The sequence below is a fragment of the Staurois parvus genome, unplaced genomic scaffold (genome assembly GCF_062004578.1).
Source record: "Staurois parvus isolate SC_StPar_1 unplaced genomic scaffold, SC_StPar_1.0 ptg000289l, whole genome shotgun sequence".
Classification (NCBI taxonomy): Eukaryota; Metazoa; Chordata; class Amphibia; order Anura; family Ranidae; genus Staurois; species Staurois parvus.
The window spans coordinates 1501950-1790307 of record NW_028318085.1 but is presented as its reverse complement, the minus strand read 5'-3'; the positions used below and the strand labels follow the sequence as shown (position 1 = coordinate 1790307).

The 288358-nt window shown below is 43.6% G+C and overlaps 7 protein-coding genes across 9 annotated transcripts; 3 read left to right on the top strand and 4 right to left on the bottom strand.

Moving 5' to 3' along the window:
• Nucleotides 1-11407: 11407 nt before the first annotated feature.
• On the bottom strand, nt 11408-11890 carry LOC149458296 (protein GVQW3-like). Its single transcript, XM_089682407.1, has one exon. It carries the CDS (start codon nt 11888-11890, stop codon nt 11408-11410), a length of 483 nt encoding a protein of 160 aa, XP_089538533.1.
• Nucleotides 11891-22853: 10963 nt separating this feature from the next.
• ASB8 (ankyrin repeat and SOCS box containing 8) lies at nt 22854-62497 on the bottom strand. 3 transcript variants are annotated; one of them, XR_016313477.1, is made up of 7 exons: nt 62406-62497; nt 57811-57865; nt 41179-41294; nt 35523-35564; nt 30869-30973; nt 29325-30153; nt 22854-26373 (listed from the first exon to the last, which is right to left on the bottom strand). XR_016313477.1 is itself a non-coding variant. In XM_089682431.1 (6 exons), the coding sequence occupies exons 2-6, from the start codon at nt 57839-57841 to the stop codon at nt 29521-29523; spliced, it is 927 nt and encodes a 308-aa protein (XP_089538557.1). In that variant the 5' UTR covers nt 57842-57865; nt 62406-62497; the 3' UTR covers nt 22854-29520. The 3 variants fall into 3 exon arrangements, 2 of the variants coding, with proteins under 2 accessions (XP_089538557.1, XP_089538558.1); XM_089682431.1 differs by having other exon boundaries at nt 22854-30153; XM_089682432.1 differs by lacking the exon at nt 35523-35564 and having other exon boundaries at nt 22854-30153.
• A 9811-nt stretch (nt 62498-72308) lies between these two features.
• Nucleotides 72309-74257, top strand: NHLRC4 (NHL repeat containing 4). Its single transcript, XM_089682408.1, has one exon. The coding sequence runs from the start codon at nt 72309-72311 to the stop codon at nt 73377-73379; it is 1071 nt and encodes a 356-aa protein (XP_089538534.1). The 3' UTR covers nt 73380-74257.
• A 6757-nt stretch (nt 74258-81014) lies between these two features.
• On the top strand, nt 81015-106437 carry PIGQ (phosphatidylinositol glycan anchor biosynthesis class Q). The gene is made up of 11 exons (XM_089682430.1): nt 81015-81141; nt 84807-85452; nt 89353-89484; nt 90850-90970; nt 93176-93302; nt 93614-93767; nt 97006-97117; nt 97292-97372; nt 102974-103088; nt 104650-104711; nt 106145-106437. Exons 2-11 carry the CDS (start codon nt 84812-84814, stop codon nt 106295-106297), a joined length of 1698 nt encoding a protein of 565 aa, XP_089538556.1. The 5' UTR covers nt 81015-81141; nt 84807-84811; the 3' UTR covers nt 106298-106437.
• A 17845-nt stretch (nt 106438-124282) lies between these two features.
• ERN2 (endoplasmic reticulum to nucleus signaling 2) lies at nt 124283-191780 on the top strand. Its single transcript, XM_089682429.1, has 22 exons — nt 124283-124512; nt 139045-139162; nt 143425-143458; nt 143887-143959; nt 146880-146952; nt 153793-153915; nt 158291-158392; nt 160450-160711; nt 161881-161959; nt 163141-163288; nt 164129-164247; nt 165343-165528; nt 165614-165854; nt 167304-167394; nt 167481-167670; nt 170798-170897; nt 173789-173988; nt 174823-174970; nt 175142-175269; nt 180197-180320; nt 184236-184303; nt 189397-191780. Exons 1-22 carry the CDS (start codon nt 124456-124458, stop codon nt 189577-189579), a joined length of 2847 nt encoding a protein of 948 aa, XP_089538555.1. The 5' UTR covers nt 124283-124455; the 3' UTR covers nt 189580-191780.
• A 9987-nt stretch (nt 191781-201767) lies between these two features.
• Nucleotides 201768-217098, bottom strand: LOC149458291 (serine/threonine-protein kinase PLK1-like). Its single transcript, XM_089682406.1, has 5 exons — nt 216903-217098; nt 214041-214115; nt 212048-212202; nt 204489-204668; nt 201768-202228 (listed from the first exon to the last, which is right to left on the bottom strand). Exons 1-5 carry the CDS (start codon nt 217096-217098, stop codon nt 202022-202024), a joined length of 813 nt encoding a protein of 270 aa, XP_089538532.1. The 3' UTR covers nt 201768-202021.
• A 17566-nt stretch (nt 217099-234664) lies between these two features.
• On the bottom strand, nt 234665-255212 carry LOC149458290 (serine/threonine-protein kinase PLK1). The gene is made up of 10 exons (XM_089682428.1): nt 254723-255212; nt 249299-249467; nt 248193-248337; nt 244384-244477; nt 243672-243891; nt 241553-241717; nt 238441-238518; nt 238207-238361; nt 236993-237175; nt 234665-235184 (listed from the first exon to the last, which is right to left on the bottom strand). The coding sequence occupies exons 1-10, from the start codon at nt 255092-255094 to the stop codon at nt 234978-234980; spliced, it is 1788 nt and encodes a 595-aa protein (XP_089538554.1). The 5' UTR covers nt 255095-255212; the 3' UTR covers nt 234665-234977.
• Between the last annotated feature and the right edge of the window lie 33146 nt (nt 255213-288358).

The window sequence follows — 288358 nt, the reverse complement described above, 5'->3', positions numbered from 1 at the left end:
GAACAGTAAACTGGCCCTTTGTTTGGAGACCCCCTTATCTAGATAAAGGCCAACATTAGGGGGCTGAGAGGCCTCCTGCAGTACATTCATTTCATAGTCAATAAAGCAACAAATGGTCTTGATATGACGAGCCCATGTGAGCAAACTACAGAGGCCAATATACTCTATTAGAAGAACACACGTGAAAAGACGCATGACCCCGTTGAAGGAAAGTAAAGATGCCGTAATTGGTTGGGATCACATTTTGTTCCCACAGATCCATGCTAATCTAAGAAGGCAGCTAGAAGAGTGCTACTGGCAACTCAACAGTGATACAAAATAATTGTCTCACCAAACCATTGATAGATAGCATTCATACAGGCTTGTGTAAAGCAGATTTCCAGACAAAAATCTTTTTTTTTTAGGAACTGATAGAGCAGAAAAGATCTAAGACCTCTGGTGAGTTTGTTGAACTCTTTAGCGGAATATTCCCAACACACAGGTTCCTGAAATTGGCTGTAGATGTAAATTGGTGCTGCAGTGACCACCGGCTGGGATCTGAAGGCATTCAAAGGGAGAAGCATGTCATAGGCACACCGAGGATCTTCAGAATGGCTCCAAAGCTCTATTTAGTGATCATATCATAGCTATAATAGCGACATTTCAGAACCACGCAGGACCCCTTCATCAGGCCTGATGATGGGGTCCTGCATGGTAGCCCTCATAAATTTGCTAATCTAACTATGATGTGATTGCTAAATAAAGATCTGGACCTTTTCTGGAGATCCTCGGTGTGCTAGTGACATACTTCTCACTTTGTTGCAGTCTTTGTACCCGTTGGGGAGTTTGGGCAGATTTTGCATGATTTCATTAAAGGAAGTGGGGAGAATTACCCCACCTGGGATACAAACAGTAATAAAAATCTGCACTGAGGTTTTCGCCTTTCTTGAATATACAGGCGTACCTCTGTTTAAAAATTTAATAAGTTCTCCGGGACGTTTCGTATTGCAAAAAAATCGTAAACTGAAACGCGGTTTCCCATAGGAATGCATTGAAAAGCTATTAATCCATTCCGGAGGTCAGAAAAAAGTAAAAAAAAGTCTTTTATCTGTTCAAAACTCTTTATAAAGTGCACTTTAAAGGCATAAATACTGTACAGGGACATGATTAAAAATTAATTCGTAAATGCATAAAAAAAACAATTAATATATTGTAAAGCGCTGAGCAAACTGTTGGCGCTATATAAATCCTGTAGAATAATAATAATAATTAATAATCTGTTCTGGAGGTCAGAAAAAAGTAAAAAAAAAGGTCTTTTATCTGTTCAAAACTCTTCATAAAGTGCACTTTAAAGGCATAAATGCAGGGTCCGAGGAAACCAGATATAGTGAATGCAGGGTCCTAGGAAACCAGATATAGTGAATGCAGGGTCCGGGGAGACCAGATATAGTGAATGCAGGGTCCTAGGAAACCAGATATAGTGAATGCGGGGTCCTAGGAAACCAGATATAGTTAATGCAGGGTCCTGGGAGACCGGATATAGTGAATGTAGGGTCCAAGGAAACCAGATATAGTGAATGCAGGGTCCGGGGAGACCGGATATAGTGAATGCAGGGTCCGGGGAGACCGGATATAGTGAATGCAGGGTCCGAGGAAACCAGATATAGTGAATGCAGGGTCCGAGGAAACCAGATATAGTGAATGCAGGGTCCGGGGAGACCGGATATAGTGAATGCAGGGTCCGGGGAGACCAGATATAGTGAATGCAGGGTCCGGGGAGAGCGGATATAGTGAATGCAGGGTCTGGGGGGACCAGATATAGTGAATTCAGGGTCCTGGGAGACCAAATATAGTGAATGCAGGGTCCGGGGAGACCGGATATAGTGAATGCAGGGTCCGGGGAGACCAGATATAGTGAATGCAGGGTCCGGGGAGACCAGATATAGTGAATGCGGGGTCCGGGGAGACCAGATATAGTGAATGCAGGGTCCGGGGAGACCAGATATAGTGAATGCAGGGTCCGGGGAGACCAGATATAGTGAATGCAGGGTCCGGGGAGACCATATATAGTGAATGCGGGGTCCTGGGAGACCAGATATAGTGAATGCAGGGTCCGGGGAGACCAGATATAGTGATGCAGCGTCCCAGGTTTAGTCACACTTTAAGGCTCTGTTCACACCTATGCAGTTTTCTTTTTGTTCGTTTTGCAGTGCTTTTCGCAGTTTGTTTTGCATTTTTCTACACATGTTTTTGATGCATTTTTGACACATTTTTACTGAGTTTTGTTCAGCTCTTTTTTTCTTAACGTGGAATTTTTTTTTGCTGGGCAGAATAAAAATGCAAGACTATCATTCATTTCAGCAGATTCTATTGAATCTTCAGCATTGAACCCTATTTTAGCAAAAACGCTGCTTTTTGCTTTTAAAAAAGTCCCTGACCCTTTCCAAAAACGCAGCAGCCCAAAAAGCATAGATGTGAACGTGTTCCATAGGAAACCATGTTAAATGGACTGTAGTACGTTTCTGCAAAAAGCATTAAGGAACGCATCTTAACAATTCTTAAACATTTGTTTCATTTTTTTAGGGCTTCCAGCCAGGAAGGCCCCTTGTACACGGGACACTTCTGAACGATGGAAACTGACTGCTGGAAAACAAAGGTTAAAAAACGTCTGTTTAGCCGCATTTGCATAACGCGTTTATGCACGTATGGGTTTAGAAGCGTTTTTTAAAGATAAGCACAAGAGAACCTCCCAAATGCCCAGAATACACTGAAAAGTGGTAAATTATTAACTATTTCAGACTGTTTCAGAGAAATACAGAGAGTAGAAGCAGAGACAGCAGTATGTGTTGAGATTAGCTTAGGTGTGATTTGCTCATTAACATTTCTTTTGTTTCCAAGGGTGGGAAAGGTGTCTGGTGGAGGGAGTCATTAAGGCCACCTTGGGGGGGGTCTTCATGAGGAATTTGAGGTGTGAATGGTCATTAACATATCTTTTGTTTCCAAGGGTGGGAGAGGTCTGAGGTGTGAATTGGTCATTACCATGTGTGACAAGCTTGGTTGGAACATCCTGTGTTCAGTGTTTTGTCCATCTGAGTACCTTGAAAACACTTTGCATGCATATTTCATGATGAAAAAAGGCTCTGGACAGCATCGGGAACTGGAAGAGTTAAAAATAAAATTGCAAATGCTTATAAACGAGATTTGCTGTGTTTAGCCACGTTTACAAGCGTTTTGTGTTTGAAATACTAATAAAATCGACTACTGAATGCAAGTTTTCTGCGTTCAAAAAAACGACTGTAAACTCAACTGCCTGTAAAGGAAGATGTGTACATGGACACATAGGAAAACATTAGGGAGAGTTCTGGGGCTGCTGAAAAAAAAATGCAGAACAGCTCCTAAACATGAGTTTATCAGCTGCAGTTTACATGAGCCCTAAGTCTGTTGTTTTTCAAAAGAACAAGCTGTCCTGCAGATGAGAAAAACCATTCGACACCGGGGAGCTTGCAATGATCAGATTTTATTTATTCATATTATTATACATAAAACCTTTATCCCAAAAAAAGGGAAAAAAACTGTTGCTATAAAGTGGAGTTTGGCTTCAATTTGTTAGCTTATCTCCTAGATTGTAAGCTCCAAGGATCAGGCCCTCCTAACCAGGGGCGGACTGACCATTTGGAAACTCGGGCATTGCCCGTGGGCCCGGGGTCAGTAGGGGGCCCCATGAAATGCCCCTGGTACCTTTTTATAGGCTTTTTTGGGTGTGATTTGTATGTGGTCAAAGACACAGGGGCCCCATGATCCCCTATTGCCCGGGGGCCCCATGAGTTGTCAGTCCTTCCCTGCTCCTAACCCTCTTGTATTGAACTGTATTGTTGCTGTATTGTCTCCCGTTATATTCTAAAGCGCTGAGCAAACTGTTGGCGCTATATAAATCCTGTTTAATAATCATAACAATAATAAATCCTGTATAATATATATATAAATAATATATAAATATAATATATAAATATATAATATATTTATATATATATAAATAATATATATATAAATCCTGTATAATAATAATATATAAATCCTGTATAATAATAATATATAAATCCTGTATAATATATATATAAATCCTGTATAATAATATATAAATCCTGTATAATATATATATAAATCCTGTATAATAATATATATAAATCCTGTATAATATATATATAAATAATATATAAATATATATATAATATATAAATATATAATATATATATATATATATATATAAATAATAATATATAAATCCTGTATAATATATATATATAAATCCTGTATAATAATAATATATAAATCCTGTATAATATATATATAAATCCTGTATAATAATAATAATATATAAATACTGTATAATAATAATATATAAATCCTGTATAATATATATATATATATAAATCCTGTATAATAATAATATATAAATCCTGTATAATATATATATAAATCCTGTATAATAATTATATATAAATCCTGTATAATAATATATAAATCCTGTATAATATATATATAAATCCTGTATAATAATATATATAAATCCTGTATAATATATATATAAATAATATATATATATATAATATATAAATATATAATATATATATATATATATATAATAATATATAAATCCTGTATAATATATATATATAAATCCTGTATAATAATAATATATAAATCCTGTATAATAATAATATATAAATCCTATATAATAATAATATATAAATCCTGTATAATAATAATAATCTATAAATCCTGTATAATAATAATAATAATAATAATAATAATAATAATATATAAATCCTGTATAATAATAATATATAAATCCTGTATAATAATAATAATAATAATATATAAATCCTGTATAATAATAATACTAATATAATAATAAGTATCTAAACCTGCTAGTCCATCTAATGCCTTGCACTATAAGAAAATTGTACGAAAATTTTCATACGAGGACCGATCGTCCGATAATCGGATCGTCAGTACACAGCTATCGAAATCCAATCACGACAATTCGTACGACAATATCTGAATGTATGAAACCAGATCGGACAAATTTTGTTTAATCAGTACAGTAGTTGTCTGAAAATACAATACAAACACAACGCAATACATGACATCACTTTCAAATTTCTTTTCTTTCATAGGAGAATTTTTGTATCTTTAGTAACCTTTTCCCTTTCGATGTGAGACTAGCAGGCGAAAAAAAACGGCCGATTGTTCGTCTGATATTCTCATCGTGTGTACGGGGCATTACACTCCCCACCCATGAGAAAGACAAAGCTGCTTTCGAAAGGTGTCCCTTGTGCTCCTTGCTCCAGAGTGGTGTCTGTATAATACAGGAGGTGTGTTACTGAAAGCAGTAGGGGGAAAAGCCTAAAAAAAAAAAAAAGAAAACAAATGCAGCCGCCACATCTAATGATTAGTAAGCTGCCATTATATGACATTTTTCATTTTGGGTTTTTATACCGCTTTACATCAGCACATTTGTTGCTCTGGAAGCCGTTGTAGGGTGCTGCTTTCTCCTAGAACGATCCTGAACGACTTTCAGGATTCGTTAGTAAAAAATGGGGAAGCGTAAAGCCTGCTATGTGGTGATTTTCTTGGTGTGTTTGTGTGGAGTGCGGAGCCCGGCGCTCCTTGTTCTGACCCCGTGTGAGATCACAATGGTATCTGGAGAGATCCTGCCTGCCAGGAGGATGTGTGCATGGAGCTGAAGCCATGGCAGAGCCTCGCACCAGCGGGCACCGCTGCCAGCCCATGCAGATGAGTAAATAAGTAAGCCAGCAGAGTTCACATAACCCTGGGGACAGCCACAGGACACTGTCACCACCGATCAGCGTCACTGTCACTGGACCTCACTGCTGCCCCATTAAACACAGCTCCGGGCTCATGTAATTGGCTCAGACTGAGGGTTACCCTTAAACACCACAGCGTGGCAACCAGCACTCATTTGCAGCAGGTCCCAGACGTTAACCCTTCGCCTACCGCCGGCCCGCGATGACGTCCTCCCAACACACAGCGCCCTGCGCAGCGCTTCTACACCCAAGGAGGAAAATGTGATATAGTGACGATTATTTTCAACTGCTGATCCTGACAGTATCTTATTTCCTGTCCTAGGGTGACAACGCTCACTCAAAGGATTGTATCTAGAGGAGCTGACAGTGACTACAGAACACCTCCCCCTATGGTGTGGGTGACAACGCTCACTCAAAGGATTGTATCTAGAGGAGCTGACAGTGACTACAGAACACCTCCCCTTATGGTGTGGGTGACGACTCTCATTCAAAGTATTGTATACATAGAGGAGCTGACAATGACTACAGAACACCTCCCCCTATGGTGTAGGTGACAACGCTCACACAAAGTATTGTATCTAGAGGAGCTGACAGTGACTACAGAACACCTCCCCTTATAGTGTGGGTAATGATGCTCACTCAAATCGTTGTATCCATGGAGAAGCTGACAATGAATACAGAACACCTCCCCCTATGGTGTAGGTGACAACGTTCACTCAAATTATTGAGTCATTCCTGATGAAGGGGTCCTGAATGACTCCAAAACGATTTTAGTTGTACCCCCCTCCCTGAGAGTGCATGCAACCAATCTATGAAACTTGATGGGAACAGTTGATGTAAAGGGGCACTCTGATGGGGACAGTTGATGTAAAGGGGCACTCTGATGGGGAGAGTTAATGTAAGGGGGCACTCTGATGGGGACAGTTGATGTAAGGGGGCACTCTGATGGGGACAGTTGATGTAAGGGGGCACTCTGATGGGGAAAGTTGATGTAAAGGGGCACTCTGATAGGGACAGTTGATGTAAAGGGACACTCTGATGGGGAGAGTTAATGTAAGGGGGCACTCTGATGGGGACAGTTGATGGAAGGGGGCACTCTGATGGGGACAGTTGATGTAAAGGGGCACTCTGAGGGGGGCAAAAGATGTAAGGGGGGACTCTTATAGGAACCCTCATGTAGGGGGTGACTATTATAGGAACCCTGATGCAAGAAGTGAGTATGAGGAGGATTCCTGATGTGAGGAGGGACTCTGATAGGGACACCTGAAAAATGAAGCAAACTTGTAAGAAGGTGAGGGATGACGAAGGTGTGGTGGTCCAGAGATTAGGTAGGAGGCTGCAGTGGCACACATTCTGCAGCCTCTGACACCTGTTGTCACCCTGATTATGTGATGGAACCTCATAGGTCAGCAGGGAAGGCTCATTATAACCATAAACTGGCCATGAACCATAAACTGGCAGCTCTACAGATTTCAGTCACCTCTGGCAAATATGAGGCTGCTGATATAACAACTTAGCAAGCAGGGGCGGACTGACCATTTGCAAACTCTGGCACTGCCCGAGGGCCCGGGGTCAGTAGGGGGCCCCATGAGATGCCCCTGGTACCTTTTTCATAGGCTTTTTTGAGTTTGGGCAAGTACACAGGGGCCCCATGATCCCCTGTTGCCCGGGGGCCCCATGAGTTGTCAGTCCGCCCCTGTTAGCAAGCACCTCTTTGGTGGCACTGTACCATGGCAGACCATAGATATATTCTCATCACACACCTTCCTGGGTAACGCCTGGATTATGGGGGTGCTGCAGCAACAAGTAGCTGGTAAACCTGTGATCTACGTATAATGAAACAAATGTCATCCATTTAAAGGTCCAAGAGTTTATGATCACATCAAGTTTCAGAGTTGTATGTTTCCTTGTACCATAGCAAGCCTCAGCTTGTTCTAAGGATGGAGAATATCCCCTCCCATTGTTCTGGGTAGATGTCAGCCCATCTACGACCACCTTTATTGTATGAACCTGCTCCATGCCAGTTCCAACTGTGGATTTAGTTTATTTTAATGAAGTATAGTTATATTCAATTTCCAATTGGTGGAGCCGCAGCATCTTGTCACATGATACTTTGCCATGCAGCCTTCCTCACTGATTCTCAGAAACAGGGAACATTCGGTATAAAGTCTCCCGTGCTCAGATATTACAGCCAATCAAAAATGAAAAGGTACCAAGCAGACAGGACAGCACCAACCAAATGTCAGGTAGATTGTAAGCTCCAAGGATCAGGCCCTCCTATCCCTCTTGTATTGAACTGTATTGTTGCTGTATTGTCTCCCGTTATATTGTAAAGCGCTGAGCAAACTGTTGGTGCTATATAAATCCTGTATAATAATAATAATATATAAATCCTGTATAATAATAATAATATATAAATCCTGTATAATAATAATATATAAATCCTGTATAATAATAATAATAATATATAAATCCTGTATAATAATAATAATATATAAATCCTGTATAATAATAATAATATATAAATCCTGTATAATAATAATAAAAATGACAGCCAATCAGCAGGTAGACTGGACAGCCTGTAGGAGGATAAATGCAAAATATTAATGTTTCATTTGATTCCTTTTTTTTTGTGATGATCCCTATATTAAGAGATGGGATATATCAGAACAAAAGCTAGAATTAGAACCAGTACAGTATAATAGTGACATGGAGTTTCTCCTTTATAATGCTGGTATCTGTTTAAAAGAAAACACATAAGCAGGTCATACATGAGCCGAAACACAAAACAAAATTTCATGTCGAAAGAACGATTGCTTGATTTTCGAAACATTAGTGTGCCCACAGTAACAGTCGATTTTCGTGCATTTGGGAATTTCTTCATTAGAACAATTTTCTAATCGTGTATACGGTTACACTGTTCAACAGGTAAAAAGTTTTGGGCATAAAATTAGCTAATCTTACATAATTTTGGGGTGCTGAAAATGAAAATGACCCTAAAAAATGTTGATTGGCTCTAGTTTCCATGATATATTCACCCATCTAATGACGTAAGCCATTCAAAATTATGATGCAACTTCAGCTGCATATTGCGCAATTGATACTGGTGACCAATAGAAAATTGCATGTATACTGAGATGATGCAATATTAGCCTTTAATTGCATCACTTCACTGCATAAAAGCTGCAGTATCTGTAGCTGATTGTAGTTCGACAGCGTCTTTACATTTTTTTTTATGCTTATATAGGCTACTCAGTAATGCCTCGAACTTGTGTGAATAAAGCAGATAATTTCTGCTATATCTGCGGTGAAATAACTTTTATCTCACAAAAAAGGAGGATAACAGGAATGATTAAGAAAGCCTACAACTTGTATTTTGGCTGCAAGATAGGAGACCAGGACAAGAGCTGGGCACCACATATATGCTGCAATTCTTGTGGGACGGCACTGGAGCAATGGTTGAATGGAAAAAAGGCATCTATGCCTTTCGCTGTGCCAATGATTTGGAGAGAGCCAACAGATCATGTTAGTAATTGTTACTTTTGTATGGTGCCTCCAATTGTAAAAGGGCTAAATAAGAAGAAAAAGTTATCTGTGCACTGTCCAAATATTCCATCGGCAATACGTCCAGTTCCTCATGGAGAGGGGCTACCAATTCCTAAAGCACCAGAATCCTTCCTGGTTGAGTCAAGTGAGGAAGAACCTGAAGCGTGTAGTCACGTGCAGTTGTAAGAGATAGCCCTTTCCTCGAATACAAGAGAAAAGCCAAGAGAAGCAAAACCGACACAAACTGAAGACAAAACTAGTGAGAATCCTAAGTATTAAAATGATTCAACTTAGCTTATGGCTATAATTTTTCTTGGTAATCCTATGCAATATATTATGCCATTTAGGCTTTGTTATGTAGTCAATATCACTTGCTTTATATTTGTGGAAAGACATCTATCTATATAATTATTGTGCATTATGTAGTCATTACGCCTATAGTAGAAAACTTTCCGTTTACAGAAAAACTAGAGCCAATTGACAAATTTCATTGTTATATTTGAACTCAGAATGTGAAATTCATTAAGAAATGGATCCTTTTGTTTCCAAAACTGGCAAAAAATAAAAATTTGTTGAACAGTGTTATCGTTCTAAAAAAACTATAAAAACTGAAATGCAAATGAGCAAAAAAAACGTTCTCTGTCATATCTTAATTTGATGACCGTAGTGTAGTCCTAGATTTTAAACTCTAACAAGCCGGGCCCTCTGCTTTCTCTTGTACCAAATTGTATTGTAACTGTAATGTCTACCTTCATTTTGTAAAGCGCTGTGCAAACTGTTGGCGCTATATATATCCTCAAAATTGATATTCAAGCGAGCGCTAATTAGACCAAATAAATAAATAAAGCATCTATCAAAAGGAAAAAACCTCTAAATCCTTGAAATCATCTATATCGTAATTGTAGCGATAAAAGTAATAATAATAGTATATCAGATATGAATAGCAATATAAAGTGATAAGTGAAAAAGCGCTAACAAAGAGCGCAACAAAGTGACAATAGTGCGTCGTCCTATATGGATGAATATCAGTGACATAAACGCACAATATAAACGTATAACAGTCCACAAATTATTTTTCCTTAAACGTGCTTATATCATCCAGTGTATGGGGATATTGGTCGCTTCTTACAAGATTCAAAGGAATCCCTTTGACAACGTGCTGGTGCACGAAACGCGTTAGTGAGGAGCTTGCCGCGCTGACGCCATTCGCTGCCAGTTCCATGTGCAAGGCTGGCAGCCGTTTGGACGCCATAGACGTTTCTCAGTTTCCAGGCAGAAAGAACAGTAAAAATGCAGGCAGGGCGCCGGACAAAGCACTCGGGACAAAATGTATGTGAAATGGTTTGATACAGTAATGTTATACTATGTGATTTTAGTGTATTTAGTGATTGTCACTTTTTGTCATTTCAAATTTCCCGATGTTCCGTCCCCCGTACGTTCCGACACTCGCAGGCGATGACAGATGCCGGCATCCGCCGGATTACATTGCCGGGGACACTGCAGGAGGGACATCGCAGGAATGCAGGACAAGGTAAGTGATCGAGGGATCGCGGAGCAGTGCCACATGGTATTCCCGAGTGTAGCTCGGGGTTACCGCTTGTGGTACTGAAACTTTAAGGAAAAAATTGTTTGTGGACTGTTATACGTTTATATTGTGCGTTTATGTCACTGATATTCGTCCATATAGGATGACGCACTATTGTCACTTTGTTGCGCTGTTTGTTAGCGCTTTCTCACTTGTCACTTTATATTGCTATTCATATCTGATATACTATTATTATTACTTTTAGCGCTGCAATTACAATATAGCTATATAAATCCTGTATAATAATAATAAAATAGTGTGTGTGTGTTTTTCTACAATAGGAAATAAAACATTTCCTGCAGCCAAAGTTGGCTATATGGGGCAAGTGAATATTCTATGTACAAGGGGTGACTGAAAAGTTCTCGGCCTACCCATGAGGCATTTGTCTTAGTCCAATTTTATTTTTGCTCCTCATAGTACATATCTTTGCAAGGTTCCATACCATCTCACAAATAGCTTTTTCTTTGTTTCAGTTATTGAAGACTGAAGTGCAGAAGATCATCATTGTCTGAAAGATGGAGAAATGAGGAAACGTGCTGTTATCCAATACCTGCTGTCTGTCGCGTTTGTTTTCAACAGTCAACATTCTCGGGACCCACCGACTTGACACCTTGTGCATGTCCAGCACTACTGTTAAAATGTGTCCAACCCGTTCCTGGGATATGCCCACTTTCCCTGTGATGAAACGTTCTGTTATACGCCTGTCTGCCGTTACGAGATCCTGGATTGCTGTGATGTTTTCCTCCATACAGGCAGTTGCTGGCCTTCCACTGCGAGGGGCATCTTGATCAGAGGAGTTCCCCCTCTTGAATTCCACCACCCACTTTATAATGGTGGAATAGGAAGGAGCATCCTCCCCTAATGTTTCCATCATGTCCTTGTGGATGTCCTGTCCACTCATTCCCTTTTTCAGCAGGTCTTGGATAACAGTACGTTTGCTCACTTTCTCCATCTTTCAGACAATGATGACCTTCTGCGCTTCAACCTTCAATAACAAAGAAAAAGCAATTTGTGAGAAATTTCGTATGGAACCTTGCAAAGGTATGTACTATGAGGAGCAAAAATAAAATTGGGCAAAGACAAATGTTTCATGGGTAGGCTGATAACTTTTCAGTCGCCCTTCGTATTGCAGCCTTGTAATCACAACAAGGAATCCAGATAGATGGGGCTGAAAGTGTGTAAAGCAAAGCTATACTGTATAAATGTATACTATATACTGTATAAATAAACACAGTGTTAGTATCATAATTTCAAGGCACAAATATATTGCATCACTTCCGCAGATGAAGAAAAAAATTTTTTATTGCGGGGAAAATGCCGAAACAATTGGTGGCACAATTGTATGAAAATTCAAACAACGATTTTGATTTTTGTTCGACGGATCATTCGTTTTTCTACTCGTCTATGGCTTGCCCTACAGGTCAGTTACTAAGTCTTCTTTCTTCTGGTCCATAATGTAGAAAGGTCCTTATGCCCATGCCTCTGTTGCTCTCTGGTGACATGGTTGCTACCCATTGGCTGCTAGAAGAGTCCATCAGTGGGGTTCTTACAGGGTTCTGAAGACTTGATGAAGCCATGCCATAAGGGGCAACAAAAAAAAAACTGGTTGGCAGCTTATGATCTCCAGTCGTGGAAGATGAGGAACACGTGACAGCAGATTCTCCCTCGTTTTTGTAGGTTTATGAAACTTAAATAATAATAAAACATATTTGCTAGGTGGAGGGAAAAAATGTTTCTTTGCCCAAAGTTGGGCTTTATAATGAACCTGGGCAGTTCAATCTGAGAAAATCCATAAGTAGAGGATTCAAACCGCATGTCACAATAGTCAGGAGTTCCACAGTAAAGGGAGCTCAAGGTATATGCAAATCTGGAAGTTGAACCATGGGGTCCCCTGCCCAGCATCCCTGACACTAATCCATTGTCACTTTCTGTTCAACTTCTCTTCCTGTCATAGTTCATTTCTCAACTCTTTTGCTATCCTACATGGCCATGGACAATCCACTTACCCACAGACCTTACCCCACTGACGCTCAATGGTCCACCAGCAATGTGAAATACATGGTAACATACTGTTTACGTCTATGTGTTGATACATGCCTCTACTATTCTCTATTTATACAAATTTTTTCATTTTTGCAAGTTGAACATGCCCCTCTTCCCAAGCTACTTTAATCTGATGAACAGCCTCACTGACCAATATGGTAGCTCTGGAAGTGGAAGGAAACTGAGCCAAGTTTGACTTTTACTGAAGAAGTCAACATTTGCATAAAACCTTGGTTTTCTCTACAGGTAAACTTCTTTATCATATGCTCACGTTAACCTGCTTGTTTCTAGCTGACTGGGGTATGTGTACGTGAGATGCTAGATTTGACTCATCGATGAATTATGATTGGAGAAGAGCAAGGAAATTTATATGAGGCGCATTGGCTCCCGTGAGGCTCCCCTTTAAAGCTGAAATCTAGAATGTGACAAAAACAACCCCTATAGAGGGGCCCCTCCACACATCAAGGGTTAAATGCTTGTTTAGTCTAGGGAGAATTGTCCAGGCATTATTACTTACCTGACAAGTCTCTCCGGTGCTCTCCCTCTCTCCCTAACTGGTTTTAAGTGGTTATAAGATGCTGAGCCCTTTGGGCATAGCTTTTTGAGTTATGGATGGGCCACTAGGGGTGCCATTTGGGGATCTGTACCATATATGATTTTATACAGGCCCCAGGGCCTGGTCTGTGCACTATTTGGCACGACCACTTTTTTATTTTCTGTTTTATTTAATTTATTCACCTCCCACGTTTTGTCACTTTTTCTTACTTATGTGTGTGTTTTTCTCACAGGATGGAGGGTGTGGGTCCTCGGGCCTGCCCTGAAGTCTAGGGGGAGGATGTGTGGCCTTTTGGTTCCTTCCTCCCCTGTCCCTGGGGGATTTTCTCTTCGTGAGAGCCCCCTGACTAAGTACTGAGTGGCTGGCCACAAGGAACGGTGGTCCACCAGGCCTTTTGGCCAGGAGGACCAAATGGGAACCTTGTCCCTGTCAGGAGCTTCGTGCCCCGGGGATCAGGGTAGTGGTCCATCCCCTTCGGGGGAAGGACAAAGCACACCCCTAAGTGCACTTTTTCGTGTGGTGTTTTGCACTTGCACTTTTTTTGTGAACCCTTACGGGTTTTTTCGTTATCTGCACGTTTGCGGACTTAAAAAAAAAAAAATATATGATTTTATATGTATGATTTTAATTTTAATTTTGTTTGAACCATTAAAATATTGTGATTTTAGATGTGCTTGTGTACGATTATTTTGAGAGATACACACCAGTAAAGTCCCATTTTTCTATACATTGTCCTTATGGAGATACACTATATTGCCACAAGTATTGGGACGTCTGTCTTTACATGCACATGAACTTTAATGGCATCCCAGTCTTAGTCCGTAGCGTTCAATATTGAGGTGGCCCGCCCTTTGCAGCTATAACAGCTTCAACTCTTCTGGGAAGGCTGTCCACAAGGTTTAGGTGTGTGTCTATGGGAATGTGTGACCATTCTTCCAGAAGCACATTTGTGAGGTCAGGCACTGATGTCGGAGGAGAAGGTCTGGCTCACAGATTCTCTAATTCATCCCAAAGGTGTCCTATTGGGTTGAGGTCATGACTCAACTGTGCAGACCAGACAAGTTCCTCCACCCCAAACTGGCTCCTCCATGTCTTTATGGACCTTGCTTTGTGCACCGGTGCGCAGTCATGTTGGAACAGGAAGGGGCCATCCCTAAACTGTTCCCACAAAGTTGGGAGCATGACCCCGCTCTGTCATTTTACGTGGCCTACCACTTAGTGGCTGAGTTGCTGCTGTTCCCAATTGCTTCTACTTTGTTATAATCCCACTAACAGTTGAGCGTGGAATATTTAGTAGCCAGGAAATGTCACGGATGGACTTATTGCACAGGTGGCCACCTATCACGGGACCACGCTTGGAGTCATTGAGCTCCTGAGAGTGACCCACGTGACACATGGGATAAAAAAGCAGCAGCACCTTGTAGATGTCTGTGGCAGGTCCACTTGAACGCCTAACTCAGCACAGTCATACATGTGGAGCTCTATTTCAAATGATCTCCATAGTAAAGAAATGAAAATTAGTATTGTGCAAAAAATGATGTGTGCGTCCTGCCTTTGCTTGTCGTCCTAATATATTCTCCATTTCTTGTTATATCTTTGTATCCATTACTTCCCCATTGTCTACAGTCACTTAATGTCCATTCGCCCTCGACCATTTTATTCAGTCTCGGTTATAGAGTGACTTTGTGATGAATTGCTGTTGGTGTTCTCTGAATGTTCTGTTTCCTTGCCTGATTCTCTTCACCTCTCCCTCCCTTCCTCGCCCTCTCTGGATGGATTGGTTGTGTCAGACTCAAACAGCCGTGTCCCTTCATCCCCCCCAGCTTGGTGCTATCATTTATCCCGATCACAGGGGAGAGGGGACCTGTCAGGGCAGCCTCATGTCTCTCTTTCCAGTGCTGCACATAGAGGGGATGACAGAGCTGTGACTGTGTGCTATTATGTGGTGCGGGAGTTTAAACGCGCCTCAGTATGTCTAGGTGTGCACTACAAATGTCTTCCCATTCGATTTAATAGGAAATGGAAGATACAGGAATAAACTATTAACTTGCTGTGTCCTACTGGGTACAAGAGAGAACGTATGAGAGAGGGTCAGAACATGGAACGGTCTTTCATCTTACGTGGCGATCGAGCTGTCTTATGATGGTCATACTTGACACTTCCTATACAGTTGTGCTCAAAAGTTTGCATACCATTGGAAAATTGGTAAGATACAGTATGTAGATGATAAAGCTGACAATCCTCCCAAGGATAAAGTTCACTCCTCCTCTTATGAGAGCCTTGAAAAGCTAGAAAAAGGACTGCCATCCAGTAATCAAATGGTTACCAGCATTAAACATAAAATTTCCAACCAGAAATATGGCCACCGTCCCTCCAGAACGCGTTGACATGGAGCTTCAGCGTGTGACGTCACCGTGTTCTGGAGGGATGGTGGCCATCTTTCTGGTTGGAAACTTTATGTTTAATGCTGGTAACCATTCATATTGATGTATGTGGAACTTGTATTAATTTGGTTTGCAATATTATCAAATTACTACACTAAGAGTGGTCTTCTTTTATATCCTTTGTTTGATTGCTGGATGGCAGTCCTTTTTCTGGCTTTTCGAGGATCTCATAAGAGGAGGAGTGAACTTTATCCTTGAGAGGATTGTTAGCTTTATCATCTACACTATTGATCCCTCTTTTGGGATGCGTATATTGACCGGTGTGTTTCGGTCAAAACGTCCGGTAAGGGGCTTATTCATTCGGATGCCTTGGTGATGGTGGATGGTGCCGAACTCCTTTTCGTGCAATTTATCCACATCTATTTGATTATTTGGACTTTATGTTATAGATTAGCGCTGCATTTCCTTTGTTTTTATTTGTATTTGCCTTTTCATGCAAGCAGCTTTTTTATATTTTATTTTATTTCAAGTTTTCATTATCCAAGCGCAGGTTCTGACTTTTGATAATATACAGTATGTACCATTCAGGGGTGGACTGACCATTCGGGCACTGCCCGAGGTCAATAAGGGGCCCCATGAGATGCCCCTGGTACCTTTCATAGGCTTTTTTGGGTGTAGTTTGAGTGTGGGCGAGGACACAGGGGCTCTATGATCCCCTATTGCCCGGGGGCCCCATAAGTTGTCAGTCCGCCCCTGGAACCATTTTAGAAGAAAACATGAGTGAGCAGGCAAAACACTTTTCTTTTATTTCTTGTGGGATTAAAATTCAACTGTAGGTCATACAAAATGGCACAATCATAACAAAAACATGGCAACAAGTAAACAAATGAAATTACGCCTATTCTAAAGTCTGCATACTCTTGGTTCTTAATATGGTGTATTGCCCCCTTTAGCATCAATGACAGCATTCAGTCTTTTGTAATAGTTGTCTATGAGGCGCCAAATTCTTGCAGGTGGTATAGCTGCCCTGTCATCTTGGCAAAATGCCTCTAGGTCACGCAAAGTTTTTGGTCGTCTTGCATGAACCGCACGTTTGAGATCTCCCCAGAGTGGCTTGATGATATTAAGGTCAGGAGACTATGATGGCCACTCCAGAACCTGCAGATGGTACCTCCAGGTCATGCAAAGTTTTTGGTCGTCTCGCATGATCCGCATGTTTGAGATCCCCCCAGAGTGACTTGATGATATTAAGGTCAGGAGACTGTGATGGCCACTCCAGAACCTTCACTTTTTTCTGCTGTAATTACTAGAGGGTCAACTTGGCCTTGTGCTTAGGGTCATTGTCGTGCTGGAAAGTCCAAGAGGGCCCCATGTGCAGCTTTCCTGCAGAAGAATGCAAATTGTCTGCCAGTATATTATGAATATGCTGTATTTATTTTGCCATCAATTTTCACAAGATTCCTTGTGCCTTTAGAGCTCAACCCCCACCCCCCAAACATTAGTGAGCAGGGGCGGACTGACCATTTGGAAACTCGGGCACTGCCCGAGGGCCTGGGGTCAGTAGGGGGCCCCATGAGATGCCCCTGGTACCTTTTTCATAGGCTTTTTGAGTTTGGGCAAGGACACAGGGGCCCCATGATCCCCTATTGCCCGGGGGCCCTATGAGTTGTCAGTCCGCCCCTGTTAGTTAGCCACCACTATGCTTCACAGTGGGGATGGTATAGACCTTGTTGACCCCTCTCCAAACATAGCGCTAATGTTTGTGACAATAAAGTTCTAATTTGGTCTTGTCACTCCAGATAACGGTTTGCCAGAAGCTGTGAGGCATGTCAAGGTGTTGTCAAGCATATTGTAATCAGGGTTTTTTGTGGCATTGGCACAGTAAAGGCTTATTTCTAGCGACTCGACCATGCAGCTCATTTTTGCTGCAATCTTTCTTGGTCTACCTGACCTTGATTTAGTTTCAGGAGATCCCTGAATTTTCCACTTCTTAATAAGTGATTAAACAGTACTAGACTGGCATATTCAAGGCTATGGATATTTTTTTATATCCTTTTCAATCTTTATAATGTTCCATTACCTTGTTCTTTTGACCGTTCTTTGCTGATCCCCATGGCTCAGTATCCAGCCTGGTCAGTGCATCCACACAAGTGCTAATAACCTCATTGACTATTTATACACAGACACTAATTGCAATGTAAAAAGCCACCTATGGGGGAAATTACTGTTAATTTTTTTCTGGGCTTTTTCCTTGTGTCCATTATTTACTTTAATGGTTTTTGGTCTGGGGATGCAAAGATCTATGCACGAACATAAATTTGAATGGCAATTAGGCTCAAATTTTCCTGATTGCTCATGACGTTAAATGAGAATCTCTGGTGTTAGATCTCTGTAAATGATAAATGATTAAAGTGTTGCTAAACCCCGGACCCTGCATTCACTATATCTGGTCTCCCCGGACCCTGCATTCACTATATCTGGTCTCCCCGGACCCTGCATTCACTATATCTAGTCTCCCACAGTACACAGAACATGGAAATGCAATTATTTTACTAAATATAAACTGCTAAATACCTTTTATCATCAGCAGTTAGAGCAGTCTTGTGACGTCAGCTGAGCACTGGTAGAGCTTGTAGGAGGAGTTCTCTTTCTGCTCTAGGAGGATGCAGAACCCTTGACCTCTTCCAAGAAAAAAAAAACCTCTCTACCAATACACACTAAACTGAGCATGTGCAGAAGGGCTACTGGTTCAGTCTGTCTGATCAGTGTGGACATTTGAACAAGAGGAGGGATAGAGAAGACAGGATCAAACAGACTTTTTATACAATGCAGAGGATTAACCCCTTAGGTTCCACAGTATAACAAGTATGCTTTACTGCATATACAGACTGATTTTACTGATCAGAGACTACAGGCATAAAGCTAGAGATGGTCAGAGACTACGGGCATGATACAAGAGATGGTCAGAGACTACGGGCATGAGACAAGAGATGGCCAGAGACTACGGGCATGATACAAGAGATGGCCAGACACTACGGGCATGAGACAAGAGATGGTCAGAGACTACGGGCATGAGACAAGAGATGGCCAGAGACTACGGGCATGAGACAAGAGATGGTCAGAGACTACAGGCATGATACAAAAGATGGTCAGAGACTACAGGCATGATATAGGAGATGGCCAGAGACTACAGGCATGATACAAGAGATCGCCAGAGACTATGGGCATGATACAAGAGATCTTCGTCTACAAAATGATCAGCCTTTATGTTGCAGAGATCTGAGAGTGGGAGTGGATATGGAGCTTACACAGAATTTGGACCCTCAATTCTGGGGGAGTGGGCAAATGTAGAGAGGGAGGGTATCAGTGCATGGGGGAGGGTGTTCCTTCAAGAGAACCTGTCACTTTGTCTTGAAACCAAACGTTACATTTTTTATCTCCAGTAGTTATCTAAAATTAAATATACTCTTTGTAATTGCCCCTCCCCCCACTCCTTCTGTCTTCCTGCACTGTAAATACAAGGATTTAATACTTGTTTGAAGTTCTAGCCTGTGGACAGCCCTTTGGCTTGATCATGTGCAATACAGGGCTTTTAACCCCGCTCACATCTATACCTAACACAAAAAGTAAACTAAAGTTGCTTGTAAGAAACCAGTCTTAAAGCAGAATTCCTGGAATTAGTCAAAATCTACCCTTGCAGTGGACCCCTCCAGAACTGTGGGGGGAAACTGTATATTAGGTCTCGGGTACATGAATAGGCAGTAATACGTTATTCACTGCTCTGACAGGCTCCCTCGGTGTGTGCGAATGGTCTAGCGCTGTGTCCTTTCTAAGGCGTTCTGCCCATGGTCGCTCTCCGCACACAATTCGCATGTGATTTGCACAGGAATGCGGTGCGGTTCCTGTGCGAATCACATGCAATGTACCGCAACGCATGAGTGTGAACCTAGCCTCACAGAGAATGGCCCAAAAAAGAGAAAATATCCAGTGAGTAGCAGTTGTGTGGACAAAAATGCCTTGTTGATGTCAGAGAATGGGCAGACTGGTTGCTGTGACATTCAGATGGGAGGGTCAGAATTTGGGGTAAACATGAAAGCATGGATCCATCCTGCCTTGTATCAATGGTTCAGGCTGATAATGGTGCTGTAATGGTGTGGGGAACATTTTCTTGGCACTAACAAGGTGTACCTCAAAGTGGCCGGTAAGTATGTAAAGCACTGTGTAAAATTGATGGTGCTATATAAATACCTATAATAAGAAAGGGGGTTACAAGAAATCTTGGTGACATCCGCAAAACCTGATCTACAGGTGTGACTTGGGTAACAATGGTATCCAAAACAAATCCATGACTATAGCATATTGTGGTATGAAATATGATGTAAAAAAATTAATTTGTTCCAAATGGTAACCTCAGTTGTAGAAAGTATTTTTCCAAGCATTTCTCACCATTTCCAACCCTCCCTAAGCCCCCACCAGAGCTGGATCATCAAGGAAACAAAGTCAGAAGCCTAGGGACCGGTGGATGTTTGGAGACCCCAGCTACAACCTTCATGCTCCTGCAGTAAATGCAGGGAGTGGTGGATTTGGTCAAAACTGTGCACCTGGCTGCCACTTCAGTGAGGATCAACCTGAAGGTAGTTGGTGTGTAAGGTCATGGAGAATGCCAGTTTAGACGATGCAAATGGTGCGGCTTCTCTATGCCTACTGTAATCCTAATCGATATCAAGGGGGTGAGGGAGGGTAAGCTGGTACCTTGCTTAGGGCGCCATGCGACCTTAGTACATCTCAGGCCCCTGCTACAGTCCTACACCATTTCTGGCTGTTCTGCATACATCCTGAGCTGGTAAATTGGAACGCATTGTGCATACGTGGCTTTTCTCCATTGGCCCCAATGAGGAATCCGTCTCTCTGTAGGGTGACAGTTTCTGCATTGAGGCCCATGCAGAAAAAAACTTGTAGAAAGATGGTTTCTCTGTTGGGACCTATAAAATTAGGCCATATGTTTGCATTATGCCTATGTCCCAAAAAGGTAACTGGCCTGCTGGAATCAACATAGGCCTCGTTGGGTGAAGGTGCTCAGCTAGTCTGAGGCCTGTGATAAGAGGAATGGGAGGGTTAGCAAAAAGATTTTTATAAGCAAGTTTATCGTTTGATATAGTAATAGGTAAAAAGTTACCATTCACTGTGTATAATTTTCTCCAAACGCTTGTTTATTTATATATTACAGGTATTTATATAGCACCAGCCACTTATGCAACGCTTTACATATTGCATGGTCACATCAGTCCCTGCTCCCAAGGAGCTTACAATCTACAGGCCTTATCTCACATGCGTACATACTGTATACATACTAGGACCAATGTAGACAAGAGCCACTTAACTTTTCTTTGAAGTGTGGGAGGAAACCAGAGTACCCCGAGGAAATCCACACCAACACGGGGAGAACATGCAAACTCCATGCAGATGAGGTCCTGGCTAGGATTTTAACCAAGGACCTTGGTTTTGTACTTCTCTCTTATACTGTAGTGTTGTTTCATGTCCATCTGGATCATGAGTATGTGAAATATAATCAGGGGCGTTCCTAGGGTTGGTGTCACCCGGTGCGATAACACTTGGTGACACCCCCTCCGACAATCCCCGCAGGATGGTTCGGATCTGCAGATTGAGCATAATGGATCAGACTCCGATCCATTATGCTCCCCAATCCGCAGACCCGATCCATCCTGCGGGGATCATAGGCATGCAACCTATACGGGGTGACACCGGACCCGCTCCACAAAAAGGTAAGTTGTAAAGAAAGCCGACGATCCCCACAGGATGGATCAGATCTGCAGATTGAGCATAATGGATCAGACTCCAATCCATTATGCTCCCCAATCCGCAGACCCGATCCATCCTGCGGGGATCGTAGGCATGCAACCTATACGGGGCGACACCAGACTGCTCCACAAAAAGGTAAGTTGTAAAGAAAGTCGACGATCCCCGCAGGATGGATCCAATCCCCGCAGGATGGATCCAATCCATCCTGCGGGGATCGTTGGCTTGCTTTACAACTTACCTTTTCGTAGAGCGGGTCCGGTGTCACCCCGTGCGGTAGGTGTCACCCAGTGTGGCGCGCACCCCTTGCACCTGCCTTGGGACGCCACTGAGTATAATACAGATATTTTGGCAGGTTAAGTTGACAAAGTTATATAATCGGACTGGAGCTGCCTTCTATCATAACCTTGGCATTGATCTTAGGTCTACTGTCCCTGTAGAAGCCTTTCATCTGTTGACAGGACACAGGGAAGAAGGTGACCCTGGCTAGTCCATAAGACTGGTTCTGGCAGGGACAGGGCAGCAGAGAGATCTGATGATCAGAGAGGGAACTGATTAATGAGCCATTGCCCATGTCTCTTCTCTGCCAGGCCCCGAGGCCTGATCTGCTAGATACTGACTGATAGTCATCTGAATAGGTCACAGGTGAGTTATGTTAAGTGGTGCGCGATTGTTTTTCCCATCGTTATGAAAAACCTATTAGCGTGCACGGATCAGTGCTCCTATCCCTGGCTCCTGTCCACAGGCCATACGACTGGGTTTACTCCTATTCAATGCTTCTGAGCCAACACCACTACGGCTGTGTTCATCTACCATCATACTGGGCATGTCTGTTCATAGAAAACAACTAGAATTCGGCTTTTCCAGCTCTGACCTCTAATACACACACACATGATAATACCATTGCTTAGGATTAGTCGCTCAAGAATCCAGTGCTGTCACAAATGGGAAGGGAGAAGGATCCTCATCCACATACAACATGGAGCTAAGGGAAACAAAGGAAAGGTAAGAATCAGCAGATGATTGGATCATCACTATTGCAAAGTTGTTGCTTTTCCCTATACAGATAAAGAATTAGCTCACTTTACGTCCCCAAGATATGAAAAGCCACTGGATGCTTTACAACCTGTGCAATACTTTATTTCAGTAAAAGTCTGATCGCTGGAGTCTAACTTTCATACAGTACAAAATAGTCCATATACTGATTAGTTCTGTTGATTGGTAAAACATTTAAAAAAGGACCAGTCCACCCAATACAAGTATTTTAGCCTCGATGGATTCCATACTTAATGCAAACCTTACTTAACTGCTTCACGCCAGCCGTACGCAAATGTGCAGCCTCCCGGCATCTGGGCCTAGATGCTGGGCGGCCGCACATTTGCGTTCATGTAACAAAAAACATGTGGCGAGAGCCTACGCCCTGCACGCTCCCAGCACACGTGAGGTATTCACGGAAAGGTCCCGATCCGCTCTTTCGATTGGGACCTTTCCCGATCATGTGACCGGCCGTGACGTCACGGAGGCCACATGACACTAAGCCACGCCCACCTCCCGGCGCAGGAGCCCCTTTTCACGCCGGGACGATCTGGCGTGAAGGGGTTAGGAGAGAGAAGCTGCCATTGCAAACCTTTTTCCAAGAATGATAGTTGCCTGTAATAATTCAAGTCACTACCCCAAGAAGAAGCATGCACATCAGGAAAGGCAGAGTGAGATCGGAATGCCTAATCTGCATAGTTATTGCAGGTCTGTAACTCAAAGCATTGAAGGCACTATATCAGTATGTCAGGCAAGCAACTAGCATTTTCAGAAGAGACTTGAGTATCAGCCCTCATATTTCTCAGTAGTGGTCTCCTATCAGCTTCTTATATACTGCTCAAAAAAATTAAAAGAACACTTTTTAATCAGAGTCTAGCATCAAGTCAATTAAACTCCTGAGATATTGATCTGGTCAGGTAAGTCGCAGAGGGGGTTGATAATCATTTTCAGCTGGTTTGGTGTTAATGAAACTAACAACAGGTGCACTAGATGGGCAACAATGAGACGACTCCCAAAACAGGAATGGTTTTACAGGTGGAGGCCACTGCCATTTTTTCCCTACTCACCTTTTCTGAATGTTTTTCTACCAGTTTTGCATTTGGCTAGGGTCAGTGTCACTACTGGTAGCATGAGGCGATACCTGGACCCTACAGAGTTTGCACAGGCAGTCCAACTCTTCCAGGAAGGCACATCAATACATGCCATTGCCAGAAGGATTACGGTGTCTCCCAGCACAGTCTCAAGAGCATGGAGGAGATTCCAGGAGACAGGCAGTTACACTAGGAGAGCTGGACAGGACCGTAGAAGGTCCTTAATATGTCAGCAGGACCGGTATCTGCTCCTTTGTGTAAGGAGGAACAGGATGAGCACTGCCAGAACCCTACAAAATGACCTCCAGCGGGCCACTGGTGTGAATGTCTCTGACCAATCAGAAACAGACTTCATGAGGGTGGCCTGAGGGCCCGACGTTCTATAGTGGGCCCTGTGCTCACTGCCCGGCACCATAGAGCTCGATTGGCATTTGTGAACACCAGAATTGGCAGGTCCATCACTGGTGCTCTGTGCTTTTCACAGATGAGAGCAGGTTCACCCTGAGCGTATGTGACAGACATGAAAGGGTCTGGAGAAGCCGTGGAGAACGTTCTGCTGCCTGTAACATCGTTCAGCATGACCGTTTTGGTGGTGGGTCAGTGATGGTCTGGGGAAGCATATCCATGGAGGGCCACACAGACCTCTACAGGCTAGACAATGGCACCCTGACTGCCATTATGTATCGGGATGAAATCCTTGGACCCATTGTCAGACCCTACACTGGTGCAGTGGGTCCTGGGTTCCTCCTGGTGCACAACAATGCCCGGCCTCATGTGGTGAGAGTATGCAGGCAGTTCCTGGAGGATGAAGGAATTGATACAATTGAATGGCCCCCACACTCGCCTGACCTAATCCAATAGAACACCTCTGGGATGTCATGTTTCGGTCCATCTGACACCACCAGGTTGCACCTCAAACTGTCCAGGAGCTCAGTGATGCCCTGGTCCAGATCTGGGAGGAAATACCCCAGGACACCATCCGTCGTCTCATTAGGAGCATGCCCCGATGTTGTCAGGCATACATATAAGCACGTGGGGACCATACTGAGGACCATTTTGAGTTGCTGCAATGAAAATTTAAGCAAAATGGACTAGGCTGCTGCATCATTTTTCCACTTTGATTTTCAGGGTGTTTTTGAATTCAGTCCTCTGTAGGTTGATCATTTTAGTTTACATCAAACGATGGGACATCCTTACGTTCCTAACACATTACCCAGTCCATATCAGTATAAATATCTAGCATGACATTTTTCCCCATTGAGATCTGATGTGTTCTCAAAAGTGTTCCTTTAATTTGTTTTTGAGCAGTGTATATTTTGTGGTCTCCAGGGTTCTCAGATCTTTCCACTTTTGAACATAATAAGTAGATCTCGCTTTCCAAGCTGAGGTTTCCTATGTTCTATGTTGAGGCATGCAAATTTGGAAGCTTCTTGACACATAAGGAAGGAAATGTCAACATGGAGGAATGGCACAGTCAAAAGACCAGGAGGGGATATCTCCCAACTACAGTTCCCAAGATATAGAAACGGCAAAGTGTGATAATGCACCACCATCTGTCTATAAATGCAACATCAATTTTGGGTAGCCTAACCCTTTAAAGACAACCAGTCATGACAGGGATTAATCAAGAACCTGAACATTCAACCTTAAATTATAGCTATGTAGGCTTATTTATGAAAAACATATTTTTGTCTTGTTTAATGTAAATCGGTCTGTGTCTAACACTTCATACAGACCTTCAAAAGTTAGCTGAAACCTGACTTTAACCCTGCCTCTAAGCATGTAAACAGTATTAAATAATATAATTCCAAAGTTTGGACAGTAAACAGCTACAGTACCCTATTAGCTAAACGTGTTATAGACACTCAGCAGTTGGGAGACCATTCACAAGTAGGGATGAGTGAATTTTATCCCAAATTTTGGAGAAAATTTGAAAAATTTGGGCACATTTTCACCAGTTTTGCATGAAGTAATTTTTATTGAGAAAAAAAAAAGTTTGTTTTATTTCACATACAAACTCTTAAAACAATACAAACCCACCAATTCCCCCCCCCCCCCCATTGAAAGATAAACATTGATATGGTTGGCTCTCAAGATACACAGTTGGTAGGAAAAAATAGTTGCTGAAATGTAATATGTGTAATCCAGCTGGGGTACTGGTACCATTTAACTTGGAATCTCTGTGGAAAGAACTCAACTGTGAGATATCATAATAGTGGGAATGTAAAGCATTGTTACTCATGTGTATTGGAGTCGTAGAACTGGTGTACTAATAAGATAGTTTACGATCGTCAATGTGTGAGAACCAATGTTCCTGTGATCTCAAAGTTCATACACTGTGTCTCACTGTAGTATTTGCTAATTAAAGAAAAAAAAAAAAAAAAAAAAAAAAATAGAAAAAAAAATTGAGGATAACAATAAATGTGGTATTAAAAAAAAAAAAAAAAAAAAAATTTGGAAAATGTTGAGGATTTGCTGAGGTCCATTTTTGTGCGATTCCTTTCCTTGCCTAAAAGAACAAATTGATTATGGGAGTTAAAGTGGTCGTAAAGGCTTACATTTTTTTCTCTACCTTAATGCATTCTATGCATTAAAAGTGTTCCTAAACCCACAACAGTAAAATCTGTCTGTATATGCAGAAAAGCATGCTGGTTATACTCACTGTGCAACCTAAGGAGTTAATTCTCTGCATTGTGTAAAAAGGCCGTTTGATCCCGATTGCTCTGTTCCTCCCCTTGTTTAAGCTACCACCTCATCTCCTGATAAGACAGACTGAATGGTAGGCATTTTGCATATGCTCAGCTTGGTGTGTATTGCTAGAGGTTTTTTTGTTTTTGGGAGAGTGCATTTGATCAGCACAGGGACAATCAGCACTGTCCAGACAGAGGTCAGGGGTTTTCCATCCTCCTAGAGCACAAAGAAAACTTCTCCTACAAGCTTTAGCTAGTGCTTGGCTGAACACTGATAGAAGTAACAAGATTGCTCTAACTGCTGATGAGAAAAGGTATTTAGCAGTTTATATTTACTAAAATAATTGCATTTCCATGTTGTGTGAATTGTGGGAGACCAGATAGATATAGTGAATGCGGGGTCCAGGGAGACCAGAAATAGTGAATGCAGGGTCCTGGGAGACCGGATATAGTGAATGCAGGGTCCAGGGAGACCGGATATAGTGAATGCAGGGTCCTGGGAGACCGGATATAGTGAATGCAGGGCCCTGGGTTTAGTAACACTTTAAAAGGTTAAAAAACCTTCCATGGACACAGGGGTCTATCATGAAAGCAGTGGGCCCATGTGCAAGATCAAATGTGGGCCCTAGGCATAGGGAAAAATAGAAATGTGAGCATGGTTTAAATTTTGCTAAATATTGGGCGTGCCTTAAAGGGGGTGTGGTTAGAGTGTGATCTGATTTACATCAGCACGTGATGTTAAATAGGGAGTGTACAGTGCAGAGTTTACGGCAGTGTGTAGTATGTGCAGGGAGAGGAAAAGGGAGTGTATGGCGGCAGGTAGTATGTGCAGGGAGAGGGATGCAGAGTGTATGGCGGCGGGTGGTATGTGCAGGGAGAGGGATGCAGAGTGTATGGCGGCGGGTGGTATGTGCAGGGAGAGGGATGCAGAGTGTATGGCGGCGGGTGGTATGTGCAGGGAGAGGGATGCAGAGTGTATGGCGGCGGGTGGTATGTGCAGGGAGAGGGATGCAGAGTGTATGGCGGCGGGTGGTATGTGCAGGGAGAGGGATGCAGAGTGTATGGCGGCGGGTGGTATGTGCAGGGAGAGGAAAAGGGAGTGTATGGCGGCAGGTAGTATGTGCAGGGAGAGGGATGCAGAGTGTATGGCGGCGGGTGGTATGTGCAGGGAGAGGGATGCAGAGTGTATGGCGGCGGGTGGTATGTGCAGGGAGAGGGATGCAGAGTGTATGGCGGCGGGTGGTATGTGCAGGGAGAGGGATGCAGAGTGTATGGCGGCGGGTGGTATGTGCAGGGAGAGGGATGCAGAGTGTATGGCGGCGGGTGGTATGTGCAGGGAGAGGGATGCAGAGTGTATGGCGGCGGGTGGTATGTGCAGGGAGAGGGATGCAGAGTGTATGGCGGCGGGTGGTATGTGCAGGGAGAGGGATGCAGAGTGTATGGCGGCGGGTGGTATGTGCAGGGAGAGGGATGCAGAGTGTATGGCGGCGGGTGGTATGTGCAGGGAGAGGGATGCAGAGTGTATGGCGGCGGGTGGTATGTGCAGGGAGAGGGATGCAGAGTGTATGGCGGTGGGCGGTATGTGCAGGGAGAGGGATGCAGAGTGTATGGCGGCGGGTGGTATGTGCAGGGAGAGGGATGCAGAGTGTATGGCGGTGGGCGGTATGTGCAGGGAGAGGGATGCAGAGTGTATGGCGGCCGGTGGTATGTGCAGGGAGAGGGATGCAGAGTGTATGGCGGTGGGTGGCATGTGCAGGGAGAGGGATGCAGAGTGTATGGCGGGGGGTAGTATGTGCAGGGAGAGGGATGCAGAGTGTATGGCGGTGGGTGGTATGTGCAGGGAGAGGGATGCAGAGTGTATGGCGGGGGGTAGTATGTGCAGGGAGAGGGATGCAGAGTGTATGGCGGTGGGTGGCATGTGCAGGGAGGGTGGTACAGAGTGTTTAGCATGTGCACACAGAATTCCCCCCCATCCGCTCCTCTCACCCCTCGGCACCCAGCAACCTCCATCCTTGCCCATAGAACCACCATCAGTGCTGGACGTTCCAAAGCCCCTCTCAGCTTCTCCTCCATACAGAAACCGACACAGCTCTACTCACAGCTGCCAGTGCCAGGCTTCTTTTTTTCTCTCAAGCAGACTCCCTACATTGCCTTCTCAGATACAGGACTCAGATCCAGCCTTGGTACCCGCAGCAGCTGGTGGGACAGCAGTGCTACAGGAGAGGGGCCAGGCACACAGGGGTCAGCAGAGAGAGATCAGTGCGGATACGGAAAGATGCAATGCCCTGTGTTTCTCCCTGCAGCTAAAAGCCGGTGAGGGGGAGAGAGAAACCATCTTTCAGTTACTGCAGGGAGAGACACAGATACAAGAGGACCAGTGGTACCCCTCTATCTGCTCTGGTGGTAATAACTCTGCCCCTGACATGTATCATCCATGGTTGCAGTGTCTGCCGGAGCAGTGAATACCCTGCACCCATGGATGATACACCACTGCTTGGGAGAAGAAAAGTAATACAATAGTGTTGATGATGGATCCCATTGTTACTTGGGTAAAACACGCACTTCATTCTCCCAGCCATATCTACCCAGCAGAGTAACTTGGTTTTGATGACAACACATAAGAGAAAGGTGTATGTGAGAAATCACAAAAAGGTCACCATTTTGGTGAAATTCACTGGAGTAGCGAAGGTGAAATTAACAGGAGCTTTCAAATATTTTTTCTGATAATTTGCTGATCTAAGCCATCCTCCCTTCACAGCTACATACTTACCTACAGTAGTTCAGGTACCCTGTCCAGCTGCAGGTCTACTTCCAGCTGACTAGTCCTCTTCTTGTGCCCATGTAGTGGACATATCATGGAAAACGTAAGAAGGGGACACATATACCGCTTTCATAAACAAGCCTATACAGTTAAGATGAATACGGAGATGTGTGCATATGCTCAGTCATGACTGGTTCTCTTTAATTTACTCTATAAGCAGAAGATAGTTCTGGATAGATTTAGGAACAGGCAGCTCAGTCACTACATTTGAGAGCAGACGTTCTCCAAGACTACGCCTAACCACTCTCCTCGCAAGAGCTTTCAAAGACCCAGGTTCTGAACACAGCTTGAGAAGGCGTTGGCACAATTGAGCATGTCGTGCCGCCTCAGGGGGCACACCTCCTTCCCTTCTCATCCGCAGATTCCCACAAGCTCTGTGCAAAAGTTCCAGGCATTGCTCCTCCCTCTCGCCGCCCAAACCTCTGCCCATCAGAGCCGCGAGCCTCCCGGCAGGGTACATCCCCTTGAGGTTGGTGGTATCAGGCACTGCTCCGTAGTCTAAGAGCAACCGAACGCTCTCCAGATTGCCTTTCATGACGGCCCAGCTCAGAGGTGTGTCCTGATTGTAATCCAAGGCGTTCACCTTGGCTCCGCCCTCCAGTAGCACCAGCACGCAACTGTCCATGTTTTTGAAGGCTGCCCAGTGTAAGGGTGTGTCCTGATTGCCATCCAGTGCATTGGGGTTGGCGCCATACTCCAGCAGGATCTCCACACAGGTTTCATCCTTCTCTGCCGCATAGTGGAGAGCAGTGCGCTGGTATCCATCTTTGGCGTTTACCTATAAGAAAGGATAACTTAGATGTGACAATGCATATTGTCCTACGAAGAAAAAAAAAATTACCTTTATGGACATTGGGTCAGTAATCTTGAAACCCATTTTACATAAAAAGTCAGAAAAAAAAGGAGAGGGGGAAAAAAAACCCCTAAATTCAAGAAATGCTCTTCATCAATGTCATGAATTTTATCAAAAATGTAGAAGAACAGCCAGTTGATGCAATCTGTATCACAATTATGATTCAAGCCATTCATAATTCTGATAGTCAAACTGCAGACTAGAAATGAGGGGAATGGGTCACCGGGACCAGAAGGCGCGGACAGCAATAAAAACTTGACCTTTCCCCTCTAAGTTATGTTGTCATCTACGTCCCCATTGAAGAAATTTCCCATCACTTCCCATTCTTCTGACAATGAAGGGGCAACAGAGACATAGATTGTAATAAAAACAAGATATTGTATCAAAAACAAAGAATTATGAACTTTGCTAACTGGGAATGGAGATCCCTTCATTTACTTCATCTAAGCTAGATCAGCAGGCTTCACAAAAAACATAACTTTAGCGATTTGTACTCCCTTGGATCTGTAGTTTGTAGCCAGTTGTAGCACCTCAAAAAACAGCAGCAACATGGCATAAGATGCTATGATAGCCATATGAAGTGGATATAAACATTAGTTGGATAACGGTTTTAACAGAGAAAATAATTGGTTGCACTGACATTGGCTCCATTCTCTAAAAGCAGCTCTACGCAGTCCGCGTCGCACACCATACAGGCGCTATGCAGTGGCAACAGCGTGTCATGAGGAAGGTTCACATCTGCTCCCTGTAGAAAGAGAAAAAAAAGACAGGATATTATGCTTAGAACCCAGAGACTCATTTCATAAGAAGAGATCACAAGATGCATACAGGTCTTGCTGGTCATTAAAAAAAAAGTTCCCCACTTACAATTTCTGGCTACTCTTCGTAATTAAACTAGGTAAGTCTCAACGTAATTGTTATTCACCCTACCATTACTATAGTAGGAGGAGTACAATAAATCTGTGATATGTAACAGACAGTATGGCCCCCCGCCAGCATTTGCACTAACGCATAAGAGGACAAACAACTGGAACATGAAGCAGATACGAATTCAACTGGTCTATGGTGTCATCAAGCAGAAAAGCTGTCTTGGTTGGTTGTCAAGGTAAGGTGAACAAAGCCACAAGGATGTGCAAATCATATCAACCCATGCCTGGGTCATGCAGTTCTGGGCCAGGCATGCGTTTTCATTTTTTCTTTTATTATTATTATACAGTATTTATATAGCGCCAAAGGGTATGCTCAGTGCTGTACAGTAGCAGGGGGGACAGAACATGAGACAAGACAGTAACAATACAATACACGAGGGGTTGGAGGGCCCTGCTCTTTCAAGCTTCCAATCTAGGAGGGTCTAGGTCCATATATATTTGGACACAGGAACAATTTTCATACTTTTGGCTCTGTATGCCACCAGAATATATTAAAATGAAACAATCCAAATGAGTTTGAAGTGCAGACTTTCAGCTTTAATTCAAGGGGTTGAACATAAATATCAAGTACAAATTTTAGGAACTGCAACCATTTTTATACACAGTCCCTCCATTTTCAGGGGCTAAAATGTAATTGGACAAAATGAATATAATCCTAAATAAAATGTTTATTTTTAATATTTTGTTGAGAATCCTTTACTGGCAATGACTGCCTGAAGTCTGGACATTACCTAAGACTGGGTTTCCTCCTTTCTGATGCTTTGCCAGGCTCTAACTGCAGCTGTCTTCAGTTGTTCTTTGTTTGTGGGTCTTTCTGTCTTTAGTTTTGCCTTCAGCAAGTGAAATGCATGCTCAATTGGGTTGTGATCAGGTGACTGACTCCGCCATTGCAGAATATTCCACTTCTTTTTCTTCAAAAGCTCCTGGGTTGCTTTTGCAGTCTGTTTTGGATCATTGTCCATCTGTACTGTGAAGCGCCGTCCAATCAACTTTGCTGCATTTGGCAGAATCTGGGCTGACAGTTTATCTCTAAACACTGCAGAATTCATCCGGCTGCTTCTGTCTTCTGTCACATCATCAATAAACACCAATGACCCAGTGCCACTGGAAGCCATGCATGCCCATGCCATCACACTGCCTCCACGTTTTACAGATGACGTTGTGTGCATTGGATCATGAGCTGTTCCAAGCCTTCTCCACACTTTTCTTCCCGTCATTCTGGTACAGATTAATCTTAGTTTCATCCGTTCAAAGAATGATTTTCCAGAACTAGCTTTTTTTTTTGTCAAAGTCTAATCTGGCTTTTCTATTCTTCAGGCTTGTGAATGGTTTGCACCTTGTGGTGAACCCTCTGTATTTGCTCTCGTGAAGTCTTCTCTTGATTGTACACTTTGACAATGATACACCCACCTCCTGGAGATTGTCCTTCACTTGTCTGGATGTTGTGAATGGGGTTTTTTTTTTTACCATAGAGAGGATCCTGCGATCATCCACCACTAATGTCTTCCGTGGACGTCCATGCCTTTTTATGTTGCTGAGCTCACCAGTGCGTTCTTCTTTCCTCAGAATGGATCAAACTGTTGATTTGGCCACTCCTAATGTTGCTGCTATCTCTATGATGGATTTGTTTAGTTTTTGAAGCCTTACAATGGCCTATTTCACTTGCATGGACAGCTCCTTTGAAAGCATGATGAAGGTTCACAGCAATAGATTCCAAAGGCAAATACCACACTTGGAATCAACTCCAAACCTTTTACCTGCTTAACTGATGAAGGAATAATGAAGGAGTAGCCCACACCTGGCCATGAAACAGCTTTTTATTCAATTGTCCAATTACTTTTGGTCCCTTGAAAAAAAAAAAGGGGGGATGGCTACTCTTAAGAGCTGTAATTCCTAAACCCTTCCTCCAATTTGGATGTACATACCCTCAAATTAAACCTGAGAGTGTGCACTTTCAGCCCAGATCCATTATATAACTATTGCTTGAATAAGTTTTGGTAAATGCCTGGAAAAAATTCTAAAATTGTGCCGGTGTCCAAATATATATGGATATACCTATATAGCCCTGCTGCCGGCAAACAGCAAGGTTTACTTTATGTGGTGAGATTTTCATGTCAGTTTTCAGTGTGATTTGAATCGCAGTTGTTCAGCAGTTCGCTGAACAACTACCTTTTGACAATCTGTCTTACAGCCACGTCTATGCAAAACCAGCACTGTATCGCATCCTATGTGAACAGTTATCTCAGAATGCTGTGTGAGCTAGGAACGTATCACACCAAACCCGCACAGGACCCTTTTTTAACCGGATCAAAATCACAACGCATAGATGTGGATGTCCTTCATAGAAAACAGTGTATTTTCAGATGCCATGCGAAACTATGCCTTTTGGATCACATCTGATCAGCATCATTGTGAACTGGGACTAAGGCTCCATTCACACCCGGGCATTTAAGGATTGCAGCAGAATTGCCATGATTCTCCCTGCGATCTCAAAATGCAGGTTCAGGTGCCATTATTTTCAATCGTACCTAAAACGCAGTGCAGTTTTGCCGCGATTGTTGTATGGCAAATCACAGCTAGTTTGCCTCACGTGAAGCTTGACGCCCAAAAAGGTGCAGCAGCAGGAAATTATTTTGGGCGACAAGCCCCCAAGTGTTTCCAGATGCGAGGATAAACTGAAGGAATTAAGTTTTTGTTTTTTTTTCTCTCATTGGGGCCAGCATCTCATTTATTCGCTCAGCAGATGTGCTTCTGCTGAGCGTTGGGACTCAGACACTGTCCCCCTCCTTGCTAGTTCTCAGGTGCGGTGCTGGAGACAGTCAGTGAGGTGAGAAGGAGATCAACAGTGCAATGTTAAAACCTTATTTAACATCCCTGGCGGTATGATTATTTCAGATTTTTGGTACTGAAAGCGGTACCATTATTTTGCATGGAAATTTGGCGTTTTATATTGTAGGCCTCTAATTTTTAGGAATAACTCACTGAAATCTGTCCGAACAAGAGTCTAGTAAACATCCCGGGTACTTGAAACACGAAATCATAAATTATAATTTAATAAATAATCATAAAAAAATAATAATATAATAATAATACATTTAATTCAATAATATAATCAAACCAAAAACACTGAAATTTGAAATATAGCGCCAAGTTCGCACATCACTGAGCAAAGTCGCAGAATCGTTTTCAGTGTCTGATGATGAATTTCCCCCACGAATCATTATCACTCAATTCTGCAAGTGGTTCTGATTTACTGTCGCTGTTCTCTAGCCGGTCTAAAACCGCTTTTGACCTAAAGGGACGCTTTTTGGACGCCATGGACGTTTCGCAGTTTCCAGGCAATAAGAACAGTAAAAATGCAGGCAGGGCGCCGGACAAAGCACTCGGGACAAAATGTATGTGAAATGGTTTGATACAGGAATGTTATACTATGTGATTTTAGTGTATTTAGTGAATGTCACTTTTTGTCATTTTCAAATTTCCCGCCGTTCCGTCCCCCGTATGTCCCAACGCTCGCAGGGGACGGAACCCAGATGACAGATGCCGGCACCCGCCGGATTACATTGCCGGGGACACTGCAGGAGGGATATTGCAGGAGCGCAGGACAAGGTAAGTGATCGAGGGATCGCGGAGCAGCACCGCATGGTATTCCCGAGTGTAGCTCGGGGTCACCGCTTGTGGTACTGAAACTTTACCCCGAGCTACACTCGGGAATACCGCAAGGGAGGCTAAATACAGTTCTGGTTACAATTCTTTTTTTTTTTATCAGGACAAGCAAATTGTCATGAGGGAAACTGGGACCCTGATTTAGTCCCTTGGACAAGTAGTTTAAAAAAATAATTAAATAAAAAAACCGTCCACCCCCCTGAAGCCAGCTCCATAAAAAAAAACCAAAAAAAAAAAAACATACCTCCACACCGCTGAAGACCTCTGAGATTAACTGGAACGCCAATCATGAGCAAGGTCTTTTCATCCAAGATCAGTACCTGACCTCAAACATGCTCTTTTGGCTAAATGGGCACAAATACCCTCAGACACTCCAAAAGCTTGTGGAAAGCCTTCCTAGAAGAGTGGAGGCTGTTAAAGCCACAAAAGAGAAAGGGGGTGGACAACATCACAGAGTCTGTGGTTTGTGATGGTCAGGTGTCTACAAACTTCAGGAAATTTGGCGTCTGTGCAACGCTCACATTAGGTATTACTGCCACGATACACGAGACTGATAGAAAAGATTGCAAAAGACATAATGCCATTATATTTAAGCATCAGCACAAAGCGATCTTCCATGCACCTTCCGCATTTAGAGTAAAAACCAAAACCACATTCCCAAGCTGGCCTGCAGCAGAAATGTATTACAACTTGACCTACATCTTCTGAACACCATCTCACATCCAAGGCCTTGAGGTTTTGCTAGAGAGAAAAACAAAAGCTGCATGATGGAGCCATATAAGGGGGAGAGATTACAGGTACACCTTCCACAGAATGGTAGGATATTGATGCAAGTCTTTGCCACAGCACTGTTGGCCAAATCTCCATCCAACAAATTCAATTAAACAGCTGTGGTCACCAGACAGCAAGGTAGCGCCGGTTAGCTTTTTATTGTCTACAACACCTCCTCCTAGTGCAGCGGTTCTCAACCTGGGGGTCGCGACCCCTTTGGGGGTCCAACGACCATTTCCCAGGGGTCGCCTAAGACCATCGGAAAACACATATTTCCGATGGTCTTAGGAACCGAGACACCGCTGCAGTCTCCGGCGATGTGTGGGCGGGATGATACGCTGCTGTCACCTGGCCACACCTCCGGGATCGCTCAGCAGCTCCGCCTCCTCGCCGCTGATTGGCCACCGGAACTGTAGCTCAGGAGAGGCACACAGGCGGCCAATCACCGGTGAGGAGGTGGAGCTTGGAGAGGAGGAGCCGAGCGGCAGCGCGCGTACATCAAAGAAGACCGAGGGAGCTGCCGGAGCGAGTGAAGAGGAGAGCGGCCAGAGAAGGAAGACAGCTGACAGGTAAGTGAGAGAGCGAGCCCAGGCTGGAGCAGGGGTCAGCAAGGTAAGTATCATTGGTGTCAGTGGGAGGAATAGTGCCCCATCATTTGTGTCACTAATACCAACGATGGGGCACTATTTCTCCCACTGACACCAATGATGGGGCACTATTTCCTCCCCCCACTGACACCAACGATGGGGCACTATTCCTCCCCCCACTGACACCAACGATGGGGCACTATTCCTCCCCCCACTGACACCAACGATGGGGCACTATTCCTCCCCCCACTGACACCAACGATGGGGCACTATTCCTCCCCCCACTGACACCAGTGATGGGGCACTATTCCTCCCACTGACACCAGTGATGGGGCACTATTCCTCCCACTGACACCAGTGATGGGGCACTATTCCTCCCACTGACACCAGTGATGGGGCACTATTCCTCCCACTGACACCAGTGATGGGGCACTATTCCTCCCACTGACACCAGTGATGGGGCACTATTCCTCCCACTGACACCAGTGATGGGGCACTATTCCTCCCACTGACACCAGTGATGGGGCACTATTCCTCCCACTGACACCAACGATGGGGCACTATTCCTCCCACTGATACCAACGATGGGGCACTATTCCTCCCACTGATACCAACGATGGGGCACTATTCCTCCCACTGATACCAACGATGGGGCACTATTCCTCCCACTGATACCAACGATGGGGCACTATTCCTCCCACTGATACCAACAATGGGGCACTATTCATCCCACTGATACCAACAATGGGGCACTATTCATCCCACTGACATCAGTGATGGGGCACTACTCCTTCCACTGACACCAATGACATGGCACTACTCCTCCCACTGCAAAATTACAGTTATGAAGTAGCAATGAAAATAATTTTATGGTTGGGGGTCACCACAACATGAGGAACTGTATTAAGGGGTCGCGGCATTAGAAAGGTTGAGAACCACTGTCCTAGTGCCTGCCTCCACAAACTCTTTAGTTTCATAGTCTCTTGCAACAATAAATCACTGTTAACCCTTTGAGGACCAAGGGACGTATTTGTCCCATGTTTTTAATTGCGTGTATCATCTGATTAAGAACTTAAAACTCTTTTTTTTTTGATTTGAGTCAAAATATTAGTTCTTATCAACAAACAACAAATGGATCTAGCTTTTTGCCAATTATTTCATGAAATGGCTTAGTTACAGCAACTGAAGTGTACGAACTTTAAAAACAAAAAAATTGATTCTTTTGGCGTTCCAAAATCTTACGGTCCTCAAAAGGGTTAAAAATAAATCTTCCAGTTTAACAGCTCTCGCCAATAAGCATCCTTCTTGATCCTCCACCATCACCACTTTTACAAGCGGATGTGTTCTTGAATGGTGTAGACCCAACATGAATCTGTAGGGTCACATCTTGGTAATACTAAACTAAAAAAGGGGAATTGTTAACTCACCAACTGAGGTGTAGATCAATGTTGTCAAGTTTATAATTTGGTGATGGGTGGAGATTGACATTTGTACTACGAGAGCCATTTCTCGATGTTATTACTTTCTTTATCGTTTCCAATAAAGGTCATCTATTTTAGTCAAACTACTTAGATCACACACGTTACCTTCTTTCCTTGGGGGTCTTTCCCCAACATTTTTTTTCTATATTCAACTTGGTGAAACTCCTCTGGTCTCCATCCTGATCTATGTGCCAATCTGTCATGACTAATTTTTCCTTCTGATCACCCACAGGTTATTACACTGGTCAAGTTATAAAAACACAGGAAAGCTTCTCTTTGCAATGTATTTATTGAAAAAGCTTGCAATTTAAAATGAGCAATTGATGTGATTAAATACAACCCTCTTGGCAGCAAGTCTTTGCTATATATAACAAGATCTATGGGGAGTCCTTGGCCCCTTCGCCGGAAATTGCTCTTCTCTCTATATTACCGGGTTCACGGGCAGGGGCGGACTGACAACTCATGGGGCCCCCGGGCAATAGGGGATCATGGGGCCCCTGTGTCCTTGCCCAAACTCAAAAAAGCCTATGAAAAAGGTACCAGGGGCATCTCATGGGGCCCACTACTGACCCCGGGCCCTCGGGCACGGCCCGAGTTTCCAAATGGTCAGTCCGCCCCTGCTCACGGGCAACACAGAAGAAAAGTCTGTTGCGTTTCTTCCTGTCTGCAGCCCGCCAATTAATACCTCTCTTTTGGAAAATGGCCACTCCCCCGCCTCTGTCGATGTGGGTCTCCGTGCTTCAAGATACCATGCGTATGGAGGAAATGCTGGCGTTTACCAATGATACCTATGATAAACATAAGCTGTTGTGGTCGGTCTGGCTCCATTTCTCCTCCTCTGCAACTCTCTATGATATGTGTGCCCCTGTTGCGCTCTATTAGAGTTATACCTTGCCCCCTCGACTAGATCTCATTTTGGCTTATCCGCTGGTTGATTGGTACTGTGTGCGACAGGGTTGCTTACATGAGAAACGCGTGGGCAGCTATCCAATTGCTGCTTTCCGCCGTCCCCGTCCCCAAATCCCTTCTCCCCCCCCCCCTTTTTTTCTTCTTTTCTCCTTTCTCCTCAATTACGGTTCACTATCTTGGTTGTGCGGAGTTCTTTCATATTGGTCCATATGTCGTGCCAGGGGATACCCCCCTAACAATCTGTTATGTTTTGTCTCCATAATATGGGTTACTGATCCTTTCCTCTTACGGTTATATGGCACTATTCTCATTTACCCACATGGATCATATCCACCTCTATAATGGGTTTTTTTTTTTTGTTGTTGTCTATGTACTTGTACCTTATACTTACCATGCTCGGTTTGTTAAATTTATGTAAAATAATAAAGACAAATTTGCCTTTAAAATGAGCGATCGAAATAAACTATGTTGCTAAAACAAAAACTAAACCGTTAATGTCCCCTTGGAATTAAAATATGGAATAATCACCTCTCCTACTGCTCATGCCACTGATCTCAGAAAGAAAAAAGGGGTGGCTGATGATCATGCCGAATCCAACACTTCTGGGAGTGTCCATTTTCTGTTTCATCAGTGGTGATGTAAGGTTGGTGGATAAAACAAGTAAGTGCAGCAGGGGATTATAAAAACACTGATTTCAGTCAGTGGTTACGTCTCACTACTGTAGAAAATGGACATGCAGGCGAGGTGAATATTTAAAGGCTAGGTTCACCGTTAAGAAAAAGGGAATGAATGCACATATTTTTTCAGAAAAAAATATGCATTTATTTTTTACAATTTTTTTTTTTTTTTTTTTTTACAGAATCCTGCAAAGCAATCCGCCCATAACCAGTGGATTGTGGGAAAAATGTCAGCCTTCTGCAAACTCTTCTGCTAGCTCTCCGCTCGCACCTCTGCACGGGCTTTCAGGTGGAGAGCTGAAGGAAGTGTCAGTGGACTGCAAATGTGCCGATTACTGCACTCATATCCCACTGACAACTACAAGTCCGCCTGCAGTGGAAGACGGGACTTGTAGTTCATTTATTCACATTTTTCTGTGTGTGTGTGGGTGGAGCCCAGCACTGATTCACCAATTGTGACAGCAGCTGCTGAAAAGGAGAATCCTAATAGGAGACAGTTTAACCCCCGGTTCACATCCATTCGACCGTGCGGGTTGCGTTTTGCATTGGCACGAGAGCCCGTTCATTTGAATGGACTCCCGTGCCACACAGGGAAGAAGTCCCTGCACTTCTTCTGAAAACGCAGCCCACATGGGAACCTCGGTTCCCAGTACGGTTGCGTTTTCCAGTGCGGGCGGCGTGCCATTAGAAGTAATGGCACCCGCCCGCGGGTCCACATTCCTCTGTGCAGGTGCACGGATCCGCAGCCGCACCACCCACATGGATGGTCACTTGTGGTCTTTGTCATGGGTCCCCAAATCAGTGGTGATGCTTTCAGAATTCAAGCTTATTAGTACACAGTGGGGGAGATTTAATAAAACTGGAGAGTGCAAAATCTGGTGCAGCTCTGCATAGAAATATCAGACTCCAGGTGTAAGTCCTCATGCACACGGGACATTTTGATAACGTTGGTAACGTTAGCTGTGTAAAGTCATGTTAAAAACGCAAGTTTTTCAGCATTTTTTTGGCTTTGTAAAAAAAAAAAAAAAAAAAAAAAAAAAAAAAGGGTCCAAAAGCACCGTTTTGCCACGTTTTTCAGAATTAGAGCATTTTTACAGCTAAAGAACTCCTCTAGAAACCCATTAGTTCTGGGGGGTTTTTTTCAGCCAATAAACGTTGATTACAGTCTATGTGTGTATGGACACATAGGACAACATGCTGGGGGGTTTGCTGGCTGTAGAAAAAAAAAAAAACGTCAAAAGCCAAAAACAGCTGCTGTAACGTCAAGTGTGCATGTGTGTAAGGCTTGCCATACATTATACAAATTTTTTTGAGAATTATTCTTTAGATTTACCAAAAACCATATAATATGAGGTCAAACCTAAAAAACACTTTCAATTGTATCCAATTAGGCACACCCTTGCACTACATAGTTGAAGGTAAATCTAAAGGAAATTGGACAGAAAATTGTATAGTGTATGGCCAGCCTTATTGTCAAAGCTTAATTGAGCAAGCTGAAGTTGGAAACAATTGGTTACTATGCACAGCTGCACCAGATATTGGGTGTTCCTATTTTAGTAAATCTCCTCCACTGCTTGATGTTGAAGAGAATGATTCAAACCAAGTACTCTAAGGCTGGCCATACATTATTCAATGCTCTTGAGATTTTTGCTTTAGATTTACCAAAAGCCATATTATAGGAAGTCAAACCTAAACAACACTTTCAGTTGTATCCAATTAGGAAGGCCCTTGCACTACATAGTTGACGGTAAATCTAAAGGAAATTCGGCAGAAAATTGTATAGTGTATGGCCAGCCTTACTTTACTTGCAGAATGCATGCTCAGGAGCAGCCAGGGAATGCTTGTTTCAGAGACAGCCAGGCAGCTAGCATTTTATGGAGGACGACAGTAATGGCAGGTTACTTGAACAAGTCTACCTCTTTGGACTCACCTTGCGAATCAGAGATTCCACAGTGTCACCAGGCAACGACCGTACAGAGGAGATTGTACGGATTAACCGCTCGGAGAGAGAGTATTTTCTATGCACCTCTATCATTTTTCTAATACCTGAAATATAAAAGAAAGGAAAAATATGTACAATGTAAAGGGATCTTTACCCACTGATTTATCCAATAACTAAGAATTATAAATGTAATGTTTAAATGTGTCCAATAACCACCTTAGCCTTTCACTACCTAAAAATTTAGAATGCCAAAACACTGACATTTTTCGCTGTTCACAAACCATAACTATAGTAACCAGCAAAACCCCATAATTATCAACTTTAGTGCTCAAGTCAAATCGGTGTTCTTGTCAAGCATTTGCTATTGAAGCACAAATGTATGCGTTTGAATAGCAAAACAGTGTTTGACAAGAAAAGGCTGGGATTGACCTGCAGTATATATATATTATACACATATACACACACTGCATCATCAGTGGTTCATATAGTGAACTCGGTGTAGAGTTATTCACCCTGAGGTCATCACAGAGGACAAGAGGGCACTCTTTACGTCTGGAGGAAAATAAATTTAATCTCCAAACATGGAAAGGTTTCTTCCCAGTAAGAGCTGTGAAAATGTGGAATAGACTCCCTCAAGAGTTGGTTCTGCCCAGCTCAGTGGATTGCTTTAAAAAAAGTCCTGGATTCTTTCCTAGATACACAGAATATAACTGGATACTAACATTTATAGGTAAAGTTGATCCAGGGAATATCCGATTGCCTCTCGGGGGATCAGGAAGGAATTTTTTTTCCCTGCAGGAGCAAATTGGATCATGCTTTGCTGGGTTTTTTGCCTTCCTCTGGATCAACTGTGGATATAGGATTATAACTTCCTTTTTTTTTTTTTTTTTTTAATGGTTGAACTGGATGGACTTTTGTCTCTTTTCAGCCAGACGAACTATGCAAACTATGTAATCCAAAGAAATGCAGAGCAATGCAAAGCAGGTCAAATGCGGTATCTGAACGGCTACGTGTACTGTTTAAACTCGTCAGCAAAATTCTATTAAATTGACTTGATATGCATTCCAAATGCAGGAAAACAATGATCTGTGAACATGGGCCCATACTCACAGACATCCGATTACTGGGAGTAATCAATATACCAGGGGTTCCTATAGCCAACTAAACTTATAGCCTAAATACACATCAGGTGCATCAAACCAAAAAGGTGTACAAAAGACTTATAGTTCATTTTCTTGAAAAAAAACTAAAAAAACAAAAACAAAAAAAAAAAAAAACAAACACCACACCTGTCCCCAGCCATAAGCTATCAGAGAGGATATTTGATCCCAATAAGCAAACAGCGGTTTCCCTGCCAAGGATGGAAATGCCGTCCGCCAAGTCAGACCTATAGCTCTGCATGCAGAAGGGAGCTTACGTTTTGCATATTGCAGAGCATTAGCTTTGCCCTTTGCCCCTGCAAAGTAAAGTCAAGCTCTCACTATATTGACGCTTTAATTTTTTAATTTCAGTTTCGTCTCACTGCATGGTCTATATGCTAATACAAAAGTATGTAAAAAGTGAGCTACCTGGTTCTTTCCCATTTCCAGATGGATCTTTGCTGTTGCTAATTATATCTTTACCTCTACCAGGCAGCAACGTCCAGGCCTCAGGGGTCCTCTCAGGTCCAGATTCAACTTGAGCCAAAGTAAGTAAAGCTGAATAAAGGTGTCAAACCTAAATCTTTCACACTTATAAAGGTTTACAGCGAAATGCGGCCAGGGCCCAGTTCCCACGACCACCTATCCTCCAGGGAGACCCTATTGAGGAGTTGTTGACTCAGGAAGACCTCCGAAAACCACTGTCTGCCCTCTATAGAATGTTGCTTGGTGTTAATTCCCCTAAGGTTGAGGGGTTATGGGCCATATGGAAAGAGGATATCCCTTCTCTGGATGAGGATTGGGTGGAGGCTCTAGAACAGGGTCCTAAATTGGTTATCGCCTCCCGGGATAAGTTTATACAAGTCAAATTTATACTCCGGATCTATTTTACCCCCTTGAGGCTCTCCCGGATATACCTGGAGCGGGAGCCTACCTGTCCTCGCTGTCGGTTACATCTGGGTATCTTTTTACACGTTTTGGACATGTCCTAGAATGGTTTAGTTTTGATCTGATATTTTTGAACAATGTACACCCTTTCACCTGCATTGGCATTGTTGGGGCTTCATGATCAAGTGCAACGGTCCAACCACCTGAAATTGCTGATCTCATATCTCCTCTATTATGCCAAAAGGAGGGATTATATTAAAGTGGAACTTGGGGATCTCCCAGTAACGTCAATAACAAACATGTCATACTTACCTGCTCTGTGCATCGGGTTTGCGCACAGCAGGACTGATCCTTGTCTTCTTGGGTCTGCAGCCGGTGCGCCTGGCCCCACCCTCCTGACAAGCCAAGCATCTTGCTATGGAAGCAGCTCACTACCGAGCCACTGCTCTGTCTATTCACAGACATGACTCGGCCCTGCCCCCACCATTCTCTCCTCATTGGCTCACTGGCTGTGATTGGCAGTAGCAGGAGCCAATGGCTCCCACAGCTGTCTCAGCCAATGAGGAAAGAGACCCGGGACAGTCAAGAATCTCGTACACAATGCTGGGGGGGGCAGTGTTGAACACAAGGTTTACCTTCATGCATAGAATGCCTTTACAACCACTTTAACTTTCACACTGCCTGCGACACGAAATGCCTCTCCAAATCTGAGAAATGGTGCCCCAAAGTCTGAGAAAAACCTGACACTTTCAGGAGTGTCGAATTTCTGGGTTCCATGCAGCTCTTAATGGTTCCTCATGCTGACCTCCACATTATATCCTGTAATGAGTGGGGCCAGAAGGGGGAACCAGCGTGAACTGGAGAGACCCAGGAGATCAAATCAGGATCTGAGCCGCAATCGGCTACAATTTTGAATAGAGCCGGTCAGAATTTTATTGAGGTGTGTCCCAAATGGGGATATACACCTTCTGACTTGGTAACCTCTGTCATGGTCTATTTGACCTGGTGGCATATCAAAAATGTTACCCCTGTCCTCATAACATTAGATGAGGGTAAATATTCCAGTGGGGATACCAGTACCAGTGACAGCTACTTCAGGGATTTAGGCTGCATTCACACTTGAGCCATTTGTTTTTGGAGCTTCAAGCCACACTCAATTGTTCTCAATGCTGCACAATCCAGTATGATCAGGTGAGAGCAATTCATATTTTTTTTTTTCTTTAAGTTTGAGCGGTTTGGGAGCTTCGAGCCACAAATCGCTCAAGTGTGAATGCAGCCCTAATCTCAGGTTAGATAAATTTTTATAGGTCACCATGTCATCTTGAGAAAGGGACTCCGCAAGGTCCCAAAATGTCATGTTGTCTTCACAATAAATGTGAAAATCATTTATTTGTAGCAGTCGAGTCTAGATATACTCTACGTCAGGCGTCTCCAAACTGTGGCCTTTTGCTTGATTTTATCTGGCCCTGGGGCAACATTTCATCCAGTTTCAACAATGGAGGAGAATTCCCCCCCTCCCCACCACTGACCCCAATGAAGGGGCACAATTCCTCCCGATGACACCAGCAATAGGGCACGATTCCTCCCACTGACAAGTTGGTATTGTTTTTTTACTTTTCTACTCTCAATGGCCACAGTCTGCCCCCCCATAAGTCTGAAGGACAGTAAACTGGCCCTTTGTTTAGAACGTTTGGAGACCCCTGATCAACATCTAGCAGGGAGTCATGTGGGGACAGGCTTGCCATCAACTTTCCAAGTCAGTATTTGCATATTAGAGCAAATTTGGAGGGTTCTGAGGTGCTCAAGAAGACAAAAAGTGGTCTGCTTTACATTTCTTTTGTGGGTTTACAGATGTTTGTCTATGGAAAGGCTTGCTTTAAACAATAAATATAAAAAAAACTCTTGGGTAAGCAATGCAACTGGTTCTCTTTAAACCTCAGTTTTTTATATCCGAGTCTTAATATAGAAAATAGCATAACAAAGGTCTCGGAAATGGCCAGTTTAGGGCAGGGTGCGTGACTGCCCATGTCCTGGTAGACAGGTTTACAAAGATAGTTTGAGGTCCCATTTCTATACACTCTTCCTGACGCATTTTAGGGCTTGCAGAGGTGCTCTGTTCTCCCTCCGCTCCCCCTCAGGGAGGCTCCCTGCCTCTGGCACTTAGAAGGCACATGAGACGGGCCAAGGCGATGCCTCCCAGGGCTGCTTTTAATGGATGAAGAGCAGAGAGCATCTCCTTCCATTAATTCCTGCTCGGATGGGATGAAATATTCAGTAGCCATCAGACGGAGGAGGGGAGGTGTGTGTGTGTGGGGGGGGGGGGGTAAATCAGCTCGGGCTCCCTTCTAGCCAAACAGGCTGTGCTGCCAAATCCTCACACACAGCAAATATTAGGGAAGACGTTAACCAGTTTGTTGCCAGGGGAACCAGATGTAAAGTGCTAGTCTGGTAGTACGGAACAACACGACAGGACTTGGAGCTATAGGCTAACACACAGCAGCTGGAAACTGTCATCTAGATTACAAGAGGGAGGCTGTATTCTCCATGCTGCTAACTTTGCCCCCTTTAGTAATTTTAGCACTTATGACATACAAGGTTAGCATAAGAGGGCACATGCACAGAACTGACATGCAACATATTACACACAGAGATGGGAAAGTCTGGGAAAGGTTAAGCAGCATTTTAAGCCCCTCACAAGGAACCATCACAAAAAAAAAGAAAAGAAAAAAAAAATGGATTCTGCTCTGAGGACTCCATGTCCAAGGAATCTCCAGATATCTTTAGATCATCTCATCAATGAGTAGGTACAGCGCCTTGAAAAAAGTATTCATACCCCTTGACATTTTCCACATTTTGTCATGTTACAACCAAAAACAAAAAAATGTATTTTATTGGGATTTTATGTGATAGACCAACACAAAGTGGCACATAATTATGAAGTGGAAGGAAAATGATAAATGGTTTTCAACATTTTTGACAAATATCTGAAAAGTGTGGTGTGCATTTGTAGTTAGCCCCCTTTACTCTGATACCCCTAACTAAAATCTAGTAGAACCAACTGCCTTGAGAAGTCACCCAATTAGTAAATAGAGTCCACCTGTGTGTAATCTCAGTATAAATACAGCTGTTCTGTGAAGCCCTCAGAGGTTTGTTAGAGAATATTAGTGAACAAACAGTAACACGAAGGCCAAAAGGAACACAACAGACAGGTCAGGGATAAAGTTGCGGAGAAGTTTAAAGCAAAGTTAGGTTCTAAAAAAATATCCCAAGCTTTGAACATCTCACAGAGCACTGTTCAATCCATCATCCGAAAATGGAAAGAGTATGGCACAACTGCAAACCTACCAAGACATGGCCTTCCACCTAAACTGACAGGCCGGGCAAGGAGAACATTAATCAGAGAAGCAGCCAAGGGGCCCATGGTAACTCGGGAGGAGCTGCAGAGATCCACAGCTCAGGCGGGAGAATCTGTCCACAGGACAACTATTACTCGTGCACTCCACAAATCTGGCCTTTATGGAAGAGTGGCAAGAAGAAAGCCATTGTTGATAGAAAGCCATAAGAAGTCCCATTTGCAGTTTGCAAGAAGCCATGTGGGGGACACAGCAAACAAGTGGAAGAAGGTGCTCTGGTCAGACGAGATCAAAATTGAACATTTGGCCTAAATCGCTATGTGTGGCGGAAAACGAACCCTGCACATCACCCTGAACACACCATCCTCACATGGTGGTGGCAGCATCATGTTGTGGGGATGCTTTTCTTCAGCAGAAACAGGGAAGCTGGTCAGAGTTGATGGAAAAATGGATGGAGCCAAATATGGGGCAATCTTAGAAGAAAACCTGTTAGAGTCTGCAAAAGACTTGAGACTGGGGCAGAGGTTCACCTTCCAGCAGGCCAACGACCCAAAACATCCAGCCAGAGATACAATGGAATGGTTTAGATCAAAGCATATTCATGTGTTAGAATGGCCCAGTCACAGTCCAGACCTAAATCCAATTGAGAATCTGTGGCAAGACTTGATAATTGCTGTTCACAGACACTCTCCATCCAATCTGACAGAGCTTGAGCTATTTTGCAAAGAAGAATGGGCAAAAATTTCACTCTAGATGTGCAAAGCTGGTAGAGACATCCCCAAAAATACTTGCAGCTGTAATAACAGTGAAAGGGGGGTCCTACAAAGTATTGACTCCGGGGAGCTGAATACAAATGCATGCCACACTTTTCACATATTTACTTGTAAAAGAATTTTGAAAACCATTTATCATTTTCCTTCCACTTCACAATTATGTGCCACTTTGTGTTGGTCTATCACATCAAATCCCAATAAAATACAGTCATGTTTATGGTTGTAACATGACAAAATGTGGAAAATTTCAAAGGGGTATGAATACTTTTTCAAGGCACTGTATAGAAACACAAAAAGGGTAAATGTTCCAAAAGGCCAAAGTAAAATGGGCAACCACTCAATCTGAACAATGTACAATATACCTAGCAAACGTAAGGCGCACACGGGAAGAGCACAAAATATAATTACAATTATTTCCCCAGCACACAGCTGATTAGCACAAAACTAAATTCTAAACTGTATGAACAATTTGTATTGAAAACAGGAGGTTTTACCTGCATTTAAAAAGACAGTATAACCGAACAGGTTATGGTTGGAAGAGACTAAAGGAATCAAAAAAGGTTCTCCAATCGAATGCTTTGCAATGCACGGATTTGGTTGGAGGGCTATTGATTCCTTTAGTCAGTTCCCGCCATAACCTGTATGATAGCCCTGTCTAGTTGGGTCCCAATTCCTAGTCCACAGAGGTCATGGGTTTCCATACAGTGCACGGATGATGGCCAAAAAGACTGAAACAGCTGTATGCAGGGAGAACACAATAATAATTGCTAGTGGTGATAAGTTGAATAAAGATGTCTACAATCTTGAATAAAGATGGTTCCATGTCAAGTTCCTCCAGTAAGAATACACAGAGATGTTACTTTACCAGTTCCAAGACTACCTCAGTATTCATTAACCCCTGAATCAGTTACTGGTATACCTCCTGTGATTCATGAGCTTCTACAGGAGGGAGTCTTGGTTCATTGACATTGAAGTCCTTCCTTGAAAGGCTAACTTAACAGTGGCTGCTGGCAATATTCACGTGCAAGAAATGTTACGTGCTGGTTGTACCCGAGTCGATCAAAAATCAGCCTGCCCATGCAATAAGCCCGCCCATAGATGGATCAAATCTCGGATGGTTCAGTAGCCGATCTATGGCCAACTTTCGAGTTGGAACAATGGCATAAAACGTTATTCTTCCTTTCAAGGAATACTAAATGTCTTTTTAAAATTGAAGCCAACTTCATTGTGTGGTCTAGATGGTACCCACCTAGACCACAGGAGGTTTTACCTGCAGAATTTACAGAATTGAGCTCCTCACAATTCTGTTTTAGTGTATGTGCTGTACAGGGCACAATGTATCATATGTGGTGAGAAGGTCCTAGAAGAAGTAGGGGTCCTGGAAAGAGATATTTGCTCTGTTTTTGGCAAGTCACAGGTTAAATATACAACAGCAGCCCCAAATTGCCTTGCTAAAATGAACCTATGAAGGACATACCCCATGGCTCGCAAAGATTAATTTTCATTGTCTTTCTGGCTGCCAAATTCACTGTAGCTGGGGCGTGGAAGAAAACTCTGGTCTCTATCTAGAGCCTAACATAAGATATCATGGCCATGATAAAAGTAGCTAGCATAATGCGAAGACGCAAATTGAACAAACATGGGGCCTAATTCTCTGGAAAACATACCGTATATAAAGAACCTCAATTCTAAAAAAGTTAGATCGCTGTGTAAAATCTATGTAAAAACAAAAATGCACTGAAAAATTACACTGAGAAAATGTACAATTTTAAGGGGAAAAAAAAAAAAAAAGTAATTTTGATATCAACACAATCTCCAAAAAGTTGGAACTGGGCCATGTTTAGCATCCCCTCTTCTTTTAACACTCATGTCTGGTGACTAAGGAGAACAGTTGCTGGAGTTTTGAGAGAGGAAAGTGGTCCCACTCTTGCCTGATATAGGATGCTAACTGCTCAACAGTCCTGGGTCTTCTTTGTTGACTTTTTCTTTTCAATTGGTGAAATGTCTGGACAGCAGGCAGGCCAGGTAAGCACCTAGACTCTTCTACTACAAATTCATGATGTTGTCAGAGATGAAGTATACGGTTCAGCATGTTCCTGCTGAATTATGCAAAGCCTCCTCTGAAAAAGACAGCGCCTGGATGGGAGCATATGCTGCTCTAAAACCTGGATATACAGTATCTTTCAGCATTGATGGTGCCTTTCCAGATGCACATTCCATACATATTAATGCAACCCCATACCATCAGAGATGCAGGCCTTTGAATGGAGTACTGATAAAAAGCCAGAAGGTCCTTCTCTTTAGTCTGCAGGACACAGCGCCAATGGTTGCCAAAAAGAATGTAAAAGTTTGATTTGTCTGACCATAGAAAAGTTTTCCACTTTGCAACAGACCATTTTGACCATTTTGAATGAGCTTTGGCCCATTTTGAATGAGCTTTGGCCCAGAGAAAAAAACGGCAGCATTTCTGGCTCGTGTTCATGGAGAGCTTTACCTTGCATTTTTGGATGACACAGCAAACTGTTTGCAGACAGGGATTCTGGAAGTATTCCTGAGCCCATGCAGTGATGTCCATCACAGAATTATGCCTGTTTTTAATGCAGGGCAGCCTGAGCACACGACGATCACGTGAATCCAATATTGCATTTCAGCCTTGTCCCTTGGGAACGGATATTATGTAGAGAATGATATATTCAAAGTCTTTGCAATTTTATGCTGAACATTATTCTGAAAGTATAAAAGTGAAAAAAACACTGCCTGTGCCAGCAGTACTGCAAAATAAACAAGAAAAAAAAGAAAGAAAAAAAAAATGTGTATAGCTTACCAGCACTATTTATTTATTTATTTCAGGTACTTGTATATCGCTGTCAATTTATGCAGCGCTTTACATATATATTGTACATTCACATCAGTCCCTAACCCTCAAGGGGTGTACAATCTAAGGTCCCTAACACACACTCATACATACACATACTAGGGATAATTTAGACAGGAGCCAATTAACCTACCAGCATGTCTTTGGAGTCTAGGAGGAAACCCAAGCAGGCACAGGGAGAACATGCAAACTCCAGACAGGTGGTGCTGTGGTTGGGATTCAAACCAGTGACCTTAGTACTGCCAGGAGGAAGTGCTAACCATGTAGCCACCGTGTTGCCCAAGAAAGTGTTTTACACTCCAATCATACAGAACAACACCTGAAAAAGTGCAGCACTATCCCAAATAAATGCTGTGTCTGAAAACAGATATGACGTATGATAAAACATAAGTTTAAATATAAAATCTCCAGCAATCCAAACTAGAAATGTTTAAATCAAATATAATCCAAAACAATATACAATTCTTATGCAAAAATATATAGATAAATAAGCAAAAAAGGAATAAACGAGCAGTCCCAAACGCATAAAATGTAAAATACATTGTGATGCTCTTCAAACAAAATATGTGCCCCAAGAACCAGTCGCCTCTTCCCCCACCACGTGCCAGCCCAAACACTCACTTCAATATGGACCTCTTGCATTACAGGTCTAAAAGTGCCTAACAGAAACACAAAGGTTAAATTCCTGCAGATCCATATTCAGGCATCATAATCAACCAATCTAATCAGGGGTTAAAAGAGACCTCCTTTTTTATTTGAGCACATAGGTCCCATCAGTTTTCACACATAGTATTTCTTTGGGATAGCACTGCACTTTTTCAACTGTTATTTATTATTCGGAAATTGTTCGACAATTTTTAGATGCAGCTTTTCACAGATTGATGAACCTCTGCCTATCTTTATTTCTGAGACACTCAGACTGTAAGATGCCTCCTTTTACACCCAATCATGTTACTGACCTGTTGCCAATTAACATAAGTAGTTGCAAAATGTTCTTCCAGCTCTTCCTTGTTAGTACCACTTACTTTATCAACTTTTTGTTGCCCTGTCCCAACTTTTTTTGAGCAAAAATAGAACAAATCCTCCTGCACATAGGACGGTATAGACTAGGGTAAAAAGACGGATATCCCCATGTGCCCACATCCAGGGAAATGTAAGGCTTTGCTGTCCTCTTATGATCGAGGGAGTCCAGCAAAACATCAAAAGAAAGAGGGCGCACCAGCCTAGTGCATTATCCTCAGGGTTTATTAACCACTTCCTGTCCGGACACTTTCACCCCCTTCCTGTCAAGGGCAATTTTCAGCTTTCAGCGCAATCACACTTTGAATGACAATTGCGCGGTCATGCAATACTGTACCCATATTAATTTTTTACCATTTTTTTGAGACAGATAAAGCTTTATTTTGGTGGTATTTATTCACCGCTGGGATTTTTATTTTTTTTACTATGTAAATGAAAAAGTCCAAAAATTTTGAAAAAAAGTGTTTTTTTTTGCAAATAAATAATAGTTCATCATAAATCTTGGCCAAAATGTATTCCGTTATTTTTTTAGTAAAAAAAAAAAATAATCCAAAATTAGTTTATAACCAAAAATTATAATTTTTAAACATTTTTTTTTACATTTTTATATTATTTATTTATTTATTTTTACATACGGTCACCCTAGCAGTACACTGTCACCATGGTGACACTGTACTACTTGTGGGGGGTGATGAAGATTTTTTTTTTTTTTCACACTGATTGCTTTTACACCCATATAGGATGTAAAAGCAATCATTTCTCTTTCTCTCTGTCTGCATTCTTGGGGACCCCTGGATCAAATATCTTTCAGATGCCTAACACACACACACAATATATATTTTATTACTATTATTATTAATAACGGGCAGACTCAATGGTCCACACAGTTTTTTCTGATGTCACTTTTCTGTTTCTAGTGTGGTCTGCTGAATACCTATATAACCCATTCCTTCCCAGTTTCAACACTGAGATACACCAAATGAACCTGCCAGATACTCTGTGGATGTTAAAAACCCAGTCTTTAGCCTCCTCCAAATCTTCCCACGTTGACTCAGTGTCAAAGTATCTAAGATGGCTTGAATTAGCGGTTCTAAATTTTACTATAACAAAAACTAAATTTTTTTTCCTCATCAGAGAAATATTTCTTTCTCCATACACTTTAATCCTCAAATTCAGACTTACGTTGAGTGAGGGCGATATTACTAAGAGAGGTAGAGATTTCCCTGACAAGTGGCGGTTGCTGGGCTCTAGGAGAGCCGAAGAGGACTAAAGGACTTAATGTATGGTTCAAAAATCAGCTGGTTTAGCAGGGATTGGGCAAATTTTGATCTAGCATGGCCACCATGGCTAAACAGAAGTCAATCTACAGACAGTGTTTTCAGGTCAGTGGCTCATTAGGTGGCCAACCAAGATAAGAAGACAGCTTCGCAGCCTGTGTATTTAAAAACAAAGTCAGAAATAAAAGGGATTACTGACCCTACCTTTCAAAAATGTTAGTTACCCGCTTGTCATGCTAATCTTAAGGCTTTACCAATTTTTCAGTTACTACCCAAGAACAAGTATAGAGATTAGACATTAGGACTTCATCAGACTTGACATTACCGCATGCTTATTCTGAGTTAATGGTTCAGAAATACTAAAGCCAGAGCATGACAGCCAGACAACTAGAATTTTCATAAGCAATAGCATCTTCCACAGGAGAGACTTCCTTTAGGTCTTCATTTTCTTGTATTTTCTGCATAGAATGCAGGTTCTTGCTGGCAGAAGATCCTGCATAAGATATGCACCTAAAAGCACTTGCTTTTAGAAAGGTACAATTCTTCAGTGCCTTTTCACAAATATGTGTATGGTCCCCGGGTGCAGCTCTGTGCTACTTTATTCGTACGGCTAAACATAGTGCATATTCCTGCTTGTAGAGGCAGTTGTGTGTATGGCCCGTAAAGCTGAACTCCAGGCACCCCTCCCCTACCGAACGACAAGATTAGTAAAAAAAAACAAACAAAAAAACAAAAAAAACAACACACCACTACTCCTAATGCCAGTACTACTTACCTAAATCGGTGGTCACATGATGCACCAGGTTCAAGGTTCTTCTATATTCTTCCTTGCAGTGGAATCATCCTTCTGGTGTCTACATCACTGCCTGAGTGATGTAGATATGGAACCTTTACATTAAAACTGGAGTGGTTAATAATGTCGGGAATAGGCGACCGGTCTACTGCTGCTCTGGATTGACTGATCATGAAGTGGTGCCAACCACGGACACAGGTGATGGTCTTAGCCGATTGGGTGGCAGGAAAGGGATACAAATTTCCTGTAATTGGGCTTTCAAGTACACTGGGAGAGAAATATGAAGGATCCTACCACTCAGACCATTGAATTTTTGGTAGATGCCAGTTTCTTGAATCAATACTTACGAATCACAGACCCAGAACAACCATACAGGAAATTGAAGCCAGAGAAAAGTCAGAAGACCTATGTTTACACTTCTAGTCACAGCCAGGAAAATAATGTTCATGCCAGGGGCACTTTAAGCGAGCCCATAATCTCCAACAAGCCTATCGGTATCAAATCCTTTCCCATCTCTCCTGTACAAGATTTACTGAATTGCTTCTTGTAGAAACCTGTCAGTCACTTACTGGAACTGTCACACCTTTCCTGTCAATATATCGTAAACATATCTGACTTGTGGATTGTCCATTTCTCCCACAAAAACGGATGTCTGGTAAGCAATAATAAATGTACAGGGGTGGTCAAAATTATGGAAACACCAAGTAAAAAAAAGAAAGAAATTTTCTTACCCAATACGGTGTTTGGCATCCAAGACGGCCTGAATTCTCCTACGAATTGACAAATATAAGTCTTGGATGGTGGATAATGGAAACTGATGCCACTCTTCATGCAAAAATGGGTCCAGTTCTCACAGAGATGCTGGAGGTGGAAAACGAGCCTGGACAAAAGTCCATCCAGTTCAACCATTAAAAAAAAAAAAAAAAAGTTTTAATCCTATACCCACAGTTGATCCAGAGGAAGGAAAAAAAAAACCAGCAAAGCATGATCCAATTTGCTCCTGCTGGGAAAAAAATTCCTTCCTGATCCCCTGAGAGGCAATCGGATATTCTTTGGATCAACTTTACCTATAAATGTTATATCCAGTTATATTCTATGTATCCAAGAAAGAATCCAGGACTTTTTTTAAAAGCAATCCACTGAGCTGGCCAGAACTAACTCCTGAGGGAGTCTATTCCACATCTCTTACTGTGAAGAAACCTTTCCGCGTTTGGAGATTAAATTTCTTTTCCTCAAGATGTAAAGAGTGCCCCGTTGTCCTCTGTGATGACCTCCAGGGTGAATAACTCTACACCGAGTTCACTATATGAACCACTCATGTATTTATACATGGAGATCATATCCCCCCCCCTTATGCATTATATATGGTGATCATATCCCCCCTTATGTATTATACATGGAGATCATATCCCCCCTTATGTATAATACATGGAGCTCATATCCCCCTTATGTATTATACATGGAGCTCATATCCCCCCCCCCCCCCTTATGTATTATACATGGAGATCATATCTCCCCCCCCTTATGTATCATACATGGTGATCATATCTCCCCCCCCCCTTATGTATCATTCATGGTGAGCATACCCCCCCCCCCTTATGTATCATTCATGGTGAGCATACCCCCCCCCCTTATGTATCATTCATGGTGAGCATACCCCCCCCCCCCTTATGTATCATTCATGGTGAGCATACCCCCCCCCTTATGTATCATTCATGGTGAGCATACCCCCCCCCCCTTATGTATCATACATGGTGAGCATACCCCCCCCCCCCTTATGTATCATACATGGTGAGCATACCCCCCCCCCCCCTTATGTATCATACATGGTGAGCATACCCCCCCCCCCCCTTATGTATCATACATGGTGAGCATACCCCCCCCTTATGTATCATACATGGAGATCATATTTCCCCCCCCCCCCTTATGTATCATACATGGAGATCATATCCCCCCCCCCTTATGTATCATACATGGAGATCATATCCCCCCCCCCCCCTTATGTATCATACATGGAGATCATATCCCCCCCCCCCCTTATGTATCATACATGGAGATCATATCCCCCCCTTATGTATCATACATGGAGATCATATCCCCCCTTATGTATCATACATGGAGATCACATCCCCCCTTATGTATCATACATGGAGATCATATCCCCCCCCCCTTATGTATCATACATGGAGATCATATCCCCCCCCCCCCTTATGTATCATACATGGAGATCATATCCCCCCCCCCCCTTATGTATCATACATGGAGATCATATCCCCCCCTTATGTATTATACATGGAGATCATATCCCCCCTTATGTATTATACATGGAGATCATATCCCCCTTATGTATTATACATGGAGATCATATCCCCCCTTATGTATTATACATGGAGATCATATCCCCCCTTATGTATTATACATGGACATCACATCCCCCCTTATGTATTATACATGGACATCACATCCCCCCTTATGTATTATACATGGAGATCACATCCCCCCTTATGTATTATACATGGAGATCACATCCCCCCTTATGTATTATACATGGAGATCACATCCCCCCTTATGTATTATACATGGAGATCACATCCCCCCTTATGTATTATACATGGAGATCACATCCCCCCTTATGTATTATACATGGAGATCACATCCCCCCTTATGTATTATACATGGAGATCATATCCCCCCTTATGTATTATACATGGAGATCACATTCCCCTTATGTATTATACATGGTGATCATATCCCCCCTTATGTATTATACATGGAGATCACATCCCCCCTTATGTATTATACATGGAGATCACATCCCCCCTTATGTATCATACATGGAGATCACATCCCCCCTTATGTATTATACATGGAGATCATATCCCCTCTTATGTATTATAGATGGAGATCATATCCCCTCTTATGTATTATAGATGGAGATCACATCCCCCCTTATGTATTATACATGGAGATCACATCCCCCCTTATGTATTATACATGGAGATCACATCCCCCCCTTATGTATTATACATGGAGATCACATCCCCCCCTTATGTATTATACATGGAGATCATATCCCCCCTTATGTATTATACATGGAGATCATATCCCCTCTTATGTATTATACATGGAGATCACATCCCCCCCTTATGTATTATACATGGAGATCACATCCCCCCCTTATGTATTATACATGGAGATCACATCCCCCCCTTATGTATTATACATGGAGATCATATCCCCCCCTTATGTATTATACATGGAGATCATATCCCCCCTTATGTATTATACATGGAGATCATATCCCCCCTTATGTATTATACATGGAGATCATATCCCCCCTTATGTATTATACATGGAGATCATATCCCCCCTTATGTATTATACATGGAGATCATATCCCCCCTTATGTATTATACATGGAGATCATATCCCCCCTTAATCTCCTCTTCTCAAGAGAGAATAAATTCAGTTCCTCTAATCTTTCCTCATAGCTGAGCTCCTCCATGCCTCTTATCAGTTTGGTTGCCCTTCTCTGTACTTTCTCCAGTTCCCCAATGTTTTTTTTGTGAATTGGTGCCCAAAATCGAACTGCATATTCCAGATGAGGTCTTACTAATGATTTGTACCGGGGGAAATGATATCTCTCTCTGGAGTCTACACCTCTTTTAATACAAGAGAGGATTTTGCTCGCTTTAGAAACCGCAGCTTGGCATTGCTGCCATTATTAAGCTTGTGATCTACCAGAACTCCCAGATCCTTCTCCACCATTGATTCCCCCAGTTATACCCCCCCCCTAGTATGTATGATGGATGCATATTCTTAGTCCCCAAGTGCAGAACCTTACATTTATCAACATTAAACCTCATTTGACACATAGTTGCCCAATTAAACAGAGCATTGAGGTCGGCTTGTAAATTGGAGACATCCTGTAAGGACGTTATTCCACTGCACAGCTTGGTGTCATCTGCAAAGACTGAAATGGGATTTATAATCCCAGACCTTATATTGTTTATAAATATATTAAAAAGTAAGGGTCCCAACACTGAACCATGGGGTACACCACTGATGACCCTAGACCATTCAGAGTATGAATCATTAACCACTACTCTTTGAATACGATGGTTGAAAACATTCTCATACCCGGAAATTTAACAAATGGATCTTGGTAACCTAACAGCAAGAGTTTGTTAATCAAAAGGTTGGAGGTAGGTTGACTTCATATGGTCGATGTTTTTGCATTTGACAGGTGGTTGAAACTGCCTGAAAGCAGACTTATGTATGTCCAGAATCGGAGATCTGACTGCAGGAAACTGAAAATGTATCTAGATGCTTTATTTACTGCGTTTTACAAATTTCTTAATTTACTGAATAAGTGTAACTGAGGTTGTTATAATAATATAGATTCATGTCAATAAATGTGGGCTTTTACACCAGACACCTTTCCACAATACTGTAAAATGGCAAATAACCTGAATGTATACAGCCTAGTTCAGAGCACCTACCTGTCAAATCACAGGACGGGTTCAGGGCCATAGTGCTGAAAAGCCACAGCACCACCTGGTGGAGAGAAGCACAAAAGACATTAGAAAATGGTAAGGAATGCTGGAGTACAAAGTGCTGTTTAAAGGATAAGTTCACCTATTAACAAAAAAATAATAAATGCACATTGTTTTGCAGGCAAAAAAAGAAAAGAAAATGCATTTATTATTTTTTGCTTCTGGGGCCTCTAAAGCAGTGGTCTCCAAACTGTGGCTCGGGGGGCCAGATGCGGCCCTTTGCTTGCTTTTATCCAGCCCTTGGGGCACTATTTTCCTCCACAGATGGAAACACTGAGGCATAATCCCCCCCCCACCCTCATTGACACCAATGAAGGGGCAGAAATACTCCCAATGACACCAAAGATGGTGTACAATTCCTCCCAATAACACCAACAATGAGGCCCAATGACACCGACAATGGTACGCTTTTCCTCCCATTTTTTATTCCCAAAGATGAGGCACTATTCCTCCCACTGACAAGTTGGGGTATCGTTTTTTTCCTTTTCTATTCTCAATGTCCACAGTCCAGCCCCCCTTAAGTCTGAAGGACAGTAAACTGGCCCTTTGTTTACAAAGTTTGGATCGCTGGTGCCATGCATGTCTTCCTCTGCCCCGTTACTGTATCTGCTTGCTCATACATCCCGAACGGGCAAGCAGATACTTACTGACCTGAAGGCTCAATGAATTACCCTGGTGCTGTGGACTGCGGTAGTTCATTGAGAACAAAAAGCCGATAGCCGCAAAGGCTGACAGAACTTGTAGTTTTCCCATACACAGAATACTGTGAATGAGTGACACGGCTGGGCGGACGGAGCCCACATTTTTTTTTTAAATTGTGACAGCTATCAGGTAGAAGATCCCCCGTTAGCTGTCACAACAGGGATTGGGGGGGTGCGGAAGCAGGTCCATTCGGAACATGTGACACCCTGAATATGGGTGTAACCTGTTACAAAGGTGAACCTATCCTTTAAAGCGTATCCACCCAAAAACAAAAACATGATATATTCCAGCTTACCAGTCCTCCCATGTGGTGGCTGCATTTTTCCTTTGTTTTCTCCTGGTGAGCCTGCAAGTAACACACGTCCTGTCCTAGTATGACAACGCTCATTCACAGTCCTATATCTATGGAGGATCACGGTTGTCACCCTAGGACAGAATGTGTGTTAGGACTACAGAAAACTTCCCACTCATCTCCACAAGGTAGATGGGTGTGATCTGTAGATGGGTGTTGAGATTTCAATGCAGCCATGTCAGCTAACTATGGGAAGTTAGGAGCTCACTGGATTTCTGGAAGGTCATCATCCATCTTCCTAGTCTTGTATAGGATTTTAAAAGTGAAGTTAGGGAACTAAAAAAAAAAAAAAAACACAACAACAAACAATCATACTGACCTAGATAGACACAGCATCGATCCCAGCTGCAGCTGTTCCCTTCTGGCTCTACCCTGAGAATTGAGCGATCTGAGTCTGTCACTCTCCAGCTCTCTGCCCCTCCATCTCACACTGGAGCACAAGGCTGGGGAGGGGAGCAGCAACAGCTGGCTCAGGCTCTCAGAGGCTTGTTGAGAGGCTGAACCAGTTGTCAGTCCAGGGTGGAGCCCAACTTAAAGGATAAGTTCACTTTTGGGAACCCATTAGGCCTCTTGCATGCAATACTCATGTTTGAGCAATTGGTGTTTTTTTTAAATGTAATTTCAGAAATTTGTTTTGCGCGTATTTGCACGCACAAAGCAAAATTTATTAATATCTATGTTCATATGCAGATATTCGTGCACATTTGCGTATATTTGTGTGCAATTGCACACACATGGTGCAATTACTGATCAAAAATGCAGATTTTCCTATTTTTTTTTTTATTACCTGAGGGATACACGGTGCTTGTTTACGCTCCTGTGTGCAAAAGCACATTGTAAATAATGGGCTACATTTTACTTCAATAAAAAAACTAAATAAAAAAAAACAAACAAAAACAAAACAAAAACAAAAAACAAACCGCTGTAGTGAGCTTTTTCAAACTGCTAGGGATAGGGATCTTCTCCCCACACCCACTGTCACAATTTGAAAGAGGCTCCACTCACACGGCCGCATCATTCCTTCAGAGTTCTGTGAATGAATGCCCACAAATACCAGTGCGCTCTCATAGTCCATTGAGCTTACTGGAACTGAAACCTCTGTGGTATTAGAGGTTCCCTAACCAAGCTGGCCACCTTTCCAAAGTTAATACAAAAAGTGAGCACAGCACAAAAAGAAAAAAACAAAAACATATAAAGTGCTATAATATTATATCCTTTATTTGCACGTTATTTTTTTTTAGCATTGCTCTCACTCCTATTTATAAAGGTCACATAGAACACAATTGTTCCCTTTGTATCTCTATGTTAAAGCAGACCTTCACTCTAGTTCGGGGTACAGTAACACCCCACCCCCTTTTAAAGTACAACTAAAGGCAAAACTTTTTTTTTCGTTTTGCATAGAGTATGGGAGGGTTATAACCCGTGTTGGGTTTCTTTTTTTGCCACATGTAGCCTATTGGGGACCCAGATTTACCTTCATTTCCTGTCCCATAGCCAAAACAGGAAGGGAGGGGAAATCTCTGCAAATGAATGGAATCCACTGGGGCCCTCAGGTCACCTGAACTAATGTCCACGTTGGAAGATATCCCCCCTATTCTTGTTCTGGGGACAACCCAAAATTTGTGATTTTCTTTCACTTTTGGTGATAATGGTAAACAGGAAAAACAGAGAGGATGAATCTCTCTAACGGGAGCAGACGGCAATAAAAACCCAACAGGGGTTCTAATCCATCTCCACTAATGGTCTCTGTACTGCAGCCCTTCGCTTGCCTTTATCGAGGGGGCGCTGGCCCTCCCACCGACGCCAGCGATGGAAAACTGGCCCTCCCACTGACGCCAGCGACGGGGCGCCATGCCTCCCACTGACGCCAGCGACGGGGCGCCATGCCTCCCACTGACGCCAGCGACGGGGCGCCATGCCTCCCCTAATACCAAAGATGGGGCGCCATTCCTCCCCTAATACCAAAGATGGGGCGCCATTCCTCCCCTAATACCAAAGATGGGGCGCCATTCCTCTCCTAATACCAAAGATGGGGCGCCATTCCGCTCCTAATACCAAAGATGGGGCGCCATTCCGCTCCTAATACCAAAGATGGGGCGCCATTCCTCTCCTAATACCAAAGATGGGGCGCCATTCCTCTCCTAATACCAAAGATGGGGCGCCATTCCTCTCCTAATACCAAAGATGGTACACTATTCCTCCCCTAATACCAAAGATGGGGCGCCGTTCCTCTCCTAATACCAAAGACGGGGCACCGTTCCTCCCCTAATACCAAAGACGGGGCACCGTTCCTCCCCTAATACCAAAGACGGGGCACCGTTCCTCCCCTAATACCAAAGACGGGGCACCGTTCCTCCCCTAATACCAAAGACGGGGCACCGTTCCTCCCCTAATACCAAAGACGGGGCACTGTTCCTCCCCTAATACCAAAGACGGGGCACTGTTCCTCCCCTAATACCAAAGACGGGGCACTGTTCCTCCCCTAATACCAAAGACGGGGCACTGTTCCTCCCCTAATACCAAAGATGGGGCACTGTTTACTCCCATGTGCCACAGTTCGGTCCCCCTAAGGTCTGAAGGACAATAAACCAGCCCTTTGTTTAGAAAGTTTGGAGACCCCTACTCTACAATCTATCAAAACCTAGAAAAAAAAAAACTTTAACAAAAGCTGCGTACTTTTGTCACCATTTGGCAATGATATATTTAATTTTTATTTTCCTTTTTTTCTGTTTTGCCAGCTGCACCCCGGGTATGGATTTTTTGGTAGAGTTACTTTGGTCCAGCTTAGCACAATGCAAGTATGAACGTGTCACAGCTTTGAGATCCCAGAGGGAGCTGAAAATCATTGTAGTAGTTCCCGCTACTAGTGATCGCTGAGGTCTCCCAGGTCCCGGCCGCCCTACTGCTTAGAGAACACAGGAGGTCGCTCAGTCAACACAAGCACCATTCAGACAAAGCCTTGTATTTTACAAAATGAATGCAAAGTGCTCTCTGATTGGGCAAGTTAGGTAGGTGGGGCCGGTGATGTTACAATCTGAACCTCGTCCAATCAGAGAACGGAGGAGAATCACAAAGTGTTCAGTGAATAGTGCTGATCGACCTCTTGTGTGTATTATGCAGCCAATCAGTATGGGACCTGGGGCGATCAGTGTAGTAGCAGTGACTACTACAGCGATTCTCCACTTCCATAGCAGTACCACAGGTATGCCATCCATATTCTCACATGGACCCAAGCCGGGCCTATGTATCTATACAGTAAAATCCATACCTGGGGTGCAGGTACATTCATTGCTCCATGCCCATGCTGTGAATTAGCCCCTTCCTATGCATTATGACACATGTCATCTCAGTGACAGGGTCCCTTTAAGCACTGAGACACAGCCATTCTCTGCTACAATTGGGGTAGTCACAGCTTCCCCTCCCTTCCACCACCCACACCACTCCGTGTATTTCCAGCACTGACACCGCCATGTAAACACACACTCACCCGCTGAGATCTCCCAGCACGCTGGCCTCACCCAACACTCCACAGCTAGCTATAGACTCAGCCAATCAAAAGCCCGTCTGCTTAGATTGACACAATTCTCCGCCAATGGCAGCGCAACCTTCGCAAAGGCGGCGTCAAGTAAGAAAGGAGGACGGGCCTGGTGCAGCGCAACGTGCTTCCGTAGGAAGCGTACGTACTATTTCTGACCGTGCGTCTTACCGTGATTCGCCATATTTGGTATTGGCAATTGTGTTATGCCCATTATTGGAGTGTAGGGATAGGACTGATTGAATAGTTGTGCCCATGAGACAAAGTTAGGATGTGAAGTAACCCATAGCAACCGTTCTGAAGTGAAATGTCTGTAATTGCTCTAATCTGCTGAAATCAGATTGCGATAATACACATTATCCATTTTCAATCCATGTTACATTAGAGTCCATTCAACATACAATAATCCATGTGTTGTACTGGGCATTACTGCAGGGCCTGGTAACAAACTAAATGCCTGGCAGTACTCGGGTCGTTGGTTCGAATCCCAACCATTGCACCACCTGCCTGGAGTTTGCATGTTCTCCCTGTGCCTGTGTGGGTTTCCTCCAGGTACTCCGATTTCCTCCCACACGCCAAAGACATGCTAGTAGGTTAATTGGCTCCTGTCTAAATTGGCCCTAGGATGTGTATGTATGAATGTGAGTTAGGGACCTTAGATTGTACATGCCTTGAGGGTTAGGGACTGATGTGAACGTACAATATATATGTAAAGCGCTGCGCAAATTGAAGGCGATATAGAAGTACCTAAAATAAATTAAATAAATGTGGTGCGGCACAGTGCCATTACTAGGAACCCAATTCACTTAGAAAACACAACGCACAGAGGTGAGCCATGGCACAGCTCCACCAAGATATGTACAGCCCTACTGCTACGCATGGTAATGCATGTGGGATGATACACCTCAGTCTGAACAGGTGATTGTGACAATAGATGGGCAACACACATTCCTCAGCAGATGTAGGCAACATACAGTAACAGCAATACATGCATTATGTGGGCAGCAAACAGACAATCTGTACTAGACACAGGCAACAAAGGGCAATCAGTAAGATATACAGGCAAAAAACAATCAGTAGAATACAGAGGCAACAAATGGGCAATCAGTAAGATATACAGGCAACAAACAATCAGTACAATACACAGCCAACAAACGGGCAATCAGTAAGATATACAGACAAAAAACAATCAGTACAATACACAGGCAACAAATGCCTAATCCCTATGTTACACAGGCAACAAATGGACAATCAGTAAGATATACAGGCAACAAATAATCAGTACAATACACGGGCAATCAGTAAGATATTCAGGCAACAAACAATCAGTACAACACACAGGTAACAAACAGACAATCAGTGCTACACACAGTCAACAAATGGGCAATCAGTATGATACACAGGCAACAAACACCTAATCATTACAATACACAGGCAACAAACAGACAATCATTATGATACACGGGAAACAAATAGGCGATCAGTGCAATACAAAGGAAACAAAGAATTAGTATGATACACAGGCATCAAACGGGAAATAAGTAAAATACACAGACAACAAAGGGGAAATCAGTAGAATACACAGGCAACAATCGGGATGAGTACAATACACAGACAACAAATGCATAATCAGTACAATACACAGGCAACAAACGGGCAATCAGTAAGATATACAGGCAAAAAACAATCAGTACAATACACAGGCAACAAATGGACAATAAGTAAAATACACAGACAATCTGTACTGATGTGAACTATGACATTGACAACCATATCACCTACTTTCTGTGCGTTTTGGATGCAGAAAAAAAGCAACTGAAATGCATGTAGTGTGAACTAGCCCTTAATTCAAATAAAAATAGGTTATCACCAGGGGCGGACTGACCAGGCAACAAATGCCTAATCGCTATGGTACGCAGGCAACAAACAGGCAATCAGTAAGATATACAGGCAAAAACAATCAGTACAATACACAGACAACAAACGGGCAATCAGTAAGATATACAGCAACCAACAATCAGTACCATACACAGGCAACAAACAGACAATCAGTGCTACACACAGTCAACAAATGGGCAATCAATATGATACACAGGCAAAAAATACTTAATCAGTACAACAAGCAGGCAATCAGTATGATACACGGGCAACAAGTGGGCAATCAGTGCAATACAAAGGAAAGAAAGAATTAGTATGATACACAGGCACCAAATGGGCAATAAGTAAAATACACAATCTGTACTGATGTGAACTATGACATTGACAACCATATCACCTACTTTCTGTGCGTTTTGGATGCAGAAAAAAAGCAACTGAAATGCATGTAGTGTGAACTGGCCCTTAATTCAAATAAAAATAGGTTATCACCAGGGGCGGACTGACCATTCGAGCACTCGGGCTCTGCCCTGGGGTCCGAGGTCAGTAGGGGGCCCCATGAAATGCCCCTGATACCTTTTATAGGCTTTTTTGGGTGTGCTTTGAGTGTGGGCAAGGACACAGGGGCCCCATGATCCCCTATTGCCCGGGGGCCCCATGAGTTGTCAGTCCACCCCTGGTTATCACTTAAAGTGTCACTAAACCCACAACAGTAAAATCAGTCTGTATATACAGTAAAGCATGCTTGTTATACTCACTGTGGAACCTAAGGGGTTAATTCTCTGTGTTTTGTAAAAAGGCAGTTTGATCCTGTCTTCTCTGTTCCTCCCCTTTTTCAAGTGATCACCTCTTATCTCCTAATAAGACAGACTGAACCGTGGGCATTTTGCACATGCTCAGTTTGGTGTGTATTGCTAGAGAGGGTTTGATCCTGACTATTCTACCCCTCCTCTTATTTATTTATTTACTCCTCTTGTTCAAATGTCCACGCTGATCAGACAGACTGAACCCGTAGCCCTTCTGCACATGCTCAGTTTAGTGTGTATTGCTAGAGAGGTTTTTTTTTTTCTTGGGAGAGTGCATGTGATCAGCACAGGGCCAATCAGCACTTGTCAGACAGAGGTCAGGGGTTCTGCATTATCCTAGAGCAGAAAGAAAACTCCTACAAGCTTGAGCTAGTGCTGGGCTGGACACTGATAGAAAGCACAAGACTGCTCTAACTTTTGATGAGAAAAGGTATTTAGCAGTTTATATTTACTAAAATAATTGCATTTCCATGTTGTGTGTACTGTAGGAGACCAGATATAGTGAATGCAGGGTCCTGGGAGACCAGATATAGTGACTGCAGGGTCCGGGGAGAGCAGATATAGTGAATGCAGGGTCTGGGGAGACCAGATATAGGGAATGCAGGGTCCTGGGAGACCAGATTTAGTGAATGCAGGGTCCGGGGAGACCAGATATAGTGAATGCAAAGTCCGGGGAGACCAGATATAGTGAATGCAGGGTCCTGGGAGACCAGATTTAGTGAATACAGGGTCCGGGGAGACCAGATATAGTGAATGCAGGGTCCTGGGAGACCAGATTTAGTGAATACAGGGTCCGGGGAGACCAGATATAGTGAATGCAGGGTCCGGGGAGACCAGATATAGTGAATGCAAAGTCCGGGGAGAGCAGATATAGTGAATGCAGGGTCCGGGGAGACCAGATATAGTGAATGCAGGGTCCGGGGAGACCAGATATAGTGAATGCGGGGTCCGGGGAGACCGGATATAGTGAATGCAGGGTCCGGGGAGACCGGATATAGTGAATGCAGGGTCCGGGGAGACCGGATATAGTGAATGCAGGGTCCGGGGAGACCAGATATAGTGAATGCAGGGTTCGCGGAGACCAGATATAGTGAATGCAGGGTCCGGGGAGACCAGATAGAGTGAATGCAGGGTCCGGGGAGACCAGATATAGTGAATGCAGGGTCCGCGGAGACCAGATATAGTGAATGCAGGGTCCGGGGAGACCAGATATGGTGAATGCAGGGTCTTGGGAGATCAGATATAGTGAATGCAGGGTCCGGGGAGACCAGATATAGTGAATGCAGGGTCCTGGGAGACCAGATATAGTGAATGCGGGGTCCGGGGAGAGCAGATATAGTGAATGCAGGGTCCGGGGAGACCAGATATAGTGAATGCAGGGTCCTGGGAGACCAGATATAGTGAATGCGAGGTCCGGGGAGAGCAGATATAGTGAATGCAAAGTCCGGGGAGACCAGATATAGTGAATGCAGGGTCCGGGAAGACCAGATATAGTGAATGCAGGGTCCGGTGAGACCTGATATAGTGAATGCAAAGTCTGGGGAGACCAGATATAGTGAATGCAGGGTCTGGGGAGACCAGATATAGTGAATGCAGGGTCCGGGGAGACCAGATATAGTGAATGCAGGGTCCGGGGAGACCAGATATAGTGAATGCAGGGTCCTGGGTTTAGTAACACTTTAAGGGCTAATTCACACTAGATGCAGTTTAGTGCACTTTTTTTCTGCATCAGAAATGCATACACAGTGTTTTCCATGTATTCCAATGGCCCTAGTTCACACAAGTGCAGTCAGTTCCAGACAGTTTCTGGTGCAGAAAAAAAAGTAGAACATTCTGCATTTATTCTGCACAGAACCATACTGGAACGTGGCAAACTGCATCAAAACTGCACCAGAACGGAGTGTGGTGTGAACTGTAAGCAAGAACGTATCCGGAGTGCATTTTTGTAGTGTGAACTTGGCCTCTGCCACCTACATATAAAATGTGATTATGAAATATTTGAAAAAACAGGGAAATAACCTGTCGTGACACTGACACTCACCGGCCACTTTATGAGGTCCACCTTGCTAGTACCGGGTTGGACCCCCTTTTGCCTTCAGAACTGCTTTAATTCTGTGTGACATAGATTCAACAAGGTGTTGGGAACATTCCTCCCAGATTTTGGTCCATACTGACATGATAGCATCACACAGTTGCTGCAGATTTGTTGGCTGCACATCCATGATGCAAATCTCCCGTTCCACCACAACCCAAAGGTGCTCTATTGGATGGAGATCTGGTGACTGTGGAGGCCATTGGAGTACAGTGAGCTCATTGTCATGTTGAAGAAACCAGTTTGAGATGATCTGATCTTTGTGACATGGTGCATTATCCTGCTGGAAGTAGTCATCAGAAGATGGGGACAGTGGTACCTGTTGTGGTCTTCTGCTGCTGTAGCCCATCTGCTTCAAGGTTGGATGTGTTGTGCATTCAGAGATGGTATTCTGCATACCTTGGTTTGTAATGAGTGGTTATTTGAGTTACTGTTGCCGTTCTATCATCTCAAACCAGTCTGCCCATTCTCCTCTGACCTCAACAAGGCATTTTCGTCCACACAACTGCCGCTCACGGGATATTTTCTCTTTTTCGGACCATTCTCTGTAAACCCTACAGATGGTTGTATATGCAAATCCCAATAGATCAGCTGTTTTTACCTGTCTGGCACCAACAATCATGCTATGTTCAAAGTCACTTAAATCCCCTTTATTCCCCATTCTGTTGCTCGATTTGAACTTCAGCAAGTCGTCTTCACCACGTCTAGATGCCTAAATGCATTCAGTGATTGGCTGATTAGCAATTTGTGTTACCAAGGAATTGAACAGATGGACCTAATAAAGTGGCCGGTGAGTGTACTTTGCAATGGTAAATTTTAAAACTATTTTTGTATGCAGTTTAATATGTTTCCAAAAAATTAAGTAGTCTTTCTTTACATATTTTTGCACCAGTGTGTTGTCGTGTCGTGCCGATCGTCACTTGTAAAGTTCCGTGACCGTAGCAGGTAATTAATCCTGATTCCACACAGCTATGCCATTACACACATATTCATCCAACAGTCACCCTTCCCTCCATCCACAAAGCCTTGAAGCTGAACTTCAGCTAAACAAATATTGTCTTAGTGAAAGAACTGTGTGTGTTCATTCTTAAATCATGGTATCCATTGTGTATTTCCAGCACATCTCTGCAGCAATAATGCATGAAACAGCTCCTTCCTTTGCCTCTGTGCATGAGCTTCCTGTAAAAAAGACCGGCCACTGCAGCTCTCTCTCTTTGTGTACAGTAACTGGTCTTGTCTCCGCCCCCTCCTGTAGTTTTCTGCAGCCAGACTGTAGTGGGTGGATCTTCTGAGCCCCTCCCACAGCTCTGCTTTCTGTAAAGTGATGATGTCACTGCTACTTTACAAGGTCAGATCTGAAATTGCAAAAGCGTTTTGTGCATACAGTGAATTTATATCTTTTATGGCTTTTAAAGAATACCTGCTCTGCACCGCTGTGACCTCATTTTTACCCTCCATTTCAAGTACTGACACATATTACAGTAAAAAAAACAGCAAATGCAGGTACTCTAACGTTATGTAGGTTAATGTGTGTTTTTTGGTTTTTTTTTCTATGCTGAGTGTAGTTCTTTTTTTAATCGTCCCAAGTGTGTAGAGGCAGTTATCTCCATATAGGAATGTGAAAGAACAAATGCTAATTATCCGCATCAGTGATTATCTAGTGATTGGTGTTTATCTAGTGTAAAGTTTAATAGGTGTTGCCTAATCTTGGTCTCTAACAACATTATATCCAGGGAACTGTTAAGGGAGGATTAGAGGAGAGTTATTCGATTTCGTGGTGTACTGGAGATACACGTCAACGAGGAAGTTTCCACGTTATCGGAATTTAGAATCACTTGTAAGTATTATAACCAATGTACTGTATATATATTTATATCACTTTTCCAATGATTCTGTCACTCCTATCTAGATCAAAGTGCTGCAGAACAGATGATGTTCAAATTTTTCCTTTTTAGATTCACACATCTGTTCCAAGCAGCCAGCAATGGAAAATGAGTTGTTTGTCATTTGTGTAAACCAACCTTTCTCAACCTGTTTACTCGAGTTGAAGAACTTGGAACAATTTTCCAGTCTTGGGGAACTCCTGCTAAAACCAGTTCATTTGGTGGTTAGTGTGAAAAATGCTCTCCATGCAGTGGTGGTCAGAATACAATCCTTACGGACAGCTAAAAATGTTATTGGTCTTATGCAGAATTCGTTAACTTTTCCAAGTTGCGATGGCCCTGCAACTATGTTTGCACCATAAAATGGGAGATCAATCAGCCACAAGTCAAGGAGCCCTCAGCAACTTCTAGAGGAGCCCTGGTTGAGAATTGCTGGTATAAACTAAGGTGCTCATAGACATGAGATGAAAGTCTCTAATTTTGGCTGCTTTTGGCCATATCAGAGGACAATCTCATGTCACTAAAGTAGCTGCAGAAAATATCTACTGGACAGATCTTGATGGAGAATGGACAGATCTTGATGGATACTCTTACAAAGAGCTACAACTATCATTGTTAGCATGCTGCCAGCTCTGCCAAGTGGCATTGACCATGCAACCATAGAGGCATCACCAAATGGGGGGGTCAATCTGCCAGAGCTCAAGTAACCCCTAGAAATTCCTAGGGTTCCACAAAACCCTGGTTGAGAATGATTGATGAAAACTAAGTGCCTTTATACATGAGATGAATGTCTCCCATTCTGACTGCTTTTGGCTCTTATCTTTGGGGTAGCTGTAGACAAGATCTACCAGATGGATCTCGATGGAGGAATTAATGAAATAGATTAGAAAATGATGTGTTGTTGGCCCCCCATGATTAGACAATACCATGGAAATTCTATAGCTTGTTAAGGAATACCTTCCTTTCCCATAGCTGAACAGGGCCCCTATGCAACCCATGTATTCATGGTTATAGCCAAAAAGACGTCATGAGATGGTCAGACTTTGCTTCTGGCCCAGTTGCTGTCAATGTCTCTGGCTAGCAACCTGATGAGCTTCATGGAGTTGGGAGCCCAAGATGAAGATCTGTGTAGGAATACAGAGTACAGCTACCCTCATATTGAGTCTATCATTGCATTGTACTGTAAAATAATCTAAATTGTGGATGACTGCATGGATTCCTTTAAATTGCAGACAGAGATAAGTTAACTAGCATTGTCAATAATGATGAATCTAGATTTGAGGGAACGTGGGAACCATGGATCAGATATATCTCCATTGCTTAACAACGCCACAGCTGACTCTCTCATTTTCTCCCTCTTCCCCCCTTTTTTTTTTTTTGTCTTTTTCTTTTCTTCTCTCCTCCTTGTCTTATCCTAGATCTTTTCTTTCGATCTCCCTATTCTTAACTTTTTTTCTTTTGAATTGGGGTTTTATATTGGTGGTTAATTTCTCTGGCAATGCCCTTGTCCATTGTCTGTTGGAACGTTTGCTACCTGGTGAGAATGCTGGTTTTTATATATATGCTTATATGTACTATGACTTTGTTTATTCTCACCATTTCGCCATGTGGGCGGAAATGTTATTGTTCCTATGCATACCACTGTAAACTAATTCTCAATAAAAATATTGAAGTATAAATTGCAGACAGGTATGAAAACTCATAAAATATATTCACTAATAAGACAGGAAAAGTTTATAATGCTGTCCACAGACAAGCAGAACATCAGGGAAAACAGGATTTTTCCATCTGAACAGTTTCGCGTTCTTCTGATACTTGGACATACAGCATATGCAGAATGTTGAAGAATTGTCAGTTATAGGAAGTGCCAGTATGCTGTAAAACATTTTAAACAAATTAATTCTGGTGGTTGGAAATGCCTGAAGAACCCTCAATAACTTAATATGCTGTGAGTTTTTTTCTCAACTAAAAACAAAAAAATCCTCTACTACTAATCCAAATCCCCCCCCAAAAAAACATTGTTTTACTCTATAGGTAGATCTGAATGGCTGGATTTCCATTGCTGGAGGCAGTAGGGCCTAAGTAACACTACTCTGTTAGGATCACCTCTTTGAAGAGTAGGACCCTGCTTTCCTGGTCCTATGACTATTTCTACTGACAAAGGGAAAACATACATGGCTACAAATAGGCGTATCTCCATTAAGCATAATGGTAAATCTGGCCTTGCCAATTTGGCAACTCTGGGTTATACTGTGCCCCAACCTTCCACACCCTTCCCAACTCTTTTACTTTATTCTCTTTTTTTGCAAAATACTCAGTGCTTCAAGGTATGGGGAGCATGTGAGCATCCTTCAAAGAGGCAACACCAATTGCCAGGCCTAAACACTGTCATGTGAGGGAAGGTTGTCATCAACTCTGTGTAATCAATGATATGGAGTTTATATACAGTAGGTTTAGTCAGGGCAATTCAGGGGTCTGACAGAGTAATGGAGCAGAGGGGCAGGAGCAGATGGTTGTAAGGGGACTGATTTAAGTAGAGTGACTGAGTCTCTTTAAGAAGAGTTGAAATTGAAGCGCCACATCACTGCTAAGAGGTCCAGATACAACTTTATTCCATTAAAGGTCAGTGGTTTTTCTGTTTGAAAAAAAAAGGTCAGGGGTACAATTCAAAAAGGATCCAATGTCATTTGGGGGGTTCTAGGTGCCCCTTTAAAAAGGCTTTTTATCTTGTGTGAATTGAAAACACAGGCCTAATTAATAGCTTGTTTGGCAGCTGGTTGGGTTGTTGTCAAACAAGCTGCTGATTAGGCCTGTGAAGGGGGCACATAGACCCCCAAACCGTATTGGCTACTTTTTGAGCACCCTCGACTATTATTGGAATAAAGTTGTATCTGGACCTCTTAGCAGTGGTGTGGCACTTAAATTTCAACTCTTTTTTACATTACTCTACAAGAAAAGGAGACTGTGGAGGTCCTCTGGGGTGTAGAAGCCACCTGCCCAGCAACCAGATAATTTACACCAACATCAATAACTTAGGATAACAATTCCAGTAAAATAAACCTATGGGTCCAGTGCTATCTTTCCACTTTCCTCAAATGTGTCTCTTTAAGAAAGAGGAGATTCAGCTAATTAATGTCCACCTTACAGTACAATCCTGGTTTTAAGTGGACTGACCCTTTATGCCTATTTCCCTTTCAGTATGATGGACAGTTCTTTGGAGTTCTGCCGGCAGAAGGAAGATCTTGTCCGCACAGTGAGGACCCTGCAGGTTGCCACTCAGAACACGCTACAGAAAACGGTCCCTCTTCTGGCTTCCCAGATGGGTCTGGGGCTCCTGAGACCTTCCCATGTACATCAGCTCTCTGAAAAGACCAGTCAGGTTTGCAGAGAACTAGAAGATGTAGGCAATCTGCTCTTATTTCGACAGGATGAACTTGTTCAGACAATATCAGTGCCTGGGACTGGAGGCTCTAATTCTCTTCAGTGGTGCTCAGATGGCTCTCTCTATGTATGTGGAGATAATGGACCCTATATTCATTTACTAAATAGCCATGGAAAACCCAGTCAGGCCCTTTATTGTCGTGATGATGACCTCTTCCTTCCAGATAGCATTGCCATGACCCGTCTTGGTTCTATAGCAGTCACTGATATCGCCAAAGGTGTTGTGCGTATTCACAAACCCACCTCAAACCCACCTTGGGTTAAGGTGGGTGGTTATTTCCTGTCTCCGAAAGGTATTGCTGTGGACTCATCTGGGCGGATCCTAGTTGCAGAATACACAGCTGGAACAGTCCAGGCTTTCAACATAGACAAAATTAATCGAGTACACGGAGTTAAAAAGGTTTCTGGTCTTCAGGGTCCACAGAACATATGCGCTATGTCAGATGGGGGGTTTGCAGTGTCTGAGGAGTGTGGAGATGTAAAGTTATTTACAAGCAACTTAAAGCCTTGTGGTTCCATCTCAGAAATATACCAGCATAAGTTTGGGGATCCATCAGGAATTTGTGCAGACCCAGAAGGGAACATATTAGTGGCCGATGTCCAGAAAAGGAATGTCACTCTCTTTCCAGTTAGTGGGTCCCCCATTTGTATTGTCTCCAAGGATCTTTGCAAGCCATCAGGCCTATCATGCTCTCCATTTGGCCTCCTGTATGTGGCAGATTCTGGGGACAATTCTGTTAAGGTGTACAAGTACCGTGCAAAGCCATACTATGCTCCTATCAGCCCTAGAAAATCTGGAGATGCTCAATCTCTGACCCCAAGGGCTTAATCGGGTACCCCAAATTAAAGTACAGTCTAGATATAAGGCACCTTCACCAACTGATACATACCTTCAGCCAGTCCTGGGACAAAGTCATCCAGTGCCCAGGGCAAGTATCCAGAACTGCATCCTCCTCCCTCACAGTTATTACATGCTGTAGAATGGGTGTACCACCCTGCATCTATACTTTACTCCCTTGCTTCTTTGCGCACAGCTGTCCCTTCTGCCCACCCCTTGTCCCAGCCCTGCCTTCACCACCCTTCACCATTCTCTGCGGGAGCGCTTTGAAATCCTGGTATGGAATCCAGGATGACCCTCAGGGGCCAATCACCCAGCCTGAATCCTGTCATGTAGGGGATGGTAGAAGACGATTAGCCATATGTAAGTACAGACACTGACCTAAACTGGGCTTACACAGCAATTAGAACCAGCAATCCTGCAGGCAAACTGTGTGGCAGAGGAACATATTAGTTTGTCGTCGTGGGATAGGGGCTCTACCAAGAGAACATGTCATTTTTTTCCTGAAAAGACAAACTGGCAGATTTCCTTCACAAACGCTTGTGAGAAAATAAGATGATTGTAGCAAATAATTTATCACCTAAAAATGAATCATCTTGTTGTTTGCTGTGGGCAGGACCTGTGCAATAAGCAATGCCATACTGACAATGGAAGACTTTTGATTGGTTGCTGTGGTTTATGAGACACCACTTTATAAAGTATATTTTCGTGTAGAGTCTACAATTGTCAGTCTGATCTGAGACATCTAAAAGGTATATATCCGAGCAGAACATTTTCAATAATAATGTACAATTATAGGTTGTATGCCTTATGCTTATAAGATTTTATAAGAAAGAACAAATATTCCTAAATATAGTAGAACATATGTATTTTATAGTGTATGTATTTACCTTGAACTGTATCCTGTGTATAGGCACCATAATCAAAAAACTAAAGCTGTATAGAACAAACTGTGTTCAGTTAGTAATCAATAATAGCCGCGCAATGTAGCTTTTTATGGAAATTATTTACAAACCTTTATTATATATGTAAAAAAAGATAATGGATAATCGTGAGAACAATACCTTGAAAGAGGGGACATACAATCAACAGTCATCATGAATTAAAAGAATTAGGTGGAGCTGCTTTCCCAACACTAAAGTGATACTAAACCCCGGACCCTGTATGCACTATATCTCAGAGGCGCCCCTAGGGTTGGTGTCACCCTGTGCGATAACACCTGGTGACACCCCCTCCGACGATCCCCGCAGAATGGATCGAATCTGCGGATTGAGCATAATGGATCGGACTCCGATCCATTATGCTCAATCCGTAGATCGGATCCATCCTGTGGGGATCGTCGGCTTGCTTTACAACTTACCTTTTCGTGGAGCGGGTCCGGTGTCACCCAGTGTGGTCGGTGTCACCCCCCGCACCTGCCTCGGGACACCACTGCTATATCTGGTCTCCCAGGACCCTGCATTCACTATATCTGGTCTCCCAGGTCCCTGCATTCACTATATCTGGTCTCCCCGGACCCTGCATTCACTATATCTGGTCTCCCCGGACCCTGCATTCACTATATCTGCTCTCCCAGGACCCTGCATTCACTATATCTGCTCTTCCTGGACCCTGCATTCACTATATCTGATCTCCCCGGACCCTGCATTCACTATACCTGGTCTCCCAGGACCCTGCATTCACTATATCCGGTCTCCCCGGACCCTGCATTCACTATATCTGATCTCCCCGGACCCTGCATTCACTATATCTGATCTCCCAGGACCCTGCATTCACTATATCTGATCTCCCCGGACCCTGCATTCACTATATCTGATCTCCCCGGACCCTGCATTCACTATATCCGGTCTCCCAGGACCCCGCATTCACTATATCTGGTCTCCCAGGACCCCGCATTCACTATATCTGATCTCCCAGGACCCTGCATTCACTATATCTGATCTCCCCGGACCCTGCATTCACTATATCTGATCTCCCCGGACCCTGCATTCACTATATCCGGTCTCCCAGGACCCCGCATTCACTATATCTGGTCTCCCAGGACCCCGCATTCACTATATCTGATCTCCCTGGACCCTGCATTCACTAAATCTGGTCTCCCACAGTACAAACAACATAGAAATGCAATTATTTTAGTAAATATAAACTGCTAAATACCTTTTCTCATCAGCAGTTAGAGCAGTCTTGTGACTTAAGCAGAGCACTGGTTAAAGCTTGTAGGAGGAATTTTCTTTCTGCTCTAGGAGGATGTGAAACCCTTTACCCTCTGTCTGGACAGTGTGGATTGGCCCTGTGCTGATCTCATGCACTCTCCCAAAAAAAAGAAAAAAACCCTAGCAATACACACTAAACTGAGCATGTGCATGTGACCACGGATTCAGTCTGTATCAGGTGGTCATTTCAACAAGAGGAGGATCAGAGAAGACAGTGTCAAACAACCTTTTTACACAATGCAGAGGATTAACCCCTTAGGTTCCACAGTGAGTATACCACGACCGCACAACTGTCAGTTAAAGTAATGCAGCGCCGTAACGCAAAAAATAGCCTGGTTAGGAAGGGGGGTGGAAATCCTCTGGAGGGCAAGTGGAATCTCTTGGTCACACCGTTATTTTAAAATGGGATATTGTGGTAAAATAATAAAAAGTCCAAAAGAAATTCCAAATGTGATGGGATTGTCAGAAGTAACCCTGCACTACAAAAATAAAGTCAGCTTGCATATGCTACCAGTAACTCAGCTGCAGTCACTTTCCTTCGATTTTTATTCTTGGGGCCAAAAGAACTAACAAATTCATAAAGGAAGTCTATCACCGGATAAGTATATGGGCAACTGGTGAGCTCTCCTTCTGAAAACGCCGATTGCCTGGCTGTCATACTTTCGTGTTACTCAACTGGACCAAGTGTAACAATGTAGAACTCTGATTTTATTTATTATTTATGGTACTTATATAGCGCCGTCAATATACGCAGCACTTTACATATATATTGTACATTCACATCAGTCCCTAACCCTCAAGGGGCGTACAATCTAAGGTCCCTAACTTACATTCATACATACACATACTAGGGCCAATTTAGACAGGAGCCAATTCACCTACCAGCATGTCTTTGGAGTGTGGGAGGAAACTGGAGTACCCGGAGGAAACCCACGCAGGAACAGGGAGAACATGCAAACTCCAGGCACAGGAAGAACATGATTTTCTCTGACTTTCATTGGCGGCAGACTTGTTTTAGGTCTGTGATGTGCTAAAGCCAGACACAGCCAGGCAACTAGCCTTTTCAGGACATAAGCAATGGCAGGTCCCTATACTTCTCATATGGCAGATGTACAGAAAGACCTAGGTTTAGAGAACTATTTTCTATTTCAAATTCAAATGTATTTTTTAATTCAAATTCATTTTCGAATTAATTTTCAAATTCAGAAAATGTGTTTTGTTATCATTTATATTGGATTAGTTGAAATTTGATACTATTGTTCAAAAATTTGGATACATCTGAATCTCTGAAAAAACGAAAAATTTCGTCTGAATTTCGTTTTAAAATTAATCGCAGTTGAAATTTGATACTATTGTTCAAAAATTTGGATACATCTGAATCTCTGAAAAAATGAAAATTTCGTCTGAATTTCGTTTTGAAATTAATCAATTAATCGCACGTCTACTAGTAAGTGGAAATATATTGTATTTTTGGTTTCGGGTTTGGATACATTTTAAGTCCTTTTAAATAACCCTCCTAATGGTTGTGGTAGGGAGAATGGGACAATGAGCCCAACCCACATTCCTCTAACCTACAAGTTTACCTCTTCACTTATCTGTACACCATATTGACACCAGCAACACTAAAACGTAGGACGCGGGCGCTTTCTTAGCGGCACTAAAGTACTAAAGTCAGTAGGAGGGGTCCATTACCAGCCAGTGTTATCAGGACTCACAGCCTGTTCTGCCGTTACTACCAGTTTGTAAGTATTCCAAATGTACTGTAATATATATATATATATATATATATACTGTATATATATTATTATTATTATTACATCGCGTTTATATAGCGCCAAAGGGTTTGCTCAGCGCTGTACAATACAATATATATATGTGTGTGTGTCTGTGTATATTACATACAAAAATACACTATATTTTATATATATATATATATATATATATATATATAGTATAAATAGATATATATTAACATACATATATTGACAGTTTTTTTATATATTTATATATATATATATATATATATATATATATATATATATATATATACTCACAAGGTTTTCTGAAGGCAAAATCAAAAATCTTTTTTTTTGTTCTTTTGCTTTAAAAATCTACTATATAAAAATCTATATATTATATATATATATGTATATATATATATATATATATATATATATATATAGTATAAATATATATTGACATACATATATTGACAGTTATTTTTAGATATTTATATATATATATATATATATATATATATATATATATATACTATATACTCACAAGGTTTTCTGATGGCATAATCAAAAACTTTTTTCTTTGTTCTTTTGCTTTAAAAATCTATTGCTGATTTCATTCAAACTTTATAATTAAAGTGAATCTAAACTGGTTTTACAAAAAGAACATTCTGTAACAATATGTATTCTTAACCCAGAAAACTCCATTCTAGTATTCTCAGCCTCCTCCATATCTCAAAATTTTAAAACAAAATTTTTTGTGTTGCTGTGAGCTGACTTCCTGCTAGGCTTCATGTACACAAGCCTACCCTGACCGCCGGCCACGGGAAAACGCAAAAAGGCTGAAATGCGTTTTTGCTGCAGTTTTGCCGCATTATGCGTTTTCTTGTGGACGGTGGTCCCTATCCTGAACGTGATTCTTCTGCGATCAGGAGAGGGAGGTTTAACCTCACCTAAATGCAAGAGTTCATGGACACATAGGCTTTTATGGAGCTGAGTTCAGGAGCTTTGGCAAAAAAATGCCAAAAGCTCCTAAACTAGCGTTTAGGAGCTGCTCATGTCCATGAAGCCTTAGAGGGTGGCTGCATTCATTCTCTGTGGTCCCCCTGTATGTAAGAACGTAGCCATCCTGTGACACCCTTATGACTATCTACTGGATCCCCCCAGTGTCAGAATGTCCACCGCAGTCCCGCTATAAGTCGCTGATCGCCGCCATTACTAGTAAAAAAAAAAATCCCATTATCTATACCACCATTTGTAAAGCTATAACGTTCACGTAAACCAATAAATTTCCACGTATTGGGATTTTGTTTTAGTAAAGACATGTCGCAGAATACATTTTGGCCTAAATTTATGACGAAATTAGATTTTTAAAATTTTTTAACTGAATATGTTTAATAGCAAAAAGTCCAAAATAATGTTTTTTTTCTCAAAATTGTCGGTCTCTTTTTGCTTATAGCGCAAAAAAATAAAAAACGCATAGGCGATCAAATACCACCGAAAAAAAGCTCAATTCGTGGGGAAAAAAAGACTTAAATTTCATTTGGGTGCAGCGTTGCATGACCGTACAATTGTCAGTTAAAGTCACGCAGCGCTGTAACGCAAAAAATGGCCTGGTCAGGAAGGGGGGGGGGGGGGTAAGTCCTCAGGAGGGCAAGTGGTTAACGTATGGACTTTGCTGGCAGCACCATCCATCAGTTTAGCACAGCATCCATCTTTGGCTGTAAGGAGAGCCCTTAGGCTAAGTTTACACATGCCGTTGGGAGGGGGGGGGGGCATTAAAATGCACGATTGAGGCACATTTTTAGCTCCCCTCAATCGCCCCCCCCCTTAAACGGTAATGGCGGCAGACAGTGTTTTTCACATGCTGTGATGCTTTGTGCGCAGAGCAAAAACACTTGCTTCAGGGAAGTGCCGCAAATGCCCTGCAATGTGTTTGTTTGGCAAAAATGGGGTGAAAACAGGCAGTGAGGAGGCGTCACATCACCTGTCAATCGCCTCTGAAAAGCGATCTGAATGTGGATTATACATCATTTGGGGGCAGTGTCTGTCATCCAGCTCTGACACATCTGACACCGAAGCTTACTCAGGGTGGACTCCTGCAATGGGGAGGCAGCGTGGACCTGATGGTTGGTTATTAGGAGGCTCAGAATGGACAGGTGTCAGCGCCTCTTCATAACCCTCTCCAGAGGAGGACATTATAACCCCTTGCGGCAGAGTGGCTGCCTTGCACCAGATCACGTACATGTACAGCTCTTCCTAGTACACGTGTCCACCGCCCCGGCTGTGCTTTCATTCGCTTCAGCACATGCCAATCAGCGGGTCCCAGACAGTGATTTATGGCTGGAATCCGGTGATCGGCTCAGCAAATGACAGAAGAGAGCCCTGTGTTGGTAAACAACACAGAGCTCTCTAAAGACAGAAGAGATGTGCCATTTTTGTTCTCCGGAGTAAAAAAATTTGCTTAGTAAAACAGCACACAGTACACACACTTGGTAGGCACACATTTAACCCTTTGATTGCTGTAAATGTTAACCCCTTCCTACCCAGTGTCATTAGTATAGCAACAGTGAATATTATTAGCACTGACCACTGTATTAGTGTCACTGGTGATGTCAGTGGTAGTTAGTCAGTTCCCCCCAGGATCAGTTAACGTCAGATTGCCCGCCGCACTATAACAGTCCCACTGAATTACACTTAGTGTAATATGTGTTCAGTTTTAAAGGGATGAGGTGGCAACCCCATGTATATCCCATAGTGTATAGATGCTATAACTTTCACGCAAACCAATGAGTGGGGTTTTTTTTTACCAAAGACATGTACAGAATACATTTTGGCCTGAATTTCTGAAGCAATGTATGTTTTATAGAAGCAAAAAATATTTTTTTTTTTCTTAAAATTTTTCAGTCTTTTTCATTATATGGGCAGCACAGTGGCTAAATGGTTAGCATTTCTGCCTGGCAGTACTAGGGTCGTTGGTTCGAACCCCCACCATGGCACCACCTGCCTGGAGTTTGCATGTTCTCCCTGTGCCTGTGTGGGTTTCCTCCGGGTACTCCGGTTTCCTCCCACACTCCAAACACATGCTGGTAGGTGAATTGGCTCCTGTCTAAATTGGCCCTAGTATGTGTATGTATGAATGTAAGTTAGGGACCTTAGATTGTACGCCCCTTGAGGGTTAGGGACTGATGTGAATGTACAATATATATGTAAAGTGCCGCTATATAAGTACCTGAAATAAATAATTTATATATAAGATTACAAAAAACCTAAATGGTGATCAAACACCACCAAAAGAAAGTTCTATCTGTGTGAAAAAAAAAAATTATATAAATTTCATTTAGGCACACGGTTGCATGACCGCGCAATTGCCAGTTAAATTAAGCGCAGTGGGAAATAGCAAAAAATGGCCCGGCCATGAAGGGGGTAAATCTTTCGGACCTGAAGTGGATAATCATGTTTGCTCCTCACAAACTTAAAAACAATAATGAGATCCTGAATTCCCCCAATACAAAGTAAGGCACGACTGGAGAAGCACTCGTTTATTCGCTGGCCTATACTGAGACAAATGAGTGGCTTCAGCCTTCTTTTCTCCCGGAACCAAGAGACGCGGCGCCTGCTTTCCCCCGGGCACTTTAGACAGCGGACCGCTTCGCTTAGTTACGGAAGTGGAGAAACCGGAAGTGGCTGAAAATGTCAGCCTGCGGGGAGAGTGACCTCTTAATGCCACTAATTAACCCTTAGCGTGGGTGGACTGGGATGTGACGGTGCAGAAAGGAGAGGCCGGCCGCGCTATCAGCTCAGGTGAGGGAGGACTTGATGTACACAGGAGTGTACCACTTACTGAACTGGGGGGAGACCTGTAGCTGGGGAACTACATGTCCCAGCAAGCCTCGTGTGCCAGAGTCATTCATGTTCCTTCCTAGTACAAAGAGCTGCACTGCACACAGGGCCTGAGGGGCAGATTATTATTATTATACAGGATTTATATATTATTATTATACAGGATTTATATATTATTATTATTATACAGGATTTATATATTATTATTATACAGGATTTATATATTATTATTATACAGGATTTTTATAGCGCCAACAGTTTGCTCAGCACTTTACAATATAATGGGAGACAATACAGCAACAATACAGTTCAATACAAGAGGGATAGGAGGGCCTGATCCTCGGAGCTTACAATCTAGGAGATGATTGTATTGCAATGCTCGACACACACAATCACCTTCAGCCAGCTTTCATTTACAAGTATGAGCCCAGGGATGCAGACCCCACACACCGACAGATATGATTGGCACGGAGAATTTGCTGACAGCGGGTTGTTGCGTCACTTGGCGGTTTTATTCAATTAATCGCTGGCTGACATCAACCAGAAATTGTGCATGGGCAGCAGCCTGGGTGTATTGTATGTCTGTGTGATGGTGGGTGTGGGGGCCCAAACACCCCAATACCGGGAACCTTCTCCCACATCCCGCTAAGGACAATTTTCCACTTTCAGCGCTGTCGCACTTTGAATGACAATAGCGCGGTCATACAACACTGTACCCATAGAACATTTGTATCATTTTTGTGACACAAATAGAGCTTTCTTTATTTAGTTACCAATGGGTTTTTAATTTTTTGCTAAACAAAAAAAAAAGACCAAAAATTTTGAAAAAAAAATGTTTTTCTTAGTTTCTATTATAAAATTTTATAAAAAATAGAAGCAGTTTGCAATCAAGCCGGCTCATATCAATTTGCTTTACAAAGCATTTACACAATGATAAGTATCTTTTTTTATTATCTCCAAAACCGAGTTTCTTGTCTTCCCCCCAGCCCGGACACCCCCCCCCCCCCATTGACTTCTCCATCACATCCAACAACGCCACCATCAAACCCGCCCCACAGGCCAGAGTACTTGGTGTCATTCTGGACTCCAACCTATCGTTCCAGCCCCAAGTCCAATCGCTAACAAACTCGTGCAGACTCCACCTCCGCAACATCGCCAAAATCCGCACGTTCCTAACCCCAGAAACCACTAAACAGCTCATCCACTCCCTCATCATATCACGACTCGACTACTGCAACTCCTTCCTCACTGTCCTGCCTCGCCGCTGGCTATCCCCGCTTCAGTCCATCCTGAATACGGCTGCCAGACTCATCCACCTTACCAACCGCTCCATTTCCGCCACCCCCCTCTGCCAATCCCTCCACTGGCTTCCGATTGCGCAACGGATCAAATTCAAAATCCTAACACTGACATACAAAGCTGTCCATCATACTGCCCCGAACTACATCACTGACCTAATATCCAAGTACCGCCCAGCACGCACACTCCGCTCATCACAAGACCTCCTGAACGAACCATTGGCGCTTTATAAATACTGTATAATAATAATAATAATTATCTGCATGATCTGCATTTATTATCTGCATGACTATAATTTTAAAATCTCATTGGACTTAAAGTGGAACATTAGGCTGCATTCACACTTGTGTGACTTGTCATGCGACTTTGGACATCAATGTCGCATGACAAGTTGCATTCTTTGCAATGGTACCTGTTCAAATCTGTGAACTTAAAGTCGCAGCAATTTTGAAAAGCTGCCTGTGCTACTTTGCTGCAGAGAATATAAAGTTGGATCAAGGTTGCACCATAAGTCACATCAAAGTCATCCTCCAGTCATACTGGAAATCATGTGACTTTGGAGATGGACTAATGTGAATGGAGCCTTAAGCTCCAGAATGAAAATGGGTGGTCAGGCAGGATTTTGAAGGTAGAAGAAACATGCAAACAAACTGATGGAAACTGATGTACAGATTTCACTTGCAGAGACATCAGTTTACATCAGTTTTCATGCACATGTCCATGAGTGTTGCAGGTTCCTGCGCAGAAAAATTCTGCACCTGATACTAGTGTTGTGGTGAGAACAGAGCACATAGAGAACAATTAATTTTTTTGCGTCCTTGCATAATACGTGCAGAAAAACTGACATCTCTGCACCATGGTGTGAATGAGCCCTTAAGTGCCTTACCTGTCTGTCCACCCTGTACAGTAAGCTGCATAAATTCAGCAATGCCAAATCTGATGGAACTCCCACGCACGTTTATTTTAATTGATTGAATTAAACTGTGGGGTTGATTGGCTACCATGCACAGCTGCACCAGATTTTGCACCCTCCGGTTTTAGTAAATCAACCCCTGTGCGTCATTCAAGCTGAAAGAGGACTTGCAATCAGGAACAGAGGAGGATGTGTAGCGCAGCGCTGGAGTAGAGAGAGGTGAGTGGCACTTAAAGCAAAGTTTCACCTGAAGAAGAAGAAGAAAAGAAAAAAAGTCAGCAGCTACAAAAACTGTAGCTGCCGACTTTTAATATACAGACATTTACCCCCAATTCACATCTATGCGGGTGGTGCCGCTGTGGATCCGCAGGAAAATCCGTGCAGCCGTACCTCCCGCACAGAGAATTGTGGACCCGAGGGCGGTTGCCATTAGTTTTAATGGCACGCCGCCCGCACTGGGAAACACAACCGTACTGAGAACCGAGGTTCCTGTGTGGGCTGCGTTTTCCAAAGAAATGCAGGTACTTCTTTCCCTTTGTGTCACGGGCACGGGAGTCCATTTAAATGAATGGGCTCTCGTGTCCGAGCAAAACGCAGCCCGCACAGCCGCATAGGTGTGAACCTAGGGTTACCTGTCCCTTGGTCCAGCGGTGTCCTCACCATGGCTGGTTTCACTAGTCATCTTCTCTCCCTGGTTCCGGCATCTTCAGTGTGGGCACTTGGCTGTGACAGCTTGCGGCTTCACAGCCGGGTGCCCACTGCGCATGTGCGAGAAGCGCTGTACTTTGTGAATGGCCCCGTAGTCTTCTGGGACCTGTCACGTGTCCCAGATGACTACGGGGAGGGAGGGGGAGATGACAACTTCCGCTTCCGATCGCCTAGATGATCGCAGCGGAAGTGGGAGCGGGTACCTGTCAAATTCAGGTACCTGCTCCCCAAAGGTGCCAATCCTTAATGAGGAGCAGGGGACAAAGGCTTAAAGCGGAACTTCCCCTTTTGGATGGCGCTCCGCATTAAAAACTTGTTTTGAACAGAGGAAGGGGTGGGGAGGAAGATTTTTTTAAATGATAAACATTTTCTAAAGAATTTGCCACAGCAAGCCTCGTTGGTGCTGCAAGCTTGGTGCACACTATCCTGTAGTACAGACAGATCCCTCTCTGCTCTCCTCTGCCAGAAACGGGGTGGGCTGTAATGTCCTGGCCACATGCATGCAAGTTAGTACTGGTTTCATATTCTGTGTCCTTGTGCTTGCCATAGACATGTGAGGTTTCTAGCAATTTACTTCATGAGGCTTGTTAACACATAACAGGTTCCCTTTAATTATTCCAAATAATTGTTGATACATAAAACGTACATCTAAAAAGGACAACGTGTATTGATTTATCTGATTTCTTATATTTCTGCTTATTTGCAGTCATTATGGCTATAAAGATCTTCTTCCCCACCTGCTGTTCGGCAGCAGAGAACGGTCTTCTGATTGGACGTTGGATGGCAGAGCACAGGTCTGCTGTAGTACTGGCCACGCTGCATTTTCCTTTCATCCCAGCCAATGTGAAGCGCTATCTGAGCCAGATGGAGAAGAAGACCGGGCTGAGCCTCTCTGTAATTGGGACCTGGAGCCACAGCAAGAAGGACAAGGACAAGGATGAGAAAATGGTTAATTTTCTGGGAGAGCTGGGAAGTATCTTCAGTCACCAGCCCTGGTTGAGGATCGCTCGGGAGTCTTCCAGCAAGTTCTGGGACTGCAAGGTAGAGCGGATGGAAGATGAAGAGTCGGAGGATGTGATCTTGGTGTACTATGACCAGAGGAAGCTGATGCTGTCCGAGTTACACTCTGCATCTGAATATTCAGAGATCGCTGCTGTGTTTGATACTGTGGCCAAGCACCAGCCACTCTTTGCCAAGGACAAGTATGATGAGGGGCCAATACACCTAACGCACTGGCAGTCTGAGGGGGTAGAGGCCAGTATTATTGTTGAACTGAGCAAGCAAGCATCCATGCCATTGTGTGCTGTCATCTCTTTTTTTGTCTCACTGATCACAAGCATTTGTAATCTCAGGTAAGAGGCAAGTTCTTACGGACTTCTGGCATATGACCATAGTAACAGGCCTACTTTGGGAGGTCTGGTAGGGCTAACATGATAACAAAGGTTTGTGGCACTGCCATCAGCCCTTATACCAAGCGTAGCAGTCTGATGTGTTCCAATTCTAGTTAGAATAGTGTTGGCCAATGATATACTCCTTTTACTATGGTAACAGCAGTCACTTGGTACCCTAGTTAAAATGGAGCCTCTGATGTCCTGCGTTGTGTGCATATTACTGCAAAGAGCATTTGTGGGTTAAAGGAGAGCCTCTCACATGACTTTAACAGGTCATGTGACAGGGCTTTCCTGGTATCCTCGAGTGTTCTCTGCAGAGTTTCGTCCACCACTTTTATTAACCACTTCAAGTCTGGACACTTTCACCCCCTTCCAGTTCAGGCCAATTTTCATCTTTCAGTGCTATCACACTTAGAATGACAAGTGTGCGGTCATGCAACACTGTACCCATATTTAGCATTTTTTTTTTGAGACACAGAAAACTTTTTATTTTGGTGGTATTTGTTCACCACTGGGATTTTTATTTTTTTTTTGCTATATAAATGAAAAAGTCCACAAATTTTGAAAAAAAAGTGTTTTTCTTATAAAATGTTGCAAATAAATAATCTTTTTTTCATAAATCTTGGCCAAAATTTATACAGTTATTTTTTAGTAAAAAAAAATCCCAAATTAGTTTATAACCAAAAATTATAATTTTTCAATATTTTTTTTAACTTTTTTATTTTATTTATTTATATTATTATTTGGTTTTTTTTTTAACATACTGTCACCCTAGCAGTACAGTGTCACTATAGTGACACTGTACTACTTGTGGGGGGTGGTGATTTTTTTTTTTACACTGATTGCATTTACACCCATAAAGGCTGTAAAAGCAATCATCTCTCCTTCTCTATGGCTGCATTCTTGCAGCCATTGAGAAATACTGTGTGAGCTGTGATTGGTCACAGCTTGTCACATGGTACAAGGCTGTTGTGTATAGCTTTGTACCATGTGACCTCTGTGATCATTCACAGATTTCACTAGTAGTAAGCAATGATGTCAGGAAGTGGATTGGCCAATCAGTGATCACATGATCGGGACCTCACACAGATGTCCTGTACAGCGATCGGTGTTCCGCTATGTCCAGAGGACACAGCAGGCATCAGATCTCGGTGCTGCGCACTCCTAGGGAGTGCGCACAAGCAGGGAAGCGGGAGGACGTTTATAAACATCCACCCACCCCTGAACTGCTCTCGTCCGGCCGTTTATATACATGGGCTGGATGGGAAGTGGTTAAATTGAATGAGACCTCACATGCGTCCTAGCCCAAGAGCAAGTGCAGGGCAAAGCACATTTGTAAAGCACTAGGCTTTTTTTTTTTTTTTTAAATGCATTAATTCGGTTAAGCGGCTTTATAAATCCCCCTCCAACTAAAACCCCATTCACACTTGCAAATGGGGTCGTTAGTGACTACATGCAGGAGTCCCAGCAGGAGTTTAAATTGATTAGCTGCAGGAGGCAGCCCCCATGAAAGCAAGGGAAGGCTGACTGCTATTTGCTCACATGTAATTGCTCATGAAGTGATTACCTTCGAATGATCAGCCCCGGTGGTGGAGCTGCCCTTGCTGAGTCTCCCGCATGTAATCACTAACAGGCCCATTCACAAATGTAAATGGGGCCTTAGAGTAACAGTGGATGACAGTAGCTGACCTTGTGCCTGTTATGACGGATTTCTTAGAAAAGTGTAGCAAGAAAATGTAAATTGGCTATAGCAACTAGTCTGCTTTCAGTTGTCACTTCACTGCCCATGATTTGAAATTTACATAAGTATTCTGATTGGATGCTGTATGCAGAAATACATTTTCTTGTTCATGCACTTTCTTTATACAAAAATATCAGTGCTTTCCTGTCTTTTCTAAATGGTAGAAGAGGGATATAGATTTAAAGTTATGTACACTGTTGTGTCACATTACAGTTGTCTGGCCTGTGTCCCCTCCTCCCACCAGTAATATTCACGAAGACTGTACAGAAAGCAGTCATGGTACGAAAAGTGCAGTAAACCAGAGCATCCAATCCGAAATCAATTACTGTTCCTGAAATAAAGTGAAATCGGGTTGCTATGGGATGCTGCATTTTGAATATGTGCTCTGTTACACTTTTATTGAATAAAGAATTCCATAATAGACTATATCATAACTGTCCTTCAACTAAATCTAATGGCAGTTTAGGACAAACAATGCTCTTATGCCCCGTACACACTATAAGAAAATTAGACGAACGATCGTCCGATTATCATCAATTGTACGCAGCTGGTCGAAAGCGATGTGCTTTTATGCATGAGAAAAATATTGTACGATAATGGCATTGCGTATGAACATTGTAGCGTAGCTGTGGAAGTGATGTAATGTACGTGTGACCCTGTAGCCACACCTTTCAATGCCATAGTTGTTATCCCCCATCAACGGATCTTTCATGACAAATTTTTGTTTTTTGGGGGTAGGTTGAAGACAACTGTTTGCTGACATTAATGGCTGTAATAGTCACGAATATTCTGTGGTGTTTATTTTCTTCAGGTTCTTCCGGGTCATAAGCAGCTTCTGATTATGCGTGGTCTTTCGTATCCAATTCTTCTCATACGAAAACAGTACACATTAAACTAAAATAATTAGTTCTGTTCTCAGACGACAAAAATTTTGATGTTTGCACCATCGTTAATTTTGGTTTGTAAGATCGGAATCGGCTGTCGAAAATGATGTATAGTGGGGATCGAAAGTTTGGGCACCCCAGCCTATAATTTGTATTAATGTGCATAAAGAAGCCAAGGAAAGATGGAAAAATCTCTAAAAGGCATCAAATTACAGATTAGACATTCTTATAATATGTCAACAAAAGTTAGATTTTATTTCCATCATTTACACTTTCAAAATAACAGAAAACAAAAAAATGGCGTCTGCAAAAGTTTGGGCACCCTGCAGAGTTAATATCTTGTACTTCCCCCTTTGGCAAGTATCACGGCTTGTAAACGCTTTTTGTAGCCAGCCAAGAGTCTTTCAATTCTTGTTTGAGGAATCTTTGCCCATTCTTCCTTACAAAAGTCTTCCAGTTCTTTGAGATTTCTGGGCTGTCTGTCACGCACTGCTCTTTTAAGGTCTTTCAATTATGTTTTGGAGATTTTTCCATCTTTCCTTGGCTTCTTTATGCACATTAATACAAATTTTTAGCCGGGGTGCCCAAACTTTCGATCCCCACTGTACACACCGTCATAAAATAGCACGATTGCTCGTCGGATGAATACGTTCGTCGATTTTTTTTATAGCATGTACGGGGCATTAGTGGAAGAACCCTTCTGGCTGTTTCACTAGGGATCCTGTTGCTGGTAGGATGGCCAATAAGAGCACTCATCTATTCATGAGGAATCGCTTCCTCATTGGCTACAGTGATGCAAACCTTGCTCTCCCTTGAGGGAGTAAAGAGGTTTAGGAGGAAGTGTAATTTATATTTGGGTGTCTTCTATATCTTTGTACTTGGATTTATCGAGACCTGGGTGAGGCTTAGTGTAGACAGGAGTGCAGGAAACACTGAAGATCAGCAGAGTGGTAAAGAGCTGTGCCGATGCTGTGCTGCGACAAGGGGAGGACCACTAAGAAATTCAGGTAGCAATTCTGCCGTGTACATGGGAACTGTCCAATTCAAAGTGATGAAGTAGTCGCACATCTCACCCGGCACTGATGGACCACAGGTAGGTGCTCATCTATAATTATTTTCATACACCACTGATGGAGTGAAGTAAGACTTGGCTTTATACTATGCTGTACTTTTCCTATGTACTTACAGATACACCCTTGTTGTCTTATTAATAACTGGAATCCTTCTCTACTGCAGGGTTCTTAGTGGGAAGCCTCTTTCTTTCCTGTGGAACAAGATGTCTATTTGTGAACAGCTGGGGAGACGTTTAGAAAACCTCCGACTGATCAGCAGCTCAGAGAAAGCCCATGACCATGTGACATTCATGAGGTATCTGCTGCTTACCTTCCTGCTGCATGCTGTCATTGTCTGCTTTTCACATCTGCCAGCCTTCTGGCATCTCATTACTTTTCTTTCTCACTCGTCATGATCATTAAAGGATAAGTGCACCTTTTGGAACATGTACTATGTAACATGTTCCTTTAGCTGCCCCATCTCCCTCTGACAGATAATACGGGGAGAAGTTTCCCTGTACTATCTGTCAGATTTTAAAACAGCGCGGCCACAAGGCCACATCATTCATTCACAGAATTCCGTGAATGAATGAACTGCAAGTCCTGACAGCCTTAGTGGCTGTGGGCTTGTAGTTTTCAGTGAAGTACCACGGCGCTGTGGAGCACCATGGTAGTTCATTGAAGCTTCCTGTCACAATTTCTGCTTGCTCGTACATTCTGCACGGTAAGCAGATATTCTGACAGGTCTGCAGGAGACCAGCATGGCATCAGTTATCTACTGATCGCCGGTGCAATGCTTTCCAAGCTCCTTTGGAGAAAAATAATAAATGCACATTTTACATCGGTCCAAGTAAATGTATAAAATATTCACCTTGGTGTTATCCTTTCGTAGATACAGCTCTCCCATAGCTGGGACTTCAGCACCATAGGCTCAGTGATCACATTCTCTGTCTACTTTCTGTCCCTGCTGTTTTATAAATGGAGTTAGATGCAGCAACGGTGGCCCCATAGACCTCTAATGGAATGGATTAATTCCATTAATAATAATAATAAAAAAAAAAAACAACAACCAGAGACCAGAAGAAAGGGTGCATAGACAAAAAGCTTTGAGTTAAGGATTTTATTACACTATGGTCCCTTTGGAAAGCTATCTTGGAAACTACAGCATTGGGTGTATATGTAACTACAGTGTATATCAAGACAGCATTTTTTTTTTCTAGCTCATACTGTCAGCAATTGCTGATTTCCCCTCACTTCCTGTCCTGTTGACGGTGTTTTATCAGACAGAAAGTGAGGGGAACCCTCCAAACGTAACATGCACACAAAACAATTGGCTTTATAGTAGAGTATGGTAAAGCTAGAACCCCTGTCAGGTTTTATATCTGTGTCCCTCTTGCAGACTATTCTACCATTTTTAGAAAGTAAGGGTGAATCCCTGGAGAACAGTGAAAACCAGGTAGGGGCTCTAATCCCCCCCCCCACTCTAATAAAAAAAAAAAAAGTTTGGCCTAACATACGTGTTCATTTTTTAACACTCGCCTTCTTCTGTCCTTTTCAGATATAGTCCCTGAAACTTTCCTTTTAAAATCAGATTTTTACATGACGTATGAGTGGATCAAAAGTTTCTACATTATAATTATTGTTCACACCCCAGTGTTAATTGTTTGTCTTCTGCTTACAGAAAGGCCAACACTTTCCTATCACTGTTTGTAGATGTAACTCTGGGCATTCTATTGATGTCCTGGCTGTACCAGGGCAATCACATAGGTCAGATGGCTGATGCTCTCATCCCTGTTGCTGACGTAAGTAGGTTGTGGTTTTTTGTTTTTTTAAAGTTCTTATGTCATGCATCATTGAATCCTTTGCTACCTTCCCAAGGTATATAAAATGGACTACAGATTTTAATCTGCACATTTCCATCTGTATACAGCAGGAGTTCCTAAACTCTTGTGCAGAAAACACAAGGTATTTGTGAGACAAGAGGACGCAGAGACAAGCTGCTCTGTAGTCATGCCTGCTTCCTTCAGGTTCACTTTCTACTTTTGTGACAGGGCTCTGGCCTGGAAATTGCCTCTCAGGCACCAACCACTCTATATTGGAGGCCAGGGGAGAGTGTCAAAATGTACCCCATACCTAAAAGAATTGAGATTTAAACTGGGTGGCAGCAGGAATTGGAGCTGTGGGCAGCAGTGCTGAGGGTGAAGGCACTGGATGATGCCTAGTATACAGAGGTCATTTTTGTTTATTGACAGTTTTGCTGACTTTTGGATATCCTATTCAGACCGTGCTATTTATTTATGTATTTTAGGAGCTTCCACATAGCATTGCTCCAAAGAGGTATATCTAATGCAATATCGTCTTTTAGAATTTTAGGATATGGACAGATTGTGGTTTAGTATAGTATAGTTGGACCACTGAGTGAGATCCTTTTGGATCCTAATCCTGGGCTATATACAGGTTGTGATTTAGTACCATGCCCTCCTGACCCACCCTCTTCCCAGCATTCTCCACGATTTAGTACTAGCCCCTCCTGACCCACTCTTTCCCAGCATTCACCAGTCAAATGCAAAAGTATCTAATGCCCACTGAAGTTGTGGCACTTGAAAGAGGATGGGGCTTATTCCTGAACTGAATAAAACCTGGGGCCCCATATACAGGTTGGGCTTTTAAGGGATTTGAAGGATTACACTGTCATCTACAAGCCCCACAAGGCGATGCATTTCAGCACTGTTGTTACTTTAAAATATTGTAAGCATAAAGTGATAGTAAAACTAAAAACAATTTTTAGCTTAATGAAGTGGTTCTCAATCTTCCTAATGCCGTGACCCTTTAATACAGTTCCTCATGTTGTGGTGACCCCCAACCATAAAATTATTTACCCAGTAATTATAATTCATAAGTGTTGTTTTACCTCCAATACTGCTGCTTTCAACACAGTAGCCGCTTTTAATAGAGTAGCTGCTTTCAACACAGCAGCTGCTTTCTACACAGTAGCTGCTCTTTACACATCGGAAATATGTGTTTTCTGATGGTCTTAGGCGGCCCCTGTGAAAGGGTCGTTCGACCCCCAAAGGGGTCGCGACCCACAGGTTAAGAACCACTGGCTTAATGCATTCCTTGTATTAAGGTAAAAAATGTTTTCCATTCCTCTGTCCTCCCCTTCTCTGTGTGAAGGGTAAGAGAGGGGAGAATAGATCCAGCACTGTGCATGGCTGCATCTCTTCTCCATTAGCTCCTGCTGCTGTCACTCTAATGCAGTGAAGAGGAAGTGGGGAACAGGGCTAAGTCCCGCTGTGTGTGTCTATGGAGCACGGCTCCATAGACCTACAGCTCTGGAGTGAGCAGACTCCGTGTGCCCTCATAGCAATCGACTTGCTATGGGGACATACTTAAAAGAGGAGGAGCCAAGATCGCCGCCAAGGGACCACTTCACAGCGCACGTGAGTATAACTTGTTTGTTACTAAAGTCAATTTTTTTAAATTATATTAACAGTTTTTAAAACCTGTGTCAAGAAAAATATGAAGTCTGCCATTGTTGTCCTCCTTCTGAAAATGTTAGTTGGCTACCAGTTGTGCTGATCTTCTCATTTCAGTATTATGTGTAAATGACCTGGAACAAGTGTACTGCCAGTAAAGGCAACAGGACTCTCAATGGCTCAGGAAGCATAGAATATATTAAATCAACAAGACAGCCGGGCAACTAGCATATTCAGGAGCAAGATAGCAGTGGCAGCACCAAAACTTACTCACAGCCAAGGTTTTCTTAAAACAAAGGTTCATTGTTCCAATGTTTACCATTTCACATTTGTGTACTCTGTAATGCGTTTGTTTTTAAATTACATTTTTATTAGATTTTGATATACAAGGTAGATCAGGAAGTTGTGAAAAATCCACTATAACAGAGAGCAATATTCACATATAACAAGATTATAAGCACATAGAGACTTTAATACCCAAAGATCATAGAGTTCTATGTAATGTGTTTTAATATTTTGCTTTTTACTTAGCGGATAGCTCTAGAGCTTCAGGAGCTGCTGCAGTGGCTGATGGGAGCTCCGGCTGGCCTGAAGATGAACCGAGCCTTGGATGAGGTTCTGGGAAGATTCTTTATGTATCACATCCACCTGTGGATAAGTACGTTTGTAGAAGATCCCAAAAGATCAGAAAGTTTTCCTTATAAGAAACCACTGTTCCTGTCTGTACTAGACTCCGTTTTACTTCTGTCATCACTGGTGTGTTTTCTGTCTACACCACTTATAATATGACCTAACGTTTCATCGGGTATTTTCTGCACTGAAATATTAGTAATAGAATACACAGGCTGCTACCTCTGATTTGCTAATTCACACCACTTGCCAGCCAGCACACTGCCAATGAATAATCTGATACCTCTGAAAAACTGTGTACCTTGGCTCTAATGCTTGACCTCCTTATACTGTTTACAGGTTACATCCGCCTGATGTCTCCCTTCATTGAAGTAATTCTCTGGTACATCGGCCTATCTGCTTGTCTGGGTTTGACCGTAGCTCTGTCCATCCTTTCTGACATCATTGCCCTTCTGACCTTCCACATCTACTGCTTCTATGTATACGGGGCCAGGTAGGAACACATTGGGGTGCACAAAAAGCCAGGATAAATCCCCTTTATGTGTGTGCGTACCCTAGGTAGAAAAATTAAAGCGGAGCTCCACCCAAAAGGGGAAGTTCCGCTTTAAGTACTGTTCCCCGCTCCCCATTAAGGATTGGCACCTTTGGGGAGCAGTGGGGAGCTGTTACCCGAATTTGACAGGTACCTGCTCCCACTTCCGGTTCGATCGCCTAGGCCAGGGGTAGGCAACCTGCGGCTCTCCAGCTGTTGCAGGACTACAAGTTCCATCATGCCTCTGCAAGTCATAGCTGTAACTCAGTTTTGTAATGTTGCAATGCCTCATGGGAAATGTAGTTACACAACGGCTAGAGAGCCGCAGGTTGCCTACCCCTGGCCTAGGCGATTGGAAGCGGAACGTGTCCTCCCTCCCTCCCTGTAGTCTTTTGGGACACATGACAGGTCCCAGAAGACTACAGGACCATTCATGAAGCGCAATGCTGCTCTCGCTTGCGCAATGGGTACCCGGCTGTGAAGCCGCAAGCTAGCACAGCCGGGTGCCCACACTGAAGATACCGGCCTCCTGGAATACAGGACGGCTGGTGAAACGGGCTGTGGGGGACACACCGCTGGACCGAGGGATGGGTGAGTGGCTGTTTTTTAAAAGTCAGCAGCTACAGTTTTTGTAGCTGCTGACTTTTATTTTTTGACAGGGTGAGTGGAACTCCGCTTTAAGGATATATTTTTTTACCATATCCATACTATAACAGGCCTGCAACTCTTAGATTTTAATCAAGCATTAACATTTTTAAATTTAAAGCAAAGTCCATGAAAAAATGTTTTTCTCACCATGCAGTGGGGCTGTACCCTCACTGCATGGGTGACTGCTTGTTTTGTCTATGGACGCACTGAAAGGCTATACTTACCCGATCCATCAATCCTCTGGAAAACAGCGCTCCCTCACGTTCAGCAGCGAACTGTTCCTGCTGTCCTCACGTCCAGAGCCGGTCTATGGCCGTGATGACGTCAGGAACAGTGCATTCACAAGACCGCTAACGTGTGGGGGGACAGGAGCTGTCTTGTGCTCTGAGGATTAGGTAAGTAAATCTCCGCTCCCCTCACCCCTAGACAAAAAATAATTCCTAGAATTAGAGACAAAATTTACTTTCTCTAGTTTTTGTGTACATAGAGTCGAAAAGAGGTAAATGTGTTTTATAATTAATTTTCACAAGAGGAGAGAGTGAGTGAAATTGTAAAATTATCTTGTCATGGGAGCAAGAGTATACAGAAACATCTGCTAGTGGGGACACCTGCCCAGTGACTACTATCGCTGACAATATTTCCCCTTACTTCTTGACACATGGACACAAAATGGTAAGAAATCTACATTTAGCAACAGACAACATTGGAAACCTAATAGAGAATTTAACTCTTCTTCATTCTATCCAAAACTGAAAAAAACTGCTTTATTTTTGTGGGTTAAAATAACCTTTTTCAACCCGGGTGCCTTCTGGGTTTTGCTTCTACAAAATGCCTAAAAGTTGCCCTAAATTACCCAAAAATTGTCAACAAGCCTGTGGGTGGATCAACGCTGTTTTTTTGTTACACAAAGCCATAGGCTTGTATTGTGCAGCATTACAGCCTTGGGCAAAGTGTAGGCCAGCCCCTGGCATCCTGACAGCCAATGGTGTCATCGGTTGATGAGGAGGATGTCACGCGCCTGCACAGCAACATTTTAGCCCCTCTCTATCGGCACTGGGGTCACGTTAGCTGGGTGAGGGAGAGAAACTGAGGAGAAGAGAAATGCTGGAATACTAGTTGGTACCAGCGTGCAAAGGTATATTGCTTTGTAAGAAAAAAAATCACCTCTGATGTTGGGTGTCCTATGTGTGTGGATGTCATGAGAGCAATACACTACTGCTAGTTCTAAACTTTTTCTAAAAATGCTAATTGTCTGGTTGTTCTGTTGGTCTGCCAGTTAGAGAAAAGTCCTTCATGTATTTTCTGAACCAGTGATCCAGAGTCTGGAACAGGATGGGTCTCTGATTATTTATTTATTTTTTTGCAAATCCTTTATGTAAAGCATACAGTGGCTCTATTTTTTTTTTTCTCATTTTAAACAGCTGGTGGCAGTGCCTGTTAATTAGCTGCCACTCTCTGTAGCTCTGTCTGAAATATAGGTTGCAGAGAATCATGTGACAGAATGTTGTGGTCCTGTACAGAAGCACTACACAGCACATGTTGATCTGGATGTGATGAATTGTATTTAACCCCTAGACATATGTGCTGGGAGCGCACAGGGCACGCGCTCTCAGCACATATGTATTTTCTAATGGCACGCAAATATGCAGCCGCTCGGGGTCAAGGCCCAGACACCAAGACGCCGCATATTTGCGTGCCATTAGAAAATACATATGTGCTGAGAGCGCGCACCCTGTGCACTCCCAGCACATATGTCCGTGACTCACGGAAAGATCCTAATCTCCCCTTGCGATTGGGACCCTTTCCTATAATGTGACTGCGAATCATGGCAGTCACATGACCCTAAAACCCTGCCCGCCTCCTGACTTCTAAAACTCTTAAAGAGCTGGGAGGCGCCGGCACAAAGGGGTTAAGATTGTAAATGTCTGCAGCACCACAAATTACAATATAGCAAATCAAAGAAAATCAGCAATAATAATTACTTTGTGGTTTTTGTGGTGCTTCAGACATTCTGTAGGGTCTGTATATCAACCTATTCTGCTAGCAGCCTTTTGTATCACAGCCGGGGCAGGCTGACCACTCATGGGGCCCCTGGGCAATACGGGATCATGGAGCCCCTGTGTCCTTGCCCAAACTCAAAAAAGCCTATGAAAAAGGTACGTACCAGGGGCATCTCATGGGGCCCCCTATTGACCCCGGGCCCTCGGGCAGTGCCCAAGTTTCCAAATGGTAAGTCCGCCCCTTATCTCAGTGCAGACGAGACATTGAGATATGATGGATTGTATTAAACACAGTTGCAAATTAACTGTTAGTTGCAAATGGACTGTGTGATCTGGCTTAAAGAGTATTGCCAGCCGAGCTATTGATATTCTTATAACATGCAGGTAATTGATCAGAAGTTACATTTGTCACAATGGCTGTCACAGCTGTGCCCTGGCTAGCTTAGGAACTACGCAGACATATCAGATGAGCTGCCGGTGTTTAGCTATTCTAGTTCATGAGGGCACATGCTGTTTTTCTTGTTTTTGATTGATTTCCAATTGTCTTTTAGATTGTACTGCTTCAAGATGCACGGGCTCTCGTCTCTTTGGCGGCTGTTTCGTGGCAAAAAGTGGAATGTCTTGCGTCAGCGGGTGGACTCCTGCTCTTATGACTTGGATCAGGTATCTAGTCTTTTCTATAACCACAGTTCTACCTCAGAGCAAAGGAATTGTGAGCTGAGAGATTTTTGTCTTGCAGTTTGAATGAATTGGTTATGCATGGAAAAAGCAAGATCCATTGTAATGCATTACTACTACAATGTACTGCTGTAACTGTATATCACCTCTCTCCTGCAGCTTTTTCTGGGGACGTTGCTATTCACAATCCTGCTCTTCCTTCTACCAACTACTGCTCTGTATTACCTGGTATTCACCCTGGTATGTACTATTCTTTAATACTGGAGGTCATTATGGTCTTGATGCCCAAACAACATTTTTGCAGCATCAGTATGCATTGGTTAGCTTGACAAAAACAAAAACTCTGTTTTGCCATCCTAATTGATTTTCACATTGCTTTTAAGGACATGGAAGGCTTTTATGCAGTAAACTGTTTTTAGTAAATACCCTGCTTATATAGGCTGAGAAATGGACAAGGCACTTGAGCTGAAAGATTTGCCTGTAAACAAACCAATGTGATCACCATGTCAAAGCTGTTATTCTGATCTCATGGTCGAGAACCACATTGATTGGTTCCTGATTGCTAGGGGAGACCCAGAGCTGTCACCTGACAGCAGGGTCTGTGGCATAGGACTGCGCACAAATACGCTTTCAAAGAACAAAGGTATACCGCTCAGGCAAACAATCCAGATCAATCCACAACAGGTGCAGGCTCTGGCTCGCCACCACACACGATGCAATAGGAAGAAGGGTCAGACACACACCAGAGGATAGATGAATATAGCGTGTATTTATTGATCTATAGGACACAAAAACACCAGGACATGAATACAGGACCTGTTAACGCGTTTCACACGATCTGGTGTTTTGTGTGTCCTATAGATCAATAAATACACACTATATTCATCTATCCTCCGATGTGCGGCTGACCCTTCTTTCTATCACAACTACACTTTCCCAGTTCTCACTTGAAGCTTTCGTTTAATGTTTTAATGGCAAAATCCTGAGAAACCTCGCCTGTGTCAGCATGCTGCTGCTGATACTCCTGAAATTTGACCAACTGTGTGGGGCTGTGCCTGCACAACCATGTCAATAATTTACAGAGATCTGTGAATAAATGAACTACAAGTCTCAACTGCACATCACTCATAATCCTACTCCACTTCCTCCAGCTGTCCAACTGAAAGCCCGTACCTCGGTAGTTGGAGAAGAGTCTGCAGGAGCCTGGCATTGCACCCACAGTCCTCTGATTGTAGATGCAATGCTTTGCAGGCTTCTGTAAAAAAAGAAAATATGCATTTTTTACTGCAAAAATATATGCATTTATTTTGTAAGGTGGACTTAGCATTTAATTGCCAGATTTCAGGCACCATTTTGTGCTAATTAAAATAAAATATAATTTGCCATTTCCTACAAGAGCAGCTAATACTATTATCATAAATATGTATCAAAAGTACAGAAAATTGTAATGAATGTGGTATTTGACATTTGATGTGAGTGTGTTTTCTCAGAGAATAGGTGCAGGAACTCTTCCCTTGTCTTCGCCCCCTAGGCACCTCTGAGCACCAATTTTTGGTGTTTCACCCCTATTCATCTCCCAGTACCGCCCACACCAGCAACATTAGACCCCCTGCAGCAACAACAGATCCCTCAGCAGCCAGCATTAATAGACCCTCCAGCAGCCAGCAACAGAAGACCTTAACAGTAGTTTTCTCTCAGAAACAATTGACCCCCAGCAACAATATATCTCCCACCAGCAACAATATATCCCACACCAGCAACAATATAACTTCATGCAAAAATAGGTCCCCCAGCAGTCAGCATCAACATACCCTCCATGACACCCCAGCACCCCTTACTATTACATACATTCAGTGCTGGAGGTGCTGTAACTGCATTCTCCCATGTTCCCGCTGAAAAAAGCCCTGTATTTTCCTAAAAACAGAATTTTTGTCTCAAATGTTTTCAGTTCTGATGACATTCCTGAAACACATATATAATAAACTGACCTTTTGCTGACAATGTGTGTTTAAAATAGATCTAAACCTAATCATTAAAATTTCTTAAAAGCTTTAAAATGTTTGTAATATGTGGCAGTATCATCCTTGTATGGCCAGATTTAATGGCACTCACATCTATAGAAAAGGAAACAACACTTCACTTTACCAGGTAATATGTAAATATTAGATTTGTTAAGTTCAATTTATGGTGAAATTAATATGGAGCTGGCAGTGATGGTTATTACACTTAGCTGAACTGCAAACATTTACTGAGCATTGTCAGCTGTTTTGTAGCAACTAGATGCCTGGTCAGTACACTACGGAGATCGAGAGCAGACAAAATGCGTACATGCAACCCTTAAATCCTCCAAAAGTATCTGCAATCTATACACTTGCATTTGCTTAGAAATAAAATAGTATTACTAAAGATCTACTCAGTTCAGTCAAAACTAAAATACCAAAGTCTCAGTGACCAGGAGAGATTCTGACCTTTACCAGTCAAATGTCAGGGGCAGGGCTAATTGTCAGAAGTGAGTTGGGCCAATGAAACCTTTTTTTCTTTTATAGTCCTCTACCACGGTATGTTAGGAATTGTAACTGCATTTTGCTATGAAATACTTTAAAGTGAATCTGTAGCGATACTGTAGCTGTAGCTTTACCCCCCGGTCACATCAAAGCCGATTTTGAAATCATGGGACTTACAGTGAAGTCGCACGATTTCAAAATCGGGTGACCTGCCAATTTCATTGCGATTTGCAAGACATCCGACACAGATGTCTATGCAAATAGCAACAAAAGCTGTGCATGCACTACTTTGGAAATCAGTGCGGCTCTGACAAAGTCGAAACCGCACCAATATGACCGCTCTAATAGTGGACTGTGACGGGAGTCACTTTGGGTGGGGGGCCCATGGAACCCAGCTCACTTTGGTGAGGTGGTGAGACCCCTGTCTCAGCTCCCCATATCCCTCTTGTGTGTAAATCACCCTGTGCCTGTTATGGGTACAGGGTGATCTGTCCTACTATTGTGTGGGCTTTGTCTCAGGCTGTGTAGACTTGTTTAGGAGATAAGTGGGGTGGGGGTTGTTGATTGTTTAATGCTATGTGGCTGCATCCCATTGTTCTATTGTTTGTCTGGCTTGGGAGCAAAATATTATGGGATGTATGTGTTTATGTGTATTAGCTTAGTGGGGGGGGGGGGTGTCTCCAGCAGCCCTCCCTCCTGATGGGACTGTCTGCTGGTGTGAAGTTTGAATACCTGTGTGTCTCTTGTTACTAAATGTAGATTGCCCCCCCCCCGTGTCATTATGCAGGGAGGGGGGACTATCCCCTAAGTGTATATATCTTGTATTGTGTTCAAATAAAGTGTCTACCTCCTGGTTTACTTCAAGACTGGTGTCGTCTAGTCTTGTGGTGTCTGTGGTCGGTGTTCGGACGGGGAAGTGGTATTCTAAAGGAAGTATTGTCTGGGTCGGTTCCATTACATGGACAATAGGGTGCGAGTTGGAATACGACTTTCAAGTCGCAGGGCATGCAAATCGTATGCCAAGTCGCACCCGATGTGACTGGGGGCTTAGAACCTATTTCAGATTTCTGTTCCTGTCTATGTACATTCACCCTCTCTATTTGACCATTGTCAGCAGGACTAAAGGTTACAGAAAATCCCAAATTTTACAGTTTTTATTAAAACAGTTTTTCGGAGAGCTTTCCACTCACTTCATGTTAGGTCTCTGGCACAGTAATAAAATGAAATCTCACCAATGGCACACAGACAGCAAAAAGCCTAATAGGGCTTTTAACCGCACCTACTCTATCTAAAACTAAAAAAAAAAAAAACAACAAACCATTTACTTGCAAGTTTCTCAATGTGCCTGCTTATTGCACGTAATGTTTAGACACTGTGGAGAACATAACAGGTTCAACTGTAAAATCAGTAATGAGCATTGGGTAAATATACTGTATGTTAAATTGTCCAGGATTCCAGTGATGAGAACTGGCGAATACTGCCTATATAACCATATATCTTTATTACAATGACCATGCCTGAGATAAAAGAGATTATACATGAAGTGTTACTGTTTATAATAACATTTAATCTTAAAAAAGGAAGTTGTAGCATTCCCTCATAAATCCTAACAATCTCTGGGGAGGAGAAAGCCAGACGCATGAATACTATTTCCACATACTAAGTATGCTTAAAGGATAAGTTCAGCTTTTAACAAAAAAATGATAAATGCACATTTTTTTGCAGGTAAAAAATCGTGCATTTGCTATTTTTTGTTTTGGGAGCCTTGAAAGCATTGCACTAGCAATTAGCAGATCGCCGGTGCCATGCAGGACTCCTGAAGACCTGTTAGTGTATCTGTCTGCTTGTACCTTGTATGGGCAAGCAGATACACTCTGACAGGAAGAATGAGCACAACAGTGCTGTGGTAATTCATTGAGAACTACAAGCCAAATGCCGCAAAGGCTGTCGGAACTTGTAGTTTTCCCATTCACAGAATACTGTGAATGAGTGACATGCCTGAGCGGGCGAAGCCCCGCAGGGCCAGGTTTTTTTTTTTTTTTTTTAATTATGACAGCTAGCTGGGGGAGAAGATCTGTCACAATGGGGGATATGGGGGGGAGATTGGGGGCTACTCCTTTCATAACATGTTACACTCTGAATATGAAAATCGAAAGGTGAACTTATTCTTTAAAGCCCATCTTCAGGCAAAAAGAAAATTTCCCCGTGCAATGGGGCTGTGCCCCCTTTTTTTTTGGGGGTGAATAGAAAGCTATTACTCACCTGATCCTTCGATCCTTCAGAAAATGTTTCCCTCCCCCCCCGTGTGGTTTGTTCTTGGTTTATGGAGCCAACTCTGGGTGTGATAATGTCAGGATGTCAGGAACAGTCCACTATTCAAGACTCCTGAAGTGCACGGATGCCAAACTTGTCACAGCCCCACTGCATGGGAATTTATTAATTTTTTTGCCCAGAGTTGAGCTTTAAAAAGGAACCTGCAAGGATATGCTGGGCTGTTTTTAATTATAGTAGCTCTGTTGCTGGCCATAACTTCACTTCATGTGATTTGCGGGTTTGGACACTTCATCAGGGCTACATCACAGTGATCCAATTAGCAGGAAAAAGATTTCTGGGGGATGTCTTCATACAAGCAGAACAGCCCCAGATTGCCTTAGTGCAAGAAAAGTGATTATATTTAAAGCCTAAGTGCAACCAAAATTACAAACAGAAAAATCAGAATATATGGGACATAACCTACAGTCAGTGGGACGTGTGTCTTGTGCTGATTTCTTTTCTGTTAGTTAGTCTTTCTCCATCCTGCCCCTACCCCTGCTGCTGCAATCTTTCAGTGCGGCGGGGGTTAATACAACTAATGGGCTGTCACAAGCTGTCATCAAGAGAGCCCAACTATGCCCACCATTTCTGCCCAGCTCTTCTATTCATGGAAGCCATACTATAGCTTATATGAATAAAACAGGATCTCTGAATCAAGGATGGGCAGATGATTGATATCTCCACCCCACTCCATTCAAAGATTTTTTTTTTTCCCCAGTCAAAGGATCTGCAGTACAGCTTCTTACAGCTTCTATGAGTGGAGCAGAAAGAGCGGGCATTATCAGGCTGTCTTGATGAGAGCCTGCGACAGCCCATTAGTTGTATTAACTTCTGCCTTAGGCATTAAATGTTTGGCAATTTAAAAAAACTGAAACATGAAAGCTAATGCTATATATATATATATATATATATATATATATATATATATATATATATATATATATACACACACACACCACAACAGTTGTTCACCTTTGCTTCCCATCTGCTCATGTGACTCTTTATTTCCTTTTCTCTCTAACAGCTTCGCCTACTAGTGATAATGGTACAAGGTGTCATTCAGATGACTATAAACCTGCTCAGCTCACTCCCTTTCTTCGCACTGCTGCTGCGCCTCTGCCGTTCCTACCGGCTGGCAGGTGGGTCCTTTATGCTTTAAAGGAGATCTGCACCCAAACAAGCATGGAGTCTGCCATTAGTGACATCCTACTGAAAGTGCTAGTTGCTTGCCTCTCTGACTTCAGTACTTCCACAGACCCAGTGCAGACATGCAACCAGTGAAGCCAGAACACCTACGCTACATGTTCATTTAGGGACACCGGCTAAAAAAATGTGAAGCCATTGGATCAGCAAGACAGACAGGCAGATATTGTACTAAGTGCATGTAAACCCTACCAATGAACTTCTCTTATTTCCTCCATTTTGGTCTGCTAAATGTACCATTGAAAGTGTTGTTGATCCTGACAGAAGTATTGTGAGATGATAACTGTCTGATTGTGCCCAAGGAGGGGTATGGAGGTAATGAGGGTGGGGAGAGGTGTGGAGAAGTCTGTGTTCTTTTTAATGCATCAGAAATGAAGTAGGCAGAGCTGACCACATGTGCTAAACATTTCAGGTAGGAGACAAGGGACAAGGACAGGGTCCTTTAGCACCCTAGGCAAAAAGACCAAAGTGCACCCCTTCCTCTTGTTCCGACCCCTTGGCTTAGCCCTGGGTAGAAATATGCTATTTTTCTGGAGTATCAGCAGTTTATTTTCTGTACTTGTTTTTAATAGGACACAATGTGCACATGTTAGGGTTTTTTTCTTTTTTGTCTTTTTTATACTTTTTAGTTCACATTTTGAGTTATTTTTCTGGCCTTTATCCAACACCCAAGTCACTCAACAGTCATACAACTACAACATAGACCTGCACTGAGAGAGGGTACATTTAAGCATAGCCGTTGTGCAGCATCAGTTATGGAATCAATATGGCTGCACCCCCCCCCCACCCTTCCTTTCCCATGTACCTAGGGTAAGAGACATATGCTATAGATGTCTGAGGTTACAGTAAACTATTTAGCATAGAGGAACAGAGTTGCTTACATAAATGTTATCTTTTAAACGTTTTCTTTTTAATTCTTTATTTAGAAAACACCTAAAGCATTGCAGTAAACAAAGTATAACCAGAGTACAATAGTAATCGATAGACCACCCTGCCGGTTGTGCCAGACAACAGGTATCACACATGAAATCCCTGAAGACATCAGGTATCTACGGAGGTTGGGAGACATAAGTACAATGCAGGGCTGAGATCATCATAGGGATTGTTGACAGTGGGGGACACTGCTGCTCTAATTTTTTTCTTTTGTAGACAAGACTGGAAAAAAATAGACGAAAATTCATATAGAGGAAAGATAAGTAGGAAATGAGGAAGAGAAAGAAAAGAGGGAGAGGGAAAACTAGAGCGAGTCAAAGGGACACCTGTATCTAAAAGTCAGTAGGACTCACTTCGATAAGAGACTTTCCTTCCTCTGAGTATATGAACATGTTCTATAGAGTCCACGGTTTGGTATACACGTCATGTTTGTGTTGGTAGCACGAGATCCTCCATTAGACTCAATCCCTCAACCTTGTGGAGCCAGAGCCCAATGGACGGAAGCTGTGGGTCTTTCTACTTTGCATTTCCTGCTTTGATAACTCCACTTTACTTCTGTTGCAGCGGGTGTAAAATTTCGCATGCTGGAGCAACAAAAGGGGAAGGCACTTCGATTGTTGATGCAGGTGAGGTTGATCTATCATTTGCTAAATATGCATTATTAGCTGAATAAAGCTGGATAAAGTGGTGTTTTATTATGATACTGATGTTCTGATCTATGGCATTGATTACTACGGTTATCATGAAGAAAAATCTGTGTAATGGCTGCATTCGTTTTCTTTCTTCAGGCTTTTTGTTTTATCACCTGTCAATCCTGCCAGTAACACACTTCTTGTTCTAGGATAACAAACCTCACTCACTGTAGCGTATATTTTCTCTGATTTCTTTTTTAGAAAATGAATTTAACCTGAAAAATAATGCAGTCACCACATGTAAAGCGGAGCTCCACCCAAAAAGTTCCGCTTTAAGACATCCTCCCCCCTCCTATGCCTAGCTTGGCATGTAATTTTGGAGGGGGGGAACAGGTACCCAGTTTTGACAGGTACCTGCTCCCACTTCCGCTTGTATCTCCTAGGCAATCCAAGTGGAAGTTCTACTTCCCTCCTCCTTCCTTGCAGTCTTCTGAGATATGTGACAGACCGCGGGACACATATCCACAAAGCAGAGTGCGACTCACGCATGCGCAGTGGGTACCTGACTGTGAAGCCAAGTGCCACACAGCCGGCTGCCCAGTTAGTATGCCGACACCTGGAGTCTAGTGAAGAACTAGCCCAGGTGAGGACAGCGCTAGATCCTGGGACAGGTAAGTGTCCATTTATTAAAAGTCAGCAGCTATAGGATTTGTAGTTGCTGAATCAAATTTTTTTTTCTATTAACAGACTGAGCTTCTTCTTTAACCTCTTGGCGCCAAGTGTATGTAAATTAGCGGCCCCACTGCACTTGGCTTTTTTCTGTGGGGCCGCTAATTTGCGTACTTGTCTTTGTGCTGAGAGCACGCCGCACAGTGCACTCCCAGCACAAAGACCAGGCTGTTAATGAGTGCCCTGGGTTCCGTTCTAACGATCGGGACCCGGAACTCCTGATTCAGGGTCACATGATTGCTGTGAAAGCCTCCTGATTGGATATCACAGTGATCAGTCACTGTGAAGCTCGCCCCCCCCTTGTTTTCTCTCTCTTAATAGAGAAGAGAGATACATTGTATCTCTCTCTGTCCTTTCAGAGAGGAAAAAAGTGTTTATGAATGAATAAAAATAATAATAAAAATAAATAAAAATACCTAAAGGTGCCAAATGTGGCTGCCGGAGGGGGAACTCCACTTTAAGGTTTCCAAGCACAGATGACATCATGAATTTAGTATTAGAAAAGCAACAACTGGAATCTCTCTGCTTGATACGGGCAGTACCCAGCTTTCTTTTCTTGTACAGCTCTATAAATGAATTTTATTTTCCATGTATGTACGCAATAAGCTCTGTTTATTCAGGAGAACTCATTTGTATGTAATACTGAAGGGAAACACAGATAAATCTTATATCTATTTTCTATTTTGCTTTCTGTACAGATTAATCCTCTACCCTATGGGCAAGTGCTTGACACCTACAGGCTCCCATCCAGTAGATGTTACCCTAAAGACTCATGGGGATCCTTGTGCAAGAAGCTGTTCATTGGGGAAGTCATCTACCCCTGGAAGCAGAAGGAAGAGAAACAAGACTGAAGGAGCACAGGCAGTGTTTATTACAAGGAGGACACTGCCACAGGTCATCTCACATTGGCTGTGGAAAGTTTAATGAGGTTCTCCAGGAAACGGTTAAACTCTTTCCACTTTCTTATTCAGTGATTTATAGACCCCAACATATTAACTTCCTTGTAAGCCAAGGGTTGTGTGAAGCCTCAGCTGACTCATACTGCTAGGGGATGCACTACCATAGCTACCTATAAAAATCAGTGTGGAAGTACCTCCCCTAATAACCAGTCCTTTACAGCACAGATACATTTAGAGAAGAGCTCCGGCTAAACACAGCCCTGAGTTCCACTGAAAGTTAAAGAGCCAAGGGCCTTAAATCCCTGATTACCCTCCTCCTATAGACTTTAAAGTGGTTGTAAACCCTTACATATAGCCAGTGAAGCAACTAATAGCAGGACTACGGTGGACATTCTGACACTGGAGGGAACTGACTTGGTATCACTGACATCCCCAGTGACACCAATACGGTGATCAGTGCAAAAAATAGCACTGACACTGTACTAATGGCACTGGGCAGGAAGGGGTTAATGTGAGGGGTGATCAAAGAGTTAACTTTGTGCTGGGAGTGTTTTATTAGGGGGCGGGGGTGTGTGTGCTTCACTGTAAGCACACTGATCGGGATGGCTGTGCTGTGCATTGCCATCCTGAGCAGTGTGCCTGAGCTGATAGGGAGGAAGACTGTTTGAAACAAAACAGTCTCCCCCCCCCGTCGGTGATTGTTGGTAATCACCGCGCGCTGGCATCCACGGCCACGAATGGCAGTGCGGGTAGGGCTCATACGCGCCCCCTACCCAGAAAACAGGCGTTTTTTAACCTACGTCTTCCAGCAGTCAGTTTCCATCATTCAGAAGAGTTTTCCAAACGCCCCGTGTACATGAGCCCTAAGAGCCTTGTAATATTGACATTCACAGCCAACTAACACCCTAGCAGAACAGCATAATACCAGATTTCACCACCAAGTGATGCTGCATGTCAATCTGTAGCAGTGATACCTGGTCTTTTTTAAAGAGTAACTTCACTTTCGATGGGGAGAAAAATATTCCCCTTCTTGGCGATATACGTATATTGCAGGGATTTTAACACACTTTGTTGCACATGCCTACTTTTTGTTATTCTGAAGAAATAGCTGTTTGTTTGTCTGTGTCCATGTGCAAAATGAATGTGAATGGGAGTGACTTTATAATTATCAATCAGCTGCTGCACCTGCAGGGCTCTGAGGAATGTGTCAGGGTCTGCATCCCTTTAGATGTAGTTTGCCTTTGGTGGTATCTCACCAAAAACTACATTTTTGTTGCAGGGGATGCCCAAAATCTGACTTCTTAGTATCTTAGTGCAGACTTCTGGGAAAATCTGTAAGCCAATCACGCAAGCAGGAAATAACATTTTCAAGGGGCGTTCTGTGCACCATCTGTGTACAGAATGCCTTCAGGTAGCCATATTACATTGCATTTTACATAACATTACAGAGCTGCAGATTGAAAAGGAAAGGTAACTTTTAATAACATTCAATTACAATATGACTTGTGTCATAATTGTTTTAACTATATTATTTTTTTTATTTGCTTTTTTTTGCCCTATGAAAGTGGAGTTACCCTTTAAAAGCAGAGAGATGAATCAGTATGGGGAACCGAGGAAATGCCGGAATCCTAAGCAGACATGGCTTCCATTTTTAGTTCCATTTCATATGAACATCCTCTTTTAAGGGAATCACATTCCAAATAGTAGACTGGACTTAGCAATATTATTCAGTGTTTGTTTTGAAGCGATCATTGTACTGTTCATTCATCATTCCTTTAGTTTTTATAATGACCTAGGTTGCCATATTATTATGTTGAACCATTTTATGGAAATGGTGGAGATCTACTATGGAAGTGAGTGCAAAAAAGCCAAACTGCTTAGTGTATACATGAATTATATACAGTATATTGCAGTTGATTTACCTGCCAATTTTTTTAGAATTTTGTTTCGTCAACTCTTTAATTCAATCTACAACACTGCCTAGCCAAGACATTGACAACACTATTTACTATTACAGCTCTTCAGCATCATATGTCATTTTCTTGACCATTGGACTATGAAAGAGCATCATCATACTACTGAGGTTCCCCCTGTGCTTTTCCCCCCCCCCCGAAAACTGCCTACGCGCCTCTTCACCAACCTCCCCACCTCCCTCCTCTCTCCCTTCCAGATCCAGATGCCTGGAAATAAGCACTGTGCACTGCTGTAAAGTCTGATTGGCTGACAGTGCATACCGTCCCACACTGATTTCTGCCATGCAGGAGCTTGTGGGAAGGTAATATAAAGATGTATTATAGGCACTTATACAAGCACTATTTTAAAATGCATTGAATGAATTTTTCCTTAAAGCGGAGCTCCACCCAAAAGGGGAAGTTCCGCTTTAAGGACTGCTCTCCCGCTCCCCATTAAGGATTGGCACCTTTGGGGGGCGGGGAGCGGGTACCCAAATTTGACAGGTACCCGCTCCCATTTCCAATCCGATTGCCTAGGCCAGGGGTGGGCAAGTGTGGCCCTCCCAGCTGTTGGTGACCTATAAGTCTCTGCCTTTGGGAGTCATGCTTGTAACTGTCAGTTTTGCAATGCCTCGTGGAACTTGTAGTTCTACAACAGCTGGAGGGCCACAGTTGCCCACCCCTGGCCTAGGCGATCGGAAATGGAAGATGTCCTCCCTCCCTTCCTCTAGTCTTTTGGGACACGTGACAGGTCCCAGAAGACTACAGGACCATTCATGAAGCGCAGCGCTACTCACGCATGCGCAGTGGGTACCCGGCTGTGAAGTTGCAAGCTATCACAGCCGGGTGCCCACATTGAAGATGCCGGCCTCTTGGAATCCAGGACGGCCGGTGAAATGGGCTGCGGGGGACACACCACGGGACCGAGGGACAGGTAAGTGGCTGTTTTTTAAAAGTAAGCAGCTACAGTTTTTGTAGCTGCTGACTTTTATTTTTTGACAGGGTGAGTGGAACTCCGCTTTAAGGAGTAACTGGATATTTTTGCCTTCTTATCTTATTACTGTTCTTTGTATTTAGGTAGCACCAGCAATATGCAGTACATAGAAGCAGTCCCTGTCCCAGGGCAGCTGCCATATTAACCAAGGCACAAGCGATAACTGGGCAATTCTTCCTGTTCTGAGACCCCGCTTTCATGGCATCTTCATTGTAAATTGGTGCAGGGTGGGCAGGATTATGTCTCTAATGATGTCAAACTCTCAATGGACCCCTATGCACCTAAAGCACGGGTGTCAAACTGGCGGCCCTCCAGCTGTTGCCAAACTACAAGTCCCATGAGGCATTGCAAGATTGACCGTTACAAGCATGACTCCCAAAGGCAGAGGCATGATGGGACTTGTAGTTTTGCAACAGCTGGAGGGCCGCCAGTTTCACACCCCTGACCTAAAAGAACCGCAGGTGCCTAGGCACTGCCATTGTGCAGCTGTGCCGTGCTGCTCCTTATCAGGAATTATGTGTTAAAGATGTATTTTTAATAACTGATTTACTACACTGAAATGTGCTTACTGATCCCAGTTAGACAGATAAATGTTAGATTTTAAAGCGAAATCAGATTTTAGGATTAAGATCAAAATTGTTTTTTTTGTTTTTTTTTTAGTTTGTACATGAGGGGTAGTCAACCTTGGTGTGGTCCACTACAAATCCCGTTATGCCTCAACCTCTGAGAGTCATGCCTGGCTGTCAGTCTTGCAATGCCTCTTGGCACCTACAAAAATCTGGACTGCTGAGGATGCTTACCTCACTGTACACTGACTGGGACACATGAGCAGCACAGAGTACAGTCTCAGCAGCAGGAGGAGTTGAAGCCTCCCATTCAAGTCTATGGTGTTGCTTCTCAAACGCCTGGCAGGCATTTGCGAGGTGTTTGCGGAGTGTTAGGGCTCGTTCACACTTTATTTCTAACTCTTGCCAAACGCCCCTATAGCGTTTGACAGTCGTTTGGGAAGTGTTTTTAATGCTCACCAAACGCCCTATGCACGGTTTTGAGGCGTTAAAACCGCACCGCAAACGCCTATAATGAACTTAAATGGTATTAACGCTCCGCAAACGCCTCGCAAACGCACTGCAAACGCCTATAATGAAGTTAAATGGTATTAACGCTCCGCAACCGCCTCGCAACCGCACTGCAAACGCCTATAATGAAGTTAAATGGTATCAACGCTCCGCAAATGCCTGCCAGGCGTTTGAGGAGCGGCACCATAGATTTGAATGGGAGGCTTCAACTCCTCCTGCCTCGACATGAGGTGCCATTTTTGCTGCAACGCTAACACTTAACACTTTTACCCTAACAGGGTAAAATCATCAATATATCACCTCCTCACTGCTTGTCAAATTCCCACTGAAAAGAAATTTGAACACGGAACGCTCTTCAGAGGGCACCACAGATGTGAAAGAGCCCGTAAAGAAATGCAAGCAGCTGAAGAGTCGCTACAGGCTAAACAATGCTATCGCTTCAGTGTGAACCGCACTGTGTGCTGCCATGTGCAGAATTTTCATAGGCGTTTGAGAAGCGTTAAAAACGCTTCCCAAATGCCTGCTGACAAAGCTAGTGTGAACGTAGCTTAATGCCCACTACCATGCAGCAATTCCATGCATTGCATACTGTTGCAGCATGGAACTCATTAAACGAGTTTGACAGGCGGCACGGCTTTTCAAGCTCTGCACCTCAAGTTAAAGGCCATCTCAACCACGGTATGTGTACAGTTTTTACCGCACCCCCACTGCCCATCTGAAAAAGCCCTACAAACAACCTTTACCAGGGGATCAGTTAGGCTACATTCACACTTGACTTTATTTCTAACTCCTGCCAAACGCCCCTATAGTGTTTGACAGGCGTTTGGGAAGCGTTTTAACGCTCCCCAAACGCCCTATGCGCATTTTTGAGCCGTTTGCAAAGTGGTAAAACCTCACAACAAACGCCTATTATGAAGTTTAATGGTATTAATGCTCCGCAAACGCCTGCCAGGCGAGAAGCGTCATCATAGACTTGAATGGGAAGCTTTAACTCCTCCTGACTCAACATGAGGCATCAGTTTTGCCGCGACACTAAGGCTACGTTCACACTAGCCTTGTGTGCAGGCGGCAGAGAGGCGTTTGGGAAGCGTTTTTACCGCTTCCCAAACGCCTCTGCCAATTCTGCACATTACAGCACATGGTGCTGTTCTAACGGGAGCGTTTGCGTCGCGGAAAAACGGACACCTCTGGACGAGTCAGGAGGCTTTGAAGCCTCCTATTCTCGTCTATGGTGCCGCTCCGCAAATGCCCGGCCGGCGTTTGCGGTGCGGTTGCGACGCGGTTGCGGGGCGTTTGCGGAGCGGTAACACCACTCAAACTGCATTATAGGCGTTTGTGGGGCGTTATTAACGCTCAGCAAACGCCTAGCAACCGCCGCTAAACCGCGCATGCGGCGTTTGCGGAGCGTTAAAAAACGCTCCGCAAACGCCGGACCAACGCTTGCCAAACGCTATAGGGGTGTTTGGCAAGCGTTGGCAAAACAGCCTAGTGTGAACGAGCCCTTACACTTCAGTGTGCTGCCATGTACAGAATTTTCATAGGCGTTTGAGAAGCGTTAAGAACGCTTCCCAAACGCCTATCTGAAGTCTGCTGACAAAACTAGTGTGAACGTAGCCTAAAGGTTTTTTTTTTCCCCCCCCCCCATTAGAACTTATCGGACTACACTTTGATGTTTTTAGCTTTCCTCTGGATAAGCTGTGGGTTTAGAACCCTAAGGATGCAAGGCGTTTTGGTTGCACATAATGGCCTTTTGTTTTTGCAACCTACAGTCAGGTCCATAAATATTGGGACATGGACACAATTCTAACATTTTTTGCTCTATACACCACCACAATGGATTTGAAATGAAATGAACAAGTGCCTCCCACTTGTTAAGGGACCAAAAGTAATGGGACAATTGGCTTCTCAGCTGTTCCATGGCCAGGCGTGTGTTATTCCCTCATTATATAGAGCCAAAAATGTTAGAATTGTGTCGATCTCCCAATATTTGTGGACCTGACTGTATCTATGTAATTATAAACCACTATTGACATAACATCTACTTGCTTTGGCCAGTATCCCGTTTCTTCCTCTAGAATAACTTCCATAATGGCAACTCTTTGCTTGTATCTTTATTTAAACTCCTGTGACAAGTCCTGTATGTAGAGTCTACAGCATTTGGGGATTTTCTATTATAGGACAGATTATGGCAGCTAAGCACAATAAACCTTAATACACCATGAATACAAGACAGAATATACTTTACATAGAAGTGAAATGAAAGGTGATTGTATCTCTGTGTATAGTCCACTTACTTGCCGTGTGTTCATGTACGCTGCGTTAAAGCAGCCAATTCAGAATGAACGGGCTGCCGACGCTTCCTAACATAACCTTTTGTAATGCAATTCAAGGCAACCTTTTACCCTGAATTGCTACTTACCAGGGTTGCCAACCGTCCATAAATTTATGGATGGTTTGTAAAAAAAAAATAGGGCACTTTTCTGCTGTCTGTAAATGTTCGTGAACACAAGAAAAGTGCCCATAAAAATTTGTTTGTCCCAGGCTCTCGAACTGCGCATGCGCAGTGTGTCTGTATTGTCCCATTGCAGTCAGAGGAGACTGTATTGGTTTTTGGTCACTTTTCTTCTTTTTTTTTTTTTTTTAATGTTTATATTTTTAAACTGATTTTTTTTTTATCGTTATTTCAATAATATTTTTAGTTTACAATTAAAGCGGAGTTCCACCCAAAAGGGGACGTTCCGCTTTAAAGATTGGTCCCCCGCTCCCCATTAAGGATTGGCATCTTGGGGGAGCGGGTACCCGAAATTGACGGGTACCCACTCCCACTGCGATCGGAAGCGGAAGTTGTCCTCCTACCCTCCCTCCCCGTAGTCTTGTGGGACACATGACAGGTCCCAGAAGACGATGGGGCCATGAATGAAGGAAGCGCAGCGCTTCTCGCGCATGCGCAGTGGGCACATGGCTGTGAAGCCACAAGCCGTCACAGCCGGGTGCCCACACTGAAGATGCCGGCGCCTGGAATACAGGACGGCCGGTGAAATGCGAGGGCAACACGGGACTGAGGGACAGGTAAGTGGCTGTTTTTTAAAAGTCAGCAGCTACAGTTTTTGTAGCTGCTGACTTTTATTTTTTTACAGAGTGAGTGGAACTCCACTTTAAGCATTCAATTCAGGGAGCATTTATGGTTCTGTAGTCACAGTGCATTCTGAGCTTTCTAATGAGAGAGCCCAACTGCTTACTTAATTTCTTTGGCCAAACTCGGTCCCACACCTAACCTCTTAAAAAGGCAAAGTCCCTCTTTAAGACCATGTTTCATGTTACAATCATATTTAAGGTGTGACATGAAACATGTTCCCCAACCCCCAACCCTCAAACTGCTCCCATATTCACACAAATTGTGGGTTGCATCTACCTGGAGCGGCCTGTTGCCACTTGAATTTAGCATGGTTGTTTGTGGCTCCACCTGCACAACTGCAAGTCCCGCTGCCACCATAGCAGTGGGACTTGCAGATTGAGCTGGTACAAGTGCAGAGGCATCAATGCACTTGTAGTTCACCGTTTACATCCTGCAGCCCCATAACAGAAGGTCTGTACCTCATACTGCCTGGAGCTGGGATGTAAACCATACAGGAACCTGTGTATTGCACCCGTGACACACTGATCAAGGTCGCAATGCAAAAGCGTAAAAAAAAAACAATTGCAATTTTTAAAAATGTTAATAGGTATGTGCATTTATTAAAATTTTTAGAAAAGATGTAGTATGCCTTGAATCCATGTTTGTGTTCTGATTAGCAGATCAGGTTATGGACTATTCACAGCATAGCAGGAAAATGACTTGGCAACAGTGATAGACAACTGACTCAGTGAGACAATCTACTGGCTGTTATTGATAAATACAATTTATTCATAAGCTCTTCCTTTTTTTTTTTTTTTTTATTATATGGGCTATAAAGAAAAAAAAAACGAATTTTTAGTGCTGAACAAAATAAAGAAAATATGTGCACCAATATACATTCAGACCTGGATTGTGAAATGGCAGTTGGAGAGTAGAAGTATGAATGTGATTAGTTTCCTGGGACAATACTGACAATTTTATTCTGACAGATTAATAAATAAAGTTCTACGTTGATAAATGAGGTCCAACATGATTTTATTGTGAATGAATAAGTTCGATCTTTTGTTTAGAAATGCTTTAATCACCTTGTCTGGTCAGTAAATGTGTTAAATTATTTTGCCAATCCAGTTTTAGTTTTATTTATAGTTCAAAATCTTTTACAGTGGTATACCTTTAGTTGGATGAATCAGTGTTTAATCGATGCAAATATTTTGACCAATCCTGTTTTGTAAACCTTGTAGATGTCTTAAATCTTTATCAAAAAGAGAAAATAAATAATTTTATAATTGATACAAAATGGCTCTGCTAGTTTTTGTTTTTTATACAGTGTTGCATGACCGTGCAATTGCCAATTAAAGTAGCGCAGTGCCAAAGAGAAAAAAAAAAGGATAAAATCTTTTCCGGAGCTGAAGTGGGCACCATACACAAGACAAGATTGTTGCACGGTGCAAACATTTGCAACACAAGCACAAGACACACTCACGTTTATGGAGAGCAAGTTTATATATTGTTGGAGCTTTTGAATTCAGTTATAGACGTTTCCTTCATTAGCTGGGATGAATAGAGGCATAGACAGCTTTGGGGACATGAGGCCCTGTACAGATGCTATTATTGCACCCTAATACCCAAGTTACCAAAGATGGAGCAGAGACATGACACAGAGGAGGGGGTGACCTAACACGTGTATGTTCTACTACCAGACTGATATGCAAAATGTCATGTAGTATTTCCAGTACAACACCCTGTCCCTGGTGCCATGTACTGATACCAGGGTGATTATTATGTTACTAGTGGGATATAATCTTTCTATTGTAGTCTGATACAAGTCTGATACATTATTACTAGTGTAAAAGTTATGTTACTAGTGTGATGTATTGTTACCAGTGTAATCCTTTGTTACATGTGATGTATTGTTATCAATGTAATCCTTTGTTACATGTGATGTATTGTTACCAATGTAATCCTTTGTTACATGTGATGTATTGTTACCAATGTAATCCTTTGTTACATGTGATGTATTGTTATCAATGTAATCCTTTGTTACATGTGATGTATTGTTATCAATGTAATCCTTCGTTACATGGGATGTATTGTTACCAGTGTAATCCTTCGTTACATGTGATGTATTGTTATCAATGTAATCCTTCGTTACATGGGATGTATTGTTACCAGTGTAATCCTTCGTTACATGTGATGTATTGTTATCAATGTAATCCTTCGTTACATGTGATGTATTGTTATCAATGTAATCCTTCGTTACATGGGATGTATTGTTACCAGTGTAATCCTTCGTTACATGTGATGTATTGTTATCAATGTAATCCTTCCTTACATGTGATGTATTGTTATCAATGTAATCCTTCGTTACATGTGATGTATTGTTATCAATGTAATCCTTCATTACATGTGATGTATTGTTATCAATGTAATCCTTCGTTACATGTGATGTATTGTTATCAATGTAATCCTTCGTTACATGTGATGTATTGTTACCAGTGTAATCCTTCGTTACATGTAATGTATTGTTACCAATGTAATCATAATGATATAATAATACATCATATGACATAGGATTACATCAGTAACAATACATTACATGTAACAAAGGATTACACTGGTAACAATACATCATATGACATAGGATTACATCAGTAACAATACATTACATGTAACAAAGGATTACACTGGTAACAATACATCATATGACATAGGATTACATCAGTAACAATACATTACATGTAACAAAGGATTACACTGGTAACAATACATCACATGACATAGGAATACATTACATGTAACAAAGGATTACACTGGTAACAATACATCATATGACATAGGATTACAATACAATACATTATTACAACAATACATTATTGGGGAAGCACAGTGGCTAAATGGTTAGCACTTCCGCCTGGCAGTACTAGGGGTCGTTGGTTTGAATCCCAACCATGCCACCACCTGCCTTGCATGTTCTCCCTGTGTGGGTTTCCTCTGGGTGCTCCGGTTTCCTCCCACACTCCAAAGACAAGCTGGTAGGTTAATTGGCTCCTGTCTAAATTCACCCTAGTATGTGTATATATGAATGTGAGTTAGGGACCTTAGATTGTACACTCCTTGAGGGTTAGGGACTGATGTGAATGTACAATATATATGTATAGTGCTGTGTAAACTGACGGCGCTATATAAGTATCTGTAATAAATAAATACATTACATGTAACAAAGGATTACATTGGTAACAATACATCACATGACATAGGATGACACTGGTAACAATTACATCACATGACAATATTACATTGGTTGCTATGTTGCATGTGATGTATTGTTGCCAGTGTCATCCTGTGTTGCATGTGATGTATTCTTATCAGTGTCATCCTGTGTTACATGTGATGTATTCTTATCAGTGTCATCCTGTGTTACATGTGATGTATTGTTATCCGTGTCATCCTGTGTTACATGTGATGTATTCTTATCAGTGTCATCCTGTGTTACATGTGATGTATTGTTATCCGTGTCATCCTGTGTTACATGTGATGTATTCTTATCCGTGTCATCCTGTGTTACATGTGATGTATTATCAGTGTCATCCTGTGTTATATGTGATGTATTCTTATCAGTGTCATCCTGTGTTACATGTGGTGTACTGTTATCTGTGTTACATGTGATATATTCTTATCAGTGTCATCCTGTGTTGCATGTGATATATTGTTGCATGTGATGTATTGTTGCCAGTGTCATCCTGTGTTGCATGTGATGTATTGTTATCAGCGTCATCCTATGTTGCATGTGATGTATTGTTACCAGCGTCATCCTATGTTGCATGTGATGTATTGTTACCAGCGTCATCCTATGTTGCATGTGATGTATTGTTACCAGCCTCATCCTATGTTACATGTGATGTATTGCTACCAGCCTCATCCTATGTTGCATGTGATGTATTGTTTTCAGCGTCATCCTATGTTACATGTGATGTATTGTTACCATCGTCATCCTATGTTACATGTGATGTATTGTTACCATCGTCATTCTATGTTACATGTGATGTATTGCTACAATCGTCATTCTATGTTACATGTGATGTATTGTTACCAGTGTCTTCCTATGTTACATGTGATGTATTGTTACCAGCCTCATCCTATGTTACATGTGATGTATTGTTACCAGCCTCATCCTATGTTACATGTGATGTATTGTTACCAGCCTCATCCTATGTTACATGTGATGTATTGTTACCACCCTCATCCTATGTAACATGTGATGTATTGTTACCACCCTCATTCTATGTTACATGTGATGTATTGTTACCACCCTTATCCTGTGTTACATGTGATGTATTGTTACCACCCTCATCCTATGTAACATGTGATGTATTGTTACCACCCTCATCCTATGTTACATGTGATGTATTGTTACCACCCTCATCCTATGTTACATGTGATGTATTGTTACCACCCTCATCCTATGTTGCATGTGATGTATTGTTACCACCCTCATCCTATGTTGCATGTGATGTATTGTTAGCAGTGTGAGGTATCATTACCAGTGTGATCCGCTGTTTCCAGTGAGCTGCAGTGTTTCCAATCTAGTACAGTGTGTTGTAGTGTTTATAGTATGAAGTAGTGCATGTATTGTTTTCAGTGATTTGCGCTGTGATCTGGTGTATGCAGTCCTTCCAGTGCAATGTTTTGCCTTCATTGTGATGTAATATGCTGCAGAGCGGTGGAGCTTTTAGTATCGGATGCAGTGTTCCCAGTACAATGGGGTTCTAACAAAGTATAGTTTTGGTTTCCAGGGCCTATCAACCCTTTCACTGTGTGCAGTGCTGCCAGTGCGTTGTGCCATGCTGCAGTGCAATGGAACCTCTTCAGTGTGATGCTTTGCTTTCCGTGTCATACAATGATTTCCAGTGCAATGTAGTACCCTGCAGGGCGATGGATCGTTTTCGTCGCAATGCATTGATTTTGATGCAATTTTTCCAGCAGAATGGCATTTTTCCAAGTTATAATTTTCATTTACATGGCCTCAGAACTCTATTGTCCTAGGTTTTCAGCTAATATAACACATGATAGGACTCCCATGGATTACTGGACCGGCAGGCTGTTCAGACATTAGCTTCAGGTAGTCAGGCGCCTTTGTCGCTGCCATGAAATCTACCTGAACACAAATGCAGCTGATTTATGATGTAAGCTGTTTAATGAAGAACAAAGGCAAGTCCTTAAGCCAAAAGATTGTGTTCTACAACCAGGATGTGATTTTCTAGCCCATGGTTATTATTTGACTTATGCAGGGAGTGCCTCAGGCAGATCCTGTTAGCACTCGCTCACCAAAGATCGCATATAGATATTGCTGCTTTTATGCTGAAATGTTTAGTTACTAATCACATAGCTATATATACAATATACACTCACAGGCCACTTTATTAGGTACACCTGTTCAATTGCTTAGTAACACAAATTGCTAATCAGCAAATCACATGGTGGTAACTCAATGCATTTAGGCATCTAGATGTGGTGAAGATGACTTTCTGAAGTTCAAACTGAGCATCAGAATGGGACATAAAGGGGACTTACAACGGAGTTCCGCTCACTCTGTAAAAAAATAAAAGTCAGCAGCTACACAAACTTTAGCTGATGACTTTTAAAAAACAGTAACTCACCTGTTCCATGATCCCACAGTGCCCCCACCACAGCCCGTTTCACTGGCCGTCCTGTATTCCAGGCGCCGGCATCTTCAGTGTGGGCACCCACTGCGCATGCACGAGTAGCGCTGCGCTTCCTGAATGGCCCCGTCCTCTGGGACCTGTCACGTCTCCCACCAGACTTCGGGGAGGGAGAAAGGGAGGACAACTTCCGCTTCTGATCGCCTAGGCAATTGCAGCGGAAGTGGGAGCGGGTACCTGTCAATTTTGGGTACCCACTCCCCCCGCCCCCCAAAGGTGCCAATTCTTAATGGGGAGCGGGGGACCAATCTTTAAAGCAGAACTTCCCCTTTTGGGTGGAACTCCACTTTATTTGACTTTGAACGTGGTATGGTTGTTGGTGCCAGACGGGCTGGTCTGAATATTTCAAAAACTGCTGATCTACTGGGATTTTCACACACAACTATAGAGTTTACAGAGAATGGTCCAAATATGAGAAAATATCTAGTGAGCAGCAGTTGTATGGACAAAAATGTCTTGTTGATGTTAGAGGTCAGAGAATGGGCAGACTGGTTCAAGATGATAGAAAGGCAACAGTAACTCAAAGAACCACTCGTTACCACCAAGGTAGGCAGAATACCATCTTTGAACGCACAACACATCCAACCTTGAAGCAGATGGGCTACAGCAGCAGAAGACCACACCGGGTGCCACTCCTGTCAGCTAAGAACAGGAAACAGAGGCTACAATTCGCACAGGCTCACCAAAATTGGACAATAGAAGATTGGAAAAATGTTGCCTGGTCTGATGAGTTTCAATTTCCATAGAGATGGCTGTGTGTGAAAATCCCAGTAGATCAGCAGTTTTTGAAATACTCAGACCAGCCCTGTCTGGCACCAACAACCATGCCACGTTCAAAGTCACTTAAATGCCCTTTCCTCCCCATTCTGGTGCTCTGTTTGAACTTTACCAAGTCGTCTTCACCACGTCTAGATGCCTAAATGCATTGAGTTGCTGCCATGTGATTGGCTGATTAGCAATTTGTGTTACCAAGCAATTGAACAGGTGTACCTAATAAAGTGGCCAGTGAGTGTATGGGGCACTATTCCTGCCACTGACACCAATGATGGGGCATTATTCCTTTTATTGACATCAATGATGTGGAACTATTCCTTTCACTAATACCAATGATGGGGCACAATTCTTTCTATTGACACCAATAATGGGACAGTATTCCATCTATTGACACCAATGATGGGTCACTATTCCTACCACCGACACCAATGATGGGGCACTATTCCTACCACCGAAACCAATGATGGGTCACTATTCCTACCACTGATGGGGCACTATTCCTCCCATCGATACCAATCATAGGGCACTATTCCTTCAACCCAAACCAATTATGGGTCACTATTCCTACCACTGATACCAATGATGGGGCACCATCCCTTCCACCGACACCAATGATAGGGCACCATCCCTTCCACCGACACCAATGATGGGGCACCATCCCTTCCACCGACACCAATGATGGGGCACTATTCCTTCCACTGATACCAATGATGGGGCACCATCCCTTCCACTGACACCAATGATGGGGCACCATTCCTTCCACCAACAATGGGGCACTAGTCCTCCCACCGACACCAATGATGGGGCACTTCTACTACCACTAATGGGGCACTATTCCTCCCATCAACACCAATGATGGGGCACTATTCCTTCCACTGATACCAATGATGGGGCACCATCCCTTCCACCGACACTAATGATGGGACACCATTCCTTTCACCGACACCAATGATGGGGCACTAGTCCTCCCACCGACACCAATGATGGGGCACTATTCCTTCCACTGACAGCAATGCTGGGGCACTATTCATCCCACTGATACCAATGATGGGGCACTATTCCTTCTACTGACACCAATGACGAGGCACTATTCCTTCCACTGATACCAATGACGAGGCACTATTCCTTCCACTGATACCAATGGCGAGGCACTATTCCTTCTACTGACACCAATGACGAGGCACTATTCCTTCCACTGATACCAATGGCGAGGCACTATTCCTTCCACTGATACCAATGGCGAGGCACTATTCCTTCCACTGACACCAATGACGAGGCACTATTCCTTCCACTGACACCAATGATGAGGCACTATTCCTTCCACTGATACCAATGGCGAGGCACTATTCCTTCTACTGACACCAATGACGAGGCACTATTCCTTCCACTGACACCAATGATGAGGTACTATTCTTTCCACATGGCACAATTAATAATTTTCTTTTACTCCTGCTGACCACCAAGCCTAAAAGTGATACTAAAGGCCTAATTTTTGTTTCTTTTTTGAACATGTCATATTTATCTGCTCTGTGCAAGGGTTTTGCAAAGAGCAGCCCTGATTCTCCTCAATTCCCTCGCTGACACTTTTGGCTCCTCCCCCCCGCCATGTGTGCTTGCTCCTGAGCCCTGCTCTGTGTGTCCATACAGAATTGGGCTCAGCCCCACCCTTGCTCCCTTCTCACTGGTTGTGATTGACAGCAGCAACAGCCAATGACTCCCGCTGCTGTCTGAACCAATAAGGAGGCAGAGAACCAGGACAACAACTGCTCTTGTGCACATCACCGGCTCAGGATTGGGCTCGGGTAAGTATTAGGAAGTGATGTGGGGGGAGCTGCATACTGAAGGTTTTTGACCTTCATGCATAAGATGCTCCCATTGATGCCGGGGCATTTTCTAGTCCCACTGGCCACAGTCCGGCCCTCCTAAAGTCAGGGGACAGTAAACTGGCCCCTTGTTTATAAATTTGAGACTCGTTTTAAGCCATGACCATGCTATACCACATTCAATGTGGAGATGACAAAAGAGGCAGCTCACAGTTCTCAGACATCTTTATATTTTAGTAAATACATTGCCAAAGATGGACGAGTACAAGCACATTGGTTCTAACAAAGGTCAAAGGTTAAGTTCCTCTTTTTAGGAAGATAGACTGTGCAGTCTAAGGGCCCCAGTGTGTTAAAATGCTCTGCAGTATTGTAATATTGTCCTCAGTATGATACAGAGTCCCAGGAACGGCGCTGGTACGGCATCTTCCATGACCACTCCACCCCTCTGTGGGACAAGAGCTATGAATGCACTGATCTCAGCGACAAAGCTGGCTTTTTTTTTTTTTACTATTTTTTTTTTTTTATTTTACAGGCAGGTGTTGAGGGCAGGTAATCAGACAGTTCTGGGTGCAGATATTTTTGAAGTGAAAACAAAAACAAGTGGTTCTAAGACCCCACCTATGCAATTTGCTTTCTGTCCGTTTTCCAGTGCTCTTCACAGTTCGCTTTGCATTTTTCTACACACGTTTTTACTGCGTTTTGTTCAGTTTTCTTTTTTTTTTTTTGTGTGGAATTTTTCTTGATGCTGGGCAGAATAAAAAATGCAAACCGTGGCAAAAACACCCTACCATGCATTTCAGCAGCTTTTCCATTGAACTCTATTGTAGCAAAAATGCTGCTTTTTGCTCTTGTCGAGGTGTCAACCTCCGTGGACGGCCTGGACGTCTCTGTGAGATGGTTGCAGTGGGAGCAATAATGCCCCATTGTTGGTGTTATTGGGAGGAATAGTGCCCCATGGTTGGTGTTGGTGGGAGGAATAATGCCCCATCATTTGGTTTTGGTGGGAGGAATAGTGTCCCATTATTGGTGTCGGTGGGAGGAATATTGTGCCATTATTGGTGTCGATGGGAGGGATAGTGCCCCATTATTGGTGTCAGTGGGAGGAACAGTGCCTCATTGTTGGTGTCAGTGGGAAGAATAGTGCCCCATTGTTGGTGTCAGTGCAGGGATCATTGCCCCATTATTGGTGTCAGTGGGAGGAATAGCACCCCATCATTGGTGTTGGTGGGAGGAATAGTGCCCCTTTGTTGGTGTCAGTGGGAGGAATAGTGCCCCATTGTTGGTGTCAGTGGGAGGGATAGTGCCTCATTGTTGGTGTCAGTGCAGGGATCATTGCCCCATTGTTGGTGTCAGTGCAGGGATCATTGCCCCATTGTTGGTGTCTGTGGGAGGAATAATGCCCCATTGTTGGTGTCAGTGCAGGGATCATTGCCCCATTGTTGGTGTCGGTGGGAGAAATAGTGCCCCATTGTTGGTGTCGGTGGGAGGAATAGTCCTCCATTGGTGGTGTCAGTGCAGGGATCATTGCCCCATTGTTGGTGTTAGTGGGATGAATACTGCCCCATTGTTAGTGGGAAGAATAGTGCCCCATTGTTGGTGTAAGTGCAGGGATCATTGCCCCTTTGTTGGTGTCGGTGGGAGGAATAGTGCCCCATTGGTGGTGTCAGTGCAGGGATCATTGTCCCATTGTTGGTGTCAGTGCAGGGATCATTGCTTCATTGTTGGTGTCAGTGGGAGGAATAGTGCCCCATTGTTGGTGTCAGTGCAGGAATCATTGCCCCATTGATGGTGTCAGTGCAGGGATCATTGCCCCATTGTTGATGTCAGTGCAGGGATCATTGCCCCATTGTTGGTGTCAGTGGGAGGAATAGTGCCCCATCATTGGTATCAGTGGGAGGAATAGTGCCCCATCATTGGTGTCAGTGGGAGGAATAGTGCCCCATCGTTGGTGTCAGTGGGAGGAATAGTGCCCTAGCAGTTAACCCTTGCACCACAGCAAGGAAGAACTTTAGGCTGAAGTCTGATTAGTAAAATATCTCTACTGGGGTCCCCCAGTCCATCGTGTGTTGCTGGTATTGGCCCTGAGGCCTGATGCCCCACCCACCCAGTCCTCCCTGTACTACACAAACAGAAGAACAATCTCATCTTAGTGGGGAAAAATAAAAGATTCTAAAAAAAAGTCTCCCTGAAGATGTCACCCAGCATTGCCCTGCAGTGTGAACATGGCTCCCTGCCATCAGTCCCCTCCCCTGACCGCAGTGGCAGAGCTCGGTGATGATGTTATCGGTGGCAGATCGCACAGATCAGGAGCTGAGCGCATCGATCATCACCTCTCCCTCCCTCATCCTCCAACCTCCACGTGTCCACCAACAACACACCGCTCTGTTCCGGGTGACAGCCGGACACGCCCCTCCTCGTCCTCATTGGCAGGCTGGAATGACGCTCCGCCGCTGATTGGTCCCTCGCTGCAAGTGATGCAATGGGGAACCCTCTGGACTCATACAGGTGGATGGCTGTTATTGTAGAGGAGATCCGCCTGACACCCGGAAACTGGGAGCCCAGAGACACCCTCTGGATGGGGCCCCACTGAGCCTGGAGGAGCCCTCAGTACCCAGGATGAGAAGACCCCCTGTGTGCAGCTGACCCCCCCGAGAACATGATCCCCCCAGCTCTATGGATGACCCTGGTCCTGTACATCACACTGGGGACACAGGTGAGTCCTGAACAGGGGAGATCCTCACATCTATTCCTATTATTGTGTGTCAGAAGGTCGGTGATAAAGAGGGCCATACACCATACAACCCGATTGTACAGTCTCCTCCACGCTAACACCATACAACCCGATTGTACAATCTCCTCCACGCTGGCACCATACAACCCGTTTGTACAATCTCCTCCACGCTGACACCATACAACCTGATTGTACAATCTCCTTCAGACTGACTATACACCATACAACCCGACTGTAAAATCTCCACGCTGACTATACAACCCGATTGTACAACACTCCTTCGGACTGACTATACACCATACAACCTGATTGTACAATCTCCTCCACGCCGACACCATACAACCTGATTGTACAATCTCCTTCAGACTGACCTTACAATCTGATTGTACAATCTCCTCTATGCTGACTATACACCATACAACCTGATTATACAGAACCCTGGTAGAGAAAGGAAGATATAGATCTTTGGGGCCCAACCTGTGGCCATGGTAGTTGCTGTGTGGCCTCTTGTCATAGGTGGGATGGAGAGAACTCATATGCAAAGAGGGCTGTAATGTCACTGATCTCTAACAGTCTCATGTAACATATCCATAACCTCTGAGTGTCTTTTCTAATTTGTATGCAGTCTCTGATTGTTTATGTTTATATATTCTATTATGTCTGCAGTCTCTGACCATCCCTCCTAGTATGTCTGCAGTCTCTGACCATCCCTCCTAGTATGTCTGCAGTCTCTGACCATCCCTTCTAGTATGTCTGCAGTCTCTGACCATCCCTTCTAGTATGTCTGCAGTCTCTGACCATTCCTTCTAGTATGTCTGCAGTCTCTGACCATCCCTTCTAGTATGTCTGCAGTCTCTGACTGCCTGTTTTAGTGTGTCTGCAGTCTCTGACTGCCTGTTTTAGTGTGTCTGCAGTCTCTGACTGTCTCTTCTAGTGTGTCTGCAGTCTCTCACCATCTCCTTTAGTATGTCTGCAGTCTCTGACGGTCTCCTCTAGAGTGTCTGCAGTCTCTGACGGTCTCCTCTAGAGTGTCTGCAGTCTCTGACGGTCTCCTCTAGAGTGTCTGCAGTCTCTGACGGTCTCCTCTAGTGTGTCTGCAGTCTCTGACTGCCTGTTTTAGTGTGTCTGCAGTCTCTGATCATCTCTTCTGGTATGTCTGCAGTCTCTCACCATCTCCTTTAGTATGTCTGCAGTCTCTGATGGTCTCCTCTAGAGTGTCTGCAGTCTCTCACTGTCTCTTCTAGTATGTCTGTAGTCTCTCACCATCTCCTTTAGTATGTCTGCAGTCTCTGATGGTCTCCTCTAGAGTGTCTGCAGTCTCTCACTGTCTCTTCTAGTATGTCTGTAGTCTCTCACCATCTCCTTTAGTATGTCTGCAGTCTCTGACCGTCTCTTCTAGTATGTCTGCAGTCTCTGACAGTCTCTTCTAGTATGTCTTCAGTCTCTGACCGTCTCTTCTAGTATGTCTGCAGTCTCTGACCATGTCTGAAGCTGCAGACATGCTAGAAGAGATGATTATGAGTTTTGATAAAACTAAAGTTGATCTAGGAAGTGTTGTGATGTCACTGCAACCAACTGATTCTGATTCTACCAGAATTTCTGTTCTCAGTACTGATACTGTCATACATCCGGCTCTGTATTTGCAGCTGTCTCTCTGCTTTTAAAGGATAGCCGGGTGTTGGAGGAATCGTCCTTGGAAATCTGTCCCTGGTAACATCCTTGGTTTTCTGAGCTTGCGGGATGCACCATAAAATCCATACTGGAAGCCTGTTAGATTCCGCTTTAGATCTCTTTCGGTGTTTTTTTTATACTTTCATTTTATGTGGCAGAATTTAAAATGCTAAAATAATGTTCTTTTTGCATTTGAGAATCCAGCATTAGGACTTTTGTACGGGGGCTCTTGGGATCAGTTAAATCATAAATTGTAATTGGTTATTCGGTTCTCTGTGGTCATGTTGGTATGATGAGTGATGGTTGGGGTCTAGGTAAGAGGATGTCAGCTTTTGAGGTATGGGGGGGGGGGTTGGGAGTGCTCAGCTGTGGTTTCTGAAGGCACTAAAGAGCCACACACTATTTTCAGTATATATAATGCTAGGGAAAACCGTCAGAGACTGCAGACATATTGGAAGAGAAAAACAAACTGCAGACGTACTAGAAGAGATGATGAGAGACTGCAGACATACTAGAAGAGATGATCAGAGACTGCACACCTACTAGAAGAGATGATCGGAGACTGCAGACATACTAGAAGAAATGATCAGAGACTGCACACCTACTAGAAGAGATGATCGGAGACTGCAGACATACTAGAAGAGATGATCGGAGACTGCAGACATACTAGAAGAGATGATTGGAGACTGCAGACATACTAGAAGAGATGATCGGAGACTGCAGACATACTAGAAGAGATGATCGGAGACTGCAGACATACTAGAAGAGATGATCGGAGACTGCAGACATACTAGAAGAGATGATCGGAGACTGCAGACATACTAGAAGAGATGATCGGAGACTGCAGACATACTAGAAGAGATGATCGGAGACTGCAGACATACTAGAAGAGATGTTCGGAGACTGCAGACATACTAGAAGAGATGATCGGAGACTGCAGACATACTAGAAGAGATGATCGGAGACTGCAGACATACTAGAAGAGATGATCGGAGACTGCAGACATACTAGAAGAGATGATCAGAGACTGAAAACATTCTAGAAGAGATGATCAGAGACTGCACACCTACGTGAAGAGATGATCAGAGACTGCAGACATATCAGAAGAGGTGATCAGAGACTGCAGACATACTAGTAGAGATGATCAGAGACTGCAGACATACTAGAAGAGATGATCAGAGACTGCAGACATACTAGAAGAGATGATCAGAGTCTGAAAACATTCTAGAAGAGGTGACCAGAGACTGCACACCTACGTGAAGAGATGATCAGAGACTGCAGACATATCAGAAGAGATGATCAGAGACTGCAGATATACCAGTAGAGATGATCGGAGACTGCAGACATACCAGTAGAGATGATCAGAGGCTGCAGACCTACTAGAAGAGGTGATCAGAGACTGCAGACCTACTGGAAGAGACAGTGGGAGACTGCAGACAAGCTACAAGTGTTGTTGGAGACTTTCTACAGAAGACTGTCAGAGACTGGGGGTATGTTATATTAGACTGCTTGAGATCACTGATGTTACAGCCCCTTTGAAAATCAGTTCTGTCACTCCGTCTTCTTGGATTTGCAAGAGGCCACACAACAAATGTCAGGGCCATAGGTTGGGCACCAGGATCTAAATCCACCTTTTTCCACCAGGGTTCTTCCTGAGATGTCTAGGGGTTCCTCGAGCAATGAGTATGGTGGACTGATCTCCTGCCTGATGGCACCTGCATTATTACTGCACCAACTTCACTTGGCTGAGCCATTGGCATGGGACCAGTAGATCTTTTCTTCTCATCATTTTCAGTAGTTGATACCAGTGATATTTTATCTGTCTGTAAAGGGACCTTTTATCATTGATCACCAATCTAAAGGGATTCTTCACCCACTGACCACCAAAGTAACGGGTACATCTCCACTGACTACCAATGTGAGGTGACGTTTCCTTACTGACCACTAGTTTATGGGGACGTTTATTTACTGACCCTCCAATGTAAGGGGATGCTTCCTTACTGGCCCTCCAATGTAAGGGGACCATTCTTTATTGACGCTCCAATGTAAGGGGACCATTCTTTACTGACCCCCCCAATGTAAGGGGACCAATCTTTACTGACCCTCCGATGTAAGGGGATGCTTCCTTACTGACCCTCCAATGTAAGGGGACCATTCTTTACTGACCCTCCAATGTAAGGGGACCATTCTTTACTGACCCTCCGATGTAAGGGGACATTTCCTTACTGGCCCTACAATGTAAGGGGACGCTTCCTTACTGACCCTCCAACGTAAGGGGACGTTTCTTTACTGACCCTCCAACGTAAGAGGACGTTTCTTTACTGACCCTCCAACGTAAGAGGACGTTTCTTTACTGACCCTCCAACGTAAGAGGACGTTTCTTTACTGACCCTCCAACGTAAGAGGACGTTTCTTTACTGACCCTCCAACGTAAGGGGACGCTTCCTTACTGACCCTCCAATGTAAGGGGACGCTTCCTTACTGACCCTCCAACGTAAGGGGACACTTCCTTACTGACCCTCCAACGTAAGGGGACGCTTCCTTACTGACCCTCCAATGTAAGGGGACGCTTCCTTACTGACCCTCCAACGTAAGGGGACGCTTCCTTACTGACCCTCCAATGTAAGGGGACGCTTTCTTACTGACCCTCCAATGTAAAGGGACCATTCTTTACTGACCCTCCAATGTAAGGGAACGCTTCCTTACTGACCCTCCAATGTAAAGGGACCATTCCTTACTGACCCTCCAATGTAAGGGAACGCTTCCTTACTGACCCTCCAATGTAAGGGAACGTTTCCTTACTGACCCTCCAATGTAAGGGGACATTTCCTTATTGACCCTCCAATGTAAGGGGACGCTTCCTTACTGACCCTCCAATGTAAGGGGACGCTTCCTTACTGACCCTCCAATGTAAGGGGACGCTTCCTTACTGACCCTCCAATGTAAGGGGACGCTTTCTTACTGACCCTCCAATGTAAGGGGACCATTCTTTACTGACCCTCCAATGTAGGGGGACCATTCCTTACTGACCCTACAATGTAAGGGAACGCTTCCTTACTGACCCTCCAATGTAAGGGGGCCATTCCTTACTGACCCTCCAATGTAAGGGAACGTTTCCTTACTGACCCTCCAATGTAAGGGGACATTTCCTTATTGACCCTCCAATGTAAGGGGAAGCTTCCTTACTGACCCTCCAATGTAAGGGGACCATTCCTTACTGACCCTCCAATGTAAGGGGACATTTCCTTACTGACCCTCCAATGTAAGGGGACGCTTCCTTACTGACCCTCCAATGTAAGGGGACGCTTCCTTACTGACCCTCCAATGTAAGGGGACGCTTCCTTACTGACCCTCCAATGTAAGGGGACGCTTCCTTACTGACCCTCCAATGTAAGGGGACCATTCTTTACTGACCCTCCAATGTAGGGGGGCATTTCCTTACTGACCCTCCAATGTAAGGGGACATTTCCTTACTGACCCTCCAATGTATGGGGACATTGCTTTACTGACCCTCCAATGTAGGGGGACATTTCCTTACTGACCCTCCAATGTAAGGGGACCATTCTTTACTGACCCTCCAATGTAGGGGGACATTTCCTTACTGACCCTCCAATGTAAGGGAACGTTTCCTTACTGACCCTCCAATGTAAGGGGACATTGCTTTACTGACCCTCCAATGTAGGGGGACATTTCCTTACTGACCCTCCAATGTAGGGGGACATTTCCTTACTGACCCTCCAATGTAAGGGGACGCTTTCTTACTGACCCTCCAATGTAAAGGGACCATTCTTTACTGACCCTCCAATGTAAGGGAACGCTTCCTTACTGACCCTCCAATGTAAAGGGACCATTCCTTACTGACCCTCCAATGTAAGGGAACGCTTCCTTACTGACCCTCCAATGTAAGGGAACGTTTCCTTACTGACCCTCCAATGTAAGGGGACATTTCCTTATTGACCCTCCAATGTAAGGGGACGCTTCCTTACTGACCCTCCAATGTAAGGGGACATTTCCTTACTGACCCTCCAATGTAAGGGGACGCCTCCTTACTGACCCTCCAATGTAAGGGGACGCTTTCTTACTGACCCTCCAATGTAAGGGGACCATTCTTTACTGACCCTCCAATGTAGGGGGACCATTCCTTACTGACCCTACAATGTAAGGGAACGCTTCCTTACTGACCCTCCAATGTAAGGGGGCCATTCCTTACTGACCCTCCAATGTAAGGGAACGTTTCCTTACTGACCCTCCAATGTAAGGGGACATTTCCTTATTGACCCTCCAATGTAAGGGGAAGCTTCCTTACTGACCCTCCAATGTAAGGGGACCATTCCTTACTGACCCTCCAATGTAAGGGGACATTTCCTTACTGACCCTCCAATGTAAGGGGACGCTTCCTTACTGACCCTCCAATGTATAAGGGGACGCTTCCTTACTGACCCTCCAATGTAAGGGGACGCTTCCTTACTGACCCTCCAATGTAAGGGGACCATTCTTTACTGACCCTCCAATGTAGGGGGGCATTTCCTTACTGACCCTCCAATGTAAGGGGACATTTCCTTACTGACCCTCCAATGTAAGGGGGCATTTCTTTACTGACCCTCCAGTGTAAGGGGGCATTTCTTTACTGACCCTCCAGTGTAAGGGGGCATTTCTTTACTGACCCTCCAATGTAAGGGGACATTTCCTTACTGACCCTCCAATGTAAGGGGACATTTCCTTACTGACCCTCCAGTGTAAGGGGGCATTTCTTTACTGACCCTCCAGTGTAAGGGGGCATTTCTTTACTGACCCTCCAGTGTAAGGGGGCATTTCTTTACTGACCCTCCAATGTAAGGGGACATTTCCTTACTGACCCTCCAATGTAGGGGGACATTTCCTTACTGACCCTCCAATGTAAGGGAACGTTTCCTTACTGACCCTCCAATGTAAGGGGACATTGCTTTACTGACCCTCCAATGTAGGGGGACATTTCCTTACTGACCCTCCAATGTAGGGGGACATTTCCTTACTGACCCTCCAATGTAAGGGAACGTTTCCTTACTGACCCTCCCCTTCCTGTTTTAACCCTGAAACGCCTGCATTATGTGTGGTGGCGGGGAGGTTGCAGCGCAGCCCTATTCATTTAAATGAGTCACAATCAGCAGGCGGGGGGTCATTTTTGCTGTGGCCATGAAACCAAGCATTGTGTTTGTAGCAGGTGTATGGCCCCCTCCGGCTGCTGAGCTAAATTAAGGGAGTGGTAAAATTGTGACTCAATCTCCTTTTTTTTCTTTTTTTTTTTTTCTTTTTTTTTTTTTTTTAAGCCTCCTTTTTTTTTTTTTTATTTAAGCCAAAAACAATCCTGCTGCTTAGCGAAGATGATTAAATCCTGTAATAGGAGACTGTTAGATTGTAATCTGTGAGGCCTTGGGTTCCAGGACAAAGCCTGTGCTGTGAACACTGAATTGATGGCACACTGCGGGGTTGTGCTGAGCCCTCCTGAACGGACATAACCATCATGTCACATTTGGCATAGTGCAAGTAATACTCCGCTCCTCCCATGGAAACACTCCTGTATGAATCAATATTTGCAGTGAACAGGTGGATATCAGACATGGCTCTACCTGTGTACAGGAATCCACAGCTACAGCTCACAAGGTGCCCCTTGTAATTAAAGTATAATCCGCTCACATTTTAGGACCCATTTGTGGAACGTCTGAAAGAATAAGATGTCCCCCATGTCAACCAGCCACCGATCAACACGTCAGAGCGTCCAATCTGTTGTCCTCAGTCTTAGTGTTCTAGATCATAGTGTAGCCTGGTTCCTGAAAGATCCACACTTGTTTCTGGGTGGGTGTGCTTCTGCAAATCTCTCAGCAGTTGGTGTCCCCAAAGTATCAGATTAGAAACAACAAGCAGTGGGGTGACCCGGTGTAGTATTGCTGAGCCTTGGCTAGACAAGACTGTGCCCCCTGCATGCCGTTTAAGCTTTTATTTTCCATTCTAAACGAAGAATACCTCCAAAGAGAACCTGCAGTCCATGTGTGCTTCACTGAATTACAACATTTTTATGAAATTGTATCTATGACTAATGTGTTGCAGTTATGGATAGGGTTTAAATGGGTTAGAACCTTTCTCTGTTTTTTTGGGGGGTGTCCCCGCTCACTCACTTCCTGTCCTAGGTGACAATGCTTACTCAATTCCTGTCTTTGGGTGACACTGCTCACTCACTTCCTGTCCTAGGGTGACCAGACTCGCGTACTTCCTGGCTTAGGGTGGCCACGACTACTTCCTGTCCTAGGGTGCCCATGCTTACTTCCTGTCCTAGGGTGCCCATGCTTACTTCCTGTCCTAGGGTGCCCATGCTTTCTTCCTGTCCTAGGGTGCCCATGCTTACTTCCTGTCCTAGGGTGCCCATGCTTACTTCCTGTCCTAGGGTGCCCATGCTTACTTCCTGTTGTAGGGTGATCATGCTTACTTCCTGTTGTAGGGTGATCATGCTTACTTTCTGTTTTAGGGTGACCTTGCTTACTTCCTGTCCTAGAGTGACCTTGCTTACTTCCTGTTTTAGGGTGACCATGCTTACTTCCTGTCCTAGAGTGACCTTGCTTACTTCCTGTCCTAGGGTGACCATGCTTGCTTCCTGTCCCAGGGTGACCATGCTTCCTGTCCTAGGGTGACCATGCTCACTCACATCCAATTTTAAGGCGATAATGGTTGCTCAGTTCCTGTCGTAAGGTGGCCAGGCTAACTCAATTCCTGTCCTAGGGTGACCAGGATCACTCCCTATTTTAGGGTGATATTGCTCAATTTCTGTTCTCGGGTGACTACGCATACTCACTTCCTGTCCAGGTTTGCCAGGCTCACTCACTTTCTGTCCTGGGGGCACCATACTCATTTCCTGACATAGGAGGACCACACACTCAAACTCGTGTCTTGTCCCAGAGTGACCATGCTTACCTACCTTCAGTCCTAGGGTGACTACAAACAAACACACTCTTGCTTCCTGTCCAAGGGTGACCATGCTCATTTACTTCCTGTCCTAGGGTGAAAATGCTCACTTTCTGTCCTATAGGGTGTTCATGTTCACTCACTTCCTGTCCAGGATGACCACACACACTCACTTCCTGTCCAGGATGACCACACACACTCACTTCCTGTCCAGGGCGACCACGCTCACTCGCTTCCTGTCCAGGGCGACCACGCTCACTCGCTTCCTGTCCAGGGTGACCGCGCTCACTCGCTTCCTGTCCAGGGCGACCGCGCTCACTCGCTTCCTGTCCAGGGTGACCTCGCTCACTCGCTTCCTGTCCAGGGCGACCGCGCTCACTCGCTTCCTGTCCAGGGCGCCCGCGCTCACTCGCTTCCTGTCCAGGGCGACCGCGCTCACTCGCTTCCTGTCCAGGGCGACCGCGCTCACTCGCTTCCTGTCCAGGGCGACCGCGCTCACTCGCTTCCTGTCCAGGGCGACCGCGCTCACTCGCTTCCTGTCCAGGGCGACCGCGCTCACTCGCTTCCTGTCCAGGGCGACCGCGCTCACTCGCTTCCTGTCCAGGGCGACCGCGCTCACTCGCTTCCTGTCCAGGGCGACCGCGCTCACTCGCTTCCTGTCCAGGGCGACCGCGCTCACTCGCTTCCTGTCCAGGGCGACCGCGCTCACTCGCTTCCTGTCCAGGGCGACCGCGCTCACTCGCTTCCTGTCCAGGGCGACCGCGCTCACTCGCTTCCTGTCCAGGGCGACCGCGCTCACTCGCTTCCTGTCCAGGGTGACTAAGCTCATTCGATTCCTGTCCAGGGCAACTACGCTAAGTCGCTACCTGTCCTGGGCGACCACGCTCAATCACGTCCGGTCCAGGGCAACCAGGCTCACTCGCTTCCTGTCCAGGATGAATGCGCACACACACGCTTCCTAACCCATAGGGTGACCACGCTCACTCGCTTTCTAACCTATAGGGTGTACACTCTCACTCGCTTCCTGACCTATAGGGTAACCAAGATCACTTCCTGTGCAGGAGGACCATGCTCTTTTTTTCCTGTCCAGGATGACCGCACACACTCGCTTCCTGACCTATAGGGTGCCGACCCTCACTCACTTCCTGACCTATAGGGTGCCGACCCTCACTCACTTCCTGACCAATAGGGTGACCACCCTCACTCACTTCCTGACCTATAGGGTGACCACCCTCACTCACTTCCTCACCTATAGGGTGACCACCCTCACTCACTTCCTCACCTTTAGGGTGACCACCCTCACTCACTTCCTCACCTATAGGGTGACCACCCTCACTCACTTCCTCACCTATAGGGTGACCACCCTCACTCACTTCCTCACCTATAGGGTGACCACCCTCACTCACTTCCTGACCTATAGGGTGACCACCCTCACTCACTTCCTGACCTATAGGGTGACCACCCTCACTCACTTCCTGACCTATAGGGTGACCACTCTCACTTCCTGACCTATAGGGTGACCACCCTCACTTGCTTCCTGACCTATAGGGTGACCAAACTCACTTCCTGTCCAGGATGACCGCACACACTCGCTTCCTAACCTATAGGGTGACGACCCTGACTCACTTCCTGACCTATAGGGTGATGACCCTCGCTTCCTGAGCTGTAGGGTGACGACCCTCACTCACTTCCTGACCTATAGGATGATGACCCTCACTCACTTCCTGACCTATAGGATGATGACCCTCACTCACTTCCTGACCTATAGGGTGACCACCCTCACTCACTTCTTGACCTATAGGGTGACCACCCTCACTCACTTCTTGACCTATAGGGTGACCACCCTCACTCACTTCTTGACCTATAGGGTGACCACCCTCACTCACTTCCTGACCTATAGGGTGACCACCCTCACTTCCTGACCTATAGGGTGACCACCCTCACTCACTTCCTGACCTATAGGGTGACCGCGCTCACTTCCTGTCCAGGATAACCGCACACACTTGCTTCCTGACCTATAGGGTGACCAAGCTCACTTCTTGTCCAGGGTGACAACGTTCACTCATTTCCTGGAGTATAGGGTGTTCTGTAGCCCCCTGAGGAGAATTAGGCAGGGTTGATAACATGGCTTGAGGTAACCCTGCAGAGAGCCCAGGAAGTTAGGAGCTTTCCCAGTTTCTGGCAGGATCAACAGGTGTTCCTTAAACTTATTGAACAGATGTAAAAAAATAATGTTTATTGGTATATTTAAGGGATCAAAAGGAAGAGAATAGTAGAAGTTCGTAGTCAGGCGTACACATTGTAAGGCCTCCATTCATGTCAATGTGTCCGTGTTTTGTATGCACATCGCTGGAACTGGACAATTACCAGAAAGCCAGTCCCTGCACATGATGGCCGTGTCCCTCCTGGTCCTCCTGTGTGTGACTTTGGAATGTTCCGGACACTGTCATTCATTTTCCCCGTGCTGGACAATAGCCGGGTCCCCGATCAGCAGCAGGACACCAGGTGGGGTCTTTCCAGGACAGAGACATGGTAACTTCTTGTCATCAGGCAGGGGGGTCCTATCATGTCATGTGTGTCACAGCAGTTCAGTGTGATATGGTGCTCTGAGTCATGTGACCCTGGCCAATGCGTTCCATTGTTTTAGGTGGCGGCACTAATCCACCCATAATGTAAACACAGGAGCAGCCGGGTGTGTGATCTCTCTGCTGTATACACTCAGGGGGGGGGGTGTTCAGAAAACTCACACAACTTCTGCTTTTTTGGCCTCGTTCACACAGGCGTGCTACAATGTACGCCGTGTTTACCAGCACAGGGGTGTACAGGCAGTTCCATACATGTCTATTGGGATGCACGGACACAACCGCTGCTCCCAATTTGACATCTGTGCAGACAGACGAGCAGGACCGCCGTCCAATCGTGATCAGTGATCCTCCCCCTGGCATTCAGAACTTTTTAAAGGAACACCGGGGTGGACAGAAAGGGGTTAATCACCCCCCTTATCAGCACATTGTCGCCCTTCTTACAATTCCCACTGGTCTATTCAGCTGTAAAGAGCCAGCAAAGGAAATCCTGTGACAACACTCCTTCACTGTACTGTAAGGAGGCGCAGCGTTGTCACCCCAGGCTGCTGTCTGGATTTGGACTACAAGCACCTCCCCCTCTCCTCATCTCACAAATTCCGTTTTCTTTACACAATAAGAGTTTTTCTTATGGTGGCCATACATGTACTGATCCAATCGAATAATTTTTCACAGATTTGGCAATTTGACTGCATGTATAAATTATCAAAAAGACACATACTCGGGGCAAAACCCATCAGTTTCAGAGAAATTATCCTGATTAGTCTGAATGGAAAATCCAATGGTGGGAAGGTAGATGGATCTACTGTATCTCCCAGAAGGGAGTTCACCCCTCACAATTTTGTAAATATTTTATTCTCCAGGACTTCTCTAGGGCTTCCCCCATCCTCTGGAACTCGCTACCCCAATCCATCAGACTGTCATGGCCGGCTCCAGGACTTCTCCAGGACTTCCCCCATCCTCTGGAACTCACTACCCCAATCCATCAGACTGTCATGGCCGGCTCCAGGACTTCTCCAGGACTTCCCCCATCCTCTGGAACTCACTACCCCAATCCATCAGACTGTCACCTACCCTCCTCACCTTTAGGCACACCCTGAAAACCCATCTCTTCAGGGAAGCCTACCCCGCCCTCACCTAACTGCCGATCTCCTCCACTCCTCCTACCACTCCATCCCCCACAGCTATTTTCTCCTGTACCACTATCCCCTCCCTCCTAGATTGTAAGCTCCAAGGAGCAGGGCCCTGGAACCCCTGGTGTACTGTATTGTTACTGTACTGTCTCGTGTACTGTCTCCCATTATAATGTACAGCGCTGAGCAAACTTTTGGCGCTATATAAATACTGTATAATAATAATAATATTCTTTTCATGTGACAACACTGAAGAAATGAAACGTTGCTACAATGTGACGTAGTGAGTGTACAGCTTGTATAACAGTGTAAATTTGCTGTCCCCTCAAAATATCTCAACACACAGCCATTAATGTCTAAACCGTTGGCAACAAAATTGAGTACACCCCTAAGTGAAAATATCCAAATTGGGCCCAATTAGCCATTTTCCCTCCCTGGTGTCATTTGACTCATTAGTGTTAAAAGGTCTCAGGTGTGAATGGGGGCAGGTGTGTTAAATTTGGTGTTATCGCTCTCACTCTCTCATACTGGTCACTGGAAGTTCAACATTGCACCTCATGGCAAAGAACTCTCAGATTTAAGTCCGGACTTGACTAGGCCACTCCAGAACCTTAATTTTGTTTGTTTTATTTTTTTGAGCCATTCAGAGGTGGACTTGCTGGTGTGTTTCGGATCATTGTCCTGCTGCATAACCCAAGTGCGCTTGGGCTTGAGGTCAGGAACTTATGGCCAGACATTCTCCTTCAGGATTTTCTGGGAGAGCGCAGGATTAAGGGTTCCATCAATTATGGCCCAGGTCCTGAAACTGTAAAGCAGCCCAAGACTATCACACAACCACCACCATGTCTCACTGTTGGTATGATGATCTTTTTATGAAATTCTGTGCTAGTTTTACGCCAGATGTAGCGGGTCGCATACCTTCCAGAAAGTTCAACTTTTGTCTCATCAGTCCACAGAATATTTGCCCAAAAGTCTTGGGGATAATCAAGATGTCTTTTGGCAAATGTGAGACGAGCCTTTGTGTTCTTTTTGGTTAGAAGTGGCTTTTGTCTTAGAACTCTCCCATGGTTGCCATCTTTGCCCGGTCTCTTTATTATTGTTGCATTGTGAACTTAACTGAGGCAAGTGAGGCCTGAAGTTCTTTTAGATGTTGTTCTGGGTTCTTTTATGACCTCTTGGATGAGTTGCCATTATGCTGTTGGAGTAATTTTGGTAGGTCGGTCACTCCTGGGAAGGTTCACCACTGTTCCAAGTTTTCTCCATTTGTAGGTAACGGCTCTCACCATGGTTCGCTAGAGTCCTAAAGCCTTACAAATAGCTTTGTATCCCTCTCCAGACTGATACATGTCAACTACTTTGTTTCTCGTCTGTTCTTGAATTTCTTTAGATCATGGCATGATGTTTTGCTTTTTGAGATCTATAGCGTGCTTCACTTTGTCAGGCAGCTTCTATTTAATGAATTCTTGATTCAACAGGTCTGGCAGTAATCAAGCCAGGATGTGGCAAGTTAAATTTAACTCTGCTTTTCAAAAAAATGTGGTTAATCACTGTTCATTCATGATTTAGCAAGGGGGAGGGGGAAATTACTTTTTCACAGAGGGCCAGGCAGGTTTGAATGGCTTTTTTCCCTTAATAAATGAAATCATCACGGAAAAACTGCATTTTGTATTTACTCAGGTTATCTTTGTATAATATTAACATTTGTTTGATGACTGATTATTTCAGTGTGACAAATATATATGAAAATGAAAAAAAATCAGAAAGTGGGGAAAAAAACCTTTTCACAGCACTGTACCTATATGAAAGCTGCCATTGCTGGAAAAGTGAATTCCCTGACTGTCATACTGATCCTTTGGCTTCAGTACTTTCTGAGCCGCTGAGCTGATTTTTGAATTTGCTAATCAGGAGTTCTGACTTCACACTGACTTTTCTGATCTGAATACTTATTTCATGTCAGTGGATCAGACACTATGACAGCCAGAGGGAGCCAGGCAAGCAGCAGTTTCAGGACAAGGTCAGTGATAGTAGTGTGCCTCTGTAAGTGCAGGTCTCCTTTAATGGATCTGGTACCCAGAGTAGTCAATCAGGTTTCATCTGTCCAGGGGCCAAAAAATGGTTTAGTAGCTGGATAAGTGAATGTTGTACCTGCAGTTTCACTCCCCTTACATGGTGTCCTGATGTTTCCTCCATTGTAGTGTGATGCCGGGGCCTCCGTCTCCCTCCCAGAATCCCTCCTCTTCGTGTCCACGCTGGATGGGAGTTTTCACGCTGTCAGTAAGAAGACTGGAGATGTGATGTGGACCCTGAGAGATGGTGAGTCTTCTCTGTCTACACTTACCTGTACTGAGCGTAAAGCTTATCACACACATTACAATCTGATTGTACAATCTCCTTTAGATCTACTAACAAAGTATGCAATGCAATTGCTTCTCTGTTTGGATATTGATTGATTAGATAGTTTAGGTTTGTTCCCATATTATATAGTTTTGGAAAATATAAAGGCGATCGCAAGGTCAGATCGTAATGTATGTTAACCTAAAGGTGGCCATAGATGGATAAAAATTTGACTGGTTCAGCCAGGATTGGTCACATTTTGATCCGTGTGTGGCTGTTCCCTGTCTATAGCCATCAATCCAAAGATTGACTTCTGTTGAACAGGACTGTTGGAAGCCTTTTCTCGATCATCAGGCCGCAGGCAATCAGCTATAGCCGCTGTATAATGTATTGTAACAGAAGAAGAGTTCCCACTGTCAGAATACAATGGCACAGCAGGTAAGATTCCTCCATCCACCTTGCTTGTGTGTATGGGGGAATCTTTTTTTTTTTTTTTTTTTTTTTTTTATGATCAGTCTATGGCCAGACTAACCTTTTTGAGCCCACAAGGGCTTGTAAGCTGGCCATACAATAAACACTCAGACTGTACAATCTCTGCACAGAGATTACCAAAACTATGTAATTTAGGCACAACCCTAAGCAAGTAATTCACTTGTATCCAATCAGGCAGGTCTTTGCACCACATAGTTGATGGTACCAACTTTGTATGTAATGCAAGGGTCTGCCTGACCAGAAACAAATACATTGGGTAATTAAAGGGTATTGTGCATTGTCTTGTGGCCTTCTTGAGTGCCACCATTGTGCATTGTCCTGTGGCCTTCTTGAGTGCCACCATTGTGCATTGTCCCATACCCTTGTGGGCCACCATTGTCCCATACCCTTCTTGAGTGCCACCATTGTCCCATACCCTTCTTGAGTGCCACCATTGTCCCATACCCTTCTTGTGGGCCACCATTGTCCCATACCCTTCTTGTGGGCCACCATTGTCCCATACCCTTCTTGTGGGCCACCATTGTCCCATACCCTTCTTGTGGGCCACCATTGTCCCGTACCCTTCTTGTGGGCCACCATTGTCCCGTACCCTTCTTGTGGGCCACCATTGTCCCGTACCCTTCTTGTGGGCCACCATTGTCCCGTACCCTTCTTGTGGGCCACCATTGTCCCGTACCCTTCTTGTGGGCCACCATTGTCCCGTACCCTTCTTGTGGGCCACCATTGTCCCGTACCCTTCTTGTGGGCCACCATTGTCCCGTACCCTTCTTGTGGGCCACCATTGTCCCATACCCTTCTTGAGTGCCACCATTGTCCCATACCCTTCTTGTGGGCCACCATTCCACTTTGTCACATGGCCTGTTTGGGGGCCACCTTTGCGCATTGTCCCTGTGTCCCACAGTAGGAGTTGTCTATCAAAAGTGGGTAAAGGAAATGCCTAATCCAAATGATCCAAATTTTGTCAAAACTGGTAATTGTCCAACATTTTTGCTTTCATATTTTCATACATTGTGGTCTCCTTTATCTTGATCTTTACTTTGTGAAAATTAAAAACATTTTTAAATGACTTCTACTGCCTTAATCTCTATTGTTTCGAATTTGCTGAGAGCTTGGACAGGTGTATCAATCCCTCCCCACTCTGGTTCAATCCCTCCCCACAGGGTTCATTATACAGTACATTCCAAGAAGTAGCCCCCTTTTTTTTTTTTGCTGATAGCAGTGACAAGCATCGCATTCGAATTGGGACCTATGGAGGTCTGCTTGCTCTCAGCAAAATTGACAAACAGCAAGCATGACTCACAGAGCATCCTATCCGGCCGGCTACACTTGTCCTAACCTCCTTTCACGGAACATATCCTGATTATTACACACAAATGGAACTTGTTTGGCAAGTTTTCGACCCTACGATCTGTGCCCCTCCCATCATCTGATTTCCTGGTAACTCCGGTTCCAAAGATTTATCTTTCCTCGGATCACACAATGAAGTACAGAGAAGCACAAGACTTCATTCGTGGAAAATATAGTATACGTGTCGCCATTGTCCACAGCAACTAATCACCTTAGGGGATGTATAGTGACTATCTACCTACCTGGCACCAAGGGCCAAACTGCACCCCTCCCCATCCTTCCCTGGGAATCGGGGGTGTAGGGTGTGAGGTGCAGCATGCCACATTAAAACATATGTGACATCCTATCCCACAGCAGAATATGGGGCTGAAAGTGATGTGGAAAGAAATGCCCTGGCATTGGATGCCCCTGTGTTGTTGATGCCACTGAAAGGTATAAATGCCCCTGCATCTGTGGTGTCAAAATTACCCCTGAGGAGAACTGATTTGGTGGTGGTATGAAGGGGGGGGGAGGGGAGTTGGGAAGGTGGGGAATCTGCGGGGTGCATTTAACTATAAGGGGACCTCTGTGGCTCTGGATGAGTGGCTATGCTGGGAGAAGGGAGCTCTGAGTCTATCTTGCTCCCCCTACCCTCTGTGCACTTATATTTCAGACCTTCTCAGTGTGGCACCTTCCCAGAAGTGAAGACTGCTCTTTCTTTATCTCCTCCTTGGTCATGTGATATGTCACATGACACGTGGAAAGCAGGAGAATGGCAGTCTGCCCTCATATTCTGGTAAGAGGCTGTACAGGTGAGGAACATGGGACTGACAAGTACTGAGCACCTCCCTCCACTTGATGACATGGAACCCCTCCTTCTTGGCCCCTTGTCCCATCCTTCCCCAGTGTCAACCAGCAGCAGCTGCAGGGGAGAAGAGAGAGCTTTTGACAACATCTGGGAATGCCTGGGAGGGGTGATGCCACCCATACATACAATACAACTAATGCGAAATTAACATTTCTAGGACTCCATTCAGATCTGCCTGACTCTAAAGTCACAAGATTTCCAGTGCGACTTTAGAGCACAACTTTGATGCGACTTTGAGCGCGACTATCATCTGACTTTACACCCTCTGGATCAAAGTTGCATCAAAAGTCGCATCAAAGTAGTGCAGGCACTTTTTCAAAGTTGCTGCCACTTTTAAGCCCTGGTTCACACTGAATGCCACTTTAAAATTGTGCTTCTTCACTTCTAGTAGTGCAATTTCAAAGCCTCAGGTCAGTGCGATTTCAGGTGTCTATGCAAGTTGCACTTGAAATCGCCAAAAATAGTGCAGGAGCTATTTTCAAAATCGACGACGTTGGAATCGCAGTGATTCGAATGGTTCCATTGCCAAAAATAGGGTGCGACTTGTCATGCGAGTTGGAATTGTCAAATTGCATGACTAGTTGCACCGGTGTGAACCAGGGCTTAGTTGCACCAATTTGAATGGGTGCCATTGAAAAGAATGGGTTGCGATTTGTCATGCGACTTTGATGTCCAAAGTCACATGACAAGTCACACAAGTTTGAATGGAGCCTCAAAGTTCAGTAAAACATACGAATGTTCACTTTCTGCGTTCAGGTCCAGCTTTTTGAAGCAGAACTAAGCTCGCTCACATAACAATTTCTCATTTCATCCCTTCGCCTTCCCTCCTACATGAACGCTTACAAAATGTGTTCTAATATTTACCTAAATGCTTTGTGCTGCAAGGCTGCACTTCCTGGTGTGTGGCTTGTGCTGGACCCCGCTGCCTCCTGGGATTGCTACGTTACAGCTATTCAAGGAGGCAGTGGGTTGCTAAGGTGTAACACAAAAGAACTGTAAAAAAGACCTGCGTAACAAGGTAATGGAACTTTATAAAGATGGAAAAGGATGTACAAAGATATCAAAAGCAGTTCTTGGCATGATCAGTCAAATTTTCAATTTTCAAAATTTGCTGTCTAGGAACAAGAAAAATAAAAAAAATTACCCCCCCCGCTCGACGCAGCAAAAACACAAGTGAAAAAAAACGCAAAATGCAGGAAACGCAATGCAGGAACACATCAAATGCAACCTGCATAGGTTTGAACCTAGGGTAAATAAAAGATAGTTTTTTTCATGATCAGTGATATTTTCAATATCAATTCCAAAATTTCACGATTTCTGTATGCAAATGTTTGAGCACAACTGTATATACTGTTTATACTGTATATTATGTTTGGCTTTACTTAGTTTCTTCTTTGTTTTTCGTGCAAATGTACCTCATTCATTTATTTATTTATTTATGTTTTCGCCCTGAGTGCTTCTATTGAATTATTCATTCAGTTTTTTAAGATTGTGGAACCAAAAATGTTGTTTTCCTGTGAAATCACCCTCATACTATACACTTTTTCTTTTTCAGATCCTGTCATCCAAGTCCCGCTCTACGTCTCTGAGTAGGTATTTTTGCTGATTTAAAACAGGCAATCAATCAAGTTTTATCATGTCTTCTCTAAGAATATAATTGATGGAATCCAGTCACTACGGGCATTACTTTCCCTTTTGGTTTCATTCACTTTGTATAACTAAATAAACTTTGTATATTGTCTCTGGTATCACATAAAACAAGGCCTAAGCCCTGGAATAATACGGATCGCCTTTTATACAGGACATGGTATGATACAGCAGTCTTCATTTATCAAGAGGGTCTGAAAAAAGAGCTGTCTGTAGTCAGAGCCACTAATCGGTTTTCAGTCTTTCATGATCCACAGCTGCTATCGGGTACTGCAGACAGTTTTTATTTCAGAGATAAGATAGGTCACTGGGAAGGCCGTGTAGATGATCATAGTATGAACTGATGATGTGACTCTCAATTGTGTTCCAGACCCGCTTTCCTGCCGGACCCCAGCGATGGAAGCCTGTACATCTTGGGGGGAAGAAACAAGGAAGGACTTATGGTAAGTATGTACAGATAATAAATCTTTGCTGACCATAGACGGAGCAGATTGTTCCCTGAGTATGACAAGGAGAAATATGATTGTCTTCAATCCTATTGGAACACACTGGCGTACGTGTATGGCGTAACTGACGCATCGGCGTAGTTTCTGCACAAGTCCATGTGTAGTGGAAGGATCTGTCCAGATCATGGTCACTGACATTTTCCCCATCAGTTGGTAAATCTTTGTAGGTGAAAATAATCAACATTAGAAAAAATGGTTTTCTCTACCAAGGTATTCCCATAAACAGCCTAATCGGTGTCAGATCGGTGGTGGGGCAATTATGGTCTTAAGCCAAGTACACACCATCAGAAAATCTTACAAAAAATACCGCTTTTAAAGCAGTATTTTCATACGATAATCTGATTGTTAGTACACAGCTTTCATCCGAATTTTTTTGACGGTACGAAAAATGTTTCTCGTACAATAGCAGATCGTACAATTTTCGTCCCAGAATACAATACAAATACATTGCATCACTTCTGAATTTTTTTCTGTTGTACAAGAATTTTTGTAACTTTAGTAACCTCTTCACTTTCGATATGAGACTAGAATGCAAAAAACAATCATTCGTGCGATATTCTCATCGTGTGTATGGGGCATTAGTCACCAAAGCTGGCCATACACTATTGAATTTGCTTAGTGGGTGGCCTTGTTGGCCATCTCCTTCCTGACATCATCCGATTAAAAAAAAATCAAAGGAGCCAAGTGGAAAATTGTTGGCGGAACAATGACTGCATCCAATCAGATGGAACCGTTCTTTGGATACTCTGATATCTGTCAGATAGCAATAGTCCAGCAGGGGAGGTTTTGTCCATCCGTGCTGTATAGCGTGGATGGAGAGGAGGAATCTGTTGTATGGCCAGCTTAAGGCTTTGTGAGGATATGAACAGAGACCGCATTGTTGAAGCAAACCTAAAAAAAAATAACTTACGGCTAGGTGCTTCAAAGAAGAAGTTTTTTCTTCTGGCTCCTGTCCCCCATGTGACAAAAGGCATGACGCACCTTATCCCCTCTACCTAGGTGGGCCTGTTCCTGAGAGCGTTGTCAGAAGTGCACACCCCATTCCTTCTTTGCTTTCTGATTAGGCATTAACCAAGGAGGCGATTTATTAATGATGGACAGTACTTGCCTCCGGCTCTGGGAACCTCCCGAGGCAGGCGCCGTCACATTTTATGTAGGGGGCATGTATGGTCCAGTGCCTGTAAAGGCTTGATTTTCAGAAGAGTTTAACAGGCAGCTTGGAGGTTATATGTTACTGCATTACACGTGGTTGTGGTGTGGTCCAATTCACCTTACTGAGTCTCATTTTGGTGGGGGTACTGCCTTATGAACACCACCTATGTAATACATTTTGCCTCACCACAACCATGGCAGTGTGTACTAGCATGGTGGCATGTTAATTTGCAGTCCAGCTCTGCCTGGTCTCCCCACCCCCCCACCCCCCTTCTCCCCCCCCCTTCTCCCCCCCCCCCCACCCCCTCTCCCCTCCCCTTCTCCCCTCCCCTTCTCTCCCCCCTGCACCAATAAGGCTCCAGTACTGTGCTCTGAGTATACCTCTGGGAATGGTGCAGGGCTGATGTCTGCTGATGATGGCAGCACACGAGCAACAAGTGTGAGAGTTCACTACACAGAGGTAGTGGCAACTGAGCACTGCCACCACTGATCCATTGACACACCCACAAATTGGGCTTTCATAGGAGGAGCAACCTAATGCAGGCCATACATTGGTTGAATCCTGAACGATTTTTCGGCCGAAAATTTAAAACGTCATTCGCTTGGTAATCCGATGGTGGCATCAATGATTTTGAAAATCGGCCGACCGAGTCATAAAGGTCACCCCGTATAAAAGGTGAAACTTCTGTTCCTTCCAGGTCACGGCTCGTGCGCGTATTCTTTTCGGAAAAACGATCGTATGATTTGACCATCATTGAGTCGAAAATCGGTCGTTTTTCATTCATTTTGCAACATGCCCGATCACTGAAAAGGGGAAGAACCACAAAAATCGGCCGGTGCCATTTACCCACTAACAGAGCGAAAATCGGCCGATTATTCTTAGGTCTGATTTTTGGACAAAAACTTGGTCGAATTTCGACCCGTGTATGGCTGACATAAGAGCTGGATGATAGTAACTGCAGATTAATTGTTTTGTAGAATCCAGTAGAGGATCATTGGAGATGAATGTACGGACATGTATTTAGATTATTTACCATTATGGGTGTCTCTTTTTTTTTTTTTTTCTTGGCCAGTACTGAGTGGTTTTCTCTAAAGAAACTCTGTTGCAGAAGTAAAATTAAAAAAAAGGTTCCTGGTAAAGAAAAAACCTGATACTTGCATAGTCTACACAGTAACGTAAAGGCCAGTGGGTAGAACGATTGGAAGTCTGGCACACCACATGAAGGTTCTGCAGGTGACTTTGCTCAACAGAATCTCTTAGATTGTAAGCTCCCAGGATCAGGGCGCTCCTATCCCTCTTGTATTGAACTGTATTGTTGCTGTATTGTCTCCCATTATATTGTAAAGCGCTGAGCAAACTGTTGGCGCTATATAAATCCTGTATAATAATATATAAATCCTGTATAATAATAATATATAAATCCTGTATAATAATAATAATATATAAATCCTGTATAATAATAATATATAAATCCTGTATAATAATAATAATATATAAATCCTGTATAATAATAATATATAAATCCTGTATTATAATAATAATAATAACAACAACAGAAGCTAATTTAGCAAGAAACTTTTTTTTTTATTTAAAATTCCAAGACAGGTTTTCTTTAATTGACATGAAAAGTTATTACAGGATACAGTTGATGATTATGTAAGACAACATAGCCTCACCTGATCCTTTGTCTTCCTTATTTTGTAGAAATTACCCTTCACCATCCAGGAATTGGTCCAGTCCTCTCCCTGCCGTAGCTCTGATGGGATCCTGTATACAGGTAATCACACTGTTCTAAAGAAAAATAACACTATACAGAGGATAATGCAGCCACCAGAATGATTTGTATGAATATTAAAGCAACTCTAGCACTTACTCAAAGTATCTTTTAAAAATGGCATACCGGCAAGGAAGAAATACTTACCTCTCCTGCTGCCCACACTGCTGAACACCGCTCCACTGCTGAAGTTGCTTCTGAAACCAACCTTCAATCACCTGGTTAGTCTCCTATCAACCTTTGATCTTTGATCTCCTGGGTCCCCCACAGCACTTGCTGGTTCTTTCTGCTGACCTCAGATCACTATTGTGTCCTATAGTGAGTGGAGGTCAAAAAACCTGAAATACATATACAGTTGTGTTCAAAATAATAGCAGTCAGATATCACTAACCTGATCAATTCACAGGTGCCAGAAGTTGGGTGACTCCATACAACACAGATGTACAGCAGTTCTCAGAAACAGTGCGACTACAACCAAATATTCATTAAGTGATTCAAAGGAAAGCCAAATCTTCAAACATTTTTCAGTTTATATAGTGAATGTTTGAGTTTGTAATGAAGACAATACAAACACTGCGATTTTTTTGAACAGTCTAATATTCACTTTTCTTCAATTTTTTTAGAGGAATAACACAAATTTGATCTATTTTTCTTCATGTTTTGATTTGGAATAGAATGTGTCGTGTTCCCAATGCATTTGTGTGTATGGAAATAAAATCTATTAGAAGGATTTTGAGCTTTATTCACTTTTTTCAACACACTGCTATTAATTTGAACACAACTGTACATGTATTTTTTTGTTTTTTTACTTTCAAAAGGATTTTTGAATCTTTTTGGCCAGTCTTGTGATTCACATCCCATTGCCATGCAAGTGCCACACACGTTTCCTATTTCAGCTTTGTAGATTTCTCTCCCGCCTGCTAATTGGATAACAGCCTGGCATCATCACCTCTGTCCCTTGAGGAAGATGAGACCCATAAAGTAGTGAAGCTGAACCAGAACGTATAGTGCAGGGTTGCTCAACCTGTGGCCCTCGGAGCCCTCTGATGTGGCCCTCGACCTCAAATTAGAGAAGCACATGCTTGGGGTTGGCAACCTGTTGATCGCAATTTGAGCTTGCTAATCCGCCATCCCAGAGCATCAGAGCTGGAAGAAGCAAGGCAGCCACGGAGAGAGCAGGACCACATATGCTGATGATTCCTCTGTAGTGCCAACTCCTGCCCCAGGTGGAGTGATACCAATCGCACTTCACTGGGACCTTTCTAGCAGCCAGAAGAGGAGAGAAAAGGTCAGTGTATCAAAAAACACATACACTGCACTTTGCAATGGGCATATTAGAACCTATAAAAGGGTTTCACAACTATTAGCATTAACAATAACATATAAAGCCATTGATAACTGCTCCAAATTACATCACCGATCTTGTCTCCAAATATCACCCAAACCATCCTCTCCGCTCCTCGCACGACCTCCTGCTCTCTAGCTCCCTTGTCTCCTCCTCCCATGCTCGTCTCCAGGACTTCTCCAGAGCTTCCCCCATCCTCTGGAACTCTCTATCCCAATTTATCAGACTATCACGTACTCTGCTCACTTTTAGGCGATCTCTGAAAAAACATATTTCTTCAGGGAAGCCTATCCTGCCTTCAGCTAATAATGGAATCGTCTATTCCTCCTACCAGTCCATCCCCCACAGTTACTACCTTTTGTACCACTAGCCCGTTCCTCCTAGATTGTAAGCTCCCAGGATCAGGCCCTCCTATCCCTCTTGTATTGAACTGTATTGTTGCTGTATTGTCTCCCTTTATATTGTAAAGCGCTGAGCTAACTGTTGGCGCTATATAAATCCTGTATAATAATAATAATTAGGCTGCTTTCACACTGATCTGCAGGTGCAATGCAGTGCATCTGAGGGTTTCCTGCGGGTTAGGTGCACTGAGCCATAGACTCCTATTATATCCACACCCGCAAGATTTACAGTAATAGAAGTCCATGGCAAACCCGCAGGGAAGCCGCAGGTATGCCGTACCCGCTGTGCAGGTAACGCAGAGAGCCTTAGTGTGAGAGCAGCCTAATAGGGCTCAGAACAGTAAGGGCTTGTTTACATTTGCAGTTTTGGAGGGGGAGTAAAACCCCATAAGTGAGATGTGTTTTTACCACACACCCTCAACCACTGGTGTAACGTCAGGGGTCGCAATAGCGGCCCGGCCCCATGCTCAGGGGGGAGGGGGGCCTGTTCGTCCTCCCTGTCGAATTCTGTTTTACAGTTAGGCAAGAGGGGCTGAATCTTAGATTGTAAGCTCCCAGGATATAATAAATATATAAATCCTGTATAATAATAACAGTATACAGGAAGTGGTCCTCTACATTTTCCTCTTGCAACCTCTGAAAGCCAGCTTCTCCTCCTCTCCTTCCCATCGGCATTCAGGGGCTGCAGGGGGAAAATCTTCATTATGCTATTCAAAATAAAAAATTTAAAATTCTAAACCATTTCATTTCATTGTGGCCTGCTACCGGCTACCAGTCACTTAGGCCCCATGTACACGGGACACTTCTGAACGATGGAAACTGACTGCTAGAAAACGTATGTTAAAAAATGTCTGTTTAGTTGCGTTTAAATAACGCGTTTATGTGTGTTTGCGTTTAGAAGTGTTTTTTAAAGATAAGCACAGGAGAACCTCCCAAATGCCCAGAATGCACTGAAAAGTGGTAAATTATTAACTATTTCAGACAGTTTCAGAGAAATACAAAGAGTAGATGCAGAGACAGCAGTACGTGTTGAGATTAACTTAGGTGTGAGTTGCTCATTAACATTTCTTTTGATTCCAAGGGTGGGAAAGGTGTCTGGTGGAGGGGGTCATTAAGGCCACCTGGCAGGGGGTCTTCATGAGTAAATTGAGGTGTGAATGGTCATTAACATATCTTTTGTTTCCAAGGGTGGGAAAGGTGTCTGGTGGAGGGAGTCATTAAGGTTTCCTGGCAGGGGGTCTTCATGAGGAATTTGAGTTGTGAATAGTCATTAACATATATTTTGTTTCCAAGGGTGGGAGAGGTCTGAGGTGTGAATTGGTCATTACAATGTGTGACAAACTTGGTAGGAACATCCTGTGTTCCGTGTTTTGTCCATCTGAGTACCTTGAAAACGCTTTGCATGCATTTTTCATGATGAAGAAAGGCTCTGGACAGCATTGAGAACTGGAAGAGTTAAAAAAAAATTTCAGACGCAAACGCTTATAAATGCGATTTGCCGCATTTACAAGCGTTTACAAGTGTTTTGCGTTTGAAACACTGATAAAATCGACTGCTGAACACAAGTTTTCTGCGTTCAAAAAAACGACTGTAAACTCAAATGCCTGTAAACGACTGTAAACGACGCTGTGTACATGGACACATAGGAAATCATTAGGGAGAGTTCAGGGGCTGCTGAAAATACGCTGAACAGCTCCTAAACGTGAGTTTGTCAGCTGCAGTGTACATGAGCCCTTAAGTGGCCCTCGCTCTTCAAAAGGTTGAGCTCCCCTGGTACCCTGGTATTGTGGGTGAAACCTTCCTGGCTGTAAACTGTGTAAATCATGAGAAAGGCCGAGCAAAATTAAATATCATTTAGCAGGTAAAAGTGTTAACATATTTTGAATTGTTTTCACTTTAACCAGCAGTGTCTAATACATATTCATAGACCTGAGCTGTTGCCCATTTACTCTTCTGTGTTGATTCATTAAATAGCTGTGTAATTAGAGCCATCTTGGGAACTGAATTGCATAAATGCCGGCTGTTAGTTCAGAGCTGGATTAGCAGCTGACACCGCCAGGGAACTCTTTCTCAGTTCACTGAGGGAAAACCAATGAATAAATAGCCAGTAGCATATTTGTATATAAATATACCTTAGACACTGTTGTGTCATTATTACCACTTGGAGTTTGTTCAAAGATACTTCATATAATGCTGCTCCACTTCAAGGATTTCTTATGCCTTTTACAATTAGCAGGAAAAACTAGCTTCTCCGGACTTGCCAATAACTCATTTCCAAACTTTAATGGAAGAAATAAATTTTATGTTCTGATTTAATATGCCAAGGTGACCCATCAGTAGCTGTACAAGTCTACATAAATACAATCAGGAAAGTGACTGCGTCTAGGTTGAGCGTTGCAGTTTGGGAGCATGATGTTATCCTGCAGACAGGAAAAAGCCTTCTCTCCCCAGGTGATCACTCACTCTGACTGTGCATCGTAACTTTGTAGAAAGATGGGGCAGCAGTAAGAAATTGATCTGTATGAGGTAACAGTTAGGATCACATTCAAGAACTGCACAGGCACCAGGGGTTACATGGCTGTGTCATCTTATCTGGCATTGTGGCCCTAGAATCAGTTGCTGAGCCAAGTTGATGCTTTAATAAAGATGGGGCCAGATGATAGGGGGGGTGTTGGAAGCACAGTTTTTCCTGTGAAAGGTTATAGTGTGTGTATTACACTTGGGTCACTCTTTAATAACAGGTCCTCTTTAATAACCATTATTGTTTATGAAATGCAATGAACAGGCATGCGTAGGTAAGTGTTGACACACAGAAGCATGGGCATTGACAAGAGTACGGCCATATACAGTACAGCCATTCACTTGTAAGACAGGCTGTATGCAGTTCCTGGGCACATGAAAACACAAGGAGATTTATCCTGGGCATAAAAAATAGCCTATAATAGCATGTGTGCATAAACCCTTAAGGCTTCATGCACAAGGGAAGAAAAAAAACACCACTTTTAGGGCTTGTTCACATGTGCAGCAACCCTTGCAGCCCCTATGAAAAGCATTTTTCAGTGGATCGCATTTTAGAGGAGTTTGTCAGTCGGTGAGGAGACAATATGCTATCTCCCCACTGCCTGATTCAACTCTATACTCTGCGATTGCAGAATAGCCCTATAGATTTGCATGGGTTTGCATTACCACTGCCGAATGCAACATGCTGCTTCATTTTTACCATGGTTGCAGCATGTGTGCAGCTCTGAGTGGCTGCATTGCTGTGTTCAGGTGGGCAGTCAGCAGTGCAGTGGGCAGCCTTTAGAGGTGTTTTTCAGTCAATGTGTCTATGCACAGCTTTATTGCAGCCAATGTGCTCATTCACAGCTCTTTCATTTAATGTGTCCATGTACAGCTTTATTGCAGACAATGTGCTCGCTCACAGCTGTTTCATTTAATGTGTCCATGTACAGCTCTATTTCAGCCAATGTGTCCATGTACAGCTCTATTTCTGCCAATGTGCCCATGTACAGCTCTGTTTCAGCCAATGTGTTCGTTCACAGCTCTTTCATTTAATGTGTCCATGCACAGCTCTATTTCAGCCAATGTGCCCATGTACAACTCTGTTTCAGCCAATGTGCTCGTTCACAGCTCTCTTTCATTTAATGTGTCCATGCACAGCTCTATTGCATCCAATGTGCTCGTTCACAGCTCTTTCATTTAATGTGTCCTTGCACAATTCTATTTCAGTCAATGTGCCCATGTACAGCTCTTTTTCTGCCAATGTGCCCATGTACAGCTTTGTTTCAGTCAATGTGTCCATACACAGCTCTAATGCAGCCAATGTGCTCTTTCACAGCTCTCTTTCATTTAATGTGTCCATGCACAGCTCTATTGCAGCCAATGTGTCCATGCACAGCTCTATTGCAGCCAATGTGTCCATGCAGAGCTTTATTGCAGCCAATGTGCTTGTCCACAGCTCTTTTTCATTCAATGTATCCATGCACAGCTCTGTTTCAGCCAATGTGTTCGTTCACAGCTCTCTTTCATTTAATGTGTCCATGCACAGCTCTATTTCATATAAGTAAAAATGCAGCGCTGCATTTTAATCATATGTTATAAAAAAATTTTTTTATATCTATGCCTATTGCACACAGCTTTGTTATGCCATTGAGTGCTGACCCATACCATTTAGAGACTAACACAGCTCTGTTTCAGCCAATGTGCCCATGCACAGCTCTGTTTCAGTCAATGTGCCCATGCACAGCTCTGTTTCAGTCAATGTGCCCATGCACAGCTCTGTTTCAGCCAATGTGCCCATGCACAGCTCTGTTTCAGTCAATGTGCCAATGCACAGCTCTGTTTCAGTCAATGTGCCAATGCACAGCTCTGTTTCAGTCAATGTGCCCATGCACAGCTCTTTTTCAGTCAATGTGCCCATGCACATTGTGGGGTTAGGTTCATATTTCTGAGCAGCATTCAGTGACATAAAAATGCCTCAAACCTGCACTTATAGAGGAACCTACTTGGCATAATTTATGCACATATACATGTAAACCTGCGCATATGTGTGTAAATTAATTATAGCGGCTAGAATAAATCAGTGCTGTGGCTAATAGAATGAGTTTACACACGTATGTCTCAAAACTCCATTCTTGCATAAATGTGCACCAAAACAAGCCTTTTTATGCTAGAATTTTCTGGCTGCTCCTAGCAGAATGATCCAGCGCACATAGGAGGTTTTTAATAACCCTGTATGCATGCAGCCTAAAGGGTAGCCACCATATCTCTTATAAGATCCATAGTATTTCTGCCTCCATGGTGGGATGAATAGGAAGGATCCTTAGAGTAATAAAGGTTATTGGCTGATACTTATTGAGTGTTGAGTATTTACTCAACACTTATATCAAATGTATATGTAGATGAGCCTATTGTCTCTAAGGACAGGCTGACATATTGAGCCTTGTTGTCAAACTTGTCTGAAAGTGTCACTATAACCGATTGTGTCCTGATCCTCCTTTTTTTGTTCCGTTTGGTATTAGAAACTTAAAAAGCAATCTGATTACAAAGATGCTCCTTACTTAAGATTTCCATTGTTCTTTGTCTTTCTTGGTACAGGTAAGAAGCAGGATTCCTGGTTTGTGGTAGATCCGAAATCTGGAGAGAAGCAGACCACTCTGTCCACAGAGTCATCAGATGGATTGTGTCCATCGTCCCCTCTGCTGTATATTGGACGCACACGTAAGTTCAACAGATTTTCCTATAGCTGCCTAAAGGTGAAACTCGAAAAATTAGAATATCGTGCAAAAGTTCATTTATTTCAGTATTGCACCTTAAAAGGTGAAACTAATATATGAGATAGACTCATTACTAAGCTTGATTGGCCAGCAAACTTGCCTGACCTGAATAGAGAATCTATGGGGCATTGCCAAGAGAAAGATGAGAGACATGAGACTGAACAATGCAGAAGAGCTGAAGGCCCCTATTGAAGCATCCTGGTCTTCCATAACACCTCAGCAGTGCCACAGGCTGATAGCTTCCATGCCACGCCGCATTGAGGCAGTAATTGCTGCAAAAGGGGCCCAAACCAAGTACTGAGTACATATGCATGCTTATACTTTTCAGAGGTCCGATATTGTTCTATGTACAATCCTTGTTTTATTGATTGCATGGAATATTCTCATTTTCTGAGATTGTGGATTTGGGGTTTTCATGAGCTGTAAGCCATAATCATCACAATAATGACAAATCACAGCTTGAACTATCTTGCTTTGCATGTAATGAGTCTATCTCATATATTAGTTTGTACCTTGTGACCTGGGCTGTTTTCAGTATATGAACCCCCTGCCATTTAACGATATTGTACTTTGTGGTCAGCACAGGTGCAATGGAGTATGTATACATCTGTGTATGATTTTCTGATTAGTTTAACTAACAGCGAACACTGCGTGATTAATAAAGACTGGCGAAGTATTAAGAAAAATTATTCATGTCCTAAAAAGGGGACATGGGCAGATGGGGATATTTGATGTGCCCAAAGTTAAAAAAAAAAGAAATCGCAAGAAAGAAAGACTCATGCATAAAAACCTCATTTTATTTTTACATTAAAAAAATATTTAATTAATTAAAGCAAATGTCCCCAGCTGCAGTATTTAGCACTCAGTATGTTTCGCCCCAAAGAGGGATCCATTTGATTGTTGACTCTTTCAGACAATGCAGCCAAGAAGGTATAGAAGCACTGCATTAACATAAGGAACACAAAAGCATCCAAGGAACAAGACCCTCCATATCAACCGTTATATAATTGCCGCCGAGCCAATACATCACTCCAGCAGACTGTTAATGCATATAGGCATCACATTCAGACCCAATAACCAGATCAGTCGAATAAAGATGTTCCCACCAGGCAAAACCTGATAGGGGATAGCAGATAGTTGTCAGCTGGCAAGATGACCAAAAAGCCAGCTAATCATAGCACATAGGGTTAGGACTAATAACAGGTTTGGCTGAAACGCTATGTGATTAATAAAGTTCAGTAATATTGACATGTTGGAGTGTGCTGGCTGGCTGTGCATGCTGATCGGATGTCGGTCGGCTGCTGGTTTTCCAGCATGTCCATTCAACAAAAGTCAGACAGGTTGCTGTAGACACTGGTTGAATGTTGGACTGTGCTGAACCAGATGATATTTGGCCTGTGTGTACCAGCCTTTAAGTGGTTGTAAACCTCAGACATGAAATACACTATATTGCCAAAAGTATTGGGATGCCTAAAATATGAGGAACCCTCCTGCGCTCAATGGAATGATTATTAAAATACAGCTGCTATCACTTGACTAATACCAATAAGTGCAAACAAAAAGAAAAAATAGTGAAGCGCTTATATCACATACATACAGTAAAGTGCATTCGAACAAAATAGAAATAAATTAATATAAATGTAATTCTAATATGCCTGTGTAACAACTCTATGTAATGAACCTTGATGCCTCCCTCTGGTGGGAGAAAAAAATAGTGCAACCAGATATGATTAAACTATATTGATACAATACACACTTTAAAAACCTATTATACCGTGCATATATCCAAATTCATAACGGAGTGTGAATAGATAAGTGAAACAAATTAATTGACCGCATAAAATAGTGCCTAATTCATATACATGCCATATACATCATAAGTGAAACAAAAAAATGTCCATGCATGTGACTGTGCTTTTCGAAAACACACGTGATCTCCACTTCTAGGTGCAAATAATCTCCTCCAAATGGCAGCAATGCCTGCTCACCTCCCCTCCTTGACCCACACAGGGCCCCAAAGCAGTTACCACCTCAGTGGTGTATCTCCTCTGGCAGACTCCTTATTTCTCCTCCTCTCTTATTCAGACTCATAGAAAGACAAAAAAACTTTCCATAGTGGAGTATATTTATTTAGGAAAAGGTAAAACCACAAATAATTCCACTCACATGGTCCTCTTCATCAATAAGCGTTTTTACCACAGCCTATGGGTAAATCTGCATGCACTTGGGGGAATCCAATATGGCCGCGGCGTCCGGACATGCGTCACCAGGAAATGACGAACCCCATTGGGATGCCTGCCTTTACACGCACATGAACTTTAATGGCCCCCCAGTCTTAGTCTGTAGGGTTCAGTATTGATTTGGCCCCGCCCTATGCAGCTATAACAGCTTCAACTCTTCTGGGAAGGCCGTCCACAAGGTTTAGGAGGGTGTCTATGGGAAGGCTGGACCATTCTTCCAGAAGCACATTTGTGAGGTCAGGCACTAATGTCGGACGAGAAGGCCTGGCTCACAGTCTCCTCTCTAATTCATCCCAAAGGTGTTCTATCGGGTTGAAGTCAGGACTCTGTGCAGACCAGTCAAGTTCCTCCACCCCAAACTGGCTTATCCATGTCTTTATGGACCTTGCTTTGTGTACTGGTGCGCAGTCGTGTTGGAACAGGAAGGGGCCATCCCCAAACGGTTCCCGTAAAGTTGGGAGCATGAAATTGTCAAAGATGTCTTGGTATGCTGACGCCTTAAGAGTTCCCTTCACTAAAACTAGGGGGCAAAGCCCACCCCCTGAAAAACAACCCCACACCATAATCCCCCCTCCACCAAACTTTACACTTGGCACAATGCAGTCAGGCAAGTACCGTTCTCTTGGCAACTGCCAAACCCAGACACGTCCATCGGATTGCCAGACAGAGAAGCGTGATTGGTCACTCTAGAGAACGCCACACCACTGCTCTAGAGTCCAGTGGTGGCGTGCTTTACACCACTGGAAACCCATTCCATGAAGCTCTCTATGCACTGTTGTTGTGCTAATCTGAAGGCCACACCAAGTTTGGAGGTCCTTAGCTATTGACTCTGCAGACAGTTGGCGACTTCTGCACACTGTGCGCTTCAGCATGCATTGACCCCACTTTGCAATTTTACGTGGCCTACTACTTGGTGGCTGAGCTGCTGTTGTTCCCAATTGCTTCCACTTTGTTATAATTCCACTAACAGGTGACTGTTGAATATTTAGTAGCCAGGAAATGTCACGGATGGACTTACTGCACAGGCGGCAACCTATCACGGTACCATGCTTGAATTCACTGAGCTCCTGAGAGTGACCCATTCTTTCACAAATGTTTGTAGAAGCAGTCTGCATGCCTAGGTGCTTGATTTTATACACCTGTGGCCATGAGATGATTGGAACACCTGAATCCAATAATTTGGAGGGCTGGCCCAATACTTTGGCAATATAGTGTATGAATAAGGCATATCCCTCTATAGTGTATCCCTCTGTGGTGTGTCTCAATCCAGGGCACTAAGTGTCTTTTCTGCCTCCTGCTTTATTCCTCTGCTATCAGCATGGATCACTTCTGACAAATTTTCCTGACTCCAAGTGAAAAATGGTGACAGGGGAGGGGCCTCCAGCAGATTGACAGCCTCAGCTCTGTTTCCTGTGAGTTGTGTGGAGAGGGGTATGTCTCCTCTCTCCAATCTGCTCTCAGAACTCTCTTCACACTTCTGCAAAAGTGTAACTTCAGCTTGCTGTCCCTTTTTTGACAGCTCTACAAGCTGTATAAATTCAGCACTTTGAACTGATGTAGAGAAGAGAAGACTGCAGATAGACAGGTACAACTTATGTGGGAGGATTTGTTTCATCTCTGTGTATCACCTGAGGCTTCATTAGGTATATGTAAGGGTTTACAACCACTTTAAGTCACATTCAACTGGTTTTGTTCTGTAATATTGAATACATTTCATAGCTTCTCCAAAAGCCATTTCTTCAGTTCTAATAAGTGTCAGGAGCTTACCCCAGGATTTATATCCAGACAGGTAGAGCAGACACCTTAATCCAATCACCTTCCAATGTGTAGATCCTCATGGCACTCGCTGGAAGTGTGTTGGAGAAGCTATGAAACATTTTTAACATTACAGAACAAGTCCAGTTGGATGTGACCTACTACTGCTAACCGCTTTCTGTGGTCAGATCTTTCTATCTGAGTAATACATACAGAGTAGGTGTATGTGATTAATTAATCTTGTCTCCCGTCAGCAATTCATAATTGAGCTTCATATTATTTGTTTGTGTCAGACCATTGGTCAACATTTGTTTTATTATACAGAATACATGATCACTATGTATGACACAAAGTCCCGGGAACTGCGTTGGAACGCCACCTTCCATGACTACTCCGCCCCTCTGTGTGACGAGACCTATGAATACAGTGAGTCCTGACCAAAAAGCTGGATGGAGTTTTTCTATATATTTTTTTTTATATTATGGGGAGATGTTGGGGCATGCAATCACAGTTCTGTACATAGATATTATGGATAGGTGAAAACAAAACATCTCAGTTACTTATAGCTGAAGTTTAAGTATGGCAATTTTTAGAATGTTACATAGGTCCCCCAGGACAAATGTAAGTACTTGTGTGCCATACCTGTAGCATCCACGTGGAAACTGGAAATCACTGTACTAGGCACAGCTACTACAGTGATTGTTGCTGGCTCCCAGGTCGAGCAGCTGCTCTTCTGGATACTGAACAGAGAAGGTTGCTCGCTGAACATGGGCGCAATACAGAGAACGTTTTGCATTTTCAAATGCAAAGTGTTCTGTGATTGGACAAGGTGAAGATTGTGACATCATTGCTCCACCTCTCCACTTCATCCAATCAGAGAATGCTTTGTATTTATTGGGAAAATACAGAAGCCTTCCTGAATGGTACCTGTGCTGACCTCCTGTGTTCACAATGCAGCAGGGCAGCCATTCGGCACAGAAACCAGAAGCAAATGGAGATCACTGGCATAGCAGTGCCTACTACAGTGATTTTCAGCTTCCACAGGGATCCCACAGGTATGATACATACATACTTACTGTTCCATGCGTGACCCATGTAACTATTTAAAAATGACCATAACTGGGATTCAGATTTAAGTTCCGTATCACTTGTTTTGTTTTATTTGCTTTTTTTTTAATTATATATATATATATATAAAACCAGCAGCTTTAGGCTAATAATATTCCCAACCTGTGTTAAAGCTGAACTCCAGGCAAACTGCTAAATACACAAATTCCTGCCACAGGATTTATATTTCTGTTCAGCCAGTCTGGTGATTCTGGACCTCCCTGCAGACTACATTGGCAATACAGCTAAGTCCAGGACCAGTCTCACCTGTACTTGGACAACAAAGGGGCAGCAGTGTAATATAAGCAGATTCATTGATCAGACTGCCAACTCTGTGGAAAGCTATAGACCTCCTAATTGGTGTAGAGTGCTGAACCTGCCTCTTCGGGGTTATATCTGCAGGATTCAGGTGCCTGGTATTTCAATGTTAAAATAATGTTTTTTGTAATAACTGGAATTTTTTTTTGTTCATCTTTAATCCTCTACCTAATGGGGAGATCCCAGACCAACACTGAACAATGAGTGTTAATTGGGTGAAGAAAAGATCTGATGGTTCTCTTCCAAATTCCCTTACATTTGGCAATGTTCAGAGTCCAACTCAGTTGTCACATATACAGACAATGCAGCCATTTTAAAAAAATTATTATCTGTTTTCCTGGTTAATATTGATCAGGGCCGGATCTAGCCTGTCCGATGTGGGGGTGCAGTTAAAACATGTCAGGGGGGCAGAGGATCGGAGGTTAGCAGGGCAGAGGGCAGGGGTCACTGCTGGCAGAGCAGAAGGCAGGGGTCACTGCTGGCAGGGCAGAAGGCAGGGGTCACTGCTGGCAGAGCAGAAGGCAGGGGTCACTGCTGGCAGGGCAGAGGACCAGGGGCACAGCTTCTTTTCCCATCCTTTCACTTCAAACAGCATAAGCACAGGTAGCAGAGCTCCTCCTCCCCACACAACACATAACTGGGATTAGTATAGTGGCAGGCTAGGGGTCACTGCTGGCAGGCTAGGACAGTATAGTGGCAGGCTAGGGTAGTATAGTGGCAAGCTAGGACAGTATAGTGGCAGGCTAGGGTAGTATAGTGGCAAGCTAGGACAGTACAGTGGCAGGCTAGGGGTCACTGCTGGCAGGCTAGGACAGTATAGTGTCAGGTTAGGGTTGGCTTTTGGGGGCACAGCTAAAATCTCGGGGGTCATAGCCTACCCCAGCACCCCCCTAGATCTAGCCATGATATTGATGCCTCTTCCACAGCCTGTCTTCAATGTGTTCTGCATCTGCTGCCTTACCCTAGTAACACCCCTGACCGTGGTACTTGCACAGTCCTTGTACTTCGTATGTTTATTATTTCAACTGATCTTGGCTATTTGGTTGTTCCCCGTACAGAGATGGCTCACTTTGCCTCCACCGGTGATGGGTTACTGGTCACAGCCGACCGGAGTAGCGGACAAGTGTTGTGGATGCAGAATTATGGCTCGCCTGTGGTCGGGCTCTTCATGTGGCACCAGGATAGTCTGAGACGGATCTCTCATCTCAACGTGGCAACGGAGACATTGCGCTACTTAACGTTCAACTCTCAGGACATCCTACTGATCAAATGGAATTACCAGGCTGTGCAGGAGCTGAGCAGCACAAAGACACATCTACTGTGAGTAGATACACTACCCTGCGGCACAGCCGCTAGTTCAGCAGAATGACTTGGTCACCATACTCGGTGTTTACAGCAGTGCTGTTGTATGGAGCCTCTCCATTGGAGTAGCAACAATACTAAATGGCATTCTTCTATGGATTGATGGAAGCCCAAGATTTTTTTTGGTATCATTTTGGTAACCCCTTCCACAGTCATAATTCACAATTGAAAATTAAAGTGAAGCAGTGCATGACCTATGCAGGAAAATGCACAAGGTTCACTAAACTGCTAGGCTCCCAAACTGTAAATACTCCTCTTCCTTCCATTCCCCCTACGCTCCATTCAGCGACAGGAAACAAAGGCCTGTGTAAGCTCAAAGTTTTGACTTGGAGCTTACACATATCTAAGGACTTTTCCCACAACAAAGTTACAGCACTTGTTACCTGACTGACTCATAATCAAACACCGGCACTGCTGCCTCTTTTTCCTGTCTGAATCCTTCAGTGCAGGGGGAATACAAGTCAGTAGACAAAAAGATTAAAGTAGCATTTAAAATATATTTTTAAAGTGTATCTATAGCCAAACTCCAGTCAAGCTATCTTTTGCCATTTTTGTCCCTTGTGGCGGTATTCACAACTCTTTCTACACTAGTGATCATTGTGAACTATTGCGTTGTCACCAGAACAGGAAACAGGGGAAGTCTTCCTAAGGAAACAATTTAGTGGTAACAACAATCTAAAGCCGGCCAGGGACGGATCAACATTCAGCAGGAACCGGACGAATTTCAATCCATCTATGGGCATGCTGGTTGTACTGAAGGCAAACGATCTCTTTCAGTACAATCAGTCTGTCAGGTTTTTTTTGTTCATTCACTGCTGGCAGCTATAGCCGCCAGCAGTGATTATTGTATTCTGACTTCTGGGAAACCTCCCGCTGTCAGACTACAATAGCGCAGCAGAAGGGATTCCCCGATCAACATTGACTATGTCAGTTGAAGGAAAAAACATTGTGTAATGTATAGCCAGCCTTAGGGAGGCTTCCCCTCACTTTAGACAGGTTTACATCCTAATGTGCCTGTGGGACTAGAAGTAAAGGGAAATCCTTTCAATTCATTTTCTTTTTTTTTTTATATCCTCCTTTATCTTTAGTGAAATGTACTAATCACATGTGTTTCTCTCTCTATCCAGGCCATCATTGTATGTCGGGAAGCATGCCAGCGGATTCTATGCCTCCACCTCACTAATCCATGAGGGAGTCTCTATTGTGGTAAGAATATGAGCTAATAGAACTAACAAGAGAGGTGGATTCCCCCATCCCCCCCTGCTTCTGTTGATTTGAAGACTGCCATTCACTGATCAAAATTAGGCCAGTCCCTGCTGGACCCGGTGAATTTTGATCACTTTATGTCCAGCTTAAAAAAAAAAAAAAAAAAGGGTCCCCTGCAGGTTTTCTACATAATGTGCAAGTATGCACCACATGCTAGCGCATTATGACAGACTTACCTGCAAATGGAGCACTCTAGTACAGCACTGTCATGGCTCCCCTGGTGCTTCCTTCTTCACTGGTCTTCCCTCGTAGGCTCCGGCTGTTTGAATGGCTGGGGCCACGATGACATCACTCCTGCGCATGCGAACGGGAGCCGCGGCACACTGCTATACATTGCACAGTATACTGTATGCCCTTAATGCAAAGCTTCGCATGCGCGGGTGACGTCATGAACTATTGCTGATGTGAATATCTCCTAAACTTGCATATTTAGGAGATATTCATTGTACCTACAAGTATGCTTGATTGTAAACATACCTGTAGGTGAAAGTTTGAATACAGACTTTACTACCGCTTTAGGTGACTGACCCAAAACATGTATGCAGCAAGTGGTTTGCGAACTCCTGTTCTTCATGCTTGTTCCAGATCAGAGACTCAAGGTGTTGAAGATAAGAGAACCCATGGATCACCTAGACAACTTCTATGTTCAGAAGGCAGAGAGAAACGAAGGCCTTTCATTGCTAACCTCCTAAGCATGCTAGTTGCTTTGCTATCTTTGGCTCCAGTATTTTCTAACCTGTAACAAGCATGCAGATGAGAAAGTTCCTGATTTGCTTACTTGTTACAAATAAGTGCCTCAAATGTTTTGAATCCTTTGGATCACCATGACAGCTATACGATTAGCATTTTTAGAGACGAGCTACGGTAGCTTCCTAATCTTTCAGTGCAGGTTTTCCTTAAGCATGCTTACGGTAAAATATTTGCTATTTACAGAATATCCACTGTAGTGGTTGATTACCCTATACTACCTAATTATTGATTGCAGAGCTCAAAATGGTCACTCGTAAAAGTCATATTCTCAGTTGTTGCTTGTTGTTGAATGTCCAGAAGCTACTGATAACGAGAAGGCTTGTAATGTGATCTTCTCTAAGTTTGGTTTTCTGTTTTGTCACATGATCTAGCCACGTGGAATCACCCTGGCCCGGATAGAGGGTCCCACTACCAAGGATGTCACACTGAAAGAGTCTACAGAATTTGATGTAACACCCAGCACAGATGTCAAATACCCACATGGTGGTGTGGTTTCTGCCAGCCAGTGGCTGCTGATAGGTAAGAGGGTTGGCCAGACCAATTAGAGGGAACTGAGCTATCACAACATTGCTATATGGCTGAATGAAACTGAACCATAGGTTGCAGGAAAGAAAATTGCTTGATTCCCCGCCAGCAGAGCACTATGATCACTGCTGTCAGCTATAGCTGCTGGCAGTGATTGCATGAAGAAAAAAAATCTAACAGGTTGGTCGTACTGAAGTCAATTGATGAATCCACTTCAGTACAACCAGCCTACTCATAGATGGATCAAATCTCGGCTGTCTCTGCTGAACTGGCCAAGATTTGATCCATCTATGGCTGGCTTTAATGTCACTTTTGTTGGACGGCTTGGTCTGCACATACATGTAAAGAAAAACATCTAAATAATGAAATTTAAAAGAAATTCACATACTAAAAACAATCATTACAGGTGGTAACACCATACAGTTACCAGAATATAATATATTCCTTTATAGTGGCCCTTTAAAGTGTATGTAAAAAACAAAACTTTTCTTTTAGTTTTGGATAGAGTGAAGAAAGTTTAGATTATCAATGTGTTGTTGCTGTATGTGTCCCAGTTGGGGCGATTCATCCTTTTATTATACTGGTGGCCACTGTCACCGGGACAGAAAGTACGGGGGAATAGAGCGTATCAGAGTTGCAATCTGAACAAAAGGTGAAGGGTAAATCTTGCATTGGGACAACTGCCCATGAAGGGAACTCCGCTCTTTGGGGGATTTTTCTCTCACTTCCTGTTGCCTTTCTGGGACAAGAAGTAAAGAGAAAACTCCACAATAGCGAAAAAAATATATGTATCATATGTATCTATTGAATAATGTTGACATTTTTTATCCCCAGGTCACCACGAGGTGCCGCATGTTGTTCATACCACAATGCTGAGAGCATTTCCAGAGACACTGCAAAGGGACACAGAGTCCGTCATCCGAGGCCCGGCTCCAAGGACTTTGTTTGATGATGTAAGATTTATGGTGAAAAATATAATCGTATTTAGTGGCTTACCTGCAAGTTCAGTTAATGTATAGTAAACTATATTGAGCATTGAACATCTCAATTTTTAAACTCAGTATTTTTAAGTGCTAAAAGAGAAATATAAACTTTGTCAAGAGCCATTCTTAGTGTATGTAAAACCAAGGTTTGGATGGAAGGTGTAATGGTTAGGACCATTTTTAGGTTTAGACATTTAGCGCTCCACCATCTCACCTACAATGCTCTGCACATTGGAAGACTCATGTTGTAGAACATCCAGAATACTTACAGTGTGGCAGAGTGTCTAGAGGAGAAAATGTTTGAAGCTTTTCTATAAACTCTAGAGCAGTGTTTCTCAACCTTTTTTCAGTCAAGGCACTCTTTAAAATTATGGACAGTCCCAAGGCACCCTTTAAAATTATGGACAGTCTTGAGGCACATCATTCTAAAATGTGAAAAACTATTCTAATAGTTTTATATAATGCAGCAACATCCACACATGTAGGACACCCAACATTAGAGGTGATTTATTCTTCCAAAGCAAATACACTTTTGCACACTGGTACCGACTAGTATTCCAGTGTTTCTCTTCTCCCTCAGTTTTTCTGTATTACTGAGCTAATGTGACCACAGTACTGATGGAGAGGGGCAGGGGAGGGTCATACTAGGATGCTGTGCTGGCAGCTGACATCCTCCTTATCAACTGATGTCATTGGTTGTCAGTATGCCGGATGCTAGAAGGTAGTAATGGTGCACAAAAAAAACCTGTGACTTTCTATAACTAAAAGGCAGGCTTGTTGCACCCGCTGGCCTGTATACAAATTTTGGGCAAGTTCTAGACATTTTGCCACGGCACCCCTGAAGAAACCTCAAGGCACCCCAGGGTGCCTGGGCACCCTGGTTGAGAAAGGCTGCTCTAAAGGAAAGAAAAGTGTACTGCTCATAGAAACCAATCAAATTCTAGCTCTTGTGTAGTTCAGGTTAGAAAATGAACATCTTTTGTCTTTTTCAGCCTTTCTGGACAGTTGAAATTTCTTTAATTAGACTGTCACCATCCTAATGGCCATGCCTATCCCCTTTTGCAGTTTAGGACCCCACAGAATCAAGGTGGGATCCCTCAGGGTGACACTGAAGGGCGGTTGAAGATGGAGAGCAACAAACAAGAAGCTGGAATTGTGCTTCCTGACTCATCAATCACAAATCTACTTATCATGGGAATAGTGACACTTCTTCTGGGAGGATGGGTGCTCTTTGGCCTCACATACCCAAAGGTAAATGTTGTATGAACCCACTTAAATAATATCAGCTGGGCCAACCAGTGCACACATTTATCATCCTTCTTTTTCTCTGAATCAGATGCAGGAGCAGCAGCGTCTGCAGCAACAACAATTACAACAGCAGCTTGAAGAGAAACTACTGCATCTCCAACAACAGCAGAACACGACCACTGAGGTTGCTCTGTCCACATCTTCTGGAGAGACCTTGGTGCTGTCCGGAGAGCAGAGGACTGGCAGTGGTGGAAGACAGAGTGGAGATATGGAACAGAGCCAAGCTAATGGAGCAAAACGTCTGAGCAGAGATGATGGGGAGGTAGAAGGTGAGGGAGGAAGAAGGTCCCCAGTCATGGACCAGTGTAGAACAACTTCTGTATTTTTCATGTCCATTGAACTGGATAGTATACAGTATGTAAGCAGTGTAACTAAGTATAGAATTCATGAGTATGAGTGGGGTGAAACAAATTCATATTCTTGGAGAATGCTGTGGAGGCATTTTCTGCAATAATTTTTTCCAACACTGCTCCATAAAGAAGGTTTTGCTGTCTTGCAGCTTGACTGCTAATTATGAATGGAAAGGGGAGGTTCTTATGTGGACCTATAGGAGGGACAACAGATTGAAGAAAAGGGGAAGTACTTAAGTGGAGGAAGAACAGATTGGAGGGACTTACGTGAACCTATAAGAGGGGAGTGGACAAATCATCTGTCTGTTTAATGGCCACAACAGTTGGGTGGAGCCTATAAATAATGGTGGAGAGATATCTCACCGCTGTACACCCAGGAAAATATAATTTTAGCACATTTTTCAGCTTGCTAAAACTTGTGAAATCAGATTGTGTTTGAGGGAGTTTAAAGGATAAGTTCACCTTTTGGACAAAAATAATATTATTATTAGTTGAATGCAGCCCTTGGGTTGTAGGTTGGGCACCTGGATGCCAATTTGTTCTCCCGCTGAAGGGCTAGGTCTAATTCCTATGTAAGCAACATGAAAGTCGGTGTCAGAGCTTACACAGGCTAATGCCTAGTACACACACGAGGAGAAACTTGAGAGCCGATCATGACAGTCCATGTGAAAGTATCCAAAGGGACAAGCACGAGAATTTTTCTTGTACGCTACCAGAACTAACGATTTTCGTTTAATCAGTACAGTATTTGTTCAAAAACAAATCGAGTGACCAAGACCGCGCATGCTCAGAAAAAAAGCATAACATTACAATAAATAAATAATTTGCGCTAGTAAATGTGTATAAATGTATTTATTATTATATATATATATATATATATTATTTATTTATTTATACACATTTACTAGCGCAAATTATTTATTTATTGGTACACTTTATATATGGTGATTTTTTGCAGCTGGTACACTATTAGTAAGTTATATAATTTTGACCATAGGCGCTATTATTAATTTTTCTTATAACATTACAATACATGACATCACTTCCGACGTAATTTATCGTAGGAGAATTTTCATAAATTTAGTAACCTCTTAATTTTCCATATGAGACTAGCATGCAAAAAAACCCAGACGATCATGCATCCGATATTCTCATCGCGTGTACAAGGCTTTAATGACCTTCTACATTCCCCCAGGTGTTTGATCATAATTTATGCAATGCATTCCAGGAGGAAGGGGAGAAGGTCACATGTTCTCTCCATACTGAAATGTACTGGGTAGCTTTTTTATTTGCACAATAATCTCCTTTTCAGTGTTTCATTTAACTTGTACAATATAATTTTCTTGATGCTGAACCTTCTTCCTGCAGGTATAGATGAGGAAGATATACAAGTGGGGAAAATCTCTTTTTCTCCCAAGGAAGTTTTGGGTCATGGAGCAGGAGGAACGTTTGTGTTCAGGTAAACAACACACCCACCTGATGAAAGCTAAGTGTCTGTTAATCTGGGATTCTCCGTGTTGGTAACATGGGTACCTTGGTGTGCAGGGGCAGATTTGATGACCGCCCTGTAGCAGTGAAGAGAATTCTGCCAGAGAGTTTCATGCTGGCTGATCGAGAGGTTCAACTACTGCGAGAATCTGATGAACATCCAAATGTCATCCGCTACTTCTGCACAGAGAGCGACAAGCTGTTCTGTTATATTGCCTTAGAGCTGTGTGCAGCCACTTTGCAAGAGGTGAGAGCAAATCTGTATGAATGACAAGATGGAGTACATGACACCACTGAACGGTGATGAGGAAGGACTGGGAAGTGTCTAGCCTCATCTTGAATAATGTGGATGGATTCAGCTTAATTTCAGCGTAGTTTATCATAGTTTGGGAAATAAACTCTCTGTAAGATGCTGACAACAAACCGTAAGATCTTTTATTTTTGCAGTATGGTTCAAAAATCAAAGGCAAAATGTGGTTGGTTGTAATCTTACCACTAATCCTTTACCCCTAACTCTCCCTTTAACTCTAAAACTAACCCTCCCTGTAATCCTAACCTTAATCTACCTGTAATCTGAACAGTAACCCTGTATCCCTAGCACTAAGCTCCCCTGTAACTCTAAAACTAACCATTTCTGTGTTCCTAATCCTCCCTGAAACCCTAACACTAATCTCCCTAAACCTCTTCCCGTCCAGCCCATGTATATAAACGGCCGGATGGGAGCAGTGCAGGAGCAGGTTGCCGTTCACAAACGGCACCCGCATTTTCAGCCTGTGCGCGTACCGATCGCTGTACGGGACCACTATGTGAAGTCCCGATCATGTGATCACTGATTGGCCAATCAGTGATCACATGAATAGTAGTAAGCAAGATGTCACTTCTGACATCATTGCTTACTACTAGTGAAATCTGCAAATGATCACAGAGGTCACATTGTATAAGGCTATTCACAACAGCCTTGTACCATGTGACAAGCTGTGACCAATCACAGATCTCACAGTATTTCTCAATGGCTACAAGAATGCAGCCAGAGAGGAGAAATGATTGCTTTTACAGCCTTTATAGGTAAAAAAAAAAAAAAAAATCTTCATCACCCCCCACAAGTAGTAGAGTGTCACTATGGTGACACTGTACTGCTAGGATGACAATATTTAAAAAAAAAAAAAACATAAATAATAATATAAAAATGTAAAAACATTTTTTGAAAAATTATAATTTTTGGTTATAAACTAATTTGGGTTATTTTTTTTTTTTACTAAAAAGATAGCTGAATACGTTGTGGCCAAGATTTATGAAGAAAGGTTATTTATTTGCAAAATGTTATGAGAAAAACACTTTTTTTTTTAAAATGTTTTGATTTTTCATTTATATAGCAAACAAATAAAATCCCAGTGGTGAATAAATACCACCAAAATAAAGTTTTATCTGTCTCAAAAAATTGCTAAACAATTCATATGAGTACAGTGTTTCATGACCGCGCAATTGTCATTCAATGTGTGATAGCGCTGAAAGCTGAAAATTGGCCTGGGCAGGAAGGGGGTGAAAGTGTCCGGACTGGAAGTGGTTAAAACCCAGAAATGAACCCTCTCTGTAACCCTCACACTAACCCTCCCTTTAGTTCTGATTCTAAACCTCCCTGTGATTCTCATACTAACTCTCCTTGTAACCCCATCTCTCGAACACTAATCCTCCCTATAATGCTGAAACTAACCCTCTCTGTAACCCTAATGCTAACCTTCCTAGTAAAGCTTGCAGTAACCCTTCCTGTATTCTAAGGGTAGATTTAGACATGAGTCCAAATCCTCCTTGCCTCTGAAGCCCAATTCGTGTTAGGATCGCACTTCAGAGGCTACTGACAGGCGGTGAGGAAGCAATGTGACGCCTCCTCACCGCCTGTTTTAACCCCATTTCTGCCTTTTATTGCATATAGTTGCGGGGCATTTGCAGTGCGTTGACTTGCATGTGTAGCGCAGACCAGTACATGTCGGGTCAACTCTGCTGCAGTATGAACACATCTGAGTCCGCTGTCTATTGAAGCTTAAAGCGGAGTTCCTCTCACCCTGTCAAAAAATAAGTCAGCAGCTACAAAAACTGTAGCTGCTGACTTTTAAAAAACAGCCACTTACCTGTCCTTTGGTCCCGTGGTGTGTCCCCTGCAGCTCGTTTCACCGGTCGTCCTGTATTCCAGGAGGCCGGCCTCTTCAGTGTGGGCACCCGGCTGTGATAGCTTGCAGCTTCACAGCCGGGTACCCACTGCGCATGCGCGAGTAGCATTGCTCTTCATGAATGGTCCTGTAGTCTTCTGGGACCTGTCACGTGTCCCAAAAGACTACAGGGAGGGAGGACACCTTCTGTTCGTCTTCACCACCGCTGGTTTTACTGGCTGTCTTCTCTCCCTGGCGCCGGCATCTTCAGTATAGGCATCCGACTGTGACAGCTTGCGACTTCACAGCTGGGTGCCCACTGCGCATGTGCGAGAAGCATTGCGTTTTGTGAATGGCCCGTAGTATTCTGGGACCTGTCGCCTGTCCCAGAAGACTACAGGGAGGGGGGTTGGGAGGACGAGGTCCGCTTACAATTGCCTTGGTGATTGCAGCAGAGGTGGGAGCGGGTGCCTGTCAAATTCAGGTACCCGCTCCCCCCCAGCTCTCCAAAGGTGCCAATCCTTAAAGCGGAGTTCCACTCATCCTGTCAAAAAATAAAAGTCAGCAGCTACAAAAACTGTAGCTGCTGACTTTTAAAAAACAGCCACCTACCTGTCCCTCGGTCCCGTGGTGTGCCCCCCCGCAGCCTGTTTCACTAGCCGTCCTGGTTTCCAGGAGGCCGGCATCTTCAGTGTGGGCACCCGGCTGTGACAGCTTGCGGGTACCCACTGCGCATGCGCAAGGAGCGCTGCGCTTCATGAATGGTCCTGTAGTCTATTGGGACCTGTCACGTGTCCCAAAAGACTACAGGGAGGGAAGACACCTTCCACTTCTGACGAGGCGATCGGACCGGAAGTGGGAGCGGGTACCTGCTCCCCGCCCCCCAAAGGTGCCAATCCTTAAGGGGGAGCAGTCCTTGAAGCGGAACTTCCCCTTTTCAGTGGAGCTCCGCTTTAAGGGGGGGTGTTGCCAGGTGACAAAAACTTTTCTGTGCTGTAACCAGCATTTGTTAATGTGGTGATCAGACTTCACAGGAATCTGATGCTTTTGTGACCGGTGTGCCTGTACAGTTGGAAGCCAATGAGGTTGTTGCTGTGGCTGCAATAATGAAAGATGCTTTAATCCTTGGAGATAATTGATTATATAGGTTGACATCACTTGAACTTTGAACGGAACAGTTTTTATTTTAACCATGTCTTTGTTTTTTTTTGTTTTTTTTTCCCCCTACAGTATGTGGAGAATCCCAACTTCCATTGCAGCGGTTTAGATAACGTGACCGTCCTGTTCCAGGCCATGTCAGGACTGGCTCATTTACACTCTCTGAGCATTGGTGAGGACAGGTTGATCATCTGCAATTTGTTACACTTCATGTGAACCCACAGCCTTTCAGGACAACAGTTCCCAAATGTACAGCTCAGTCACATCGCTCACTGTATGTCTTTGCCTTAAAGTGAAATTCTGGGGTAATACTAAGCTCAAAACGACTCCCTCCCCTCATCTAACACCTATACTAACCACCCTGTAAAGGAAAGATGCATTTCCTTACCTATTCTTAGGGCATTCTGCTTCAGTCACATTGGCTCTTCTCTCAGCTAGCTGTGGCTTCAGTGGAAAGGATGGAGCTCTGATAATGGATGGACCATAGTAAGCCTCTCTCCTCTCCCCTGTAGCCTGTCCCGAGGAGTCCATGTGAATGGACTGGAGTGCCTTGAGAATAGTTATGTATATGCATCTTTCTTTTACAGGGTAGTTTGTATAAGTATTAAAAGGGGGTGGGAGCAGTTTTAAATCGGAGCTTCAGCCAAAATTTAAAAAATGGCTGACTAAAAAAACAGACACCTGTCCCTCGATCCAGTGGTGTCCTCACCGCAGCAGGGTTCACTGGCCATCCCGTGTCCCTGATGCCAGCATCTTCAGTGTGGGCACCCAGCTTAGACAGCTTGCAGCTTCACAGCTAGGTGCCCACTGAGCATGCTCGAGTAGCGCTGCGCTCCGTGAATGGTCCCATAGTCTTTTGGGACCTGTCATGTATCCCAGAAGACAATGGGGAGGAAGGGAGAAGGACAACTTCCACTTCCGACTGCCTGGAAGTGGGAGCGGGTACCTGTCAAATGGCCCACTTCTAGCTCAGCAGTGATGGCCCCCTTACTTGGTATTAAGCTACATTAAAGAAGAGTTCCAGGTATGGATACTTTTTCATAGTTAAATAGGTTCAGCTTGGAGCAATGCACCTATGCATGTACCATCCCTCTAGAACCTGGAAATCATTCTAGTAGACACCACTACTCTAGTGATCTCCATTAGCTTCAGGGTCTCATATGGAGTGGCTGCCCTGCTGCATTCTAAACACAGGAACTCGGCAGTTCAACATGGGTGCCATTAAGAGATCGCTTCACATTTTTTAAATTAATGCAAAGTATTCTGTAAATAGATAAGGTGGAGAGGCAGGGAAGTGACATTGTGCATCTCCATGTCCAATCAGAGAATGCTTTGCATTCACTGGAAAAATGCAAAGCAATCTCTGAATGGGGCATATGCTGAGAGGTGGATCTCCTGTGTTCTGAATGCAGCAGGGCAGCTGCTCGGCATGGGATCTGGAAGCTAATGGATTCTATTGGAGTAGTGGTCTTTGCTACAGGGATTTTCGACTTAAAGAGGGATCCCGCAGGTATGATTTATGCACCAATGTAATTATATAAAACTATCCATACCTGGATGTTGCCAATTAGATATGCAGGCTCTACTTTCCTGCTTAAATTCCTGCACATTGTCAGTGCATTATTGTTCCTCTCAATAAATGTTACAAATAAACTCAATACTGTAGTGCAGCATGCAGTTCCTCAGTGATTCTGCCAGTCTCCCTTTAATAGAGATTAGAATTGTCACTGAAAAACTCTTTCTAGCTTGAGTTAAATACAGTCCTGATTGGCGTATCCTGTAGATGACTGTCCTGCAGGAGTCAGTCAACAACAATACTACTGCACTAATATATACAGATAGTCAAAAAGGGCTAATTTACAAATGAAACCCATGAAATAAAATATGGGATATTTAGGTGTGTATTTGACTCACATAGGCTACAAAGTTTTACCATATTGTCCTCACACAGAGAAAAATGCAGATTCAACCACAGTAAAAATCAGTAAGGTATCCCAAAGGAAACAAAAGGTGAATACATGCTTCCCTACTAAATTATTATTATTATACAGGATTTATATAGCGCCAACAGTTTGCTCAGCGCTTTACAATATAACAGGAGACAATACAGCAACAATACAGTTCAATACAAGAGGGATAGGAGGGCCCTGCTCCTTGGAGCTTACAATCTAGGAGGGAGGGGCTAGTGGTACAAAAGGTAGTAACTGTGGGGGATGGACTGGTAGGAGGAATAGAAGATTCCGTTATTAGCTGAAGGCAGGATAGGCTTCCCTGAAGAGATAGGTTTTCAGAGATCACCTAAAAGTGAGCAGAGTAGGCGATAGTCTGATAAATTGGGGTAGAGAGTTCCAGAGGATGGGGGAAGCTCTGGAGAAGTCCTGGAGACGAGCATGGGAGGAGGAGACAAGGGAGCTAGAGAGCAGGAGGTCTTGCGAGGAGCGGAGAGTACAGTTTGGGTGATATTTAGAGACAAGATCGGTGATGTAATTTGGGGCAGTTATAAATGGCTTTATATGTTATTGTTAATGTTTTGAATTTTATCCATTGGGCAATGGGAAGCCAGTGGAGGGATTGGCAGAGAGGGGTGGCAGATACAGAACGGTTCCTAAGGTGGATGAGTCTGGCAGCAGCATTCATGATAGACTGAAGAGGGGATAGCCTGCGATGAGGTAGGCCATTGAGGAGGGAGTTACAATAGTCATGATGAGATATAACAAGGGAGTGAATAAGTTGCTTAGTAGTTTCCGAGGTTAGGAACGGGCGTATCTTGGAGATGTTGCGGAGGTGAAGTCTACATGATTTGGACAGTGATTGGATTTGGGGCTGAAAGGACAGATGGGAGTCTAGGATTACACCGAGTACCCGGGCATGAGGGGAGGGACTGACGATTGTGTTATTGATCTTGATGGAGAAGTCAGAGGAGAGGGCACGGGCTGGGGGGAATACTAAGAGCTCAGTTTTGGAAAGATTGAGTTTGAGGAAGTGGAGTGACATCCATGCCGATATGTCACATATGTATTTCTTGCACATATTACTACAGTAATATTGTTTTTCTTGTTGCAGTGCACAGAGATCTGAAACCTTGCAATATCCTCATCTCCTTGCCCAATGCCCAGGGCAGACAGAGAGCTGTCATCTCAGACTTTGGCCTGTGCAAAAAGCTGGGAATAGGGAGAAGCAGTTTCAGCCTGCGCTCTGGTATTCCAGGGACTGAGGGCTGGATCGCACCAGAGGTTCTACGTGATGGGCGAACGCAGAACCCAGTAAGTATTTTTCAGTAGAGAAAGATGGCTGTTCTGAGGGTATATTAGATGTGGCTTGAAGTGGAGCTTCAGCCAAAAAGCCATTTTGATCGTAAAAATAGAGTAGGGGAAGTATGCAAACTTTGGCAGGTTATATTGCTGTCTGTGACTGCCCTCACTGCCTGCCCCAAAGAAGCAACAAGAAGTGAGGGGAAATCTTGTTTTACCCCCGGTTTACATCTGTGCGGGTGGTGCCGCTGCGGATCCGCACGAAAATCCGTGCAACCGCACCACCTGCACAGAGAATTGTGGACCCGCAGGCAGGTGCCATTAATTCTAATGGCACGCCGTCTGCACTGGGAAACGCAACCGTACCGGGAACCAAGGTTCCCGTGTGGGCTGCGATTTCCAAAGTATTGCAGGGACTTCTTTCCCTGCGTGTCACGGGCACGGGAGTCCATTCAAATGAATGGGCTCTCGTGTCCGAGCAAAACACGGCCCGCACAGCCACAAGGTGTGAACCGGGGGTTAGGGCAGATCCCACTTCTGACAGATGTCACCAGAACAGGTGTCCCTATGAGAAGATTTCCCACTTATGTTCAGATGACAAGTGAAAAATGTTTCTTTTCTTCTGTTCACATAATAATGTCATTTGAAAATTGTTCTGCCGAACAGGATTACAGAAAGCATTAAAAACCTGACAGTGATTCTAATCTTTCCACACTCTTCCCAAAACTAGGATAGGTTTTGGCTGAAGTCCTAGTTTAATAATTCAAGGAGACAGCTGGAGTCCATAAATACATAACCTTCAAGGACAAAGTGTCTTATCATCACATACAATTTTTTTTTTCCTAGACATCAGCGGTGGACATATTCTCAGCCGGTTGTGTATTTTATTATGTCCTGGCACATGGGAAACACCCGTTTGGTGACAGCCTCAGAAGACAAGGAAATATACTGAATGGGTCATACCAACTCCCACATTTGGAGGAGGAGACACACGGTAAGACACATGAAGATATTTGAATGGCTAAAGCAAGAACTGCTCTTGAAGAAGAGAGAACCTGATTGGTTTATTTTCGCAATGAGTACAGGTCTTACTAAGACACTTTGATAATATAATGTCCAACAAATGGAAGTTACTAATCAGCATGTCTTGTGTCTTGGATCCCAGAAAATGTAGTCGCACGGGATCTCATCGAGAGGATGATCAGCAATGACCCTCAGCTCCGGCCATCGGCAGCCTGTGTTCTGAGACATCCATTCTTCTGGTCCCGAGAGAAGCAGCTGCAGTTCTTTCAGGTCTGAAGAGTTGACTTCCTTAAAATGAACGTGTACTCAGTTATAAACTTTTATGTGAATGTTCTGCCTGGGGGGAAAGAACATAAGATGCCTGCTACTACCGTTATTAGCCAGGAATTTTTTTGGCACCCTCTCATTTAGCTTCACTTCCCTACTGGGGCCTGACTTTCCCTGCTATTCCACCTAAGTGTGACTCTTTCTGTGGCCAATAAGGGAAGTCTGCGTGGACAAGAGGATGACAGATGGTTAAGTTTAGCCATGATTTCAATGAAACTCATGCCATGGTAATATAGTGAAACTAAATCAGAGGGGAGCACAATACATGTTTTTCTGGTTAATAATTGTAATGAGAGGCATCTTGTTGCAGGGCAGTAGTTGCATGTTGTTGCAATGCACTGTATTAGCATTTTCACCATGTATATGTTTGGTTTTACATTTGGTTTGGAAATGCCAGTTGAATCTAACAGTGGGAGGCATTGTGTCTTGAACCTTCAGTTCCAAGTGAAACAATGGATTGTAAACTCATAAAACCATAAGAGTTATAATAGCACTTACTGGTTAAATACCAATACCTTAGATTGTACGTCCCTTGAGGGTTAGGGACTGATGTGAATGTACAATATATATATACAGTTGTGTTCAAAATAATAGCAGTGTGTTGAAAAAAGTGAATAAAGCTTAAAATCCTTCTAATAGCTTTTATTTCCATACACACAAATGTATTGGGAACACGACACATTCTATTCCAAATCAAAACATGAAGAAAAATATATCAAATTTGTGTTGTTCCTCTAAAAAAAATTGAAGAAAAGTGAATATTAGACTGTTCAAAAAAATCGCAGTGTTTGTATTCTTCTTTACAAACTCAAACATTCACTATATAAACTGAAAAATGTTTGAAGATTTTGCTTTCCTTTGAATGACTTCATGAATATTTGGTTGTAGTCGCACTGTTTCTGAGAACTGCTGTACATCTGTGTTGCATGGAGTCACCCAACTTCTGGCCCCTGTGATCAGGTATTCCAGCCCAGGATGATTGGACTACATTCCACAGTTCTCCTCTATTTCTTGGTTTTGCCTCAGAAACTGCATTTTTGATGTCACCCCACAAGTTTTCTATTGGATTAAGATCCGGGGATTGGGCTGGCCACTCCATAACGTCAATCTTGTTGGTCTGGAACCAAGATGTTGCACATTTTCTCGTGTGTTTGGGGTCGTTGTCTTGTTGGAACACCCATTTCAAGGGCATTTCCTCTTCAGCATAAGGCAGCATGATCTCTTCAAGTATTCTGATGTATTCAAACTGATCCATGATCCCTGGTATGCGATAAATAGGCCCAACACCGTAGCATGAGAAACATCCCCATATCATGATGCTTGCACCACCATGCTTCACTGTCTTCACAGTGTACTGTGGCTTGAATTCAGTGTTTGGGGGTCGTCTGACAAACTGTCTCCAGCCACTAGACCCAAAAAGAACAATCTTACTTTCATCAGTCCACAAAATGTTGCGCCATTTCTCTTTAGGCCAGTCAATGTGCTCTTTGGCAAATTGTATCCTCTTCAGCACATGTCTTTTTTTCAACAGTGGGACTTTGCGGGGGCTTCTTGCAGATAGCTTGGCTTCACATAGGCGTCTTCTAATTGTAACAGTCCTCACAGGGAACTTTACACCTTCTTTCATCTTCCTGGAGCTGATGTTGGCTGAGTCCGCGCCATTTTGGCTATTCTTCTATCCATTTGAATTGTAGTTTTTCGCTTTCTTCCACGTCTTTCAGGTTTTGGTTGCCATTTTAAAGCATTTGTGATCATTTTAGCTGAGCAGCCTATCATTTTCTGCACTTCTTTATATGTTTTCCCCTCTCCAATCAACTTTTTAATTAAGGTACGCTGTTCTTCTGAACAATGTCTGGAACGACCCATTTTCCTCAGAATTTCAGAGAGAAATGCACTGTAACCAGCATGTACAACATTTGCTGCCTTCCTTCCTTAAATAAGGGCAATAATTGCCACCTGTTTTTCAAAGAATGAATGACCTCACTAATAGAACTCCACACTGCTATTATTTTGAACATGCCCCTTTCAATTAGTGATTCAATTACACAGAATCAGCAGCATGCATGTCATGACTGTTGGGTCTGTTGGATTTCTATTACTCTACTACACCTGCTAGTAAATTATTTGCCATGTAGAAATATCATTTCTACCAAAAACAGTGATTGATCAGGTTAGTGATGTCTGACTGATATTATTTTGAACACAACTGTATATATATATATATATATATATATGTAAAGGGCTGCGTAAATTGACGGCGCTATATAAGTATAGGTAATAATAATATCTAGAGAGCAGACTTAATTAATTGTATTTTGGGCCTTTTTGAATTGAGCTTAGCTTAATCAAGAACCATGCAACAAAATGTATAGCCTTGTTCAATATACATTTACAAGGTAATAAATTCTGTTGTGCCATTCATGCAGGGCAAGCCAAAAGGTTTATGATACATGCCAAACAAATCTGAATATTTATGGGACTTTAAATGTGTCATGATCAGGGGGTCCGACTCGAAGAACAGTTGCTATAGCAGTAGCGGGACTTCCACCGACCGTCATGATAGATCTACAAGCAGGTCACCCTGGCAGATGACATGGGCTCACCTATGTACTAACCTGTGTTCACCAGAGCTCCTGATGGTGGAGATGGGTTCGGCTGCATGTTAGTACCAGGTCGCGGTCCTCAGCATTGCCACACCAAGAGATGAACAAGCTGTGGTCCAGTAGTGGATAAAGCAGGTAAGGATCAAACAGAAGTGGAGTCCATAAACAAGCCAAAGATCGGTAACAAGTGGTTACAGGTTGGAATCGGGCAGAAGCGTAGTCGAGGAAAAAGCCAAAAGTCAGTAACAAAGTGGTAACAAAAATATAGACGGCAGCAGGAAAGAAAACAGTGAAATATTGGCTGGAGGGGGCACAATAATCTGGAAAACAGTAAATGCAGATTCATGGCTAAAATCCGGAATCAGGAGCAAAGAGTGCAATGTTCAAGACAAACAAGGTTCAAGGCAGGACCATTCAAGGAATTGTCTGGGGAGCTACCCAGCATTGCAGATGGCTCAGCAAGAAGAGTTACTGCCAGACACAGCAATATGCCTCCAAAGGTGACACACACAATAACACACACATATTAAAAGTGATCACAATTTTATTACAATTGATAGAAAAAAAGCCAAAGGGGCTTATAAAAGTGCATATTGTAGACACAAAAGTACATAAATATCCACACTGAGAACTGATGTTTACGCGTTTCGCAGGATCCCCCGTTTCCTCAGGACTTTTCCGGTCTCATGTACATAACAGAACATTTTTTAAAATTATATGTACACAATCCTGGGAATTGAAGGGGATAAAGAGGCAGTCAACAAGTCCACCCAGCCCATGGGGGGACCCTAGACATATACCAGGGAACAGACAAGGGAACGCATGGGGTCCAAGCATAACAAAATCCTAATATTTAGACACTGAGGTATAATAGGATCCCCTACTGCATCTGCTGCTCCTTAAAAAGGATCTCGGTGATAAATCCCACCAGCTGCATGATCCTTTCCTATAGGATAGCAAGCTTGCTTTTGACAAGCCCCTTTGACAGTTTTTATCTATCAATTGTAATAAAATAGTGATAATTTTTATTATCTGTGTTGCTGTATGTGCCACTACTGGAAGCATATATTTAAAGTCCCATAAATCTTCAGATGATTTTTTTGTTCTTACCTAGGGATGATGCCTCCTGTAGTGTAGTTTTGTTGTTTAAGAATCCAACATTCCACCTAGATATATTTACAAACAGGTTTATGATAATGCCCCCGCCCCAGCAACATATGTTCACTTTTACCCACCAGAATCAAAGAAATCACCCAAAACTTCCTGTATGGAGGAGTATATGGCTTCCTCCATGTAATGGAGCCAGTGCTTTGCCGGAGTGTACTTAGCCTTGTATAAACTCCAACTAGACTGACTCTGAGCTTACACAGGGATGTCTGTCCTCACTCCTAGCAGCTGAATCAAGTGGCAAGATAGTGAGAGCAAGGTGTGTATGTGCTGAAGGGTAGGGAGGCAATTAACGTGATACTGTTGCATTGCCCCATGGGCAAAACCCTGTTTCACTTTAAATTAACCATGTCCCACAAAGCAGGTATTACTGAGCTCTGTACAACACAAATTATAAGTTTGACAATCTAGCCTTACAGGAAGTAGGTGATAAATGCACTTTAAAATGTTTATGGGCAGCACAGTGACTAAATGGTTAGCACTTTCGCCTGGCAGTACTGGGGTCGTTGGTTCGAATCCCAACCACGGCACCTGCCTGGAGTGTGCATGTTTTCCCTGTGCCTGCGTGGGTTTCTTCCGGGTACTCCGGTTTCCTCCCACGCCCCAAAGAGATGCTGGTAGGTTAATTGGCTCCTGTGTAAATTGTCCCTAATATGTATGAATGTGAGTTAAGGACCTTAGATTGTACACCCCTTAAGGGTTAGGGACTGATGTGAATGTACAATATATATGTAAATCGCTGCATAAATTGACGGCGCTATATAAGTACCTGAAATAAATCAAATGTTTATGGTTAGAAATGAATATCAGTGTATTAAAGACATGCTGGTAGGTGAATTAGCTACTGTCTAAATTGTCCCTAGTATGTGTATGTATGAATGTGAGTTAGGGACCTTAGATTGTACGCCCCTTGAGGGTTAGGGACTGATGTGAATGTACAATATATATGTAAAGCGCTGCATAAAATTGACAGCGCTATATAAGTACCTGAAATAAATAAATAAATATTATGAGGTGCTCAGAGACCAAACAATGGAGGTACATTTTGCTATTCTGTATAAAAAGATATAAAACTGTATTTGTGTGCTTGTTGCCTTCAGGATGTTAGTGATCGCATTGAGAAGGAGCCTCAGGACGGTCCAATAGTTGTTAGGCTGGAGACCGGAGCTCGTTCTGTTGTTCGTGTCAACTGGCGGTTATATATATCGGTTCCTTTACAGACAGGTACATTTATATTGCGAGTAACCAAGGACGTTGAACAGCATTGGGTTCTCGTGGGTGGCAGGAAAAAGTAGCCACAAGGAGCCCTGACAGTGCTGTTTATAGGGAAAGAATAGTATATCGCTCAAGCACATATTTTGCGTGATTATTGTTTGTATATTCTTGTGTATACATATTCTACAAATAATTACCATCTATACACAAATGTATGGGTTGAAACAATTTTTAGGCTCACATTTATTAAATATGGTGTGTTTTAGACTTAACATACTGTGATAAGGATTACAAGACAAATTGGTTGACAGCAGTCCTTTATAGCAGTGTTCTGAGTGGGACACCACTGCCAGTCAGCAACAGGGGGACAAATGTAGACAAATGTTTATTGATGAATTTTATGATAATGTTTTATTTAAAATGTAGAATTGTATAACTTGATGTTTTATCTAGTTATTTTAAAATAAACATTTTACACTGGGAGCCATTCCCTGGTGTATGTAGTACATGGTGGGCTAATAAGAAAGCCCAACACCTGCATTTGTTAGGGCTCCATGTATACGGGGCATTTGGAAAACTCTACTAAACTATGGAAACGTCAGTTTAGCTGCGTTTGCATACCGCGTTTATGTGCGTTTGCTCTTAGAAGTGTTTTTAAAAGATAACTTCAGGAGACCTTCCCAAATGCCCAGAATGCACTGAAAAATAGTAAAAGATTAACTTTTTCAGACATTTTGAGAGGAATAGAGAGAGCAGAAGCAGAGAGAGCAGTATGTGTGGAGATGACCTGTCTTTTCTGGTTGTATTCACTATGGATCCCATCATGAGCATAATGCGGCACGTTCTACCATTTTTTTCTTCACGCGAAACCCGGAACTGACTGCGCTGGTGTACCGGGTCCATTTGAATACATGGAAAACACTTTGCATGCATTTCTGATGATGAAAAAAGGCTCTGAACAGCATCTGGACATAAAACAGTTAAAAAACGCTTCTAAACGCAAACGCTTATAAATGCGGTTAGCCGAGTTTACAAGCGTTTGGTGTCTGAAACACCGGTAAAATCTACTACTGATTGCAAGTTTGGTGCGTTCAAAAAAGCGACTGCAAACTCAACTGCCTGTAAACGACTGTGTACATGGACACATAGGAAAACATTAGGGAGAGTTCAGGGGCTGCTGGAAAAAACGCTGAACAGCTCCTAAACGTCAGTTTAGGAGCTGCAGTGTACATGAGCCCTTAGTTCTACAGAATGGGGGAGATTTACAAAAACTGGAGCGCTCAGAATCCCGTGCAGCTGTGTATGGTAGCCAATCAGCTTCTAACTTCAGCTTGTTTAATGAAGCTTTGACAATAACACCTGGAAGCCGATTGGTTTATATGCAGAGATACTCCAGATTTTGCACTCTCCAGTTTTAGTAAATTTAGTATGTAACCTGAAATCCAGCTACTTGGTCTGTATTCACAGCTCGGCAATAAACCAGCAATTTAAAACCCATGAAGACTTTTCTGCCTATCACCTGCTGGGTTCAGACTGAAATATGTAAACTATTCATATACAATCTCAATATAGAGGTGCAGCGCTAAACACTAAATATACAGCGTAAATCTCGTCAATAGATTAAAAGAAAATGAGAAAATGCAGTCTCTTTAAAATAGTGCAACATGAGAAAGTTAATAACGTGCTCAGTACATAGGTATAGATTTCCAGCAATATTAGATCGTTCGAGGGAATAAACCAAGATAAAATGTACAAATAAATAAATAAAATTTGTGCATAAATGATGTCACCAATCGGTGAATAAAGTGCAAAAAAGTCCCAGATGTATTGCCCACGTGAGGATCCTGAATGATCCCGATAAGCGTGCGTGGAGGGTTACTTCCAGTGGCAGGTGTTCAATATGAATGAAATGCGCACTAGTGCGCATTTCATTCATATTGAACACCTGCCACTGGAAGTAACCGTCCACGCAGTGCGCATTTCATTCATATTGAACACCTGCCACTGGAAGTAACCGTCCACGCAGTGCGCATTTCATTCATATTGAACACCTGCCACTGGAAGTAACCGTCCACGCAGTGCGCATTTCATTCATATTGAACACCTGCCACTGGAAGTAACCCTCCACGCACGCTTATCGGGATCATTCAGGATCCTCACGTGGGCAGTACATCTGGGACTTTTTTGCACTTTATTCACCGATTGGTGACATCATTTATGCACAAATTTTATTTATTTGTACATTTTATATTGGTTTATTCCTGCGAACGATCTAATATTGCTGGAAATCTATACCTATGTACTGAGCACATGTTATTAACTTTCTCATGTTGCACTATTTTAAAGAGACTGCATTTTCTCATTTTCTTTTAATCTATTGATGAGATTTACGCTGTATATTTAGTGTTTAGCGCTGCACCTCTATATTGAGATTTACATTGGAAGGTTCTGTTTGGTTACCTTTTTTGGTGTTTCAGCGGCTATTTTTCTTTTGGATAGCGCTCGCATATTCACGCTTTATATTCATATACAGTATTTTATATTTACTTCTAATAAAAGAAATTTAAAAATATTTTTTTTTATTTTGTTTATTAACTGTATATATCAATAAAGAAAATATACTGAATCTTTCTTAAAGGATAAGTTCACCTTTTGGGCAAAAATAATAAATACACATATTTTTGCAGGTAAAAATGTGAATTTATTATATTTGTCAGCAGGAGCCTGGAAAGCATTGCACCAGCGATCAGTAGATCGCTGATGCCATGCAGGTCTCCTGCAGACCTGTCAGATTATCTGCTTGCTGTACGGGATGTGCTAGCAGGCAGATATTTTTGCTCCACACCATGGTAGTTAATTGAAAACTACAAGCCGATAGCCGCTAAGGCTGCTGGGACTTGTAGACACTCATTCACGGAACTCTGTGAAAGAGTGATTCGGCCGTGTGGGTGGAGCCCCGCGCGGCCACGCTGTTTTCAAATCTGACAGATAGTACGGGGAGAGGTTTCCTCATACTATCTGTCAGAGGGTGGGGGGAGCAGCGGGCGTGGCTGCAGCTATGGGGACATGTTACATGGTTGAACATGTAAAATGTTCCCAGAGGTGAACTTATCCTTTTATAGGATAAGTTCACCTTTTAATAAAAATAATAAATTGCACATATTTGTACCTGCAAAAAAAATGTGATTTTATTATTTTTTGTTTCTGGAGCTTCTGAAGCATTGCGCCAGCGATCAGAAGATCGCTAGTACCATGCAGGTCTTCCTCTGACCTGTCACTGTATCTGCTTGCTCGTACAGCCTGTTCAGCAAGCAGATACTTACTGACAGGAAGGCTCAATGAACTTACCACCGCGCTGTGACGTGCCGTGGTAGTTCATTGAGAACTACAAGCCGACAGCTGCAAATACTGTGAATGAGTGACATGGCCAGGCCGATGGAGCTCCGCTCATCTGCTTTTTTTTTTAAATTAAGACTGCAGGGAGGAGTAGATCCCCCGCTATCTGTCACAACGAGGATCGAGAGGAGGATGCAGTGGCCCAGGGGTGGACTGACAACTCATGGGGCCCCCGGGCAATAGGGGATCATGAGGCCCCTGTGTCCTTGTCCAAACTCAAAAAAGCCTATGAAAAAGGTACCAGGGGCATCTCATGGGGCCCCCTACTGACCCTGGGCCCTCGGGCAGTGCCCGAGTTTCCAAATGGTCAGTCCGCCCCTGCAGGGGCCAATCTATTTGTAATATGTTGCATGTTACTGATCACCCATATTCAGGGTTTACCATGTATTGAAAGGTGAATTTATCCTTTAAATGCTATTGGTTCCTGTGCTGTGTTCTGTTAAAGCAAAGCAGTTCCCAGAGACAAAAGGTTAAACCTCCTTGTATTTATATTCAGTTTTCAATCTCTCTTTCCATCTTCCTCCATAGACCTCAGAAAGTTCCGTTCCTACAAAGGGAATTCTGTACGAGATCTGCTGAGAGCTATGAGAAATAAGGTAAGGTGTTACAGGAAGGGTTTAAGCTGTTTTCTGGGGGCACTATGTCTCCGGATACAGTGGAAAACAGGGATGAGTATCAGACAGAGGAGAAATTGAGATAAATCCCCCACCCCCCCCCCCCCCCCACTTCTTCAATTCTGTTTGACAGATGTCAAGAAGAACACTTCCCAACAGTGACACAGACACCAATAAAAAGATCATTTTTTAATAATGTGAGACAGTTTTAGACCAGACATGTCAATCTGGTGGTTTTTGTGCCACTTAAATAAAATAGGTTGAAATGTATGTAAAACTTTTTTGTTTTGTTTTAGATAGAAGAGGGAAGGGTTAAAAATACTGCAAGTTTATTTAATTACTGTGAGTCCTGTTGAGGATATTTCCCTTCACTTCCTGTTCTTGAGATGCAGCAGGAAGTGAGGAGGAAAACCCTCTCATAGATGATTTATGAGCACTTGGTAAAATATTTTTTTAGAGGAGTATTTCATGTGGAATTATTTTGATATTTATTTGGAGGAGATTGATTAGTTGAAATTATCTATTTAAATATTTTTTGGTATTTATACACTTTTATTAGTTATTTGTATCATAATTTGAATTAATTTAATGGTAATAATTTAATTATTATTTATTGAGAAGTATTTAGGAGCACAACATATATTTGTAGATATTTCCAACACAGTTGTAGTTATGTGTTTCATGTTTGAGATCCTCTAGTAATTATCACACCTGTGGCTCGCAAGTCACTCTGATTCATATAAATTGTGAGTGTTTTTGATGGGAAACTAAAAATGTGATACCTTTCATGTGGCTAACTGAATATTTTTTGAGGTGCATGCTTTCAAAAACATTGGGAATATTCATAAAACAGTGTTTGGTGAAAGTCAGATCCACTTTTTTTTATAAAAATGTCCCTTCGTTTCCTTCTTGAAGCATGTGTAGAGGGGAACTGATGAGGCACTTTCCACCATAGTTTGCCTTCTTTGGGTCTGTTAATTGATGATGTTGGGGGGTACTGCATCTTGGTGATCACTCAGGGCACTGCAGTGCTCTGTGCACTAGGCAAACCCTGCATAGGACTGGAATATCTTCTGCACTGAGCTCCTGACAGCCATCTTGGTGAACACTAGTGTGACTATGCTATATAAACCTGGTGATTGGAGGCTGTATCGATGGGGTCTAGGATTCCAAAAAACCCATAAATAAGGCGTTTTATTCACCAATATCTGGTGAGTGCGGTGTGTGATCTGAGCACTAACGGGTGTGAGCACGGGTCAAGGGTCTTTTGGATAAGGACTTTTCAATTTTATTCTACTCACCATATTCATCTCAATAATCATTTTTGGAGTGGGACTATTGTATTTATTATATTTAATATAAGTTTTTTTGTATTATATTTTATTATTATTTTATTTTTTGTGAATATTTATTTGCACTGTTTGATGTTTTTTATGACTATGCTATGGGTCCAGAAAATTAATCTGCTAAAGCAGGTCTAGACTGGGTGCAGACAGTATGCACGTGGCTGTACTTCCCTTGGGAGCAAGAAAGTAAACCTCAGGCCTGGGGACAGAGAAGTGTTTTCTGGCAAGAATATGAGAGAGATGGAGCAAAAAGTCAAGTGCTTGATTTCCCCTGCGGGGGTAAGTGTGTAGGCTACAGGCGACAGAATAGAAAGGAGATGAAAGAGTCATGGAGCTTTCTTCTTAATGCATTACTGCGAGAACCACAGCACCCCTCAAAAATCACCTGATCCTGACAAAGTAACACATAAGATGTAAATGTTCATGATCAAGACTTAATACCAAGTTGTTGGAACTGTCATATGAAGCCAAACATCATTAACTCTGTAAAGCAATTAATTGTTCAGTAAAAAGCATAAACTACAGAAGGTCTCATTGATGTGTTCAGTGAGGACTATCTGCATCTAAAGAGGACTTATTTTTTATGTATGGCTGCAGGCAGTTGGAAGGAACGTTGTCTTTCAATATCCTGGGAGGAAAAGTATTTGGCGTGATGGGGGAAAAATTGGGGCTGATAGTCCACTAGATTGTAAGAGTCCTGGGAAGAATAATCATACTGTGTCCATATTGAGCACCCAGGTCAGTTCAATGAAAAAAGCTCACTCAATGGCAGCCTGTTCTTGAGAGCAAGAAGCGGCTCTACAAAGTAAGCAATGGAGAGAGAAGTACAAGCACCAGCTAAGTGTAGCGAATCGAGAAACTTTAAAGTGGTAGTGAACTCAATTTTTATTCTTTCACCTACAGGTAAGCTTATAATAAAGCCTACCTGGAGGTAAATGAATATCTCCTAAACGTGCACTGTCTAGGACAGGGGTGCTCAACTTGTGGCCCGCGAGCCACATGTAGCCCTCAGAGCCCTCTGATGTGCCCCAAGACCTCAAACCAGGGAAGTACATGCCTACGGTTGACAACCCTTTGATCATGATCTGGGCTCGCTGACCCTCCATCTCAGAGCATCAGAGTGCGTCGAGCCAGTGTCGGAAGCAGGCGGCCTTGGAGGGAGTAGGAGCCACATTGGTGGATGCTTCCTCTGTAGTGCCAACTCCTGTCCCAGGCATAGTGATACCAAGTGCACTTTTCCTGGGACCTTTCTAGCAACCTGGAGAGCGATGCCAGCCGAAGCTGGAGGGGGGAAAGAAGGTCAGTGTATTAAACATCACATACACTGAGCATAACAGCTTTTGTAATGGGCAAACAGGAAAATGTTCATTGTGCTATTCAAAATAAATAATCTGGGGGGGAGAGGGGAGGTTGGGATGGGAAATTTAGGCAAAATGTTTGTATTTTGGATGAAATCGGTATATTGATGTGTTTTTGTAATGGAAAACGGAATAAAAGTTATAATTAAAAAAAAAAGAAAAGAAATAATCAGAAAATCTGAACCGTTTAATTTAATTGCGGCCCACGACCAGTTACCATATCACTTAAATGGCCTTCGCTCTTCAAAAGGTGAAGAACCCCTTGTGACAGGCGCGGCGTCAGACCCCAGACCTTCTCACCAAACTCGTGACCAAAGGACTAGCAAATCTAATACTGCGACGTCACGTGCGTAACAATGCCACGCCCAGCTGCACCCTGCAGAAAGATTTTCCAGCTAATTGGACCACAATCGATGTACTGGCAGCCTGAGCGATTGTTACTGGGTCAGTTTAATTACGCAATTAACCCTTCACACTGCCACCACCTCCTTTTTGTACAGAGAAAGAGGAAACTCGGCAATATCAGTTATAACACTATAATGGTTGAGGTAATCGTCTGTATAACACGGTTATACAGAGGGTTAAACAAACACAATAGCGTTCTCTTTAGAGGCAGGAATTCGTAAATTGCAATACAGTTCAACACTTTCAGAAGGAAAGATTTATTACTAAAAGGTCAAATGGGTGCAATAAAAATATTTACAGAAAAAGATGTAACTAAGATATATATATATATACATATATAAATATACAGAGCATAACAGCACAGAAAACAGATAACAGGAGTTTAAAGGGTTAAAGTACTTGCCGGTCAGCCTTGGTTTTAAGCAGCTTCAAGTCTCATGACCAAAAGGATGCTTTGATCTCCCACCGTTAGTTTCAATATTAAGGCAGGGAGTTCTTCTTTTCTCTTTCTCTGCAAGATGTTGCACGCAGAAAGTCCTCACTTCTCGGACTACACCCAAAACATAACAGCTTCTTTTTCTACACAACATCAACTGGCATCTTCCTACCACGGACAAGCCAATATCTTATTTGGCAAGAGGATTGTTTAAAGGCAGGGACTAGCAAGGTACGCTGAACACATTCCTGAGGGAGGGGGGAAATCGGAGGAGGGAGACTGATTTGGGAGATTAAGAGAAATACCAAAATGTAGTTGTTTGGAGCAGAATGGATGACCGTGTCCATCTCTGTGTGCATGATTGTGACACCCCTGGTTTAGGAGATATTCTAGTGAGCAGCAGCCGGTGATATCACTGGCGCATGCGCTCTGAAGAAACAGCATACCCGTGTCTTTCCTTCAGAGCTGTGTGCCACGGCTGTAGCTCCCGCGTGCATGTGTGGGAGTATAGTCATCGTGGCTTCGGCCATTCAAGTGGCCGCAGCCCGGAAAGCTGGAAGGAAAACCTGGGTGAAGATGGAAACCTCTGTGGTGGCAGTGTGCCGCTAGATGGCTTCATTCTCAGGTAAGTCTTTCATAATGTGCTGGTATGTGATCACATTATGACATTACCTTGCTAGGGAAAATCTTTTTTTTAGGTTTACTATCACTTTAATACTTGTAAAATCAATGCACTGACAGAAAGAGGTTTGAAACAGGCATATGCGTGTGTCCTCGCCAACACTAGTCCCAGTCCCGGTCCGCCAGGGGGATGGAGGCTTCCAACGCTACCGATCAGCTGGACCAGTCTCCATCCACTTGACGGACCAGGACTTGTGTTGGCGAGGACACACACACAACGCTGTAGGCCCGTTTCAGAGCTCTTTCTATGAGTATATTGGTTTTACAGGTATTAAAGTTTCTCGATTTGCTACACTTAGATGGTGCTTGTCCTTCTCCCTCCTTTTCAATATCCTGGACTGATCATGTAGTCTTTATGATACAAGAGGGGCACAGCCAATAGAGTGTACTCTAACAGCTGGTTCGGGTGGGGGTGTGTGGTGGTTTAATGACGGTAGGTCAGCCAGTAGCGGTGACTGGTAAAGTTCTTCCAGTGCACTGCCTGTGTGAATGTAAAGCATAGGTCCCAGATGTGTGACATGACCATCCTAGGGACTGAACCTGGAAATATTGTACGTTAAGTAGAGGCTTCTCAAGCAAAGTGTGACCGCTGCCCAGGCCTAGGGTCGTAGAACTGGAACCCGTGAATATGCGTGCGTTGAACTGGTGGAGCATAGTTGGAGCTTCAACTAGATGCCAGGGTGCACCACACATGGTTTCACCATGAAAACCACATCTGCAAAAGCTTGCACCTAAAAATATACTTAGTTGACCACATGAACGGTATGGCCTATATTTTTAGTTTCCAACTACTACCCGTGTCTATCAGGAGACAACACTCCACAGCTAATGTCTTTTATGTGTTTACAGAAACATCATTATCATGAGCTGCCCTCAGAGGTCCAGGAGTCGCTGGGCACCATTCCTGACGATTTTGTATATTATTTTACCTCTCGGTTTCCACTTCTACTCCTTCACACACACCAGGCGTTGGAACTGTGCGCAGGAGAGAGACCTTTCCAGAACTATTACCACTGCGAAGCGCGGCGCTGAGACTGCCGCAGGAGGTCATGTGACAAGCCTCAGGCTGCCTTGTGTCGGTCAGCTGGACTCCTGTTTTTATACAGTGAATTGCACTGCCTCATAGTATTTGCACAGTAGTTTTTATTTTTTCACTGTAATTGCTTTTATTTCAGCACCCTCCAGACACATTTCTCATTTTTTAAAATCATTTTACATTTGTTCATCTATCTTCTAGTCTGTTGAATGGAGGCGATTACTGGAAGCCGGACTTTGCATTAAAGCCTCCAGTCTGCACGGTAATACCATTATCTTGATAGCCTATCCTCTGGTAGCCATTCCAAAAAGGTGAAGTTTTTCCATCATGCGCTATTCTGAAGTAAACTCTTGGATCTGCCCTGTGGACTCTATGAAGATATTTTTTAGTTTGTTTTAAATGATTATGGGCTCATTCACATGGGTGGGTGAATCCATACACCCATGCAGAGGGCAGATTTTATCAACCCGGGTCCATGCAGCCAGCCTGGTGAAATCAATGACAAGGTGATGAGAAAGTCCTAAAATGTAAAAAACATTTCTCCACCTTGTCACCAGCAGTCAGCAATCATCTTAAAACCTAATGTACTCACCAGAATACAAAGGCATGGATTATAGCCAAGGCTGTATATCCCAGGTACTCTCCTCAGCATTCAAGCCCCTGGACGCCTGTATATCCCAGGTACTCTCCTCAGCATTCAAGCCCCTGGACGCCTGTATATCCCAGGTACTCTCATCAGCATTCAAGCCCCTGGACGCCTGTATATCCCAGGTACTCTCCTCAGCATTCAAGCCCATGGACGCCTGTATATCCCAGGTACACTCCTCAGTATTCAAGCCCCTGGCCGCCTGTATATCTCAGGTACTCTCTTCAGCATTCAAGCCCCTGGACACCAATCAGGTTTCCTGGATGGAAAAGAGCTCACACCCCGGAGCCCAGACAAGGTATATGGTGTAGTATTTTATTATAAAATAGCTAGTACACAGAAATTAAAACAACCACGTGTCGATATCACACAAACAATCAGTCCGGATATACTAAAGTGGCCACCAATCCGTGTTACAGAAATGGTGGCGTGACTTCCACTCCTTCCCGCACCTAGCAGGTTAGGTAACGATGGTTGATACAGACATCAGCGGTAGGCGTATCCCTTGAAGACGAAACACGTTGGGAGGGGCCTTACATGCTGACATCCAGGAGACCTGCTTGGCATCTTGGGACTTGAGTGCTGAGCAGAGTACCTGGGATATACAGGTGGCCAGGAGCTTGAATGCTGAGGAGAGTACCTGGGATATACAACAATGGCTGTAATACACACCTTTATATTTTAGCTGTCTGGTGAGTGCGTAGAGGTGGAGAATTGCACACTGCTGGTGACAAGGTGGAATAGTTTTTTTTTTTTTTTTTTTTTTGCACATTGGGACTTTCTCATCTGGATATACACTATATTGATTGGACACATGTATATTGTAGCACTATTGATTGATTTTGTTTTTATAGTCATTGTAATAATTTATGATATACTGATCTATGTGGAACTTGTGACACCAATTACATTTGAGGTGCCCCTTCTCTTTTTTACTTTTTGCACTAGTACAATGGTTGGGTTTTTATTTACAGGTAAAATTTATGTTTATGTCACAGGGATATTTATTTTAAGCGCTGCACTATTCTTTTTCCAGTGTTGTTTTGTGAGGTTGGTGTGTCACCTTTTTTGGTGCTAGCAGCTACTTCCACAGAGCACTCACTTATATTGCTTTCCTATTAATGACAGGCGGATGGCTGCCTAGATCTTCATACATATTCCTGAGTGTACATCTGTGTGGGATCTGAACAAAGAGAGACCTCGTTCAGAACCGTGCTGCATCAATCCTGCAAAGATGTACATTCAAGGATGTGCAAGAAGATCTGGGCAGTCGTCAGCCTGTCCATGAAGATCTGGGCAGTCGTCAGCCTGTCATTGATTTTAACAGGCTGGATGCATGGACTAGCTGTGCCTCCCAGGCAGATAAACATGGTATCCACATGGGTGTACAGATCTATGCATCCATGTTTATGAGCCTTAAATATCTTGTTTATTTTTTTTTGTTATTTTTAAAGAGATATTTATTTTGTATCAGATTAGGGGAAATTTTGCTGTACAGTTATTCTTTTTAAAGATGGGAAAAGTATTAAATATGTCATTGTAATAAGGAAATTTGGTGTGTCTGTCATACATTCATGAGGAACGTCCCCGTGTTTGAAATTTCCCTCCAGTTGCTCTTCCCCTGCACTATCATCTTGAAACGTCTCGTTATTTGGCAGATGTGCCATAGATATCTGCCAGGTATGTGAGACCCGGAAGAGACCTATGGCATATCTGCATGCATGGGGGATTCATAGGCATGCACAGGAGCTGCTGGTTTTCGGTATCTGGGACCTTGTAAAGACCTAAATATTTTTTGCACATGTGCAGGAACCCACCGTCTGTGTGCAAACATGGTGCAAATATTTGTCAGTTCTCGAAACACCTGGCAGAGACCAGTAACATGTCTGGGCATGTGACCCTTAGTAAAACACTGGCTTCTGGGAAGTGTGGTGTGGTTTACTTGACTGCTGAACAGTAGAAGGTACAAAATGTTTCTATCTGCAACTGCGTAAGAGGGAAGGGGGAGGAAACAGGTAAAAAAAAAAGGTCTTATAATGGGTGAAGGTCTGCCTTAGGCCCCATGTATAAGGGACGTTTCTGAACGATGGAAACTGGCTGCTGGAAAACGTAGGTTAAAAGACGTCTGTTTATGCGTGTTTGCATTTAGAAGCATTTTTTTAAAGATAAGCACAGGAGAACCTCCCAAATGCCCAGAATGCACTGAAAAGTGGTAAATTATTAACTATTTCAGACTGTTTCAGGGAAATACAGAGAGTAGAAGCAGAGACAGCAGTATGTGTTGGGATGAGCTTAGGCGTGAGTTGTTCATTAACATTTCTTTTGTTTCCAAGGGTGGGAAAGATGTCTGGTGGAGGGAGTCATTAAGGCCACCTGGCAGGGGGTCTTCATGAGGAATTTGAGGTGTGATTGGTCATTACCATATCTTTTTTTTTCAAGGGTGGGAGAGGTCTGAGGTGTGAATTGGTCATTACAATGTGTGACAAGCTTGGTAGGAATATCCTGTGTTCAGTGTTTTGTCCATCTGAGTACCTTGAAAACGCTTTGCATGCATTTTTCATAATGAATAAAGGCTCTGGACAGCATCAGGAACTGGAAGAGTTAAAAAAAAAAATTGCAAACGCTTATAAACATTTGCCGCGTTTACAAGCGTTTTCCGTTGAAACGCTAAAATCGAATGCTGAACACAAGTTTTCTGCGTTCAAAAAAATGACTGTAAACTAAAATGCCTGTAAATGAAGATGTGTACATAGACACATAGAAAAACATTAGGGAGAGTTCAGGGGCTGCTGAAAAAACCGCTGAACAGTTCCTAAACGTGAGTTTATCAGCTGCAGTGTACATGGAGCCTAAAAGGTACAACATGTTTCCATCTGCAACTGTGTAAGAGGGAAGGGGGAGGAAACTGGTAAAAAAAAGGTTCTTATAATGGGTGAAGGTCTGCCTTAAAGTAGAGTTGTGAGCATGCTATAGACACTCAAATATTTCCATATTCTTAAAGCCCAATGGTACCTCAAAACAAGAAGTGTGAAAAGTCTTTTCAGTTTTTCTTTTTTTAAAAAAAACAGCTATTGTCTAAGTAGAAAAGCCTGTTCCCTGCCAGAATGCTACAGAGATGGACCTTTGTGGTCTGTGTGTGGAAGTAGTGGGCTCACTGCAGAGGTCTGTCATTTCCCTTTGAGTCAGAGCTCTCCAATCAAAGGTGGATTTTTATGATTGCATAGATACAGACCAGTAATACAGGTGGAGTGCACGCATTAAATTCGTAAACCGAGGTACGCCTGTGTGTGTGTGTGTATATATATATACAGTCATGGCCGAAATTGTTGGCACCCTTGATATTTTTCCTGAAAATCAAGTATTTCACACAAAAAAGGTATTGCATTAACACATGTTTTGCTATACACATGTTTATTCCCTTTGTATGTATTGGAACAAATATAAAACAGAGGCAGAAAAGCAAATATGACATAATGTCACACAAAACCCCAAAAATGGGCTGGACAAAAGTATTGGCACCCTTAACTTAATATTTGGTTGCACACCCTTTGGAAAACATAACTGAAATCAGTCGCTTCCTATAACCATCAATAAGCTTCTGACACCTCTCACCCGGAATTTTGGACCACTCTTCCTTTGCAAACAGCTCCAGGTCTCTCTTATTGGAAGGACACCTTTTCCCAACAGCAATTTTAAGATCTCTCCACAGGTGTTCAATGGGATTTAGATCTGGGCTCATTGCTGGCCACTTCAGAACTCTCCAGCGCTTCTTTGCCATCCATTTCTGAGTGCTTTTTGACGTATGTTTGGGGTCATTGTCCTGCTGGAAGACCCAGGATCTTGGACGCAAACCCAGCTTTCTGACACTGGGCCCTACAGTGCGACCCAAAATCCTTTGGTAATCCTCAGATTTCATGATGCCTTGCACACAGTCAAGGCACCCAGTGCCAGAGGCAGCAAAACAACCCCAAAACATCATTGAACCTCCACCATATTTTACCGTAGGTACTGTGTTTTGTTCTTTGTAGGCCTCATTCCGTTTTCGGTAAACAGTAGAATGATGTGCTTTACCGAAAAGCTCTATCTTGGTCTCATCTGTCCACAAGACGTTTTCCCAGAAGGCTTTTGGCTTACTCAAGTACATTTTGGCAAACTGTAGTCTTGCTTTTTTATGTCTCTGTGTCAGCAGTGGGGTCCTCCTGGGTCTCCTGCCATAGCGTTTCATTTCATTTAAATGTCGACGGATAGTTCGCGCTGACACTGATGCTCCCTGAGCCTGCAGGACAGCTTGAATGTCTTTGGAACATGTTTGGGGCTGCTTATCCACCATCCGGACTATTCTGCGTTGCAATCTTTCATCAATTTTCCTCATCCGTCCACGACCAGGGAGATTAGCTACAGTGCCATGGGTTGCAAACTTCTTGATAATGTTGCGCACTGTGGACAAAGGCAAATCTAGTTCTCTGGAGATGGACTTGAAACCTTGAGATTGTTGATATTTTGCCACAATTTTGGTTCTCAGGTCCTCAGACAGTTCTCGTCTCCTCTTTCTGTTGTCCATGCTTAGTGTGGCACAGACAGACACACAATGCAAAGGTTAAGTGAACGTCTCTCCTTTTTATCTGCTTTCAGGTGTGATTTCTATATTGCCCACACCTGTTACTTGCCCCAGGTGAGTTTACAGGAGCATCACATGCTTGTAACATTCTTATTTATCCGCAGTTGTGAAAGGGTGCCAATACTTTTGTCCAGCCCATTTTTGGAGGTTTGTGTGACATTATGTCGAATTTGCTTTCTTTCCTCCCTTTTTTTGTTTTGTCCCAATACACACAAAGGGAATAAACATGTGTATAGCAAAACATGTGTTAATGCAATACGTTTCGTGAGAAATACATGATTTCCTGGAGAAATATCAAGGGTGCCAACAATTTCGGCCATGACTGTATATATATATATACATACGTGTGTGTGTGTATGTATGTGTGTGTGTGTGTGTATATATATATATATATATATATATATATATATATATATATAGCTACAGTGGGGATCGAAAGTTTGGGCACCCCAGCTAAAAATTTGTAATAATGTGCATAAAGAAGCCAAGAAAAGATGGAAAAATCTCCAAAAGGCATCAAATTACAGATTAGACATTCTTATAATATGTCAACAAAAGTTAGATTTTATTTCCATCATTTACACTTTCAAAATAACAGAAAACAAAAAAATGGCGTCTGCAAACGTTTGGGCACCCTGCAGAATTTATAGCATGCACTGCCCTCTTTGCCAAGCTGAGACCTGCCAGTGTCATGGATTGTTCTCAATCATCGTCTGGGAAGACCAGGTGATGTCAATCTCAAAGGTTTTAAATGCCCAGACTCCTCTGACCTTGCCCCAACAATCAGCACCATGGGTTCTTCTAAGCAGTTGTCTAGAAAACGGAAACTGAAAATAGTTGACGCTCACAAAGCTGGAGAAGGCTACAAGAAGATAGCAAAGCGTTTTCAGATGTCAATATCCTCTGTTCGGAATGTAATTAAGAAATGGCAGTCATCAGGAACAGTGGAAGTTAAAGCAAGATCTGGAAGACCAAGAAAAATATCAGACAGAACAGCTCGCAGGATTGTGAGAAAAACAATTCAAAACCCACGTTTGACTGCACGATCCCTCCAGAAAGATCTGGCAGAAACTGGAGTTGTGGTACACTATTCCACTATAAAGAGATACTTGTACAAATATGGTCTTCATGGAAGAGTCATCAGAAGAAAACCTCTTCTACGTCCTCACCACAAAAATCATTGTTTGAACTTTGCAAATGAACATATAGACAAGGCTGATGCATTTTGGAAACAAGTTCTGTGGACCGATGAGGTTAAAATTGAACTTTTTGGCCGGAATGAGCAAAGGTACGTTTGGAGAAGAAGGGGCACAGAATTTAATGAAAAGAACCTCTGTCCAACTGTTAAGCATGGGGTTGGATCAATCATGCTTTGTGGTTGTGTTGCAGCCAGTGGCACAGGGAACATCTCACGAGTAGAAGGAAAAATGGATTCAATAAAATTTCAGCAAATTTTGGATGGTAACTTGATGCCATCTGTGAAAAAGCTGAAGTTAAAGAGAGGATGGCTTCTACAAATGGATAATGATCCTAAACACACCTCGAAATCCACGGGGGATTACATCAAGAGGCGTAAACTGAAGGTTTTGCCATGGCCTTCACAATCTCCTGACCTCAACATAATTGAAAATCTATGGATAGACCTTAAAAGAGCAGTGCGTGACAGACAGCCCAGAAATCTCAAAGAACTGGAAGACTTTTGTAAGGAAGAATGGGCAAAGATACCTCAAACAAGAATTGAAAGCCTCTTGGCTGGCTACAAAAAGCGTTTACAAGCTGTGATACTTGCCAAAGGGGGCAGTACAAGATATTAACTCTGCAGGGTGCCCAAACTTTTGCCGACGCCATTTTTTTGTTTTCGGTTATTTTGAAAGTGTAAATGATGGAAATAAAATCTAACTTTTGTTGACATATAAGAATGTCTAATCTGTAATTTGATGCCTTTTGGAGATTTTTCCATCTTTCCTTGGCTTCTTTATGCACATTAATACAAATTTTTAGCTGGGGTGCCCAAACTTTCGATCCCCACTGTATGTGTGTGTGTGTGTGTGTGTGTGTGTATGTATGTATGTATGTATGTATGTATGTGTGTGTATATATATATATATATATATATATATACACACACACACACACAGTGAGGAACAGAAGTATTGGAACACCCTGTGATTTTGCCACTTAGAAATCATGGAGAGGTCTGACATTCACATTCTAGGTGCATTCCCACTCTGAGAGACAGAATTAAAAAAAAAAATTTCAGGAAATCACATTGTATGATTTTTAAAGAATTTATTTGTCTTGCACTGCTGAACATAAGTATTTAAACACCTGAGAAAATCAGTGTTAATATTTGGTACAGAAGCCTTTGTTTGCAATTACAGAGGTCAAACGTTTCCTGTAGTTCTTGACCAGGTTTGCACACACTGCAACAGGGATTTTGGCCCACTCCTCCACTCAGATCTCTAGATCTGTCAGGTTTCGGGGCTGTCACTGAGCAACACGGAGTTTCAGCTCCCTCCAAAGATGTTCTATTGGATTTAGGTCTGGAGACTGGTTAAGCCACTCCAGAACCTTGATATGCTTCTTACGGAGCCACTCCTTGGTTATCCTGGCTGTGTGCTTCGGGTCGTTGTCATGTTGGAAGACCCGTCTTCAATGCTCTGACTGAGGGAAGGAGGTTGTTGCTCAAAATCTCAAAGCATGATGTTACCACCCCATGCTTCACAGTAGGGATGGTGTTCTTGGGATGCAACTCATCCTTCTTTTTCCTCCAAACACGACGAGTGAAGTTTAGACCAAAAAGTTCTACTTTGGTCTCATCTGACCACATGACTTTCTCCCATGCCTCCTCTGGATCATCCAGATGGTCATTGGCAAACTTCAGACGGGTCTGGACATGTGATGACTTGAGCAGGGGAACCTTCCATGCAATGCATGATTTGAAACCATGACGGCGTAGTGTTCTACCGACAGTGACCTTTGAAACTGTGGTCCCAGCTCTCTTCATGTCATTGGCCAGCTCCTCCCTTGTAGTTCTGGGCTGATTCCTCACCTTTCTTATCATCAGTGATACCCCACGAGGTGAGATCTTGCATGGAGCCCCAGTCCGAGGGAGACTGACAGTCGTCTTTAGCCTCTTCCATTTTCTAACAATTGCTCCAACAGTTGATCTATTTTCACCAAGCTGTTGGCAATTGCCCTGTAGCCCTTTCTAGCCTTGTGGAGGTCCACAATTTTGTCTCTGGTGTCTTTTGACAGCTCTTTGGTCTTGCCCATGGTAGTAGTTGGCGTCTGACTGACTGTGGGGTGGACAGGTGTCTTTAAAGAGCTCAGACAGGTGCTACTAAGTTAGATTAATGAGTGGAGTAGAGGTGGACTTTTTAAAGGCACAGTAACAGGTCTTTGAAAGCCAGAATTCTTGCTGTTTCTTAGGTGCTCAAATACTTATGTTCAGCAGTGCAAGACAAATAAATTCTTTAAAAATCATACAATGTGATTTCCTGAATTTCTTTTTAATTCTGTCTCTCAGAGTGGGAATGCACCTACAATGTGAATTTCAGACCCCTCCATGATTTCTAAGTGGGAGAACTTGCAAAATTGCAGGGTGTTCAAATACTTCTGTTCCTCACTGTGTATGTGCTGTGTTATATATATATATATATAGCTATGTAGGTGTGTGTGTATGTGTGTATATATGTATGTATAGAATGGCGGGCGTAGTTCAGTTGCGATATTTGCGCAGCGCTTTTCAAATGCAAATGTTTGTAAAATATAAACTTTAATGAGTATGAATGCAGAAAACACAACGTAACACACAATTGTTTGGTGAGATCTACATATAGGAACCCTCACATCTTCCTTCATCAATCCCGGATCGCTTCCATCACATGCGGTACAAGCCACTAACTGCAAACAACAAACCGACCCCGGAGGTGACCCAATCCCTGTCCCTCCAGTGGCCCAATCCCCGTCCCTCCAGTGGCCCCATCCCCGTCCCTCCAGTGACCCCATCCCCGTCCCTCCAGTGACCCCATCCCCGTCTCTCCAGTGACCCCATCCCCGTCCCTCCAGTGACCCCATCCCCGTCTCTCCAGTGACCCAATCCCCGTCCCTCCAGTGACACCATCCCCGTCTCTCCAGTGACACCATCCCCGTCTCTCCAGTGACCCCATCCCCGTCCCTCCAGTGACCCCATCCCCGTCCATCCAGTGACCCCGTCCCTCCAGTGACCCCATCCCTCCAGTGACCCCATCCCCGTCCCTCCAGTGACCCAATCCCCGTCCCTCCAGTGGCCCAATCCCCGTCCCTCCAGTGACCCAATCCCCGTCCCTCCAGTGGCCCAATCCCCGTCCCTCCAGTGACCCCATCCCCGTCCCTCCAGTGACCCAATCCCCGTCCCTCCAGTGGCCCAATCCCCGTCCCTCCAGTGACCCAATCCCCGTCCCTCCAGTGGCCCAATCCCTGTCCCTCCAGTGTCTGAGATCACACAGCAGAAGGAACATCGGATCCCCTCACTGAGTCCCAGGACAAGGATGGCATCCGCTCACATCCTTATGTAAAGACGGCGGAGGAGGGGACCCCCCATTCCCCCCCCCATGCTTGTAATCCAGTGGCTCTATAGCCAATCAGATGACTTTTACAGTGAAGGGAATCTCTAACACAACATCTGAGTAATGGGTGCAGTCGCAGTGGTGATGGAGATATCACCTTCCAATCCGCACGCCTCTACATCATATGGAAGTGGGGAACGTGCTTCTTCTAACCCAGTTCACTCCAAGAAACGTGCTCCTGTAGGACTGCAGATGTGCACAACAGAAAAATGTGTTTCATCATATTCCATATGTTAAAATGATTCTGTTTTAGAATTTGTTCTATTCTATTCTTTAACCTCCATTCATTAACCTACCAGCATGTCTTTGGAGTGTAGAAGGAAATCGGAGTACCACACAGGCACGGGGAGAACATGCAAACTCCAGGCAGGTTGTGCCGTGGTTGGGATTCAAACCAAACCTGGATATGTTTTATAGCAAAAAGTAAAAAGTTGTTTTTTTTATTTGAAAATTATCAGTCCTTTTTTTGTTTATAGCACAAAAATAAAAAACAGAGGTGATCAAATACCACCAAAAGAAAGCTCTATTTGTGGGAAAATAAAGGACATAAATTTCATTTGGCTGCAGCGTTGCATGACAGCACAATTGTCAGTTAAAGTAACGCAGCGCCATAGCGCAAAAAAAGTGGCCTGGTCAGGAAGGGGGGGGGGGGGGGGGGGAGGTAAATCCTCTGGAGGGCAAGTGGTTAAAGGATTCCATGACAGCGTAGGCAGTCATTCCCACTTAGTTTTAGAAAGTATTATTATTTACAGGACAGATGGGGGAGAATCTTCAGCATTTACAGTGGTTGACCAGCATTTTTTTAAGCATTGGTGTTTTCACTTTTAATAGCTGGCCAGATTATTATAAAATATGGGAGGCAAGGAAGAGACTTGGTAGCGGGGGCCCCACACACACTGACATCATCCTTAGTAGGGATGAGCTCCGGTGTGTTCGGATCCTAGTCTAGACCCACCTGAGCGATCCCGCTAGGAAGCTGCCACAGTACTTGGCCAACCATAAGTGACTAAGGCATTCCCCACCCCAGCAAGGGGTATGTATATGTGCGAATGTGGGGTGGGAAATTCCTCCACTGCTTATGGTTGGCCAACTGTAATGACAGCTTCCTAGCAGGATCTCTTAGGGTTCGTTCACACTTGACTTTATTTCTAACTCTTGCCAAAGGCCCCTATAGCGTTTGACAGGTGGTAGGCGTTTGAGGAGCGTTAAAAACGCTTCCCAAACTCCCTATGCGCGGTTTTGATGCGTTTGCCAAGCATTAAAACCGCACCACAAACGCCTATAATGAAGTTAAATGGTATTAACGCTACTCAAACGCCTTGCAACCGCATTGCAAATGCCTGCCAGGCATTTGAGGAGCAACACCTTAGACTTTAATGGCATTAAGGATACGTTTACACTAGCTTTGCCAGCAGGCGTCAAGACAGGCGTTTGGGAAGCGTTTTTAACACTTCTCAAACGCCTATGAAAATTCTGCACATGGCAGCACACTGTGCTGTTCACACTGAAGCGTTGCGTCGCGGCAAAACTGGCGTCTCATCTCGAGTCAGGAGGAGTTGAAGCCTCCCATTCAAGTCTAAGGTGTCGCTCCTTAAACGCCTGGCAGGCGTTTGCGACGCAGTTGCAAGGCGTTTGAGGAGCGTTAATACCATTTAACTTCATTATAGGCATTTGTGCTGCAGTTTTAACGCTTGGCAAACGCTTATCAAACGCCTCAAAACCGCGCATAGGGCATTGGGGAGCATTTTTAACGCTCCCCAAACGCCCTATGCGCGGTTTTGAGGCGTTTAATAGGCGTTTGCCAAGCGTTAAAACCGCACCACAAACGCCTATAATGAAGTTAAATGGTATTAATGCTCCTCAAACGCTCCCCAAACACTGGAGGGGCGTCTGGCAAGAGTTAGAAATAAAGTCAAGTGTGAACGAGCCCTAATGCCCCGCAAACGCCTGCCAGGCATTTTGAGGAGCGGCACCATAGACTTAAATGGGAGACTTCGACTCCTCCTAACTCAACATGAGGTGTCAGTTCTGCTGCGACTCTTCAGTGTGAACAGCACTGTGTGCTGCCATGTGCAGAATTTTTTTAGGAGTTTGAGAAGCGTTAAAAATACTTCCCAAACGCCTGTCTGACGCCTGCTGACAAAGCTAGTGTGAACGTAGCCTTAGGTGGGTTCGGACTAGGATCTGAACATACCTGAGCTCATCTCCAATCCCCAGTGATATACAGATAGGCAGCTTTTTGTAGCAATCAGGCATTGAGAATAAACCTCTCTTGAAGAGCGATGCAGTTATTAAAAAAAACAAAAATAATTCATATACAAAAAAACTTTAATATCAATATACAAACGTTCTAAAGTTGTTATTTTACATTAAAGCTGACCACATGAAGTAGTGACAGACAGAACAGGCTCTTGCCCAAGACAAAGAGGTGTCATGATACCAAACAACTTGCTTGTTTAAAGGGACCTCAACCAGAACTAGTTGAACCTCAGGAATGAAAAAACAAAAACCATCTTCAGCCAACGTGGCTGTCATACAGCAAAGCTCTCCATTCAGGAGCCCAGCTAGGCCGCGGCCTTTTTGTGTATTGCACCAGACTTTGAGCTCTGCAGTTTCTCCACAATCCTACGGGCATAACGCAAGCGCTGCGCTAGATCCTTTGAGCAGCCAAACTCTTCTATAAGGCTCAACTTGTATGTGTGGAAATTCTGGTTCCCATCAATATAGGAGACAGCAGCCATAAGAGGACATAGGATGATCTTGGTGTGATCCTGTAGAGAGAAGGCACATTTTAAACCCCAATTGAAGTCACAGAAATCAGACATTGCACCTATAATTCTCCACTCTCCTATGAGTTACACCGAGCATCTTAATATGTGCAGTCTAATAGGCACCAAGAAAAACCCACTTAGGGCTCATGTACACTGCAGCTGATAAACGCACGTTTAGGAACTGTTCAGCATTTTTTCAGCAGCCCCAGAACTCTCCCTAATGTTTTCCTATGTGTCCATGTACACATCATCGTTTACAGGCATTTGAGTTTTCAGTCATTTTTTTAAACGCAGACAAGTTGCGTTCAGCAGTTGATTTTATCAGCGTTTCAAACGCAAAACGCTTCTATACACGGCAAATTGCATTTCTAAGTGTTTGCATCTGAATTTTTTTTTTTAACTCTTCCAGTTCCCGATGCTGTCCAGAGCCTTTTTTAATCATGAAAAATGCATACAAAGTGTTTTCAAGGTACTCAGATGGACAAAACACTGAACACAGGATGTTCCTACCAAGTTTGTCACACATTGTAATGACCAATTCACACCTCAGACCTCTCCCACCCTTGGAAACAAAAGATATATTAATGACCATTCACACCTCAGACCTTTCCCACCCTTGGAAATAAAAGATATGTTAATGACCATTCACACCTCAAATTCCTCATGAAGATGCCCTGCCAGGTGGCCATAATGACTCCCTCCACCAGACACCTTTCCCACCCTTGGAAACAAAAGAAATGTTAATGAGCAACTCACACCTAAGCTAATCTCAACACATACTACTGTCTCTGCTTCTACTCTCTGTATTTCTCTGAAACAGTCTGAAATAGTTAATAATTTACCACTTTTCAGTGCATTCTGGGCATTTGGGAGGTTCTCCTTATCTTTAACCACTTCCCGACCGGCCGTTGTATATAAACGGCCGGACGGTGGCACTGCAGGGTCGGGTGGCCGTCTATAAATGGCCTCCCCGCACCCTGCTTGTGCGCGCTCCCTGGGAGCGCGCAGCACCGCGATCCAGTGCCCGCTGTGTCCTCCGGACACAGTGAAACACCGATCGTCGGACGGGACCTCTGTACGAGGTCCCGATCATGTGATCACTGATTGGCCAATCAGTGATCACATGCAAAGTAGTAAGCAAGATGTCACTTCTGACATCATTGCTTACTATGTGTGAAATCTGTGAATGATCACAGAGGTCACATGGTACAAGGCTATTCACAAAAGCCTTGTATCATGTGACAAGCTATGACCAATCACAGCTCACTCAGTTCTTTTCAATGAGTGCAAGAATGCACACAGAGAGAAAGAGAAATGATTGCTTTTATATCCTATATGGGTGTAAAAGCAATCAGTGTAAAAAAAAAAAAAAAAAATCTTCATCACCCCTCACAAGTAGTACAGTGTCACAATGGTGGCATTGTACTGCTAGGGTGACAGTATGTAAAAAAAAAAAAAATAATAATAAAAAAATAAAATAAAAATGTAAAAAAAAATGTTTAAAAATTATAATTTTTGCTTATAAACTAATTTGGATTTTTTTTTTTTTTACTAAAAAGATAACGGAATAAATTTTGGCTAAGATTTATGATGAAATATTATTTATTTGCAAAATTTTATAAAAAAAACACTTTTTTTTTAAATTTTTTGGACATTTCATTTACATAGCAAAAAAAATACAAATCCCAGTGGTGAATAAATACACCAAATACACCAAAATAAAGCTTTATCTATCTCAAAAAAAAATGGTAAAAAATTCATTTGGGTACAGTGTTGCATGACCGCGCAATTGTCATTCAAAGTGGGATAGCGCTAAAAGCTGAAAATTGCCCTGGTCAGGAAGGGGGTAAAAGTGTCCGGTCTGGAAGTGGTTAAAAAAAACGCTTCTAAACCCAAACGCACATAAACACACATAAACGCGTTATGCAAACGCGGCTAAACAGGCGTTTTTTAACCTACGCTTTCCAGCAGTCAGTTTCCATCGTTCAGAAGTGTCCTGTGTACATGGGGCCTTAGGCTGGCCATACACTATACAATTTTCTGCCCAATTTCCTTTAGATTTACATTCAACTCTGTAGTGCATGGGTTTGCCTAATTGGATACAATTGAAAGTGTTGTTTAGGTTTGACCTCATATTATATGGTTTTTGGTAAATCTAAAGCAAAATTCTCAAGAAAATTGTATAATGTATGGCCAGCCTTAGTAATGCAAGTTTTCTCATAAATGCCTACACTGTGACCCTACTCTGTGCAGTCCTCACCTCGAAGTTAATCTGAACCGTTCCATTGCTCAGATGTAGGACAATTGCTCTTTGAGTTCTGAACCAGGTCCGCAGGAAGGGAAGGTGAGCCCGCTGACCACCCTCTCGTGGAGTAATGTTGGCGCCGGCATTCATAAGATTCTCATTCATGTAATTCCTGAAGTAAATCAGTAGTTTGACCTGCAAGGGAAAGAGCAGATTGTTAAATTAGTGGGGCTACTGAATCACCGACCGCACTAAAAGATCCCTATCTTAACCCCTTCACACCTAAGGGTAAAACAATTCTAAATACCTAAGCACAATTTTGCAACTTTGACATGTGTTAGTAAAACCGTCCATATCATCACAACTACTTTGTGCATACAGGTGGCTTATACCGTGTTTTTTTCAGGACAAATTGGGCTTTTATTTAAATGGTAATGGATATCTCCTGATTCTTTTTTATTATCAAAGGAAAACTGACCCAAAATAGTAAAAAAAATATATATATATTTTTTTTAATTTAGCTGTGTGTTTCTTGTGACTACCATAACCTACCACCAAAGAACAACCCAAAATAAATTCTCCAGCTCTTGACGATCACAGCGATACCACATATGTGTAAGTTATTTGTTGTTTGTACCCGTAGTACAGCCCAGAAGTAATAGTGCGCATTTTGTTTTCGTCTTTTTTTTTTACATAAAACACACTGACACTATTTTTTAAAAAATCCTGAGCTTTGACCCTGACCTTTTGACCTTGACCCAAACACTTACACTGAACTAGATCAAACCTTGATCTAGGTATTTTTTCTTTATTTTTAAATTTAATTTTTAATATATATTTATCTTTTTTATTCTTTTTTTTTTTTTACAAACATTTTTTTCCCCTCTATGCCAGGAGTTAGAGAGATACAGTGTATCTCTCTCCTCCATTCATAGAGAGAAAAAACACAAGGGGCCGGGCTGTACAGTGACTGATCACTGTGACAGCCAATCAGAGGCTATCACCGCGATCATGTGACCCGGAATTGGGAGACCCGGGTCCTGATCGTTAGAATGGGACCCGTTGCTCTCAGTGTGCTCCCAGCATAAAGACAAGTACGCAAATATGCGTCCCCACGGAAAAAAAGCCCAGTTCTGTGAGGCCGCATATTTATGTGACATCGGCGTCAAGGGGTTAAGTGGGGTACACACTATGAAACAAACATCAGAAGAAAATATTCTGTACAAGGAATGATTGATTTTCTTTCGACATCCGATTCAGACTTTCCAAACGAAAATTTCCAAAAAGGGCAAACTCCAACATTTTTCTCGTACATGAAAAGATCTAACGATTTTCTTGTTTTCTTATGGGAAAATTTGGATACGAAAGACTGCGCATGATCAGAAACAATAAAAAACAATAATCAAGTCCTACCTCCAAGTCAGGAGCGCTGCACCTTTCATACAACATAACTCTATTGCCATGGCAACATAAAATGAGGAGACATTTAGCCCCGGTTCACATATATGCGGTCATGCGGGCCGAGTTTTGCGCGGGCACGAGTGCCCATTCATTTGAATGGACTCCCATGCCCCGTGACACGCAGAGAAGAAGTCCCTGCACTTCTTCCGAAAACGCAGCCCGCACGGGAACCTCAGTTCCCAGTACGGTTGCATTTTCCAGTGCGGGCGGCGTGTCATTAAAACTCATGTATGATTTCCGAACGATTTTTCATTCGAAAATCGGACCTAAGAATAATCAGCCGATTTTCGTGCTGATAGTGGGGCAATTGCACCAGCCGATTTTTGTGGTTCCTCCCCATTCCGTTTATCAGGCATGCGGGAAAATTTGTGAAAAACGCCCGGTTTTCGAAATTCTTGGTGGCTCCATCGGATTACAGAACGAACAATGTTTTCGATTTTCGATTGAAAAATCATTCGGAATTTGACCTATGTATGGCCTGCTTAAGAAAGAGAAAAGGAAAAAAAGGGTGATAAGGGCGGAGGGGGTTGAAAGACCGGGGATGCCGAGCAAGAGACCCTGATCGGAAGAGGGGTTATCAGGAAATATGACGAGGCCGAGAGCTTAAATCGAAGCTGCCAGCATGTCTTGGTAATCAGTAGAGAAGGTGAACTCAGTCCATTAAAACCATTATTATTGACTGGCCATCAGCTCCTCCATATTGTGAACCTCATGGCAAACCCGGGGCTAAATAGCGGTGCCGCAGGTGTCTTTCCGTATAATAGAATACAGTATCTGCATTCACAGCATTGAGTAATTGTATGAGAAGAGAACATTTTTATTTCTTTAAAGAAAGCGAGGCCAGATGAAGGAAGAAGGCTGCCCGGTATCTAAATGTATGTTAACTTGCCTTTAGTTACATTTTAAGTCCTATTTGCACGCTTGTTCCACAATGGTGACAAAGTAACAAAGCCAGCACTACAGCCAGGCAACTTGCATTTTCAGAAGTGAAGATCAACAATGGCTGCCACCACATTTCTGCCATGATAGTGTTTGTCAAAAAGTGAGGCTTAAAGGAAACCTAAGGACTCGGGTAAGTCTATTCGTGGACCGGGCTTAAAGTGTTGCTAAACCACCAACCCTGCATTCATTATATCTGGTCTCCCCAGACCCTGCATTCGCTATATCCGGTCTCCCCAGACCCTGCATTCGCTATATCCGGTCTCCCCAGACCCTGCATTCACTATATCCGGTCTCCCCAGACCCTGCATTCGCTATATCCGGTCTCCCCGAACCCGGCATTCGCTATATCCGGTCTCCCCGGACCCTGCATTCGCTATATCCGGTCTCCCGGGACCCTGCATTTGCTATATCCGGTCTCCCCGGACCCTGCATTCGCTATATCTGGTCTCCCCGAACCCTGCATTCGCTATATCCGGTCTCCCCGGACCCTGCATTCGCTATATCCGGTCTCCCCGGACCCGGCATTCACTATATCTGGTCTCCCCGGACCCTGCATTCGCTATATCTGGTCTCCCGGGACCCTGCATTCGCTACATCCGGTCTCCCCGGACCCCGCATTGAGACCGGACCCCGCATTCACTATATCTGGTCTCCCGGGATCCCGCATTCACTATATCCGGTCTCCCGGGACCCTGCATTCGCTATATCTGGTCTCCCCGGACCCTGCATTCGCTATATCTGGTCTCCCAGGACCCTGCATTCGCTATATCCGGTCTCCCCGGACCCTGCATTCGCTACATCCGGTCTCCCCGGACCCTGCATTCGCTACATCCGGTCTCCCCGGACCCTGCATTCCCTATATCCGGTCTCCCCGGACCCTGCATTCACTATATCTGGTCTCCCGGGACCCTGCATTCACTATATGTGGTCTCCCACAGTACACACAACATGGAAATGCAATTCTTTTAGTAAACATAAACTGCTAAATACTTTTTCTCAGCAGAAGTTAGAGCAGTCTTGTGCTTTCTATCAGTGTCCAGCAGAGCACTGGTTAAAGCTTGTAGGAGGAGTTTTGTTCTGCTCTAGGAGGATGCAGAACCCCTGACCTCTGGACAGTGCTGATTGGCCCTGTGCTGATCACATGCAGTCTCCCAAGAAAAAAAAACAAACCTCTCTAGCAATGCGCAGCAAACTGAGCATGTGCAGAGTGACTCCACATGATATGTCTTATCAGGAGATAAGAGGGGGGACACTGGAAGAAGGAGAGGATCAGAGAAGACAGGATCAAACAGCATTTTTACACAATGCAGAGGATTAACCCCTTAGGTTCCACAGTGAGTATAACAAGCATGCTTTACTGCATATACAGACTGATTGTACTGTTGTGGGTTTAGTAACACTTTAACACCTTTGAAGACGGCATTCCTAACTTAAAAGCATGCAGGAAAACCTGCACAGTTAACACAATTCTGTGGCCAAACGACTACACTGTTGACAGTCATGCACTACAGACACAACGTCCATAGAATACACCTCTTCGTAGGTGTGCAGCGTTCTAGTGGGCGGCACAGTGGCTTAGTGGTTAGCACGTCTGCCTTGCAGTAAATGGGTCATGGGCTCGATTCCTGACCATGGCGCCTCCTGCATGGAGTTTGCATGTTCTCCCTGTGCTTGCGTGGGTTTCCTCCGGGTGCTCCGGTTTCCTCCCACACTCCAAAGACATGCTGGTATGTTAATTGGATCCTGTCTAAATTGGCCCTAGTATGTGTATGTATGAATGTGAGTTAGGGACCTTAGATTGTACACCCCTTGAGGGTTAGGGACTGATGTGAATGTACAATATATATATAAAGTGCTGCGTAAATTGACGGCGCTATATAAGTACCTGAAATAAATAAATAAATAAAAATTCTAAGCTGTTACCGCAGGGCTTGTACCAGCCTACACCAACTCCGCAATCCCATCAACTCACTCCCAATCTGTATTTATGAATCTGGATCTGTACCCTCCCTCAATCTGTATGATGTTGGATACAGGAAACGCACTTCTCCATTAAGATGGGAATACATGATTAGAAAATCGACCGATCGGTCATCCGACGACTGAGAGGCGTTCATTCGTTGCTCGAAATCCTGGCCCACATTAACCAATCTAAAAAAATCGTTCATCGGGCAATACGTAGCGTTGATGTCTTCCGTACAAGTGGAAGTGATGCGGTGTGCGTGTGACCTTGTAGCCACGCCCTTCCGGCCAGAACTAGCGATATACACAACAATTACCAGCAATGAGTATAATATCGTTTATTCCATGACCTATATACATAAATAGTGATACATAAAATATAATCTGCACAATTCTGGTTTCATGATCTCATTAGGCCAATCTACTTTAAACATTTGAATTTTTCATTCGTGTTTACGAAGATTCCTTGGACATAAACATCCGGGTCATCTTCTGTTTCCGCTCATGCGTGATAGCGCTTGATAGATTTTTTTGTACGGCCGTCATACCACCGCATAGAAAATCGGTCGTTCGCATGCGAAACGACAAAATTTTCACTGTTGTTCAACCGGATTTTTTCGTTCACAATATTGTTATCGGTTAAAACATCCTGCTCACCAACGAAGAGAAAATCGTTCGATCAGTGGTTCCGCAAACTTTTTTGTATGCTTTCTTATCGTGTGTACGGGGCATTACTTTATGATTGTACTCCTCCCGGGGCCTCACTACATCTCTCTCCCTGACTCCCAGGCTAAGGCTGGGCATGCATTATACAATTGTCCTCAGATTTTTGTTTTATATTTACCAAAAACCATATAATAGGAGGTCAAACCGAAACACTTTCATATGTATCCAATAAGACAGGCCCTTGCACTACATAGTGGAAGGTAAATCTAAAGGAAATTGGGCAGAAATCTGTAAGAAAATTGTATAGTGTATGCCAGCCGCTGCCATGTCACCCGTCTCCTGGCTGTTTGGCTGCTTCGGCATGTGACACAAGTATGGAAATCATTAGCAATGTACGGGGCATTACTTTATGATTGTACTCCTCCTGGGGCCTCACTACATCTCTCTCCCTGACTCCCAGGCTAAGGCTGGGCATACATTATACAATTTTCCTCAGATTTTTGCTTTATAATTACCAAAAACCATATAATAGGAGGTCAAACCGAAACACTTTCATATGTATCCAATTAGACAGGCCCTTGCACTACATAGTGGAAGGTAAATCTAAAGGAAATTGGGCAGAAATCTGTAAGAAAATTGTATAGTGTATGGCCAGCCGCTGCCATGTCACCCATCTCCTGGCTGTTTGGCTGCTTCGGCATGTGACACAAGTATGGAAGTCATTAGCAATAGCAATATAGCCTCCATAGGACAGCTTCCCTCCTCATTAGACCTCTGTACTGAATCTTCTCTAGTCCCCTGTTGTAAGCCCTGTTCTTTGATACGCCCTGCATGCAACCCCTTACAGACATAGGCAGATCAGATGAACAATAAAGATCTTTTACTGAAGTAGCTAAAGGTGACAACTGAACAGTTCCCAAAGACATCTTCACACACATTCCTGACAAAGTTATCTACATGCCCCCGTAAGGTAGTCATGTCTTATAAAGGTGAGGGAGTCCATAAAGGGTCCTTGGCAAAGCAAGAGTCCATAATTGACATTAAATCTATATGAGGTAGCAAGTAATCCACAGAGTCCAGCAACTGATAGCATGAGTCCATGTGACTCCATACCCCTTGGAACCCCAACTGGACTCCCACAAAGGGGTGCAAACTGACTGCTATTGTACATCTAGAACAGTCTTTCTGAAACCTCTCTCTGATGCACTAATGAGCAGGGGCATATTTACCACAAGGCAAACAAGGCATTTGCCTAGGACGGCATTTTTCAGGGGGGCAGCGTTACCCCCTGGAAGAAGGAACACAAGCCGCATGGGGACCAGGTGGGTTCCAAGAGAGTCTGCGGGCTGCTTGACGGTATATGCAGAGCTTGACTCTCGTTCCCAGGGATGTCCGGAGCTGAAGGTGAGTGTCTGTGAGTTTCTTTCTCTCTTGCCAGGAATGGGAGGGGGTGGCGGCGGGTGTATAGGGGAGGCGGTGGTAGTGAAAGGCTCTCTTGGCCGGGGGTGTTGGGTGGTGTCGGGCTCTCTCCTTTGGGGGGGTGGGATGCTGGTTGGGGTTATGCTCTCTCCGAGGCTGGGTGGGGTGTTGGCCATTGTCCAGCTCTCTCCTTTGGGGGCATAGTTGGCCAGTGTTATGCTCTCTCTACACTCAGGGGGGCGTGTAGGTCAGTGTCAGGCTCTCTCCTTTGGGGGGGGGGGTGGGATGCTGGTTGGGGTTATGCTCTCTCCGAGGTTGGGTGGGGTGTTGGTCATTGTCCAGCTCTCTACTTTGGGGGGTTGTTGGCCAGAGTTATGCTCTCTCCACACTGGGGGGGGCGTGTTGGTCGGTGTCAGGCTCTCTCCTTTGGGGGGTGGGATGCTGGTTGGGGTTATGCTCTCACCGAGGTTGGGTGGGGTGTTGGTCATCGTCCAGCTCTCTCCTTTGGGGGGTAGTTGGCCAGTGTTATGCTCTCTCTACACTCGGGGGGGCGTGTTGGTCGGTGTCAGGCTCTCTCCTTTGGGGGGGATGCTGGTTGGGGTTATGCTCTCTCCGAGGTTGGGTCGGGTGTTGGTCATCATCCAGCTCTCTCCTTTGGGGGGTAGTTGGCCAGTGTTATGCTCTCTCTACACTTGGGGGGGCGGGTTGGTTGGTGTCAGGCTCTCTCCGCAGGAAAGGTTGGGGCGGGTGATTTTTGTGTTGCCTGGGGCAGCACAAAACCTAGATACACCACTGCTAATGAGCCACTATTTTACCTTGCAGGGGTGGTAACCTCCCCGAAAAGAGTAAAAAAACCTGTCCAGCAGAGGTAACCCTTGCTTCTTAGGTTTTAAAAGCAGGTTGACCAAAGATGACAGGGCAAAGAGTGTAACAAATGATTCTCACACATAAATACAGTCAATATATCTAAACCATGATCACATAGCATGAAAAGAAAAACATTTTTAACACAAGAAACATTCCGGATGCACTTTCTTACTTACTTTCCACCCATGTCAGGTAGGAATCCTAATATTGCAAACACCTTGAAGGCATTTATCTGAAAGTTCATCCCATGCTCTTACCTTCTTTGTCAGTGCCGATGGGTAAGAGCGCACAGTGTGGTAAGACTCCGTATTATTCCTCTCAATGTACTGTAAACTGACTGCATCGTTGTACATTATCAGCCGAGTGGAGTCATTGAAGAGAACACCTACACTGTTATCACACAGCTGGTAACCTGGGGAGAAAACATTTCAGCTTAGTGGCCATCTAAAATACACTGCTCAAAAAAAAAAAGGAACGCTTTTTAATCAGAGTCTAGCATCAAGTCAATGAAACTCCTGGGATATTGATCTGGTCAGTTAAGTAGAGAAGGGTTGTTAATCAGTTTCAGCTTCTTTAGTGTTAATGAAATTAACAGGTGCACTAGATGGGCAGCAATGAGACGACTCGCAACACAGGAATGGTTTTACACGTCGAGGTCACTGATATTTTTTTTCATACTCATCTTTTCTGACTTTTTTTTCACTAGTTTTGCATTTGGCTAGGGTCAGTGTCACTACTGGTAGCATGAGGCGATACCTGGACCCTACAGAGGTTGCACAGGCAGTCCAACTCCTCCAGGATGGCACATCAATATATGTCATTGCCAGAAGGTTTGCTGTGTCTCCCAGCACAGTCTCAAGAGCATGGAGGAGATTCCAGGAGACAGGCAGTTAGGAGAGCTGGACAGGGCCGTAAAAGGTCCTTAACCCATCAGCAGGACTGGTATCTGCTCCTTTGTGCAAGGAGGAACAGGATGAACACTGCCAGAGCCCTACAATATGACCTCCAGCAGGCCACTGGTGTGAATGTCTCTGATCAAACAATCAGAAACAGACTTTATGAGGGTGGCCTGAGGGCCTGATGAACTCTACTGGGCCCTGTGCTTACTGCCCGGCACCACAGAGCTCGATTGGCATTTGCCATTGAACACCAGAATTGGCAGATCCACTACTGGTGCCCTGTGTTTTTCACAGATGAGAGCAGGTTCCCCCTGAGCACATGTGACAGATGTGAAAGGGTCTGGAGAAGCCGTGGAGAACGTTCTGCTGCCTGTAACATGGTTCGGCATGACCATTTTGGTGGTGGGTCAGTGATGGTCTGGGGAGGCAGATCCATGGAGGGACGCACAGACCTCTACAGGCTACGCAATGGCACCCTGACTGCCATTAGGTATCGGGATGAAATCCTTGGATCCATTGTCAGACCCTACGCTGGTTCAGTGGGTCCTGGGTTCCTCCTGGTGCACGACAATGCCCGGCCTCATGTGGCGAGAGTATGCAGGCAGTTCCTGGAGGATGAAGGAATTGATACCATCGAATGGTCCCCGTGCTCATCTGACCTAAATCCGATAGAACACCTCTGGGATATCATGTTCGGTCCATCCAACGCTGCCAGGTTGCACCTCAGACTGTCCAGGAGCTCAGTGTTGCCCTCCAGATCTGGGAGGAAATCCCCCAGGACACCATTCGTCCTCTCATTAGGAGCCTCCCCCGATGTTGTCAGGAATGCATACAAGCAGGTGGGGGCCATACAAACTACTGAGGACCAGGGGCGGACGGACCATTCCAGCACTCGGGCACTGCCCGAGGGCCCGGGGTCAGTAGGGGGCCCCATGAAATGCCCTTGGTACCTTTTTTATAGGCTTTTTTGAGTGTGGGCAAGGACACAGGGGCCCCATGATCCCCTATTGCCCGGGGGCCACATGAGTTGTCAGTCCGCCCCTGCTGAAGACCATTCTGAGTTGCTGCAATGAAATTTCAGCAAAATGGACTAGCCTGCTGCATCATTTTTTCACTTTGATTTTCAGGGTGTCTTCGAATTCAGTCCTCTGTAGGTTGATAATTTCATTTCCATCGAACGATGTGCCATCCTTACATTCCTAACACATTATCCCATCCATATCAGTACAGATATCCAGCAGGAGATTTTTCCCCATTGAGATCTGATGTGCTTTCAAAGTGTTCCTTTCACTTTTTTTGAGCCGTGTATAATCGCTGTACACAACAGGTCTGCAGTCAAGCTGATACATACCTAGTCCATACTTAGAATATTCCATCCATTTGCTGATCCAAAAGATTGGTTTGCAGGCCGAATCCTCCGTTTCCTCTGTAGAAGAAATACATTAGAGCTATTGGCCAGGAACAGCTGAAGAGGTACCACATCATGAGCTAATCTTTTAATTGCCAGGTTCTACAATTCCAAAATCCCCCAACACAACTGTCCGATTCTATAATTCCAAAATTTCTCTAGATGGAATAAATGGAGCAGGATTGCAGTTCAAAAAGTAAAAAAGGCAGCTCGAGTCTTACCGGAATCCTCGCTGTATTGTTACTTTGAGGGAGTAGAGTCAGATTGGGAGAAGCCACATTGTTCTGAGCAGTCGTGTGTTCTGCCCCTATACAAGTGTGGTAGCAGAATGTTATACTTGGAGGAAGTTGTGGGAAGCAGATGACCTCTGAGCCATGCAGCAAGCAGAGATCAAGCCTACAGGACATAGAGAACCTCGGTCTTGCTGCCCCTGTACAGCTTGTGGATACCCACTTTAAAAAGCCACAAAACATAATGTAGTTTTGCATGTATGCAGCAATTCACTGGGGGGAAAAAAAGACACAAGCAACAGGATACAGTACATGCAGATTTAATGGTCCTTCAGCACTTCAGTACTGGACACATTCCTGCCAAGCCCAATTTTCAGCTTTCAGCGCTGTCACACTTTGAATGACAATTACTCGGTCTGTACCTAAATTACATTTTTATCATTTTTTTTTTTAGGAGGATAGAACTTTCTTTTGGTGGTATTTGATCACCACTCCACTTTTTTTGCTAAATAAAAGAAAAATAACCAAAGATTTTGAAAAGAAAATTAAATTTTTCTTCATTTCTGTTACAACGCGGCTAAACTGTCATTTTTAACCTACGTTTTTCAGCAGTCAGTTTCTATCGTTCAGAAGAGTTTTCCAAAGGCCCCGTGTACATGAGCCCTAAAGGCGGGTTATAACCCTTTCATATTTTGCCATCTGTGTCCCATAGGGGAGATTTCCCTTCACTTCCCATAGCCAAAACAGGAAGTGAGAGAAAATCCCTCCAAAGTGAAAGAATCCTGGAGTATCACTAGGTCACTAGAACTAGTGTTCCCATTGGAAGATTTCTCCTCTATTTCTCTTTTGGTGTCACCCCTAAGTTGGGATTTTCTTTTACTTCCACTTTCAAATACAATGGTAAACAGGACAAATAGAGGGTTACTCTCCCTAATGAAGACACAGACAGTGGTGAAAACCTCATAAGAGTTCTAATCCTTCTCCACTCTATCCAAAACTAAAATAACATTTTTTGCCTTTAGTGACACTTTAAAGGGTAAGTTCACCTTTGGAATACGTGTCTAGGGTAGACCATGTAACATGTTCCAGCATCTGCATCCTCTCCTCGCACCCGTTGTCACAATTTGAAAACAGTGCAACCATGCGGGGCTCTGCCCACATGGCCACATCATTCATTCAGTTTCCTGTAAATGAATGACTACAAGTACCATCAGCCATTGCAGCTGACGGCTTGTAGTTCTCAATGAATTATGAGGGCACTGGTCAGCACTTTTGAAGTCCATTGATTCTTCTTCTCAGGTAACTGCCTGCCCATACGAGGTACGGGAAGACAGCTATGCTAAGACTCTACAAGAGTCTGAGATTGCACCCACAGATCATAGATCTGCTGATCGTGGGTGCAATACTATGCAGGCTCCTTAACCACTTTACAACTGCGCTATAGCCAAATGATGGCTACAGCGCAGTTGTCCAGTTCTAGGAGGGTGTCATATGATGTCCTCCCAGAACGCGCCCCCCGCGCGTCCTCAGCAGCACGCACCCGGCACTGTCAGTGATCGCTGTGTCCTACAGCTGATCAAATGACTAGGTAAAAGGCCAATCACAGCGGCCTTTTACCACGTGATCAGCCGTGTCCAATGACACAGCAGATCATAAAGTAAATACAGTTGCCGGTTATCGGCAGCACTTTCCTCACGCTGTTACAGTGTGTGGTAAGTACTGCCGATAACTGGCAAATGTCACAGAGTAGATCTGCATTAAAAATTAGGGCACTGATGATCAGTTCCCAGCAGTGCCGCCTATCAGTGCCCATCATTGCAGCATATCAGTGCAGCAGCATCAGTGCCTCCTCATCAATGTCCACCAGTCCTGCCTCATCAGTGCCACCTATCAGTGCCCAACAGTGCCGCCTATCAGTGCCCATCAGTGCTGCCTATCCGTGCCACCTTATCAGTGCCCATCAGTGCTGCCCATCCGTGCCACCTTATCAGTGCCCATCAGTGCTGCCTATCAGTGCAACCTCATCAATGCACATCAGTGAAGGAGAAAAATTACCTGTTTGCAAAATTTGCTAAATTTTATAATAGAAACAAAGAAAAACTTTTTAACATTTTTGGCTCTTTTTTTTGTTTATAGTGCAAAAAATAAAACACCCAGTGGCGATTAAATACCACCAAAAAGAAAGCTCTATTTGTGTGAAAAAAATGATAAAACTTTCATATGGGTACAGTGTTGCATGACCGTGCAATTCTCATTCAAAGTGCAACAGCGCTGAAAGCTGAAAATTGGCCTGTGCACGAAGGGGGTAAAAGTGCCCGGTAGGCAAGTGGTTAAAATAAATAAGTAAACGCACATTTTTTTTACCTGCAAAAAAATGTGCATTTAATTTTTAATTTTTTTTTCAAAAGGTGAACCTATTATTTCATGAAAAGTGCCTGAAATGCATTTTTCAATTCCCCCAATATCTACCCTGTAAAAGTATCCTGCTGAATACTGGTCGGAGCGCAACATTGGAAAGAAGGAGCCCCAAAGTGTCCATCCATCAGACAAGCGTCCGATGAGGGACAAGACTCACCCTGGAGGACCACAGCCTTCTTAGGGGACACAGCAGCATTGACACTGGCCAGTTGTTGCATCATAGCAGAGAGGTAGCCATCTGCAGGCTCTGTGGACTCTGGCTGGACCATGTCCTCGTCCATCGCTGGTGCGACATTCTTCTCAACCAATGGAGAATCTTGGCCTGGAGCAAACACACCACATGTTAGGGACATGGCAGCGGAAATACAGTATATGGCAAAACGGCACTAAACTAAAAGGCTAGTCATGTTCCTAAGGTGTGGTACTACCAGGGGTGGACTGACAACTCATGGGGCCCCCGGGCAATAGGGAATCATGGGGCCTGTGTCCTTGCCCAAACTTAAAAAAGCCTATGAAAAAGGTACCAGGGGTATCTCATGGGGCCCCCTACTGACCCCGGGCCCTCGGGCAGTGCCCGAGTTTCCAAATTGTCAGTCTGCCCCTGGGTACTACATCAACTAAAGTACCGTTAGTACAGAATCAAGAGAGAAAACTAGAGCAAAAAAAAAAAAATTTTAAGTTTTCATATTCCTAAGATGTAAATTAGTTTTAAATACTGTACATCCTTACTGATCTCTTTAGTTGCTGGCTCTGTGGAGCAATCCATGGTCAAAGCTCACAATGGGAATCCTGCAGCTCTCCTAGTTGGCTGTCAGCACTTCTCTCCCTTCCTGTACATGTGCTCTGTATTTATATTACCTATTAAAAGGCTGGCACCTCACTGCTGGGAGGAGCAGAGCTACTGAGGATCCAAAACAGAATTTCATTGGGCACTGTCTTAGAGAGGAGGAGGAGACTTTACTTTTTTTCTTTGTTGCAATTAACACTTTAGGGTTTTGTCCCTACTCTGGGCATTAAAAGGACAAGCAGAAGACTCACAAGATCATCTCTGTCTCTGGGTTCTACATGAATACTGATGGAAAACTGATTGGCAACTCAGGATACATCTTCCATAGGATTGCAAGAGGTTTATACCATTATTATTATTATACAGGATTTATATATTATTATTATACAGGATTTATATATTATTATTATACAGGATTTATATATTATTATTATTATACAGGATTTATATATTATTATTATACAGGATTTATATATTATTATTATTATACAGGATTTATATAGCACCAACAGTTTGCTCAGCGCTTTACAATATAACAGGAGACAATATAGCAACAATACAGTTCAATACAAGAGGGATAGGAGGGCCCTGATCCTGGGAGCTTACAATCTAGGAGGGAGGGGCTAGTGGCACAAAAGGTAGTAACTATGGGGGATGGACTGGTAGGAGGAGTAGAAGATTCCATTATTAGCTGAGGGCAGGATAGGCTTCCCTGAAGAGATAGGTTTTCAGAGATCGCCTAAAAGTGAGCAGAGTAGGTGATAGATAGATTGGGGTAGAGAGTTCCAGAGGATGGGGGAAGCTCTGGAGAAGTCCTGGAGACTAGCATGGGAGGAGGAGACAAGGGAGCTAGAGAAAAGGAGGTCATGTGAGGAGCGGAGAGTATGGTTTGGGTGATATTTGGAGACAAGGATTGGTGATGTAGTTTATACCATTATTTATTTCAGGTACTTATATAGCGCCGTCAATTTGCGCAGCGCTTTACATATACAGTTGTGACCAAAATTATTCAACCCCCACTGAAATTGAGTGTTTTGGCCAGTTTGACATTGCTTTTGATCATTCAGTCATCTTGCTTACATTTACATTAAAGAGGCACTTGTAGGTCAGACAAATATAACATAACAGTTATAATGAAATAACCACAAATGTCTTTTCTGTGCTCACAGCATTATCAGTTTTATTCAACCCCCAAGTGACATTCAATCTTAGTACTTAGTACAGCATCCTTTTACAGTTATAACAGCTTTTAAACGTGAAGCATAGCTTGACACAAGTGTCTTGCAGCGATCTACGGGTATCTTCGCCCATTCTTCATGGGCAAAGGCCTCCAGTTCAGTCACATTCTTAGGCTTGCGCACTGCAACTGCTTTCTTTAAGTCCCACCAGAGGTTCTCAATCGGATTTAAGTCTGGTGACTGCGATGGCCACTCCAAAATGTTCCAGCCTTTCCTCTGCAACCATGCTCTAGTGGACTTGGAGGTATGCTTGGGATCATTGTCCTGTTGAAAGGTCCAACGTCTCCCAAGCCTCAGGTGTGTGACGGACTGCATCACGTTTCCATCCAATATCTCCTGGTACTGAAGAGAATTCATGGTACCTTGCACACGCTGAAGCTTCCCTGTACCTGCAGAAGCAAAACAGCCCCAAAGCATGATTGACCCTCCACCATGCTTCACAGTAGGCAAGGTGTTCTTTTCATCATAGGCCTTGTTCTTCCTCCTCCAAACATAGCGTTGATCCATGGGCCCAAACAGTTCTAATTTTGTTTCATCAGTCCACAGAACACTATCCCACAACTTTTGTGGTTTGTCCACATGGCTTTTGGCATACTGCAGTCGACTCTTCTTATTCTTTGGAGACAGCAAGGGGGTACGCCTGGGAGTTCTGGCACGGAGGCCTTCATTACGCAGTGTGCGTCTTATTGTCTGGGCTGAAACTTCTGTACCCACATCTGACAAATCTTTTCTCAGTTCCTCAGCAGTCACACGGGGACTTCTCTCCACTCTACGCTTCAGGTAGCGCACAGCAGTCGAAGTCAGCATCTTCTTTCTGCCACGACCAGGTAGCGTTTCAACAGTGCCCTTTGCCTTGAATTTGCGAATGATGCTTCCTAAGGTGTCTCTTGGTATGTTTAACATCTTTGCAATCTTCTTATAGCCATTGCCCTTCCTGTGAAGAGAAATCACCTCTTCTCTTGTCTTCCTGGACCATTCTCTTGCCTTCACCATGTTTGTAACCACACCAGTAAATGTCTAGAAGGAGCTGAGTATCACAGTCATTTTAAAGCTGCCTAATTGGTGCTTATTATGCTTGATTGCTGCTCGGTGACATCCACAGGTGTTTTCAATACCTGATGGAAAGCACCTGTATGAACCTCTGTTCTTCAGAGTGGTAGTCTTTAAGGGGTTGAATAATTGTGGCAATGAAGAAACCACATAAGAACCATTTACTACTGTATTACATAAACAATTGATGTCATTTTAGTTGCATTTGGGTAGTTACAACGTCCTTGTAGGATTTGATTCTGAATACAATTCCAAATGTACACTATAGTCCCTAAACCCCTTTACAGCATTGGGGGTTGAATAATTTTGGTCACAACTGTATATTGTACATTCACATCAGTCCCTAACCCTCAAGGGGCGTACAATCTAAGGTCCCTATCTCACATTCAAACATTCACATACTTGGGACAATTTTTTTAGACAGGAACCAATTAACCTACCAGCATGTCTGTGAACTGTGGGAGGAAACCGGAGTACCCAGAGGAAACCCACGCAGGCACAGGGAGCACATGCAAACTCCAGGCAGGTGGACAGTTTGTGCAGCGCTTTACAAAATGAAGGTAGACATTACAGTTACAATACAATTTGGTACAACTGGAAACAGAGGGCCCGGCTCGTTAGAGCTTACACTCTAACCCTAGGTTCACACCTAAGCATTTTCTGCAGCATTTTGCAGAAATGCAGTACAGTCCATTTACCAGGACAGGTTCACATCTGTGCGTTTTCACCCTTTGCGTTTTTTGGAAAGGGTCAGGGACTTTTTTTAACGCAAAACATAGCATTTTTGGTTCTATAGACTTTAATGGAAACGCTGCAGAAAAGCATGTATTGCATTTTTAATGTGTTTGTGCTATGTTTTTTATACATTTTGATGCGTTTAGCTTTTAAATTCTGCAACAAGAAAAATAAAACAATTAAAAACCCCCTAAAAATGCAAAAGACATCAAAAACGCAATGCAGAAATGGCATACGCAACCTGCATAGGTGTGAACCTAGCCTAACAGAAAATACATGCAATTTGTGACCTGTGTTAAGGGTGTCATTAAGTTAATACTGACACTCTCAGCAGTGTGTTTTGAATACAGAAAAGCACATGGAACGTGAGGTTCCTGTTCCGTGTTCCAGTGTGAACTGACCCTCATGCACACGTCACACTAACTCGTTTTGAATCGGCTGCCAACGCACCTCATTGTAGTAAACACCACATTTGACCCTTTTTTTATTACCGATGCATGGAACCACTCCTTACTACAGGCACAGTAGTGTAATTCTGGCCTTAAATTTTTTTTTATTGAATTTATTAAGCATATTAATCTGGTGGGTTTTAATTACCTGTAAAATCCTTTTACATGAGTACTGGACACGGGATCTACAGACTGAACCTTGGGTTATGCTGCCACCTTCAGGACAATGGAGAGAAAACATCAAAAGATGTACAGGATAGAGAGAAGGCAGAACAATGTCCTAATTAAAGCGGAGCTCCACCCAAAAGGGGAAGTTCTGCATTAAGGACTGCTCCCCCACTCCCCATTAAGGATTGGCACCTTTGGGGGGCGGGGGGAGCGGGTACCCGAATTTGATAGGTACCCACTCCCATTTCTGGTCCGAACGCCTAGCGGAAGGTGTCCTCCCTTCCTCCCTCCCTCCCTGTAGTCTTTTGGGACACGTGACAGGTCCCAGAAGACTACAGGACCATTCATGAAGCACAGCGCTACTCTCACATGCGCAGTGCGTACCCGGCTGTGAACCCGCAAGCTATCACAGCCGGGTGCCCACACTGAAGATGGCGGCCTCCTGGAATAAAAGACGGCTGGTGAAACAGGCTGCGGGGGACACACCGTGGGACAGGTAAGTGGCTGTTTTTTAAAAGTCAGCAACTACAGTTTTTGTAGCTGCTGACTTTTATTTTTTGACAGGATGAGTGGAACTCCGCTTTAAGGATTGGCACCTTTGGAGAGCGGGGGGAAGCGGGTACCTGAATTTGACAGGCACCCGCTCCCACCTTCACTGCGATCGCCAAGGCGATTGGAAGCGGAAGTCGTCCTCCCATCCTCCCTCCCTGTAGTCTTCTGGGACCTGTAACAGGTCCCAGAAGACTACGGGCCATTCACAATACGCAACGCTTCTCGCACATGCGCAGTGGGCACCCAGCTGTGAAGTCGCAAGCTGTCACAGTCGGATGCCCATACTGAAGATGCCGGCGCCAGGGAGAGAAGACGGCCGGTAAAACCAGCGGTGGTGAAGACAAACAGAAGGTGTCCTCCCTCCCTCCCTCCCTGTAGTCTTTTGGGACACGTGACAGGTCCCAGAAGATTACAGGACCATTCACGAAGCGCAGCGCTACTCGCGCATGGGCAATGGGTACCCGGCTGTGAAGCTGCAAGCTATCACAGCCAGGTGCGCACACTGAAGATGCCGGCCTCCTGGAATACAGGACGACCGGTGAAACGAGCTGCAGGGGACACACCACGGGACCAAAGGACAGGTAAGTGGCTGTTTTTTAAAAGTCAGCAGCTACAGTTTTTGTAGCTGCTGACTTTTATTTTTTGACAGATGAGTGGATCTCCGCTTTAAGGTGAAAAAGTAAGAAGAAATAGGCTCAAACCTCAAAATAAACTTGTCCCTGATGAAGACAAAAAAAGGTACCTTACTAGTGAAGGCTGCTAGCTTGGAACTCGCCATGCAGAAGTGATGGCAATGAGAAGAGAACCTTACAAGTAAGTATATCGAGAGAGAAAAATCCTTCATAAAATTTCAAAGGTGGCCAAAAAGAACCAAGCAAAAACAGACTGAAATCCCACAGAATGACTGCAAAAAAATATGCGAAAAATAATTGCAAGCAACACCCTTTACTAAGGCCCCCACAATAGAGTGTGATTCAAGTGGCCATTAAGGATTATCTAAAGACCCCCCTGACAGTCCTAAAGACCCAATGTTCTTCCAGACAGAATAAAGAAGACAGGATTTGTTCCACTGAGTACTGTCTGGAAATGAAAAAAAATGCATCCAAGAGCAAAGGTAAACTTAATGAGAAGTCTGTTCCCTGACAGTTCCTTGAAATTGTAGGTCAGGATGAACCAAACCCACAGGAGTCACCAGAGAAAGCATCTACTGCAAAGGTTAGGAGATCCCTGGAACTGGAGACAATCCAGTGCAAGTTATGGCAGAACATGAAAATTAGGAGGGCCATGTTCTGTGTCCCCTACTTGTGATAGAGGTCCTCAGGATGAAGGTCATTCTCTGAAGTCCAGACCTTGATAACCAAGTCCGCCTACAAAGTTACCAAAGATGAGCATGGCAGCCAGGGCTGGAACACGAATTTCCACCCAGGTCAGAAGCTTATTATTATTATTATTATACAGGATTTATATATTATTATTATACAGGATTTATATATTATTATTATTATACAGGATTTATATATTATTATTATTATACAGGATTTATATAGCGCCAACAGTTTGCTCAGCGCTTTACAATATAACAGGAGACAATACAGCAACAATACAATTCAATACAAGAAGGTATTAGGTGCCTACAAAATGTAAGAGTGGGAGTTAGCTGGACAGATTCAGGTAGGGAGTTCCAGAGCATGAAAGAGGCTCTGGAGACGTCCTGGAGACGAGAATGGGAGCAGGAGACAAGGGAGCTAGAGAGCAGGAGGTCTTGGAAGGAGTGGAGAGGACAGTTTGGGTGATATTTGGAGAAAATTGGAAAATTCCAAGATATCAGATTCCTCCCTGATAGTCAGTGTAAGCCACCAACATGGCATAGTCCAACTGAATCTGGTCCCGAAACCTTGCAGATGAGGGATCTAGTGTTTAAGGAGAATGGAATCACCCTGAGTTCCAAAATGTCGATTGGGAGACAAATTTTTCACCAAGGACTAAGTCCTTTGCACCACCAAAACATCAAGAGAAAAGATTTTTTTCTGCAACCAGAGGTGAATGCCAGGGCAAGCCTAGTCCTGCCAGACATGTATGGAAGGAGCCAGAGACTGCAACCTAATTTCCCATGTAGCCATAATGGTGAGTGGCAATGGTCTGGGGAGAAAATAAGGAAAATACCTGTGTGTCTCTTGTTACTAAATGTAGATTGCCCCGCCCTGTGTCATTATGCAGGGAGGGGGGACTGTCCCCTGAGTGTATATATCTTGTATCTGTGTTCAAATAAATTAGTCTACCTCCTGGTTAACTTCAAGACTAGTGTCGTCTAGTCTTGTTTGGTCGGCTGTGATGTCTGTGGTCGGTGTTCAGACAAGGAATCGATATTCTAACGGAAGTACTGTCTGGGTTGGTTCCGTTACAGTAACCAGCACCCAGCTTCCCTCCAATCCCCTGTCAGCTCACTATGCCCTCACTCACTGGCACATCAGCTCCCCTGGGTAGGGATTGTATCCATTTCTGTGTCATGTATTATTTATTCTAAGCGCAAAGATTTATTTTGATTTTGTTCCATTATATTGCCTTAAAGCTGTGTGCAGCCACTTTGCAAACAGTGAGGGCAAATTTGTATTAATGACAAGATGGAGTACGGTGACACTACTGTGCAGAGGTGAGGAGGAAGGACTGGGAAGACTCTAGCCTCATTTTCAACATTGCAGATGGATTCACATTAATTTCATCTAACACTCTGTGTCCTCAGATTATGGGTTGTTCATGACTGGAGACCCCAGAGGTGGCCCTTCTTTCGATCATACCTAGGTTCATGGCTATCCTCAAAAAAGGTATCTTTTGCTTCCTAATCACAGCAGCGCTCACCCTGATCCCCAGACATTGGAAAATAACTGCAATCCAAGGAACTCATTGCTATAATGTGGATGGAAGACAAAACAGCCAGTTTATATGAGAGGTACCAGAATTTTGTACGTTTGGTTTACCTGGATTGACTTCTTCATGCCTTCCAAACTTCAGTCTTTCCTATGATTTCTAGGAGTTAGGAGCAGCTGTGGGGAGACATGGGTGATTTCTTGGTCACATGCCCCACTTTTCTTCTTTCCTTTTCTTTCTAGTCTCTTGGTGTCCTTTATTGACCCTCGGCATACAGGGCTGCCCTCCAAACTTACTCACTTGATTGGCTCATATCCAGTCCAACCCTTGAGTTTTCCTTGTTCCATTTACCTTTTGGTTATCTGGGTTGTGCCAGGCACTGACAGCTACACTATGGAAGGTTGGGGACATGTTTTATGTATTGGGAGGGCTTCCTCACATGGTGTTAGACTTTGGGAAGTGTTAGCTTTTTGTTATGGTAATGTTGTGTCTGTAGGGCCATATGGCACTGTTCTATTTGGTTCTTATGTATCTGTACATTGGCTGTAAACCTCAATAAAACTTCATTTTCATCTAACACTCAAGTGCTAGATAACACAATCATAGTGTTAGAAATAAAACTTGCATAGGATGTGGACAGCAACCAGTAAGGTCATTTATTTTTGTAGGTTTGAGATTGTTTTGTAGATTGTAAGCTCCCAGGATCAGTGCCCTCCTAACCCTCTTGTATTGAACTGTATTGTCTCCCGTTATATTGTAAAGTGCTGAGCAAACTGTTGGAGCTATATAAATCCTGTATAATACAGTATATTATATAATTTTATAACTAACCCTCACTGTAACCCTAACATGAATCCTCCTTCTAACCCTGAACCCAACCATCTCTGTAACCCTAACACTGACCTTTCCTGTAACCCTTATGCTTACCATCACTGTAATCCTAATACTAACCCTCCCAGTAACCCTCATACTAACCCCCACTGTAATCCTAACACTAACCCTCTCAGTAACCCCCACTGTAATCCTAACTCCAACACTCAAAGTAACCCTCATACTAAAACCCACTGTAATCCTAACACTAACCCTCTCAATAACCCTCATACATACCCCCACTGTAATCCTAACACTAACCTCCACTGTAATCCTAACACTAACCCTCACTGTAATCCTAACACCAACGCTCATACAAAAACCCACTGTAATCCTAACACTAACCCTCTCAATAACCCTCATACATACTGAAGGGAAATGTATGTCTTTTAGGTCTGTCATTTTGTTTTTCCCACTCCATTTTATATTCCATGTTGATTAATTGTTTTGTATTATACCCAGAATGAGTTAATGAAAATATGCTATGTCAGTTATGTATTACAGAACTATACTCACAAAATTCTTCTATCTTTTATCTTAGCTTAGCCTTGGTAGAGACGGTGAAAGTATCCAATTATTTCTTTGTATTAACAAGCACCTGTTTCTGTTATGATACAATTAAATGTCAAATATTTCTGTTCCATGAGAAAATAATTGTTTGTTACTTATAACTAATTACAATGCCTGAGAAAGATCATGTTCACAGCCTTGAAAAGTATCTAGCCAGATTCTATTGTATGTAGCAGATAAGTTTTTATGTAATATTATAGACATTCCTTAAATTTTGCTTCTCATCATTATTCAGGATTGACGTAAATGCTTGTATTCCCACTTGCACGTTATATTGTACTATATAAGAGAGCTTTCGTTGTGGAATAAATTAGAAGTTTTTGGTTACTTACAAGACGGTCTCATGTGTGATTACTTGTAACCAATGCTTCTCCAGGCCTGAGGAGACAGAACGAGTGACAGAGAACTTAGACCAGGGGTCTAAGGGTCAATAGAACCAACACATACCCCCACTGTAATCCTAACACTAACCCCCCCAGTAACCCTCATACTAAGCCCCACTGTAATCCTAACACCAACGTTCTCAGTAACCCTCATACTAAAACCCACTGTAATCCTAACACTAACCCCCCCAGTAACCCTCATACTAAGCCCCACTGTAATCCTAACACCAACGTTCTCAGTAACCCTCATACTAAAACCCACTTTAATCCTAACACTAACCCTCCCAGTAACCCTCATACTAACCCCCACTGTAATCCTAACACTAACCCTCATACTAACCCCCACTGTAATCCTAACACTAACCCTCCCAGTAACCCTCATACTAACCCCCACTGTAATCCTAACACCAATGCTCTCAGTAACCCTCATACTAAAATCCACTGTAATCCTAACACTAACCCTCATACTAACCCTGATTGTAACCCTATCACAAACACTCCCTGTAAACCTAACCCCAACATCGATCCTCCCCTGAAACGAACCTTCACTGTAATACCTAACCTTCCTTTTAATCTGAACACTAGCCATATATCCCTAATATTACTTCACCTGTAACTAAAATTAACCCTTTGTACAATCCAAACTGTGGGCCGCCTGGCACCCTTCCTGGGTGCCTCCACCAGAGAGCTGCCTCCTCGCTGCTGGAACATAGGAACAAGATATTATAGCTGGGAATTGCACCCAAAGACCTAGACAACACTAGCTTAGGTGCAAACAGGAACTGTTATTGAAAAACAGAATTTATACTACAAAAAATCAGATAAGAGCTTGATCACATCTTAAACAATGCAAACTTCAACCGCCTCCCGCCCGCCATATAGTACAATGATGGGCGCAAGGCGCTTCTCTCGTTCTGGGAGGACATCAAATGATGCCCTCCCAATCTAACCGCGCATGCGCGGCTCCGGGAGCGCACAGCGCAGCGATGCGCTCTGTCCCTCGGACACAGCGGATCACCGATCAACGGAAAGAGCCAAAGATGTTGGCTCGGTCATTTGATCAGCTGTGTCCAATCAGAGCCCTGATCCATCCCTTCCTGAAAGAAATCTAAAACTGCCAGAATATCTGGAGGGCCCCGCCGTTTACTTAATAACCAGGAGTTGAACTTCTTCCAGACCTTCGCATAAATAGCTCTGGTTACTGGTTTACGGCAGTTTACTAAAGTTTTTATCACGGTGTCTGAAAACACCTGAGCTTTCAGGGGCTGATCTTCAGAAACCATGCAGCCAACTTCAAGGTTCTGATCCGAGGATGTAGAACAGGACCTTGAGAGATCAGATCCTTCCTCTCTGGGAGTGGAAATGGGAGAGCTGAGATAAGACTCTGCAGTAGAGAAAACCAGGGTCTTTTTGGTCAAAAAGGGCACTATCAGAATGGGATCAGTCTCACTGGAGGGAATGCGTAAGATAGGTTGAAATCCCACATGCTCATCAGGGCGTCCACCCCCAAGGCCTGCTCTCGCGGATTTAGGGGAAAAAAAAAAAAAACACCTGGCTGACCTTCCTGCTCTCCTGGGAAGCAAAAAGATTGGCCTCCGGTATGCCTCACCTGAGAGTTATGTTTGAAAACACCTCTTGGTTGAGAGGCAATCCTCGTGACTGACTGGCCACCGACTTAGGAAGTCCGCTAGGGAGTTGTGACCCTTTCAAATGAATGGCAGAAACCGAAAGCAGATTTCGCTCGGCCCAGGATAGAATGCTGTCTGCAATCTCCTGCAGAGAGAGGCTTCGTGTGCCCCCCTACTTGTTGATATACGCCACTGTAGCCATATTGTCTGACCAGATTTGTAGGTAACGGTCCAATAGCTTCAATGCCCTTTGGACTGGAACAAATTCTCTCTGATTCGAGGATCTATGAGACTCCTTCCGAGACCACAACCCCTGGGCTGCTATATCACCTAGATGGGCTCCCCAACCATAACTGCTGGCATCGGTTGTAATAATGAGCGGAGAAGGCGGTTTCCACTCCAAACCCCTGGCCAGATTTACTTCCTTCGGCCACCACCAGAGGGATCTCTTGACCCTGGATGAGAGCTGGACTGCTAGATCTAAGGTATATCTGTCTCCATTCCAAATCTTCAGAGGAAAAGCCTGAAGAGGCCGCTGGTGGAGTCTTGCCCACAGGACCGCTGGGAAACATGAAGTCATGAGACCTACTGCCCTTGAAACTCTCCTTATTGAAACCGACAGATTGCATTGCAATGCTGCTAGCGTTTGATCTATATTGAGAAATTTTTCCCGAGGAAGGAAGATTTTCTCCTCCACTGAAGAGATCTCGTATCCCAGATAGATCACTCTCTGGGAGGGAGTTAAAGATGACTTGTCCCTGTTTACGAGCCAGCCCAGGATCTGAAGGAAATCCTGAGCCACCTGCAGGTCTTCAGCCAACTGCTGGTGAGATTTGGCCACAAAGAGAAGGTTGTCCAGATAAGGAATGATGGTAATGGACTTTATCCTTAGGGGAACTAAGGCCTCCGCCAGCATCTTCGTAAAAATTCTTAGCGCTGAGGCTAGCCCAAAGGGACTGCCAGTGCAAGATCTGTGAACCCATATTTACTGTTATTCTCAGGTATTTCTGACTCGCCCGACGAATGGAAATATGCATCCCTCAGATTCAACATGGCCATAAAGCAGATTCCATCCTGAAGTGCTTGTACCTCAGTGATTGATTTAGGGGGCACAGGTTTAAAATTAGGTGAAATTCGCCCAAAGGTTTCCACACTACAATCACATGGGAATAACAACCCTTTCCCTGCTTACTCTGAGGGACTTGAACTAGGACCTGCTGGTCCACCAAATCCCCAATTAGGCCACACAGAGCCTGTGCCCTGTTCTGGTCTTTGGGAAGAATGGCTACCAGAAATCTGTTCGGGGGACAGTATCCCCCATTAGATCTAAAATATAGGGGTTTGGGGAGATTGAAGCCCACTGAGGGAGAAAGGTCCCCAGTCTTCCTCCCACTGGGACGCTCAAGTCATTGCAGCTTGGAAGGGCCTTGAGGAGGATTGAATACAACCCCTCCTTTTTCCCTATTTTTGTGTCCTGTCCAAAGTTTTTTGGGCTGACCATCTTTAATCTGCTGCATCTGCAATTTTGGATGAAAAACTTTCCTGGGGTAAATTTTCTTTCTGCTCAGGAAAAGGCTTTGTCGGCCGTGTGCTCTAAAGCTTCCTCTAATCGTGGACCAAAAAGGTTGTCACCTGAAAAGGGCAAGGCACAAAGACGCAGTTTAGACGCTGAATCCCCTGCCCAGGTTTATAATCATAAGGCCCACATGGCTGAGTTTACTAAGGCCAGCTAGCTTTACCGATTCTGCCGAGGCATCCGCAAGAAAGCCTACCACCTTATACAGTAAAGGCAAGGATTTTAAGATCTGCTGCCTTGATGTTCCTGCTGCCAAGTTAGTCTGCAACTGGTTAAGCCAGCACTCAAGGTTTCTGGCTACACAGGTAGCGGATAGAACCGGCTTAAGACTAATAGATGAGGATTCCCATGCCCTACACAGCAAGAGTTCTCCCCTCTTATCCATGGGGTCCTTTAGGGCCCCTATGTCCTCGAATGCCAAATCCATCCTCTTGGAAACTCTGGATGGGGGGGGGGGGGGGGTGTCCAATCTTGGAACCTTGTTCCAAGGTTGGGACCCATCCTCGTCAAAAGGAGATCTTTTTAAACTACCTGAAAAAGAAAAAAGGGCTTCCTTTCACAGTTTTCCCACTCCTGCTTAATGGTATCAACCAGGGAGCTATGGACTGGCAAGTCCCTACTCTTCTTGGCATGAAGCCCCTGATACATGAGGTCATGCTTAGATAAACCAACTTCCTCCTCTTCAATCTCTAAGGTTTCGTGGATAGCCTTCAGGAGGTCATCCACATCTTCCAGGGCTAACTTGTACCTGGAACTACTGGATGCACTAGTTTCCTCCTCATCCGCCTCTGAACCTGCCTGAGAGGAAGCAAAGGACCGAGAGTCCTCCTGCCTTGCTGATACTGCCGTAGTGGCCGACTGGGTCCAAGGGCCCAGCGGTGTCTGCATCCTATCCAGCAGGGATCTGAAGGACTGGAATGTAGCTGTCATGTCATCCTTAATAGAGGTGAGGACCTTGGGACAGGCCATGAAAGACTCATCTTTAACTAGGCTATCTATGCAGCTGCGACATAAGGGTTTTTCACAAGTAGAACCCAATTTGACCACACACACTTCTTTGGGGTCTGACTCTGGGTCCTGTCCTGGGTCTTAACCTAAACAAAGACAGAAAGTAAGTAGTACCTCAGCCCTAATCTCCCTCCACACACCCCCTGTGCAAGGGGGAACCTGAAGTTTGCCCCACCGTCACTTATCCTCAGAGACTGGGAAAACAATCACCCACCCCCCAGGAGTCAGCAAGAGGGACAGTCCCCATGCCTACCTGAGAGGAGCCAGAACCAGGATCCACTTGCTGTGATGAGCCAGCTTCCATGGCATCCTGTCTGGCGTGTCCACAGCCTCTGCTGGGCTTTAAACCACCACACCGACCGCCCAATGTGGATGCCTGCGATTCTTCAATGGAGACCGGAACCAGCATCTCCACCGCGCCGGACTTCCTGCTTTTGGAACACATATCCACGCCCCCCGGAAGTCACGCCTGGCCCTCCTCCTGCCCGGCGCCCTGCACAACCATGCCGGAGAAGGGGAAGGGTGGGCTCCCAGGAGAACGGATGCACCGGGCTCACCGACGGGCACTCCCCGATCCTCCAGCGGGTGATCTTTCACCGGCGGTCCCTCCACCGCGGGTTAAGGCTCTCTGACCCGCAGCCCTACTCCACTCACCATGGAGGGATCGCGTTGAGAGGAGATAAGCTGAACATAGGAGCTTACACTCTTCCAGGACCCCCCAAGAGTGCAGAAACCCCTCAGGCTCCTGAATGTGTGTTCCTCCAGATCAGGAAACACTAAAAACTGAGGATGGAAGCCTGGAGGTCCACCTTTAAGGCGTGGGAATTATGCGTTTCCTAACCTGGAGGGAGGAATTATACGTCTCAACGGGCTGTCCTGGAAGAAAAAATACAAGACGCCAGGGGTGGGCACTTTCTCCACTGGCTGCGCATTTTATTACATCCTGGCATGTGGGAAGCACCCATTTGGTGACAGCCCCAGAAGACAAGGAATTATATGCCCATATTTGGGGTTAGAAGACACATGAAGATCTGAGAATCCCATCTCTTGGGAGAACCCAATTTGTTTGTCTTAGTAAAAGGGAACAGGTCTTACTGAGACACTTTGATAATACATTGTCCAATGAATGGAATTTACTTTGACTAATCAGAGTCTATTGTGTTTTGGATCACAGAAAATGTAGCCACATGAGATCTCACCAAGGGGATGATCAACAGCAACGCCAAGCTCTGGCCTTCTGCTCCATAAGTTCTGAGACATTCTTCTGGTCCCGAAAAAGCGATGCAATAAATGTTCCCCTGTATACTTTTTAAATGTAAACTTTCTGCCTGAGCGTAAACAGCACAAAATGCCAGCTACTACCCAAACAAAACTCTGTGGCACTCCGATTTTGATTCACTTTACAACTGGGGCCTGACCTTCCCTGCCATTCCACGGTTAATCGAGACAGTTTCAGTGAGGGCAGTCTGATTGAACAATGAAATGGCAGCTGGCAGAGTTTAGCCACGATGTCAAGAAAATTCATGCATTGAAATCAGAGGGGGAGCACAGAAGATATTTTTATGCTAACGGTAATGGCAGGCATCTTGTTAGGATATTTAGTTGCATGGCACATTAACTTGCAGTTTTTTACACTATGTGGCGCAATTGTTTTTGCATGTTTAATACCACGAGCTTTGGTCTCATACAATTTACCTAGAGCACTCAGTGGCAAAGTCATGGGAGAGATGGTCCGACTGACCAGATATAGGCACCTCGGATTTTATTTTTCCCCCCTTCTCTCAACAGAGACAGATATCCTGCATTATATGGGTCTTAAGACATAGTACTAGATTTGTAAATCCTTGTAGCATCCCCCAGGAAACAAATGAATCACATTGTTCCTGTCTCATCTATGCCTTAGCCAGTGAGCTAGTGTGGTCAGTGTTCCCACATCATGGTGACTAGCTCCATGTCAGTAATCATATATGCCTGGTCAGTGCAGGTAGCTGTTAAAGTACATCAATATCCATCGAGACCTCTACAAGAGCACTTTTCAGAATCCCAGTAGGGCTTGCAGAACTCTTACCTGTAGAATCCCTTCCAGTGCTCCTCCCAGAACCAGTTAGCACTTTTCCAGTATTTCCCATGGCACTTGTAGAGTCCCAGCAAAAGTATTACTTCCAGTATTCCAATGGCATTCACAGTAACCTACTAAGTATTTCCAGTGGCGCTTGCAGGATACTTGCCAGGACTTCCAATGCTCTGAAAACAATGCTAGGCATGTCCTCTGACCCAGATGGCTATTTAAGGATCAGCCCTAGGATATACTAGTGCTGTGTTTTAGTAGCTAGAACGCTTTGTTGCAAAGTGGCTATTAAAATTCTGCTTGTATATATCCGACCTAAAATTGATCCGACTATTCTTGCCTACAACCACCCTTTAAATCTGACCATGGTCATTTCTTGCTCTTAACCTTTTGCTTGGACCTGACCACTCTTCCTTGTCCACAACCTCTGCCTACTCTTGCCAAGGTTGAGTCTACTGTCCACACCATAGCCAGAGGAGGTCTGTCCCCAACCTGCCCATTTTATTCACGGATTTCAATCAGCATCAAAATGTGAGCATTACCCATAGTGGTCTGTGTGTGAAGGAAGCCTGGCTAGAACATCCACCTGTCAAGGCATTTTGATAACTGCACATCTGCTCACAAGAGCTGCTTGCGTCAGTGCCAAGTGCTACTGTAGTGGATTGTGATAGTCCACATTTTATTAGATGATCAGTAAAATGACAATTTTATAGTCATGCTACTTTCTGCTTCTTGCTCTTTAAATTCCTTACTCTTAAGTAAACAATCAGATCTAGGTTGACAGAATAATGATGATAATTAAGATGGAGCCTTCATCCGGAGTCTCACCCTTGGTGACTCATTAGGAGAAAAGTATATTTTAATGTAAACAACCCCCATAAAAAGGGAATGAGTCTTTTTGGGGACAATGATTGGAAGATATCACAGATGGAAGAACACGCAGAAACCCAGTGGCCTTTTCACCCAATGTATATGCTTTGCCTGCATCATAAGCCCTATAAATTATACTGTTAGTTCCTCAATAAAACAATTTTAGGAAGTTGGCAAACTGCAACAGTGTCTTGCTTCCACGTGCACGTAATTCTATATTAATTTGGCTCACTGGTAGATCACGGTAAATGGTCTGTAGGTGACCTAGTCCAAACCATTACCAAGAGTAGTACTGAGGCAGAGAGCTGATGTTTTCAGGAAGCCATGTACCACATCCCACCAACCATGATTTGCTTTGATTTTTTACTGTAGCTACACAACGGAACCAATCGGTTATCCCGCTTGACCATGTTAATCATAACCAAATTTTAATTTATTCTTCACTACAAGCTCATCTGTATTAAAAAAACAAAAAAAAACAAAAAAAAACAAAAAGCACACACCCCACCAAGTTGACAAACATGGGACTCCTGGATTAAATAAAATTTCTGTGCCTTAATGTCCCTCATCTTGACCCTCTCCTTAACTTTCTCCATTCTCTTGTTTGCTTGGGTGGGTTACACCAAATCCCCATTTTTGTTGCAACATTTATCCTGCCTCAAATGACTACTTACAAAAACATTTGCTGTGTTCTATAATTTGCATGTTTTGACAAGACATTGATAGTTTGTATTATTTATCTGAACAAATTATTCAATAAAAACTATTGGAATATAAAACTGAAAAAGTTTACTTTAATATAGTTCTAAAAAAAAAAAAAAAAAAGTGCTTGCAAGTCCTAAATCAGTATCTAGAGGACAGAAGGGGGATCATTTTTCATTTATACAGGATAGTGTTGACCTAGGAGGACATTTTTCATGTCCTCACTTGTAATGGTTGTTCAGGTCAATCTTTAAAATGGTGGCATGACAGGTCTCAGTAGCAGGCAGTTGGGGCTCCACAAATAAAGACACTAGAGATACAGAAGGGCAGTTTTGGCTACCAATCAGCAGAGAATAAGACTATCCCAAAGAGTGGTACAATTAAACCATCAACATGTCAATTAATATACAAAGAACTTTAATCTGATATTAATATACAAAAGTTATAAAGCTGATATTTTACATTAAAACCTGACAACATTAAGAAGTGACAGACATAACAGGCTCTTAAGACAAAGAGGTATCATGATACCACCCAGCTTTTCTAGTATAAAGGGGCCCCAACCAGCACTTAGTGGTCAGTAGAATCTTGAACCTTACACAACCACATTCAACACCACTTCTCGGCTCAGGACATAAAAACCATCTGCATCCAAACAAGGCTGGCACAAAGTTCCCCATTCAGGAGACTGTGTCCTTATTTCTGTAGTCCAGCTACGCCACGGCCTTAATGTGTATTGCACCAGACTTTGAGCTTTGCAGTTTCTCCACCATGGTACGGGCATACCGCAAGCGGCTAGCTAGCTCTTTCGAGCAGCCAAATTCTTCTATAAGGCTCAACTTGTATGTGTGGAACTCCCGTTTTTCATCAATATAGGAGACAGCAGCCATAAGAGGACACAGGATGATCTTTGTGTGATCCTATAGAAAAGGAGGCACATTTTAAACTGCAATCAAAAGATTTTATATTTAAAATCAGACTTAGTACCTGCAATTCACTACTATTATAGTGAAGAAAATAAGTATTTGAGTGGGCAAACATTCAAAATTAGCAGGGGATCAAAGAAACGATCAGTCTAAAAATCAAATGGTAGGTGTATTGTAATAGACAGTAGCAACAACAACATTTAAAAGAAATGCATGTCTAACAAATGATGACTGATTTGCATGTTCATGAGGGAAATGTATTTGATCCCCTTCACAAAACAGGACTTAGTGGCAAATCCCTTGTTGGCAATCACAGAGGTCAGATGTTTCCTGTAGTTGGCCACCAGGTTTGCACACATCTCAGGAGGGATTTTGGCCCACTCCTTTTGGCAGATCCTCTCCAAGTCATTAAGGTTTGGTGGCTGACATTTGGCAACTTGAACGTTCAGCTCCCTCCACAGATTTTCAATTGGATTAAGGTCTGGAGACTGGCTAGGCTACTCCAGGACCTTAATGTGCTTGAGCCACTCCTTTGTTGCCTTGGCCTTGTGTTTGGGTCATTGTCATGCTGGAACACCCATCCATGACCCATTTTCAATGCCCTGGCTGAGGGAAGAAGGTTCTCACCTAAGATTTGATGGTACATTGCCCCGTCCATCGTCCCTTTGCTAAGGGGACAGGACAACTGCACCGCATCAGTGAAACACCCCCAAAAGCAGAATGTTTCCACCACCCTGTTTGACAAAAGGGATGGTGTTCTTGGGGATCATAGGCAGCATTCCTCCTCCTCCAAACACGACAAGTTGAGTTGATGCCGAAGAGCTCGATTTTGGTCTCATCTGACCACAACATTTTCAACCAGTCCTCTGCATCATTCAGATGTTCAGTTGCAAACTTCAGACGGGCCTGGACATGTGCTTTCTTGAGCAGAGGGACCTTGCGGACACTGCCGGATTTCAATCCTTGTCGGCGTAGTGTGTTACACATTGTTTTCTTGGTGACTGTGGTCCCAGCTGCCTGGAGATCATTGACAAGATCCTCACGTGTAGTTCTGGGATGATTCCTCACTGTTCTTATGATCACTGAAACTCCACGAGGTGAGATCTTGTATGGTACACCAGACCTAGGGAGACTGACAGTTGTTTTGTGTTTCTTCCATTTGTGAATGATTACACCAACTGTTGTCACCTTCTCACCAAGCAGCTTGGGGATAGTTTGGTAGCCCAGTCCAGCCTTGTGTAGGTCTACAATCTTGTCCCCGACATCCTTGGACAGCTCTTTGGTCTTTGCCATGGTGGAGAGTTTGGAATCAGATTGTTTGATTGCTCCTGTCTTGTCTTTTATACAGGTTTAAAAAAAAAAAAAAAAAAGAAAAAAAAAAAAAAAAAAAAAAAAAAAAGGAGATTAGCAGCACTCCCTTTAAGAGACTGCTTCTAATCTCAGCTTGTTACCTGTATGAAAGACACCTGGTAGCCAGAAATCCTACTGAATGATAGGGGATCAAATACTTATTTCTCTCATGAACATGCAGATCAGTGCATCATTTGTTAGACATGCATGTCTTTTGAATTTTTTGTTGCTATTCTCTTCCAAGTGTTACAATACACCTACCATTCGATTTTTAGACTAATCATTTCTTGGTGAGTGGGCAAACATTCAAAATCAGCAGGAGATCAAATACTTATTTCCTTCACTGTATATCAGGTATGCAGAGCATCTGAATATATGCAACCTTAGGCACCAGAAAAGAACCATTGCTCTTTGTTAACTTCCAACAGTGCAGCATCCTGCACAGTCCTCACCTGGAAGAAGTTAATCTGAACAGTACCATTGCTCAGATGTAGGATGATTGCACTTCGTGTCCTGAACCAGGTCCGCAGGAAGGGGAGGCGAGCCAGCTCGTCACCCTCCCGAGGAGTGATGTTGGCGCCGGCCTTCAGAAGGTGCTCGCTCATGTAGTTCCTGAAGTATTTCAGTAGTGTGATCTGCAAGGGAGAGCAGATTGTTGGGCTACAGAATCAATGACAGTAAAAATGTTACAGCTAGCTTACTGGTGTATCAATACAGCTGAACGCCTAAGCAGCACCCTTTGTACAAGAAGCTGTTGCCAATACAACTAATCAATACTATGACCAGAAGTGAGGGTACCTTCAACCCTCATTATGACCAAAAGATGGCTAGTTAATGTGCAATGTAGTTGATTTTATACATTTTTATATTGTTCCCTGGAGCCCAGGGAATTCAACATGGAAGATAGTACACTTAGTTTGGAAAGGGGGGGGGGGGGGGGTTCAAAGTTTAAGGTTTTAGACCTACAACCCACACACACACACACACACACACACACACCCTTTTACTCCACATTCAGGGTACCAGCATGTGGACACAACCCAACTACTGCCATTGTAACATTTGGTACTGGTGTGATTTCTGATGCAACTAGAGTTGCATGACAAGTTAAAAAAAAACAAAAAACAAACAAAAACAAACAAAAAAACCACACAAAAAAAAAACCCCCACAATTTTCCATGGTGCCCAGTCTAATCAATGTGACTGCAGAACAAATGGTTCCTGTGCTACTCTATGCAACTGGGTTCCATATTCTGTGGAGCCACTTCACACTACATGATTAGATCAGAATCATGTCGCATTAGTGTGAACCAAGCCATATTTAAAAAAAAAAAAAAAAAGTTGAGTACACCTGTCAAAGGCTGCTAAATATTCTATTCTAACTGGCTGTCATGCAAATAGTTTCTGGATTTTAAAATGGAGGAAATTACAAGAAATAATTCCATCTGTGTATTGCAGGCCATTGATGTAACAAAGCCATTAGATCAGTATGACAGCCAGACAGCTTGCATTTTCAGAAGTAAAAGGTCAGCAGTGGCAGTTTCATTTCCGCTGTGACAGTTTTCCTCTAACACAAAGGACTCCGTTTACATGTCTCAGGTAAGGATTTCTAATCGTGCAAACGCCTTAAACCAAGTATTATTTCCGGTTCATCCCATGCTCTTACCTTCTTTGTCAGTGCCGATGGGTAAGAGCGCACAGTGAGGTAAGACTCCGTATTATTCCTCTCAATGTACTGTAGACTGTCTCCATCATTGTACATTATCAGCCGAGTGGAGTCATTGAAGAGAACACCTACACTGTTATCACACAGCTGGTAACCTGGGGAGAAAACATTTCAGCTTAGTGGCCATGTAAGATAACAGCCATATATCAGACTGCAGTTCAGGCCAACACATACCTAGTCCATATTTGTCAGAGTAATCCACCCATTTGCTGACCCAGAAGATTGGATTGCAGGCTGGATCTTCTGCTTCATCTATAGGATATATTAGAATTATTAGCCGCACCCCGCTGTAGTGTTACCACATCAAACTCTTTAAGCCATCAGGTTCTACAATTCCAAAGTCCCCCACCACAAATTCAAATAAGTCAATTAGAATGGACCAATCCAGAGGGAATTCAATATACATGTATAATAAAAAGGCAGATCTACCCACCTATCCTTGCTCTTGTTACTTGTGAGCAGGAACCACATTGTTCTGCCCCATGCAAGTTTGAGAGCATAATGATATACTTGGAGAAACTGAAAAGCATGACCTCTGATCAGTGCAAGCACAGATGAAGCCAAGAGGTTCGAGAACCCAAGTCCTACTGCTACACCTGGAAAACAACTATTTAGAAAAGCACATGCTAAAAAAGCAAGGAATTCAGCCACTTTATGATAAATGTGCAGGCACACTAGGAGTCAAGTCCAATGAAGTGCATGCTACCTCATGGACTTATCGCATTAAGATCTGACAGCTTTATGGCGTTCCAGACACTACACTCCAAGGCTCTGGAAGGGACAAAAAAAAAAAAACCAGACAAGGGCGCACTCTCATTGTGCATTATCGTGGTATACCACGTGTTTATTGAATCGACAAATGGATGTATACGCACAAACCAAACTATATTAAAAAGCAGTGTATGTGGTCCACAAAAACAGTCGCAAAAGGGCTGTGTCTTTGATGCGGATAAGACAACGCGTTTCGGGAGCTTATATACCAAAGAAATGTCAAAAGGAGGGTAAAAAGTGGTCCTATGGTGTCTTGCACATGTTCACCGGGCAACGGCCGCATCGTCTGTACACTGCCTTCCAGCCATTGCTGTGCAGCGTCCTGGCTGTTCCACATTGGGGGCAGTTTTCATTGAGATGGTGACCGTCCATCGAGTGTCAGGGTCACTCCTTGGGGGTAAATGTAAGTGCGCCTCCAGCATATTACATGTGCGGTAGCCTGTGTGTATTTTATGCATTATACAGGTTGCTGTTCGTTACATATTATACGCCACTTGATTGTTTTGGTTTTGTTTTTTTTTTGCTCTGCAATTGGGCTGCTAGAAGTGGGTGGGTCTATTTAACCCTCCTTTTGACATTTCTTTGGTATATAGGCTTGTGGCCAGTAGGTTTATTTCTGGCTCTGAGGAAGGGGGTTCAGCTCCTGAAACAAGTTGGCTTATCCGCATCAAAGACTGCACTTTTGCGACTTTTTGTGGACCACATACACTGCTTTTAATATCATTGGTTTGTGAGTATACATCCATTTGTCTATTCAATAAACACGTGGTATACCACAGTAATGCACCCTTGTCTGTTCTTAACCAGTGGTCAGATTTCCTGATCTTTGAAGAGCAGCACCTCTTTGTTGGGCATCCTGATATTTTTCAAGTTTGCATGAGGATTGGAGCACTGGTTTCATTTCTTTATCTTTTGGAGTGAGCACACACACACGTATTTTGTGAATTAGTTCACAAAATACTAAGGCTCCCACGTTGTGTAAATGGCCAACAAAGTGAAGGGGTGGGCACAGCAGCTGCATGCAACTCTGCAGCTGAAAGAGCAGAGACCAGAAGGTCCAGCATTGGCACTCCAAAACCTAAGAGGGAGGTGTTAAATTCAAACCGGGACTTTTGAGTTTAGATATTAAAAGAAGAAAAATTTCAAGGAATGGAAACTGCATTTGTTTTTCGACATACTCCCCTGCTACATTTACACACTTATCCCAGCGTTTAATGCCTGGAAAGCTTCAGCATAGAAAGATTTGTCAGTACGCCTGAACCATCCTAGGACAGCCGGCTTCACTTAGTCATTTGTGAAGCAGAGAAAGATTAGCCTCTTGAGCAATTTCACAACAGGTTATGTGTACTTTCCAGGATCAAGTGTTTCATGCGCTGAATGTTCATAGGATAAGCACTAGTGGACATATGGCCATCTTTGAAGCATTAACATTCAAATACAGCATCTTCCTGTAACTGAGATCTCAGCAATATACTGGGCTTCAAATCTTCTGTAGATAGCCACGGGGTTTACACCCTCGCTCACAAGAAAGATCAACACACGCTGTTCCATGTACGCACCAACGCCATTTGCCATCTTGATTACTGGTCTCTGGACTGGCCCACAACAGTTGTGCATCCCATCAGTAATAGGACACACTTGCCACACTAGAATCCCTTTTTGATACCTGTAAAATGATAAGTCCCGGTTTGACTTGAATGGCCCTTGTATATATAGGATATACCTATCCTTCCAGAGCTCCATTAACTTGTCAGATGTAAATTAAGAGAAGTCCACAAGGTGTCATGCACCTCATTAGGTGCACATAGAAGGTCTAAACATTTATTTATATTTATTCAAAGTTATTTAAGTGGCTGAATTCTGCTTTAATGGCTAGACTCGCACGAAGCATACATGTGGCTTTATTGGTCCTTAAAGCAATAGTAAACCACAAGAGGAGGGGAGAGAAAAAAAAAAAAAAAAAAAAAAAAAGTCCCCTGCAAGGTAATCTCATAATGGGCTAGTATGCATCGCATACTAGCACATTATCTAAAACTTACCTTAAAACGAAGCCCTCCAGCAGCACTGTCACAGCTGCAAGAGGTTTCCATCATCACCTGGTCATCCTTCCGCATTCATGATCTCCGGCTGTCTGACAGGCCGGACCATGATGACGTCACTCCCACGCATGCATGCGGGAGTCCTGGGCTGCGGTACACAGCTCTAAATGACACAGGTATGCTGTTCCTTCAGAGTGCATGCACTGGCTTTAAGAAAGAATCTCTCCTAAATCGGTGCACGTGTAGGAGATACCAGGTTTTACCTACAGGTAAGCTGTATTATCAGCTTACCTGTAGGAAAAAAAAGAAAAAAACCACAAACCCCACACAAGTTTACTAACATTCTAAGTGTCTGAAAAGCATGTCAGATTTCCAATTAAGCTGTTGGACACCGACTGGCTGCAATAGACCACTTTATAAAAAGTAATGTCCTAGTGTTCAGACAAGTGCCCCAAAAAAGGGAAATCAAGACTCACCCTGGTGGACCACAGCCTTCTCAGAGGGCTTAGCAGCATTGACACTGGTCAGTTGTTCCATCATATCAGACAGGTAACAATCCGCAGGCTCTGTGGGCTCTGGTGGAGCCATGTCGTCATCCTTTACTGGTGGTACATTCTTGTCAACCAATGGAGAATCTTGGCCTGGAGCAAACACCACACATTAGATACACTGCAGTGGAAATAAAATGAGCTCTTCTCAGCTATTCTTGTTCCTAAGGTGAACGTCTATGCTGAAAGAGACCCATTTGTGGTTAAAAACTGTAGCAAAAAAACCACGTTGTCCCCAAACTGGGACCTGTGGGCCAGAGGTGGTTCTTAGCTTGCATTTATCTGGCCCTTGTGGCATCATTTCTCCTACTAACAGTAGGGCTGGTCATATTATACAATTTTCTTCAGATTTTTGGTTTAGATTTACCAAAAACCATATAATATCCAATTAGGTAGGCTCTTGCACTACATAGTTGAAGGTAAATCTAAAGGAAATTGGGCAGAAAAATTGTATCGTGTATGGCCAGCCTAGGACAGAACACAAAAATTACCCACTGACCAAGTCAGGTGACCGTATTCCTCTTCTTGTGCACAGTCTACGTAGACAGTAAAAGGCTAGCAAGCTACCAACTTCATATGGACCAGCGGGTGTAAACCGACTTCAGGGTTTTAAACTGATCTACTTCCAATCTGATTTAAAACACAGCAAATGTAAGGGGATCAGTCCCTTCATCTAAGCGGATCAGAGGCCAGCCGGGTATAAAGGACAGGTGGTCTGGTTACACCACTCAGATTGGAGCAGGCTGTGTCCGAGTCTGTGCGTGTGAAAGAGAAGCACGAATCAGCGTTGCTCAGCAAGGGCATTTGTCCGTATATCCCCTGCTGAGCAGAGCAGATCTGTGTCCACTCCAGTTTATGAAGAGGAGGCAGACACAACCAGCTCTATAACCAGCTCTATAGGCAGTGTAAAAAGGACCAGCGGCCCGTTTACACCCAAACACCCTCTGTCTAGGTGGATTGGAGGTTGCTGGGTATAAAGACAAGTCCAAAAACACCTGCCGATCCATAAAAGGTGAATGGAGGGGTCTGCCTGAAAAACCCCGATAGGCAAACCCTATTGGACCGATTATGTGAAAGGGGCCCAATAGAACTTGGGTAAACAAAAACCACACACCCTCTTAGGAACCAATGGCTTGCCTTCCAAAATTTCTCTAGATCTTAAGGTGCAAAATTAGAGGTACCCATAGTCATAACAGGCCACAAGTAGTTCAACAGTATTTACAGAAACCCCCCCACACACACACAAAAGAAAGGTACTGCATTTTTTGCTCCATAAGACACTTTTTTCCCCTCCAAAAATGGGGGGGGGGCGGCGGGGAAGGTCAGTGCGTCATATGGAGTGGCCAGTCTGGTATTTCTGCCGCCAGTGTCAGAATACTGGGCCAGCTGCTCAGCTCTCTTTTGCAGCAGGACCTTACCTGTCCCTCGGCCGGCGCTGTGCAGTCTTCCCGCGCCAGCAACTTTAGTTGCTGCACGTGCACGAGAAGCGATGTGCTTTGTGAATGGTCCGGAGTCTTCTGGGACATGTGACAGGTCCCAGAAGACGCCGGGCCATTCACAAAGCGCAGCGCTTCTTGTGCACCCGGCACAGCCAAGTGCCCGCAGTAAAGAGGACAACTCTGCGGAAGTGGGTACCTGTCAAATTCAGCCTCTGGGTCAACCCCCTGCACTGGTGTCCGCTGCCTCTGGGTCAACCCCCTGCACTGGTGTCCGCTGCCTCTGGGTCAACCCCCTGCACTGGTGTCCGCTGCCTCTGGGTCAACCCCCTGCACTGGTGTCCGCTGCCTCTGGGTTCAGAATATTTTTCTTCTTGTTGTTTTTCTCCAAAACCTAGGTGCGCCTTATGGAGCGAAATATACGGTATACAAAGCCTTTTATCTAAAGCCTTCCTTTGGCTAGGCTTTATAGGGTTATTGTACACACCTAACAGTTTAAGATTGATGCCCTTCTGGATGTATACTTTTATGGGAGGATAAACTGGTATCTCAAGGTTTAGGCCAGGAGAGCCAAATATGGCTCCCAAACTGCAGTGATTAGAAAGACTTACCTTTGTTAATTGCAGTAAGTGGTTTTCTAAAGCTTGGATCAATGGAGCTTGGTGCAATGGAGAATCGGGGAGGCACAGTCAGGCATGTAGTGGGAAGGCGGGAGGGGATGTAGCCACTGGTGAAAAACTCGTCATTCAACAACTCATCTATGGTTGGTCGGGTGGTGGGGTCGGCACGGAGCATCCTCTGTATGAGAGCTGCCGCTACAGGGTTTATGTGCTGAAAAAAGGATGCAGTTAAAATGGCAGAAGAAGCTACGGTCAGCAATCATGTGATTGAAATGAATTGCTCCGTACGGTCATTCAGGGTTGGCAATGTGAGTAAAGGCCTAGGCATTTTGTCACATGACCTCTCCTGAAAGCCAACTAGGTCCTCACATGAACACATAACAGATCAGCAAAGTACTAACAACTTGCAGCAGTCAAAGCAACAGATTCAATTATGTTCTGTAAGGCAGCAATCCCTGATTTTTGTAGCCTCCATATAAGAAAGTTGGGGGGGGGGGAGAAGGGGAGAAAAAAAACCCCACAGCCACTGCCTCTAGGAATTGGTAAGCAGCATAATAAAAAGGTTTACCTTTTTGTTTCATGCTGCTTTATCTTTAGCTTGCAATGAAACTAGAGAAGCCACAGTTTAAAATAAAGGGAAGGTTTGTGCACCAGGCATCTCAAATAACCATGCCAACCCATCTGTCCCATTGTTTAAGCTCACCTTGGGAATGGAGTACTCGTTCTTCTTGATCCTTATATAGGTTTCTTTAAGGCATGACGTCTCAAAGGGGGGCTTCCCAACCAATAGCGTGTACCTAAAGAATAAGAGCAAAAAAGCTAGAAACTACAGATTTTTCTATCTGCACTGTTTAAGCTCAACTTCAGGAACTCACTTTGTACAATCTGCTGACTTACTATGAGTTACGTTCAATGTTGTGCATGCCACCTCACGGACTTATTTACAAGTGGCAGTTTTACTGAGTGCCGAAGTACAGCCATCACTACTCCTGGCACTCTACAATGCAGGTGGGAACAGCTGTGAAAAGGCAGAACTGCTGCCAGTCATAGGTGGTTTTGTATTCTGTGAATTTGTTCACATTATACAAAGCGCTCAGATCGAGCAAGAAGAGGAACATAGTCGGCACAGAATCTGCATGCCATTCTACAGCTGCAGAAGCCGAGACCAGAAGGTCCAGCATTGAAGTATAGTGTTAGCTATGCTCCCAGCACTTTGTAAAATGTGCCGAATTACCATGGGCTATGCTCGAGGTGCATGCCACCTTGTGGACTTTATCTAAATTTCCAGTTTACTAAGTGGCTGAATTTCTGGAGTTGAGCTTTAAAAACTGCAAGTGCAGTCTTTTATTCATTTCACTTCATTTTCTGAATTGGGTGGTTATAAGACATCTAGAATAAAGTGAACCTGTGTCTATAGTAACAACTTCGCTTTATAGAACAGGCATCATAGGAAACCCTGTGCTTATTGTTCTTTGCCCCCCCCTTAAAGTCTACAGTAAACCCCAGAAACCACATCTGCCTCATACGAGCAATGCACAGCTTATGTTACATCACTCAGAAGTGGAGATTAAAGCAATTTAAAAAAAAAAAAAAAAAAAAAAAAAAAAAAAGCCTCCTCTTAAGTCCCGTCAGCACTCCTGGCTGCGCCTTCTATCCTGCCCTGTGGAAAGCAGATTTCCATGGGTGCACTTGTGTGCTCCAGAGCCTCCCTGTCTGTCTCAATAGATGCAGTGGGGCTGTGCCATGTCCCCCATCACTGGATTTGATTGACAGGAACCAGAAGCATCTTCTCCCCAAACTCACTCTAAATGAATGACACGTGATGTCATTTGACAGATCTGTGAAAGGGAGAACTACAAGTACTAACAGCCTTTGCAGCCGTCAGGAATCTTCAATGAAACTACCTAGAGAACTCAGCAGCACCATGGCAGTTAATAGAAAACTACAAGCAGTCAGAGTGCAACTGCCTGCACAAGCAGACAGCTTACAATGACAGTCGGCAGGAGTCCTGCAATGCACCCACGATCTACTGATCACAGGTGCAATACGTTGTAGGTTCCTAGTAAAAAGGTAAAATAAATGCACTTTTACCAGTAAAAGGGTGTGTACAGTCAGGTCCATAAATATTGGGACATCTACACAATTCTAACATTTTTGGCTCTATACACCACCACAATAGATTTGAAATGAAACGAACAAGATGTGCTTTAACTGCAGACTGTCAGCTTTAATTTAAGGGTATTTACATCCAAATCAGGTGAACGGTATAGGAATTACAACAGTTTGCATACGTGCCTCCCACTTGTTAAGGGACCAAAAGGAATGGGACAATTGGCTTCTCAGCTGTTCCGTGGCCAGGTGTGCGTTATTCCCTCATTACCCCAATTACAATGAGCAGATAAAAGGTCCAGAGTTCATTTCAAGTGTGCTATTTGCATTTGGAATCTGTTGCTGTCAACTCTCAAGATGAGATCCAAAGAGCTGTCGCCATCAGTGAAGCAAGCCATCATTAGGCTGAAAAAAACAAAACAAACCCATCAGAGAGATAGCAAAAACATTAGGCGTGGCCAAAACAACTGTTTGGAGCATTCTTAAAAAGAAGGAATGCACCGGTGAGCTCAGCAACACCAAAGGACCCATGGAAAACAACTGTGGTGGATGACCGAAGAATTCTTTCCCTGGTGAAGAAAACACCCTTCACAACAGTTGGCCAGATCAAGAACACTCTCCAGGAGGTAGGTGTATGTGTGTCAAAGTCAACAATCAAGAGATGACTTCACCAGAGTGAATACAGAGGGTTCACCACAAGATGGAAACCAAAAACAGGAAGGCCAGATTAGAGTTTGCCAAACGACATCTAAAAAAGCCTTCACAGTTCTGGAACAACATCCTATGGACAGATGAGACCAAGATCAACTTGTACCAGAGTGATGAGAAGAGTATGGAGAAGGAAAGGAACTGCTCATGATCCTAAGCATACCACCTCATCAGTGAAGCATGGTGGTGGTAGTGTCATGGCGTGGGCATGTATGGCTGCCAATGGAACTGGTTCTCTTGTATTTATTGATGTGACTGCTGACAAAAGCCATTTACATCCAAATCAGGTGAATAACCTGATTTGGGTGTAAATCAGGATGGATAAAAAAAAAAAAAAAAAAACACCACCAAAATAAATTTTTGATTTAAATCCGATTTTCTTTTTAAATAAAATGCTTTTTGAGGAAAATATATTACCATCCAAAAGGTTATTCCCACATGAAATAAAGATTCGTTTTTTAATTATGTAGAATAAGACTGTATATGTTTAATTTTTTTGGTAAATAAATTCCATGAATCCATTCACAATATCATGCTCTTCCAGAGGTTTCTGTAAGATTATTGGGCAGTTTCTCTGCCTACAAGATATTATCACAGATGATTGGTTTACTTTGCAGTTCTCAAAACTGAATTTGACTCAGCGGAGATCACATGCCTCTTCTTCACAGCAAAAATGTTATAACATGAACAGAGTTAAGAAAAAGACCTTCATCCTAACTTCTACAAACCTATGAATACAGAATCAACCCCTTCAGTGCTAAGTTTCAAGAAGTTCAGTGAATAGAATCGAAACAATATTTTTCTGATTGTTTGGAGTGGAATAGATCTGCACAAGAAGAAAGTGAAACCAAGTGTGAGGAGGAAGGGGCTGACAGTCTAAGTTTCTTAAAATATATATATTTTGTTTAGCCAAATTAGTTAACAAACATGGATGTTTAAGCAAATCACATATGCTGGAATGTTATTGTTTCAGTTGAATAAATCTATTTAAATTATTATTAAGGTAATGATTATTTTTCTCCTTCCTAAGTACAACAGAAAAGTTGTCCAAATACGAATGATTAACCTATTAAATTGGGGATAAAAAGACTAATATGAAAAAGTTGTTATTCTAAAAATCTTCATCTACTTGCATATTAAAGTTATACCAGCAAGAATTAGTCTTTATGTAGAAAACTAGGATTTAAATCAAGCCTTACTGAATAGTGATTTAAATCAGTTTGATTTAAATCAAATCCACCCTGATGTAAATACCCTCAAATTAAATCTGACAGTTTGCAGTTAAAGCACATCTTGTTAGTTTCATTTCAATCCATTGTGGTGGTGTATAGAGCCAAATATGTTAGAATTGTGTCGATGTCCCAATATTTATGGACCTGACTGTATATCTATCCTTTCAGGAGTGTCAGACCTGTACCAGGGCCAATTCTCCAGATGTGGGGAAGGGAAGCACAGAAGCTTGTTGTGACTATCAATAAGGAACCTATTACCCTACTCCAATTAGGCAACACAAAGGTTGTAACTTATAAATCTTATGGACTCAAGCAACATCTATTCCCCATGTTTGACATGAGATTCCAAATTTCTCCAGAAAGCAAAAGTTTTGTTCTTTTATACTACATTATGCCAACAGCTGTTTTGTAGTGATAAAAATGTACATTTTTAATTCCACTTTATAATACAACTGGTACTTACATTATACATCCTATAGACCAGATGTCAACTTCAAAACTGTGGCCCTTCTTGCCCAACACTTCTGGTGCAATGTAGTTGGGTGTCCCACACAGGGTTTTCTTCCTCTCCCCATCAAATTCCACTTTTGTGGCAAGCCCAAAATCACCTGAAAGTTTAAAGAGTATACAAGAAACTGATAATGTTGCCAAAGGGACTGTCGCTTGCCCATTCAAACCACCACTCACTGATTCTGCACTACTCCACTGCTGGAGCTACAGGTTCAAGCCTTGTTAAAGCTGTGTCAGCTAGCATAGGAGCTTACACAGAGCCAACAACGTCCTCCCCGCTCTCATGTGAGTGTTCAGGTCTGGAGACTTGGCCACTTTGGCCCGAGCTGCATCCAAGGAAGGGTTTAGGCAAAGCATAAAAGAAGCCTTGATTTGAACTCAGTCAGTGCTGTGGCAGGCACTTTGGAGCTAAAGCCTGTCTGCCAAGTGAAAACCAAACCTTGGTCCGGGCTATCAAATCACCTCATTTTGCAGGTAGATAAGAAACTGGAAGATTGAAGTGCCTAAAGCAGGGGTCTCCAACATTGCAGCCCGGGGACCAGATGTTGCCCTTATATGACCCCTGTGGTACGATTCCACCAACTGATACCAATGATGGAGCACCATTCCCCCGACTGACATCAATGGGGGACCATTCTTTTCATTAACAATGGGACACTATTCCATTACCACCAATGATGGGGCATTGACGCCAGGGCATTTTCTACTTCAACTGGCCACAGTCCAGCCCCCCTAAAGTCTGAAGGACAGTAAACTGCTCTATGTTTGAGAAGTCTGGAGACCCCTGGCCTACAGTACCTTCCAGATACAAAGGGGTAACAAACATCACTAAAAGCCGTTAATCACATGGACTAAAGGACTGCAGCTTCTATGGACACCTAGTGAATTTATCAGAACCTCCCCATGGTCATTCATTCTTCAGAAGCAGAAAGGTTGAAGAAGACTGCATGGCGTAATAGGGAAATCTTGATTCCCTACCACCAATATAGGTCAAAGTCAAGAAATAAAAGGAGAGATACCAATTTTTCACCACATTAGGTCCCCACAAAGCATGCCTACCTATTTTCACATCCATGTCATCATTGAGGAAAAGGTTTCCAAGTTTGAGATCTCTATGGATGACTTTGTTGCTGTGCAGATACTGGCAGCCCAGGATGGTCTGTCGGAGATAATAGCGAGCTTCTGGTTCAGTCACAGCTTTCCTCCTCTTGTGCAGCTCCAGTAGGGACTAAAGAAAACAGAACATGAAATGACAAGCCTATTTATTTTAGGTTCTTCTATAGCGCCATCAATTTACAGTGCTTTATATATATTGTACAGTCACACCAGTCCCTAACCCTCAAGGGGCGTACAATCTATGGTCCCCAACTTACATTCACATACTAGGGCCAATTTATATAGGAGCCAATTAATCTACCAGCATGTCTTTGGAGTGCTGTAGGAAACCAGAAAACTCCAAGAGGAAACCCATGCAGGCACAGGGAGAACATGCAAACTCCAGGCAGGAGGTGCCGTGGTTGGAATTCGAACCAACAACTCTAGTTCTGCCAGGCGGAAGTGCTAACCATTTAGCCACTGTGCTGCCCTATGCAGGCCAGTATTACCAGTAGACTAGACAGAAGAGAATGGAGTAGAGCAGTGTAGTCCAGCAATGCCAGAAGAGACCTGACCCATCCCAGGGGCTGTGCTCCCCTTGCATCAAGATTTTACTTCCAGCTATGAATGCAGAACGCCTTTAAACAGCTGACCAACACCAATACTTCACGACAGGAGGTAATGCCGGCTCTTGTAGTGCGACACTCCCCAACCACATGAGCCATTCCACAGAACAGCAGTGGCAACGCAAATGAACAGATCTGGGTATTCGGATAAGATATTGTAAATGCACCACCCATACTTTTGGGTTTGAACACTAAAGGCCATAAGGTAGCTTCAACTCCAGGTTCAACGTGACACTAAACATACTTAGTTTAAATTTTGGGGTGGAAGAATGGCTAGTCCCCTTACCCTGACCTCTAGATCCAGATGTTTAAGTATTGCTTTCAAGGCGTATTATGTGTTTATTCCAGAGTGCATAACCCTGTTCTTGGAGGTACTTGTTATAGTTTCCATAGTACTGTTCCATATGACCTGTGAGACCCAACAAGGTCATTTTTTGTTTGGGACCTTGTGAGTATTGTTGGGCGGTATGGAAAATTTATATTAAAAAAACACACACACCTTAGTTTTCCAAACTTACAGCAACACTTCCCTTTTGGGTGGAACTCCGCTTTAATGTCTCGTCCCCCACTCCCCATCATGGGTAGGGCGCCTTTGGGCAGAGGGTACCGATTTTTGCAGGTACCTGCTCCCACTACAATCACCTAGGCAATGCAAAAACGGAAGTTCTCCTCCCCCTTCCCAAAGTCACCAGGAGCACATGACAGGTCCCAGAGGATTGCAGGACTTCTAACAAGGTGAAGTGCTGCTCGTGCATGCACAGTGGGCACCAAGCTATGAAGCCACAAGCCAGGTGCCCACACTAGAGATGCCGACACTGGGGAACCAGGACGGCTGGTGAACCTGGCTGAGGCAAGGACACAACTGGATCGCAGAACAGGTTAGTGGCTATTTTTAGTCAGCAGCTACAGTTTTTGTAGCGGTCACCTTTTTATCACCGGTGTCTGGAGCTCCGCTTTGAGGTCTGTCATCTATTCATCATTAAATGGTTTTAGGGCTTGTTTACACAAGCAGCTGTGGAAGGAAGGGAGTGCGTCCCTTTAGCTATAAAGGCAGCAGCCAGGGGTGTACACACGCCATGGTGCATTGCAGCAACAAATATACCTTTTCACGTTTTTTTTCTGGGCACCATCACCCATCAAAAGTGATAACTCACCCACTGTCAAATGCTCTGAAGAGTGATCCAAGAGCAGAGGACTTCAGAAAACAATGCAAGTGTAATTGAGGGCTGTTTGTCTGTCTCCTTGTAACATCCATTGTGACCTCCCAAATCTCTCCATTATCTCCACACTTCTGTTTGTTTGGAATAGACAGAGTACATTAGTTCAGTCATTTGTGCTGCTCTATGTACACTACAAACTCCACCTTGCTGTACAGGAGCAACCAAGTTGCTACATACAGCGGGACCATGGAGAACAGACGTGGCAATCCTCAAACAGGACGTCCGGTCACAGCAGCAAAGAGATCTGGAGGAGGCTGAAGACAGAGGGTACCTTTAAATTATCACGACTAAGCTAGGGGTTCCAATATGGTCCCTTAACCCCACTGCCAAGTCACTTCCCTGTTCCCACAAAACCCCTGGAAAACCTTCACCGTCAGGTCTTGCTACATCTATTCACGCCAATAGGGAGTTTATACCACCATTGGTAAGAATGGAGACCGCAGCATTGATAAAAGGGGCACCGCACCCAAAGACTTTGTAGGGCACAGACCAGTGAGCATGTGAAGCAGGGGTCTCCAAACCTTCTAAGCAAAGGGCCAGTCTGCGGTCCTTCAGACTTTAGGAGGGCTGGACTGTGGCCAGTTTGAGTAGAAAGGTCCCGACGTTCGTGGGAGAAAAAAAAAAAAAAAAAAAAAAAAAACAGCGCTCTATTGTTTGGTGTCAGTCAAAGGAATTGTGGCCTGTCACTGGCATCATTGGACCCCATCATTGGGAGGAACTGTGCCCCATCGCTGGTGTCATTGGGTGCCCTCATTGATGTAAATAGGGGGAATTATGCCCAACTGTTGGTATCAGTGGTTGAAATAGTGCCCCAAGGGCCGGATAAAGGCAAACAAAGGGCTGCAGTTTGAAGACCTTCCCGGGGAGAGGTCCCACAGGGAAGACCTTCCCGGGGAGAGGTCCCACAGGGAAGACCTTCCCGGGGAGAGGTCCCACAGGGAAGACCTTCCCGGGGAGAGGTCCCACAGGGAAGACCTTCCCGGGGAGAGGTCCCACAGGGAAGACCTTCCCGGGGAGAGGTCCCACAGGGAAGACCTTCCCGGGGAGAGGTCCCACAGGGAAGACCTTCCCGGGGAGAGGTCCCACAGGGAAGACCTTCCCGGGGAGAGGTCCCACAGGGAAGACCTTCCCGGGGAGAGGTCCCACAGGGAAGACCTTCCCGGGGAGAGGTCCCACAGGGAAGACCTTCCCGGGGAGAGGTCCCACAGGGAAGACCTTCCCGGGGAGAGGTCCCACAGGGAAGACCTTCCCGGGGAGAGGTCCCACAGGGAAGACCTTCCCGGGGAGAGGTCCCACAGGGAAGACCTTCCCGGGGAGAGGTCCCACAGGGAAGACCTTCCCGGAGGCATCAAGATGGCATTCAGCTGCCAGCAGCCATACAAGATAGAAATGGATAGGTTGGCATCTTATTTTAAATATGGAGAGCCTGCACCCCCTTGTTTGTAGTCCTCTTGCCCAGCACTCCACATACAGATCGCCAGGACAGTTGCCTACCCCAGTAAGCGTATTCTAGAATGTACACCGGGATGGACATATCACAGCCCCTTGTGTGTCATTTGTTGAATGATGTCACCCATAGCGTTGTGCTCCTGGCTCTGTACCAAAATGTTTGCATTACAACAATATCAGAATAGAATATTGAACACGAATACATTTATATTACATTTTTATTACAAAAACTAAAAATATTCATAAGCAGGCTACCATATGGATTTTCTACTAAACAGGAGAGAGTAGACCTGATCAACAGACAAGTGACCGATCTGTAATCGTTGCTGATCCCATGGAAACTAGGATTAAAGAGCCAATCAGGATACAGAACTTGTCAGCTTTCACAAGCCGAACGCCAGCTCTCAGCAACCAAAACGGCTCTCAGCTTTGCAGGCATGCGACCAGCAGGGGGCAGACAAAACAAGAGGAGGGGGCGGGGGATGGTATGTGGACTGTTAGACAGCCTGGGGCCAACTCAGAGCTGACACTCGGCACATACCACTTCTTACATTGCGGGGAGAATTCTCACAAAGGACCACATATTACCTTCTACACTGATCCTGAGCCATCCTACAGATGTCATCATAGACATACTAGGGTCATGGTCACTGCCTGTCCACGGGAACCATGGTCCCATCAGGACCAACAAGAGATCCCCCTCCATGGCAACAGCTGCTGCAGCACTTCTTGGCAGCCAAGCTGTCATTCATCTAATGGAGCTGTACCAGAAGATTTGCATCTGTGCTGCTGGGGAACTACAAGGCCCAGCCTGCCCTGCCAGATGTCCTTTATAGAAGGCCAACAGAATGATCCACACACGGCTCTCAGTGCTACACAATACCCAGCAGGCCCAGTGCCTACAGGGACCGGCAGGAACTACAAAGATCAGCAGCTCCCTGGGTGCACTACAGGTCTCAGCTCTTCCAAATGCAATGCTAGCCAGAAACCATCAGAGGAAGGAAGAAGAAGCCATGATCAGCATAGGACTCACTGTATGGCTTCCTTCTTCCTCTAAAGGACATCGATTAGCACAGCATTTGGGAAAGCTGAGCCATGTAGTGCACCCAGGGAGCCTCTGAGCTTTGTAGTTCCTACCTGTCCCTGTATGTACAGCTTCAGTTCCATCACTGGGCCTGCTGGGCATTGTAGTTCACAGCCTGGAGAGCAGTGTGCATCCTGTGTTCCGTACTGACGATTCCATTCTATGGCCACCTTGGAGGGGATCTCCGGACTCTACAACCCCCCCCATTGCTAAACTGACAGTCACCAGCCTCTACATACCCCCCAAAATTCTATATACCCCCCATTCTGTCCAATGCATCTCCCCCACAGATCACCAACCGCTACAGACTCCCCCACCACCTCACCCCTCAGAGATAGCCATCCTCTACAGATCTCCCTTTACATACCCCCCCCAATCAACCCTTTAGAACCCCCCCCCCTTCCCCATACTCCGCAGATTCCTGATTCACCCCCCCCCCCCAATCTGCTAAGATTCCCTTTCTACAGAACCCCACCCCCTCCCTCTTCCAGGCACCCCCCATACTCTGATACCTCCCCAATTCTCTTTAGCACCCCCCCCCCCACACACACACCTTCTACAAATCACATTCATCTTCCTGCACCCCCCCCCCCATTTTCTACAATCTCACCTTCCTTTTCCAGCCCCCCCAAATCTCTACAATCTCACTCTTCCTGGCACCCCTTAGTCCACTAGAATCCCCCCCCCAATCTTCTACAATCTCACCTTCATGGCCCCCCCTATCTTCTAGAATCCCCCCCCCCCCCATCTTCTACAATCTCACCTTCATGGCCCCCTCTTAGTTCCCCCCCCATCTTCTACAATCTCACCTTCATGGCCCCCTCTTAGTTCCCCCCCCCCCCCCATCTTCTACAATCTCACCTACCTCTTCATGACCCTCCTCTTAGTTCCCCCCCCCCCCGGCTTCTAGAATCCCCCCCCCCCATCTTCTACAATTTCACCTACCCCTTCCTGGCCCCCCTTAGTGCCCCCCCCATCTACAGCATCCCCTCTCCCCCCGGGATCCTACCCTCCTCCGGCACAGCTCCAGCACCACGTAGACGAAGTCGGTGTCCTCGAAGAAGCCGTGGAAGCCGACCACATGGCGGTGGTTGAGGCTGCGCTGGATGGAGATCTCCATGGTCATCTTGTCCTTCTGGTGCGGCTTCAGCAGCATGGTCTTCGGGACGATCTTGCCGGCGTACACCTCCCGGCTGGCCAGGTCGGTGATCTCGTAGCACTTGGCGAAGCCTCCCTTCCCCAGGAAGCGGCCGCGGAGGTACCGCCGGCGGGTGCGCGGATCCACCAGTATCTCGGGGATCTCCTTCACCGCCGTCGCCGTGCCCGGGATCCCGGGGGGTTTGGCGGTTGGGGCGGCCGCCCTGCCGTCTACCTGTGCCATATGTGTGCGCGGAGGAGGAAGCGGGGTGTGGTGTGAAGAGTGCTGGCGGAGGAGACCCGGATCGGTACGGACACTGTACTCCCTCTGCTCCCGGCCCTACAGCCGCCGTTGGTTTTGAAGCAGAATGCACGCCGCTGATTGGCCGATACGATTTAAACTCCAAAGCCGCCGGCCCCGGGGCACCATGGGAGAGGAGAGGTTTAAAAGGACGGGCTGGGCGGGGACAGCTTTATTGACAACGGACGTTGGTGGAAACAGACAAAGAGGGCGGGGCTGTAAACCCACAACATGGCTGAAGGCTGACAGGACGATGGCTACAGTCCCCCGAACCTGAGCGTCTATGCCTGGCAGCCAATCGGCTTCTAGCTCTCATTTTCAAAGCTTACCTGAACTCGATGTAGATAGAAGCTGATTGGTTGCCATTCAGATCGGTTCCAGTTTTCCTACATCCCCCCCCCCATGCCATAAATAACTGCCTAGACCCCATTCAAACTTGGGAGATTAGGAATCGCAGGCAGAAATGGTGCAATTCCAATTGTGGCGAAATGCATGATGCGTCTTCCAGTGCGATTCATGGCAATCCAAACGCAGTGCGATTTTGATGCAATTGTCACACATCAAAAGCCGGATTCGCAGCACAACATGCAAACCTTCTTTGTGCAACAAATGCATTATTTATTATAGGTATTTATATAGCGCCGTCAATGTATGCAGCACTTTACATATATTGTACATTCACATCAGTCCCTAACCCTCAAGGGGTGTACAAGCTAATGTCCTTAACTCACATTCATACATTAGACAGGAGCCAATGAACCTACCAGCATGTCTTTGGAGTGTGGGAGGAAACTGGAGTACCCGGAGGAAACCCATGGAGGCACAGAAAGAACATGCAAACTCCAGGCAGGAGGTGCTGTGGTTGGGATTTGAACCAGTGACCCTAGTACTGCCAGGCAGAAGTACTAACCACTTAGCCACTGTGCTGCCCCCAATGCACATAGGTCATCCCACTCAGAGAATGGACTACCTTATATGTGGGATACACAGAATCTTGTAAGCAGGAACACTAGTCCGCGCTGCACAGTGTGAACAGGCCTTGTGAAAATCCATCTTATTATTTCTCCTTTATTGGACCCCCATGCTGGTTGTCTGCAGCCTCTTTACAGCCACGTCCTGGCCACATGCCCTCCAGACATGTCTGCTTGGCATTTCTCACTGAGCTTCCTGGTGGTGAAGTCATGTGCATCATCAGTAGGCCGGCCTGTAAGCCTGGTACGCATGATGAGAATATTAGACGGATGATTGTTTTTTGCATGCTGATCTCATATCGAATATTATTATTATACAAGATTTATATAGCGCCAATAGTTTGCTCAGCGCTTTACAATATAATGGGAGACAATACATGAGACAGCACAGTAACAATACAATACACGAGGGATTCGAGGGCCCTGCTCCTTGGAGCTTACAATCTAGGAGGGAGGGGATAGTGGTACAGGAGGAAATAGCTGTGGGGGATGGAGGAGTGGAGGAGATCAGCAATTAGCTGAGGGCGGGGTAGGCTTCCCTGAAGAGATGGGTTTTCACGGTGTGCCTAAAGGTGAGGAGGGTAGGTGACAGTCTGATGGATTGGGGTAGTGAGTTCCAGAGGATGGGGGAAGCCCCGGAGAAGTCCTGGAGACGGACATGGGAATATGAAGAGGTTACTCAACTTATGAAAATTCTGGTACGACAGAATACAATGCAGTTATGTACACAGCACCACCAATGTCCATGTAGTCCCACCATCCTGCAACTAGGTGCTCACCCTTCATATCCTTTACGCATTGCCCTTGCAGTAGAGTCACACCATTCTGCAACTAGATGCTTAGCCCTTCAGCACTGCTAATCCAGGAAGATTTTCCATCACTTCCTGTGACTCCTGCACATGCAATAGGGGGTGCACTTGTCACTGGCACTGGAAGGCGCAGACAACAACACAAACAAAAACATTGTGAGAAGTTCTAAACCTTCCAAACTTTGCTTAAAATGTATTTATATTATTCCCATCACTTTATTTCTAAAACAGAAGGCCTTAAAAGCTTGACAGACCTTCTGACACTTCTCTGAAAAATAGAATGTTTTGGCTGGCATTGGGCTTTAAAGTGTGACTAAATCCAAATGATAAAATACATAAAACTACTCACCATATGAGTAGCTGGTGGGTGGAGCTGAGAACTCAGGTGTCGGTCTCAAAGCGGGTGTCCCCAAAATGCTACAGTGGCTTAGTGGTTAGCACTTGTGTTTTGTGGTCCTTGGTTCAAATCCTGGCCAGAACAATATTTACATGGATGGTCAACATGTCTGCTTTTCGGTCCTCAGTTCAAATTCCAGCCAGGACACTGCCTGCATGGAGATTGTATGTTCCTCCAGGTACTCTGGTTTTCTCCCACACTTCAAGCACATGCTGGTAGGAGGGATTAGAAGAGGGGGTTGGATAAAACACCCTGCATGACACTGACACATACTAATGCAGGCCATAGATGGGTCGAAAATTGGCCGATTTTTCGGCTGAAAAAAAAAAATTGGCTGATTTTCGGATCGTTAGTGGGTTAATAGGTCGGACGTTTTTCAGGATTTTGGCACATTTTTTTTATCGGTAAAGTTGGAAAAATATCGTCCGAGTTTGCCGATCGGCCGATTTTGCCGATCGGCCGATTTTCGCGGCAATGATGGGCAAATCGGCCGATCTTTTTACCGATAAAAAATCTGCGCATGAGCCGTGACCTGCAAGAAGAAGAAATAGAAGAAGAAGAAAAAAAAGAAGAAGAAAGAAGATTAAGAAGAAATAGAAGAAGAAATAGAAGAAGAAGCTAAAGAAGAAAAAAAGAAGAAGAAAAAGAAGAGGAAGAAATAGAAGAAGAGGAAATAGAAGAAGAAGAAATAGAAGAAGAAATAGAAGAAGTAATAGAAGAAAAAGAAAGAGAAATAAGAAGAAATAGAAGAAGAAGAAAAAGAAGAGGAATATAAAGAAGAAATAGAAGAAGAAGAAAAAGAAGAGGAAGAAATAGAAGAAGAGGAAATAGAAGAAGAAGAAAAAGAAGAAATAGAAGAAGAAAAATAAGAAGTAATAGAAGAAGAAGAAATGGAAGAAGAAAAAGAAGAAATAGAAGAAGATGAAAAAGAAGCAGAAAAAGAAATTGAAGAACAAGAAAAGAAGAAATAGAAGAAGAAAAAGAAGAAGAATTCCAGTCCGCTATTATATTTGACATGAAAAAGTATTGCGGTTGCAACAATGTATCTATTTGTTTCCTAATAAAACCACCTGTATCCGAAATGGATACAAATAGATACATTGTTGCAACCGCAATACTTTTTCATGTCAAATATAATAGCGGAGCTCTCTGCAGGGACAGAAGTAATTAAATGCCGGCCGTAGACGGGACGAAAATCGGCCAATTTGTTTTCCGGTTGGTGGTAACGTCGGCCTATTGAATGACCAATTTTTCATTTTTTGGTTAAAAAAAAGGCCCGTTTTCGACCCATCTATGGCCTGCATAAGAACAGAGATAGTGTTTATCAGAAACATGTATCAGTGCACATGCGATGCACTGACTGTGAGCAGTTATAGGAGGGAGTGGAGACAAGACCTGTCACCCTGCTCAAGAAGAGAGAGTAGCAGTGACAGGTCTTTATTACAGGAAGCTCCCGCACAGAGGTAAAGTCTCACACTGGATTACTGCACAGATCTTGAAGAAACACACAAAACACAGCAAGATTCAACAAAGAATACTGATGACTGTTGTATATAGACAATCTTTGCTTATCTCAGAGTTCAGCTTTAGGGCTCTTTCACACGGGACGGACCCATTTAGCTGATCCGCTTGCTCAGCGGGGGATCTCTCCACTGATCCCCGCTGAGCAAGCAGATGACAGGTCTATGTCCGCTCCGTTGCTGCAGAGCTAACACAGAGCTGCTCGCTCTCCTCAAGGGGCAGTCGGATGAAAACGGACCACCTGTCTGTTTTTATCCGACCCAATCCTACGGACGGAAGGGGAATAGGATCGCCATCCGTCCCTTTTTGCAGATCGGATCGAATGTTGGTGGGGGTAAACGGACACATATCCTCTTATACCCGCCGCTCCATAGAGGAGAACGGAGGTTCCGATCAGGTCCGCTTGAAAAAACGGGCGGGCGGATCCAATCGGAACATTCGTGTGAAAGAGCCCTTAAAGCAGATTTCCAGCTGAAAAAAAAATAAAATAAAAAAGTCAGCAGCTACAAAAACTTTTAAAATACAGCCAGTTACCTGTCCCACGGTCCAGTGATGTCCTCACCACTGCTGGTTTCACTGGCCATCTTCTTTCCCTGGCGCTGGTATCTTCAGTGTGGGCACCCAGCTGTGACAGTTTGCGGCTTCACAACCGGGTGCCCACTGTGCATGCGCGAGAAGTCCTGCGCTTTGTGAATGGCCCCGTAATCTTCTGGGACCTGTCACGTGTCTTAGAAGACTACGGAGAGGGAGGACAACTCTGCTTCCGATCGCCTAGATCAGTGGTCGGCAAGCCGCGGCTCGCGAGCCACATGCGGCTCTTTACAAACTTAAATGCGGCTCTTCTGTGTGCCGGGCGCCCGCACCCTCCCTCCTCTCGGGCGGCCGCCCCAAAAGTCAGGACTCTGCAGCTGTCAGGATGTAGGCGGGGCAGCCAGGATGTAGGCGGGGCAGCGTGACAAACTCCTCTCCTCTCACAGTCCGCCCTGAAGACCAGAACGGCGCGGGAACACGGCGAGAGGAACGCGCGGAGCAAAGGTAAGTGAATTGACACAATATGGGGAATGAATTACTATATGGGGAATGAATTACTATAGGGGGGATGAATTTCTATAGGGGAGATGAATTACTATGGGGGATGAATTACTATATGGGGGATGAATTACTATATGGGGGATGAATTACTATGGGGGATGAATTACTATGGGGGATGAATTACTATATGGGGGATGAATTACTATGGGGGATGAATTACTATATGGGGGATGAATTACTATGGGGGATGAATTACTATATGGGGGATGAATTACTATGGGGGATGAATTACTATATGGGGGATGAATTACTATGGGGGATGAATTACTATATGGGGGATGTATTTTCAGTTTTAAAAAATGTGGCTCTCAAAATAAATTTCAATCGTGGTTTTGGCGAGATTTGGCTCAGTTGAAAAAAAAGGTTGCCCACCACTGGCCTAGATGATCACAGCGGAAGTGGGAGTGGGTACCTGTCAATTTCAGGCACCCGCTCCCCAAAGGTGCCAATCCTTTATGGGGAGCGGGGGGGGGGGGACAAAGCATTAAAGCGGAACTTCCCCTTTTGGGTGGAGCTCTGCTTTAAACAGTAGGAGTCATTATCACTTTAAGACACTATTCAAGCTTGAATATAGACAGATCACTTCCTTTGTGTGTACAGAAGTCCTGTAATCTCTTCTCAATGGTCTGTTTACTTATGTTAAAGATAAGGATACTTTCACTTACCATAAGACACCCCCCCCCCACCTCCCCTCTGAAGGATAATGGCTTTTCTAACAGGTCCCAAATGCTGCATCTATGACCAAGACTAATATTCTTTATAGACAACAGGTTGCGGCTTAGAATAGATGTCCATGCCAGCCTGTTGGTTGTGTTTTGCCACTTGGCATAGCCTGGCACCCTGCCATCCTAGCCATGCAATCATCCTGTGCTGCCAGCAACACATTCCCAGTGCATAATAAAAGGTCCCAGAGTGACACCCTACCTGCCATTGCAATCCACCTTGGTCCTAGGGTGGTCACCTTATCTGGAAAAAAAATGCCAGCTGTATGGTCTTTTTCCTATTAATAAACATTGGCCATAAGTCCAGTTTTTAAAAACCAGGTATATTTACAAACATATAAATATATTACGGACTGCGCCACAGGAAAAATAATGCTAGAAAAACAATCAATTAATCTAATCACTCTCGGCAGCTGCTATTCACCAATCAAGACTGATAAAATACGGAACAGCGCTTGCCTGACCTAAAACTACCCATATGGAAGAAATATATATTTGAAATATATTTTAAAAATATTCTTCCCAAATATATTGACATATATTGGAAATGCTACAATTTTGGCCATATTCAACATATTTCAATAACTGTATATATAGTGCTGAGCAAACCTTTTAGCGCTATATAAATACTGTATAATAATAATAATAATAATATATATATACTGCATGTTGAAATGCGTTTTTATTACAAACTACCGTATTTGCCGGCGTATAAGACGACTTTTTACCCCTTAAAAATCTTCTCAAAAGTCGGGGGTCGTCTTATACGCCGGTATAACATGACATGACACTTTTTAGGGGGGCGGCGCGGTGCCGCCGCCGCCCCCCCCCCCTTCCCCTAACGGAAGGGACACTAAGTACAGGGGTGGGCAGGGGCTATTTCTTACCTGGTTCCGGTCCCACGACGATCCGGTCCAGGAAGCGCGGCTGCGCCTTCAGTTCGGCCACTGGATGTTCGCGCGGCTGCTCGGCTCCGCCTCCTCACCAGCGATTGGCCGCCAGAACTGTAGCTCAGGAAAGGCACACAGGCGGCCAATCACCGGCGAGAGGGTGGAGCCGAGCGGCCGCGCGAAAATCGAGTGCAGGACCAGCAGCTAAGTGGTCAGTGTAGAGGTGCTGCTGCAACCACATATGCTGGCTGCAGCAGCACCATACGAGAACAGAGTCAGCAAGTGTCAGTGGGAGGAATAGTGCCCCATCATTGGTGTCACTGATACCAATGATGGGGCACTATTCCTCCCACTGATACCAATGATGGGGCACTATTCCTCCCGCTGATACCTATGATGGGGCACTATTCCTCCCACTGACACCAACGATGGGGCACTATTCCTCCCCCCCACTGACACCAACGATGGGGCACTATTCCCCCCCCCCCACTGACACCAACGATGGGGCACTATTCCACCCCCCACTGACACCAATGATGGGGCACTATTCCACCCCCACTGACACCAATGATGGGGCACTATTCCTCCCCCCCACTGACACCAACGATGGGGCACTATTCCCCCCCCCACTGACACCAACGATGGGGCACTATTCCACCCCCCACTGACACCAACGATGGGGCACTATTCCACCCCCACTGACAGCAATGATGGGGCACTATTCCACCCCCCACTGACACCAACGATGGGGCACTATTCCACCCCCCACTGACACCATGATGGGACACCATTCCTCCCACTGACACCAATGTTGGGACACTATTCCTCCTACTGACACCAATGATGGGGCACCATTCCCCCCACTGATACTAATGATGGGACACTATTCCCCCCACTGATACCAATGATGGGGCACTATTCCCCCCACTGATACCAATGATGGGGCACTATTCCTCCCACTGACACCGATGATGGGGCACTATTCCTCCCACTGGTGTGCACTGGAAGAGGGGTAGTCTTATACGGCGAGTATAGCCCAAACACTACATTTTAGCAGGAAAAGTAGGGGGGTCGTCTTATACGCCCAGTCGTCTTATACGCCGGCAAATACGGTATATGAAAAATATTTGTAAAAATACATTTCAAATATACTGTATGTCTTTAAAAGTGCAAATCTACATTTTTGGAATGCGTTTACAAACATATGTAAAAATATATGTTAAAATGACTTTTTTATATGTTAAAAAAAATCTTAGGAATATATTTAAAAAACAAATATTTTTAAAAATATATATTTATTAAATATATTCTTCAGATTTTTTTTTAACATGTAAAAAAGTGTGAACTGTGCACAGCCATCCAAAGCAGTGTGCTCAAGCTGACAGGGAGGAGAACTGTTAGTAAACAAAACAGTTCTCCCCGTTGGAGATCATCGGAAATCACCGGGCCGGCGAGTAATCACCAGCTGGGACCCAGTAATTGACAGCCGTGGCCGCAAAAGGCGACGCAGGTAGGGCGTGCGTGCGTCCCCTACCCGTAAATGCATAATCACGTATATATACGTGATTTTGTGCACCTGTACCGCACTGTAGCAGTATATCCGCTATAGGGCATACGGGAAGCGGTTAACATCATTTTTTTTAATGGAAGAAACCCCTATTTTTATTTTGTTAAAAAAACGGAATGGACAAAAAACGGATGTAACAGACAAAAATGGATGTAAACGGACAAAAAAACAAGTAAACGGATGAAAAATGGATGAAAAACCGATGTAAACTGATTCGTTTTTTCTTGGAAAAAATGTGGTGAACTGATGAAAAAAAAACGGGATGCCCGTGTGAAAGGGGCCTAAACTCACTAGAGCGATATGCTGGTCAAATCATGAACCAGTAAAACCGCATGTTGCTCTGGAAGTAACACTCTGCAGTTCCATGGTCTTACTGTCTCAGGCTTCTCAGAACAGCGCACTCATGTCTCTCATTCACTCAAATGGAAAAGAAGAGGGGAGCTTCCATAGCGTAACACCATCAAGCCAATTTATTGTATAAAATTCCATAAAATCCCTCACATTGTCAAGTGTCACCACTGACACAAGTATAAAGGCATAAACATGTACCAGGTTGTCTCCAGCCGCGATCGCGAGAGCAACTGCCATGCGTAGTGACGTGAGCGGGGCTTTGGAGGAGACGTCACCACGCATGGCGGTATATTCCACAATTTTCAAAAAAGGGGATGTTATATATTATTTTGCACTTTATTTATATGCACTGTGTAAGTGAGGGTAATTGATGACCCTCTGCACTTTATTAGTGAATGCTGATCATTTACTGCACTTTTTTTGAGTACGTTGCACTTTCATTAATGTATGGGGGTGTTATATATAATTTGCACATTGATTTGTTTTGTATGTTTTAGGATATTTCTTGAGAGTTTTGTATGCAGGGATAGAGATGGGAGATTGGAGTTTTGCACATTGCACCTTTATGAGAGTGCCATATATTGTGGGTGTGTAGTTTTAGTGCAGGCATCTGTTCCATATTTTATCATACTTACCAACATCTTTGACCCAGTTTCTGAGACATTGTCACCCGCCCTTACTTCATATGCCCACCTTCCCAGGTAGTCCAACCCATGCCCATTTTCTAGACAGCCCTGCCCAGGTCATGCCCATTTTCCAGGCAGCCCTGCCCAGGTCATGCCCATTTTTCAGGCAGCCCTGCCCAGGTCATGCCCATTTTCTAGACAGCCTTTCCCAGGTCATGCCCATTTTCCAGGCAGCCCTGCCCAGGTCATGCCCATTTTCCAGGCAGCCCTGCCCAGGTCATGCCCATTTTCCAGGAAACCCTGCCCAGGTCATGCCTATTTTCCAGGCAGCCCTGCCCAGGTCATACCCATTTTCTAGACAGCCTTTCCCAGGTCATGCCCATTTTCCAGGAAGCTCTGCCCAGGTCATGCCCATTTTCTAGGCAGCCCTGCCCAGGTCATGCCCATTTTCTAGGCAGCCCTGCCCAGGTCATGCCCATTTTCCAGGCAGCCCTGCCCAGGTCATGCCCATTTTCCAGGCAGCCCTGCTCAGGTCATGACAATTTTTAAGACAGCCTTTCCCAGGTCATGCCCATTTTCCAGGCAGCCCTGCCCAGGTCATGCCCATTTTCTAGACAGCCTTTCCCAGGTCATTCCCATTTTCCAGGCAGCCCTGCCCAGGTCATGCCCATTTTCTAGACAGCCTTTCCCAGGTCATGCCCATTTTCCAGGCAGCCCTGCCCAGGTCATGCCCACTTTCCAGGTGGCCATGCCTGCACAACAGTAGCAAATTTGATAGTGTGATAGCAAAGCAAAAGCTGGCCATACGCTGATCGAAGTTCAGTGTGTTCACTGTCCCTGCTCAATGGAGGGTGACTGTTTGATCAGATTTTGTTGAAGGGGCATGCTGGATAATTTGTCTTGGCTGCAGCTGCTGATCAGTGTATTCTGCCAGTGGCAGGTTCCTCATGTACCAGCAGGGTGACAAAAAAGAGGTGGATGGAGGGATCTGTCTTTTTTTGTTCTACCCACTGCATGGTTGAACAAAAAAAAATAACCGTCTATGGCCAGTTTAGGCATTCAACTAGTATACAAATGCAGCACCCTGCCCTCCTAGTTAGGTCGCTAGGATGTTAGGTAAATTTAGTTCTTTTTTGGCTCCTTTGTAATCAGTGGAGCAGTTGTTGATTTCATTTGACTGCTCTGGATTTCACAGGCTGCAAGTTTGATCGGTATCCCCTGCCTTCTAGAGAGTTCTGGAACACTGGGAGTGGAGTAAGGCATATGGGCAGCATGAATATTTATGGTGCTGGAAAAATGTGCCCAGAAGGTGGTTAAGGAGCACACAAATAGTTAGAACTTTAATGTCCTCCTGTTTAAGGGACTCCACCTGTACAAAGGGCCGTTCTACTGAGTCAAGCTGTTGTTCCTTGAGGTCTCGGCTGTGCAGAACCTGGGGGGGGGCTACACCTGAAAGTTTCTCTGACACCCTGAGATTTCACTTAAGGAACCAGTCCACACAGCCTTACTAGAAGACACCTGGAGGAAGCTGAGGGCTATAAGTTACTTCCTTATTACCCTCCCATTGGCCTGTGGTAAAAAACTGTTGGTGGCTGTCGTTGGGGCCCCAAGACTACATTAGAGCGCTTTACACAGAGTAATTTCAGTGTGAAAAGGGGAATACTTCTCAGTACAAATCTTTGGGAGTCCCAGAATGGGGCAATGTTGCCTCTTTAAGTAGAAGTATAGCAAAGATTGTGGCCAGAGGCATCACACTACTCTGAAGTCCATCAGAGAGTTTCCACCCTTTTGTGGGCATCTGGAACACTGGATGCAAGGGCAGACCCTGAGGATGATAGTAGCAGAACTGAATACAGTAGCAGCAACCCTGGACGAAGCAGTCGATATTCTGGGTACAGATGTTCTGTCTTTCAGCATGCTGGGCCTTGCATTCCTATGACAATGCAGTTCTGGACACCGCAACTTCAGTGAGGTCCAACCTGGGCAGGAAAAGGATTCTCACAAACTGTGGTCCACAGTGCTCCATCTGCAGCCACACGGGTCCCTCTGCATCAAAGCACAGTCTTCTGTGTGCGCACACCCAGCACTGGTCTCTCAGCAGGTGGAGCAATTCAGTCGTAATCCAGCAACACAGCATAACACCAGCACTCAGTAGTGTCATAAGCCCCCCACAGTAGCCCCCAGACCCTTGCAGTGCCACCCAACCTCTTATAGTGACTCCAAATGTCCTGCAGAGCATCCAGACCCCCATAGTTCCCTTAACCTCCAACACAGTGACCCCTAGCCTGCTGCAGAGCCTCCAGCCCCCCTAGCACCTCCAACAGTTTCCCACAGTACCTTTGCAATCCCCTTCAGTCTTACACAAAAGCCCCCAGCCCCCTGGAGATATCTCCATCCTTTCAATTACCTTGTCCCCCACAGTTGCTCCAGCCCTCTCCAGGACCATCATCTTCCACAGGTCCACCAAGTCTTCAAAAGCGTCCCCAAGCACCGTTTCCCAGAACATCTTCTGTCCACAGTTACACCCAGCCCCTTCTAGAGCATTTTAACCCCCAGTGCACTTCGGAGCTCCCTACAATATTGTCAAGGCATCTTTTCTTCTCTCATTGACCACGTATGCTATAATGTTCTTCCTCCTATTGACCACCAACAAGGCTTCTGTGGTGGAGGTCAGTTGTGATTGAATTCTATTTAATAAATCTATTTAATTTGAAAATATTTTAAATATGTTTGTTTGTTTTAAAAGACAATTGGATTTATTTACTAAAGCTGAAGAGTGCAAAATCAGGCTCACTTCTGCATAGAAACCAATCAGCTTCCAGGTTTTATTGCCAAAGCTTAATTGAACAAGCCGAGGTTAGAAGCTGATTGGTTTCCATATAGAAGTGAACCTGATTTCGCACTCTCCAGCTTTAGTAAATAAACCTCAATGACTTGTGTAATAATGTAGGGGGAGGAGGGGGGGGGCATATTTTTACTTTGATTACTGAATGACGTTGTTGCAAATTAAAAAATTTTACATTTCCCATCACTTTCTGTCAGCTCGGGGTTAATCTACCCAGCTGGGACATAGGCACCAATAAAAACTTTACAGAGGTCCTAATCTATCTACCACACAAAAATTTTTTTTTGCCTTTTAGATGTAGATAAGCTCTTAGGAGCAGGGCCCTTCTAACCCTCTTGTGTTAAATTATATATTAACTGTACTGCCTCCCTTTATAATGTAAAGCATTACTACTGGAATAATAGAAATCCAGAATAATATTAATAACAATAATAATAATAAAAAATAATATATACTTTAACCACTTCCCGTCTGCCCTTTAGCAGTAATACTGCTACAGGGCGGCACGAGTGTGCAAAATCACATATATATATATACGTGATTTCGCATTTCCGGTTAGGGGGCGCACGCGAGCCCTACCCGTGCCGCTATTGCGGCCACAGCTGTCAATTACTGGGTCCCAGCTGGTGATTACTCGCTGGCACCCGGTGATCGAGGAGCATTACCAACGGAGAGAGAGAACTGAATGTAAACAATACAGATCTTTCCCCTGTCAGCTCCTGCACACTGTTTTTCATGGCTCTGCTTAGCAGAGCCACACAAAGCAGTGTGCTTACAGTGAAGCACACACACAGCACATAGTTAACCCTTTGATCGCCCCACATGTTAACCTCTTCCTGCCCAGTGCCATTAGTACAGTGTCAGGGCTTTTTTATTAGCACTGATCACTGTATTGGTGTCACAGGGGATGTCAGTGACAGTCAGTTCCCCCCCCAGTGTCAGAATGCCCGCCACAGTCCCGCTATAAGTCGCTGATCGCCGCCATTACTGGTAGAAAAAACAAATCCCGGTATATATACTGCCATTTGTAGACGCTATAACTTTCATGTAAACCAATTAATTTACACGTATTGGGATTTTTTTTTTTAGCAAAGACATGGAGCAGAATACATTTTGGCCTAAATTTATAATGAAAATTGATTTTTTACATTTTCTTACTGGACATGTTTAATAGCAAAAAGTCAAAAATATTGTTTTTTTTCTCAAAATTGTCAGTCTTTTTTTTTATAGTGCAAAAAATAAAACATGCACAGGCCATCAAATACCACTGAAAGAAAGATCTATTCATGGGAAAAAAAGGACGGAAATTTCATTTGGGTGCAGCATTGCATGACCGGGCAATTGTCAGTTAAACTAATGGTAAAGTGTCTAAACCCACAACAGTAAAGTCAGCCTGTATATGCAGTAAAGCATGGAACCTGAGGGGTTAATTTTCTGCATTGTGTAAAAAGGCTGTTTGATCCTGTCTTCTCTGATCCTTCCCTTCTTTTACAGCTCCAATCCCAATCCATCTGCTGATAGTACAGAGCCTTGGGTACAAGCTGCACATGCTCAATTTAGTGTGTATAACTAAAGATTTATTTTTCGTTGGGGAAGGGGGGGACGCATATGGTCAGCACAGAGCTAATCAGTGCTGTCCAGATAGAGAGTCAGGAGTTCTGCAGCCTCATAGGACAGTCAGAGGTGAACGAAAACTCCTCCTACAAGCTTTAACCAGTGCACTATAGATAGAAATCACTGCTGTATACTGCTGCCGAGAAAAGGTATTTAGCAGTTTATAATTACTAAAATAATTGCATTTCCATATTGTGTGTACTGTGGGAGACCAGATATAGTGGATGCAGGGTCCGGGGAGACCAGATATAGTGAATGCAGGGTCCGGGGAGATCAGATATAGTGAATGCAGGGTCCGGGGAGACCAGATATAGTGAATGCAGGGTCCGGGGAGATCAGATATAGTGAATGCAGGGTCCAGGGAGACAGGATATAGTGAATGCAGGGTCCTTGGAGACCAGATACAGTGGATGCAGGGTCTAGGGAGACCAGATATAGTGAATGCAGGGTCCTGGAAGACCAGATACAGTGAATGCAGGGTCTGGGGAGACCGGATATAGTGAATGCAGGGTCCGGGGAGATCAGATATAGTGAATGCAGGGTCCTGGGAGACCAGATATAGTGAATGCAGGGTCCGGGGAGACCAGATATAGTGAATGCAGGGACCGGGGAGACCAGATATAGAGAATGCAGGATCCGGGGAGACCAGATATAGTGAATGCAGGGTCCTGGGAGACCGGATATAGTGAATGCAGGGTCCGGGGAGACCAGATATAGTGAATGCAGGGTCCGGGGAGACCGGATATAGTGAATGCAGGGTCCGGGGAGATCGGATATAGTGAATGTAGGGTCCGGGGAGACCAGATATAGTGAATGCAGGGTCCAGGAAGACAGGATACAGTGAATGCAGGGTCTTGGGAGACCAGATACAGTGGATGCAGGGTCTAGGGAGACCAGATATAGTGAATGCAGGGTCCTGGGAGACCGGATATAGTGAATGCAGGGTCCTGGAAGACCGGATATAGTGAATGCAGGGTCTGGGGAGACCAGATATAGTGAATGCAGGGTCCTGGAAGACCAGATATAGTGAATGCAGGGTCCGAGGAGACCAGATATAGTGAATGCAGGGTCCGGGGAGATCAGATATAGTGAATGCAGGGTCCTGGGAGACCGGATATAGTGAATGCAGGGTCCGGGAAGACCAGATATAGTGAATGCGGGGTCCTGGGAGACCGGATATAGTGAATGCAGGGTCCGGGGAGACCGGATATAGTGAATGCAGGGTCCGGGGAGACCAGATATAATGAATGCAGGGTCTTGGGTTTACTAACATTTTAATAGCACCACCTGCCTGGAGTTTGCATGTTCTCCCTGTGCCTGCGTGGATTTACTCCGGGTACTCTGGTTTCCTCCCACACTCCAAAGACATGCTGGTAGGTGAATTGGATCCTGTCTAAATTGGCCCTAGTATGTGTATGTATGAATGTGAGTTAGGGACCTTAGATTGTACACCCCTTGAGGGTTAGGGACTGATGTGAATGTACAATATATATGTAAAGTGCTGCGTAAATTGATGGTGCTATATAAGTACCTGAAATAAATAAATAAATATTATTTACAGTTCTGAGACATAACATTAGATGGCGACAAAGAGCTGTGATATGTAATATCTTCATTATAGGGCAGAAGAAGAAGTATACTGTGTGTATCGGACCTTACACAAGTCTGTACAAAAGCCTAGTACACACGATCAGAATATCGTACGAAAAATATTGCTTTCGAAGCGATCGTATAATAATCTGTTCTTTAGTACACAGCTTTTGTCCAAAATTATTTGAAGGGACCAGCACAAAACTTTTTCTCCTATGATACCAGATCGCCTAATTTTCATTCAAACAGTACAGTTTTTGTCCAAAAATACAATACACATACATTACGTCACTTCTGAATTTTTATTCTGTCACACAAGATTTTTCTTAAAGACTAGAATGCAACAAAAAAAACGACGATCATTCGTCTGCTATTCTCACCGTGTGTGGGGCTTTAGAAATAAGGATATATTGTGATGAAGCGCTCAGCTTATAATATACATAACATAAATCAATACTATGTATTAAAAAATCCAATCATGATTAATTACTGTGAATAGTAAATAAACTGAATCCCCTATAAAATGATGATGAATAAATAACGTGACTTCAGCAGTGTGCAAAATAAACTAGTGCTCAGATGAAATATAGACAATAGATATACAAAATACACTAGTGCTCAGATGAAATATAGACAATAGATATACAAAATAAACTAGTGCTCAGATGAAATATAGACAATAGATATACAAAATAAACTAGTGCTCAGATGAAATATAGACAATAGATATACAAAATAAACTAGTGCTCAGATGAAATATAGACAATAGATATACAAAATAAACTAGCACTCAGATGAAATATAGAAAATAGATATACAAAATACACTAGTGCTCTGATGAAATACCTAAAATAATATATTGTGCCAAACCACACCCATGGAATGCCACCTAGTGGCTTACCAAACAAAAGAAAATAATAATAAAGTGATAACACTTTGTGTGTTCAAAGTGACAGGTGTACCAAATTAAATATATAAATAAGTATAATACAGTCCAGAATCATGTGATGTCAAACTGTGCAAATAATATAAGTGTTCAATACACAGTGATTCACAACTTCATTCCATGCTGCAAACGTGCTCCTGGTGACACTCCGATGTGACTCCCCTGGATTAGCTAAAGTGCCTCCTCACCTTCTAAATTCGACCCATACGGGCCACAGAGCTTTATGTAATAAGGATCTCAACCTGGCTTTAATGCCTCCACTGATTCCACCGACTCCACTAAAGTCCCCCTCAGGGTAATGGATTCCTTTCAGACCACTCTCCTCGCAATATGGACTCAGATATGCAGGGCCATGTAAAACAGCCACCTCTGTTCTCTTGCTCCCGTCACACTCAGCTACCGTAAAAGCATCATTCGGCGCTTAATGGGTCGAATTTAGAAGGTGAGGAGGCACTTTAGCTAATCCAGGGGAGTCACATCGGAGTGTCACCAGGAGCACGTTTGCAGCATGGAATGAAGTTGTGAATCACTGTGTATTGAACACTTATATTATTTGCACAGTTTGACATCACATGATTTTGGACTGTATTATACTTATTTATATATTTAATTTGGTACACCTGTCACTTTAAACACACAAAGTGTTATCACTTTATTATTATTTTCTTTTGTTTGGTAAGCCACTAGGTGGCATTCCATGAGTGTGGTTTGGCACAATATATTATTTTAGGTATTTCATCAGAGCAAAAGTGTATTTTGTATATCTATTGTCTATATTTCATCTGAGCAAAAGTGTATTTTGTATATCTATTGTCTATATTTCATCTGAGCAAAAGTGTATTTTGTATATCTATTGTCTATATTTCATCTGAGCAAAAGTGTATTTTGTATATCTATTGTCTATATTTCATCAGAGCAATAGTGTATTTTGTATATCTATTGTCTATATTTCATCAGAGCACTAGTTTATTTTGCACACTGCTGAAGTCACGTTATTTATTCCTCATCATTTTATAGGGGATTCAGTGTATTTACTATTCACAGTAATTAATCGTGATTGGATTTTTTAATACACAGTATTGATTTATGTTATGTATATTATAAGCTGAGCGCTTCATCACAATATATTTTTATTTGCACATGTCCTGCGGTATAGGGAATAGGTGATAGCGGCTGGCTTTTAGTTAGGGATTCTGTGGAGCGCAGGAGGACCTCTGTTAATTATTTAGAAATAAGGAGGCTGCCAAACCTGACCTTCTTCTGAAATTAAGAGGGTGTTAACCATTAGCCGCCCGGCCTATAGCCGTTTGGCAGCCGCAAAAATGCTGTAGCTTTCCGGGGTGTACGCCATTTGGCGTCCTCCCGCACATGCGCAGTTCGCGCGGTTGCAGAGCCGCGCAGCGGCGTGATCTGTCACCGGCCCTGTACCTCAGACACGGCCGATGACAGATCTGAGTATCGGCCCCCGTTGCCGGTACCATGTGACCTGCTGTGACCAATCACAGCAGGTCACATGACAGTTGTATACAATGGATGGCTTCATTCATGCCATCCATTGTATACTAGTGCCTAGCTGTGAATGGTCACAGCTAATCACGTGCACATGTCATGTTATTAACTGTGGCCAAATCACAGCTAAGCACAAAAAAAAAAAAAAAAAACCTGAATGAATCGATGTCATTCAGGTAAATGCTTGCTTATAGCAAAGTAATTCTTTGCTATAAGCAAATTGTGTAAAAAAAAAATACTGATCACTTCCCCAAAGTAGCACAATGTTACTATGGTAACATTGTACTACTTTGGTCATAGTAAAATATGAAAATAAAATCTTAAAAATTTTTTTAAAAAATGTAATAAAAATTTAAAAATAATAAAAAAAAAATGTATATATATATATTTTTTTTCATACTGTCACCAGTCAGTGTCCCTGTTCACCGCCATGCCAGTTATATGATGATGCTGTACTGCACTGGTGACAGTATGTAAAAAAAACAAATAGTGAAAATAATTTTTTTAATTTTTTAATTTTCCGAAAAATTATGACAAAAAAAATACAACTTAAAAAAACTCGCCATTCCTCTTATGAAGTACGTAGGACTGTCTACTCTGCAAAAAGGGGTCATTTGGGGGATATCTGTACTGTTCTGACATTCTTGGACCTCAAGAAATTAGATTGGCTGTCAGTACTTCAGGATTGATCAATATTCAGATCTATACCATAGTTTGTGAACTCTATAACTTTCCTACAAACTAAATAATACATCCTAATTTGGGTTATTTTCACCAAAGACATGTAGCAGAATACATCTCGGCCTAAATTTATGAAGAACAATTATTTATTTGCAAACTTTTATAACAGAAACAAAAAAAAATGTGTTTTTTTTTCAAAATTTTTGGTCTTTTTTTGTTAATTTAGCAAAAAATAAAAACCCCGGCGGTGATTAAATACCACCAAAAGAAAGCTCTAGTTGTGTGAAGAAAATGATAAAATTTTAGTTTGGGTACAATGTTGTATGACCGCGCAATTGTCATTCAAAGTGTGAGAGCGCTGAAACCTGAAAACTGGCCTGGGCAGGAAGGTGTAAAATTGCCCGGTATTGAAATGGTTAAAGCCTCGTACACAGGATGAGAATATCAAATGATTGATCGTTGTTTTTTTTACATGCCTCATATTGAAAATGAATAAATTACGAAAATTCTTGTATGACAGAATATAACTTACAGTGATGATGCATTGTATTCTTTCATCTCTGGGTATGTGCAGTCTTGGTTACGCAATTGTTTTCATACAAATACCGTACTAATTACACATTTTCTGGGAATATGTCAGAGCTCAATCTCGGTCTTCACTTTTGCAGCAGTTGTCTTCTTATTCTGGGTAACAGTCCTGCGCAATGTCCTTTTGTCTCTTTCGGTCAGTTGACCATGTCGACCGCACTTATTCTTATCAGACGTTTTCCTGGAACCTGTATATGCCGCCATAACCTTTGATTCTGTATCTCACGACATGGCAAATAAATTGGAAACTTCAGTCACAGAGGCAACAGCTAAGCGGCACCAACAATTTGCCCTCTTTGAAGCTCAGTAAGCTCTGACATGACTCCGTATTACTAGCAGCGCATGCAGTGAATGACGAACGTGAGGCTTCCCACCTGTTAGCTAGGTGTCTCATCACATAGCGAAAGCAAAAAAATGTTACATCACTTCCACTTTCAATGCAAAACATGTCATCACTTTCACACCTGCAAATCATGCAGTGTTTTCATTTTTGTGTCCAACCCCTGTATATATATCCTGTACAGGCGTACCTCAATTTATGAATTTAATGCGTTCTGCGGGACTTTTCGTATTGCAAAAAATTTGTAAACTAAAATGCGGTTTCCCATAGGAATGCATTGAAAACCAATTACTCTGTTCCGGAGGTCAGAAAAAAGTAAAAAAAAAGTATTTTATCTGTTCAAAACTCCCTATAGAGTGCAGTTTAAAGGCATAAATACTGTACAGGGACATGATTAAAAATGAATTTGTAAATGCATTGAAAACCAATTAATCTGTTCCGGAGGTCAGAAAAAAGTAAACAAAAGTTTTATCTGTTCAAAACTCTTTATAAAGTGCACTTTAAAGGCATAAAGGGACATGATTAAAAAAGATTTGTAAATGCATTGAAAACCAATTAATCTGTTCGTATTGTGAAAAAAATTCGTAAACCGAGCCATTATTTTTAATGGATTTTCATTCGTAAACTGAAAATTATGTTAACCAAGATTCGCCTGTATATATATATATATATATATATATATATACAGTCAGGTCCATAAATATTGGGACATTGACACAATTCTAACATTTTTGGCTCTATACACCACCACAATGGATTTGAAATGAAACAAACAAGATGTGCTTTAACTGCAGACTGTCAGCTTTAATTTGAGGGTATTTACATCCAAATCAGGTGAACGGTGTAGGAATTACAACAGTTTGCATATGTGCCTCCCACTTGTTAAGGGACCAAAAGTAATGGGACAAAATAATAATCATAAATCAAACTTTCACTTTTTAATACTTGGTTGCAAATCCTTTGCAGTCAATTACAGCCTGAAGTCTGGTACGCATAGACATCACCAGACGCTGGGTTTCATCCCTGGTGATGCTCTGCCAGGCCTCTACTGCAACTGTCTTCAGTTCCTGCTTGTTCTTGGGGCATTTTCCCTTCAGTTTTGTCTTCAGCAAGTGAAATGCATGTTCAATCGGATTCAGGTCAGGTGATGGACTTGGCCATTGCATAACATTGCACTTCTTTCCCTTAAAAAACTGTTTGGTTGCTTTTACAGTATGCTTTGGGTCATTGTCCATCTGCACTGTGAAGCGTCCAATGAGTTGTGAAGCATTTGGCTGAATATGAGCAGATAATATTCCCGAAACACTTCACAATTCATCCGGCTGCTTTTGTCAGCAGTCACATCATCAATAAATACAAAAGAACCAGTTCCATTGGCAGCCATACATGCCCACGCCATGACACTACCACCACCATGCTTCACTGATGAGGTGGTATGCTTAGGATCATGAGCAGTTCCTTTCCTTCTCCATACTCTTCTCTTCCCATCACTCTGGTACAAGTTGATCTTGGTCTCATCTGTCCATAGGATGTTGTTCCAGAACTGTGAAGGCTTTTTTAGATGTCGTTTGGCAAACTCTAATCTGGCCTTCCTGTTTTTGAGGCTCACCAATGGTATACATCTTGTGGTGAACCCTCTGTATTCACTCTGGTGAAGTCTTCTCTTGATTGTTCACTTTGACACACATACACCTACCTCCTGGAGAGTGTTCTTGATCTGGCCAACTGTTGTGAAGGGTGTTTTCTTCACCAGGGAAAGAATTCTTCGGTCATCCACCACAGTTGTTTTCCAAGGTCTTCTGGGTCTTTTGGTGTTGCTGAGCTCACTGGTGCGTTCCTTCTTTTTAAGAATGTTCCAAACAGTTGTTTTGGCCATGCCTAATGTTTTTGCTATCTCTCTGATGGGTTTGTTTTGTTTTTTCAGCCTAATGATGGCTTGCTTCACTGATAGTGACAGCTCTTTGGATCTCATCTTGAGAGTTGACAGCAACAGATTCCACATGCAAATAGCACACTTAAAATGAACTCTGGACCTTTTATCTGCTCATTGTAATTGGGATAATGAGGGAATAACACACACCTGGCCATGGAACAGCTGAGAAGCCAATTGTCCCATTACTTTTGGTCCCTTAACAAGTGGGAGGCACATATGCAAACTGTTGTAATTCCTACACCGTTCACCTGATTTGGATGTAAATACCCTCAAATTAAAGCTGACAGTCTGCAGTTAAAGCACATCTTGTTTGTTTCATTTCAAATCCATTGTGGTGGTGTATAGAGCCAAAACTGTTAGAATTGTGTCCATGTCCCAATATTTATGGACCTGACTGTATATATATATATATATATATATATATAGTATAATCTATGTAAGAGAGCTGTAGTTCCCCTTACAAAGGTTGCAATATGACTGTGGAGTGAACTTTTTCCACACAATATGGTGCGGGGAAGGTTGCGGGTGTTAGATCCCAGTGGGTTTGGATGCAGATGTTTGGAGCATTAGGCTGCATTCGCATTTGAGCATTTTGCAGCTTGAAGTTCGAAGCTCCAAAAAAAGCTCAAACATAAAAAATCAGTTGTTCTGAGAACAATTAATTTTTTTAAGTTTGAGATTTTTTGGACCTTCAAGCTACAAAACACCCAAGTGTGAATGCAGCCTTAGGGGGAAGCAGAACTTTGTGAGAATGATGCATAGTAGGTGGAAAAGTATACGTGTTACAATTTGGCTATACAATTTCCTTACCAAAATTATGAGCGGCTACCTAAACATTCCATTCAATTTATATCCAGTCAGGTAGATCCTTGTACTACATAGTCATTGGTAGATCTAAAGGCGATTGTACAATCAGATTGAAAACTATGTGTTCAGGTTTGGAGGAATAGGTGTGCCAGATTTGGTCCAGTCTGAAGATCTCCAGTATGACCAGAATCTTCCAGATCCCTTTCTCATAGCAAATCAGTTCCTTTAGAGTAGAACTATAGGGAAAATGCACATGGGACATTTTTACAGCGGCTGTTTTTGGCTTTTGAAGTTTTTTTCTACGGCCAGTAAACCCCCCAGCATGTTATCCATGTGTTCATGCACACATAGACTGTAATCAACGTTTTTTGGCTGGGACATTTTTTGGCTGGAAAAAAAAAACAGAACTAGTAGGTTTCTAGAAGAGTTTTTTAGCTGGAAAAACACTCTAATGCTGAAAAATGCAGCAAAACACGGTAAATCATGGCAAACCAGCATTTTTGGACTTTTTTTGAAAAAAAAAATGGGGGGGGGATAAAAAAACCTCTAAAAAAGCAGAGAAAAAACTCGTCAAAACGCCGCTAAACGCTAATACAAAAACGCTAAAAAACACTGAAAAGTCACATTTTTAACATGACTTTACACAGCTAACGTTACCAGCGTTATTAAATCACCCCGTGTGCATGGAGCCTTATAGTGCACTTGTCATGAAGAAGGTTCAAAAATGATCCGTTATGCCGATACAATAGCTTTAGCATATTTAGTCACTGAGCCAGAAATAATATAAGTAAAATAAGAAAATTAAAGTGTAACTAAAGGCAAAGCTTTTTCTTTCTTTTTGGAGACAGTAACCCTTGTCAGTTGTTTTGCCATCTGTGCCCCATTGGGGAAGTTTTCTTCACCTATTGTCCCATTGACGAAAAATGGAAGTGTGTCACCAGGGTCACCATAACTAGTGTACCCATTGGAAGATTTCCCCCCTATTACCTTTCTGGGGACAACCCAAGATTTTCTTTTACTTTAACTTTCTGTGATAATGGTAAACAGGACAAAAAGAGAGGGAGAATTTCCCTAATTGGTGTACAGGCAGCAATAAAAACTGACAGGGGTTCTAATCCCTCTCCGCTCTATCCAAAACTAAAAAAAAGTTTTGCCTTTAGTTATTCTTTCTAATCAAAAATAAGTTTAGTATTCTGAACTAGGCAGAGTTGTTAATTCTGTGCTTTGTAGACTGAAGCATAATAATGAGCTGTGTTCCTGCCAATCATGTATGGAGTTGTGGTGTTATATTTAAAGCCCAACCCCGGATTAAATTTTTATTTAATGACATAGTCCCCCCAAGCAAGGTTAAAGATTTAAAAAAAAAGCTCAGACTGCAACACCTTAATTTCGGAGCTCTCCCCCACAGTGCCACAAGATGCTCTCATTTTTCTGGATTGATTGACACCCATTGTCATTCGACACAGAAAACCCAGTACTCTGGCAATGGAGCATTGCCAGCATGGCTACACGCTGCTTGAATTTTGCCCATCATGAATCTGCCTTAATTCGAGAAGTGTATGGCCACCTTAAGGCTAGGAAAACCATACTATATATGATACAGAGATCTACATACGCAGGTGAACCTTCTGAAAACTTCCACTGATGAATGACAATAATGTCCTGGAACAAGTCGGATGTGTGAACTCCCTTTCATATTTGACGTTAGAAGTTGAAGGTACTAGAAAATGAGAGTCGCTAAATTCTGACCAGGAAGGAAAGTAAAAGGGAATGACTTGTATCAGTTCACCACTCTTCACATATATACAGTATTATCTAGTAATCTTTACAGCAGTCCCAAGTTGATACCATCATACCTGACAACCGTGAAAGTTCTCTTTATGGTGCGTTTGGCATAAAATGACACATTCCTAGTACCTATAACCACCAATCTGGAAATATGGTGGGTTGGATTTGGTTGCTATGGGTCAACGTTAATTGGCCTTCTGCAGGAGCTTCCTCTATTCTTCTCTATGCTCTGCTACAGTCTACCACCACCGTATTCTTATTGTCCTTATTATTCTCTGGGATGACCAGTAGGTCTTTACCATCTATTCTTGGTCTCTGGATCCTGCTTTTATTATGACATTATGGGGTTTATTTACTAAAGCTGGAGAGTCCAAAATCAGACTCCCTTCTGCATAGAAACCAATCAGCTTCCAGGTTTCATTGCCAAAGCTTCATTGAACAAGCTGAGGTTAGAAGCTGATTGGTTTCTATGCAGAAGGGAGTCTGATTTTGGACTCTCCAGCTTTAGTAAATAAACCCCTATTTGTTCAATATGAAAAGCCTTCTTTAGACAAGGAACACATTATTGCTGAAAGCCTAGCATCCTTATATTTTTCATAAAACTCGTCATTATATCTGGATCTCCGCACTCTGTTTTAGGAACACTTTTATATTTCTTTCTAACCAATTTATTTTTAAAATCAATAAATCAATCAGTCAGTCAATCAAGGCTTCTTTATCTGCTTAAGGCCCATTCTACAATTAGCTCCATATGTAATAACTGGCCTTTGGTTTTATGCAGGTGAACTGTGGTTGTCCTTTAAAGCGGAGCTAACATTCCACTGCGAGCAGGCAGGTTTTTTTTTGCAGAAGAAACATTACATAAAGTCATATTAAGTGCTCATTGCTGGTACTATTCCCAATGTGTGACCAGGGGCGGACTGACAACTCATGGGGCCCCCGGGCAATAGGGGATCATGGGGTCCCTGTGTCCTTGCCCAAACTCAAAAAAGCCTATGAAAAAGGTACCAGGGGCATCTCATGGGGCCCCCAACTGACTCTGGGCCCTTGGGCAGTGCCCAAGTTTCCAAATGGTCAGTCCGCCCCTGTGTGTGACTTATGTGCCATACATCTAGTAAACAGGGGAACTTCTCATAGGTCTTAGATTGTAAGCTCCAAGGAGCAGGGCCCTCTTAACCCTCTTGTATTGAACTGTATTGTTGCTGCTGTATTGTCTCCCTTTATTTTGTAAAGTGCTGAGCAAACTGTTGGCGCTATATAAATCCTGTATAATAATAATAAGTGCAGTCCACGTGTCCCCCAAATGTACCACCATTTACCGGATGGAATTGACTCCTTGTTTTACCAAGCAAGACAAATAAAGCTCTGTATCACCCTCCAGGCACTCGTCCCACTGTTCTTCTTTGGGTAGGTATTATAGGGTCATTCCCCACACAAAGAAGGTAAAGAAGAGAGTTGAGAAACTTTCCATAGTAAAGTACCCTATATTGCATTAAAAAAAACAAGGGCAGATGCACTTACATAACTTTTGACAAGAATCACCTCTATTAGGAAGCAACACTGTTCCCAATCCAGCATGCAATTCAAAGAGTAGATGTGACATCACTGAAAGTTCCCCCCAATGCATTTCGTCATCAAAAAGGGACATCTACTTTTTTGTTGTTTTGTTTGCAGTATATAACATCTTCATCTTATTTGTCTCTTTATTTTATTGCGGACCAGGCCTCCGACTGCAGTGGGAAGTGAAACATTTAGCAGCAATTGTACTACCACTGCTAAGTGTGACAGCTCTCACTCAGGACTACTGGTTTTACGGCGCCGAAACCCACCAGCGTCCAATCAACCAGCAGCTCCTCTCAGCCTGGCTCATTCAGCTGTCATCTGGGGATTCAAGACCGATAAGTGAATGCAAACTAAGGAACAGGGGCAGTTTAAAAAAAATGGTAACTTCATATCAGGCCCTTTGGCCTTGTATGGGTTTTATGGGGAATCTCAAGGGACAGGGGCAATTTAAAAAAAAAAATGGTTTTGAATTTCCTCCAAACTTCATACCAGGCCCTTGGGCCTTGTATGGGTTCATGGGGAATCCCATGCAAAAAGTTAAATGAAGTCGTTGACCAAATATGATCATGGGCATTTTTGGTTAATGACCTGACCCAGAAGACTAGGCCCCTTTGTTTACTTTATAGATGTCGTGAGGGAAACAGTGGGATAAAACGCATCAATGTTAGTGGACGTCATTCATTGCGACTGACAAAAATCTGCATCACTTAACAATGTGATTGACGGTGGATTTATATCCTGGGACAACCAGTAGCCAGTTAGTGGCAGCTGCCACATTTGTCAGTGGTAGTAATGCCGCTGCTAATTGTTCCACTTCTAATTTTGTACAGTCATTAGATACCGAGTTGCTAGACCGTATGATATTTAACAAATGTTTTTTGCTTTTTTTTTGTGAATTTACTTTAATTTCATATTGTTTTTTTTATTTACCACATGTTTTATGGATATTGTGGTATTTGCTGCACTACTTTTTTTTATGAATTTAACCCATTTTTATCACATGCAAAATTTGGCTGCAATGTGCCATGTGACCAAACCATTGAATGACTTAGTATATTGAGTCCAATGACACCTAAAATAAACTGACAGTGGTTCTGGGCTTCTCTTCTCTAACCAAAAGGGCAGATCAATGTTTACTTTTCCTTCATTGGTCTTAGTAAGCACCTAGGCAGGAAAGCACTGACCTCTGAACGATGGGGCCCTAAAGCCGCACAATAAGCACCAAAGAAAACTGTAGGTTTGGCACCAGGGATTTAGTAACTTTGCACTCGGTACAGACATAAAGGAGCTGGCTCTTCTACAAACAATAAATATTCCAGAATATATCTTCCAGGATGTCACACAGAGCCAGCAACACATTCATCTTCAGCAGTCTCCCCAGGCTCAGGGCTAGAACCAATATGCCGCAAACCTTTGTTTTCCAGTTACAATGAAGTCCCATGATTAGTCTTCAGGGAAGAGCAGGAACTTCTCCAAATAACTCCAGGCTAATGAAAATGAAAGGAAAGGTTTACAAAAATGAGGTCTTTAAATTCGGGGGCTATTTATTTAAAAAAAGAAAATAGGAAAGAACATGAGAACACAAGTGGATATGTTGTCCATAGTGACTAGTTAAAATAAATTTTTATCATCCCTTTTCTTTATAGTTTTGTAAATATCCTCATCGCCTTTTTTCCCATCCTGACTTCTTTTATTGAACTTAAGATGCCCAGTCTTGAAATGTTGAAAACCTGACTTCCTTATCACCACAAGAACTTTGTGCCTTTGTGATTGATGTCACTCTGGTCAAAAGTATCCCAAAATTTGTATCCACTGTTTTGGATACTGAGCACCTTTCTCCAAGGTACAAAGGGCCCACAACTATCTTCACTTTCAATGCTAACTGGGTCCATAGCCTCCTCCAAAAAAAGATTACTATAGGTCACTCGCCATTTCCTCATAGCCTCTAGGGCAGTAATACCTAAACATTGGAGATTAAATTGAACTATTTTGGAAGGCCTGGTGATGCTGGTGGTAGTGGAGTTGGCATTAAAGAACTTAAGGGACCCAATCCCCCCCCCCCGCCCATACACATACCCCACCAATCTGAAACTTTAACCCAAGTACAAAGTCTAATTTAGACTGTTCAAAATAACTGGGACAATGAAATTATCTTCCCTGCTAAACCTTATGTTTTTTTTACTGTCTGCTACTGACTATTTTTACAAATCTTGTTTCATAAAAAAAAAAAAAAAAGAGAAAAAAATATGTATACATTATACATTGGAGAACTATTAACCCTCTGTCATTGAGAGAATGGATGGAAGAGATGCAATATCTTATGTATATAGTGGAACTGATGGATAGATTATACAATCGTTACACATAATTTTCCAAAATATGGAGTCCATGTGTACTGTTCTGAACTTCAGTTCAATTTTGAACATTTTTGTCTTCATATCACAGCCACCTGGCTTCTACCCACTGTGCTGATTCCACATTAACAGGTGGCACTCACTTGGTCAGACCTACCCTCTCCACCTCCCCGTACCCCCTCCCTCTATAGTGCCTTTTTGCACTCCACTTAAGAGCCCAAGGTTGCCTATTTTGCCTATTCCTCAGCTTGTTCCTATTTCCTACGTCCATCTTCTACCTTCATGCTCTCTTCTCCTATTCTACCTTCACTTTTCTGCACCTCTTTCCTTTCTTAGTGGAAAATCTACCCCCCACCCCCTTCCTCCACATGTTGGGTAGGTGCAGGGTGATGTGGTGGGCAGTAAGCACACAGAATCCAGTTCTGCAAGAAACAATGTATTATAAAACTAGTTCAACAGTACATGTAAATGTGAATTACTTGTGAGCCACATATAATATACTATAATTTTATGGTTCACTGGCACTTGATCACATCCTCATTAGTATGTGCATTGGTTAGAAAATTGTTTACAGGAAAATGCTGCGCCCCAACAACAGTACAACCAGGCCCGGCGGGAAGGCAGACCCGGGCCGTCCAGTACCAATTGCAACAGTGCAGAGGAGAGACAGCGGTCTGAAGACTCAGGGATGCCTACAGCATCTGCCACGAGGAACGGAGTGCAGCCTAGCCAGTCTAACCCAAAGTGAAATCTTCCTGAGAACGTAGACGTAGTCCCTGCTCTCTCCCTACTCCACTGGAACCTTTCCGTATCACTAGCAATATCCCTGACAGAGAACCTGTCTCTACACTAGCCACTTGCATAAAGCACACCAAATCCCGGGGTTAGAGTATTAAATAAGCTCTGCCTGACCTAAGATGGCTACCTGAGTCACATGGGCCCAGGGCATCCAATCAGATCACTGTCCTGCATGACCAAGGAATTCATAAAGAAACCCAGTTTCTCTCAACTTCCTCTCCCATCTGCATTGCCGCTATGGTCGAGCACAGACTACACCTGTGTACACACACCTATGATCGTGGGACATTCTGTGACTGCCCAGCATGACCTTCTTCTTGAGCAAATGTGACTTTTGTTCAATCTTTTGCATTGTAGCTTTTATAAGCTTTGTATTAACATTTTGTCTTGTATGTACAGTAAAAATTGTTTACTGAATGAAACCTAACAAAATAAAATCATAAAAAAAATGAAATTACCCTAAAGGATATCTAAACCCAAGAACAAATGTGTAATATATTGCAGCTAGCCAGCCCTTAGATGTGGAGGCTGCATCTGCAATGCACTTTTGTCTACTAGCACAGAAAACAACATATTGACCTAGACCAGTGTTTCTCAACCTTTTTTCAGTCAAGGCACCCTTTAAATTTATGGACAGTCCCGAGGCACCCCATTCTAAAATCTGAAAAACTATTCTAATAGTTTTATATAATACAGCAAAATCCACACATGTAGGACACCCAACATTAGAGGTGATTTATTCTTCCAAAGCAAATACACTTTTGCACACTGGTACTGACAAGTATTCCAATGTTTCTCTTCTCCCTCAGTTTTTCTCCATCACTGAGCTAATGTGAAGCCTTAGAAGAAGCCTCAAGGCACCCCAGGGTGCCTGAGCACCCTGGTTGAGAAAGGCTGACCTAGAACAAGACCAATATCCTTGGCTAAAATCTCAAACAGTATTATGGGCATTCCAAGCATATCTGTGAACTACAAAACACTTCCTCCATATGTTATAGAGATTTGGAAAAGGGGAGGTGTTTGCATTTCAAACCAGGCAAGCAGCTTAGGGTGACAACACTGTTCCTCCATAGATCTAGTTCAGTGACTGAGCGTTGTCATCTTAGAACAGAGAGTGTGTTACCGGCATGATGGCGGGGCCTAAGCCGAGTACCTTAAGTTGGGAGTAATTACATAGTTAGTCTGGCTGAAAAAAGACAAAACTCCATCCAGTTCAACCATTAAAAAAAAAAAAAAAAACTTTTCAGTTTCTTTACTTGGGTTCTGGTCATGGTGCGGCACAAACAAGTATTCAGTCTTTGGCACAAATATATATCTATACACAATATTTGCGGAGTGGTGCAGAATTGTACAGTATGGTCTTCATCAGCTGCATTACCAAAGCATGGCTTCAGCTAGCAGGGGAAGCATTCCTTAAGAAGATGTATCTCGGATGGAGAAGTATTTCCCTCCGGCATCACATCTCCATTCTGAATCCAGGAAGATTGGAGGATAAATCAAAGAGTTTGCCGTGTGACGTCCCTACTTCTCAGGAACCTTTGGCTGTGCTTTGCCCTCTCCCTCAAAAGCGGGTTCTTTTCTCTGACTATACAATTGCCAGAACTGTGCCAAAGTGATGTGGGTTCTCTAATTTTAAAAGGTTCCTTCACCAAAATGGCCACCAAAATCTCTCGAGAGTTCAGTGTCCAATCAGACCAATTCTCCTTTCAAGGCACTGTTTGGAATCTCTAAGGCAGGGGTCCTCAAACTTTTTAAACAGGGGGCCAGTTCACTGACTCTCAGACTGTTGGAGGGCTGGACTATAGTTTAAAAAAAAAACTATGAACAAATTACATGTTCATAGTTTCACATGGGAATTACATGTGATCTCTGAGATTGCACAGCACACAAGATACAACATCATACAACTGAATAGCAATCAGAATATAAATGCACTTACTGTCAATTAAATTGGGTTTCCTTCTCCTCGGCTGTCTGTCACTGCCCAGTGCGGGAGAACTGCAGGCAGCCCCTCCAGAGATCACTTTGTTACCACCCCTCTATCATTTACTCAGCAGTGCCGGCGCGGCGCCGGCCGGATCTACATCCCCAGCACACAGGAATATCACTGGGGGTGGAGCCGAGGGGCAGGGGAGGGAGCTGAGGGAGGGAGAGGCAGAGCCAGTCAAGTGCGGCGGAGCTGGAGGAATGAAAGAGAAAGTGAAAGTACGCAGGGGATGCCGCCGTGAAAGTACGCAGGGGATGCTGCCGTGAAAGTACGCAGGGGGATGCCATCGTGAAAGTGAAAGTACGCAGGGGATGCTGCCGTGAAAGTACGCAAGGGGATGCCGTCGTGAAAGTGAAAGTACGCAGGGGATGCCGCCGTGAAAGTACGCAGGGGGATGCCGTCGTGAAAGTACGCAGGGGGATGCCCCGTGAAAGTGCGCAGGGGGATGCCGCCGTGAAAATGAAAGCACGCAGGGGATGCCGCCGTGAAAATGAAAGCACGCAGGGGATGCCGCCGTGAAAATGAAAGTACGCAGGGGGATGCCGCCGTGAAAATGAAAGCACGCAGGGGATGCCGCCGTGAAAATGAAAGTACGCAGGGGGATGCCGCCGTGGATCACAAATATTACAAAACACCGGCGGGCCGGATAAATGTCCTCGGTGGGCCGCATGTGGCCCGCGGGCCGTAGTTTGAGGACCCCTGTTCTAAGGGCTCAATTCCCTTATATGACTCCCCTTCCCATGTAATAATGGCACAGAGTCACCAACAGGTGGGAAAGCTAACTGCACCGACCTACAGGCAGGATCACCAGTTGAAAACAAAAGAAAAAGAAAACTAATGCAGCTGCCACATCTGAGAACTGGTAATCTGCAATATATTACATTTTGAATTCTGTGTCTGGGTATGCTTTAAATAGAGCAGGTATGCTTCTCATTTTTCCCTAGATTTTTGTCCTTGAGCCAATGATCCTATGCAGTGCAGGAAAGTTTAGCCCATTACCCAGATGATAATGTAACAAATCCTGCTTGCTTCATCTTTGCATTTTATAGTATAAATGATTGGGCAAATAAAACATATCTTAAACATACCAAGCTGAAACTTCACTACATAAATAACCTAGCTGTCTGAACATAGCCTTATACAAAAATTTGGGATGTAACGGGGTCACAACTGCTTTTCTTGATGTCAGCTGAATATTATATATAAAAATTTTATATATATATATATATATATATATATATATATATATACACACACACACACTATATGTGTATATATATATATATATAAATATATATATATATATTACACACACATATACAATATATATATATATATATATATATATATATATATTTATACATATACAGTATAATATATATGTATATATATATATATATATATAATTATTATTATTATTAAAGCCCTGTGCAAACTGTTGGCGCTATATAATTCCTGTATAATAATAATTCCTTAGTAGTAGCAGCATGATATCATTATTATATATTACTGTTCTTTTTGCCTCTGGACACAAAAATCTGCTGTACTTTTCCACTTAGTTTGCAAATGGCAAAAACCAGCTCAGATTCTTGCCCACTCATTTCTAATATCAGCTGTTTAATAAATCCCAGTGTATTTTAATTGAGAAATTGACAAGATAAATCACACAAGCTCCCCATGTTCTTGATATGGGTCAGATTTGTCAGTATGACGAGTTTGCATGTTTGTACAGCTTTATTTGCTAATACACACAGGCAGCGCACACACTGTGGGTGGGATATTCTTTTGAATTTAGAGCATAATCAAGTGCAGTAAATTAAAGCTGAACTCCAGGCAGATATAAAAGATACATATTACTGCAGCTCTGTTTTCATTAAATAAAGTGAATATTTTTTTTAAATCAAAAGTATCATTTATTAGTGTTTAAGACATACTGTTTTTCTTTTGGTTATGTGTACTGAATTTTGTAAGAAAGGAACAAACATTGAAATATATTGAATACGGCCAAAATTGTAGTATTTCAAATACATGTCAATTATTTGGGAAGAATATTTTTAAAATATATTTCAGATATATTTTTCTTCTATGTGGGTACCCTTATGCTGGCCACCATAGATGGATCAAAATTCACTCGGTTTAGCAGGGGCCGGCCAAATTACCATGTGACATCATCAATAATCCTGGACATAATTGGAAGCAGACACACCCCTCCCCTACTTCCTCCTGCTCCGGGCCAATCACAGAATTGTTCTTAAAATGGATTACCTTGCAGCTGCAGGACTGGGATGGCATAATTAAAGCTGGAAAGAAATCAAGGGCACATTCTTTTAACAGGGGACCAAATTCGGCACTTTTTTTTTTTTTTTACAAGGGACAGCCCCTTAAATCGGGTACTGTCCCCCAGAACCAGGGATGTGTCAGGGCAGGAGCCGAGGAACGGACAGGCAGGCCTAACAATGTAACGCACTGGCTGACGACAACCACCACCCACAGACCGAAGTCCCTCACGGCGCGGAGTCTAAGTCCCAGGCTGCCCTTCACCAGGGCCCCTGATGGTGGGGATGGACTTGACGCAGCCAGGAACCAGGTCGCGGCCCCCGAGACACCTCAGCTGCGGTAATGGCCGCCGCCAATGGCGTGTAGCTGGTGGAAGAGACAAAAGAGTAGTCAGAAAGGCCGGGGTCAACAACAACAGGACAAAACAGTACAGGACAGCAGACGAGAATCACAGGTCACGAGCCGGGTTCAGCAACAGAGGGTCAGATCAAAGGAGAATACAAAGAATAGACAAGTCACAAGCCGAATCAGAATACCAGGAGAGTCACGAGAGTCAGAACAGAGTAATAGTAACACAAAGACACAAGACACAAGTGCAAAGAGCATGTGCGGGCCACAGGCTTATATGTCATCAGCCACGC

Bases quoted from the DNA above. Each gene is read 5' to 3' on its own strand.
- NHLRC4 (XM_089682408.1), top strand. From the start codon at position 72,309: ATGATGGACAGTTCTTTGGAGTTCTGCCGGCAGAAGGAAGATCTTGTC.
- ASB8 (XM_089682431.1), bottom strand. From the start codon at position 57,841: ATGGCCCTGAACCCGTCCTGTGATTTGACAG. The intron at 35,565-41,178 runs GTGAGTCCAAAG...TTTTCTCTCTAG, and splicing joins TGGAATCTCTGATTCGCAAG to CAAAACCTCAAGGCCTTGGA. The intron at 30,154-30,868 runs GTCAGTGCAACC...CCTTTCTTATAG, and splicing joins TTTTAGAGAATGGAGCCAAT to GTAAACGCCAAAGATGGATA.
- ERN2 (XM_089682429.1), top strand. From the start codon at position 124,456: ATGATCCCCCCAGCTCTATGGATGACCCTGGTCCTGTACATCACACTG. The intron at 161,960-163,140 runs GTAAGAATATGA...CACATGATCTAG, and splicing joins ATGAGGGAGTCTCTATTGTG to CCACGTGGAATCACCCTGGC. The intron at 167,395-167,480 runs GTAAACAACACA...CTTGGTGTGCAG, and splicing joins GGAGGAACGTTTGTGTTCAG to GGGCAGATTTGATGACCGCC.
- PIGQ (XM_089682430.1), top strand. From the start codon at position 84,812: ATGGCTATAAAGATCTTCTTCCCCACCTGCTGTTCGGCAGCAGAGAAC. The intron at 85,453-89,352 runs GTAAGAGGCAAG...TCTCTACTGCAG, and splicing joins ACAAGCATTTGTAATCTCAG to GGTTCTTAGTGGGAAGCCTC. The intron at 97,118-97,291 runs GTATCTAGTCTT...TCTCTCCTGCAG, and splicing joins GCTCTTATGACTTGGATCAG to CTTTTTCTGGGGACGTTGCT.
- LOC149458291 (XM_089682406.1), bottom strand. From the start codon at position 217,098: ATGTCCCTAACATGTGGTGTGTTTGCTCCAGGCCAAGATTCTCCATTG. The intron at 204,669-212,047 runs GTAAGAGCATGG...TTTCCCTTGCAG, and splicing joins CATCGGCACTGACAAAGAAG to GTCAAACTACTGATTTACTT. The intron at 202,229-204,488 runs GTGAGGACTGCA...TTCTCTCTACAG, and splicing joins CGGTTCAGATTAACTTCGAG to GATCACACCAAGATCATCCT.
- LOC149458290 (XM_089682428.1), bottom strand. From the start codon at position 255,094: ATGGCACAGGTAGACGGCAGGGCGGCCGCCCCAACCGCCAAACCCCCC. The intron at 244,478-248,192 runs GTAAGTACCAGT...CTTATTCTTTAG, and splicing joins TGGTCTATAGGATGTATAAT to GTACACGCTATTGGTTGGGA. The intron at 243,892-244,383 runs GTGAGCTTAAAC...TCCTTTTTTCAG, and splicing joins ACGAGTACTCCATTCCCAAG to CACATAAACCCTGTAGCGGC.
- LOC149458296 (XM_089682407.1), bottom strand. From the start codon at position 11,890: ATGGAGAAAGTGAGCAAACGTACTGTTATCCAAGACCTGCTGAAAAAG.